The sequence below is a fragment of the Cricetulus griseus genome, chromosome 4, assembly GCF_003668045.3.
Source record: "Cricetulus griseus strain 17A/GY chromosome 4, alternate assembly CriGri-PICRH-1.0, whole genome shotgun sequence".
In the NCBI taxonomy this organism is placed as follows: Eukaryota; Metazoa; Chordata; class Mammalia; order Rodentia; family Cricetidae; genus Cricetulus; species Cricetulus griseus.
In genome coordinates, this window is record NC_048597.1 from 128,151,383 (window position 1) to 128,439,740 (window position 288,358).

The following is a 288,358-nucleotide window of genomic DNA, read 5'->3' on the forward strand; positions in this document are numbered from 1 at the left end:
CCCTCCTGCTGTTGCCCTCTCCTTCCTGGCATCCCAATTTGCCTATCCTTTTTTCTTCAGGCATCATCTATTTGCTAGAGGCCTCTGCAGTTAGTAGCAGCATACAATGGAGAAGCAACCACTGCCTTCCTGCTTTCTTTCCCCAGGGAAGGGGATGGTGTTCAGGTAGTGGCTTCAGTAGTCCAGCTTCTGATCTATAGCCTTGGGTCCCTATCCACACCTCTTAGGACAAGCTGACAGCTGCTACCAAGGACAAGCACAAGCCCACCCAGAGCCTTTTGCCAATGTTGTGTTATGCTGTTGCTGTTGCTTTTATTAAAAGGATGCTTGCAGCTAATTAGTGACAGGTTAGCTCCTGGGCTGAATCAGCCCAGGTGGCATTCCTCCTTCTTTAAGGGTTTAATGTTCCTTCCTTTTAGTACAATCTTGCTTCATAGTCCTTGATGAAAAGGAAGGCTGGGCATTGGTGGCACACGCCTTTAATCCCAGCACTCAACAGGCAGAGGCAGGCAGATCTCTGTAAGTTTGAGGCCAGCCTGGTCTATAGAGCAAGTGACAGGACAGGCTGTCGTGACCCCCCCCAAAAAAAAAGAAGAAAACAAAATTGGTTTTCCCTCCCCTTAAATAAAAGCCAAACCTCAGACAACTGCTTTAAGTTCTTTATAAATTTGAGAACAAATAAATGAGCTGCACAGGCTGAGAGGTAATTCTACATCTGAAGAAAACACCCTTCACCCTTGACAGAAATCGCAATTATTCATCCTGGTAAAACGATAAGTAACGTCTCTAAAATGCCATGTATTAGCACAAGAGATACTGCTAACAAAAGCAAGATTCCCTTTGAAACACACAAGCAAATTGGATGTGTCCAGTCCCTTCCCCCAGTCCTATGGCCAAATATGGTACAATGATAATGCTTTAAAAGCCTCTGCACTCAACGCCATATCAAAGAAAATAAGCTCAGGCTGAGCCAAGATGCTCCTCGAAGATGTGTGCAGGTACAAACCAGAACGAAAACAATTCCAAAAATACATACAGAAAGAGGGCCCTGCAGAGGAAAATCACACACTTCTACTAACACTCAGCAGGAGCCACCGAAATCAGACAAAATAGCCCGTGTTGGAACTAGAGGCAAATGCACTTTCTGTAACAGAAATCCGCAACCCAGCAATTAAGAAACACAATGCACAGGAAGAGTGGTATGAATGCCAATATGCAGCGACCTCTCTGCTCTCATATTCCCACCCTGACATCCTGGACTCAAGGAAGAAGTGCTCTTTTAGAGATCTCATGGACTCTTCTTGGGTTGCATGGGTGCCTCCCTCTGCCCACATTGACATGGCTTCCTCAAGAGATCACCTTGGGATGATCCTAGCAGTCAGCTTGGTATGCCTATGGCAGAGACAGGCAGAGGCCCACACCTGGCTTTGCCACTCTTCTTTGTAAGAGCCTATGCCCTTCTCTGTAAAATGGAATGGGAGGACATCATGGGTAACAGGACATCTCTGTTCCAGCCCATAGGACATGCAAGACTCAAAGGATCAGTAGTCACAGACAAGTGGATCGTCCGGAGACTGTGGCCTTTGAAACTGGCAGAGAAAAACAGGGCAGAGTTCTGGACTACAAAGACATAATCCTAGCGATGCTTGGCTCAAACACCACATTCAGAAAATGGCCACTTTCTTCCTTCTCCACCAAGATTGGGCTTCCCCCTGGCCCTGAGGCACTAAGGGAAATCTTCCTGTTTTGATGACCACAGTGGAGACCTTAATCACTGACCTTCAGTGATTTTGCCTGCCTCATGCTGACAGGCTTCCCAGGCTTCCTGCCTCTCCCCTAAGGAGGAATGCAAGTAGCGGGTGGGGAAGTCCCCTGCCTCCGCCCAAACAGCTGAGTGAGCACAGCCAGAAGAGGAAAGGCTATGTGGGTACCCTGAAAGGCCGGTTCACCCTGAACCAAATTCCAAATCACTAGGCAGTTGTGGTACATTGTAGCCCAGGCCAGACCAAGCTGTAATGTGACACCCAGAAGCAGAGCAGTGGCCAAACACTGTCCTCCTCCTTGTGTCTTGAGTGCCAGCGGCTACATACAATTTCTTCCAGAAGATGTGTTCCAAATCCTAAGTCCTTTGAAGGTTCAAGTCCTTTGAAGTATTTGAAAGTGTGTAGGAAGTAAGAACAGGAGAGGGACTTTCCTTTGGAAACTCCTTATCACTTCCACCAACACTGCATGCACACCACACACACACACACACACACACACACACACACACACACACACACACACACACACGCACACATACACAGAGCCTGGACCGAGGACCTTCCTTACCAACTTCCTGGAGGAAGTCCCTCCCTAACAACTGCCTGGAGAAGCTCTGAGGATAAGACAGGGGCAGCTGTGTGTGGACCTGCCTGAGGTCTGTGACTCAGGATGACTGAGCCTTACTAGCAGAGACAGCACTGATGAAGACTTGGTGAAGCCAAGAGCAGAGCCCTAAGGCCTTGACACTTAAACTTTCCTTGGAACTTCACTAGAAACTCAAATCCTGCCATGGGAATCAGTCCTCCAAGCTGCCATCAGTCTGGAGGTGGGGTTAGAGATGGGTGTCCTGAAGAGACAAGCAGGTAAGCCCAGGCCTTGCCACGTGTAAACAGACTGACGGAGGTGCAGATGAGCATCTTAGTGTTTCAACATCACTGCATTTTCTGCCCTTGCTTCTTTTGTCTATGAAGCAATCAAGTTGCTAAGCCATCCAAGTCTGTCACTGAGCCACCACAGGCAGAGTGAAGAGTATTGGGAGGTGTCTGGGGGGCTTGTGTGCCTGGGGCAGTGCGTATCCAGATTCCAGGCTCAGCTCTGACATTTATAGCTCAATGACCTTGGATAAATTCTCCACATTTCAGGCCTAGTGTCTTCATTCATCAACTGATTTTTTTTCTTTTTTAATGAAGAATTGTTTGAGATAGTCTATATCCATACACAAAGGGTTTAGCCAAGTGTGCGGAAATAGCAAATTAATAAATAATTTTTGTAATGTGTCTGGTTTAGAATTAGCTCTGCCATGGAGGGGCTAGTACAGTTGGTTTTCTCATCCTGTGTCCAGTCTTCACAAGGCTCTACTTGGTCTCTTTAGGACATGCTCCCTTCCTGAATCCCTGTCCAGGTCCTCTGAGGATCACCCCCAACCAGCTGCCACAAGGATTCTCAAGTTCCAGTCATGCTGACCCCTTGTTGCTGGGCTGTGTCCTTCAATGTCATTCTGCTTTATTCTGTTCCAATGTCTCCATCACTACAGACTGATTATCTGAACTGAGACTCCATTTCTCAACTCTGGTGTGCTAAGCTCCACCCTTAGATACGTACCTGAGAACTGGGCCTCCCCTGTAGGCAACCTTAGCACAGCTCTGCTTCCCTTATCACCAGCCTTGCCCCAAGGAGTATAGATCTGTGAGCTTTCAGAGAGCTGTGGTGGAGTGGTCACAATGAGCATGGCCATGCCCCTGTTACCATGGTCACCGAGTCTTCCATTCTAAAACTCTATAGTTGATTCTATTGCATGGTTCCAAAGGCACTAGTGAGCCCCACTGATTTCTGTTCTCCCTTCTACCTTCCAGGTCATTGGCTGAGATGCTGTTCAGATGATGAGAGCAAGGTGAAGGGGTAGGGGGATGGCAAAAGCAGAAGTGCTCTCACAAAGGCAGAGATACTCATAGGGCACAGACCCATCTATCACACATTCCAGTCACCCACTGAGTGGGCATTGGTTGTAAATGTTTGGTTTTATTTATATTTTTATAGTATACACCAATATTTTCTCCTTCAGACCATATGATGTTCCTTTTAGAACAATGGTTCTTAAGCTGTGGGTTGCAACCCTATTGGGGCCTCATATCTGATATCCTGCATCATATATTTACATTACTATTCATAGCAGTAGCAAAATTATAGTTATGAAGTAGCAACAAAATAATCTTATGGTTGGGGCCATCACAATGTAAAGAACTGAATTAAGGATCGCAGCATTAGGAAGGTTGAGAACCACTGCTCTAGAGGCTTTCCCTCTGATCATTTTGGTGGGAAGAGGTACAACTGTATAATACAGAAGCGCTGTCCATGTTCACCAGTGTAAATTACTGCATTTGAGATATGGGGCATATCAGAGTGATGTCTGATGATCCGGTGTCTATCCCTGTGTGTGTGTGTGTGTGTGTGTGTGTGTGTGTGTGTGTGTCCCGCCACCTCCTCTCTCTCATGTTTCCATTGCTTGGCATCTGCTCTACAATCAGTGATATTCTCATATGGTCAAGCACACTATCAGGAGGCATGTTCTTAAACAGCATGGACCTCAGGTATCTTGGAACTCATCACTGGCTCTAGCCATTGGCATAAAGTTCTAGCAAGTTGGGGGCATGGAAGGGTGACTTAAACTCAACAGAGGACCACAGCTCTGTGTCATTCTGCTCTTACATCTGAATGCTCCACTCCAGGGAAGTCTCACCCCTTCATTTAAGGCTGGATCCCACCAATTCAGTAACTAGACAAAGAGAGAGAAGAGGAGGGGAACTAGCCTACACTGCTAGCCCTGACTGCTCTGTCCTCTCTTTCAGTGCTTGTAGGCATTCAGAGAACTCCAGTAAAGCAAGAGCCCAGTGCCTGACACACAGAGGGAGCTCAGGAAATGACAGCCCACAGCATTGCTGCCCCCATCAGGACTCTGCAAAGCAAGAGTTCTTCATCCTGGTTCCCCCAGGGCAATCGTTTGTCTTAAGACGACATAGGAATTATTGAGTACTTTTGGGGTCTGAACTGAGGTCTGTTTGACTTCCAAGCCCAAGCTCAGTAGTCTCCACTCAGAAGCCCTTGAAAAGCTAACCATTCTGGACCAACAGGAAGCACAGACAGGCTGACATAGTGAGGGGTAGGAATGGGAGAGACCATGTAAATCAGGAACACGAAGAGTGGCCATACCTGCTCTGGTGTTGGGGAAGTGATGAGTCCCAGCGTGTGACAGCCAGCTTCCTTCTTCCAAAGCCCAGTTCTCACTGAGGTCCATGCTTCCACCAACTCCCTCCTGCATGCAGCTCTCAGATCAATTCCTGAAAGACAGAAAGAAAAGGGACATGGATTACTACTGATGCTGTCATGGGGATTGAAGCCTTCTTGGTTTAAAGTAACCAGTTTCCAGTCCATTCTATTATTTTGGCTTGCAAGGTTATTGTGAAAATATGGGCATGGGCAGAGTGTGGGGTTGCTAAAGTCCCTAAACCACGTTCCTCTGTCCATTTAGTTAAGAAATGCTCTTGAAGCAGCTGCTCTTGGTCCTTGGGCAAAGAACTTCCTTTGTACTTTCATGTATTTATTAGACTCCTAGAATTTCAGGGAAAGAGATGGGGAGAGGAGGGGAAGAAGGAGAGAGGAGGCAAGAGAAGAAGAAAGATGGAGGAAGGGAGGGAAGGAAGAGAGAATTTAGTCTCGTGTGTGTGTGTGTGTGTGTGTGTGTGTGTGTGTGTGTGTGTGTGTGTATGTGTGTGAAAACAGACAAAAATTCTTCAAATTAAAAGACTGTAACTACCTGTCATTATGTTGGATTCTTTCCTCCCTTTCTTTCTTTCTTTTTGTAAATTTCTGCAGTTCCTTAGAAGCTTCAATAATGAGGAAGAGTATTGCAATAAATATTATGTTAAAGGGAAACTCCAGAACCACAAATGACCCTGGAGACCAATTTTCCACTTCTATTTGCAAAGCCCAATAGGAAGGCCTGTGCCACAAGGCCTCTTGGCTTTTATGAGAAGATCCAACCACCACACACTAGTTACCCCTGAGAAGTCATCCTGGGAATTAAACTGCATCTTGGTTGATGACAACTCATGGTCAGATTTTTCCCCACATTTCAAAGCAATCTTCCTAACACTGTGCAGGGAGCAGGGCTTCAAATGAATGTGGTTTTTGAATAATTGATCATAACTGAATCACATCTGTGAATGTGGCAAGTGAGACCTCCACCGTGGCAGAAACCTTGAAGCCTAATTGGATGGGCACAGTTGATGGTTTGCTGTAATAAGAGCAGCTGGCTTGATTTGGTCTCTAAAGCCTCCAGAATGCTGTTCAGAGCTGCCCTGTGGATCTCTGAGGAGCCTGCAGGGCTGCAGACAGAGCAGATGGATGGATTGCTGCTTTTTTGATGTGGCACTCCTGGGGGTTGTACCAAGCAAATCATCTGACAAAGTACCATACCGAGTGTGATGCAAATTGTGATGCACTCACCAGACAGCTCAACAGAAACCTGTGTTCAGTCAGGTTTTAGTGCCTTGAGGTTTTTAGAAGAGAATTCCAAACAGAAGTGAATATGACAAGGTGAACTGGTGACAGCACTGGATTTCAAACTCCAGATCTGAGCCTGGCTCTAGCACTAACTTTCAACAAATCCCTTTATCCAGGCTAAATTTTTCCACTCCAACCGAAAGAACTAAGAATTGATGTTGTCAGAGGATAGTCCAGGCTTTCAAAGTTTGCAGGATAAAATATTCTACTTTTATATATGTGGTGATTTGAATGAGGATGGTTCCATATGCTCATATATTTAAATGCTTGGTCCCCAGTTGTGGAACTGTTTGGGAAGGATTTAGGAGGTGTCTCCTTGTTGGAAGACATGTATGACTGGTACTGGCTTTGAGATTTCCAAAGAGAGACTCCCAGTCTCTCTCTCTCTCTCTCTCTCTCTCTCTCTCTCTCTCTCTCTCTCTCTCTCTCTCTCTCTCTCTCTCACACACACACACACACACACACACACACACACACACACACACACCTGCTTGTGGACCAGACATAAGTTCTCAGCTACTGCTCTAGCACCATGCCTGCTGCCTGCTGCCTGCTGCCTGCTGCCTGCCTGCTGCCTGCTGCTGCTGCTGCCTGCTGCCTGCTGCCTGCTGCCTGCTGCCTACCCACCTGCTGCCACCATGCTACCCACCATGATTATCATGGACTCCTTAACTCTTTGGAAATAGGACCCCAATAAACTCTTTCTTTTATAAACTTTCTTGGTCATGTTATCTCTTCAAAACAATAGAAAAGCAAGACACAAAGGCAGCCTCTCTCCTATGTCAGTGGACTGAGGCAGCTGCACTATTTGTTCACTGGCTAACTAAGCATGTAATAGGTAGCCAACTGAGCTAGAGGTTCCTGACTATTGAGCAAGAGACATTCTCTGTGCCAAACTAAGAATATAAGCCAAGTTAGATAACATATGCCTTCTCAGCACTTCGAAGATGAAGATGGTGGGTTAAAGGTTCAAGGTCATTGTCAGCTACATAGAAAGTTTCAGGCCAGTCTGCACATGAAGTATCCCCTAACACAAAACAGAGCTAAAAACTAAAAATATGCTTCTGGAATAAATCTAATCCTGGGCCATGTTCACAATGGCATCATTTAATGGCATGAAATAAGGGCCATTAATATTTATGTATTTATTGATCATTAGATAATAATAATACTAATATGTCCTGAAAAACATTTTATCTACAACAGACTAGAAATTCCAAATCACTTTCTTATTAGTCCTTGCAGTATCCTTGAGGAGCTGAAAATTCCAAGAGCTTTGACTTTTAATTGCTGATCAGAGAGTATTGCTTAAAGTTGATTCCTCTGCCTCACTAATATAGACATTCCAGGCCTTAGATTTGCAAAGATACTGTCTTCTCAATGTGTGGGCTTAGACTTGAACCAATGAATTTAATTTTAGCCACATGAACTTTTTAGATTCCTTTCTGTAGACCCCACTGACGTCAACAGTACCTGAATTTCATACCTTAGTTTAGGAAAACCGAGAATTGAATATGAAATGAAACTGTGGGACTCAAATATCACGAAGAAGGCTTTAGATTGGTCACATCTATTACTGAAACCAGTGCTATTCCTTGAGTCTGAGAAAACCCTGGGGTTACCCATAAACTCCAGAGCTTAGAAAATCGTTTCCAGGCCTCTGTCCACATAAAGCAACTTATCCAGTGTTTTCCCTAAGTATTTAACTTCTTCCCAAGTAAAATCTCAAAAGACTGAACTAAAATTTAGAAAGCCATAGGAATTTGGTGGCAAAACAATTGCTGTAGCTATGAGAACAGGGAGTAGGGACTATTTGGCAGTGCCGTACATGCAGTAATACGTATACTCAGAGCAATCACTTTTGTAAAGATGAACTGTCGGCCAGGCGTTGGTGGTGCACGCCTTTAAGCCCAGCACTCAGGAGACAGAGGCAGGTGGATCTCTGTGAATTTGAGGCCAGCCTGGTCTCCAGAGCGAGTGCCAGGATAGGCTCCAAAGGTACACAGAGAAACCCTGTCTCGAAAAACAAAACAAAACAAAAAACCCAACAACAACAAAAAAGATGAACTGTCTACACACATGGACATTACTAGGGGCTGAGATAACAGGATGCTGTGAGTACGTACTTACGATTTAATAAATGTTGGGTGACTAAGTGATGGAATAAGTGATAAGGACAAGGGACTGAGGATCCCAGCCCGGAATTACATCCTCTTAAATTTCCAAAGGAGACATGTTCATTTTGATAAAGTGCAATCAGCCAGGTGAGCAGAAGGGTCTTCAGATGTATGGGAACTTAGCACCATCACTCAGATCACTTGAAACTGACAGTTTCTTCTCTTGTGTGTGTGCCTCCCAAGTGAGACATTTATCCAGCCACTCAGATCAAAAGCCTGGCCAGCCGTCCTTGGCTGATCATGTTCACATCTAGCCAACGCTGGCCTTTGGAGAGTCTCTGAAGTAGCATCCATCTGTGCTGGTTCTCACTGCCCCACTGTACTCACTGCAGTGTGTCCCTGGTCCTTCTTTCCTTTGTCCTGCTGTATGTCCATCCATGCTGGTTCTCAGTGCACTGTGTCCCTGGTCCTCCTCTCCTCTGTCCTGTTAGCCACACTTTTGTTGTAACAGCTGTTTCTGAAACCTATCTAATGATTTCACTCCCCAATTGAATTGATTCACTATTCCTAGGACAAAGTGAGGACTATCCAATGGTGCACACAGGATCCAGCTATGGATGGGGTATGCAACTCCTGAATAAGCTTCCCTCTTGGTCTTTTAACGGCCATCCATAAAGCTTGAGCAGGATTATTGGGGCTGCTCACCATCCTCACCTTGCTAACTACAATTTACCCTTACCACTTTACATTTGACCTGGTTATGTGCTCCTAGTATCTGTTTTTACTGTCCATGACACTGTATTACAACTCTACTGTGTCTAAAACATTCAGTAAACAGTTTACTAACTTAGAACAGAAGCTGTACCTTGTTTGTGTTGGTATATTAACACTTTTGCAGTGGCTGTCACAGAGTAAATGATGCAGGTAAGTTGAACAAATGAACACACATAGGAATGAATGAATGAGTGGTTGTATTTGGCATGAGCCTATCTCAGTTTAAGTCTCTTTAGAAAGCACTCTGTTGGCAATCTCACCCGCATCCTCTGCCTTGGTGATTTCTCCACCTCAGCACAGACCATATCTACCTTTGCTTCTGCCTGGTCCTGATCCCTGTCTAACTTAAGAGGCTGAGATCTCCTAACCCATGATCCCACTTCAGCACATATCTGCCTATCTGCTTGGCATGTCTGTGTAGACACACCAACCTCCCTGAAGCAGCTGAGTCCCACCTGGGGTCCTAGTCACCAGGGCCATTTCTGCTGCTATGAACTTGGCCTAGAAATACAGTTCAGAAGAGCTGACTGTGCGTTGGTTGTCTGCTCTGTTATCCTGAGATTCCGTCTGTCAAGGAACTGATAAACTACAAATACCATGCTTGGAGATTCAGGTGGAGAATCAGGTGGTATGTTCTGTGGCTAAGGGAATTAAACACCCATTAGTTCTAAAGACTGTAGACAGGACCATGGCAAGCAAGACTATGCTCTGATAACTTGAGCTATAAATTAAAATATACACAAATGTGTATAAGTAGGCATACATATAAATTCACCCATTCATTGGATAAATATTTACACAATGCTCCTATGTCCCAGCCACTGGACTAAACACTTGGAGTCAAGAAAGTTAGATTTTGTCCCTTTCTTCAAAGAGTTTTCAGAGTTGTTGGAAAGCATATCTGGATATATCAGTACAGAAAATGTTCCAAAAGGAAACATGGAGGCACACACAGGGAAACACAAGGATTTGCAAACAGTAAAAGCTAGAAGTGGGAAAATGATCTGGAGGTCTTAGTCCCAGCTTTGCCTTCTTTATGGTTCCCTGGCAAATGCTATTCAGCCTGAGCTGAAACCCTACCAGGAATGCAGTGTTCCCTTGCTCCCCTGCTAACCCAGGGATACAGTACTGCCTTGCTCTCCAGCTACTCTAGGGATACAGTGCTCCCTTGCTCCCCGGCTACCCCAGGGATATAGTGCTCCCTTGCTCCCCTGCTAATCCAGGGATATAGTGCACCCTTGCTCCCCTGCTACCCCAGGGATATATAGCTCCCCAGCTAACCCACTGCATCTGTGAATGCCTAATAAGCAATTCATATTTAGATTTTCAACAAAAGACTGATAATCCCTTGCAATCTGACTGTTCTGGCACCTCCTGGACCTTGTTCTGTCCTTAAAAGACTGTCTAAAGGTGAGATGGCATCTCTTCTAGTATTCTCCATGCTTGTAAACCTAGGCCTGATTCTTCAATGAGTCCTGAGTAAGAAGAGCAGCTGAGGCACAAGTGGTTCCACCCAGAAGCTAAAGGAAACAACTAATTGAAGCAGGAAGGGAAATAGGCCACACTATGGGAACTGGCCTCCTTGACTGCTGAGTTCTCAAATACCTAAGATCCAAGTTTAGATGTCAGGGGAGGAAAGTCGTAGCTGACCTGGGCCACAGCTGAATTGTGGGTACTCTCCTCTTTGGGCAGCCATAGGGGTTTATTCTTATGAGTCTCAACATCTCAACTTGGAAGATCCATTTCCATCTAGCTCAGAATAACCCAAGATGTAGAATAGACACTTGGAGTCTTAATATTCAAAAAATATAATTCTGTAGCACTTAAACTTTGGAAAAACCACATGAACATGTATTGTGAATAAAAGGGTGAGAAGTACTTAGAAGGACCGAATCCTCCTCCATCTGAAATGCTTGATGTCTGAGAGTTGAGCTAGTTATTCCCTGGGCTTCTTATTTGTTTCTGAGAATTCTCCCAACACCATAGAACTGGAAATTTTCAATAACTTGAAAAACATTATTTCAAACTAGCTTATCCAACTGGGTAGGATGTTCTCAGTGCTGCAGTGTAATTTATTGATGTTAATATTTTAAGTATGCCAATAAATAATTCATAACACTCTCTAAGGAGCTGTGGTAACAAGCATATTTTTAGGAAGCCTAGTGAAGTTAAAAAGTTATGAGGTCCTCTGCTGAATTCCGGCTTTTCATCTCCAAAGATGGTCCATGGAGGTCAAACCCTGAGCCCTCCCTGAAAGGTTCAGGCATTATGCTGGCCTGCCCCTGTTACCTGGTGGAACAGGCAGTACCCGGGTCATCCCAGGGTTCCATGGGAACTAAGTCTGCACACAGGTGCAAAGGAACCCTTTAAAAGACGGACCCCTGCCCATGAACGCTCTCTCTACACTTCTTTACTCTACACTCTCTACTCTTCTCTCTGCTTCTGCTCTTCTCTTCTCTCTGTCTTTCTCTGCCTCTCTATGGTGAGCAGCCATGGCGGTCAGCCATTACCCCTGTTTCTCTTCTTTCTTGGTCTCCCTACTCTGCTGGGCCTATAATAAACTGATTAATGTATCTAATATATCTCTTGGTCTTATGTCTCATCCGCCTCTTTTCTTCTTTATCTTTAATTTAAACAAAAATCTAACACTCCCCACCACAGGACCTTCCCATGGAGACTAAGTCCTGGTCCCCTTGCTTTCCAGAACTCCTTATGCTCTTCCAGCACAGTCCTTCTCCATTGGAGTATCACCCCCCCACACACCCATACACATACACAAGATGATGTTCTCACATTAAGGTCAACTCCTCAGGATTAAGCTTTATCTTCTCTGCCCTTCCATCCTCATAGGGAGCACAATGACCAGGCTGGCTCAGGTAATCCTTGTTGAGTGGAGACAGGTATATTGTACTGTCAGCTGAGAAACTCAACTGCTCATATGACACAGTTAGACCAGCAATCACAGCAAAAGCTCTGTCACCAAATTATACTTGACAGTTCAATGTCCAGATATAAATCGATGACAAAAAAGGGAAAAGTGAAGAGACTGGGCTTCTCATTATGTCTTCTTCCTGTATTGACCAAGCATGAGAAGCTCCCCTGAACTCAGTTTTTCCAGTGTGTGAAAGAAGGCTCATAAGATGGAACCAGGCCCACTGAATCACTGAACATGAGTGACAGTTGGGGGGCCTAGGCAGTCTGTGGGGCCTCTGGCAGTGGAAGCAGTATTTAACCCTAGTGCACGAATCAGTTTTGGGAGTCCATTCCCTATGGAGGGATACTCTCTCAGCCTAGATACACAGGGGAGGGCCTAGGTCCTGCCCCAAATGATGTGACAGACTTTGATGATCACCCATGGGAGGCCTCATCCTCCCTGAGGAGTGGATGGAACGGTGGGATAAGGGGTTGGTGGGGGGAAAGGGAGACCAGGAGGGAGAAGGAACTGGGATTGGTATATAAAATAAGATTGTTTCTAATTTAAATATAAATTAATTAAAAAAGAAATCAGGCATAAAGGATGTTTAATTACCTTCATATGTGGAAAAGTCAAGTTAAAAAAACAAACACTCTAAGGATAATGTACACATCTGGTAATGTAGATGAGTGAGAGATCTAGTTCTATGTGTACATTAGAGGTGAGAAAACAACTTGACCACTTCTTATTTGTGTGAACTGAGGCAAACTGCATCTGTTTTCTTGTTTGTTCAAGGGCCTAATCATACTATATCTCAAGGTTGCTCGCATAATGGAAGGCAACCGATACATGGAGAGCTTTGAAGCATTCGTTTGTGCTCCAAGCTTCTCCATTTGTTCTCTTCTGTCTTTGGAAGACAAAGAAACAGGTGACTCTTTATTGTACAGGCCTTGGATGATCCCCCCCGGGCCGACATTTTTCTCTTCATTCTTTATATCTACAGTGTCTACTTTATTATACTAATAAGACTTTTACAGGCTCAAAAAAAAAAAAAAGAAGAAGAAGAAGAAGAAGTCTCACAAAGCCTCTTCTATCTTGAGCCCAGTTTTGGGAAAACAAGAGGCCAGCTAGAGAATACATGCACAAAGCAATACACAAATGCACAGCAGCTCATCTTATCAAGTTTGCTTATAGACATCACTTGCTACTCAGCACTGAGTCTCAACTTGACTGTTCAAGCTGTGAGGTGACAAGTCTGTGGGAGGCAGGGTAAATGGTGGTTAACAGCAAGGACTTTGGGATGGCTCTGAAGCTAAACCCCAGAGTCATCACTTACTAGCAGTAGTCTTGGGCAAGATAACCTAACTGAGCCTGATTTTTTTTTCATTTGTAACATGGGGTTATAGCATATGCTCATCAGGTCATTGGAGGACTCAAATGAGAAATGTCTGCAATGTACCCACTAGAAATGCTGAACACATTTTTAAAATATCAACCACTGACGGTAGCCACTGCTCTTGGTTGTCAATGGTAACACTCTTAGGAAGGAGTATCTTGGTCCTTTGTGTTCCACAGGGAGTCAGCACGAACTGGAAAGAGGCTTTGAAGATTGCCCTTTATCTCCATGGAAGGGCTGATGGCTAGAATACATTTCTCTGGAAGAAACTCAGTGGAAAAAGTGGGTAAGAGTGCAGCTGTCCCTTGTGCCAGTTCTAGATGGGAGAAGGAAAGCAAGCCAGAAAAGAGCAACAGAGGTGAAGTGGCAACAGAGTGCTGCAAGGACTTGCTGGGGCAGAGCCACAAACAGCACCAGCCGGACACAGGATGCTGGGAAACCACTGCCAAGGATTAACTGTCTTAGAGAAAGCACAGGGCTCAGATCTGGGCGGCAGAGCCAGATGAGATAAAGTGCCTAGGCTCTGATTACAAATCAAGACTAGAGTGTTGGCACATCTTCCAGTGTGAGGCTGTGGTTCATACTCAGATATTGACAGGCATATTGAGTTAGAGGGGGGAAAAATAAGTTACCATCCAAAACAGCACTATGAGGTGCATACATAATTTTGAATTCTCTAATCACTGTGTGCTTTAGCAAGCTTGGCTGAATATAACAGAATGCAGCAAACTGAGTGGTTCAAACCACAACCATCTATGTCTAGTTCTTCTGGAGGGTGGGGAATTCTAGAACAAGGTGCCAACTGCCTGATGCCACAGACAGAATGAAGGCTCTTTCCCACTTACTCTTTGTGTCCTCACAAGGTGGAGTGAGAGAAGGGAGCTTCTGCCTGCCCCCTGACCTTTCCTTACAAGGACCCTTATGTCATGACACCCTCCCCATGGCCTCACACAAATCCACCTACCCCAAAGAAGGCCCCACCTCTAAATACTACCTTCTGGAGATCTTCACCATATAAATTTGAGTTTGGAGGGAAACAAAACCTCAACTCATGATTACTCATTTTAAAAAAGTATTAAGGGTGAAATATTTTTGCTTTTTTCTCCCATTTTCATGTATGTAGTGTGTGTGTATGTGTGTCTTTTGTGTGTCTGTGTGTGCGCGAGCGCATGCGCACATGCTTGCATTCATGTGGGTGCATGTGCCCACATGTCTACCTGCACACAGAAGTCGATGGTTGTCAGGAAAACAATCTCTCCACCAGACCCAAAGCTTGCAAGTATGACTGATGGGGAATGTACTTCTTTGTATGTTTATCTTGTTGATTATTGAATAAAATACTGGTTGGCCAATGAGACAGCAAGTTAGGACTAGGAGTCAAAGAGGATTCTGGGAAATGTAGTAGAGAAGTCGTGTTCCAGACAGGAAGTGACATAGCAAGGAGACTCATATCTAAGCGAGGAAACAGGAAGTGGCCCTTTTCCCCTCCGTTCTTGCTCCAGCCGCACAATGTGATCCACCACCAGCAAGGAGGGACACCAATAAGGTGTCCAATAAGATAAGTCTTATAAAATATATAGATTTATGATAATTAAGACTGAGCTAACAGATGAGAATCCTAGTCATTGGCCAAGCAGCATTTGAACCTAATACAAGTTTCTGTGCATTCATTTGGGCCTAACTCAGGCGGGCGGCTGGTGTAAAACTCACACATGGCAGTGGGGCTCAGGCGGCTTTTGGCAGAAAGATTTATCTTAACATATGGCTCTCCTCTTTAGCCAGCTTGCTCTCAGAGCCCCTTATCTCCACTATCAGAGGTGGAACGTCCAAGCAGGCTGCCTCACCCACTCATCATTTTGTGTGTGTTCTGGAGATGCAAACTCTGGTTCTCATATTTCTACAACCAACACTCTCACCACTAAGCAATCTCTCCAGCCCCATAACTTTAATAATGTATTTTATTTACTCTACAGAATCAAATAGTATTTTTATTTGTGATCAATGTAAGGCATTATTAATGTAAATGTCAGGTTGTCTGTCACACAAGATTTGAAATCCAATGCACATTTCATATCACATTGAACAAAATTATGTTTCAAGGTCTGATTAGCTACACAAAACCAATATTCAACACCAAGGGCAAAATGAACACGATCTCCCTGCTCTTTCCAGTTTCCAAGACCTTTGAGAAGTCTAGATTCTTGCAGTCAGAACAAGACTTTGGATATGTCTGGGATGCAGGGGCACCCCCATCTTCCAGCAGGCCCCCCCTCAGCATCTTGTTCCACCCTAGGAAGTGCCCTACTCCACTGAAACCCATCCTGCAGGTCACACACTGGAGGCTGATTTAATGCATGGCTTGCACAGGCTATTCCCACTGCATGCTCAATCTGTCTCCATGCCAAGGAACCACACCTGTCAGCTCGCTTTCTTCCTTCAAGCCCATGGTTGCTTTGTTGCTGACACCTGCTGCTGCTTCCACCTTCCCTCTGGTCCTGTCAAACACTGGGACACATACCTTCACAAGCAAATGGCCATGCCTATAGTCACCTGGTGAGGCAGACCACTGTGAGATAGGCCAAGCAGATATCTCAAGAATACTTGGGTCAGGATGGAAAGAAAGGGCATCAGGAGAGATGTACAGCATGGAGCAGATAAGGGAAGAACTGCCCTCACAGGCCTTCCAGCCCCACCTTGCGTTTCCTCAGGCAGGAGCACTAGGTGGGGAGTCAATCAGAGAGTTCTTTAACCTCCTCTCAGACCAGGCTCTCAGCTTTCCTTAGAACAAAGTGGCTCCCAAGATAAAAAGACTTTTAAAAACTTCCTTTCTGAGGAGCTGGGAACAATGAATTCCTGCCTCCTGATGCCAGTCACAGCTAGGGAACACCTGTCCAGCCATTGCTGATTTTTGGTGTGATTTCTCAGGGGCATGGCTAGACCAGGTTCTTTGTATCCTCTTATGTAGAGGAAGCTGCATATCTCTATTTGGTGAAAGAAAGGCCTGCCGGGAAGTAAGGCTTGCCCACACCTCCCCTTGTACTTATTTGAGTTGTTTCATATCAGCACAACAGAGAAATGGGAACTCACTCTGGGTTGTATTACCAAATCACTATATGCTGAAAGGCCTCAGCAGGTGGCTTCTGGGGACCCTTAGATGCCTCTCATCCCCTGCAAGAGAAGTTCTCATCTTCTGCTGTGGAGGAGAACTTTCTAGGGAACTTTTAAAGTATGCTGACGTATGAATCCAGAGCAGACTATGGAACTTCTGAGGGTGGTCCCCAGGCTTCCATATCTCCTAAAAGCACCCCAAGCTGTTCTAATATGGAGGAACCAAGGTACAGATTAAGCACCCCTACAGGCTTTGTCTTTGAGCAGGCATTATTTGCCGTTATAAAAGAAATGCACATAAAATGTTTGTTTGCTTGTTGGCTTTAAAGAAAACATAGGTAGTGAGTGTGATCCAAAGAAGAAATCTCACTCATCAGCGACATCCCAATAATTCCTCCTCAGATATAACTGTTACTGTTTCTTGTTTTCATTTCCAATGGTCACCTTTGCAAGTATGCAGATATATATGTGAATACATACATAACATCTATGATAGCTCTATAAAGCTGAAATAAAGCAGTGTGCTCTTGTAGCTGAAATAAACTATTTGTCAAAAATATTGATGTAAAGCTAGGCATAGTGTCATATACTTTTAATCCCATTGGGAGATGGAGGCAGGCAGATCTCTGTGAGTTCAAGGCCAGCCTGGTCTACATAGCCTGACTAAAAAACAAAAATGATGTAGCTGATTTGGTGTATGCAAAGATAGCATTCCAAATCAGTGGGGAATGCAAGCGGCTCTTAGATGTGGCTATGCAGCAGTCTTACTAAATAAAATAATGGGAATATTTGGATAGCCCTAAAAATATAGTTAACAAAATACAAGTTATACTGCAGAACCAAATAGCCATTAAAGCAAACTAGTGCTGTAAGACTCTGTAAGAATTGACTAAAAACCATGCTGATTTGTAAACTATAAAGCAGTTTATAAATAGAGTCCAATTATAAAAGAAAGGCACACCCATACTTAAAATCACATAAAGGAAGAGCTTGGAGGAACTGTGGACTCCGAGTAGAGACACTCGCAGGGAAGGATATGAAATTTCACTCTAGGTTGTTTGTTTTTAAGACTTTCATTAATCACCTGAGGCAAGCCTCACACTTTCAACAACCCTCCTATCTCAGCCTTCCAAGTGCTAGGATTACAGGCATGTGCCACCAAACCTTGCCCAACTTATTTTTGACAAAGTGCAAAACTAATTCAATGAAGGAGGTGTAACGTTTAAGAAAAATGGTGGCGCACGCCTTTAATCCTAGCACTCGGGAGGCAGAGGCAGGCAGATCTCTGTGAGTGTTCAAGGCCAGCCTGGTCTACAGAGTGAGTGTCAGGATAGGCTCCAAAGCTACACAGAGAAACCCTGTCTCAAAAAACCAAAAAAAAAAAAAACGAAAAAAGAAAAAGAAAAGAAGAAAAAAGAAAAGAAAGAAAAATGGTGCTAGGGAATTTTGACAAATTTATACCCTCCCTCCAAATTAACTTTGATTTAACCTGACACTTTCATAAAAACCAATGCAAAGTAAATAAAAAATGTAAATGCAATATGTAAAGCTACAACTCTTTTAGAAAAAACTAAAGGAAGGTCTTCAAGAATTGTGCTTAGGTAAGGTAAAGGATTAAAACTTGCAATAAGAGCATGATGCATTAACAAAAATCTGAGAGGCTAGGGTATAGCACATTTGAGGGGTACTTTCTAAAACTGAAAACACTGATAAATTGAAATGTATCAGAATAAAATACTTTTTCTACAAAAGACTATATAATTTGGGAGCATACCCGCAAATACACGATAAAGGGCTCTCACACAATTTTTGTCAGTTGTTAAATAGGCAAACTACACAAATACACATGTCACTGAAAGTTCATACTGACAGAAAACAACCACATTAAAATCCACCAAGCAAGCACAGAACAAAACCACAGTAAGAGATCATGGCCCATTTATCAAAATGAATAAAATAATAAATAGTGATAATGCCAAATTCTGGCAAAGATATAGACAGATGTCATTATCATACATGGCTAGTGGCAACATAATAACTCTCTTTTTTTTGAAAAATAATTTGCAGCTCAGTTTCCCATAGGAATCAGATACACCATCTTTGTCATTTATGACAGAGAAGTGAACATTTCCCTTCATGCAAAAACTTTTATGTGGTGCTAATGACAGCTTTTTTTGATGTTAGAGTTTATCCATGAAGTATCTCCCACAGGTTCAAGCATTTGAACACATGGTTCCCTGCTGATGGGTTGTGGGACCTTTAGGACATGTGAGTCTCACTGGAGGAAGTGGTTCACTATGGAAAGGCTTTGGGATTTTATAGCCCCACCCATTTCCTGTCTTCTCTCCCCTTCCTAATGGTGGTTGTGATGTGACCACTGTTTCAAGCCTGTACCACACATTCCCTTCAATGATGGACTGTATCACTCAAACAGTAACCCAAATTGCTTCATGTTGTATACTTAGTCAAACCAATGAGAAAAGTAACTAATGCATATATAATAAACAAAGGCTAGAACAGCTTTAATCTTCTCCAATGGGCAGGATGGTAAATAACCAGCCTACTATAGTATATCTATGCTGTGCAGTGCCATTCCCTAATGAGAAAGGATCAGCAGTGATCTGTGCAAAAATTTGGGGTTCCTCAAGGTTACATTCCAAGTGGGCAACACTAGCACTACATGAATTCTTTCATAGCACACTTACCAAACAGCATGATGTAGACAATTAGCTTCAAAGGGTTGGAAATAGGAAAAGTCGGTAGAAACAGATTTGCAGTTATGTCATAACTTTGTACCTTACTGGGGTGGTAGTTACATGAATCTCATGAAATAAACTTGCATGCAATTACACACACACACACACACACACACACACACACACACACAAGCACAATGGAGTGCAAACAATTGTTGAAATCTGAATGACTGTGGACTGTAGCAACATCAGTGACCTAGTTCTGATGCAGCACAGCAATGATGCAGGTTAAATCTGTGAGGCTTGGTGAAGTAGACCACAGACCTGGAGCCAGCCATTCTTTAATGGTCAGGATGTCTGCACCATGCATGGTCTAAACGCTTGTGTGACAGGACCGAATGAAACCTGCCTGCCAAGAATTAATCAATAGATTAAATTTTCATAGATTAAAATTTGTTATTCACAAGGTATAAATAAAGTAGGTGACCTCAACAGTCCCCTCTTGATCTCCTGAGTGATCTCCTTACTCTGAGTGTCACAGTAGAAGCTGTGAGTAAGCAGGTAAACTCAAAGTTTTTAAAGCACTCTGGACTCAGGATCCCTGTCAAAGTCACCCAACCTCAGTGTCTCCTTAAGTAGAATTGTGTGCATGCATGGATATTTGTGTGTGTACATGTGAAGGACATGGGTTGATACTGGGTGTCTTCCTCAATCTATCTCCCGCTATAGTTTTTGAGTCTCTCACTGAACCCAGAGCTCACTGGTTCATCTAGATGGGTGAACTGGTATGCATCAGGAATCCTTCAGCTTCCCATCTCACATCTGGCATTACAGGCACACACTACCACACCATGATGTTATGTGGGTGCTGGGGTTTGAACTTAGGTGGCTCTCTTCACCTGAGTGACAGGGTGGACAAGTGCAGACAGGAGTAGCAAACCTCAGTTCTAGTTGTCCCTGAATGTCATCACTTTCTTCTTTTTGGTTGGCCAAGCAGCTCCCCCAAGGCTAGCTCAGATTCAAATGAGAAAATTTTCCATCAAACTTCCATGGAAAAAGCAGCAAAGAACCCACTCAGAGAAGACAACCAGATGTTTTTGATCAATGAATGAATGAATGAATGAGCTTGCCTTAAAGCATTAACACAGTTACACGCAAGTCACTTGGAAAGCATAAGGCTTTCTGGAAGATTGATTCTTCAATATCAGAGATTCCTGTATGTTTTTTAAATTCCTAAGGATCCTGAAGATAAAAGTGTAGATATGAATGTTTCCCTCTGTCATCAAGTAGATAGGCACTGGCTTGCTCAAACCCCCTCCTACACGCTCAGTGACTACTGTGTCTGTTACAGTTTCTGGTTGCTTGCTGTCTCAACATTCTGTGCTATTTACCAGGCTCCGAAAAAGTGTTCCTCTGTGTTTGTTGCTGTGCCTCCTTCCTGTTGTACCACATACAGGTAAATAAACACACAAACGTACACACACACACACACACACACACACACACACACTTACAAGCTATGCTACAGTGAGAGATTACAAACCTTCAGAGAGCCAGCAGTGGTGGCACACGCCTTTAATCCCAGCACTTGGGAGGCAGAGGCAGGTGGATCTATGTGAGTTCGAGACCAGCCTGGTCTACAAGAGCTAGTTCCAGGACAGCCTCTAAAGCCACAAAGAAACCCTGTCTCAAAAAAACCAAAAAAAAAAAAAAAACAAAAAACAAAAAAAAAACAAACAAACAAAAAAAAACCTTCAGAGAAATGGAAAAGAGAAAAATCGCTAGCAGTTCTTAACTGCCCAGTGGGCCAAGAAGTGCATAAGCCCAGCCAGGTCTGGTGGCACAGGCTTATAGCCCAAGCTATTTTGGAAGGTGATGCAGGAGGATCCTGTCTGGGCTACAGTAAGTTCAAATCCAATTTGGGCAACTTAATGAGACCCTGCCTCAAAATATAGGACACTGAAGCAGAAGGTTCTCTGTGAGTTTGAGGCCAGTCTGGGGTACATAATAAAGGCCAGGGCAGGCAAGTTTACATAGCAAAATCTTGTTTCAAAAAATAAGGTAATAACTTTGAAACTCTCACTCCAGGTCACCCTGACCACACCCTCGCAGGCGTGGTCAGACACACCTGTAGCCAGCCCCTAAGTAAGCATGGCTACAGCTTCCCCTACAATGATGGTCTTGGTGCCCTTCAAGATTGTGCCAAGTACTTGTGTGTGAGAGAGAGAGTCCTAATGTCAAGAGGTACAAGGTCTGCACTGTGAGTATTCCTTTGATAGCTGATGGCTCAGCTTTCTTCCCCAGCTTCCATTCATTATCTGTATACGTCTCTGGAAGAACCTAGTTACCTTTATCAAACCTTCCAAAGGTCAGTCAGTGACAGTGTCACTCAGGGACAGTGCTGCAGGAAGAGTCTGTGGTCTTTGGAATCATAGGGTCTATGCACGTGTGTGCACGCATGCGCATGCATGCATGCATGAGCATGTGCGAAAACACACACACACACACCACACACACACACACACACACACACACACACACACTCCTCTTGAGCCCATTTCCTTAGAAGAACTTGCACAGACAGGGACTTAGATGTGTTTGCTCACTCTGCCATGCATGCAGCAGCACAGCCGTTGTTTACCGAGATACCTGCATGTCAGGGCAGGGATCCTGGGCCCCTTTGTCTCCTGCTACATGCCTGAGGAACAAGGAAAGCATTCAGGCCAGCTAAGAACAAACTGAGGCTTGCCACATAGCTGCTGTCCTTCTGTACCCCAGCTCTAGAAGGGCTGACTCAAACCAGTGGTCAAAAAAGCAAAGGAAGTATGGAGGCCACCAGTCCACCACGGGTCACTTCTAGCTATCTTGTCAATTAAAGCACAACTTGTAAGAGAGGCTCCCAAACCAAGACCCAGTTTCAGCGCCCAGTCCACTATGAGGCTCAGAGCTGAATCACCCAGCCAGTGTCTGCTACACTATAGGTGAGGACCAAGGACCCCCTGCCCCCCATCCAGGCCAGTGTCTCCTGACCTCACTCCAATATCCCCAGGGATACCCTCCAAAGTCCCTGAACCCAATGTCCCTGGTGGAAACTTACTAAATGAAAACGTGCTTACCTGAGAGAAGGTTCTGGTGTCCAGCCGTGGAAAAAAACACTTAAGTTCTAACAGCAGGGACAGGGACTCACAAATAAGTCAGCTCAGTTTTAAAAGGAGAAAGGTGACTTCATCTCTGGTGCCGTGGAGTTTAAAAAGAGCAACGAGTGCTCCCTGACCGAGCCAATTCTGCCTCATTCGTGATGACTCCATCCAGAGCCACAGTCATTGCCCAGACTTGCTCAGCCCGCACAAGGTGGAGCGCTGGAATCCAGGCTGTTGTTTGCAAGCCTCTCAAGGCCCTGAAGCACCAATCAGTAGCCTCGGCCTCCTAGGGGCACAGAAGGAAAGCCAGACACTTGCTTCCTTGAACCATGTCATTATCTCTCAAGAATCCAACTCTAAAAACCCAGCACTCTAGGGAAAGAAAACAGGTAGTTAGCCATCGGAGAGGCAAAAATCCCTGGGAAAGTGATGGGGAGGAGGGAGGAGGAAGGAACTCGGGTGTCCTGTCAGGAGAAGGGCGGCAAGAAGTTTGGAACAATCGCCTTGCTGAGGCATTCTCGGAGCTCCTGGTCCTGAGAGCACCCAAAGGTGGCAGACGGGTGACCCGACTTGGCAGGGGGAAAGTATCCATTTAAGTAAAGAGGCCTGTTTAACAGAGGTAGCTTGGTTTCATTTTCTTTTACTCAACTGTGTGGGGAGGTCATTTGTCATACTGACAAATCAGTCCTAAATGTGTCCACATTCTACCAGAAGGGAAAAGACATTTACATAAGGAAATTTCGGTTTTGTATGTTAAACAGAGGCTGCAGCAATTGAGTTTCTAACACAGGGGTCCATTCATGTTAGTTGTTAGTCAGTGGGCCAGCAACCACCTCTTGATGCCAAATCCATGGCCTAGCTGGGGTGCTGCTGCTGATGGCTGCTCTCCTCTCTTGGAAGTGGAACAGAGGATTGAGCTAAGCAGCTGACCACTTCTTTGCCCATACCTCTATGTCACAGGAATCTAGGGCACTGGAATCGTATTTGATTTCTTGCTGAGCTGTTCCAAGGCTTTGCCATCTCTCTGTGCCAAGTTTCACTGCAGAAAAAATGAAACAAGAAAAATACCCTGATCTGATCAAATATTGCATTAGAATTTAACAGGAGATCCTGGCAGGTGGTGGTGCACACCTTTAATCCCAGCACTTGGGAGGCAGAGGCAGGCGGATCTCTGTGAGTTTGAGGCCAGCCTGGTTTACATAGCCAGTGCCAGGAGAGGTTCCAAAGCTACACAGAGAAACCCTGTCTCCAAAAACAAAGCGAGAAGAAGAAAAAGAAGAAGAAGAAGAAGAAGGAGAAGGAGAAGGAGAAGGAGAAGGAGAAGGAGAAGGAGAAGGAGAAGGAAGAGAGAGAGAGAGAGAGAGAGAGAGAGAGAGAGAGAGAGAGAGAGAAGAGAATTTAACAGCAGAAGTGAGAGTTTGAACTCCAAGTAGGAAGGGGCTTGGAAGGCATCTCAGATAATTTGAGCAGATAATTAGAGGGGTAGAATTTTATCAATGACAAGATTGATGAGGCAGGAGCCATTTTATTCAGTTCATCGTAGTCTAAAAGTTTAGTTTAGAGAGAGGCACATAGTAAGTGTCCAATAGAGGATGTGTGGTGTCAGCCCAGCCCTTTCCATGTCTCTTGAATTGACCTGCTTGGAATGTTTAAAGTCACCATCTTGTCAGTGAGGCCATTCTAGAGGATGGATGCCAGTTTTATGGGATGTAGGAGGCCCTGGTCTCTCAGTGTTATCTCAGTTTTCAGGTTCCTACCAAAGTCACAGTGGATTAAAGGAGGTCAGTTTCTGGACCCAGGAACCTCCTTTCAGACCTCAGGATACCATCCACGAGGGTAGATAGCCTGCCAGTTGCCTTTGTGGTCAACATTCTATTAAAATTTTCAAATGTGGAGGAAGGGTGAGCTGGCTCTACAGTGAGCAAGCGTACAATTGAGCTGAGTTAGTTCAGTGATCACTCACTGTCTCTGCTTTGGTCCTTTGTGGTTCCTAAATGTCTCAAGCATTTCCCTTTGACACTTATGAATGAAATTATTTTTAAATTGTAATTTTCCAGTTCTTTCCTGATAAGGAATGAAAATACAAATGACAACTCTGCTAATCTTGAGTCCAACAACGCTGCTAAATTCATGTAAAGAGTGTCTGTGTATGCAATCACATCATCTGGTGTTTATTTATGCCTTCTGAACAGAAAGCCTCCTATCCCTTTATTTTTCTTATTTAATGGCTTAGGTCCTTCTGCTCAATATTGAAAAAAGCATGGTGATAGTTGGTGCCCTTTTCTTGCTCCAAATTTTAGGGAAAGAGTACTCAGTATTTCACAAGAGTGATGTGGACTGAAGGTCTTTTGTAAGTAATTTACCAAAACCGAGGGTGCTACCTTCTCCTTTAGGCTTGCTGAGAGTTTTTATTACAAATAGGCACTGAGCTTCACAGAATCTATAAAATGACTATTTGACTTTCTACCCTTACTCTATAAGGTTACTAAAATTAGTGTTTGAATATGAAACCTCAATTCTAATATTGATACTTTATAATTTCTTTCCTCTTCTTGACTGGTTGTCCAAGGTTATATCTATTTTATTAATATTTTAAAGTTCTAACTTTTAGGTTGGATGTAATCTAAGCACTAAGGACACTGAGACAAAATTACAAATTCACAGAGAGCTTGAACTACACTGTAAGACCTGATCCCAAATAAACAGACAAAAACCAGCTTTTACCTTTAGTGATTTAAAATATATGTATCTTTTTCTTCCTTCTGCTTACTGTGAATTCATGTCACCTGACTTTCTCCTTTTAGTAGGCTTTTTTGCTTTGTTTGGTTGTTTTTGTTTTTTGTCTTTGTCTTTGTTTTTGCTTTTGTTTTTGAGACAGAGTTTCTCTGTGAAACAGTGCTGACTGTCCTGGAACTCAATTTATAGACCAGGCCTGCTTCTGCCTCCTAAGTTCTGGGCTTAGAGGTATGTACCACCATCACCTGGCAATTTTAGTAGATTCTTAAGATAAAGTCTTAAATTTTTGGTTTCACATTCTTCCATTATAATTTTGAAGCTGAAGATTTCCTCTAACTAATCCTTGTTTTAACTGAACTCAAAAATTTCAAAATTTCTATTTCTATTTCTATTTTGCTCCTTTAGTTCAAAATGTTTCTGAGTCTCCTTGTGTCTTTTCATTACAGTGGGTTGTTTAAAGAGACTTTATTCAACTTGTGTTTTTCCTAATACCTTATTGATTTCTTTCTTTCTTCATCTTGTTTTGTTTTGTTTTGTTTTGTTTTGTTTTGTTTTGTTTAGAGATCTGCCTGCCTGTCCTCCTGAGTGCTAGGATTAAAGGCATGTGCCACCACCATCCAGCATTCCTATTGACTTCTAAACTAATGTAATCCCACAAGGTCAGAGGACATACTCTACAGGGTGTCAACCTTGTAGCTGTACGGCTAAAACTTTCTGTCATGACACACAGACCATGTGGACTTGTACAGAGTGTGTATTTTACTGAGGGTTGTCCTGTAACTATCATATAGGTCAAACTGATTGATAACTGTTATTTTTGGAAAACTGTCATAACCATGTGCCCCAAATTGATTTAAATTACACAAATTTATAGTCTCATGATTGTGGATGCTAAAACCCAGCTATCAGCAGCAACATGGCCCTGGAACTCTGAGTAAATCCTTCCTTGTCATCTCCTAGCCTCTTGCTGTGCAAAGGGGCATCCTTGTCTTGCCTTGGCTCATAGGTCTCTGCCTCTGGCTTTGCATGGATTTCTTTCTGTGTGTCTCTACATTAGCTCACCCACCCCCACCCCTACCCTATGTCTGTGCCCACAGTTATTTGTACAAGAATTCAGCTCAGGATCTGTCCCAAAGACATCATTGTGACTTCTGGTTTAAATCTCTGTAAAGGTTCTGTTTTTAATAAAGTTACATCCTGAGCACTGTATGTACCAGTTAATCTTCACTCTCAACTTGACAGCACTTAGCATCAACCTAGAAGACACACCTCTGGCTACATCTTCTGGGCATTTCCAAAAGATTGACTCTGGATGTGGACAGTACCATCCCTTGGGGTCCTGGCTGTGTGAGAATGAGAACTGGGCAGCAGCATTGTTGTTGTTTCTCTGCTTCCTGACTAGGGATGCAATGTGATCAGCTGCCATGCTCCTAATGACAGGCCTTCCCAGCCACAACAGGTTGCACCTTAAAACAGAGAGCCAAAGCAAAAACTCCTTTCCTTGAGTTGCTTTTGCCAGGTATTTTGACACAGCAACCAAAGAAGTAATGAGCAAGATTCCTTTTAGGGGTCCACAGTTTCAATAATAAGATGGTTGTTCAAGCTTTGCGCCAAGACTGGAACTCTGTTAAGTGCCAGCTCATTGCTCTGTGAGTTGACAGGGTGACAGAATTAAGATGTCATTTGTGCTTGTAGCACCATCAGTTTCTTTTCTTTCAATTTTATGACATTTTGCTTTGTTCTCTTTGAACCCGATATTGAGTACTTGGAAATTTCTGATTATTTCCTAATGTAGCAACCTAACTTTTCATCACTATAAATTTTCTTTTTATATACTTTTTATATACTCAATTTTCTTTTAATATACTTTATCCCAAATTCTATCTCATCTATTATTAAATTGTATCATAAGCTTACAGTTCACATAGTACTGATTCTCCATTTACTCTCAAATGATCACTGATTTTATATTTAAAGTAAATTTCTTCACTTGCAAGACTGAGAAGCAAATTCAACAGAATTTCTTATAGATAACAGACAATAGCTATGCCTCTGTGCCTTTTAAAATCCATGTTAACATGGTCCTTTTGTTGGGCCTGTTTAATCCATTAAAATTTAGTGTGATTATCTACATGGTTTTGCTTTACAGAACGCTAAGCCCAGATTTAAGACTTCTGTCCCTTCTTTGTGGGGATTTTTAATTCTTCATTTAACTTGAGAATTTGAGATCATCTTCAACCAGAGAAGTGTCTATGGACATGTGCTATCGTTGGGCATCAGCGTCTGTAGTCACCCTGGTGGTCTGTTTGTCCTCCTACCAAGGGAGGTGGCCAGGAAAGCATACAACATAGTTCTTTTGTCTTCAACAATCTCTTATATAGTCCAAGATAACCTAAACTCAATACATAACAAAGGATAGCCTTGAACTTCTGGTCCTCCTGGAGACCTCCTGAGTGCTAGAATTAAATGAAAGTACCACCAAGCTGGTTTTGTTGTTGTTTAATGTAGCATAGTTCTATTTTTTAACATGGGAAGGAAGTTTTATTGTGGTAAGGAAAGGGAGTGGGGGAAGGGGGAGAGAGAGAGAGGAAAGCGAAGAGAGAGAGGCAGACAGATCTGTCTGCCTCCTCAGAGAAATGGCAGAAAGAGAGCATAACATAGTTCATAGACTTGTCACAGTGTTTGTGAAATATGTGTTCTTAGGCACAACCCAGGTGTGAGTGTGTGTGTGTGTGTGTGTGTGTGTGTGTGTGTGTTATGCATACCACGATACATGATGGTGGTCAGAGGACAACTTGTAGGAGCTGATTCTCCTCTTCTACCATGTGGGAATCAAACTCAGGTTTCTAGGCTTGGACTGAATGAAGCACCTTTACCTCCTGAAACATCTTTATGGTCCCCAACAAATTTCTCAAGGTTCTTCAGAAAACTAGAATATGACCCAGGGTACTAAAGTCAATGGGGAGACACTAAAGGCCCATCTCATGGGTTTTAGTAAAACTGAAAACACCCCATCCTGCTACTCTTAGGGACAGAAATGCCTGTGTCACACAAGCTTAGGTTTGCATCTTTGCTTTACCATTCATGGCTGTGTAACCCTGACATACTGTCTGCACACTTCTAACTTCCACATGGTCCACAATAAAAGAGACAAACGGCAGAAGAGGTCAGTGGTCCTCCAGGAGATACTGTATGTAACTCAATGGACACCCAGCAGGTACCTAACTGCTCCCTCTCCACCCAGCACCCACCTCCTCCCCAGAGTGGCAGAAACTGCTGTGGGCAGGAGTTGCTTGATTCTAAGCTATCTCTCCTTGACCCTGGCCACATCAGTCAGCCTGGATTAGTGGTCCTGGTTCCTGGACCCAGCATTCTGGTTCCAGTTTCTGAACTTGATCTGGCTCTTCTTTCAGGGCCAATTTTCCATCACCTGTTTCTACCACTCAACGCCACTGAGCCCCAGGGCAGCCGGGGTTGCTACCGTGGCTGACTCTCAGCTGCAGCTGCTCTAGCAGAGTCTTAGGCTGGCAGGGAATGTGGCTAATTTTAGATCGTCCTGGACTCACATCTGATGTGAGGCAAGGCCAAGCAGCTCCACTTGCCTCCTCAGGATCCCCTCAGGGCTGCAGTTTGTGGGAAGTGGCAAGGCCTGTGAAGCTGCCTCATGTCAAGAAAGTGAGATGCATTCAGCCGGTGTCTCAAAAATCTGTTTGAATTGGACATGCTAAAGCTCTTACTGACCTGGGATGGGTTGTTTCCTGCCTACCCTGACAGGGACAATCAAGTGTGAGTAGGGCTGGAGATCATAGACAGAGCGAAGAGTCTGGTGTGAGAAAAGATAGAAAATGCCCTTGGTTGGTATGTGTTTAGTGGATGGAGGAGTGATGTGACAAGGACCGTCCCTGGGGAGTGGTAGCATTTGCTCCTGCTTTCAGACCAGGCTCTGAATACAACGGGTATCTGATGATGACTGCATGCTCAAGTGTGTAATGAGAAACTTCCTGGAGGAGCTGAGCACTGCTCCAAGAGTTTCTGATGCTATGGAGCATATCAGAGATCACAGTGCTGCCCCTGCCCAGGGATATGAAGCACAGGGAAGGAATTCCTGGGCCTGGAGCTATGGTTCAGTCAGTAAATTCTGCCACAAAAGCACCAGGCCCTGAGATCAGATCCCTAGCACTCATGTAAAATCAAGTAGTGGTGATACTTACCTGTAATCCTAGCAGAGGGGCTGGGAGACAGGCAGACTCCCCCTGGCCAGCCAGTCTACAAAGTAAGTGAATTCTGGGTTCAGTGACAGTGATAGAGGAAGATGACCAATGCCATCCCTGGGCTTCTACATAAACATGTATGCACAATGTAAGACCCCTGGAAATTTAAAATGTGTATACCAAGGGGTGAGAGGATGACTTGGTGGCCTGCTGCTGTAAGACTCCCGGAAAGCTCAGGCCTCCAGGATCTCAGCCCAGGACCACGGTCACCCCAATCACCATTTGGAATCGAAAGCTTGATGCAAACTGCATGAGGCTTTATTATAGTTGTTTAACGAGCTAACCCCATGTTATCTGGGGCCTTCCATTCATCCATCCACCATGGCCGATGGCTAGGAAAGACGCTGCGAAGCCACTGCATAGAGATCTTATAGGGCAGGGTAAGGGGAGAGTCTAGGGGTACGCACAGGCTCAGGATTGGTGTGCCTCCAGGCTTGGAGGGCTTGCCCTGTGTTAATTGGCCAACTGGTTGTTATGGCCCATAGGCCCTCCCAGGGTGGTTGCTAAGCTCTGCACGTCATTGCTGTGCACCTGTCCGTAAAGCACACCCAGAGCAGTAAAGTATAGCACCACAAGCTAACTTCTGATTGGTTCCTTGCCACGAGGCAGGCATCTGACCTCTTAGTGACCAAGGCAAGGTCATGGCAAGCACATGTTCGGCTGTTATGGCTGCTGAAATGAGGAGCTGGTCCATTCAATATCCCATATACACCACACATACACACATATATATACAAACACACATGCACAAAACACACACATTTATCACACGTGCACACATGCAAACACACATATATACCAAACATAAAGGATGCATACATACACACAAGCATACATATACGCAACACACACACATACCACATATATATGCAAACATACACACATACCATACATACATATACATACACACGTATAAAAACACATAATGCACAAAACAGACAATATATACCACATATATGCATAAACACATACATATACCATACATACACACATATACACACACATATGCCACATATATACTACACACATACACACATATACACATGCATACACAACCACACACACTTACACACAAACATGCATCTTTATCACCCACTCCAAGGCCCAGACAACACAGTAACAGACAGAGCAGAAAGGTTGTAAGAACTGGAGGCAGGGAAGGGCGCTATGAAAAGCTGTCTTCGGGGTCTGACATGGCAACTGTATAATGAACACACAGGAATAAGCTGTGGCCGCATGCACAAGGCCTGTATGCAAAGAAATACAAAAATGGGGGCATCAGCTGGGAGGAGAGGTCGGCAGGAGTGGGGGAGATAAGAGAGGGTAATGGGGAGAACATGATCACAGTATTTTGCATATATATGGGATTGCCCAAAATAGGAAGGAAAAGATAAATAAATAATAAATAAATAAATAAATGTTGGTTCCATGATGCAGAGAAAAACAAAGGAGGAATATATAAAGATCAGGCTCTGAAAGGGGTCCAAATGGATTCTCCAAGCAGCACTTGAAGTGACCTAGATCCACAATTTCCCCTATTTCCCCCTATTTGAATTAAATATTCCTCAACATCTTAAGTGTCTGTTACAGAGAACATGCTTGGATACTGTAGTAAGCAATACAGATAGGCCACTTTCCCATATGTCTCTAACAAGCTTAAGAAAGCCAGACCATGGTAAAAGCTGTAAGAGATGGGCGGTGCTGAGTGCTGTGAACAGAGACAGAGACAGGATGGAATGGCTGAACAGCTTCTAGGAACCAGGATCACCGAACATAGCGCCAGATGGGAGAAAGCACAGGCTCCCCAAATATGTCAGCAGAGGGACCAGCAAGTGAGTAATCCCTGTGCAGAAGAGGTAGGTCTACAAACCGGAAAGAGGCCCAGGTGGATGGCAGGCAGTGAGCCAAGGACAGGATCTGAGATAAGAGAAAAATGCTGGATTGGGCAAAGCCTGGAGAAGTTCTGCGTGTTAGGACTGAGTAGGCAGTGGTACCTCCTCCTTTAGCATTCTATACCACAGAAGCGGGTACCACTGGGACGGAAACCCATGAGATCCCTAGGATGTGGCCCAAGTGTTTGTGGCATCGTTCTGAAATCCTCGTAAAAGAATGCTTCCTGGGCTAGGCATGGAGTCCAGTGCAGAGGGCTTTTCCAAGAACATCTTGGGGTCAAACTCCAATACTGCTCCTTGCCCCCAAACAAAACAAAACCTCCTTCTAAGTCTGATGTAGGACGGTACCCGGAGTCTATATCCATGGAAGGCACTGCCTTTGTGATAGATCAGACTAGACTGTGATCTCTAGGTTGGGTTCCCGTTAAAGCACTTATCAGTCAGTCTTCTGTTAACCTTAAGATTAAGATATGTTCTGGGAATCTAGCCCCACACCCACCTTCAAGTCAAATGCCAGTGTCTACTCCATTGTTTAATGAAACAATCCTTTCTTTTTAGTCTCTCTATTGAGTTATCTCACATTATCTTTTTCTGTGAGGCATCCCTCTCCAAACATGAGCTTTGGAATTGGCTTGTGAGAGACCTAGTACTGTAAGATTATAATAAGATACTGAGAGTGTTTCCAACTGAGTCTCTATAACATTTTCCGTGACATTCCTGAGGTCAGTGGCCAGTGAGCATGTTCAGCCTTCCTTGAGTTCAACATCCTCACACTTAGATTCTGTAGTCTTCTGCCTCTAACCCAGCACATGATCCTAACTGGGGAACCTCCCCTGAAATCCAACTGCCACCAGGCTTCGGGGAGAAGTGAGAGAAACTCTGTGCTAGGTTGACTTGTGTGTCACAGGGAAACTGTACTCTAGCATCCAAACTCTGTACTTCCTAATGTGACCTCATCATTACAGTGAGGTCACTAGAGTGGGTCCTAATCTGATTTGACTAGGGAGTATCCCAGTAAAAGGGGGAAATTTGGAGCCAGACACATGCACAGGAAAACAGAATGTGACGATAAAGACAGAAGTCTGGGTGGCATTCTGCTGCCAAGGAATGACAAAGATTGTGGCAAATTGCTGGAAGATGGAGAGGCAAAGAAGAGCCTTCCTACAGGAGGACATATTGGTCTCCGACTTCCAGCCCCCAAAACATAAGGCTGTAGATTTCTATAGTTGTGACCATTCTGTAAGTATTACTGTATTTCAAAAGCCCTAGGAAGGTGGCTGTGCTGGTTAGTTTCATGTAAATTTAACACAAGCTAGAGTCATCAGAGAGGAGGAAGCCTCAATTGAGAAAATGTCTCCATGAGATCAGGTTGCAGGCAATTCTGTAGGGCATTTTTAAAAATTAGTGATTGATGGGTGAAGGCCCAACCCATTGTGGGCAGGGCCCCACCTGGGCTGGTGGTCCTGTGTTCCATAAGAAAATAGGCTGAGCAAGCATGGAGAGCAAGCCAGTAAGCAGCACCCTCCATGGCCTCTGCATCAGCCCCTGTTTCCAGGTTCCTGCTCTGTTGGAGTTCCTGTCCTAACTTCCTTTGATGATGAACAGTGATGTGGATGGGTGAGCTGACTAAACCTCTTCCTTCTCAACTTGTTTTTTGTCATTGTGTTTCATCACAGCAATAGAAACCCCAGTTAAGACAGTGCTTCAAGACCTCAACAGGGGAACTACAGCTGTGAATGAAACATGTCATGGTTCCCAAAGATCATGTTAGAAGCTCTGACCCCTCTGAACAGTGTTAAGAAGGGGACTTTCCAGTGTGAGCAGTCTTCCCTTGCAGGTGACTTAGTACTGTCATTTCAAGGATGGGTTCCTGTGATGGACAATCTTGGTTGTCAACTTGACACATCTGTAAAGAGGGATGCTTAGCTGAGAAACTGCTTCCATCAGATTATCATGTGGGCATGTCTGTGGGGATTTTTTTGATTGCTAATTGATGTAGGTGGGCTCAGCCTATGGGAGGTACCACACCTGAGCAAGTTACGGGAAGCAAGCCAGTAAGAAGTGTTTCTCAGGCAGGATGGTGGTGGCATATGCCTTTAATCCCAGCACTCGGGAAGCAGGTGAATTTCTGGGAGTTGGAATCCAGCCTGGTCTACAGATTGAGTTCCAGGATAGCCAGGACTATTTCACAGAGAAACCTGTCTTGAAAAACAAACAAACAAAAAAAAGAGGTACCTCCATGGCATCTGCTTCCTGCCTTCAGATTCCTGCCTCCTAACTAGGGCTGCTCCAGGCAAAAGAGTGAAATCAGTGTTCTCGCTCTCTGTTTCTCTTGCTCTCTCTCTCTGTATCTCTCTCTCCTTCCCTCCCTCCCTCTCTTCATTCTCCTCTTCCTCCTCTCCTCCCTTACTCCCTTCCCTTCCCCTAATAAAATTCCCCACATTAAAAACAAAAAAAGAGTGAAGTTCAGCTGGCCCTGAACTCTATGCAGTGCAACAAAGGCTAGTTTTGAATGCCTCAACTACCAAGTGCTGAGGTTACACATGTGAGCTGCCTAGATTCTTGTTTGTTTCTTGTTTTGAGGAAGGTTTTGATATGTAGCTCTGGCTTGCTGGACTTTGCTGTGCAGATCAGGTTGACCTCATGTTTATGATGATCATTCAGGCTCTGCCTCTTGAGTGTTGGGGTTACACATGTGAGCCACCATGCCCCCATGCCTAAGGTAAATTTTCATCACCTTAAAAACTATCTAGAAATCCTCTTTAAATGAAAACCTGGCTTTACTTTTACTGCGTCCCACAAATTTGCAACAGAGCCAACCTCCCTCTGAAGACCAAACAATGGGAAAGGTGGATTTGAAACCAGCTGAGTAATAGAGCCTTGCCTTGGCAGCCAGGACTTGAGGGAGCAAAGGAAGAGGGAAGAGGACACTCATGAAGCGAGCTGTGCACTAATACTTTGCCTTCAGGTGATTTGCCAGCTCATAATTAGCACAGGAGAAAGCCCAAGCCACCACAGAAAAGCAGGAGCTGAGTGAAGGTTTGGGCCTTAGAGAAAGCCAGACCTATGCTGGGAGGCAGCAGCAGAGGGGCGAAGAGAGAGTGTGGCATTGTGAGATGCTTTTCCTCTCAGAACCTTTGTCTAGACATGAGTGAACGAATTTCACTGGGAAGGAAAACAGAAAACATGAGGAAAGAGATGGGGACTTGGAACTTCTCCAAGGCTACCATGTCTGGCACCACGTAATCTGGCCATTAAGTTTCTACCACCACCTTAGAAACACAGGCCATAAGTAGGCCCTGAGTTACAGAGAAAGAACATGCTTGACTATCCCGCCTTCCACTCCTTGCCTTGGAGAGAGTTAGCCTATGAAGTCAGTTGGCCAGTGTTGCCATCAGACCTCTGGTTACAAAGAAAAAGTGTCTGAAGTATGTCGCGTGTGCAGAGCCCATACACAAATCTTATTGTTTGGAAAGGCAAGAGGTGCCAAAAGCTGAGACAGTAGCATACCTAGAATGCAGTGGCTTGAATTCAAACTGAACAGTCTGTAAAGTCCCCAGGGGGCCCCAAGGGACAAACTGTAGAGAAGCACCAGGTAAAGGACCTCTGTTGGCAAAAGATAAGGTGAATCCACACTGTGTTACTTTTCTCATGCCTGGGACCTGACAGGAGGCCTGAGCAAGAGGCTTTGTCCTGGTTTACACTGTCAGAGATGACTGAGGTGTCTGCAGTCTGATCTCAGGAAGCAGATAGCAAACAGGAAGTGCCCCCCATGAGAGCTCAAGCCACCCCTCACCCTTCCTCCAACTAGACTATTCCTTCTAAAGATTCCACAACTTTAACCTACCAAAACAACACCACAGCTGGGGACTTAGTATCCAAGCACATTTGCCTGTGGGAGTGGTTCCCATTAAAAGCACGACATAAGCTATGCTCCTATTGCATCAGGCTACTTGAAACCACACATGTAAGGGTCAGTGCTGCCTGGGGTCACATCCTCCCATCAGTTTTAGAAATAAATGTGGTTGTCTTATAAGACCATTGACCAGGTATGCATGTCTTCGATGAATAACTGACCAATAGAAAAGCTAATACTGCATATTAAAATGGTTTTAATTGGTGAAGATCCCCTTGCCAAAGAAAATACAGGACACTTGAGAATTATATGTGAATAGTGAGTTATCCTCAGCCAATGGCTAAGAAGAGAGAGCGAGAAGTCGCCACTGACTCATAGGTTCCTGGTTTGGGCAACTGAGTTAATTTACTTATGACCAATGATTGCAGCATTAGCGTTGTCTGTCTGCCTTCCAAAGTGTAGGCTTCTTAGCTGAGGCAATTCAGAACCACAGGAATTTACTGAATGCCGGCCACATGCCAGGCACGTTCAGCATCTTTGGGAGGTAAGTACTATTTGTTTTATGATTTAAAAAGCTCTTCAGATCTCACAACCAGAAAATGGTTGAGTTACAACTTGAGTCTAAGTGTGTTTCTTATTCTAGACTAGAAAATTTTTTTAATTAATTTTTTGGCCCATGCACAAAGAGAAGTAACCATTTCATACATATATGCCATTATACTTAATTCTCATTCACACTCTCCACTGTGCCCCCTCCCTGCAAGACCGCTGCTAATGTCCCTGGAGCCTTTCATGTCTCAGATAGCCCATTAATCCCTCTCAGTTCCCCTCCCCCTTCCTTTAGACCGCTTCCTCCTCGGGTCTGGGAAGATGGCTCAGTGGTTAGTCGCTTGCCATGCAAAGGAAAGAATAGGAGTTCAGATCCCCAGAACTCATAAATGCCATGTGTGTGGTAGGCCTGTAATTCCAGTCACAGAAGGTAGAAGTATGTGATCCCCAGAGTAAGCTGTCTAGTGAGATCCAGGCTTGCTGAAGAGCCTCCGCCCCAATAAATAGGTATAAAAAATGACACAAAATCATTTTTGACAGCAGCCTTGGACCTCCACACATGTGTACATAAAGAAATTTAAATCTAGATTTAGACCTGGAAATCTTGCGAGCATTTTTAGGAGGGCGTGCTTGGCTTTGAATTTAAAGCTGCTTTGAATTGGTTCTCAAACCCAGCCAGGCCAGATGGTTCAACAGAATGACACCGAGATGGAATTAACTAATACAAGCAGGTCCTGTTATCCTGTGTGCCTTCTGCACGAGATGGACACAGCTTGCTCCAGTGGCTGAACTGGGTCTGGTTCTGCGCTTAGAAGCCTGGACATAGAACGTGTCCACCTGGGTCCCTGTTCTGGTTCTATAGGGCTGAGGACGATGAGTTCTTGTTCTGAGTCAGTGCTCCTGCTGAGCACTAGGACTCCCAATAAGAATTAGTGCCAGCCTTTAATCCCAGCACTTGGGAGGCAGAGGAAGGTGGATCTCTGTGAGTTCAACGTCAGACTTGTTTACAAGAGTTCCAGGACAACCTCCAAAGCTACACAGAGAAACCCTGTCTTGAAAAAAAAAGAATAAGTAGTGCCAGAGGGAGGTATTTTTTTTAGGAAGGTGACCCATCCAGGGCCCAGGAGTTGCTGGGCTTCTACTTGTTGCCACCAGGAGCAGTGGGGAACTAACTCTAGTGCCATGCCTCTTACCTCCCTCTCAGTCCAAAGAGAGCCAGTCACACACCATATCACGGGCTCCTTTGCCTCTTCAGCCCTAAACTGAGAGTCAGGAATCTTTTAATCAGCTCATCCCCTTGACTCTTGAGGATTATGTCCTGAAAATTGTCTCCAGACACCATCTGGATTTGTTCCCTGGGTCTTCTGGCTCAATCCAGACAAAGAACACATTGTGATAACAACCACCAGCAGAATCTTAATTTTGAATTTGGGAAATACTGGGCTAGTGTCATTCAGCTCCCCTGCAGGCCTTGGGGATGGCCATTTTACATCAGAGAAGATGAACAGGGCTGCACGGTGAAACTGGTCAGGAGCCGCCCTGAGGCTTCTGCTGATGTCCATAGCAGAGTCTGTTAGCCTCCACCCCAGCCCTCCCCACATGCACAAAGGCAGGGTGAGCTGAGTCAAGCAAGGACCAGGATGGAGGATAATTCTTAAGGCATAGATGGGAGGGAGCTGGGGTCGAGAGCTGAGTGGGGAGAGGGGATTTCTCAGAAAGGCAGACTTTCAGAGCCTTTCCCTCCCTTTGGTGTTATGGCTCATGATAAGAACCACAGAGGGCCTTCCTGGATCTGTTGGCACATGCCTTCCCTAGTCTTCTGAGGACAGATGGTCTGGGTGCCATGCCCACAGCTGTTGGGACAGGTCCAGGCCCCACCTGGTTATCCTGAAGAGGGGCGTCAATCATCCTCTAATAACATGCCGGCAAACTCTTCAAAACCGCCTCCAGAGAGGGTCCTGGAATGGGTGCCTCCCTGTTCGTCTGGCTCTCAGGAACTCTGCCCATCAAATTTGAATAGAGTCCAAGGCAGGTGAGCAAAACAAAGCTCTTTCTTCTTACAAGAAGGCAATGGTTCCCCACCTGCTCATGTGTGCATGTAAGACATATATATTCTTTTGAGAGATGCCTGATCCTGTCTTCTAGTTCTTATGTTCTCCTAGTTCTTCTAGTTCTCCCAAAACTGGCTATCATTATGGGATTAGGCCTCATGGCTCTGAGCTTGTCTAAGTTCCCAGCATTCCAGAACATGAAAAGAAAGCAGGATGGAAGGAAAAAGTGAAGGAGTTGGAACACCCAACTGGTCACATTACCTCAGATCATAAGGGACAGAAATATCGTTATGGGGGAGTAATCTGGCACTGATCCGGAACCAGTATTTCCACATTTTTTAGCTTGGTTTGGGAAGCTACAGATGGTGATGTTAATACCTGTCTGCCTGACTATAGGGCTGTTGCAAAGATGGCAGGTGAAGCAAGGTGAAGCATCTCAGTGCACCTCACAGCCTTGCAGCTGGGACCTGAACATCCCCATCCTGCAGCCATGTGCACTGGGAAAGGGAGAGGCAAAGCCATGGGTTGGGGTCTTGAGCTCAGAAAGCAGGCTTGGAAATGAATCTCAACCATTTTGCTGTCCTTTGAGCTGGAGTCACATGGTGGATGTGCAGTCATGGTGGGCCTCATGGCAGTATTTCCTGGAGGAAAGACTATTGAGCTACAGTCTGTGTGTGTGTGTGTGTGTGTGTGTGTATGTGTGAGAGAGAGAGAGAGTGTAAGTATATGTGAGTGTATGTCTGTGAGTGTGTATATTGTGTTTGTGTGTATGTCAGTGTATGTGTGTGAGTGTATATTTGTGTGTGAGTGTATATTTGTGTGTGAGTGTATATTTGTGTGTGAGTATGTGTATGTCTCTCTTTGTGTGTAGTATATACATGAGCACTTGTGTGTGCACACATGTGAGGCCCAAAGGTCAACACTGGATGTCTTCTCCTGCTATTGTTCCCCACTTAACCAGAAGTTCTCACCAGTTGTCCAGCAAAGCTCTCATCCTCAGTGCTGGGATGACAGATGTGTGTTGCTGTGTTCATCCCCAGTGCTGGGATTAAAGATGTGTGCTGCTGTGCTCATCCCCAGGGCTGGGATTAAAGATGTGTGCTGCTGTGCTCATCCCCAGGGCTGGGATTACAGATGTGTGCTGCTGTGCTCAGCTTTTACATGAGTGCTAAAGACCCAGATTCCCACCCTCATTCTTGCTCAGCTACTTTATTCAAGGAGTCATTTTCCTATGGAGAGAAATTTTGACTGGCAGATATGGAAGAAAGTTGAGATTATTTTAGAGAATGGGCCATTTCAGAGAAGGTCAGTGTGGTAGTTTGAATGTCATTGGCCCCCATAAGCTCCTAGAAAATGGCACTACTGAGAGGTGTGGCTTTGTTGGAGTAGGTGTGGCCTTATTGGAGGAATTGCATTACTGTGGAGGCAGGCTTTGTGGGGGTCTCATATATGCTCAAACCACACTCAGTATCTTAGTTTACTTCCTGTGGCCTTCAAATCAAAATGTAGAACTCTCAGTTCCTTCTCCAGCACCATGTCTGCCTGGCCACAACCATGCCCCACCATAATGATAATGGACTGAATCTCTGAACTGTAAGCCCCTCAGTTAGATGTTTTCCTTTATATGAGTTATATGGTCATGGTGTCTATTCAGAGCAATAGAAACCCTAAAAGCAAAGACAGTGACAGGAACATCAGCACATGTCTAAGAAGTGTAGTATGTGTAGTAAAGCAGAAAGCAGGGAAGTACGGAAGTTTACTCACTCATTCATTCTGATAGCTTTTAGACAACTGAAAACTGGATAGGTCAGCTCCAGACTGGTAGGTAGGGGCTGGGGTTGCTCATAGAATGGGAATGAGGGTAGGAGTGGGGTTTCTGAAAAGCCAAACAATGTATTGCACCTGTCTGAGGCACCCACACAAAGCCAGGATTAGGTTTCAAAAGCCTGCACAGGCTTCTGTGTAGAAGACAAATAGGGCTTTCCACAGGGAGCAGGAGTGCTTAGAGAGCACAGAGGCAACTGGACTGAGAGGGAGCTGATGTCATGGATGGGTTGTCCACTGGTAAATTCATACCTGAACAAGCTCTTCAGAAGCAGAGCCAAGTAAGAGGAAGTGGATCACCAAGTGTGTGTCCCAGGGAAGCTTTCTTTTCCTTCTGTTTCTTGGGTGCTGCAGGGTAAGCAGCTTTGATGATCCATGTCCTCCTGTCACCATGATGCCCATCTCACCACAGGCCCACAGCAATGACACCAACTGACCATACACAGAAGGCTCCAAAAGCAAATGAGCCTCTTAGTCAAAATAAACCTTCTCGTTAAAGTGATTTTGGGGGTGTTTTGTTGCATCCATAGGAGATGACTGACATCACACACAAGACTCTATCTAGAGCTAGAACAAGGATGGCCAACTGGGTGGATGAGGGGGAGGCAGGCTCCTGAAGCAAAGGGTTACACTGAGCCTTCCTACCTCCCCTTTTTATTGTTCTTCCTAGCCCCACCGATTTCCCTTCTCCTCAATATCAGCCTTCTTCCTCATCTGCAAGTGAGGCTGTGGTGGGGACAGGGATCTTCAGAAAGCAAGACTTTTACTACCCATGCTTACTCACGTCCCAGTTTACAAAGACTGGAAAAAGCTCTCCTCCACTTTGTGTGAGCTCATACACAGGGAGACTATGAATTCATGTTCTAGTAGTGTCACAGCTGTGTCCTCGCCACCTCCCAGCAAGCTAACGTTTGGTGTGCATGCTGATAAGGTTGTGTTTAGTGACTAAATCTCTACAGAATCTTGAAACTTTAGAAGGTCATTGATTCATTCCTCTAGTCTCTGGGCAGGACTGTAGCTGGGGGTGAGGTAGACTCTGTAGCAGATTCTAGAACACTCCAGGGAGGAGACACCACTGCACAGATTCCCTGTCAGCCACAAGCAGGTGTGCATCAAGCATTTTCTCTTGACAGTCTCTGTCAAATAGAGGCTTGTGACTTCAAGAATGCCCCACCCTTGCTGAGGGATAGACACTGCACCCACAGTGGATGCCCAAGAGAATGACCGGAGGTCATTCTGAAGAAGAGATTGGCGGTGTGGGGAGGTCTGGCTTGAATTCCATCTGGAGAAATGAGGAGGTGGATAAGCCATAAGATTGGTACAGCACATGGGATGACTCTGAGGCAAGAGTCATCTATGTACATAGTGTTTACAGCAGCACTACCCTGCCACAAAGCCACATTAAGTTAAGTTTGTCCCTGCATGGCTTCCATGAGCAAGAAAGGCTCCTGTTTAAAAACAAAAACAAAAAACCCAAAAACCTACCCCTGAGCTATAATGTATCTAATGGCTGCCCATTTGCACTCTAGCACAGTCTGCTATGTACATTTGATAGCTGGGTTTTTCTCAGGCAGTCTATCTAATTAACACATCAAGAGAGATTGTTTGTTCTAGCTCACAATTTTACTACTTCCAATCCAAGATCCAGCAAACTCCATGCTCTAGGCATCCTACAGTCATGTCAGATGGCCATGGTGGGAATTGCCAGGGAGAACAAAGTGCTCATCTCACTGCCAGGAAGTCAATGAGCAGAAGAGGCCAGGATCTCAGTGTTTTCCTCAGTGTCACACCCCCAAGACCTCATAGGCCTCTCCTCCTAAAGAACCTACCACCTCCCACTGGTGCTGCCCTGACACCAAGTCCATTAGGAGGGGGCATCCTTGTCTTGGTTTGGTTTGGCTTTTTGAAACAGGAGTTTATGGAAGCCAGGCTGCCCTCTAACTCCTCATGTAGATGAAGATGGCTTGGACTTCAGTCATCTACCGCTGCCTGATGAGAGCTGAGATAGCAGGTAGGTGCTACCATGTTCAGTGTGAGTGGTTCTAGGGTGGGACTTAGCCTAGGGCTTCATGCATGACAGGTGTTTTAGTTACTGTTCTATTGCTGTTAATAGACACCATGACCAAGGCAACTTATAAAAGAAAGCTTTTAAATGGGGACTTAAAGTTTCAGAGGGTTAGATATTTGTCATCATGGTGGAAAGCATGGGGACAAGAGTTGAGAGCCCACATCTGATCTACCTGATGGAGGCAGAGAGAGAGAGAGAGAGAGAGAGAGAGAGAGAGAGAGAGAGAGAGAGAGAGAGAGAGAGAAAGAGAGAGAGAGAAAGAGAGAGAATGAGAGAGAGAGAGAGAGAGAGAGAGAGAGAGCTGGTATGGGCCTTTGAAACCTCAAAGCTCCCTCCCAGTGACACCCCACTTCAAGGCCACACCTCCTAATCCTTCCTAAACAGTTCACCAACTGGGAAGCAAACATTCAAATATGATTCTATGAGGGCCATTCTCATCCAAGCTACCACAAAAGGTAAGCACTCTACCAACTGAGTTCTATCCCCTGACCCCTGGAACAAGTCTTTAACACATGGACTTTTGGGGAAGTGTTCAACATTCAGACTATAGCAATTGTTTTTTCGTAGGCTAGGCTCAATATCTTTACCCCATCAAAATGCAAGTGAAGTGAACTAGTGAGAGCAGGTGTCAAAATTCTTGTTGTAGGATTGAAATGAAAAGACAGAGAGACTGTGGATCAGGCCACACAGCCAGGAGGCAGGGAGTCTGGGCGGCATAGTCCCCTCCCAGCCCGTATCCCCTTCACTCATTGAGAGGAAAAGCTAGGCTCTGTGGGCAAGCAGGAGAGACTTGAGTCATGACTTCTGGGCCAGGATATCCCCAGCAACAGATGTCAGGGATGAAGTGCAGTATAAATGGGTCCTGAGTGACCTTCAGTGGCATGTTTCATGCTCCTCCCTGTAAGTCATTGCTGTCATGTCATAGACAGGGCTAGACTGATTCTCCCTTCCATCCACCCACCCTTTTAGTCACTAAACCTGCCATCCCGGGTGCCAGCTCAGCCCTCTGACATTTTACTGCCTGGAAGGACTACACTGGCCCCATGCAAGGGGATTGCCTTATGCATCCATAGGGACAACAGACATCTGCTCCAAATGGCCTTTCCCAAATGCCATTCCGGGGTACAGTGCTCTTACCCTGACACAGAAGTCCTGCTGTTCGCTTAGCGTGCATGTCCCTGGCCACAGCCTTGTCTATTGTTTCTATTTTCTGAAAGGAGTATCTTACAGGCCAAAGGAGAGGAGAGCCTCCTGGACTCAGGGATCATCCATTGATCCCTCTTCACTTCATGGCCATTCCTCCAAGCAGCAAGCCAGTGAGTTAATCTTGAGGTGTCCATGCCTGGGATTCCCATGACATCTGACTGTGGGGACATTCTAAGAAGCTGGAACAAACTGTAAGGACCCCATTTCAAACAAAATTCTGTATTTCCCCTCAGATCCTGGATGTATTCCCTGTTAGTGAGAGCTCAAGTAGGGATCTTTGTACCAGCATACTTCCTTCAGGGAAATGGTCTGCAGTATTTTAGAAGTTGAGTCTTGGGAGAGGCAATGTGGAGTTGCAGGGCCTCCCATTCTAAGGTAGAACCTTACCAGGGAAAGATGGAGAGCACAGGGTGTGTCAAGGAGGCTTCTCCCACCAACACCTGCTCTCCAACACAGCCCAACAGTTAGGAGGCAGAAGAGACGTAGGATGGGAAATTCCTGTGAATTACACTATTAGGATTTCATATTGGGGAGAGAGAGGGGGGAATGATGGGGGATATCATTCTGTATATATGTTTCTCTTATTGGTTGATAAATAAAACACTGATTGGCCAGTAGCCAGGCAGGAAGTACAGGCAGGGCTACAAGACAAGGAGAATTCTGGGGAGAAGAGGCAGAGAGAAGCCACCAGGGAGACTCCATGCTGCTGAAGAAGTAACATGCCAGATTATAAGGAAACCAGAGCTTCATGGCAATATATAGTTTAATAGAAATGGGTTAATAATTAAGAGAAAAATAGTAAGAAGCCTAAGATATTGGCCAAACAGTTTATATTTAATATATGTCTCTGTGTGTTTATTTGGAGCTAAGGGCTGTGAGACCAGGCAGAACAGAAACTCCATCTACAAGGGAGGGGGGAAGAGAGAGACAGGGAGAGAGAGAGGGAGAGGGAGAGACAGAGAGAGAGAGAAAGGGAGAGAGAGGGAAGGAGGGAGGGAGGGAGAGAGAGAGAACAAGAACTGCTGAGGAAATATGAACACATCTTTTCTGTTTTAATTGGGTTCGTCCCTTCAGCACTGGCTGGTAACATGGGCTCCTTTTAATCAGCGAGGTTCACTTTTCCCCCACAGAGAAGAGCAGCAGTGCTGGCCTGAGGGAGGAAGGTGGGGTCATTCAGAATGACATCAGCAGGTTGCTCTGTGGGCTGTGACTTAGCGAGGGGACTTTTCCCAAGAGGAAAAAGCTGGGCTTCTGTTAGAGCTAGAGCATGGTGATCAGCCAGCCTGCTTTCTTCTTTCTACAGAACATGTGTGAAGATGGCGAGCCTTTTCCAAGAATCCATTGCTGCTCAGCCCAAAGGGCAGTATGGACAAGAGAGATTGGGTGCACATGGCTAGGATGGAGGAAGAGGGGAATCAGAGGCCAGTACTTCATGCCAGGAATGAGAGTAGAGACTCCTGGTCCGTGGGAGGCCAGGGCTGCAGGCTGGGGACCCAAAATGTCTTATTGTAAAAATACCTGACACTTTTTCACCATGAAACACAAAGAACTTGTCCCTCTTGAAGTTAGGAGCAAAGAGTGACAACCCCCCAAATAGGTATCTGGCTTGAGCAAGGATCAAAACTAGCTAAAAGTGGGTTCACTTAGCAATGGAGAGGAGACACTAGGGACACAGTCTTCCCAATGCTTTGTAGTCCAGAGAGCAAGAAAGGTTCACAGAACTTCCCCTGGTGGATGGGGAAGGGCTGCTGTTCAGAATTCCCAACTGTTTTTTATGTGAGTGTGTTTCTTTCACCCACATTCCCAAAGTTATGCAAATTTCTGCTGTCCTCCCTTCCAAGCTAGTTCAGCCATTTCCACCTCCTTGTTGACACAGTTCATTCTCACCCCTCCTCAACATGATCCCAGAGCTGAGAGCTTTCTCTACATGTTGGCTCATCATTGTTCACACCTCTGTTCCCTTCACCAGCCCCAAGATCTTCATAGCAGCTTCTGGCTGCGTAAGACCAGTGCAGAATGGATATTCAGAGAGCACCATTGACGTTGGATTAAAAACTGACGGAGCTCTTGGTCTCTTTAAGCATGTTCATCAGGCTGCACTTCTCTGGTAGCTATTTCAAAAGCGATTGATGGTTGTTGGGAACTCACTGAGTTACTCGTTTTAGAAAGAAAATGGACATTACAGGAGTACATCAGAGCAGTAGCCTTATACATCCCAAAGTAGCCATGTTGGGTTCTGACCCATTTCAAAACAACCTAATTTCTCTAAAGCAAACGCCCCAAAAGTTGATTTTTATGTTTCCTTTTGTGTGGGGGAGGCACCTTTGTGTGAGTCCACAAGTATTTGTGTGCACTGTGTATGTGGAAGCCTGAGCTTGATGCAGGCTGTTATCCTCAGTGCTCTTCTACCTTAGTCTAAAGAAGGTTGCTCAGTCAAACCCAGAGTTCATTGACACTGCTGGTCTTGCTAGCCAGCTTGCTCAGGATGCCCTGTGGTTACTAAGGCTGGAATTACAGGCTTATCTGGCATGTATGTGGGACTCTGGGAATCAGAACTCTGGTCCTCACATTTGCTGGTCAAGCACTTCCACCGCTGACTTATCTCCCTAACCCTCTTATCTATTTACCCTTTTTCTGAGCAAGACTTGAGGAATTGTGTTCAGATATGGGAAGAATGGCCTTACCATGTAGACCCTGCCAAATGTTGTCCTTTCCCTGTCCCCTCAGCTGGATAGTAATTCCTGTTTATGAGAATGCTTACTCCTTTCATTCTCTACTAAAACTGACAAGACAAGGATCTTAAAGGCATCTTTCCCAGCTCTCTGCCGTGTCTTCCCTGCTGGCCTGTGGTTTGTGTCAGAAAATCAGCAGATGGGACATACCACACAAACACACACACACACACACACACACACACACACACACACACACACACTCACACACACGGAGGAGGTATAGGGGGACTTTTAAAGGTAAGTGTCTTGTGTTATGAGTACCTGATTTCAAGCAGAAGTGCCACTCTCCTTATTGATAATGAGGAGAATTTTTCTTTCAGCACCAAGGAATCAAAAACTTGGCTAAACTCATTTTCCCCTTGTGTTTGAGTATGCTGGCAGTATCCAAAGTGCACCAGGAACCACTCTACTGTAGGATGTGGCCTTGTGAAAGGGGCTTTACACAGCCAGTTGTCTCTGTGACTGGGACACTGAGCCTCATGAAGGATGACAGTTGGACAAAGAAGCGCATGTTTGTACCACTCTTCAACAACACAAAATAAATGGCATCTCCCTCTTTTTTTCCAGCTGACATGCCACTTTCATGCCCCCTGTTTTCTATCTTATTTGTTTATGTTTTGGGGATGAGTGCTCTGCATGCATACCTGCATTCCAGATGGTTGTGAGCCACCAGGTGGTTTCTGGGAATTAAACTCAGGACTCCTAGAAAAGCCATTTCTCAAGCCCCCTCTCCATGCCTTGTTTTCTTATAAACTCCCCCTCTCCAGAATTTTGAAAAGAAAATAAAGACCTAAGTATTTCCTTTGTCCAAAGCAGTGCTCTTGTGTTTCAGAAACTGCCAGATCTTGGACTTAACATGAAAAAGCAATGTGATTGCTCATGTCACCAGACATCGCCCCTTTACTACAGGCTTCTTGGTTATTTAGGTTCCACTTAAGGACTTCAACGTCCTCCTCTAAGAGTCTAACCCTCAAGATGAAGCACTGTGCCTGCCCTGCTTCTGTGTGGCTCTGAAACAACAGATCTCTGCGAAGCTCTTCACAGAATGCTGCCTGAGCTCACTTGTGTTCCAGAGGCAGTGAACAAAGACCTGACATTGTCTATGTTGGAAGGAAAAAAATGCTTGAGTCATTTATTCTGGAGCATAAAGAATACCTGTGGAGGGGAATCCAACACAACTCTGTGATCCCTGCCTCTCTCTGTGCTGCCATGTTGATTAGCCCCAATGTGTTCCTGCGTCTTCTTTGCCATTGTGTTCTCACTTACCCTTCACCTGGATGATCGCAATGACCTGATTTCTCTCCCCATCCATACTCTTGCTCCTCTTTATTCCCACCCCATTTCCAACCCAGAAGTCATATTAGTGTTTTCTTACCGCAAATCTGAAAGAGAGAGCTCTTAGTTAATGACACCAAGGCTTCCATGGTTCTCTGAATCATGAGGAATTCTGACTGAAACGTTAAGGTCCCTGGCCCCTCCCTGCTTCCTTAGTTTACCATGTTTCCTTTTTCCTTTTCCACCAATAGATATGTTACCAGACTTTTTCTTTGTTCAAAGATGCCAAGCTATTCCCTGCATATGGAATATTCTCCCTTGCCAGTCTCTTGGATAACAAGCATCAGCTTTTAGATCTAGTTTGGTGGGTGTTACCATAGAAGACTTGCCCTGGGCACGTCTTCCAGCTAAGCTGCTGTAGAACCTTGTACAGTTCCTGCAAAATCTGTGTTCTCTATCTGATGAGTGGTTTAGGGCATGTCTGCCTTGTTCATTCACATGCCCATATGATACAGTATAGCACCTGGCACTAGGAAGACCCCTGACACATCTTGGGGAAATCCATGAGTGAGCCAAGGGAGGTTGTGAGGAAGGTCCCGGCTTCTTTCCCCAGTTCTCCACTTCTAAAGCTTTGTGATCTTGGTTAACTTGTTTTGATCTCAATTTTCTCACCTAAGAAGGTGAACAATGGGGCTTGGATGTAGCTCAGTTGGTAGAGGACTTGCCTGGCACACATGAGCCCCTGGGCTCCATCCCCACCACTGTATAAACTAGATGTGGTAGTGCATGACTGCAATCCCAGAATTCCAGAAGTGAAGGCAAGGGGATCAAAAGAAGTTCAAGGTCATCCTCTGATACCAAGCAAGTTCAAGGACAGCCTGAGCTATATGAGACTCCACCTTAATAAATGAAGTGAATGATAATCACCTTGTACCCAAGATTATTGGAACCAAATGACGAATGGGGCTTGCAATAGTCTGAAAGGTGTGGTACATTGTGTGACTATCATGTGTCATGTGTCTTTGTTTGGGTTGGTTATTCAGCCTGACTCTCAAATCGCATGCCTCTTAGCCTTCATGACTTCCATTTTGAGTAGGCTGGGAAACGCTGGTGCCCATGACTTGGTTGCCTCTGGCTAATAAATGAGGTGGCAGGACAGCAAGCTGGACCAAGTGAAAAGTGTTGGACATAAAGGGAACCAGGGTCTTTCCTATTAAAGTAGCACCTTTGCCTCACTTCTCAATGGGAGCCCCTTGCCCTTGCACTTAGGTCCTGCTCTGTCACCAGGGTGAGGTATCCTAACCATGCCCCCCTTCTCTTTCTCTTCTCCCCAGGGCCCATGAGTGATGCATTCTTTAGACACAGCATCAGTGTCATGACATCTGCTGAGGAATGGGTTCTTCTAAGACTTCAGTGAAGGAAGGGCCTGCAGCCAGGCTGCAGGGCACAGAGTAAGCCACAGTAAAGAAAATGCACTGAGCTGCCTCTTAGGGTCACTATCTGCAGACACACCAGAGCCATGGCAGGCCAGATGAACAACCACCCATTCATTTTCTGCATAGCAGATTCAATTGGGAATAAGGGCCCTAGTGTCATAGGCTAATAAAGTCTGATTGACAGTAGGGCAGCATCTCACCTGAGGCCTGAGGTCTTCTAAACACACAGCAGCATGGGCAGAAAACATGTTCTCATGGCTGTAAAAACTCAAGCACCTTGTCCCTTGTTGACTAGCAATTAAGAATGTACCCCCCTTTCTTAATAACTTACAGTCAATTAATTAGAAAGAACTGCAGAATCCACCACAGCTGAAGGGGAAGAAATTACTCAGCAATGAACACTGGGCATGGAAATCATGGCGTCTGGAAGCCGAGGACGCAGCTCGGGTGGTAAAGCACTTGTTGAACAAGCATGAGGATCTGGGTTTGGATGCCCAGCACCTCCTGAGAGCCAAGCACATCAGGACGTGTGCAAGAGGATCTGTGGTTCACTGCTCAGCCAAGTCGAGTAAACCACCAAGTTCCAGGTTCACTGAGAGGTCCTTCCTTGAACAATAGGGTGGGGGAAAAATAATGAGGCAGTGAGCAATTGAAGGAGAGATTTGATGGTAACTTCTGGCCTCTACACATGCATAAGTGTGCGCACACGCACAGAATCACAGAGGTCTGAGGGTGGAGAGATGATTCATGTGCTCTTGCAGGAGGACCCAAGCTCAGTTCACAGTACCCCACATCTGGGGACCACAACCACATGCAACTTCAGCTCAAGGGGACCCAACTTATCTGGCCTCAACAGGAATTCACACCCACATGGACCCCACACACAAAGATGCACAAGCATATACACATAATTTTGAAATAGTAAAACTAAAATTTAATCAAGAAACCACCGAGGTTGTTTAAAAATTCAGCCTGCTGCTCTTGGATAGGTAGGATTAACATCTGAAAAATGGCAATCTTACCAAAAACAATCTACATATTCAGTGCAATGCCCATCAAAATCCCAGCAAATTTTTTCACAAGCCTCAAAAGGACAATACTCAACTTCACATGGAAAAACAAAAAACCCAAGATAGCTAAAACAAAATTCTGTATAATAAGGGAATACCTGGAGACATCACCATGCCTGATTTCAAACTCTACTATAGAGCTGTAGCAATAAAAATAGCTTGGTATTGGCATAAAAACAGACAGATGGACCAATGGAATTGAATCAGAGACCCTGATATCAACTCCCACACCTATGAACACCTGATTTTTGACAGAGAAGTTAAAATTATACAATAGAAAAAAGAAAGCATATTCAACAAATGGTGCTGGCATAACTGGAATGTACAAGAATGCAAATATATTTATATTTATTGCCATGCATAAAACTCAAGACCAAATGAGTCAAAGACCTCAACATAAAACCAACCACACTGAACCTCATAGCAGATAATGTGGGAAGTAGCCTTGAACACATTGGCACAGGAGACCACTTCCTAAATATAATGCCAGTGGCACAGACACTGAAAGCAACAATGAATAAATGGGACCTCTTGAAACTGAAAAGTTTCTGTAAGGCAAAGGACACAGTCAATAAGAAAAAATTGAACATTTCCATAGTGTCTTTTGGTCATTTGAGATTCCTCTGTTGAAAGTTCAGTTTAGATCTGTACAACATTTTTTATTGATTATTTGGTCATTCGGTGTCTTGTTTCTTGCGCTCTTTATGTGTTTTGGAGGTCAGCCCTCTGCCAGATGTGGGGTTGGTAGAAATCTTTTCCCATTCTGTAGGCTGCAACAATCCCAGAGAACCTAGGTAACAAACAACCTAAGAGACACATACATGGATCTGCTTAGGAAAAGGAAAAATATAAGATCTTCTGAGTAAATTGGGAGTGTGGGGCAGATGGGAGGAAGGAAGGGGAGAGGGGAGGAGAGAAGGGGAGTGGAAATAAAACAGATCGATTAAAAAGAATTTCACAAAATTCTGACTACTTAACCCATGCTGTCTCTCTCTCTCACTAAACACACTCATGCTGTCTCTCTCCCTCACTTCACACCCACGCTGTCTCTCTTCCTCACTTCACACTCATGCTCTCTCTTTACCTAACTTCACCCTGATGCTATCTCTCTACCTCAATTCACACTCATGCTGTCTCTCTCCCTCAATTCACACTCATGCTGTCTCTCTCCCTCAATTCACACCATCATGCTCTCACTCCCTCACTTCACATTTATGATGACTCTTTCCCTCAATTCACACTCATGCTGTCTCTCACCCTCACGTCACACTCATGCTGTCTCTTTCTGTCACTTCACACTCATGTTGTCTCTCTCCCTCACTTCACACCTCAAGCTGTCTCTCTCCCTCACGTCACACTCATGCTGTCTCTCTCCCTCAGTTCACACCCATGCTGTCTTTCTCCCTCAATTCACCCTCATGCTGTCTCTCTGCCTCACTTCACACCCTCATGCTGTCTCTCTGCCTCACTTCACACCCTCATGCTGTCTCTCTGCCTCACTTCACACCCGCATGCAGTCTGTCTTCCTAACTTCACACTCATGCTGTCTCCCTCCCTCACTTCACACTCATGCTGTCTCCCTCCCTCACTTCACACTCATGCTGTCTCCCTCCCTCACTTCACACTCATGCTGTCTCCCTCCCTCACTTCACACTCATGCTGTCTCCCTCCCTCACTTCACACTCATGCTGTCTCCCTCCCTCACTTCACACTCATGCTGTCTCTCTCCCTCACTTCATACCCTCATGCTGTCTCTCTCACTTCACACTTTCATGCTGTCTCTCTCTCTCTCACTTCACACCCCCATGCTGTCTCTCTCCTTCACTTCACACCATCATGCTGTCTCTCTCCATTACATCACACCCTCATGCTGTCTCTCTCCCTCACTTCACACCCTCATGCTGTCTCTCTCCATTACATCACACCCTCATGCTATCTCTCTCCCTCACTTCACACCCTCATGTTGTCTCTCTCCCTCACTTCACAACCATGCTGCCTCTTTCCCTCAGTTTACACCCATGCTGTCTCTTGTAGGGGAAGCTGTAGCCATGCCTACTTAGGGGCTGGCTACTGGTGTGCCTGACCAAGCTTGAGAGGGCGTGGTCAGGGTGACGTAGAGCGAGACTTGAAGGGGACTGCGTTTTCTCTTTTGGTTTCTCTTTTTAGGCTTGCGTACAGACTGCTGCCACACCGGCTGGCTAGGTCACTCTGTAAGTAAGGCTTTTCCCTATTAAATACCCTTATATTTCTACCTGACTCTGTATTGGTATTTTTCCACTATATCTGGTGTCAGGAGTGGGATCACTCCATGCCCCAAGGTTCCCAGAGAAAGAGGTAAACCTGCTGCCACAGCCTGCCCTGTCGGTCCACTGAGCGGCATGGGAGTAGCTTCCATATGCTCGCGCCGTCCTGGCGCTTCTGGGGTTTAGACTCGGCACTTCTGAGATGATAAGACAGATCCAGATAAAGAAAAACCTATAAAGGTTTACACTACATTCAAAAATATATGTAGGCTTGTGAGAGAAAAAGTAACAGGAGGAAATCGAATAGCCGGTTATGGTGGCCGATGCAGGTAGGATTTGCTAAAGGAAGCCAAGGCAGGTGGATTTCCACAGAGAAACCCTGTCTCAGAAAATAAAAGAAACAAAAGGAAGTAAAAGTAGAATAGTAAAAAGCCACCTAGAGATGAAAAATACACAGAGAATCTGGATACTTTATGCTATATTGTTGTCTTTAAATTGTTTCATTGCTGAGGAAAGACTTACTGCTGCTAAAATACATTTGATTATAAATGCTGCTAAATTAATCCAACTTATACATTTTAAAAATACTCTAACTTCAGGATTTGAGTTTAATGGCAGGCTACTTAGAAATAAAGGTTTTACTTGTAAAAATCAAAAGCTGTGGATTCCTTCCAGACTAATATGGTTTGATCAAGCAAGACCCCCTAAAGGTGAGATGATACAGCCTTACAGACTACAAAAACAAGGACTTGGTCAGGTTTCTCTGTTTTATCATGATCCTTATGGTATATGAACATTGTCCCCAATCAGCAGGAAGCAGTTTAGAAGAACGATGCCCAAATTGCCAAATATTGTTTATAAATGTTTGTTTTCATTTAAATGGGGTTAGTTATAAATGATAATGAGCACAATCAATCTCTTTTAAAGAAAGAAAAGAAAAGAAAGAATAGATTTTCATTCATTGATACAACTTTAAGGTCAAATTTGTGATATGTATATGTCTCCTCTTGTTTAGGTATTGTGTTTATACAGATCTTTTATCTATAATAGTCAGAACTTATAACTAGGTTAGTTAGGTTTTCTAGATATATAGAGATATATTTGAGATGGTTAGGTATTCTTCAAACCTTTCAAAGACCTACAGAAATATGGCATTTAAATGATTTAGGGCTTTTCTTGGCAACAAGACAACTGCTCCTGGCACACCAATTATGTCAGAAAGGAGGATGGGCATCAAAGAAACTCGTTATGGAGTTTGCTTTCAACATGGCAAGATTAGCCATTTGGGCAAGAAACTGCTCTTGCCTGGACTGTTTTTTGCTGTATAAACTGGACATAAAGGACCCACAAGAAAGTGACTGCTAAACTTACAAAACAAGACAGTACTGAAGGGTTCCTGTTAAAATGGAGAAGTGTGCTAGACACACTATGGCCTATAGGCTGAAGATGGATGCCCCAACGTTACAGAGGAACTTTGGGTGACTCTCCAGGTAGCGAGATGTCTCTGTCAATTCTAGAGTTTATATATTATCCTTCTGTTTTCTTTGATAGAGTTGAAGACAGATAGTTATGGCTATAGTTTTCTTCAGTTATTATAAAAGATAATTTACCCTTCTTTTTATTTAGACAGAAAAGAGGAGATGATTGGGAATGTACTACTGTGTATGTTTATCTTATTGATTGTTAAATAAAATACTGTTTGGCCAATGAGACAGCAAGTTAGACGGAACTAGGACTCAAAGAGGATTCTGGGAAATGTAGTAGAGAAGTGCTGATCCAGGCAGGAAGTGACATAGCAAGGAGACTCATATTTAAGCGAAGATGAAACAGGAAGGGGCCCTTTTTTCCGTTCGCCTCCTCCAGCAGCAGGATGTGAGCCACCGGCAAGGAGGGACGCCAATAAGGCATCCTATAAGATAAATCTGATAAAATATATAGATGTATGATAATTGAGACTGAGCTAACAGATGAGAACCCTAGTTATTGTCCAAGGAGCATTGTACCAAATACAAGTTTCTGTGTATTCATTTGGGCCTAACTAGGGCAGGCAGCTGGCGTAAAGCTCAAACGTGGCGGTGGGGCTCAGGCAGCATTTGGCAGAAAGATTTATCGTAGTAGTCTCTCTCCCTCATTTCACACTCATGCTGTCTATCTCCCTCACTACACACCCTCTCTCTCCCCTGATTACACACCCTCATGCTGTCTCTCTCCCTGATTACACACCCTCATTCTGTCTCTCTCCCTCAGTCACACCCTCATGCTGTCTCTCTCCCTGATTACACACCCTCATTCTGTCTCTCTCCCTCAGTCACACCCTCATGCTGTCTCTCTCCCTCAATTCACCCTCATGCTGTCTCTCTCCTCACTTTACACTCATACTGTCTCTCTCCCTAACTTCACACCAATGCAGTCTCTCTCCCTCACTTCACACTCATGCTGTCTCTTTCCCTCACTTCACACTCATGCTGTCTCTCTCTGTCACTTCACACCCTCGTGCTCTCTCTCTCCCTGTCTTCACACTCATGCCATGTCTCTCCCTCATTTCACAACTTCATGCTGTCTCTCTCCCTCACTTCACCCTCATGCTGTCTCTCTCCCTCACTTCACACTCATGCTGTCTCCTTTCTTCACTTCACACTTATACTGTCTCTCTCCCTCACTTCACACTTATGCTGTCTCTTTTCTTCACTTCACACTCATGCTGTCTCTCTCTCACTACCCACTCAAGTTGTCTCTCTCCCTTAATTCACACCCTCATGCTGTCTCTCTCCCTCAGTTCACACCCATGCTGTCTCTCTGCCTCACTTCACCCTCATGCTGTCTCTCACCCTCACTTCCCCTTCATGCTGTCTCTCTCCCTCACTTCACACCCATGCTGTCTCTCTCCATCACTTCACCTTCATGCTGCTTCACACTCATGTTTTCTCCATGTAAAGAGAAAAGCTTGGCAAGCGGTGCCTCAGAAAAGAGGGAAATCCCAATAGATTCTGGACCATGTTGAATACTGTCATCTGTGGCCACTGGTCATGTCCCAGTTCTTCTGTGACAATGTTTAAGAGCAAAGCCATTAGGTTACTAATGAAGAAACAGAGCTGGACATGTTTCATGGGGTCCCTCAGGTCATGCTGTGTGCTGCAGGTAGCAGGGACTTGTGTTCAGCAAGAAGCAACTCTTGTCAAAAGGAGTTTAATACTCTATGCCCATTAGTCCAACACTAAGAAGAAAGCTGGCTTCCACAGATGGCTTCAGTAGCTACAAGAAGGCAGACCCAGGCACAGAAAGCCAAGGTCAGATAGCCCCAACAGGATCTTCGGTAACCTTTCCGGGAATTCTTGGGGGAGGGCTGCTTGGAGCAAGTGCAGAAAGGAGCAGCACTGAATGATCCTAACCCTGATGGAGGGAGGAATGTTCCAGCACAGAACATACAGCTCACAATCTGGTCAGAGCAGAGTAAGACACAAAAGATAAGGGGGCGGGGCCCAGAATTTAACCTAGGCCATCTTCTGAAGCACTCTTACTGATTCTTACTCAAGAGGAGCTGGTGGAGACTCTCTCATGTGTCTTACACAGTTGCTTTCTGTGCTTATGAACTGGGTGTGGCTCTCACCCGGGGTAAGGGTGCACTTCCAGCAAACTCCACTGTGAGCTTCACACACTTCAAAGATCATTCCTGCATTGACATCCTTGGTGCTTTTAACCCTGGATCAGGTTCTGAACTTCCCAGGGCTCTGGGTCACCTGTGCTCAAACATCCTGTGTTACTCTGGCTCCTGTGTATAGGACATTCTCAGAGCTTAAGAAGAGGCTAAAGACTGCCTTGTGATAGACTTTAATGGTCATGGGCAGCTGTGACCAATGACTGGTCATCTCTATCATGGTGCCAGAATGACTAAGTTCTCAGAAATACTCGCCAGAGGCTAAGAACACATTTTGCTTTTGCAGAACAGGAGTTTGATTCCCAGCACCCACACTGGGCATCCCATGACCACTTGTACCTTTAGCTCTGAGGGATCCAATGCCCTCTTCGGGTCTGCAAAGGCACTTACACATATGTGCACATATTTCCACACACACACATACACATAATTAAAATCAAAATAAAATAAATAATGGACTTTGGGCAATACCCCCTCTTGCATGAGTGTAGTGACAAATGTACTGAGCTAATCTGTCACTTGAGCAGGGCTTCAGTTCATTTGCCATTCAGAAGTTCATACTTTGACCAGGTCTGAAGTTCCAGCCTTTTCCCTTGGGATTTTTTAAGTATTTCCTGCTCCAGCTTCTCAAAGCCCTTCCCCATATTTTCTCCTAGTTGTCAAGTTTTGCCAAGTTTGAGTTCAACCTAATAAACCTTCTGTTTTCTCTTTTGCTTCAGGCAAGAATCCCACACCCCACCTCCCATCAGGAAGCTCAGCTCTCTTAACACAGCCTCCTGGTATGTGGTACAAGGATCCCTCAGTGACAAGGGTCTCTATGTGGTGACTTGTTTTGACAATGTCATAACTGCTCATGGATAACTCAGGTTAAAACAACTATTCCACTTAATCAAATCTATAATAAACTTTGGTATAATAAACTCTGGTAAAATACATAGTTCTTTCTTGATATTCTCAGCATTGTAGTGGCTATTTTGAACTTTTTTTTCTCCCACGTGAATTTTAAAGTAAATGTATAACATGTTACGTTAGGACTTGTATTGGGATTGCACAGGTCAATGTTTTGAGGACAAATCTTTACCATACTAATTCTTCTCTCAGGAGATAATTCATTAAGATCAACTCAGCAAAGCTCCAACAACACTGTTAATTTCTCAGTCAAAAAGCTTCCCAAACTCCTTTTGTTGTCTTATTGCTTCAGCTACAACTTCAAGCACAATATTGAAGAGATATGGAGAGAGTGGACAGCCTTGTCTTGTTGCTGATTTTAGAGGAATCGCTTTGAGTTTCTCTCCATTTATTTTGATGTTGACTGTTCGTTTACTGTATATTGCTTTATTATGCTTAGGTATGTTCCTTTTATCCCTGATCTCTCCAAGACATTTATCATGAAGGGATGTTAGATTTTGTAAAAGGCTTTTTCAGCATCTAGTGAGATGATCATATGGTTTTTGTTTTTCAGTTTGTTTATATGGTGGATTACATTGACAGATTTTCATATGTTGAACCATCCCTGCATCTCTAGGATGAAGCCTACTTGATCATTGTAGATGATTTTTCTGATGTGTTCTTGGATTTGATTTGCTAGTATTTTATTGAATATTTTTGGATCACTGTTCATGAGGAAGATTGGTCTGTAGTTCTGTTTCTTAGTTGTGTCTTTGTGTGGTTTGAGTACCAAGGTAATTGGCAATAACCACAAAAGGAGATCAAGGGGATACAAATTGCAAAGGAAGAAGTCAGACTTTCACTATTTGCAGATGATATGATAGTTTACATAGGTGACCCAAAAATTATATCAGGAAACTCCTATAGCTGATAAATACCTTTAATAAAAGTGGAAGGATACAAGATTAACTCAAAAAAATCAGTAGCCCTCCTATAATACAGATGATAAATGGGCTGAGAAAGAAATCAGAGAAACATCATCCTTCACAATAGCACAAACAACATAAAATATCTTGGAGTAACTCTAACCAAACAAGTGAAAGGCCTGTATGAGAAGAAATTTAAGTCTTTAAAGAAAGAAATTAAAGAAGATATCGAAAAATAGAAAGATCTCCCATGCTCTTGGATAGGTAGGATAAATGTAGTAAAAATGGCAATCTTACCAAAAGCAATCTACAGATTCAATGAAATTCCCATAAAAATCCCAGAACAATTCTTCACAGACCTCAAAAGGACACTCAACTTTATATAGAAAAACAAAAAAACCAGAATAGCCAATACAACCCTGTACAAAGGAACTTCTGGAGGCATCGCCATCCCTGACTTCAAGCTCTACTATAGAGCTATAGTAATGAAAACAGCTTGGTATTGGCACAAAAACAGACAAGTAGACCAATGGAATGGAATAGAAGACCCTGATGTTAATCCACACTCCTATAAACACCTGATTTTTGATAAAGAGGCTAAAATTATACAATAGAGGAAAAAGTCTCCAACAAATGATGCTGGCATAACTGGATGCTGACATGTAGAAGATTACAGATAGATCCATATCTATCACCATGTGCAAAATTTAAGTCAAATGGATCAAAGACCTCAACATAAATTCAGCCACATTGAATCTCTTAGAAGAAAAAGTAGGAAGTACCCTTGAACAAATTGGTTCAGGAGACCGATTCCTGAACATAACACAAGTAGCACAGACACTGAGATTGACAATTAATAAATGGGACCTCCTGAAACTGAGAAGCTTCTGTAAGACAAAGGACACAGTCAACAAGACAAAATGGCAGCCCACAGAGTGGGAAAAGATCTTCACCAACCCCACATCTGACAGAGGGCTGATCTCCAAAACATACAAAGAATTCAAGAAGCTAGTCACCAAAACACCAAATAATCCAATTAAAAAGTGGGGCACAGATCTAAATAGAGAATTCTCAATAGAAGAATCTCAAATGGCTGAAAGGCACTTAAGAAACTGCTCAACATCCTTAGCCATCAGGGAAATGCAAATCAAAACAACTCTGAGATACCATCTTACTACTGTCAGAATGGCTAAAATCAAAAACACCAATGACAGTTTATGCTGGAGAGGATGTGGAGGAAGGGGAACACTTCTCCATTGCTGGTGGGAGTTCGAACTTGTACACCACTTTAGAAATCAGTATGGCAGTTTCTCTGGAAAATGGGAATCAGTCTACCTCAAGATCCAGCAATTCCATTCTTAGGCATATGCCCAAAGGATGGATACACATACAACAAGGACATTTGTTCAATTATGTTCATAACAGCATTATTTGTAATAGCCAGAACCTGGAAGCAACTTAGATGCCCCTCAACTGAAGAATGGATAAGGAAAATGTGATACATTTACACATTGGAGTATTTCTCAGTGGGGGGAAAAAAAACAATGAAATCTTAAAATACGAAGGCAAATGGATGGAACTAGAAGAAGCCATCCTGAGTGAGGTAACCCAGACACAGAAAGAAAAACATGGTATGAACTCATTCATAAGTGGATATTAGACATAGAGCAAAGGATAACTAGCCTATAATCCACAACCCTAGAGAAGCTAGGAAACAAGGAGGACCCTAAGAGAGACATACATGGATCCCCCACGAAGGGGAAAGAGACAAGATAGCCTGAGTAAATTGTGAGGGGAGGCTGGGGGAGGGAGGGAGAAGAAAGAGGAGAGGAGGACAGCAGGGAGGAGAACATGAGGGATCAGGAAGGCCAAGTTGGGGGAAGAATAGAGAAGGAGAGCAAGAAAAGAGATACCTTAATAGAGGGAGCATTATGGGTTTAAGGAGAAATCTGGCACTAAGGAGATCTCCAGGGATCCACAGGGAAGACCACAACTAAGAATCTAAACAATAGTGGAGAGGCTACCTTAAATGCCCTTCCCTTATAATAAGATTGATGACTACCTTAAATGCCAGCATAGAGCCTTCATCCAACAGTTGATGGAAGCAGAAGCAGAAATTCACAGCTAAGTACTGAGCCAAATTCCTGGAATCCAGTTGTAGAGAGGGAGGAGTGATGAGCACAGGGGTCAAGACCGTGCTGGGGAAACCCATAGAAACAGCTGACCTGAGCAAGTGAGAGCTCATGGACCCCAGCTAGGCAGCTGGGGAACCAGCTTAAGACAGAACCAGGTCCCCTGAACTGGGTGTCAGCTGGGGGGCCTGGGCAGTCTATAGGGCCTCAGTCAGTGGAACCAGTATATAACCCTAGTGCACTAATGGGCTTTGGGACCCCATTCCCTGTGGAGCGTTACTCTCTCAGCCTAGATACATGGGGGAGGGCCTAGGTCGTGCCCAAAATGATCCCCCAGGAGGCTCCACCTTCCCTGAGGAGTGGATGGAGGGTGGAATTGGAGGTGGGGGGAATTGGAGGACAGGAGGGAGAGGGAACTGGGATTGGTATGTAAAATAATATTGTTTTTTATAAAAATTAATTTTAAAAAATGCTTACAAATCATTTGCTTTGTGTACTTAGGCATTTGATTATTTTCAGTGAGAAATTTTCCCACATTGTGCAAATATTGGCTTGTTAAGAATAGAATTGGATGAATTTATGATTCATCTATAGAAAATTTTTAGTTCTGCAGGAATGCCTAGGCTTTATAATAAAACACCATACCAAGAAGAAATTATCAGGTCTCCCTCCCCCTGTTCCCCTTTTCCCCCCTCTCTCTGTCTCCCTCCCTCCCTCTCATTTCTGTTTCTGTATTTTAGAGACAGATCTCATGTACCTTAAGCTGACCCCAAATTTCCCATGTATCTATGGCTGGCCTTGAACTCTTGATCTTTTTGCCTCTGTTTCCAAATGTTGGGCCTATAGACCAGCTTCTTGCTCCTACATTGAATGGAAAAGCCACTACTATACATGTTATAATGCATTAATGCTTTACATGATGTAGGAGTTTTTGATGCTTTTTGTGAGACCAAGTCTTTTCAGTTTTTCTTGCTTGGTGTTTATTGCCTTTTTAAAATCACAAGCAAGTGCTATGTATTCCTGAGTGCTGTTCAGTGCCCACAGTTGTAATTCATGGGCTGTCCCTTTTAATCTGCTATTTGATAAATGACATAGTTTTGAAGTTTTTTTTCTTTTTTTTAAGATAGCTAAGTCTTCTATGCACTCCTGGGGGGAATCAAACGTGGCCTTGTTTTTTAAAATGTTTCCTCTGTACTAATCTGGATTTGCAAAGATTTCAGATTGGTTCCGTAGATGTCTCTAGATGGGGTGGCATATCCTGTCCCTGACTACCTTAGGAATGACATTATATTGTCTCATAAAATGATTGGAATGGCTTTGTCCTTGGCTGTTATCTGGAACAATGTGTATAGATGGGACGATCTGTTCTCTGAGTGTAGCAATCTCTCCTGCTGCTCTCCTTTTGGGGGAAGATGCTTTTGGTCAGCAGCGCTCCTTGCTCTTTTTCTGCTTTTATCACACTGGCACAGTTAATACACCAAATGCCAGTTTTCCCTCTAAGCTGCATCGTTCCCCAACTGATATTTACTTAGTTGACACAACCATCTTTGGGGCAGTGCAATTATACCATTTTACATCTGAGGAGAGACGAGCAGGTTGCTTGTCCAGGTCACTGTAAGTAACAAAGAGCCAAAGTCGAACCCAGCCAGTCTGCATTCCAACCACAGAACTCACACTATAGTGACTTTTACTACTCTTTGTCCTGCCAAAATTTTGCTAATTCACATACTCTTAAAAATTATATAACAATGTTTCAAATTCAGAAAGATTAGTAAACGTTTTCTAATAGTCCCACATTTTGACTCTTGCTGAATCTTAAGTTTTTTATTTTATTGTGCCGCCTTTTGCTTATTTATTTTACTGTTGTTGTTGTTGTATATATGTGGGTGAGAGGCAGACGTGGCACACAAGTGGAAGTCAGGGGACAACTCTTTAGGGGTTAGACTTAGATCCTCAGGCTTTTGTGCGAGCACCTTTCCCTGCTGAGCAATCTTGCCTGCCCAGAACCTGCTTTTTAAATTCAAGAGTTTTGCTAAAACTTCATTCTCTTAGTCCACCCCTTCCCTAGTCTCAGTGGGTGAAGCATTTGAGATTGGGAGGGATGACTACGAGACAGATGAAGTAAATATAACACGCTGAGCTGAGTCAGCAGGGCTCTGCCCTATGCTTGCACCCGTATTTGGAAGTTTCTGAAGGGACCAGATCCCCATTTTGGCAGCCTTAACAGCTGAACAGGTGCTTGTCTGACCTTGTCTTAGTCACTAGGAGGTTAGGTGCCTGCCTCATGGAAAGGAACCAATCAGAAGTTAGCTGGTGCTATGCTTTACGGCTCTGGGTGTGCTTTGCAGACAAGTGCACAGCAATGATGCGCAGAGCACAGCAACCACCCTGGGAGTGGCTTATGGGCCATAACAACCAGTTGACCAATCAGCACAGGGCAAGCCCTCCAAGCATGGAGCCACACCAATCCTGAGCCTGTGCGTACCCCTAGACACCCCTTATGCTGCCGTATAAGATCTCTATGCATACAGTTCGAGCTGTCTTTCCTAGCCATCCACCATGGTGGGTGGATGAAAGACCCGAGTAAACATGGGGTTAGCTCATTAAACAACAATAAAGCCTTGTACAGTTTGCATCAATCTTTCCGACTCCATCTGGTGATTGGGGTGACGAGGTCGTGGGCTGAGATCCTGGAGGCCTGAGCTTCTGGGAGTCTTACATTTCCACAATGGAGAGTAAACAAAAGTGAAAGAATAGGACTTCTTTTCATGTTTCTGATGGATTTTAAAATTCGACAAACATGATATGCACTCACTCATATGTGGATTTTAGACATAGAGTAAAGGATTACCAGCCTACCATCCACACTGCCAGAGATGCTAGTAAACAAGGAGGACCCTAAGAGACACATACATGGTCCCCTGGAGAAGGGAAAGGGTCAAGATCCCCTGAGCAAATTGGGAGCACGGAAAGAGGTGGGAGGGAGTTAGGAGAATGAGAAGGGCAGAAAAGGAAGGATGTAGAGGTCATGAGGGAGCAGAAAGTTTGAGTCAGGTGAAGAATAGAAGAAAGGATATGTGATAAGTTGGGTTTTAGTTGGGGAGGTGGTAGGGGAGGATGGGAGGGAGAAGGGTACTGGGATTGTCATGTAAATCAATCTTGTTTCTAATTCAAATAAAAATGATAAAAAAAGAAGCTCATGTTAAAGTCTCCTTGCTTTTGCTGTGAAGTAAGGTACACGCAGGAAAACACCCATACATAATGAATTAAAAAATGATCACATACATCAAAACTTCATCTTCTAATCAAGCACAGCATTACCATCTCTAGACTCCTTCCCAACAAGATTAAAATTTCACTCCAAGCGGGCTGTTCCTGTTGCTGACAGATAGTTCACCGCTGGTTTACAGCCGATACAATTGAGCTTTACAAAGCAATACCAACTCCTTTGCTCAGCTTGTCTCTTTCAGTGAGCCTGTCTTCTACTTTGCACACTTTAGAAGACCTTTCAGCAGCTAAGCACTGGGCCTTTATTATGCTTGAAGTTTTAAATTGCTGGTTCTTGAAAGACGAGTTAGCTTCTCACAGAGCACTAGCTTCATCAATCATTTCTCTTTAGATTTTAAAGATGTCTTCTTACTTTCCCCTTTTCACTACACAGCATGTGCCTGCTTCTCTATAGGCATCATGTATCTGTGTCTTTCCTCAAATCTTGACAGTTTGCTCTAAACTTCGTACTATGCAGTCTGAGGACAAGTCTCTAGGTGCATGAGGAGCTTGTGCTGGGTTGAGAACCCCCCTCTCCCAGGTTGGTGTGTTTTCATGCTTTTCCAATTGGTGACAATAGGAAAGATTAGGAGGTGTAGCGCTGTTGGAGGTGCGTCACTGGGGCAGGCTTTGAGCCATTCCCACTTAGCTTTCTTTCTGCTTCCTATTGGTGGATCAAAATGTGAGCTCTTAGCTGTTCCTGCAGCCATGCCTTCACCCTGCTATCATGAACTCTAACCTCTGGAACACTGTTAAACAATTAAACCAATTAAATACTGTTCTTAATAAGTTGCCCTGGTTGTAGTGCCAAATCATGGTGATAGAAAAGAAACAAAGACAATGTTTTGTTTTATTTTTCTATGACTATACATCTCCATTAGAACACTACTGGGCACTGTCTCTCTGGACTTGCCCTGTTTTCCCTCATCTTCCGAGGTTTCTATGGTGTGTGTGGTGTCTAACCGACAGTCTGCCCTGCACTCCTAGTGGCACCTTAAAGTCTAAAGTCTGTCTTTCCCCTATTTATGCTTCGTTCAAGTTTTATTTCAGTTCTCATAAACTTAAAAGGATTTGTGCTCATTTGAATATAGAAACTTGAAATGTGTATAGTTAAAAAGCACCATAACACTTGAAGGTAGACAGCAAATTGAAAACAGAGAGTTATGGTCTGTAAACGGCTTCAGAGACATTGATTTCTAAGAATAAACAAAACCTTAATGACCTATAAGCATTTTCAACTTATTTTTACTTACTAATCCAAGAAATACAAATACAAACCTGAAAGTAATGCCACCACCAACAAAAGGAATCCTTTTTGATTTGGTGGACTATGCAAATTTTATTATAGTGCCACCCTGAGAACACAGTATCAGAGACATTTTGGAGAGAAATTGACAATGTATATAACAGCTTTTAATGTATTAGAAATTTTGGGGGAGCTGGAGAGATGGCTCAGTAGTTGAGAGCACTGGCTGCTCTTACAGAGGATCTGGGTTCAATTTCCAGCACCCAGGTGGAGGCTCACAACTGTCTGTAACTCCAGGAGACCCAGTGCCTTCTCCTGGCCTCTGTGGCACTGCACACAAATGGCACACAGATATGCATGTGGGTAAAACAACTCACACATAAAATAATATTAATAATTAAGATTAATTTTTTAAGTATTAGAACTCTTTTACCCCAAAACACACGGGGAGAAAATGATATGCCATGTTTTCATAGCAGGAAACAACTTAAAATACAATAAAAACAGGGAAAGCAATTTGTTACATATACACAGTGAACTAACAGTCACTAAAACATGCCTATAGAAAATTTGTAATCAAATAGAAAAATACACATCCTACAACCTTATGTGGAAAATAAAGTTTACAAAACTACATGTACAATGCAGCTAATGGACAAAAGTGAAACAGGTCCAAGTGTTGACTGTTATGTTTTTGTTTAAATTAGATATAAAGAAAAAGAGGAAGAAGGCGCAAGATGAGACATATTGACTAGTTTATTATATGGGCCGGGTAGAGTAGGGAGACTAAGAGAGAAGATGAACAGGGGTAATGGCTGACCGCCATGGCTGGTCATCATAGAGAGGCAGAGAGAGTGCAAAGGTGAGAGAGAGCAAAGAAGCAGCAGCAGAGAGAGAGCGAAGCAGGGAAGTTGGAGCTTTTAAAGGGAAGACTGTGCATGTGCACTGAGGTTCCACGCATGCCCAGAGTCCTCAGCAGGCCGTAATGCATGGCGGGTGACACGGTGATGACATAGCACATTTTCCTGTGTGTGCCCTGACTGTTGTCAGAGAGCAGGGTCTGTCTCTTAAAGAGATATTGTCGATCAGTATTAAAGCCTGAACCTTTCATTGACCATGTTTACCTCTGGCTTGTGCCAATATCAGTAACTTTTTTCTACTTTTTTGTGTTTTCCACATATTTTATAGTGTGCATCTATAATTTTCACAATTTAAAATGATTACACAAAACAAGAAAAATGTCATTACACAGTACATAGGAAGGATTCTGATTGTCTCTTTCATTTTATTTATCTCTTTATCCTTGCTTCATTGGAAAAGAGTCTTCCCTTCATCCTCCCAGCAGCAGCTGTGGGTTATTCTTGGCCAGTGGGCACTGGGTCAAACTCAAGTGCCAAGCTCTGGCTAACATAAGCAACCAAGCCCTAACTTTTGACAAAAAGTCTCAAGAGCAGTTGACATTACATGTTTGAGATTTTGGAATCTGTTACAAAGGCTTATGAGTAAAATTTCCCATGGAAATTGCTAAACAAAACCTGGAATATGGCAAAAAAAAAAGAGAGAAAAGATTATGGCATCCCACAGTCCACAGTTTCTTTTAGATGTCATGTTTTGATTGGTAGACACTTTGAGACTAAAAGTATTTTTTATTAAAAAACAAAAGATTGGCTTCACGAAGAGAACTGGGTCAGCTTGGATCTCCCAAGCAGCAGACACCAAGAGAAACAGATGTCAGAGACCCAGTGGGGCAAGACCATAGGAAGGAGACTTCAGCACTCTTGTGCCACCAAAAAAAGGAGGTGGTGAAGGAAGGCAGAATGGAAGAACAAGCCAGAAAGTCTGGCACATCTCTGAAATAGACTTGGCCATGTTCAAGAGGAGTCAAGGCTGTGGGATGGTGGAGTCTCCCGTTAACCAAAAATACGATTCAAATCTATTGCCTCTACTGTGCTCAGGTGAGGTCAAGGGAAGCATGGGAAGAGCCATGGTTACAAAGTCCCATTGTAGTGGATCCTGAAGCTGGAACATTTAAAAGCCATCAGTCATTTTTGTTCCTTGAGAAGGTTTTTATTAGAAAATAAGACCTGATTGTTGCACCTCCATGGCACCCACAGAAATGTATTTAAAGTACATTTTCTTCCATTTCCTCTCCATCCCCCATGAAAGTGTGATTCCCTGAAACCCTGTCCTTAAACACCAAATTTACTATGCCTTGTTAGGGTTTGAATGTGAACTGCCCTGCATCAAAGCATGTGGATCCTTCAGGAGGCAGAGCCTAGCTGGAGGAAGTGGGTTGCTGGAGAGACAGGCCTTCCTGTCCTGTCTCTGCTTCTGATCCATGGATGTGTAAGGGAGCCACCGGCCTCTCCAGACACTACAATTGAATGCCTCTCCTTCCACGATGCACTGTCCCTTCAAACTGTGAGCCAAAATAAACCTTTCCTTTGTTAACTTGCCTACTGTGAAGGATTTGGTCACAGCAATGAGAAAAGAAACTGATAAATACCTAGAAAAAAAATGTGATGCTTTAAGGAGACTCTAAGACTCAGAGTCCAGTACAGTGCCTGTCATACAAATCTCTTGACAAACCTTGTCATTCCCTCTCCTCTCATCTAATAATGTGGTCCTCTTTATTAAAGCCAACTACATTGGGTTTGGCATTTATCATCCTTACAAATACTACAAAAGGGATGAAGGGATTTTAAAAGATCCCAGGAGGCTCAGGGTGGTTATGTAATTTACCCAAGGTCACAGAGCTACCAAGTGGTAGTTCTAGGACTCAAACTCTGGGCCATACTGAAGCTGGATGGATGCTTCCATTCTCTTTATATATGGCAGCTTTAACGAGAAGCCAATTAATGTAGGCAATAGGAGGTGGTCGCATAACAGGAAAGCCTGAATGGAGCTTAGATTTTGTAAGCCAACTGTCATTAACCCTGGCAGCATACTGGGAACCTGGGATTTTTAAATATTAAACCTGGTATTAAAACCATTTAGACACCCAGGCTTCATCCATGTTATGTGAAATCACTGCGTGTGTGTTTGGGGTGGGAAAGAGTGTAGCTAAGTAGTATAATGCTTGTCTAACATATTTGAAATCCAACCCCAATATTAAAGGAACAACAACAAAAAGCTGTTTCTGTGGTAAGTTCTGTCTCCCATCCTGTAGTCCACTTCTCATGGTGTAGACAGGGTAGGAGAGTCCCAGGAGCAAAGAGAAACCTACACATTGGACCTCTCAGCACAGCAATGGAAGACTCTGCTTAAAGAGCAGTGTGCGTGCGCTCTCTGGTGGATCCAAGCAGTAAAGCATCCTTGGCAAGAGCTATAGACCCTAGCGTTGGTGAATCCAAGCGCTGCTGGCAGATTAATAGGGGACATCTGGTTAGGTGGGACCTCTAGATCACCTTTACTTGTTCCTTTTTGTCAGCTCAACACTAACTATGATCACCTGGGAATCAGAAACCTCAATTGAGGAATCAACCTTATCTGATTGGCCTGTGGAGCATTTTCTTGATTGGTTGACTTGAGGGTGACCCACTGCGGGCCACGTCACCCCTCAGCAGGTGGTCCAGGCTGCATGAAAAAGCAAGGTGAGGCAGCCATGAGAACAAGCAACAAGCAGTATTCCTCCATGGCCCCTGCCTCTGTTTTGTTTTTAGTTCCTGCCTTGATTTCCTTCAGTGATGACCTGTGATGGGGACCAAATAGAGCCCTTCCTTCCCCAAACTGCTTTTGCTTGTGGTGTTTAGCACAGCAACAAACAGCTAACTAGGACAACCCTTGAAGTCTGAAGGAAGGAAACAGTGATGCGGACCACCACACCCTGCCAGTGCCTTGTCTCTTCAGCCTCCTGTACACGACACCTCCTCATACAAGGTACTGGCTCCATGCAATGGTGGGGGGATGGGGTCTCCTCCCATTTTACAGTGCGTTTCATTAAGGTGGGAGAATTTGTGACTCCTCTCACAGGTTTCATCTAACAAGACGAGGACAACTCCATCTACGTAACAACCTGCATTCTCAACTCTGGTGAATCTTAACTTTATCAGTGGCTAATTGGTGTTATAGCCTCATCATACAGTTTCGAGTATTAAATGTGAATGTCAAGCTTGATACTGGTCTGAACAGAACTCCCCATCACAGGCAGAATGGTTTTGGCTGAGTGTGATAGGACACACCTCAGGAAGCTGAGGCAGGGGTGCCGCTGTTAAGTTTTACACCAGCCTGGATTACATGACAAGAGCCTTTCTCAAGACAGAGAAGTGGGGAGGTGGAAGAGGAAAGAGAACAAAAAAGAATATTCTCTGTGCAATGAGACAAGACCGTTGCCTGGTGTCCCTCTGGAGCCTGGCATCTCCTTGGGCCTCAAGAAGACCTGCCTCTCTCCCCTACTGCACCCCACTGCAGCCTGGCCCATGACCCTTGTTGTCTCTATCTGCACTCTCACTCCTGGGACATTCCACTACAGACCAGTTATCAGAGCTGGGGGTGGGGACCTCCAGCAGGAGGAGTGCTGATGAAAAGGGAGGACTCCAGCAGAGGAGGACTGCCGATGAAAAGGGAGGACTCCAGCAGAGGAGTGCTGATGAAAAGGGAGGACTCCAGAAGAGGAGGAGTGCCGATGAAAAGGGAGGACTCCAGCAGAGGAGGACTGCCGATGAAAAGGGAGGACTCCAGCAGAGGAGGACTGCCGATGAAAAGGGAGGACTCCAGCAGAGGAGGACTGCCGATGAAAAGGGAGGACTCCAGCAGAGGAGGACTGCTGATGAAAAGGGAGGACTCCAGCAGAGTGGGGGTGAGTGGTAGTGAAGGAGAGGCCAGCAGAACACCAAATAGCCAAATATTGTCACAGGACATCTGGTTTAACACTTAACAAAGTGGAAACCCAAGATATCCTTGAATAAAGCAGATCTGGAGCTGAACAGTGGTGGCACACATCTTTAATCCCAGTACTCAGGAGGCAGAGGCAGGTGGATCTCTGAGTTCGGGGCCAGCCTGGTCTACAGTGAGAGTTTCAGGACATCCAGAGCTGTTACAAGGAGAAACCGTATTTGGGGGAGGGGTGGCTTGGCAGACAGATTTGATGCAGTGATTGTGGTGAAATTCTAATTAGACCAAGGAATTGTGTGCATGGAAAACAGTCTATGAAGAGGAGCAAAGGAGTGGGTGGTGGCTGCAGAGGAAAATGGCTTCTTTTTAAGAACACAGGAGAGAAAGCCCTGTTTATAATGTCAGTGGGTCAGTGAGGGGGAAGGAGAATAGTGAAGGGCACCCTTCCATGGCTGGCAGGGGTGGCTCTGACGAAGACAGAGGCATAGAGCCTTCCATTGGGGGCTGTTAGTAACAGGCAGGGAGGCCAAGTCTGTAGACACGGGCACCCTTGTATGCACATGGATGCGCTGCACCTGCCCAGGGCCTCCTGTGGCTTCTGCCTTCCCTCTGAGACCCTGTCGCAGACCAAGTGCTGAATCCTGCTCCAGAGACAAACAACTGATTGACAGAGAGGTGGTCCAGTGGTCTAGGTCTGTGATACTGCTACTTAAACTCCAAGGTTCATGTCACTCAACTTCAAGTAACAATAAAAAACGTGATGCTTGCCGGGCGTTGGTGGCACACTTCTTTAATCCCAGCACTCAAGAGGCAAAAGCAGGTGTATCTCTGTGAGTTTGAGGCCAGCCTGCTCTACAGAGTGAGTGCCAGCATAAGCTGCAAAGACAAATCCTGTCTCAAAAAAACAAAACAAAAAAGTGATGCTCATATTTTCTTTATTTTCATATTTAGAAAAAGTCTGATAACCTCAGGAAAGAAGTTAAATCTCACTTATCCATCAAAAAACCAGCAAACATTGTTTTAGAACCTAGCAAACTGTGTTGATACATCCTAAATGCCACAGTGAGAATTTACTCAAGCATTTGCTTTTATTAAAAAAATACAACAATAAACAAGGACAAAGTTAAATGACATGTATGTATGAAAAAAGCCATAAGAAAACCCATTACTTTGGTGTTTTGCTATTTTTTTAAAAGACACAGGGGGGGTAGATTTGTTCTGAACTGTTTCATCTGTCTTTAAAAAACAAACAAACAAACAAACAAAAAACTCTGCTCCCCAATACTTAAAAGTAGGCTCTTTAGGCAACAAGTGCAGATTTGTACAAAATATAGCAACTGCTCTTTTGGGCGTCTCCATCGAGCCATGCTATTGGCTTAGCTGTCATAGGTAGAAGAGATTATCGGATAATTCCAAACTTGGTTCCTTATGAATGCTCTGTGCCACCAGGAAGGTCAGCTTGTGTGCGTACTGGCATGGTGCAGGGACACTGATTAAGCCCTGAGGAGGAAAAGGAGTGATAACATTGCAGAGATAAACTTTTTTTGAGAGTTTTTTCACCTATGGGTTACTTACCTGACAGAAAGTGTTCTAGAAGGATGATAATTAAACTCAACCAACAGAGGGCAGCCACAGCCACTGGAAATTTAAGCTGATTAGCAAGATGGGCTGTTGGGGGGGGGGGTCTGCCTCACAACATAGGAGCTAGGGGGATGGCATACAGGCGTGCCCTCAGCTTCCTGTTATCCCATGTTCTAGAAGGGCTCAGAGAAAACATGGGCTTTGAGCTCTTGCCTAATACACAGGCGTACAGGCCCAGGACTCTTAAACCTCACCAGGCTCAGTGGTGGTGGCTTCATGTCTCTCACATGTAGCATGGGATTGACAAAACTGCTATCCCCAGCCTTGCCTGAGGGAATGAGCATCATAAAGTCCTGTGGAGACAGATCCTGGGGCTGTAGAGACACTTGCTACTGTTTTGTTTCTCTGACAGAGTGGGCTCCTCCAACCATGGACTCGTGTGCCCACTCCTCCCTGTAAAGTCAGGAGTAAGGACTAGAAGGAGGAAAAGGACATGGCGAGTCCCAGGCAGTAATCTTTAGTGTCACCCTTACTTCAGTGAACATCTGTCACTCACCTGCCAGTTGTAGTAGAGATGGCACAGTTTGAACGTCAGTCTCTGCATGTGGTCAGGCTTCAAGCCATTGTCATCATAGATGATATTATAGTAGGTGGGACTAACGGTCCCCCGGTTAGCAGTTTGACTGACCAAGTAGAAGTCGTACCTGAAGACAAACAGAGAGGAGTGGAGAAAAGAGGTCACAAAGCAAGCCAAACTGAAGCAATACACCATGCGTGCTTGTAAAAAGCCAGCCTCTGGGGACTGGGAGAGTCCTTAGAGAGCAAAGCCCTTGCTGTGCAAACATGAAGCCCTGCGATGAGTCTTTCAGCATTCATGTAAATACAAACCAGCCCAGGCATAGCTGTCTGCCTGCCATCCATCTCAGCACTGAGGACGCAGGGACCACCCGCCCGGCTAATCCCTCATCTCCAAATTCACGAGAGACCCTGTCTCAACAAAGTAGGTGGAGTGCAATCAGGAAAGACATTTGCTATCAAACTCTGGCTCCACATGAGCATGCACACCTGTGCAGACACATACAGACCCACAAAGTTATCTACCCACTGTAGTTATCTCTTTCTGTTACACACACACACACACACACACACACACACACACAGTTTTCCAGTGACACTTGCCACTCAGCACGTGTTGCTTCAGAATCCACGACAGTGCCGAGTGGGGGGTTCTGCACAGTGTGGCCCGTCTCGGTGAAGAACCGTAGCAGACATCTCTTCCTGACCACAACCACTGACAGTCTGCTGCTGCTGCAACCGAAAAGGGGGGAAGTGAGGGCACTGAGGCCGAGCCAGACAGTCCAGTTTTGTTGGTTTGTTGCTGTTTGGTCAGTTTGTAAGAGAAATAAACAGAAATTCATTCTAAAAACACTGCAAAACAAAGGGAAAATCACCCATGAATCCTCAATCTCTAGACAGACATACAATTATTTTAGTTAGGATCTATTTGGATTTGTAACAAAAGTGAACTATGCCATTGCCTAGTTTATACCATTTAACAAACCAGGGGCGACTTCAATTGCCTTTTCTTTCAGTATGGGCGCTGGGGGAAACTGAAGATCTCACACATGCTAGCCTAGTGCTCTGCTGCTGATATTGTGAAGCAGGGTCTCACTAAATTGCCCAGGCTGGGCCTGCAGGCCTGTGGCACCCAGAATTCCAGCTGAATCTTAAGGACAGGTAATTCTCACAGAATTATCCCTACAGGAGGCATCCCCTGTATTAGGAAGAGTCATCCCATTTCTACCCCCACTCCTTCCCCAAAGTTCATCTCTGAGTAGCCAAGGGAGAACCGTGGTCCCTCCTGCTCCTCAGACAGTCATGCAAAACCCACGCTTAGGTTGGTGGGTGGAAGGATGGGTGAGTGGATGGGCAGAGAGATGGGTGGATGGAGGGAGGGAAGGATAAACGGACCGAATGCTGACTGGCCAGGTGCTAAATGTATTTCACAATACCAAGGCCAACTCCCAGTATTCTCTGTCATGGAAGGAACTTGGGGGAAGGTTCATTTTGAGCAGTTTTAGGATGTGAAGACCCATTTTGAGTGGTGGGCAGTATCCACAGTACTCTTGGCGCTGACAACAATGCTCTCTTGCAGCATACAAATGAGTCAGTAGTTGTGAACATCTCCTATACTGAAACTTAAAGGTTAGTTCCTTGGCACTGTCACTTCTGGATCCATCTGTCTCTACCAATGGCATCATGTTTATTTTTAATCTTGCAGCTGTGATACAGTCACCTGAGGTCTGGCAAGGGGCAGACAGCCGTCCCTCTACTAGTTTAGCTAGAGCTGCAAGGGGCATTGTCAGTACACTGTCTGGATTTCCCATCTCTGCACAAGTAACAGCCTGAGGCCAAGGCCATTCATTCCTTGGCTGGTGACTGTGGGCTTTCGTTGATGGTGATGGTAGTGTGTCCAGACATAGATCTGCATTGCCTGGTAATAAGATGATCCCTAAGAATTCTTAAGGCACCAATTTGAGAGCACTGTCCTTTCTCTTTCCATCCTAGGACCTCCCTTGCATCTGGCCCTCCACAAAAATCACTGAAGAAAACTGTCCATGGCTACGCTGGATCTAGAACATACCCAGGGCACTGCATGATCAAGACAGTCTGGGTTCTGCCTGCAGAGATGCTCCCTCACACCTATTCCTGACTTATCTGTGCACAGGTGACTGTATCCAGCACCTGTCTGTGTGTTGATTTCAGACTCAATTTTTAAATCAGAGCTCCCACCCCAGTGAGTATGTATTCAGCATCTTTGGTATCCTGGTCCCTGCAAGCTCTTGGAAACACTCTGCCAGCTGCTCAGAAAGATGCTTGCCTCCTTCAAGGTGCCCAATTCAAGCCCCCCAAACCTTAAAGTACCGGGTTATTAATATCAGACCATCTGAACTACAACCTAGTCTCAGGAAAACCCATCCAAGTTAGGTATGACACAGAAACACAAAAAAACTTCATTGTCTAAAAAATAAAGTCATGTTCACAAACCACATATTCAGGATTGCAGGTGCATATGTTATAGGCGTCAGAGAAAGAGAGGGAACAGAATACCTGGCACCTGAGCTGCACTCAGTCACACTGCTCAGCAGCTGTGGGACTTCATAATCCAAAACTGTCTTTAGCTGCCCATCTCCCACACCGTCTCGGTATATGATTATCCTCGAGGGCAAATCATGGTTGTGCTTATACCATTTGTTGAGAGCACCTGGAGAATGTGGTGTTAATGAGAAAATAGTCATCAGTCCAGGGCTACCAAAAATAACATCACATTTAAATAATTTTGCTTTTTATACCATGGTAAATGGCAAGACTTAGTCTGCAATACAAAAATTGGCTAACTAGCACTATTCCTCCATCTCTGCTGTTTGAGCAATCACAAGGGTTTCTGTGGCAGTAACACTCTTAAGTTTAACATATTTCTTTACCCAAATTTGAATATTTAAGTGACAAATCAAAATTTAATCCATTCAGTAGACAAACGCCTAAAACCAAATTAGCACTAATTCAACTTTAAGTCTTCGAATCTGCTCAGGACAGATTGGATGTGTTTGTATCATTTTCTTCCCTAATGAGAACAAAGATGAAAACACAAGGAAATGACTCGGGCCATCTCTCAAAACAGCTCCTCTCTCCAACTCCCAAGTGGAGTGTAATTGTCACAGATGGGATGGAGTCTGAAACATTTCCACCCACTCTAACTGTAAACTGCCTCAGAGCAGGCACCAGACGGCAGTCCCTCCATGAGGGAGACTTTCAGCAGGAATGGCTAAAACATTGGCCAGGTTTTTAAATGAGGAGAAGGTAACAAGGTGCAGTAATCCCTTTTTGTCTGTATGTTGCATAATTTATTTCAGGAGAATTTACTCCCTAGGAAATTGGTTTGGTTTGACAGAAGAGAATCATACTTCCAAGAGCAAGCCCAACAAGGATCATCAAATTCACTTAAAAGACATCCCAAGCCCTCAGCTTTACAACCTGGAAACTACAGGTAAGAACAGGGCAGACTTTCATATGGATCACATGGTAAAGCCAAGGTGGCTGGGGCTGTGAAGAGGACACAGCCCTTCATTTCCTGTCTCCCCATCTTCCTCTACTATATACCACCCTTTATCTTCCTGCATTGGCCACCCTCGGGGCAAAGGGCTGGTTCCCCCACCCACCCACTCTTGCAGATTTACTGCTGCCCTGTCACCCTGGATTCTTCAGTGCAGGCCCTATTTGCCTCAATGTGCTTGCCAGGGCCACCTGGGTAACCATGCACTCTTCCCTCTTGGCTTTGTGCTCAGCACACACAGCAACATAAACACTACATAGTCTGTTAGCACACAGAGGTGGGGATCTCCAATTGGGTGAGAGTTGGCAGGTTTGGGCATTTGCTTTCATCCATCTGTGGATCTGGGGTGTGAAGGAGCAGTCCCCAGAGCCCACCCCATTAGATACCAGTCAAGCAGACTTTTAGGCAGTCTGCAATATCAGCTGCTGTTCTCTGAAGAACACATCGGGAAAACCACCTGAAATAAAACGCAAAAGGGAAACATAATTTCTAGATCCTGCTATAAACACGTCCATTAAGTTAGAGACAGATGCCTGCTGCAAAAGCCAGGGCTCCTAATTTTGTATATGTTGCCTGCAACAATCATACTAAGTGGTCCTCTTCCTAGCTTGAAGTCATCCTTCAGTGTTGCCATCTAGATCCCAACCCTGACCAGGAAATTCAAAAGCTATGTGACCTTGACGCAAACCCAAACTTGAACTGCTCTATCTGTTTCAGGCGAGTTTAAAGGACAATGATTAGCATCTCCTAAAGTGAACAGGTTTAAATTCAACACCACATGGGAAGGATTTGCAGAAGGGTTCCTGTGCACAGTGAGTCCTGATACAGGCTCACACCTTGATTGCAAGAAAGTGTATTAGTTGAGCATATTTTCTGCTTGTAAAATGTTTGAAGATTTCTCAAGCTTTAACCCAGTCCTAGAGGTGACTCTTCCAGAGTTACCACCTCAACAAGATTAAGCTGTCAGAATTTCAAAGGTGATCTTCATAGTTGTTAATTAAAGGCACATGGAAAATGAAAGTTCAGACACTCAGTGTGTGTCAGGACATGGATATGAAGGGTCCCCTCAAAAGGCCTGTATGTTGGAGGCTTGCAATTTAGCTTGTGGGGCTATGGAGAAGTGATTCCATCACCAGAGTGCTAACTGCATCAGATTAATCCACAGAGCTGAGCTGAACTAACAGCCAGCTATGTGCTGAGGACAAAGGCTTAGCTAGATGCAGGTCACTGGGGCCTTTGAAAGGTATCTTTCCCTCTACACTCAATGCCTATTGCTGCTTTCTGTCTCCACCTCCCGGCTGCCCTGAGGTGAGCTGCTATGCTGAGCACAGTTCAGATGCTCAGCCTCATGCCAGGTCTAGAGCAACAGGGCTGGGTGACGATTGCCTGACACCTCTGCAACTGTGAGCCGAATCAGCCTCACCTCCTGAGAGCTGTTCTCAGACTTCTCCCACCAACAGGAAGTGACTAACACATTTTGCCAACACTGTCATAGTTCCCTGACTATCTATAATTAAGGTAATACAATTACAATGTTTCTGACAAACCATGAATTTTGAGTGACATCAAGAAGGCAGAGCAAGTGCTTGATAAATGACTGTTATTAATAACAGGAATCTCACACAATCTGGAATGAGTTGTGTCCATGCAAGCATGGTGTTTTTACTCTTCCTGTATCTTAAAAGTGCAGATCCATACCTACCACTGATTTAGTGGAGTAAATCTAACAGCTGAGACCAGGAAACAATGATTTTGCAAGCAGCTTCTATGGCTTCAAAATATATGATTTAACTGCAAATCCTGAAGTAATTCTAAAACTACTACAATTTAATAAGAGCCAGAACAGAAGTCTGTTTAAGGCTTTTCTGTCTTTGTCCCGATTTTAAGAGCCATTTATGCACCCCACACATAAAGCATCTGCAAGTTTTGGCAAGAAAAATAACTGTGTATACCAAGATATTCCCAGCAGGTTGAAATGTTTGGAGCATCTGTCTGATATAACCCCACAGAAACCTTATGAAATAGTCACTGTCATTCTCCCCTTCTAATGGGTAACTATGGGACTTGTAGCTAAACTTGACAATTGGGCCTCACTTGCAAGATAAAAAGTAGACCAGGTAGAACTGCAAACAATCTGTTTTCAACACTAAGAGCTTTATTATAATATATGAGGTGCCCAATTCACAGAGTGCTTCTCACCCACACCTACAACAACCTGCACAAGAATGTCCATGTGTTCATGATCCAGGAACGTGGCTGGTACAATAACTCACCCCAGTGAATGTGTGAAAATGGTTTCAAACTGAGGCTTCATTTTACTCTAACAGTGCCAATCCCATTGTAATATGTAATATATTAACTGTCCATATTTAAAATATGAGTAAATAATACAGACTGGTATGTATGTCATATGTTCTTCAAATGTAACTAAAAATCTGGTGGAGGAGCAGGTGAGATAGCTCAGAAGGTAAATGCACTTAACACCAAGCCTGATGACTTGAGTTCACTCTCCAGGCCCCACATGGTACAAGGAGAGAATCAACTACGGTCTTCTACTGCAAGTTGTCTACTGACCTACACACACACACATGCACTGTGGCACATGTGTTTCTATACATATACACAAATTAACAGAATATTTAAAAATTATAACAGAACAATAATGGCAATAATGGGGTGGGGTGATCAAAGTATACTTTGTATATGTTTCAAAATACAATGAGACACCTATGCCAGTGTTTCTCAGCCTTCCTAATTCTGTGACCCTTTAGTACAGTTCTTTATGTTGTGCTGACTCCCAACAATAAAACTATTTCATTGCTACTTCATAGCTGTAATTTTGCCACTGTTATGAACTGTCAGATAAATATCTGATACGCAATCCCTGTGAAAGGGTTGTTGTGACCCACAGGTTGAGAACCACTGGGCTATACTGTTAATACGTGCTGCTTTAAACTTGAAAGCATATTCTAACAACACGTTTTTAAACATTTGTTTATATTTTTTGAGAATTTCATGCCCTGTCCCTAGATGAAGGCAACAAATGACTGCAGAGAAAGAGAATGGCAATTTCTCCGGGATAAGCCCTGATAGGTTATCCAGCCCAAAGGAGTCGTTCCTAAACATACAGTCACATGAGCTCTAAAGTCACAGCTCTAAAGGGCTGCAGAGGGTTAGGAGGAGGTTAAAGTACCTGGTGATCCTGGAGTTAATGCTGGCTACAAATCCAACAACCACCACATCCTTGTTGAGGGCGTCTCTACAGATGTCAATACCCGCCACCATCAGCGACTTCAACTGTTAAATGAAGTCAGTCACGATTTAATGGCATGAGCATCTTTCTCGCACACAACGGCGTTTTAAAAACTCTCCAGTTACATCACTACCCAAGTTCCAGATGGGACAGATGATTAAACCAGAAACCAGAGAATGAAAGACAGGGGAAGATTATGATAGATACTTCACTGAAGAGCCTAACTGACTATCAGCCTCCCTGGGAGAGGACGAGGAGTGGAGGTAGGCAACGAAGGTGACGATCCTGTCATCCTCTACCTGGTCAGAAAGATCTGAATCTGAACCCCACTCCTGTGTTTCCGACTGCTTGCTGAGGATTCTGAATTAGCTATCGATAAGGTAGTGGACACATAACCACATTTTCTATGGTTGGGGATGTACAAGGGACAGGCAACACTGCCACTTCTCATTTTCCTCACTCACCAGGCATTTGATGAGTGTCCACTACAGGTGGGCAGTTCAGATAGCAGGCGGTGTTCCCTCAGGGTGCAAGGGCACTCTCAGAAAGCCCACTCTACTGAACACAGGTACAGACAGCGGGTTGTGTTCCCTCTGAGAAGGCACACTCCACTGGACAAAGGTAAAAGTAGAGGCCATGGGACAGCATTTCAAATGGCAGCAGGAGAGCCAGGAGAACATAAATCAGTCCTCCGCCAGGTTTGTAACACACAAGAGCCTCTTCCATGAAGTCTGTCAGCAGCTAAGCAGAATCTCCCAGAGAGGAAGGGCTGTTTTCTCACCCACTTTGCAGAATTTCTCTGCAAAGTTTGCGTAATGCCATAACCCAGGGGGAGCTCAACCACACACATGGGAAAGAGTGGGCCACAGAGGGTCATGGGTTTATATGTCTGTCGTATTAGCAGCTAGAAGCAACCTAGCTTGCAGGAGATACTGGCAGGCTGCTTGCACACACCATGCCAGTTAATTATATAAGGAAACTGGGCATCTTCAGGAGATCTGAGGACCAGCTCTCTGCCCCCAAGATATCAAAGGGCAACTGAGACACTGGGATCACATGATACTATCTCTAATAGGATCTGGAAACTACTGGTATGAAAAACTGCTCACTGGAATCTCCACGGCCCACAGCTCTCCGCCAAGTTTGCAGGTCATCTGCATGGCAATCTTGGTGGCCACACTCATCATCATTCCTTGCTTAGTCAGGGTCCGGGTTAGCACACACTGGCTTGGGACCGGGCAGTCAGAACTCAAATACTTTTTAATGGAGTCATAATAGTTCTTCGGATTAGAAGGCAGAATGCACATCACCTAAAAGCAAAATGACAACAGATCAAACCCAGCTAATTACACCTTTGAACAGCATATGGGAAACAGATAAGTGTAGGTTCTCCAAACAACCTGGTAGAAGAGTCAAGATGAAAGCATGGATTCTCTAGATATCATTTGCTCCATATTCCCAAGAAGCAAAAGTAAACATGGCTGCGGATCCCTTAATGGCCTTGGAGCCACTGTTAAGTGAATCTGTACCACTTGAAATGCCATGTTGCTCAGCCAGCTTCCCCTCATTTGTACCCATCACCCTGGCAAAGTCAGCTACACAGACATTCAAGCTGCAGGAATACATCCTCAATTCATTTTCATCCTCTCCTGTCCTGAATAGTCTCCTCGAATCCCCTTCTTGCATGCTCTTTCTCCAATGGTTAGCTGGCCACCCTGTGGTTCTACAGTAGTGGCCTTGTTTTTAGGACATTTGTACCAAGATTAGTCAAGAGTAAAGGGCACCCTTAACATACCATCAGAGCATTCTGAAAAATGACAGGAAATGTCAGGAACTCTGGGTTCTGGGAAAGAACATGAGAGTTTTTTGTCCATGCTTGCACTTTTCTTTACAGTTTTGCATTCAATGAATTTAATGCTCTTAGAGAGATAATTCTCTTCATTTAATGTAATATTGATAGAAGTAAGTGTGTGTGTGTGTGTGTGTGTGTGTGTGTGTGTGTGTGTGTGTGTGTGTGTAACAGAAAGAGATAACTACAGTGGTCTTCAGGGCAACTGAGCAACTGCTGTAGGGGCCCAGGCCTGGTAGATGAGCAAACTATAAATTTTTTATTGTAGGTAGAAAGCTTTCTACTAACAAGGATGCCAATCTTAACTTTCCTAGGGTGTGATACAAATCATGCTTAGGCCCCAGTCTGCAAAGTCAGCTATACATGCATGCAAAGCAGGAATGCGTACATCCAAACACATATACACAGGAAAACAAACACATATGCACACAGACAGGCACACATATGGGTGTGCATACAAGTGAGTAGGTACATACACCAGGGTATACACACACACACACACACACACACACACACACACACACACACACACACACACACGCAAACATGTAAGCATGCACACATACCACATACATATGGGTATACACACACATACACCCAAACACACACATGAAAATGCCACACTTGGGCAAGCAGCCACACACAAAGCGGCACACATATGTGCTCACATGACTGTTCTGGAAAATTGGGTAGCTGCAGATGCCCCACAGAGTCATACCATGCATGAAAAAATGGCCCTTTCCAAAGATGAAACCTACAGCAGGTGGCAAGGACTCCAGGGACCTTGGACCCAGAGGCAACTAAGAGATACCTAAGCCTTGAAATAGTCCCCTGGACTACTTAAACCACAAATACCCTAACACTACATGACGACATGGGAGTCAATTTCCCTAAAGCATATGTAAAAGATGACCCTAGCAAGTTATAAACTATGTAGACATAAATAAGGCTTGAGAGAGCAGTAGCAGGTTATTTAAAAGTTGTTAAAACTAGGAAAATCAAATATTGATTAAAAAATTGTTGGCATTTATACTGTGAGTGTTTGAGGGAAATGCACAGTAATTTGAAAACATCATGAGATTGGTCTCATGCCAGCTTAGCTAAAGTCATCCGACAGGAGAGAACCACAATTGAGGAAATGCCTCCACAAGATGGGGTTGTAGGCAAGTCTGTAGGGCATTTTCTTAATTAGTGACTGAGGGGGAAGGCCCAGCCTATTGTGGGTGGGGCCACACCTAGGCTGATGGTCCTGGGTTCTATAAGAAAACAGGCTAAACAAGCCAAGGGGAACAAACCAGTAAGCAGCACCCTGCCATGGCCTCTGCATCAGCTCTTGCCTCCAGGATCCAGCCCTGCTTGAGCTCCTGTTCTGACCTCCTTCAGTGATGAACAGTGCTGTGGAAGCATAAGCCAAACAAACCCTTTCCTCCTCAGGTTGATTTGGTCATGGTGTTTTATCGCAGCAATAGTAACCCTGACTAAGATAGCAGAATGTTCAGAACCTTTTTTTAGACTTCAGACATAAAGTATAAATATTATGCATGTAAAACCCAGAACACATGCCACACTTACCAACTGAACATCAGGGTTGACATGCAGCTGGATGGCTCGAAGGAATGCTGCTGGTTTTTCGTCTACTTTTATGCTACATGAGAAGTCATCATGAGGTTATTAGAAAAATACAGATGGGCTCTTCAACAGAACAGTCATTTTATGAAAAAAATTCTTAGAGAAAAATGAAAACTTCTCAAATCTAATGCTGTTTCTCCAGTACATGATGTGCCAAAATACTCAACGACCATTCTGTTAGATTATTAAAGTTGAGATAAGTAGAAATTTCCTCAATTGTACAGAATCCCCTTACTTAATGGTTTGCTATTCAAAATTGGGTTAAACATGACGTTCCCAAATTTCGAACCTGTAACTTCGAATGTCTGAAGCAGGACTGGGATTTCTAAAATACTTCAGGAATCATTAACCAGTGGCCTAGGTGTTTGACAAATGCACACAAATCACCAAGGGGTGGTGGCGGCAGTGTTTGCCCTTACCTGGGAACAGCCTGTTTGGAGCCTGTACTTTCTAGCCTTAGTCAGTCTCTCAGCCAGCAGGTATTGTCAATTACACAATTGTATAAGGGGCCAGAGGCTACAGAAAGGATTCTTACATACGGGTACTTGCCAATGTAGCCTCTACATATGAAATAAAACTATCTGCTCCCCCCTCCCCATGAGGTGGGGGAAGGTGAGAGAGGAATCTTCTCAACGATGGGTGGCCTTTTTTACAGACAGCCGCCCAGCAGGTGGCAGGCCTCTTGCCCTCTTCCAACAGCCACCTGAAGGACTGCAAGCACTGCTTCAGTAATTCAGTGGTTTGGACTTTCCTAATGTGGACCTTTGACCTCCAGCTCAGACACACTCATCATCATCAGACAGGTATTTTAGATGAAACAGGCCAGGCATGTGACTTTAGCAAGCAAACAGATACTTCATAGATGAGAAAAAGTGGGGTAAAATAAAGGCTTTCATACAAGAAAAGTCCAAAGACATATGGGCACAGGCTTCTTGGTGAACCTGTGTGGCTCAAGGCCTGCCCTAGCAGCCCAGGTCTGCTGACGGATTGTGACTTCTACCATCTCTCTCTGCTGCATTTAACTCACAGTTTAGAGAGAGCAGAGAAGGGGAAACCTGAACGTGAAGATTTGTCAGCAGACTCGGTGATAAGAGGAGAATTCTAATGTGGTGTAAAATGAGACTTTGGGAAGTGCTGTGGCTTTGCATGGCACATATGCTGCTGATGTAATTCGTTAGTTATTGTGTGTTTACGGAGTAACTTCAAATAAAACATAAGAGTGAGTCTGGCTCTCTACAAGTTCATCAAGGTCAATTTCATAGCAAACTGATACTTAGTTTTGAGCTTGACTGCATCTGTACACATGTAGGCTTCAGTCCTTTTCTTCATTCCCAGAAGCCACCTGAGTATCTACTGCAGGGGAGTCATTTTAAATGCTCAAGAGTGTGAAAGGGTGACCTGGGTTTTTGCTTGTTTGTTTTGTCAGAAAGCTATCCTAACACTAGTGCTACTGTAACTTTTTGAAGCCTAAGATCTATCAAATCAGCCAGGAAGTGAAATATTTACTTTGTAATATCACGTTTGCTAATAAGTTTTATAAATAACTGACCAGAAAGGTTAAAGTAGAGAAGGCGCCACAAGGACTAATGTATACCCAACTGAGGAAACAAGTCTTGCCTATAAAACAAACTTTTACAAAGCTAGTAAAATGTATTTTAGCAGTCTTAAAGATTTACGTATTTTTGTTTTCTGTATGAGTGTTTTGCCTGCATGTAAGTCTGTGTATCGCATGTGTGCCAGGTGCCTTAAGAGTCAAGAAAAGGCTATCAGATCCCCTGGAACTTGGAGTTGCATACAGTTGTGAGCTGCCATGTGAATGCAGGGAACTGAACCTGGCCCCAATGCTCTGAACTGCTGAGCCATTTGGAGCCCCTACATTTTAGTTTTATAAAACAAATAAATATAAAATCTAACTTCTTGTGACTAATTTGACATTTTAGGAAATATTGCTCATGTCCTGGGGAGATGACTCAGAAGTCAAGAGCTTATATTTTTCTTGCAGAAGACTGAAGTTCATTTCCTAGCACTCACACTGGGTAATTCAAAACCACTTCTAACTCCAGCTCTGGGGGATCTGATACCTCTGCCTTCCATGGCCACTCACATTCATGTGCCCATACCCACACACAGACATACAGACATACACATCATTTTATACAATAAATTAAAACAGAAACATTACTAAAATGACTGTTTTATAGATATGCCAGGCATTATTTTTAACTTTAAAACAAAATAATACATGAAAAAATTCACTGTATTCTCACATTTTTGGGTAACCCACGTTAAATCCCATGGGACCTCCAACTCTCCTCAAGCAGCTCATGAGGCCTTCGATCAAGTTCTCAGCCCTGTTGCAGCATACGATCAACCATCTACTCAGAGGCTGAGAGCTCAAAATTTTGCAAGTTCGCATATCCTTGGACCAATCAGCAGCAGTTGCAGGCTGACACTGAGAAAAACCAAGACCATGAAGTAAGTTATCCAGAGAGTAATTTAAGAACGTTTGTCACAACAGAACAACTGAAAGACATAGATGCAACGGGCACGTGGGTTTCCTGGAAGTACAGGCACTGGGAATCATGCAAGGTCTGATGGGTCCTGCGTAGGCAGCTCTGGATGAGACACCCTGCTAGTGTCAAACTGAAAAAGAGATCTCAGAGTTCCCTTCCACTTATGTTTGTCCTTTTTCATGGACATTCAGGCACGCAGGCTGTCCCCTTTTGACTTCTTGCTTAAACCATTCAAAAGAACGAATACTGACACTCTAAGTTCATTATGCTATGGCGGATTAGGCCTGCAGGAAGGTGAGAAACAGCTACACAGAAGAGCAAAGATGAGGCCAATAGCTACTTCATGTGCATATTTGTGTACATGCTTGTGTGTGTGTTCAAAGGCCAGAACTCAGAGATACAAAGCCCCAGGGATGCCCCTGCCTCTGCATCCCACAGGGAGCTTACAGGTGTAACTGCTGCACCTGGCTGTCCATGGGTGTTGGAGATGAACTCAGGTTCAACTGAACCATCACGCCTGGGCCAAGGCCACTAGTGTTACAGAAGCAATATGATGCTTCTCCCAGTTTTTACAAACTGAAAAATGGTAGCAGAGAGAAGTGCTGACAGCTAAGTGGCAGCAAGGACAAGTTTAGAATGCCAGTGGCTTTGTCACAGCCAAGGGACTTTCTACCAAGCTCTGAGTTCCAGCCACTGCCATCTGCATCAGGTATATGGCTGGGATGCAGCTAAAGGAGACTGTAACACACAAATAGATTGGGAACCAACTTCATTCGAGTGTTCAGAGAGCCCTGCTCACTTACCTCAATGCTGCTGTCATCCTATGGGAATCATGGTCAAGGACAAAGTGCCTACAGACCTTTAGTTCACTTGGTCCTAGGGTCCTTCTTGACCCAGAAAAGCATGGGCCAAGAAGCTAATAACACAGCCATCTGTAATCAAGTGGCCTCTACATTTTGATGCCCCTTTCATATCTTCAACCAAAGCCTGGATGAAGGGTGATTTCTCTCCACATGTCTCAGCTCACTTCTAACCAAGCACTGTGTCTCGAGGTGAGGTCTGTATGAATCACTGACCTTCTATGTGAAACTGGACAAAGCCAGCTTTTAAAGTCACCCTCTATCAGTTAGAATTGACAAGGGTTATCATGCTTGCTTGCTTGTTTTTAGTGGCCTAGTGTGATAGCTGGTCATAGGCAGCCATGTGTGACTTGCAATTGTTTGAAACAGCAATTACAAAATACCTGAACCATGCCTACTGGATGACGCTAAGTCCACACAACTAAATTGACACCATAGAGAAAATCAAAAGAAACTGGAAATCTTAGGACCAAGACAGGGCAGGGCCATGGCCTAACACATATGGCAAGCCCCACCACCCTGGTGAGTGAGCAAACACACATTCAAGCAAACACTTTCAAATGAAAAGAGAATGAGAGCTCACTGTGTGGTCCTGCAGCAGTATCTTTTCAGAAGGAACTACCCGGCCAGTCAGGGATATCTGGCTTCCAAAATGCAGTCCCCAGGTCTCAAGCTCCAATCGAGCCACTTGGTTTCTGTAAACAGAGTCATTTTTAATCACTGCAGTGTACGTCTGCTGAAGGTTTTCAAAAATCACAGTAACTTGCAGAATTATCCAGGGGTGGCTTTCTATCTTTAGGGATTCTGGCTCCTAATTCTCATGTTATACATCAATACATTTATTTCTGGCAGCTCAAAATAATGATGTCAACCACTGTGCCCACCAAGAACAGGAAGGGAGAGGAGAATTGCTGTGGGGTGCAGGGGTTCCAAGGCACACCCAGTTTCGCTGTATCTGCCCTTCAGTAACAGATGACCTTGAGCAGACTGTTACACTGTTTTCAAATGCCTTGCTTCCTGAAAGGCAAGATGCAGATACTGTATCACACACTTGTAAAGATTAAAAATGGCAAGACTTGAAAATGCTCACCACAGTGCTGCCTGCTGCTGCCAATGAAGGTAAGATACCATCCTAGAACAAACTATTTACCAAAGGGATTATTTGGAATTGGTATATGCAGATTTCTCCTGGGAACTTTTGAATGTATTATTGGCTTTGGAGAAGATGGAGAATGATAAAGGATGAGGAGATAGAAATTCAGCTTTATCTTCTAAAGGAGACATGGCTGCAGTACCAGTGTGGGGTGGCTACCTGCACTAGACTGGGCCATCAGTGTGGATAGGGGAGGGGCTCCTCTTCCTGTTGCTTAGGGCAGTCAATGGCTGCTGGAGAAGGGGGATCATATTCCTCAATGGCAAAGACACTGGAACAATGTCCTTAATCAAGTCAGTAACACCCCCATCTTTTGTAGGTAACCCAAATTAAATGCAATGGGGCACTAAAAAGGCATCGAAGTATAAGGGCTTCTTGGGAAGAGGTACTGTGGGAGACACAAGGACAGTAATAGGGGACTAGGATCAAAGTACACTACATATGCATATATTTCACACTCATGAAGTTAAGGAATACATATTTTTAACACGAAAAAATAATTTAGCTTCAGAAAATTCCTAGGCTACACTTGTTGGGAGGAAGGACTGAGAAGGCAAGTCTTATCAGTAGAACAGGTGGCCTGTACCTCTGGATGTCATCCACAAGCCGGGCCAGTTGCTGCTGCCGTCCCACAGGGCTGAGCCGGGTTTCTTCAGCCACCGCCTTCATCAGGTGGAAATCAGAGGTTGCCTGGCTAGACAGGCCTGTGAGAAGCAAGCAAAGGCAATGGAGAGAATAACACGGACAGAAGGGCTGGCCCTGCTTAGGCACGATTCCCACTCAAATTAGTAAGATGCACCACCTGCGGAGTGCTGCACAGTAGACTGGCAAGCCCGAGAGTCATTAACAGCCTCTAACAGCTGAGTGTGGCGACACACACCTATAATCCCAGCATTCAGGAGTTCTGAGCCAGTCTGGGCTACAAAGTCAGTTCAAGGCCAGGCTAGGTTACATGGTGAACTCGTCTCTCTCTGTCTCTGTGTCTCAGGAAATTTTGGGCTGGACAGATGGATGCCTCGGTTGTTATGAGCACTTGTTGCTCTTCCAGAAGACCCAGGATGGATTCTCAGCACTCACACAGCAGTTTATAACCATATGTAACTTCAATCCCAGGGGACCCAATACTCTTTCTGACCTCTTGGGCACCAAAAACACGTGATACCGGCAAAACACTTATACATATAAAATAATAAAATAAAATAAATAATGTTTGGGGCATGGAGAGATGGCCTAACAGTTAAGAGCACTGGCTCAGGCAGACACTCAGCAGGCTCCCCTCCATACTGAGAATTGACACTCAGGCAGGCTCTACTACATACTGAGAATTGCTTTTTTGAAGCTGGCGCACGAAGAAACTAAGGGTCATTCTGGTCTCACTATAGCCAAATGGCCTGGCTTTAAAAACAAAACAAAACAAAACAAAACAAAACAAAGGTTGTATGATTTCCTTAACTAGTAAACTTCGAAACAGCAGCTTGGCCTCTGGAAATGACCCAGAGTCTGGTCTGACATCAAGTTTACACATCGAATGCATGACAGGAAAGAGGTCCCAGAGGGCACTTAATCCTCCCACTTGGCCCAGCTATTGTCTAAGCTACTTAAAGGGCCCCTTGTCCCTAGTTATGTGAACACTTTGGCATTCAGCTAACGTAAGCGGAGGCCAGTGAAGCTCTACACATAAACCTTACCTGTGAGAAAGCAGAGCTCCGGGACCAGGTGGACCATCTGAGGCTCTGAACTATCCTTTCTCTTTCTTTTCAACAGACTAACAAGCACGGGCTGATTTAGGTCAGATAAAGTGATGTTGTATTGCTATAAAATAACAAGGTTAATGAGGGGACAGCAAATGTGGACACAGAGAAGAGGGACATCCTCGGTTACAAGCAAATGAGTCACCCAGTAAATCTGTTACTACTCCTTACAGCTTTCTTCCCAGAGCTCATCTTTCCTACCTTTAATTATCTTTTATTTTTAATCGCGTTTTAATTTAATGTAGCGAATTATATGTATGTGTGTGTTTATATGTGTGTAAATGCATTACGTCATGACACAACTGTGTAGTCCATTGTCTCCTTCCATTATGTGAATCCCAAAAATTCAAATTTAAATCATTCAGGCTTGGTAGATAGTCTTTACCTGCTGAGCTATCTCACTGGTCCTTTATTATACTTTAGATTGCAACACTATTTTTAAGACGTAATTCTCCTGCTTCCTCTGGGTTTCCTCCAGATTCAGGACAGTCTTCAGTTGTCTGTATACACATTATGACTGAAGCATATGCCCCATGGTACTAGCCATCTAAATTCACTTTAACAATGTCTACACACAAGTTGCAGGCAAAGGTTATACTGTACTCAGTTTCTTGAAAGAACAAAATGGTTTTGATAACCAGATGGCAGGGAAGTAGAAGAAGCTTAGAACTGACAAGGGGGAATTTGATACCCAGCTCTTCTGTTCACTTGTCTTATATGAAATTGGGATGCCAGCAGTTAGCAGATGAACCACTCACACAGTGTGTGGTTTATGATGAGTCCTCAGCAGCTGTCTGGTCACACTCTGCTCCATCCCCCTCCTAAATTCAAATTTCACCTTGCCAAAGTTCATTTCCAAAGGCAAATCATAACTAATATTAACTTCCAGTATAGCTAAATGACAGGACTAGAATTATAAAATTATAATCTACAAAATACCTAGGAATGATGTTTTCCTGCCCATCACAATTATAATTACGGGCACAATATGCAAACATTCTCTAGTCCTAGTCCCATAAGGACTTTTATTCTTTAAAATAAAAACCAGTTCAGAAATACGGGGTTAGAGCTTGGAGCACAGCAAATGCTGAGGGAAAATACTCCAAGAGGCCTTTATCAAGAGTCTCTACTGAACATCACTGATTCAGTACAGGTGGCTGGAACATATTCTTCCTCCCAGGAACTAGGGTCGACACAGAAACAGAAGAGAAACAGTCCTTGACTTTTCTGGTAACTACATCTGCATAGCAAAGCTACACAGGACAGACCACATCCATGGGGACAGACCCTGCATGGCCCCTCATAATGAAGCCGCAAGGAATCAGATGAGTTCCTGAGGGCTCCACAGTTGCAGAGCTGGGACTTAACCCTTCACTCTGTGCCACACCATAGGGTGCTGGGCTTGAGCTGGTTAAGTCAAGGCAGCTTCATGAAGGAGGCAGAGTCCAAGAATAGAAGACAGTCAAGAGTAATGGAATCCTACAGAATGGCTCTGCCTAGCCCTGGCTACTTCAGGAAGAAGTTCTTCTACTTATGGCTCAAGGCCACACATTCCTGAAGTGGCTGTCCAAAGGTAGATTTTTACCTCCTCCCAGGACCCAATTTTCTGAAAAATTTCAAATATTTTCCACAAGATAATGTTTTCCACTTTGAAAACTAAATAGAAGTTTAGTGTGCATTTCCTACTTCAGAAAGTAGGACGTTTTGAAATCTGACAAGATTTTGTTTCCTTTCCTCCCTAACTACACAGAGCATACCAATTAAAGGACTGGCTCTTTCCATGGTGACCTTTTTAGAAAATGACAGGTCCTAAAATACATTTGTTCAAATAAGAACCAATTCACAATTCACTGATGTGCAGAAACCCAAACTTTTGGAGAGCATCAGTGCAGGTTGGGGGAGAAGGGAGAGGCGAGAAAGAGAGAGAGAGAGAGAGAGAGAGAGAGAGAGAGAGAGAGAGAGAGAGAGAGAACGCATCAGCAGCTGAGTGGGAAGCCAGGAGAAAGAGAGAAAGAGCACGTCAGTGTCCCAGTGTCCAAGGGAGAGGCCCAGAAGTATCAACAGCAGCAGTTTCCAGAAGCTATTTTAAGAAGTGCCTCTGGGCATGCCAGGAGACAGTGTCAGCACCTTGGCAGGCCCACGCTGTACCAGGAGACAGCATCAACACCACGCTAGAAATTATCTGACCATGGGAGACTCAGCCTCATCCCCACCTGCACCTAAAGGATCAATCACTGGAGCTGCATCACTGCCTGTACCTGCAGGAGTGACCACCAGAGTCATGGCCCCACCTATATCGAGAAGAGAGAGCATCTGAGCCTTGGGTGGGCCCGTCTACACCTGGAGTCACAATCACCAGAGTCACAACCCCCAACTATACAAGTTGGAGGAAGAGGGACCCCCTGAAGCACAGGCTCCACCTATATTGACTAGAGGAAGAGATGTATAGACAACAAGGTAAGAAAACAACAACACAAAGAGCAATACAGCATCACCAGAAACTAGTGGTTCTACTGCAACAAGACCTGAACATCCCAACACACATGAAGCAGAAGAAAACAACGTTAAAAATAACTTTATGAAGATGATGATTGAGGCCCTTAAAGAGGAAATGAAAAATTCCCTTAAAGAAATGGAGAGAAAGAAAAACAAAAGATTGGAAGAGATCAACAAATCATTTAGAGGAAACCAAAAAAAAAAAAAAAAAAAAAAAAAGCAATCAAACAGGTGAAGGAAATGATTCAATACTTGAAAACTGAAATAGAGGCAATTAAGAAAACACAAACTGCCGGGCATTGGTGGCATATACCTTTAATCCCAGCACTCGGAAGGCAGAGGCAGAGGCAGGTGGATCTCTGTGAATTCAAGGCCAGCCTGGTCTCCAGAGCGAGTGCCAGGATAGGCTCCAAAGCTACACAGAGAAACCCTGTCTCGAAAAACCAAAAAAAAAAAAAAAAAACCAAAAAAAAAAAAAAAACACAACCCACAAACTGAGGGAACTCCTGAAATGAAAAATCTGGATAAATGATCTACAGATGCAAGCATAAACAACAGAATACAATACAAGAGATAGAATAGGGAATCTCAGGCAATGAAGATATGATAGAGGAAATAAATTTATTGGTCAAAGAAAATGTTAAATCCAACAAATTCTTACACAAAATATCCAGGAAATCTGGGGCACCATGAAAAGACCGAACCTAAGAATAAAAGGGATAGAAGAAGGAGAAGTCCAGCTCAAAGGCACAGAAAATACAATCAACAAAGTCACAGAAGAAAACTTTCCCAACCTAAAAAAAGTCATACCTATGAAAGTACAAGAAGCTTACAGAACAACAAATAGGCTGCCCCGCCAAAAAAAAGTCCCCCTCACTACATAATAATCAAAACAATAAAAACATACAGAATAAAGAATGAATATTAAAAGCTGCAAAGGAAAAAGGTTGTAACATTTAGGGCAGACCTATGAGAATTACACTCAACTTCTCAATGAAAACAATGAAATCCAGAAGGTCCTGGTCAGGTGTTATGTACACACTAAGAGACCATGGATGCTAGCTCAGACTACTATATCCAGCAAAGCTTTCAATCACCATAGGTGGAGAAAACAAGATATTCCATGACAAAACAAGACTTAAACAATACTCACCTACAAATCTAGCCCTACAGAAAGCACTAGAAGGAAAACTCCAACCCAAGGAAGTCAGCTACAACCCCCAAAACACAGGCAATGAATAATCCCACACTAGAAGATCCCTAAGAGAAACACACACACAATACCATCACCACCAACAACAAATAAAATAAAATAAAATAAAATAAAATAAAATAAACTAGCAATCACTGGTAGTTATTATCCCTTAATATCAATGGACTCAATTGCCTAAAAAAGGCACAGGCTAACAAATTGGATATGAAAACAGAACCCATCCTTCTGCTGCATACAAGAAACATACCTCAACTACAAAGACAGACATTACCTCAGAATAAAGGGTTGGGAAAAGATTTTCGGATCAACTGGACCTAAGAAGCAAGCTAGTGTAGCTATCCTAATATCTAACAAAATAGACTTCAAACTAAAATCAGTCAAAAGAGATGAAGAAGTTCATTTCATATTTGTCACAGGAAAAAAAAATCCATCAAGATGAAGTCTCAATTCTGAACATCTATGCCCAAGGGCACTCTCATTTGTAAAAGAAACATTACTAAAGATTAAATCACACATCAAGACCCACATGCTAATAGCGGGAAACTTCAACACTCCACTCTTACCACTGGACAGGTCTCCCAGACAGAAACTTAACAAACAAATAAAGGAACTGACAGATGTTATGACTCAAATGGGCCTAAGAGACATCTGTAGAAGATTCTACCCAAACACAAAAGAATATGTCTTCTTCTCAGCACCCCAAAGAACCTTCTCTAAAATGGACCACATACTCAGTAACAAAGCAAGCCTCAACAGATACAAAAAAAATTGAAATAACCCCTTGAATCTTATCGGATAACCATGGCTTAAAGTTAGAAGTCAACAACAACACTAATTTCAGAAAGCCTACAAACTCATGAAATGAGACTACAAACAATGTTCAACTGAATCACCACTGGGTCAAGGAAGAAATAAAGAAATTAAAGACTTCCTAGAATTGAATGAAAATAACATCACAACATACCCAGACTTATGGGACACAATGAAAGTAGTGATGAGAAGAAAGTTCATAGCACTAAATGTCTACATAAAGAAGCTAGAGAAATCCTGCTACTATTGAATTAGCAGAACAACTGAAAGCACCAGAACAAAAAGAAGCATACCCAGTAGGAGGAGATAGCTGGGAATAGTCAAACTGAGGAATAAAATCAGTAAAATAGAAACAAAGAAAACAATACAAAGAATCAATAAAGGGTTGATTCTTTGAGAAAAATCAAGAAGATAGACAAAACCTTATCCAAACTAATCAAAGGCCAGACAGGGAATATTCAAATTAACAAAATCAGAAATGAAAAGGGGGACAAAACAAAAGACACTGAGGAAATCCAGAGAATCATCAGGTCATACTTCAAAAACCTGTACTCCACTAAGTTGAAAAATTTAAAGGAAATGAACAATTTTCTGGATAAGTACTATATACCAAAATTAAATCAAGACCAGATGAACAAATTAAATAGACTTGTAACTCCTATGGAACTAGAAACAGTCATCAAAAGTCTCCCAGCCAAAAAAAGCCCATGGCCAGAGGATTTCAAGACAAATTCTACCAGAGCTTCAAAGAAGAGTTAATACCAATAGTCTTTAAATTGTTCCACATAATAGAAACAGAAGAGTCATTGCCAAACTCTTTTTATGAAGACTACAGCTACTCTAATACCCAAACCACATAAAGACACAACTAAGAAAGATAATTACAGGCCAATCTCTCTCATGAATATTGATGCAAAAATACTCAATAAAATATTGGCAAACAGAGCCAGGCGTTGATGGCACATGTCTTTAATCCCAGCACTCAGGAGGCAGAAGCAGGCAGATCTCTGTGAGTTCGAGGCCAACCTGATCTACAGAGTGAGTGCCAGGATAGGCTCCAAAGCTACACAGAGAAACCCTGTCTCGAGAAACCAAAAAAAAAAAAAAAATCATCCACCATGACCAAGTGAGCTTCATCCCAGAGACTCAGGGATGGTTCAACATATAAAAAATCCATCAATGTAATCCACAATATAAACAAACTGAAAGAAAAACCCACATGATCATCTCACTAGATGCTGAAAAAGCTTTCAGCAAAATTCAAAACCCCTTCATTATAAATGTCTTGGAGAGAGCCAGGGATATAAGGAACATATCTAAACATAAAAAAGACAATATACAGCCAGCCAACATCAAACCAAATGGAGAAAAACTCAAAGTGATTCCATTGAAATCAGGAACAAGACAAAGCTGTCCACTCCATATCTCTTCAATATTGTACTCTGAAGTTCTAGCTAGAGCAATAAGACAACAAAAGGAATCAAAGGGATACAAATTGGAAAAGAAGTCAAACTTTTGCTACTTGCTGATGATATGGTAGTATACATAAGTGACCCCAAAAATTCTACCAGGAAACTACTACAACTGATAAACACCTTCAGTAATGTAGCAGGATACAAGATTGACTAAAAAAAAAATTCAATAGTCCTCCTATAGACAGATGATAAATTGGCTGAGAAAGAAATCAGAGAAACACCACCCTTTACAATAGCCACAAACAACATAAAATATCTTGGGGTAACCCTAATTAAACAAATGAAAGACCTATATAACAAGAACTTTAAGTCTTTGAAGAAATAAATTAAAAAAGACATCAGAAGATTGAAAGATCTCCCATGTTCTTGGATAGGTAGGATTAACATAGTAAAAATGGCAATCTTACCAAAAGCAATCTACAGATTCAATGCAATCTCCATCAAAATCCCAGCACAATTTTTCATAGACCTTGAAAGGATAATACCCAATTTCATATGGGAAAACAAGAAACTCAGGATAGCTAAAACAATCCTGTACAATAAAATAACTTCTGGAGGCATCACGATACCTAACTTCAAACTCTACTATAGAACTACAATAATGAAAAAAGCTTGGGGACAGGTTGACCAACAGAATTGATTTGAAGGCCCTGATATCAATCCAAACACCAATGAACTCTTGAATTTTTGACAAAGATACTAAAAAAATAAAATGGAAAAAAGAAAACATCTTCAACAAATGGTGCTGGTATAACTGGAGGTCAACAGGTAGAGGAATGCAAATAGATCCATATCTATTGCCATGCACACAACTCAAGACCAAGTGGATCAAAGACCTCAACATTAAAACAACCTGATAGAAGACAAAGTGGGAAGTAACTTTGAATGCATTGCACAGGAGACCTCTTCCTAAATATAATACCAGTAGCACAGACACTGAGAGCAACAATTAATAAATGGTACCTCCTAAAACTGAGAAGCTTCTGTAGAGCAAAGAACATGGTCAACAAGACAAAAGGGCAGCCTGCAGAATGAGAAAAGATCTTCACCAACCCCACATCTGACAGAGGGTCGATCTCCAAAATATACAAAGAACTCAAGTAACTAGACATCAAAAGACCAAGTAATCCAATACAAAAAATGGGGTATATATCTAAAAAGAGAACTCTCAACAGAGTTATCTCAAATGGCCAAAAGACACTTAAGGAAATGCTCAACATCTCTGGTTAACAGAGAAATGCAAATCAAACAATTCAGAATCTGATTTACACCTGTCAGAATGACTAAGATCAAAAACTCTGATGACAGCTTATGTTGGAGAGGATGTGGAGCAAAGGGAACACTTCTCTACTGCTGATGGGAGTACAAACTTGTACAGCCACACTGGGAATCAGTATGGTGGTTTCTCAGAAAACTGTGAATCAGTTTACCTCAAGACGCAACAATACCCTCTTGGGCATATACCTAAAGGATGCACAATCATACCATAAGGACACTTGCTCAACTGTGTTCATAGCAGTATTATTCATAATAGCCAGAACCTGGAATCAACCTAGATGTCCCTCAATCAAAGAATACATAAGGAAAATGTGGTACATTTGCACAATGAAGTACTACTCAGTAGTGAAAAACAATGACATCTTGAAATTTGCAGGTAAATGAAAGGAACTAGATAAAGCCATCCTGAGTAAGATAACCAGACCCAGAAAGACAAATAATTTGTACTCACTCATAAGTGGCTATTAGGATATTAGACATAAAGCAAAGGTTGAACAGCCTACAGGTCTCAACCCCAGAGAACCTAGTTAACAAAGAGAGACCTAAGAGAGACATACATGGATCTGCCTAGGAAGGGGAAAAAGACAAGATCTCCTGAGTAAATTTGGAGCATGGGGCCAGGGGAGAGGGTGGAAGAGAGAGAAGGAGGGAAGGGGAGTTGGGGAAAATGTATAGCTCAATAAAAAATAGCAGAAAAAAACAAAAGTACAGTTTTGGGGGGTTTTTGATATTCATTATTTTTTATATAATTGAATTACAAACAAGATTGAATTACATGTCAATCCCAGTTCCCAAAAGTACAGTTTTAATGCACATACTCAGAGCACATATTATGCACAAGATACATTAAAAGCCACTGTGCAACCAGGATTCCAAAAGCCACCTCTGCTCTAAAGAAAATGTGCCCCAGAAACAATGTGATATCCTGGTGCTTGCTCACCTTTTGCCTAAGTAACAGAAAGTAAAGTCAGAAAGCTCGTCACAGACTAGGTAACCCTTGATACAGAAGCTACAATGTGACCTAGTGGCAGAAGAGCAGTGCAGTGTGGCTGCTTCATGAAGGTTATCTCATGAACATGCACAGAGACTGGGCCATTAGTGTCTGGCAGGTAGATAGGGATACGGCAGGATGGATGAGTCGGGATGCTGAGGGAGATGAAGCTAAAAGGTGGGATGGGCCAAGCTGCAATACTAGAGATGAGGAAGAGGAGTGTGGCAAGGGTCTCCACCACCCGCCTGTGTGCAGTGTGCAGACATTAGGCTAAAGGCACTGGACATCCTACTGCCGTGCTCACTACTTACACCACACCATGAAGGAAGGAAGATACAACTCCATAACAGCAAGCTTCGTTAGGTCCCTCACTGAGCTCTGAGTTGAGTGCTTTGCCTAAGTTACACAGCTAGAGCCGTGCCCTTCTTATTTCTAGGCTTCTGTCCTTAACCACATCCCTGGGCAATATATACAGAAAGCTCTCTCCAGTGGCAGAGATAGTGAGATGCAAGGAGACCACAGGTCTGACTACATTACCTGCCCCAATGGGGCCCTACACTAATGCACTGGACTAGCCTGAGGAAGTGTTCCAGAGAGAATGTGATGGTAAAGACGGAGAGCTCATCATGAGGAGGTGGGGGCAAAGAGGAGGAGGGAGAAAGCAAAACAATTTTCCAGCTGAGATGTACAATTCTAAGAAGAAATGGGACAGTGAAAGATGTCCACCTGAGGGGCTGGAGAGATGGCTCAGAGGTTAAGAGCACTGGCTGCTCTTCCAGAGGTCCTGAGTTCAATTCCCAGTAGCCACATGGTAGCTCACAACCATCTGTAATGAGATATGGTGCCCTCTTCTGGCCTGCAGGCATATACGGAAGCATAATGTTGTATATGTAATAAATAAATAAATAAATAAATATTTGAAAAAAAATGTCATCTACCTGAGACTGCCACAGGACACTCAGGCTAAAAAAATGTAAGTGAGCATGCAGTCCTGAAATAGAGGCAAGGCAAAATCTGAACAGACTCAAACTACAATGGAGAAAGCAGCCTTGTAGGAGTGAATGATGGTTCTTCAGGAGAAGGAAGAAACCAACATCAAAAGAGACTGACACAGATCAACCTGAAACTCAGAGGAGAGCCACAAAGGATGTGACCAAGGGGTCAAGGAAGAAGCGATCAGGTCAGATGGGTGGCATGGCCACAGAGGCCTAATGTCATTGTAATATACAATTCAGTACTGTTAATTGTAGTCATCCTTCCCCTTCAGCGTGGAATGCCAGGATGCATTCCTCCTGTCTGACTGTGACTTTCTCCACAGCTAGTCTCTCTCACCTCCCTCTACTCTGCCCTCCCTGACTTCTGGCCACCTCTGTTGTACTGGCTAAGTCAATGGGCCCAATGAGATTCCAGAGAAAAACTGTGTAGTGTGTGCCTTTGTGTGCCTCGCTTCTTTCATTTAACACAATGATCTCAGGAACACAATGTATAAATGTCCCAAATGTACATCATGGAGATGTGTAACTGTCTACCCATGAAAAAAAAAGTAATTACTGATAAGTAAGGAGGGAAGAGCCACTGAAAGCCACTTGGGATAAGAAAGGTTGAGTGATTTAGCCCTCATGATGATATTTGTGTAGTAACAAAGCCAGATGCACGACCAGTGACACTTCTGGGAGGAAGAACTAAACAGGGCTTGATGCCACCATAGGCATTTTCCAAAAGTGGCTAAGGAGGACAAGAACTTTTCCAGGAGATATGTGAGGGTCAAGTTTGCTTTCTATTTCCTAATTCATCAGTGAGATTTGAGAAGTCTCAATGATTACAGAGAAAACAGCTCTGCTGAAAGCCTGGAAATCGAGGGCGGCAGAACTGTAAATGAACCGAGCTTCCAGAGGCAGCAAGAGATTGACCAATACATTGCTCGAGTGTCCGCTGTGGGATAGGAACTCCACTAGTGACCCAAGGTGCCCAAAATAGTTCAAATTGCTCCTTGAGGAGAGATTCCAGGGGAAAGAGCAGACCCTGCCCTGAACAGTGAAGCTGAGTTCAGGGAGAGGAAGCCTCCTGGATCAGTACCACAGGCTCCCAGGGAACATGCTGCCTGGCTGAGAAATAAAGGTTGATCAGTGCTTGTTTGCCTTAAAGATATCCAGGAAAAGGAAGCAATGTGTGTACATGTAGAGGGAGAGAGACAGAGTCAAGAGCCACAAAAGGCCAGTACTCCCATACCCAGAATGGTTTAGGAGATGGGGGTGGTAGTGAGAGAGTCAGGGGGAGAGAAAAAAGGAGTGTAGCCAGATCAAAACTCCACTTGAAGCTTACAACTGACTCCTAAGAGTACTGGAAATATTAAAGGTTGGGTGTGACATGACCAGATATGATCTTAAGGCCGATTACCACAGGAAGAATATAGGGGACAAGGTGGGGGTCCTAGCCAGGCCAGAGACAATGAAGGTAGAGAAGGAACAAGTAAGAGAATGAGTTATGAGGGAGGTAGACTCACCCTGACAGTTCAGGGGATTTTCTGGAAGGAATAATGTTGTGGTTTGCATTTATGAAATGTCCCCTACAGACTCCTGTATTTGAACATTTGATATCCAGCTGGAAGCATTGTTTTTATAAGCTTTGGGAGGCGGAGCAAAATGAATTGGGTTACGGGGCTGGGCGTTGAGGGGCAGTCTTGAGATTGTTATAGTCCAGCCCCAAGTCTGATTCACTCTGCAGTATGACCAGCCAGCTTCCTACCCCTGCCCAGTTCCTTTCCCCCGCTCCCTCCCACTTCTTCCTCATCATGGTGAAATGATCCTCTGAAACTGTAAACCAAAAGAAACCAGTCTCCGTTAAATTGTTCCTTGTTAGAAAGGTTACAACTACAAGAAAAGTAACTAAAACAGAGAACTCCTTCTCCAGGCTAAGGAGACAGGAATCACGCCTACCTGCTTGTAGTAATCCATGTACGTTATCTCAGAGCCATCCCGTTTCTGAAAGGCATGAGTAGGCTTCACAGACCAGTCAATGTCATCGATACGGTATGTTTTGTTGTTGTATCTGGTAAATTTAAGATACTTTGAAAACACTTTGCCAAATCTTAGCCTTAGGTGCATGGCTACCACACCACAATCTTGAGTTAACTCAAAATACAAGATCTACTCCTGAGATTGTGGAAGACACTGCTATAAGCAAAGTCACACTCTTGTGCCACATGATCAGCTCTTATCAGAGAAGAGTGTGACTTCTTCAGATCTCTGCATACCAACTGATGTACTCAGCGAGTCACAACCCACAGTGTTTGTCTCACCGACAGACTCTAGTCATCCTTAAACGTTCCAGTGATAACATTCCATTTGGCTTCCCTACCCTACTTTAGTGTCATACATCAACTCCCAGGCAATCTTCATGATAAAAAAAAAAATACCAATGCATGTGGCCCATCACACAATTCTGGAATCCTGTTACTCTCTCACCTTGGAATGGCCAAAAGTCAGCAAAACAAGAACCATTCCAAGTTCCTTTTCCCTTTTAGCACTATGGTCTCCTGTGGCCTGACCTGCAGCAGAGACCTCCCAGAGTTCCATGTACCTTAAAAGGTGTTTCCAGAAGAGTGTGGCAAGCTAATGCATCAAAATATACATGGGGCAGGGTGGGGGAGCACAGAGGAAGCATTCCTGTGCCTGGCAAGCTAGGCCGCCCCTCTGTTGTTCAGCCCAAGAAACCAGCTCTAAGATGAAAGTCCAGACCAGGCTAGCCACCAGGATGGCCCAGAAAGGAAATCAGTCTTTGACAAGCATTTGGGAACCCAGGAAGATTCCTAACTTGCTGGTGTTTTATTTGGCTCAATGTTCATTGAGGGCAAACTACACTGATAAACCTAGGAACCTGCAAAGGAGTAAGCAGCCCTTTGTCTAAAAGGCCTCAGAATCTCAAGGGGGCAGCAGTGGAGCACACATTCGGTCTTGTAATACAACAAATGACCATGAAGAGGTAGTCCTAAGTGGAGCATTACAGGAAGTGCTCAGAGAAGAGTGAATAAGTGGGGCCATCAGGAGCTCCAGAGCTGGGTTTGGGAAGGTAGAGATCTGAAAGGGGGATCTAGACACTGGGAACAAGGCAGAAGTACTGAAGCAACACAATGCAGGCTCCTGAGGGCCAGATGGAAGAGGAGGATGGCTCGAGAAAGCAAACAGCCATGTTGACTTGGGACAGTCCAGAAATCAGAAGTGACTACAGGGACAGACCTTCCACAGGGGAAAGCCAACTGACAACGCCCCTGCCCCCCAGTACTCTGGCCAATGTGACAGGAACATTCTGGATCCAAACACCCCTAAACATCCACTCTAGATAGCAGTGAGGGGCCAACCCTTACCGGGTAAGGACAATGAGCCCCACTAGCTGTTTCTGGCACGTCTCAGTGAAGTGGGACATGCCAGTTCGGAGGCAGAGATCAGTCATGAATTCCAGAACAGTCTCGTTTCGGAGGACTTTGTAGCTCACATCAGCATTTAACAGAAGTCTGCTTTCAAATCGGGACACAGAAACAGCAAACCCAGGCCACAGGGACAATCTTCAAAAACAAATAAAAAAAAAAAACAACAAACACAGTACTGAATATTAAAATCTACCACTGGGAAAACCTATAAACACTCTAATAGTGAGTTTTCATTCTAGTTCTCTGGAGGTCATGGCTTTGTTGTTATTTTGTCTGTTTCTTTTGTGTCATTTATTCCAGTTACTGACTAAAAACACTACCATTTTTCAGCTGGGGTTTCTTTAAACAGCTTTAGGATAAAATTCTTGTGAATAAATAAATTCAAACTGAGCTTCAGACCCTGCATTTCTGGTGGGAGCTGTCCCTGGCACTTCAGACCCTGCATTTCTGGTGGGAGCTGTGCTGGGTGTGCAGAGTGTTCACCAGATGTGTTTCTGAATGCAACACTCTGCTTTGTTGCCGGCTAATTGCAGAAAACTGAGTTCCAAGTTCCTTTTGGAATTTATGGCCTAGCACACTACCAAAGAACATAAACTTCTAGCTTTACATCTGGGTTCCCTATTCCCCAAAACAAACAAAACAAGAAAGAACACTTGAAAATTTCAAAAGCCCATTACATTCCATGTCCTAGACATGTGACACCTCATGGGAGGCAAAGCGGCAAGGTACTGTTTCATAAATTATACTGCTTAAGTCTTACCATTTCACAGGAACAGAAAATACAAAGAATCCTACTTGTACTGGGGGATCTCCACTGGTTCTGAAGGCTTATAGAAGTTCCGTCCAATTTGGTACATTTTCAACTTTTTAAAGATCCTGGAAGCATAGTTTTGGAATCTTTAGTAAATATTCATAACAGTGAGATTCAGCCTTTGGGGGCTGGGGAGACAGTGCAGTGAATGAAGTGCCTGTGACAGGAACCTAGAAGACTGAGTCTGGAACCCCAGTAACACAGAGTTATAATCCCAGTCGAGGCAGACACAGGAGAACCCTCCCAAGTTCAGGGGCCAACTGGCCTGATGCAGACAGCAATGAACAAGAACAAGAACTTGTCTCATACAAGGGAGATGAGGACCAGCAGAGGAGGCTATCCTCTGACCTCCACACACTAAGGCAAATGTGCACCCTCACACACACACACCCGATGGAACAAACACGAAGTATACATGAGTATATATTTTAAATAACTTTAATTCCATATCTTAAAATGATGTGGTTGACGTTTTATGCATTTAACTACAGCAATATGTGTAACTATAATTCTAGATAACTGTAACATTAAGACGTGCCATGTTGGGGTGGGGAGACATCCATGTATGTGGCTCTCTGGCCCCTCCCTATTTTGAAGGAAGAGGATGTTATTGATAAGCCATTGAAGTTCCCTGGGCGCCCCGTACCACTGTGACATTTTCTTCAGCAAGTGTCTATCCTGGTCACCTCTGGAAAGGGGTGGTGGTATCCAGTGCATGTGGAAATGGAAGCAGCTGAGTCAGAATACTGGAGTGTCAACTCTGGTGACTTGGCTACTGATGTCACAGAGGCCAGTCTCCCATATGTAAAGTAAGGGTTTGTGTAACAGTGCCTGCTCTAGTGAGCAAGGAACAGTATGATGAGCACCTTCCACATGTAGGCTGGTATAGCATAGTCCTCTCACCAGGGCACAGAGGGCCAGAGACTGGACAAGACATTTGACTAACTAGGAAATAGCATGTTACATAAGGAGGAAGTTACTTTATGTACCCAGACATTCTGGAAAGCCCCAAACTTTCTGACCCCCTCCCCTTCAGTCTGTTGTTGAGCAGAAGGTGGCATCTCTACAACAGGGCTCGAAACACAGTATCCTAACACATGCAGTGCTGAGTGGAACCACACACACACACACACACACACACACACACACACACTGTGTGGAACCTAAAACAGTGTTGAGTGGAACCTGACACACGAAGTGCTGAGTGGAATCTGATACACACACACACATAACACACACACACACACACACACACCACACACACACACATACACACACACACACACACACACACACACACACACACACACACTGTGTGGAACCCAACATACACAGTGCTGAGTGGAACCTGACACACACACACACACACACACACACACACACACACACACACTGTGTGGAACCTAACACAGTGTTGAGTGGAACCTGACACACGAAGTGCTGAGTGGAATCTGATACACACACACACATAACACATACACACACACACTGCTGTGTGGAACCTGTTCACTTGCTTGAGAGTGTTCACTTGTCATTAGGCTTGCTCAGTTTTCTTTTTTCATCTCCAGGCCCAATGGAAAATCTGCTTTTACTAAGTGTAGAGAGGGCCCAGGGATTCTGCATTGGTCAAATCCCTTCATCCTCAAGGTAACCCTCAGTCCATTCTAAAGATGTCAAAAGCTTGCATACAACCAGTCCCCTTCCGGGGGACAGATGTGGGGGTTGGGATGGACCCAGGGCAGAACACAGCTAGTGACAGCCTTGTATACCCTAAACCAGCCAGCTAGTGGGGAAACAAATCCATCATCTGGCCAATTCCTACTCTGTTCACTTGAGTCTGGGGTTGGAATGGGGTAGTGTAAGGAAATGAAGGAAAAGCTTTTTAAAGCAACATGGCCTAACTTTTGGATAGGGCTGAATAATGAGGATTTGGGACACAGATGGATCATGTCCCATCTTACCGCCACAGCACATCAACATCAGTGAAAGTCATCCTAGAGTTGCTGCTGGCACGTCACCCACCCAGTACCCTGCGGATCACCTCGACACCCAGGCTGTACGCCGAAAGGTCAAGCAGCTTACTTTCTGAAGATGACACTGAAGAACTGAATGCACACTGGGGAGCTTGAGGACAGCTGGGTCGTTAGAGTGAGAGTGATCGTGACGGTCTCACCTCTTTGAGTTTCACTTGTCAGTTCTGTGACCTGGGAAAAAGAGGTAGGTACACGGCACAGCTTACCTTCAAGTGTTCGGAACACAGAAGCTATAACGCAGTCGCACATATGTGAACAACAACAGAGCTTCAGGTGTTGGTATGTGGAATAATCCCATCCACATCTGGGGATCAAATTACTTTAAAACTCTGATAAAGACATTCCCTCAAGAAAGTCCCATGTATGTACATATAAAGAATAAATGTACATATTTTTAGGAGGCAGCAGACTGCCTGGCCCATTTCAAGTTCATGAATTCCTGAGATACTCCTCAAAAGGTTTATTCACAAAACAGGAGAGGAAACCCTTAAAGGAAAACAGCCAGACAGGAGGAAGAGAAAGAGAGGGAGCAGAGAAAATGTGGGTGCTAGGATGGGAAATTTTATTCCATTAATAAAAGCTTGCAAAGGGCTGCTGAAAGCCTTGGTGCTAGCCTAAAATGAAACTGTTTTAGCTACATAAGGACCACAAGGATAGGCTCTGCATCAACTCCCCAACTAATAAAACCCTAAGCCACCAAGGGCTGGAGAGATGGCAGCATCTTGTTCTTGTAGAGGACCAGAGTTTGGTTCTTAGCATCCACACTGGACTGCCCACAGCTACCTAGAACTCCAGTTCCACAGGCTCTGATGTCCTCTTCTGCACTGAGGAAAACACACACACACACACACACACACACACACACACACACACAACAAAAACAAACAAAAACAAAACCCAAACTTCTAAACTTTGCAAGGCTCAATACAGTATTTTAAAATAGAAACATTCTCAAATCAGTCAATAAATGTCAATGATCCGGGGTTTTTCAAAGGTTAATGAATTAGAAGTCAGCTCATTAGCAGGCGTCTGCATATTCTCACCCACCTTCTAGTTAGTGACAGTTTTTGTAACAGGAACTGGACTACTTAGTTGCAAAGAGAAACCTGTCCCTCCACACCAGGTTGAGGGGAGTCGGGAGGTAGAGAGGGGAGTGGGGAGGGTGGGGTGTAACCTGGGGAGACTCCTAGTCTCAGACAACTCCTACAGAATTGGCAACAGTTACAGAGACCTCAGGAGGTCAAGGTAAATCCAATCCACAGGAGCAGGAGAGACATCCTGCTCCCAGCCCCCTGGGGACTGCAGACGAAGGATGTGGACAACAATGGCTGTGGGTGAAGAGCTGCAGGGAGGTGGCAACAGGCAGTCTTGGAAACTGTATTTCTCAACAGCTTCCCAAGATCAAACACTTCCTCCGGGTCCTTGACCCTCCCTTACCAAGCACCAACTGCTTCTGTACTTCCTCCATCAGTCCCAGGACCTGCCCTTCCAGGCTGCAGGCCTCCCAGTACACATTTCTTCTCCCCTTCCACTCGCCACCTCAGCAATCACAAGTCTCAGTGCATCCACACAGCAGTGTCTGTCTCTAAGTGATTTCCGCTGTTCTGATACTACCACGGCACATGCTTAGACAGACTAGGGAGGCTGCCTCTTACAGTGTACCGCGTGGCCTGGAGGAAGCCGCTTCATCCTTGAAGCTTCCCCACTATCTCTAATGTGGGAGTGGGTCCAGCTGGACTTCCAGGACTGTGAAGATAAACAGGGCACTCTGGGATCTTATCTTCATGCAGAACACAGGCGCTCACAAAGGTCAAACACGGAGCAACACTTTGGGTTTTTATTCCAGTCCTCTTGACACACTGCCCAGGCTATGCCTTCCCACCCTTTCAGGAAACTTCAATAGGATGTGACGGGGGGGGGGGGGGGGGGAGAGACTCTCTTGTGGCGCTTCACTGGTCCAGAAAAGACAAAGTCAAGTTCTCCCTACCTTCAGGGCCACTTCCACACCTGGCTAGTTAAACCTCAAAGACCCAAGTGTCTCAAATAGGCCCCTCTCCCTTCTATCACTCAGCCTTGGCCCTTCCTCACTGTCCACTTCTCTCATCCTGAGACCCTTCCTTAGACACTAATCATAACTCTCCCAGGTGTCCTGCTTTTCACCATGCTCTAGGTTCTAACTTTGGGGTGAGACCCTCAAGCTCTTTGAGCTCCAGAGGTGATGAGAGGGTTAAATGCATGGTGAGAGTAAGAAAGAGCCTGGCAGGGCACCTGGTCAACAAGTGTAGTCTGACAGATACACCAGCAGCATAAAGGATAGTCCTGCCCTGCAGTGCTGATCTGAAGAGCTACCAAGCACAGAACTCTACCTACACTTACCAAGTGCTCAACAAATGTTAGCATAATAAAAATACTGATTATTGCCATTCTGCCTCACTGTGTTCATTTGTAACTCTGATGTTAAGCCGGAAACCTTTTATTTAAGACCCCTGTAGTATTTATCTTTATTTCCTTCATGGTGCTAACACTTTACTAAGTACACCGTCAACTCTGTAAGTCTTACACAAAGGTGGCAAATAGATGTGAGTGAATGAAGTTCTCAGCAGACAGATGGAGTAGAGAATCATGCTGGAAGGCCATAAGGCAGCTGGAAGGCAGCTTCCAGAAGTATGGAGAGGAATGGAAAGTAGTACAACAGGACTTTTCAAACCCTATTCAACACCCTAGAAAGATGGAGACTGGGGGTGGTGGTGGGTGGAGGATTATGCCTGAGTACAATAAAGAGTGAGCAGAGCAGTGTCACTGTAAGGATGCTCACTATAACAGAGTGACAGGACATACACCAAATAAGGGACATGACAACTTCTGCCTGCACCCAGTATCACCTAATCTGGAAATGAGGACAACAGCCCTGATGAGCCACATGCTGCCTTACAGCCTACCTTGTCACCTGCCTCCTTACTGACTGTCCCCAGCACAAAAAAATGTGTTTGACACACATGACATGCCAGTTCTGAATTGAGATGAGCAGTGCTCACCTATTCCTGGCATGTGCAGAACAGAATTTCTCCTGCTTCGCTAGAAACAACTGGGGTAAACAGGACCATTCATTGACACACAAGTGACCTCTAACGCCACTGAAGGTATAAAGATGACTCTAAGGACAAGCTGATCTTAATCCTACCAAGGCACTGAAAACACATGACACAAGGATAAGAGACAGGATGCATGCTATCCATGTGTCACTGGACAAAGGATTTGAAGGGGGAGAAAAAAGTTTCTAAATGCGGATTCTGATGTTCTGAGCCACCAGATCTCACCACTTGGTATTATCCATCCCAAGGTCTTGAAAAGGATACAGGAATGCTCAGAAATTCATTTCTTGTGTAAAATCACAAAGACTTACTTATGACCTATCAATGTTAACCTGTGCTGTTGGCACCATAGTGCTTAAAAACGTTGAGCTCACTGACTGAACTTTCTCCTGGAAGCATCAAAGATCTACTGTAATGTTTTAAAGCCTGGTTCTTTTTTCTCATAGTAATTCTAATCTTGCTTTAAAAACAGACTATTGAGAGACCCACGCCTACTGCTATCTCTTTGAGGACTGGTAATGTTGAAAATCTGAAAAAAAAATGGGTAAAGGAAGATCAAACACTTAACAACTTCAATGGTCTCATTTTGCAAACACTCTTAGATTGACAACAGTAGCTCATGTTTCCTATGACTTAGTGAATTATGAAGAAAGGATGGTTCTACATTCAGAAGTGGACATGAAATTATCTGGCCACTCAGGCACCCTGCACAAGGGCAAGAGAGTGTGGAGATGCGGATAGCCTTAGAGCCATGGAAATGGTGATTCTGGAGGTCCCCAGCTCAGGGAAGTTTCCAAGTTCATCTATCTTAACAGTTTGCGGCTCTTGAATGCTTAGCATGATGGAGCATCAGGTTCATGTATGACAACAATGGCTGATGACATCTTAGGAAACCTGTGAGCTCTCAAGCAAGGAACCAGGGATAGATGAGGAAGAAGCATAGGAACACTCCTTCCAACTATCAAGAAAATCAATGATCTTCTCTACACATACATAATAAGCAGATATGTCCACATGTGTACACACACACACACACACACACACACACACACACACACACACACACACAGAGTGAAACAATGACCACACTGTACCTTTAGATCCAGCTTTTCTGAGAGGAAAAGAATGGTGCCATCAAATGCTTTTGCCTTGTCCAAGAGTTTGCTGTGACTATAAAGCAATGCAATCCTCAGCCTTCTAGAGGCTAAATCCGGGCTATATGTGACATGGTACTGGTACAGCTGCCAATCCTGGGGCAAATCTAAACTAAAGAGATTCGTAACCAGCTGCAGAGGTATTCCACTAGAACCTGGAGAAGAGAAAAGATGCCTTTCACCAGAATAGCACACCATGTTACTATTAATCATATTTTGAAAATTGAACATGGACCATGGTTGCTATAAAGCAGGGGCTTTTCATCAGTGGTGTGGGATAAACTCCTGCACGTTTAATCTGGCAACTCCCCTGGGAGTTACTGTGAGCTCAAGTGCACAGTGAGCCTCCAAAAACAGAGGAACAGATGTGACTTTCCAAGCATCTGAAGGCAGTTGCCTGGATCCCTCCCTAGACATCTTCCAGATGAGTCTCTGTGACCCAGAACAGTTATCGGACAGTCTCAAGATTCTATTCTGAGATCACAAACACAACAAAAACAAAAATGATCCCATTCTCACTATGAATGATACAATTCCCAACCTCTAAGAAATTGAGGTAATCAGAACCAGGATTTAGGAGATTCTGACGAAGTTCCATCAGTAGTTAGAACACTGTGTAAGTCCCCCAAAGAGGTAGTGGGAGGCTGTGAAACAGAAACAGGAACTCCTGTACAGAGCAGCATGACTTGGGCTTCCACTGTACAGGCACATGGAGTCCATGTGTGCTTACTGGAATTCCTTCACCTAATACATCTTTGCTTGAAGCTTAAATGTCTGCAGGACAGAATCAGAGGGGGCCAGAGCAGAGCTGGCTGGACAGAGGCTGTCACAAGCGCCTTCCCACAACGAATTCTAGAGGGTACCAGTGACTTCTCACTTGTCTTCACAGAAAATGACTACATTTGTATCTTTGGTACATTTGTACCACACATACACTATTTTGCTTTTTTCACGGAGAAAGCAGAAATGCAAATGAGGAATAAATGGTACTTATATACTTATATACTTTAGTGCTCCCTTGGCCTGGGCCTATCATACGAGTGTCTGTCAGAGGCAAGGGATAATTATGCCATGTTTGCTTAAGAAAAAATTTTGTTCTTCCAGATTCCTAGTGAATAGCAACACATCAGCCTGTCATCACAAGGACAGAGAAAAGTAAATCTAGACTGCCAGAACCTTAGGAGATCATCTACGTCAGCGTTTTCAGACTGTAGCAAGCACCATCAGTGCTGAGGTTGGGAAGATACAGAAGTCAGTGTGCTTCACTGTGGGAGGCGCTGAAAAGACTTGCCATTTGTGTGCTCACCTACATGCACGTGTGTGCTGGTGTCCATGGGGGCTAGAAGGCTGGGCAACTCCTTCCAGCTGGCGCCCCAGGGGTTTGTGAGCTGTCTGGCATGAGCAGTGAGATCTGAATGTCAATCCTCTGCTAGTGTGTGTGTGCTCTCACACCAGCCCTTTCCCCTCGGCTGGCCTGTGTGTGTGTGTGTGTGTGTGTGTGTGTGTGTGTGTGTGTGTGTGTGTGCACTCTTATCACCAGCCCTCTCTCCAGCCCAAGCACAACAGAGTGGCCCCAGAACACCTGTATGCAGGGAGGTGAGTACTTTCTATGAAATGCTACTTCAGCTGTACAGCTACGTGCTAGATAATAACATCCGTTTCTTATTATGCTGCTTTTAAAAAATAACCAAACAAACCAGAAATTCCCATTAGTGAGAAGGGAGCCACAAAGCTTCCTGCAAATCCAAAGAAAACCACAGACTACACTCCTCAGAAGACTCACACCTGTGTAAGCAATTTCAGGAGCCTGGAGTCTAAATGAAGAAGTATTCCCCATTGGCTGAGGTCTCCTTTCTACAATGAAATTCCCACAGGCTGGTTCTCCACATAAGATAAGGGTTGGAAAGAGAAGACACATCTTTCCAATGTCTTCCCCAAGTGAGAGGCAGATATCTTTCAAAAGTGGAACACAGTTTAAGGAACAGTTCTGTGTTTCCAACGCTTAGCTTAAACAGCAGACGCTCAGTCAGTAGTAGGTCTTGGGTGATTAACCAACTCATCCATTTTACAACTAGAAATTTAAATTCCATGGCAAGACTTGGTAATCTCTAAAAAGTAACAAGAAGGACTGTCTACCTGCTTTACAATCTTTCACATGTGCCAACTTCTCCCTGGTACAGACACTCAAATCTATGACGTCCCGTCTGACTTTGCCTCTTTCCGTGAAGGTGCGTCCACCGTCATCATCTGGAACAAGAAGTAACATAGTATGGAGGACTGTGTGCATGCTGTACCTCAAAACCACACTGTCAGTCAAAACAGGTTTTCACAGGATGTGCCTGTACTGCTTACACATCCCTGACTATACAGAAGACTTTAGCCTCAACACTGAAAATTAGAGAAAGTATGAAATGTTCAACTAGAAATACCAGTGTTAGCTTTTACAATACCATAGACTTCCTCTTCTTGGCTCAGGAGACAGCTGCTCCCTCCCTGTCCCAGTCCCACCTGCTAACAAGTGACAAGCCCCTCTCTTCTCTAAAGAGATTTAGGAGGATCTCTCACTTTTCCCAGTTTGGGGGCGGGGACACATCTAGGCATAGCCAGCAACAATCATGCTAGATTATCACTTGAGAAGACAGGTCCACCTCAGCTTCTACCGTTTACACTAGATCACAGAACACTGAAGTAAATGTCTCCACCTGAGTGACTCGTTAAAGTGAGTACAGAGGATAGTAGCCTTTTAAATGTCTTCAGCACTTGGAAGGTAACTTTAATTCATCAAAATCCAAGATTTTATAGCAAAATAGCAAGTATAGCGGTGTGCTGAACCTCTGGGCTCTGAGTTTATCTGTCCTGTGATATAGTCACTGTATGCAATGTTGCCAAATGTTCTTTCCACCTGCTCCAAACTTCCATCCAGACCCTTCTCCATGGACATGGAGTCTCTCAGGAAGATTTAAAACAGAATTTTTGAAAGTTCATTTAATGCCGGGCGGTAGTGGCACATGCCTTTAGTCCCAGCAGAGAGGTAGGCAGATCTCTGTGAGTTCAAGACCAGCCTGGTCTACATTATTCCTGGACAGCCTCCAAAGCCAAAACAAAACAAAACAAAAAACAAAACAAACAAAAAACAAAGTTCATTCAATTTTCAGATATTGCACTAATTTTAATTGATCATCTCACTGATGTAGATTTCAAGCGATGTTTAGACTTAAACTTAGTCTTATAATTTCAAACTACCAGTGGCTAAGAGCACTTCCTTTTTATGAAGGACTGGGGTTTGATTCCTAGAACCCATATCAGGTGGCTCACAATTACTTCAGGGGAATCAAATGCCTCCAGCCTCACACACAGATAATACACACAAAACTATTTGTTGAGCAGAAAGAATCAGAAAAGTGGCTTCTCCATCTGGATCCCTGTGTCCCAAGCGCAACCAGAAAGCTCAGAGTCCACAATGAAAATGTGAGGAGGACCCTTGGGGAGAAGGGAATAGAGTGGTCAGCGGGGTCTGGTGTCTTAAGGCTTGGTGGGTCTCTCTGCTCTGCTCTGGCTGATGCAGGTCAGGGAGACAGACCCAGCTGCACTTACGTGGCTGTGAAATGGAGCTCGTTCCACTGCTCAATGCCTGACTGTCCCCAGGACTGGCAATGCTCGATGCCTGATTGTCCCCAGGACTGGCAATGCTCGATGCCTGATTGTCCCCAGGACTGGCAATGCTCGATGACTGACTGTCCCCAGGACTGGCAGATGTGGCCTACAAAGCAGGCAGAAAGTTTGCTCAGATTCAAATCAACTCACAACCCACAAGGTTTCCAAAAGACAAGAATGGAGTTGTCTGATAGCATAGATTACTATGAGCCAGGAGCAGAAACCCCTGAGGAATAAGAGAGAGGGTGGTCACTCTCCACAAAAGGCTAGGGAGGAGGGGGAGTGCTCCCTTGCCATGCTTTTAGCCTGAGCCTAGATAACAATGTCAGACCCCAGAGCAGTAAGATGTGGAAGTAGGATCCTCAGCATAGGGATGACCCCTGTAAATGAACTGAACTGAAACTAGTTCACAAAACAGATTAGGACAGAAGCCATTAATATTTTCTCTGCAGAAACTTCCCCTTTCCAAAGCTACACAGAGAAACCCTGTCTCAAAAAAAAAAAAAAAAAAAAAAAGAAAGAAAGAAAAAGAAAAAAGAAAAAAGAAGAAAGAAAAAAAAGAAGAAAGAAAAGAAAGAAACTTCTCCTTTCCCAAGAAATTATTGTATCTTGGCCTTTTTTTTTTTTTTTTTTTTGAGCAAAGTCAAGAGAACACTAAATGATAACAGCCACACTGAGTGCTTGCTCAACCAACAGCAGTTGAATCTAGCATCTGAATTTGATATGAGTTCTGCTACAGTTACTAAGACTGTAAGAGGTAACACGGCAAGACACAAGTGAGGATACTTCACAGTTTTGACTGCCTTTCGCTGGCTCGTTCTTTCCTTTTTGTCGTTCTTACAATTTACAACCAGCTGAACTAAGGCTAAGAAAGTAGAAGGCAGTTCCACACCTCCTATCCACAGTGTTTTTTTCACTTCCGGTTCTCAACAATAGTATCTACTTCAAAGAAAAAGGTGGGAAATCCTGGAAAACCTGGAGAAGTCAAAGAGGAAAGCCGTACCGGGATGGTCGCAAGGAGGACAGGGAGAAACACTCACCGTGAGGTCTCCTGGGGCACACCCAACTTCCCTGGCACCATGGCCAGGGATGATGCCTCGCGCCCTCACTCGGGCCCGTCCACTCATGTTCCTGGGTACGCAGAGGCTTTCCTGAGCTCCCGAGCCTCGAGAGAGGTGTTTTCTCTTTATGAGTAGATGGGAAAGCCGTGACTAGGAAGTGGTAAGTATTCAGCTCCTGAGATGGTTGTGGTAAACAGCACCCGAGCGTGGGCGTGTGGTCCACGTGGACCCTAAGGATGCAGGAGCACGTGGGATGGGGGCGGGCCTCGAGTAGCATTTCAGGAATCTGTCTCTCTGTCTCTCCCATCCCTCCCTCCGTCCTTCCCCCTCCCTCCCCCCTCTCTTTCTCATTCTTTTTTCTTTTCCTCCATGCCACCTCATTTGCTGTGAATGCCCACCTTACAGTCTTTATCATTTTGAGGATGTATCGCTCTGCTACTGGCTTTTAGAAATTACTATAATCATGAATGTATGTGGAGTTGTATCACATGCCACTCTGGACCTGATGGGAAGCTTACGTGAAGGTTATAAAATGTGTTCATCCGAGTGTGGTTAGTATGTACCCTGAGAAGAGGTGAGATCAAAGTGTGGGAAGTTTGTAGATGGGCCATTAGACTAATGGTGTCCTGGAAATGGGTGAATCTATGTGACTCAGTCTTAAAGAAATTAGGTTGGGGGCTGGAGGGGGCTTAGTAGTTAAGAGACTTGTTGCTCTTTCAGAGGACCAGGGTATGGCTCCCAGCACCCACACAGTGACTCACGACTGTCTGGAACTCCAGTTTCAGGAGACCTGTCACCCTCTTCTGTCCTCCTTGGGCTCCTACATGCTTCCAGTGCACATAAAGACACACAAGTAAAAATGTTTTTTAAAGGTATAATTCAGGCCAGGTGTGTACAGAGTCATGAAAACTCTTAAGAAATGCTTAGCTGGTGGGATGAGGGAACACTTCCAGGGTGACTTCACTGGGGACAAAGCTGCTTGTGTGACTGTGGATGAATCACCTTAGTTATGCATGATCTGTCTCAGCCAGTGAAGAGTGGTATTGTACCAGAGACCTGCATGGATTGTACTCGGAGGTCTTTGTGGGCTTCCTAAGTGTGCTGAGTGCTGTGTAGCAGTTTTCTCTGAGACAAAAACCTTGTGTTTTGGAGGGAGTCTCCAAGTGATCAATCAATAACATCTGGATAATCGACACAGGATACGAGAAGGGACGTGAAACTGGGGGTGTTCTAAGGGGAGGTGAACATTCCATTGTGCAGACAAGCTCTTGGGCTCAGGAAATAAACTCAAAGCTTCACATGGTTCTTAACCCTGACCAGACACATTAGGCCACTCCATTCTGAACTGTATAGATGCTGTAAGGAGAGCTGAAAGACATTCTCAAACAAGGTGAGAGACCTAGAAGAGGCCAACTGAATGGCCCCAACCAACTAAGCTGCCTTCAAGTTGTGCCATGAGCTCTGGGCTTCCAATTTCCGTGAATGGTCACCCCAGCTGGGGTGGAGTTTTTGTTTGTATGTTTTTTGTTTTGTTTTGTTTTCGTTTCTTGTTTTTTTTTGTGATATGACTGTCTTTGTGTCATTTCTACTCCTGTAATTAACTTGACACCCATATTCCTATTAGTAACCCCAATAAAACTCAGTTCACCAAGTTAGATTTTGGTGACATCCTTGCATTGGTCTGTTGTTAGTCCCTTGTCTGGGGAGAGTAGGTGTTTGTTCATGTCCCCCCCAAAAGTGTCAGGTAACACTGACCCAAAGGACATGAAATCTGGAATGGCACCCAGCAAAGCTGCTGGGGTGCCAACCATTTCAGCCTTTTGGATAGGAACAGCCTGAATCATTCATTTCCTTCCAGTAATAGGAAAGCACTGCCAGGTGTGTAAACAACAAAGAAAAAGGATGTGAGAAGCAGGGATTAAAAACAACAGCAGCAAAAATGCTATTCCTCCCGTGTCTTAGACTATTCAAAAGTGGAAAGTAAAGTCAAGTAGGGTGAGTTCAAGGCATAAATGGAATAAACAAGAGCTCTCTTAGTAAGCCTAGAACTATCCCATAGAACTATCTAGATTAAAACCCAGAGTTTGAAGACAATTATGATTATTATTTAAAGAAAACCACTCACATTTGTGGAAACAACCTAGATGCCCCTCTATCTAGATAAAGAATGGAGAAAGAATATGTGGTATTTTTGCACAATGGAGTAATAATGCTAAGAAACAATGACATCCTAAAATTTGCAGGCAAGTGGACAGAACTAGAAAAAAACCATCCTGAGTGAGGTAATCTAGAGCCAGAAAGACAGAAATAGTATGTACTCACTCATAAGTAAATTATCAGACATAAAGCACAAGATACCCAGCCTACAATCCACAACCCCAGAGAAGCTAGAACCCTCTTCCAGAAACAGATGGAAGCAGATGTAGAAATCCACAACTAACCATTGGGCCAAGCTCCTGGAGTACAATTGAAGTGAGGGAGGAGTGATAATATGAACAAAGGAGTCAAGATCATGATGGGGAAACCCATAGAATCAGATGACCAGAGCTAGTGAGAGATCACTGACTCAAGTCTAACAAATGAGGAACCTGCATAAGACCAAACTAGACTCCCTTAATATATATAGGTGGCAGTGGTAGAGCTGGGACAATAAATGAGGCCATTGGTAGTGGGTCCAAGATCTAACACTTATGCACAAACTAACTTAGTGGAGCCCATCCTAAATTGGGGAGATACCTTGCTTAGCCTTGAAACAAGGGTGTATATGTGTGTGTGGGGGGGTGCCTTGGTCCTGCCTCAATGAGATGATGGGACAGACTTAGTAGGTGGAGCAGATGGGGGTGGGGGAGAAGTGGGGGAGAGCAGGGCAGGAAGAGAGGAGGGAGGGAGAACTGGGATTGGAATGTAAAAAATAAATTAGCTAAAAAAAAGGAAAGAAAAAAAAAGCCACTCACATATAGTCTTCTTACATCCCAGTGAAAAGAAAAAAGAGGAGGGAAAGGAAAGAGAGAGGAAGGGGAACGGTGAGGAGGAGGGAGAGAAAGGAGAAAGAAGGGGGAGAAAGAGGAGAAGAGGAAGGAAGGGAGGAGCCAAATGATAGGAAACTATGGATGCAAAAACACCTCTCAGCAAGCAGTGGTAGTGCACACCTTTAATCCTAGCACTCAGGAGGCAAAGGTAGGCCTGTATCTGTGAGTTCAAGGCCAGCCTGGTCTACAGAGCTAGTTCCAGAACAGGCTCCAAAGCTACATAGAGAAACCCTGTCTCAAAAAACAAACAAAATAAAAAACACACCTCTCCATTCCAAGGGAATAAGAACTAGTTTATCCTGGAACCAAACTATGGGTGACCATGGCCTGAGAGTATGGGGCTAGGTTACCCCAGATTCCAGGTTCCAGTGTGGAAACAGGTTCATGACATTTTATTTATGGTAACAGAACAAAGAAAGTTATAAATCACAGCATTTCTAACATACCTTGGTAGAAACATCTGGGAGGCGGGTTCCTGAAGGATGGCGGGATCTTCACTACAGGCCTCAGATGCTATAGTTTAATCAGTATTTGTAGACACAGATTCTTCTTAGGAGTTCTCATTCATAAAAGAAACAACAACAAATAGGCAGGCAGTAAAAAAAAAAAAAAAAGGAGGAAGAAAGAGGGAAAGGGGTTTATAGTATAATCTTAGAAAGTCAACCATCTCTTCTGTACACTCATCATCAGTAATGGGTCACCCAATCCCAATCAAACTCCAGGAGGGTGATCACATGACTGTGGAGACCAGGAGACCAGGACCAGTGGTTGTCACCATCCCACTATCTTTCACTGAAGGGCAATGACTATAGGGATACTGTATACTGTATGGACCAGGAGCTTTGCAAATCACAAGTCTTAGTCAGCTAGACCTCTGGCAAAGAGCATTTGTTCAAAAGCTGTGTATTTGTTCCTCCCCAAGAAGGTCTGACAAACCATAGGGCTTCAGCATTATCTTGAGGCATTATTATTTGCTCACCAAGATAGTAGATAGATATGAGAGCCTTTTAAAATGTTGATTTAACCTCAGGGGAACCAGAAAATCAGAGGGTATGGACAGGTGTGTCTAGTTGCTAGGAGAGCAAAATCTCCTATGGGGCTTAGTCATTTTGAAGTTGCTACTTGAACATAGCTCTCAATTTAACTATAGTAATAGTGACAACAATCAGGTAGACAACATACTGAGGCCAGAGGCTACAATGCTGGCTTTTTCTGTATAATATTAGATAGAGGAACTTAGTTTGTAGTGAGGGGATATCCCCCTAAATTGCAGGGTTATTATGGGTTTCCAGGATTTCTAGAGGACTCTAGACTTCGGTTCCACACTTGCTCTGATATTTCTTCCTGTAATAGACATATATTGTGGCAACAGCATATGTTGGAGTTATTTGTTGTTGACACAAAAGCCACAGATTTCATCTTAAGAGAAAGAAGAGATGGGTTAATCTGGAGCCAGTAGGGTGACAGTTGCTCAGGAACACAGACTTAGGTTACCTGAAATTCCAGGTTCCAACGTGGAAGCAACTTTACAGTTTTTATGGTTTTAAAGAACAGAGAAAGACACAAATTAAGGCAAATTTAAAACCCATTAGTGAGATGGGCTTAGTGGTGTATGCCTTTAATCCCAGCACTCTGGGAGGCTGAGACCAGCTTGGTCTACAGAGTGAGTTCTAGGACAGCCAGGACTGTCATATAGGGAAGCCCTGTCTTGAAACAAACAAAAGACCAGATACATTGGTGAGTACTTCAGAGAGGCAATTCCACTGAGACAGGGGAGGCTTTCCTATAGGCTCAGAATGCTTTTGGATTGGTAAAAGCTAGTTGCCTGCTAAGTCAAAAGGTTTTTATCTATTATCACAAGATGTTAGTTTTTACACAGAGGAGGGCAAGATATAGCTGTTCTGCAGGGCCAGAACTTAGCCCAAGGGAAGGTCATTAGCCTCTGGACCTGCAGCTTTCCAGTCTCTCCATAGCACTGAAGTTCTGATCGGCCAATAGTCTCTGCAGACAGGTTCCTTTCAGGAGTTTCCACTCACAGCCAAATGCAGCTTCACTTTGGAGTATTCATTCACATTGTCTAGTGTCCATTTCCCTGCTGAGAACATCTGAGTGTGGCATCCTTGTCTTCAATGTACTTACACCTCCCAGCCCTAGTGCAGATTAACCATTAGCAGCCCACTTCTCCTACTTAGAAAAGGTCTTTTACATCTGTTTAGCCTGTGGTCTAATGGGACATTCTCATTACCATAGTAGTAAATGAGACTCAGCAATTTAAAATTGCATCCATTTATTCACTTATTGTATATGTGGTATGGGGGGGGCATGCACGTGCCATACACAAATGTAGCAATCAGAGGACAACTTTCGGGAGTCAGTTTGCTACTTCCACCATGTGGGACAAACTCTGATCATCAGGCTGGTGGCCAGTGCCTTCATCCACTGAGCCATCTCATTGGTCCAAGACACAGTAATTTTGAAAATACCAAAGATTAAAAATCCAATTCACTAAATATTACATTAAGTAGCTTTACAAGGCTTTACAGGCAATGAAAATGTGCTTTATACCCCCGTATACACACACACTTTTCTTTAGAAGAATGTTGATGGTTGTTTCCAAAAGTCCATATCTTTAAAAGTGGACATTGAGAACCAATGACATATGCTAACTGGAATTGAATGAAGGACAATAAATCAGATTTTCCCCTCAAATATAAAAGTAGCATTTTAAACATTCAAGAATCTGCTATAATGAATCTAGGTTTTATGTTTATTCCTTGTTCAGGGAATTCCCACTTTGATTTCACTTCCATCTGCCCACCGAGGCTGTTTCAAGCTGCACAAAGGTTTCTTCTCAGCAAAAGCACAGTGGATGGTGCTCTTTAGGCAGGTATGGTGGACGGTGATCTTTACACTAGCCCTCACTCTGGTGAACATGTCCCACTTTTTTTCTACCTCTTGGCCTTCAACCCTTTGGTTCCCTCTTCTCCCCTTCTCTCCCCACTCTCCCTTTCCTCAGGCTCTCTTCTCAGGCTCTCTCCTCAGGCTCTCTTCTCAGGCTCTCTCCTCAGGCTCTGCTCCCAGTCTTTTTAGTCTACCCAAACTTGACATTACTTAATGTGGTGGACAGAAACTAGTAACTATACTGTTGAGAAAATAGGAGCATGTGGGAAAACAAGCCCAATTAGAAGCCAGGAGTGTACCCTTACAAACTGGTCACCATAAAATGAGAAAGCTGAGGTAGGCCTGGTACAGCTCCACACAGGCAAACCAGTACAGAACCAGTAAACACACAGACTCCACTCTACGAAAGACTGGTTTTTCTGAGCCAGGCAGTGGTGTTGCACACCTTTCATCCCAGGATTTGGAAGACAGAGGCAGGCAGATCTCTGTGAGTTCGAGGCCAGCCTGGTCTATAGCGCTAGTTCCAGGACAGGCAGGGCTATACAGAGAAACCCTGTCTCTAAAACCCAAAAAAAGAAAAGAAGTAAGAAAAAAAAGGAAAAAAGAAAAGGCCGGATTTGTCAAGAGGCCATATAGCTTAAAGGTCCCTGAGAGCAGGCATGAGTGCCCTGAAATGTATATTGCGCTCTTATTCACCAAACAACACCAAGAACTTGTCTTCTCTTCTGGGTGTCTGGAAGTACACACACACACTAACCTGGAAGTAACACACACACACACACACACACACACACACACACACACACACACACACTAATTGAAGCTAACATCCACATTCTCCCCTCCTCCCCCACCCCATCCCCTGGTTTGCTGCCAGTTTCCTGCTCCTGGGTGTGAACCCACCAGAGGTTAATTAACTCTCTAAGCTCCAGGGAGCCAATTAGCAGAATGAAAGCTAGTGGAACCAGAAGGTCCCAAGAGCTTTTTTTTCAGCCCCCTTATTTTGCAGTTCAAGTGACAGTGGCTCAAGGGGTGTGACACACACAAGGCATGTACTGTCACCTTAGGCAAGTCCTTTAGAGGTGCCTCCGTCTGTGGGAGGGACTGGAGGTAATTTCAGCTATCAGTTTCTAGGCGTATACTCAGGGCCAGGGCTATGTAGAGGGTCTTATTTCACCCCCTTCTGTACCTCCACACATGATTACCTTCAATTAGAGATGAGATTACCAAAACACAGAAAAGCTCAATAATTTGCCCAAGATCAGACAACTAGGGAATGTTGCAAAGCTGGTCTAGGACCAGTTATATCCACCTCCAGAGTTCTTAAATCCTAATTATTAAATCCCTTTCAAGGGATGCCCATCAAGTTATACTTTTAAAAAACAATTAAGTTTCCAAAATATCTTGCATCATCTATAAACAACCTAGGGCTGAGTTGGGGAACTCTGACCCCAGCGTCCCTGCTGGATTCTGTATCCTCCAGGATGCTCCTGTACTCCCACAGCAGAGGTGAATACAGGCCATCCACTCTCCAGTCTGCAAAGCATAAAATAGTCACTCTGGCCTACACAGAAAATGTCTGCTGAGCTCTGGTTGAGAGCCTTCAGAGATTTGGTTCTGCAATGGCATAGCACCTAACAACTTTGCCTGGATGGTTTCCTAGGGGCATTCACCTTACAAAGGAAGCCACAACTCAGAACTTAAATAAGCCAAGCCACAGTCTCAGGTTCTGGCTGGCAATGGCAAGCTCTTTCCTGAAGTCACTCTGGCACCCTAACTGTCTTCCTCTTACTGTCAGGGAAGGGCTTGAGAATACAAAAGAATCTAAGCACTGCCAGCAAGTTCTTCTGGCTATGGAGAATATATCCTTCCAGATTCCCTCATGGAATGAGGGTCATCCAGGGGTAAAAATGTTTCATTCGGGATCATTTTGAAAGGAAAGCTTGTGCCAAAAAAAAAAAAAAAAAAAAAGAGCCATGACAATTACAGAAAATACAATTGAAATATATGACACATTCAGAAGTACTCCTCCTCATAATAAACATTCCATAAACATAGGCTAATTTTATATGATTTAATGCAAAAGGTATAGGTGAAACAATCCATAACAATTTAATTACAGAGCTTTACCAAAACAATTTTTTCAGGAAAATACCATGGGCACTTCTAGTCTGAAAATACAAGCTTATTAGGAATTGTATGATCCTGAAATAGGGCTCAGCTTCAAGAACTTACTTGAAATACACAATATGGTATAACTAACCTTCCTTTTTGAAGATTAGTTCTGTAATAGATCTTGACATTTATTTTCAAGAAATGTAAAATGCATATGAGGGCATCTTACAATCACTGCAAAGAAAGAAGGAAACATGATTATAAATACATGTGTATTTAACCAGCTGCCTGATACATGTGAAGCATCACTACTTCCTTATCACAGTAAATCACTAGGTGTTCTCTTCCCCCACTTCAAGAGGACTCTGTGCTCAGGGTCATTCCTCAGCCCAGTGTTGCCCCAGCTGGAAGGCAAAGCTTATCAGGTTACCAAGTCCTAAACTCTCTCCCTCTGCCCAGTGTAGATCTCCAACACTGAAACCTTTGACCAATATTTCATCAATACTCATTTAAAAACAAAACTTTTAAGCTGGGTATGGTGATGCATATCTTTAATCCTTGCCCTTGGGAGGCAGAGGCTGGTAGATCTCTGAGTTCAAGGGCAGCCTGGTCTACAAAGAGAGTTCCACAACTATACAGAAAAACCCTATATTGAAAAACCAAAACAAACAAAATCCAGCTTTTGTTTTGCCTTGGCTAGGTGGCTGGTATTCTGTAATTGCAGTTCTGCCCCCACTATAACACTTGAAGGAGGAAATGTTATTCACACTTTTAATTACCCCCTTTATGGAAAGGACAGAATAGAAGCACCTGGGCCTAAGTGAGTTTTACAAGCTTTCATGTAAAAGCTCTTGAACTCAGACAACTGTCCTAACAGAGCAGCAGCAGAACTCTATATAAAGATAATTATCTTGGACCCTGCCCATAACAGTGATCGAAGGTCCTAGCATGAGGCCTTTTGATTTATGAATGATGCTTTATTTTTGTGACTAAAATCCCTATTCACTGTGGCAGTGGTAGATTATAGAAGCCCCAAGAGAAGGCACTTCTTACACCTTTCTGTACCTTCCTGGGGAGCTCAAACCCAGTGTTTGGCACAAGTAGGCACACCGACTGACATCTGTTGAACTTGGAAAGTCAGTGACTGTATTTTCAAGATTGGTCCCACAGCATAGGCTCAAAGGCACCAGAACCAGTGTACTGAGATGCAGATTCATAAGAGAACCTGCAGATTTTAAAGAACAGACAACTAATTTGAAGGCACTAGTTCAGTTCCATTTAACAAAAAACTGGACAGAAAAAGAACAGTCATATACAGATACCACAAAAGGTTTTTTTTTTTTCTTTTGCACAGACCCATAGTTCAACAAAGTCTCTTTTACTGTTCTCTCTGCACAGCACCGCCAACACTGCTGAAGAACTAACATCCCAGCTTAAATTCCAGGCCCAGCAAAGGCAGGAAATATGGTGAACATGATGTTGTTTTTTACGTCTCTTGCGTTGTAAACACTGGTTAGGAAAAGGGCAAGAAAATTATGTGTACTTTTTCACATGTGTATTTTTAATGTTTTTCTCACTCCAGGTTATAGGAAATATAAAGACAGAAGAAACAATTAGATGATCATTCACATTGTAAAGGGACTTTCCATTTATTTCTATTAAATACTGCACTCCCTTGGGGTCATGAATTTGGGGTGTCGCTTAAATGCAGCTTTTCAGGAATAGGTTTCTAGTGTGAAGTGAGGTGCACCCATATCTTCATCTTGATTTTCTGCTGAGGCTAATCTTGCCTCTTGTTTCTGTTCACAGGCTGGGAACACACACACAGCTGGTGAAGGAAATCTATGGCTTATCTTTTCCAGGATTGGAGGGCTTGAGGAATCCAACCTTCAAAGAAAGATCCACTTGTGGGCACAGTTCTTTCACTATCTCATACCCTCTGGCTTTCAAAAACACTGGTTCAACCAACCATGGGTCAGAGAACAAATAAATATGTCTAAGATTTAAAGGCCACGTGGATCCCCATTAAGGCCCGTGGCCAGACAGAAAAGCCACTTCTTCACATGGATGGCAGGTAAGGAAAGGGCTCCTTCCACATCCAGGACACCACTGGTCCTTAACAGAGAGCCAGCCCAGCTCAAAGTCACAAGGGCCTGGGAATTCCCCCATCCCATCCTTGTGCTAAACAATATTAATTGGTAACTCATCTTTTTCCCATCAAGCAAAATTGGGTATTAGGAAAACTCAGTCAAGGAGATGTAGTCAATTCACAACAGAGTGGCCTCACCGCTCAAACCAGCTTGCCAAGTTTTGGATGCTCTTGGGCTGGTCCCCAGAGGTCTGCACAGCTTGGCATGTCCGGCACCATGGCTCATCCCAGAAAGAGGTAATGTGTACCGCATAGCTCCGGCGCCAGTGGAAGTAGCGGCGATAGACAGCCAGGTTTCTGTCGAGAAAGAGCAGGTAGGCAGCCAGGGAGGCAGCACTAGGGAAGTCATCCACGTGGATGAAGGATCCACGAGGCACGAAGCGCTCATAGTTGGCACGGTCAGGACCTAGCACCACTGGCACAGCCCCAGCCAGGAAGGCATTCCGCCACAGCTTCTCAGTGATGTAATCCACGTGTTGTGAGTTCTCGAAGGCCAGGTAAAACTTGTAGCGGGCCACAGTGTGTAGCAACCCGCTGGCTGGCACTGGTTTCCCGACTGCCGCCCGACCAAACACGTCCACAGGCACATGCTGGATCAACTGGCGGTAGTAACGGACCCGCGCCTGGCGCTCATCCCAGTGGCTCACAACCCAGGCAACCAGGCCCCGCTTGCGGGCCAGCGGGGGGCTCAGGCCTGGCGGCTGGTCAGTGGGATGGCTTCTGGGGTAGAGGAAGCCATAGGGCACGAAGACATCTGAGTCGGCCCGGTAGGACAGCGTCCAGTTGAAAAGATTCTTAGCCAAGCCCCGCAGCCCAGGGGAGTGGGAGGGCGATTCGAAGTTCATCCACACCCAGCGTTGACCCGGGGGTCTAGAGCCTGCGGTCTCCAGGGCTTCGCCTGCTAGCATCGCCGCTCCCTCCTGGTCGTCGAACACACGTTGCTCCAGAGCCTCGTCCCTGCGCACTTGGGCTCCCCAGGGCGGGGGCCAGTCGGAGAGTCCCGTCACCAGGTCGCGGTGGTGGAACAGCACTGCCTGAGCCTCCCCGTAGGCCGCGCGATCTGTGAGCAAGCGACAGCCGCTGATGTTGAAGCGCAGGCTGCAATCAGGGGGAGACCTAGGGTGGCCGCCGCGCCCCCCAAAAGGTTCCCACCAGAGCAGCACTCCCACCGGGCGCGGCGGGGCTGGAGATGCCCAGGGGAGTGGCGGCAGCTGTCCCCAGCAGATGCAGGCGGTCAAAGCGGTGCAGAGCAGCCCGGCTGCAGCCAGCGCAGAGGAGCTCCGGCGTAATCTCCAGCCTGGGCGCACTCGTGCGCGTTGCCGGGTCCCCGGCGTCCCCATGCAGGGCCCAGGAGCGGCCGCCTCAGCTCGCCACGCGTCCACCGACCGCGAGGGGCGGCACCGGCTCTCATACTGCCGCTCGTGGCCGGCCAGGGCCATGGAAGGGGCGGGCCAGGCATCAACAGGCCCGCGGGCGGTGCCGCGCCCCTCCCAGGTCCAGGGCGAGGTGAGCTGGGCGGACAGCCTGGCCCGGCGCCACCTTGTCCCTCCCAGACACTTCGCCCCCAGACCTGCAGGGCCCGGCCCCAGGCGTTTCCTGCTGCGCCTGCGCTGGTTCCCCAGCGAGGGCTCCTGGGCTGCTCTCGGTTGGACCCTCACCAGGGGTCCCGGCCTCACGGTGCGTGTCCGCTGTCCCAGCGCCTAGGTCGCTTAAGCCCTCGCCTTTCAGAGTAGTGGACTCGAGAGCTCCCCAGAAGTTTAGAGCGGGTGGTATGGTGGTAGTGGGAATGCAGAACTCAGAGCAGAATCAGCTTCCTTCCGTATTGCCCTGTGCCGGGCTAGTGACGGCCGGGGCGGGAGGGGGGTGGGACTCAAACCCTAGAACAGCTGGAATGTAGTCCAGACCTCGTGGGCCTGCAAAACAGACCGGTTGTGGAGTCAGGCACCTGCCCGGAGCAGTGTGACAGGTCCCAAGAACATTCCAAAAGATGCTAGCGGGTCCATCACAGTACAGAAGGCGAAAGTGTTATCTGAGTTATGGAAATACATTCTTTTCTTGACTCCCATCAAAAAAGAAAAGAAAAAAGTTTTTAAGGGTTTTATTTCACTGAAACGGATCATACACGTGACTTTACCCAATAAGGCAATCTAAATTTGTTTCCGTTTCTCCACCCCATGTATTTACAGTTTGATTTTTTTAGATTTTATTTTACTTTTTGTGTATGGATGGTTTGCCTGTATGTGTACTGTGAGCATGCCTGGTGCCATGGAGGTCCGAAGAGCACATTGGGTCCCCACGATTGTGACTCACCGTGTGTACACTCTGTGAGAGCAACAAGTACTCTTAAGCATTGAGCCATCCATCTCTCCAGCGCAGCAAACAGATTTCTGAACGTGAATATTCAATGGAAGGATGACACATAAGAACTTTTAAATATAAACAGACAAGTCACAAGCAGGCATGTGGAGCATACTGCCATGGGGATTATAGCCCCAGTTAACTAATTCTAACTTAAAGTGTACTCTGATTTTCATAAGCAATTTGATGCCTACAATGTGAATGTGGCTGAATGCCTTTTATATAATCCTTGAGTTATATATCTTATATCATGGTCTCTGATGCAAAACCTGGTGAACTATAGGAACTCCATTCCCCTATACCCACACAATTGCTGGCCAACAGCATTCCTGGTACTGAGGGCCTGCGGGCCTGAGGGCCTGAGGGGAAATAAAACTTGAATGGCCACTGTGTTTTGAGAACATTCTACTCTTAGCTGAGTGAATGAGGATCACTATTTTTAATCATTTGGGAAACAATTTCCCAAGAAGGTAATGCAAAATACTTGGGACTATAAAATGGTGAATCAGATAAATGTTCTTGTGCCCAAGCAAAGGCTATATCAGTTCTTCACATGTATCCAGATGGTCACAACCAGTCATCCTTATCTGCAATCACTTGGAAAGCTTAGCCCCAGGGCTAGACTGTGACTTCCTGGACTAGACCCTTTCTTATTATTGAGTCAGCTGTTATTAGGTGGAATTCTGGGTGGGGGGAGCTGATTTAAGTCGAGGAAGCAATTTTAAGAAGAGTTTTAGAAGCTCCCTGATGTGCAGCCAACAGTTCCAGCAGCCTACAGTGTGGTATCCGTATAAGCTCTGGAGAACCTGTTGGAAACAAAGCCCTTCTTATCATCAGTACAGGAAACATACCTGGATTTTCCATTTGGATGCATTTTCGTTGATTTGTTTTATTTTTTCAAATGTTTATTACATTTTCATTCATTTATTGTGTGTGTGTGTGTGGAGAGGAAGGGATGCTTGAATACCATGGCACACACGGGGAGATCAGAGGACAATTGGCAGAAACGGAGCCTCTCCTTCCACCATATGGGTCTTGAGGAACCAAGACTCAAATGTAGAAGCTTCTCGAAGTGTCTTCTGGTAGCTCTTCCTACCAGCACTCAGCAACAGAGTGGAAATTACAGATTAGACTCATGTGTCTAGTAGTTTTCTCTTCCCATACCTTACAACATTTTATGGTGTTTCTAGCATAATGTTTTAAATTAAAAAATGAAATAAAAATGAAATTCAACAATTTTTATTTGGAAATAGAAGTTTCCGCAATTTCCCACTGTCTGTGTTTGAGTTAGGGCCTCTTGTAGCCCAGGCTGTCCTTGAGCTGACTACATAGCTAATCTTCCTGTCTTTACTTCCTGAATCCAGGGATTACAGGCATGAACCACTAGTCCTGGCTCGCTGTTGGTTTTTATTAATATAAGAGCTATAAAGGAACAAACAGCATGGGGTGTTTTTTGTTTGTTTGTTTGGTTGGTTGGTTTTTCGAGATGGGGTTTCTCTGTTTTAAGCAAAGCGGGTGGGTTGCTTTCCTTTTAGGCAACAGACAGTTGCCTTTTAGGCAACAGACAGTTAGGCTCTGGTGAACAGGTGTGTTGGTTAAAGAAATACAAGTTTTTCACTACAGATGTTCTTTTATATATTCCTAGAAAATCATTAAGCCATCAGTAAAGGACGAGCTGAGTGAAGCCAGAGCAGAAGGGAAAACAGCAGGAAAACTGTGAGAACATGGGTCTGCCCCTTTAGACCAGATTCGATGGCCTGGAGAGTCAGGCCAACGCCTCCCTGCAGCTCTGTCTGGAAGAGTTAAGAACCAGTTTGTGCAATATGACTTGGCAGGTTTCAATTTATGGTATCTGACTCTTCTGTGCTCTTATTCACATGTGCTATATTGAATTAAATCATACCATGATGTAAAGCTTCCTGGAAGCACCCTCTCACCCCAACTCATAAAAGTGATATTTATCTTGTTGCTCCCTGTAGAGGCGCCTCTGGCTACCTCTATCATCCTCTCCTCTCTCTGAATGTCCCCTCCCCTCCTCTCTCTGAATGAAGCTCCTCTCTAGATTTTTTGTTTGTTTGGTTGGTTTTTCAGATGGGGGTTTCACTGTGTAGCCCTGGCTATCCTGGAACTTGCTCTGTAGACCAGGCTGGCCTCTGAGAACCACCTGCCTCTGCCACTGTCAGCTACTCTCCAGGTTTTAAATGGAAGCTTTTCCCTCCTTTGTATGATGCTATCACACATATCCCCATATATTGTATTGTTTCCGTCTAGTGCTCTTCCTGCCTTCTTGATGCCTGATCTCATGGCCTGGAGGTCATTTCTCTAAACAAAACACATCTCCTATGTGTCAGCTGCTTTTCCAGCTCAACCGCTGCTTCTCTTCCTCTTTATTCAACAAAAACTACTGATGGAATTCAAATGTGAACCAAAGAAGGCCTAAACTGTGGCAATAGCTATGAGGATGGGGAGAACATTAGAGAAGGCACCTAAGGGGTACTCTGGGAAGGTATTCTAGGTACTAATTGGGAAGGCTTTCTCGATACCCACATGTATCTGTTCCGTGTAAATTACCCCCTGGGCGTGTTTGTGAGTGCTGTTTCATGGGGAGGGGATGGTGACTGCTTCAATCCTAACTCCATCCACAGCACCAAACCAATCACCTAGCAGTTGTCATCATCTCAGTGACCACCCCACTGAATGGACGAATGATGAATGGGGACTCGTAGTGTATTGCTGAAATTACCTAGCAGTATCTATTCCCTATGAGAAAGTGACTGGGTTTAAGAGAATGAGACTGTGGGAATGGCTTACTGTGACCTTGAGACACCCCATAGGCTTTCAGTGGAAAATTACAGACATGTGTTAATTAGGCTTCAAACTCATTCAATTAGGTCACTAAGATTGATGCAGCCCAAATATACATTCAGACAACAATGGCCAGGGGGATGTGGGCTCTTTTTAAAACCTTCTCAAGACAGAAGAGAAGGGCTTGAAATGACCCCATCTAAATTTCATGGAATAAAAATGGGTAGAAAGTGATGTGAGTCAGGCAAAAGTGTGCCTCTTCCCATGTGTGAGAGATTTACTAGGAGATGACGAGGATGGACTAAATGAGCTCTCAGGCCTCCCAGTTTTCACAGAACATTGCCCAGGGGGAATCAGCTTTCAATTGTCTGCATGAACAGCCAAGTCAGTTATAGAGGAAGGGCTTTCGGATGCTGAGGTTTGTGTAGAGAAACACTTCATAATGCGTAGGCCAATCAATCAATGGTCAAGTGTGCAAAGGCTGCCTGTTTGCCTCCAGTTTCATTAAAGGACCAGACTCTTTGGGAAAGGACACAACTGTAATTCCTAAAGTCAAACACATTGTTTTGTTCTTCCTCCATGGAAATAGGTCATTTGACTTTTCTGTTTGTTTTTGTTTTATATTTTGAGTCAGGGTCCCATGAGCCCCAGCTGGCCTCAATTCACTGGGCAGCCAAGGTTGATTCTCCTGCCTCCACCTCCAAGTGCTGGGGTTACAGGTGTATGCCACCATGCCCATCAGGAAACCACACCAGTTCTTCCTAAGACTACCTTAGTGTTCCTACCAGATTGAGAGAGAGAGAGAGATGGTGTCCTGCGGAAGACCCAGAACATGTTCTGATGGCCTCAGTCTGTCCCTAAACTCTGGGAGAGCCCGGCTGCTCTCAAAGGCGCTGACATTTTTGGGGTGGATGTAAGGTTTCTGAAGCTGAATGCAGACCTCTCAAATGTGCTTTCCTGAAGAGAGATAGAGGCAGTTCAAAGTCCAGTTTGATATTAGTAAGTTTGTTCTTATCCTCAAGGGGAAGGGCGGGTGAGCAGGTGTGGCAGGGAAGGCAAACAGGCAGGTTGTTTCCTTTGTCAGGAACACTTTTTTTTATCTGCCTGACTGGGAAATGGGCAGGGAAAGAACAATTAGTTTAAAGTTGTTAGGAATTGCTTAGGATGAACATCAACTACCCTGTTATATTCTCTATTGCTGTTGGCGGTGGTGGTGTGTGTGCTTGTGTGTGTGTGTGTGTGTGTGTGTGTGTGTGTGTGTGTGTGTGTGTATGCAGGTCAGAAGACAACCCTGGGTACAGGCCTTTGCTTTTCACCTTATTTGAAATGGATCTTTTGTTCTTCACTTCATATGTACATCAGGCCAGCTGACCTGTAAGACTCCCCGGATTCCTCTGTCTGCCATCTTGAATCATGCTACTCTATTTGACTCTACATAAATCCTGTAATCCTACATAGCAATCTGAACTTTGCATACTTGAGTAGCAGACCCTTATCCACCAAGCCATCTAGTCCCTGCCCCACTAACTTCTTGAAAAAAGTTAGGAAAAAATGAACACATGTGCTTTTCTTTTTTGTTCAAATGAACCATTTCACTAGCCTTGAATTGTTATAGTCCATATAAGAATTTGTTGCACTCAACTTTATAGTTTTAAGCTTTATGCACACCTTCTACCTGTACTCTTCCTTGACTGAACTAGTATTGCAAGAATTTTGAGTGTTCAGAAAAATGAGCATAAGTAAATTTGAGGCAAAATCAGAAATATTTGCACAGTTTTAAACAATTCAACCATTTGTCTCTTTATTCTTCAACACAACTCTTTCCTGAAGTAGTGGTCATTTATAGTCACATATAAAAGTTATGGGATGTGGAATACAAGACTTACTCAAAACGAAGTTGTTCTGACTGGGAAGGGAGCTGAAGCTCAGCCACCTTTGAGAACCATAAGTGCTGGTAAGGTACCACACAGAGATGTAGTTGAAATTCTCTCTGGACTCTGCAAGGTGGGCCTGTGCTTGTTCATGTCCGGTATATACATCCACAAGTTCAGTGATGGCAGGGCAAGGGAGAAAGGTTTGTTTATCTTCCATGTCAGTGAAGTTTGGTAGAAACAGATGGGTGTCTCTCTGAAGTTCAGCATTCTGTTGCCCTGGGAAAAAAACCACTATGACCAAGGCAACTTTTTGAAGGAAGAGTTTATATGGGCTTAGAGTTCCAGAGGAAGAAGAGCTCATCATGACACCAAGTAATAGATGTGGCAGCAAGAGTGAAAGCTGAGAGCTCACATCTTCCAGCACAAGTGTGAATCAGAGAGAAAGCTGGAAATGGCAAGACCCTTTACATTCTCAAAGCCACCTTCAGTGACAAATTTCTCCAACAAACCACACCTCCTAAACCTCCTCGAGAGTGTCACCAACTGGAAAGCAAATGCTCAAACACATGAGTCTATGGGGGACATTCTCATCCAAACCAAAACACCATGTATACAAGGACTTGGAGAATATGAATTAAGAAGCATTTTCATGACTGATGGAAATGTAATTCTATTATGAGCATCTACCTCTGCTAGCCAGCTGTAACATACACTATGTATTATGTAATGTCATGAAATTCTTAAATATTACAAACACCCATGGATACTCTATTTTTATTTATTTATTTATTTTTGGTTTTTTGAGACAGGGTTTCTCTGTGGCTTTGGAGGCTGTCTTGGAACTAGCTCTTGTAGACCAGGCTGGTCTCGAACTCACAGAGATCCTCTGCCTCTGCCTCCTAAGTGCTGAGATTAAAGGTGTGCACCACCAACGCCCAGCATTTTGGCCCATGGATACTCTAAACACATTAACTGTCACACAGTGCAGCACATGGCTTGTGCCTAATGAATATTTACCAAATAAATGAATGAGCATTGCTATTAATTTTGTACTTCATGAGGTACTAGTTAAGTGATTCAATTTCTTCAGGGATTCAGATAATGCAAAAGGTTTTGAATTATAAGGTGATGACTAAGATTACATGAGTGTGTCTATAACTGTTGGGTAAAAATGATAATGACTGACCAAGTCTAGCAAGCAGTGTTCCCTTCAACCCACATCTACTTGAGTTGGCACAAATTCTGTTCCAGGAATCTAGACCAATTTGGCTTGGTCTCAGCTGTGGTATCTGCCACTCATCACAACATTTCATTGTCCACAAGGTGGCTATCCCCTAACTTGGGCTTTGCAGATGGGGGCTTGGGTCTCAGCTAACCTCCTTCTCTGGCTGTCAGACCTCCAGTTCCCCCACAGACTCAGAGCATATGTCAGGGAAGAGGACAGAAGGATATGCCCTCTAGTAAGTCTGCTAATTCTCCTTGGTGGAGACACTCTTCTCAAGCAGCTGGCCAGCACAGGAGGAGGTCTGGCTGGCCTCCATCACACCCGTTCCCATGGTCCTTCCTCCGAAAGAGGCCTGGGACCCTTCAATATCAACAAGTACTTGTTGGATTAAAGTGAACAAGATGACAGACCTATAAACTATTGGATGGCACAGAAAATGGCAGAATAAATGCAGACGGCTCCTTGGCAAGGGTGAAAAATGTTTTAATGTGTATAAGCCAGTTAGGTGCCAGGCACATGGTGTGTAACTAAACAAATACAGCAATTTCTGCCCTCAGAGGACACGGTGTCACATTCATCTCATTCACCAGAGTCACAGCGTCAGAAAAAAAATCCCATATAGGAGTCTAAAGGTTGACATTAGAAACCATGCATGGCTTATCCTCCAGTAACTCTCTCACCCAGGACTGAATTTCCTTGCCTGACTCTTTCATTATTTTCATGTTGAAATATTATTTTGTGTAAATTGTTATTTGAACTTCTTGTTTCGAAATGGGGTGTCTTTCTATTGTTGCCCAAGCCATCCTCTCACCCCAGCCTTCTGAGTAGCTGGGGTACGGGCATGCCATTGTGCCTGGTTAGATATTACATTAGGTACCCGTCTCATGCTCATCTTCCTTTACGTCTTTCTCACCAAGGGTTGTCAGATGGTCAAACAAAACTTCCGGGTTAAAAGCAAGCAAGTTTCATATGCATGAGGCAGTAGGCCAGAGCCATCCTTTCTCTGCTTTAGTTACAGAGATGAAATGAGGAACTATAAATTAGAAGGGAGCTTTTTGGCCACACATGTGCTCTAGGCAAGAACTGTAATTAAAGTAGACAAAGCTAAAGGCAGCTGAGGAGTCCTTTAGTTTCAAAACACAGGGAAGTCCGCCAGCCATCGAGCCCTGTCCATACACAATGAGGTTGAATCAGAATTTTGGTCCCTTGTGATTTTTTTCAAGTTTATTTTATTGTGGTAAGAACATTTAACAAGAGGTATGTCCCTGTAATAGGTTTTTAAGTATATGAGACAGTAATACTGTCTGTAGCTATACATGGCTCCACAAAACTAACTCACTCTGCATCTGCAAGTTTTTAACTTTGTTGGTGGTGGTGATGGTGTGTGTCTGTGGTCTGTGCATGTGTGTGTGTGCAGGTACACTTATGTGAGTGTGCAGAGGCCAGAGGTACATATCAAGTGTCTTCCTGGGTCACTCTCCACCTTGTTTTTTGAGACAGTCTCTCACTGAACCTAGAACTCATAGGTTAGCTAGACCAGCTAGCTAGCACTTTCCCAGAATCCTCCTGTCTCCATTAGTGTTGTAGACATATACTGGAGCACCCAGTTCTTATGTGGGCACCTATAATTTGAACTCAGAGCCTTGTGCTTACAAAGTAAACAGTTTACTGTCTGAGTCATATCCCTAGTTCCTGAACCATTGATTAGCTATGCTCCCTCCCCACCCCCACCTTTAGCACCCAGTAGCACCTCTATTCTCTTCTTCTGTGTTTGACCATTTAAATTCTTAGTAGAACTAGAATCCTGACAAACAGGTCACTGTGAATGGGCTTGTTTCATGTTCCATTATACCCACTAGGTTTATTCATTTGACCTCCAATTCCCTGTGTGTGTGTGTGTGTGTGTGTGTGTGTGTGTGTGTGTGTGTGTGTGTTAGACACCAGCCTGCAGCATTCTGAGAACTAAGAAGTTGGGGGTTGTGATGACCAGTGTTTCCTTGGAACCTAATTACTTTGTCTTCACTCAAAGTCCTTCTGGCTTACTCCTTTCAAAGTATGAACTCCTGAAGAAAACTGAAGTAATTCCCCTAAATGGATAGGAAATTAAAATGTCAGATTAGAAACATTGGTAGGAGGCCCTACAGGACATGGTTACACAAGGCAAAGCCATATCATGACATACTATATAATATGGAAAATTTGCAACATGTAAAATCACAATTAAGGTAAGTATATTTCACCTAGGAAAATGGTCATAATGTATGGCTGTGTGGGGAAAAATGTGTGAGCTACAAAGTGTAAAGTATATTTTTAGGAACACAAAGTCCTAAACCTCTTCATAACTTCCATCTCTAAAATCATTCCAGCTGTGAAATGCAGGCGGTGACATCCTGAACCAGAATGCAGAGAATGCAGAGTTTGGGTTTTATGACTTTACTCCTAATCTTTATTCTGTGTGACTTTTGGGTGCTCTGGCTAAATTGGGATATGGGTGTTAAGCCCTTAGGGGGGGAGATGTATCCTGGCACTGAGGTAATATTCTGATAGGAACTGAGAAGGCTCAGTGGAACCAGGAAGGATAGAACACCACCAGTCAGAGGACAATTTTCAGAGTACATTCTTACCTTCTGCCTTGCTTTGAGGCAGGGTCTCTCTCTCTCTCTCTCTCTCTCTCTCTCTCTCTCTCTCTCTCTCTCTCTCTTTTAAGATTCTATTTATTTATTATGTATACAGTCTTCTGCCTGCATGCCAGCAGAGGGCACCAGATCTCATTCAAGGTGGTTGTGAGCCACCATGTGGTTGCTGGTAATTGAACTCAGGACCTCTGGAAGAACAGTCAGTACTCTTAACCACTGAGCTATCTCTCCAGCCCCAAGGCAGGGTCTCTTATTTCGGCTTCTCTGCTGTGTACTCCAGGCCATCTGGCTCATAGGATTCATAGACAGTCTCCACCTCCCACCTACCATAAGAGTGTGGGCAATACAGAGCCGTATTAGCACATCTGCTTTATACAGCTCTAGGGATCAAGTTCAGATCATCGGCTTACACAGCAAGTGCTTTTCCCACCAAGCCATCTCTCTGACCCGTGTTTTATTTTGAGATGTTTATTTAAAATGCAACACCAAAGTATTACATCAAATCATAATTCTTAAAGTCTCCATTGTTGGGTATTGAGCTGGTTTTGTTACTTCATATTATAAATGATGCTGGTGTGAGAAGCCTATACATACACCTGCTTGGGAAATGAGGCAGTGACCATAAATACAGTATTTAACTGCAAAAGCAGTCTGGTCCTGGAGTAATAAGGACAGAAAGCCTGGAGCTTGGTGTTTGCCAGCACTAGAGGCTGGCAGCAAACCTGGAAATTCATGGTGTGGGGAGGGGTGGCTTGTTTATTAGTAAAAGTGTGACGAGAATGGAAATCTCTGAGCATGTTTATAAAGTCACACTGGGAACCTAAGCAGGAGCAGGGTGTCATTCCTACTGAGTGATTCTCAGTCAATGTGTCTTCTCTCTGTGTGCACACACTCACAGAAAGGGAGATGGCTGGAAAGAAAGTTGAGAGCATGAGATTTTGGACCTGTAGGATTATTCATGCTTTACCCTAACTAACCAGTTTCTGGTGCCTCTTGACCACTCTAAGATGTAGTCTCTGGGCTTCAGCTTCTGGTTCACAGTGCTGGTTTTGATGAAGCATTCTGGAACATGGTGGTGGCTGCAAACACATCCACACCCACCCCTTGTCACACACACACACACACACACACACACACACACACACACACACACACACACACACACCTCATTCAGGGTGCTTTAACTAAATGGAAAATTTTGTATTAAGTCTGGAAAAGTTTGGATCTTGACTCAAGACACTGTTTCACAGTGTGGATATTTAAGCAGAAGCAGGGCATGCCAGCGAGCAAATCGCCATTCATTTCACTCTATTAGAAACAGGGCTGAACTTGAGAATGGGAACTGAGCGGGCTTAAGTGGGCTTATGCTGGGGCAGGGGAAGGTAAACACAACAGCTAAAACTGGAAAACAGGGAAACAGAATCTTTACTGTCAGATAAATCACAAAGGATATGAGGATCAACAAACTAGAAAAGTCCAAATACCAACTGAACAGACTAACACATGAATAAATTAAGTATGATGTGCTGTTGTTTTGACAGGTCTCCCTCTGTAGCTGGGCTGGCCTAGAACTTACCTCCAGCTCTTGGCAGTCCTCCTGCCTTAGCCTCCAAGTGCTGAGATTACTGGCTGGAGTAACCACACCCAGCTTTATACACACTTTTGCAGAATTATTCATGATGCACAAATGAATTGAAGTTAAGCATTGTTACATTAAGTAGGATAATAAATGTATATACTCTAGTGCAGTTCTTCTCAACCTTCCTAATGCAGCAACCCTTTAATACAGCTCCTCCTGTTGTAGTAACTCCCAACCATACAATTACTTTCTCTGCTAGTCCATAACTGTAAATTTGTTACTGTTATGAATCTTAATGTAGGTATCTGGTATGCAGAATATCTGATGTGTGACCCCTGTGAAAGCATCTTTGGCCCCCAAAGGAATCGTAACCCACAGGTTGAGAATCACAGCATGGTGTCAAGCAAGTAAGAAAAATAAGCATAGGAAAAAAGGAAAAAAAATATCATGACTCTGAAAGCTCGATTACATTGTTTTCCTTTGTATTTCTGTTGTTGCTGTTGTTTGGGTTAATCTCATGTAGATCACACTGTCCTCAAACTCACTATGTAGTCGAGGATGACTTTTAACTTCTGATCCTCCTGCCTCTGCCTCTCAAGTGCTGGGCACCCAATGTTTATCACAGAGCCATGGCTTCAGGCATGCAAGACAAGGACTCCAAGCCACACCCCAGGCCTCCTTTACATTGGGGGGGGGAATTAAAGGCATTCATCACCACTATCCAGCTTACATTTTTTTAAAAATTCTTTTGATTTATTTTTACTTTATGTGTGTAATGTTATTCCTGCATGTATGTTTATGTGTCACATGCTTGTAGTAGCCACAGAGGCTAGAAGAGGGTGTCAGATTCTCTAGAACTGGAACTACGGTTATGATCCACTGTGGGAGTGTTGGGTTCACTGTAAAAGCAGCAAGAGCTCTCAATGACTGAGCCATCTCTCCTGCCCTCCTTCACATTCTGTATATTTCTATGAAGTGGGTGAAAGGGTTTTCTCTTCTTGTTTTTTTGTTTTGTTTTTTGTTTTTTGTTTTTCGAGGCAGGGTTTCTCTGTGGCTTTGGAGGCTGTCCTGGAACTCGCTCTGTAGACCAGGCTGGTCTCAAACTCACAGAGATCCGCCTGCCTCTACCTCCCCAGTGCTGTATTAAAGGCGTGTGCCACCAACGCCCAGCTGGGTTTTTCTCTTCTTGTTAACCTCTTTTTATTTTATTTTATTTTATTAGTTCAAATTAGGAACAAGCTTGCTTCAGATGTCAATGGTTAACCTCTTTTTAAACCCATAAGAATATATATATCATATATAATATGTCATATGTACTTAATTTATTCATGTAAAAAGATAGCCTGGCTCCTTACCATTTAGTAAGCAAATTCTATAGAAACAATGAGATCTACAGAGCTGTAAGAAAAGGATTGTCTTTAAACCAAAGCTCTTTTATTGATCATTCATTAACTAATCAGTGGGTACTGTGCTTTCTGCTCTGTGTCTGGATCACCCTCTATACCAAACAAGAAATGGGTTATCCCTTTACACTATAGTAAAGTTTCAGTTTCATAATGTTTAACTTGAAATGAATAAGAGTTGTGCCTTTGTTTGATAAATTTAATACAATAAGCTGAACAGAAGCCTAATACATCCCAACTGTGAAAAGTAAAAACAAGTGTATTTTTTCTTAGCACATTTTCCCAATAGTATTTTGTGGCTTTGGACTGATTTACACATTGGTATTACAGACTAAAAGACTTTTTTCCATGCATCTTAAATTGAGAAACAAGCTTGAGTTTCTTCTGTCTTTGAACATTAGGAGAATGAAAGTTCCATCTCTGTGGAAGGGTGTGTCCATCTTATCCTAGAGTCAGAAAAAGAATATGTGAGCAAAGTGTTTTATTTGGGGAGATGATCTTTAATCCTAAACCCATTTCAGTCTAGGTTTGGTTAGATTGAACCACGATCCTCATAGTGGCTCACATGAAGAACAGTGTGTGAAAGCCACAGGCTTCCTTTTAACCGGGAAGCCACAGTCCAGCCTCTAAGCCCCCACCGAAGCAGCATGGTTTTGGGCAGTGTTGGCATTACTCAGATGCTGGCTTAAAATTGCCTTGGGCCCTGCCTGACCTGAAGCAGAATCGAGTTGTCATAAGGAACACATGTAATGCATGGGCAATTCAAGCTTAGCAGTGGTTAAATGACTTTCTCTTTCTTTTTTGGTTTGTTAACATAGTGCAGAATAAAGAAGTGATGAGGAAAGCCAATGAACAAAACCCTGGGATGTGATGAGGACGGCAGGTGCTGTGCAGTCTCTAAACTAGGCTTTAGAACTTGCTGAATAGCCATGACTCTAAACTTGGGAGAGCCACACTATTTTGATCACACACACACACACACACACACACACACACACACACACACACACACAGAGAGAGAGAGAGAGAGAGAGAGAGAGAGAGAGAGAGAGAGAGAGAGGGAGAGGGAGAGAGAGAGAGAGAGATTGTGTGTATACAATGGAAGCCAGGGTTTGGTGTCAGTATTTCTTGATTGTCCCTACTTTATTCTTTGAGACAGGGTCTCTCCCTGAACCTGAAGCTCGTTGATTTGGCTGGGTTGGCTGGCCAGTGAGCACCAGGGATTACAGGTTAAGTCAAGTTTACTAAAAGCACTGATTTCTCTGTGGGTTACAAATGGACTCACCTCTCAGATTCTAATGCTGCCTTGCCACAGTCCTGGCATTTTGGCCTGGTTAACCACAACTATGTGATTTGATGGCTTCACCCTATTGTCCAGTGACCAGAATCTCCATAATGATGGCCAGTGGCTATGGCACAGTCTGGGAGGCTAGAGGGGCATCGGCTGGTAATTTCCACTACACTAGCTCTCAGACCAAGGATCATCATGTCCTTCCTATCACCAAATTTTCTTACCTGAGAGATGGAGCTTACCATCCTCAACTTTTGATCATGTGGGCTATATAACTATGCAAATTGCTTGTTGTCCTGCCTTGCATGTGGTAAATAATGGCAACTGCTTTATTATTGCCAACCCATGCTGCATGGCTGAGTCTTGTGTGATTTTTTACTTTAATCTTATATCTCAGTTTTCAGTAACTGCAACACCCATATCCCTCAAGCCCATACTGGCCTCCTCTTTTGTGGTACTTGTGTTGTGCCCACATGTCACTTAGCGTCAGTAGATATCCCAGTTTCTGAGCTCTGGGAACAGGAGAACCTTGTGGTTGAGGACATGGGCTCTGGAGATGGGCTTCCTGGGTTCAAAGCCAGCACTTATACTCAATAGCTAGGTGGCACTGGGTAATTCTTCAGTCTTTTTGTGCCTCAGTGTCCTCATCTGAAAAATGGATTATGTCTATTCCTTATGGCTGGTGTAATGCTTAAATAATATATTAACAATCTGAAACAGTAGTGTTTATAGCATTTGTTGAGATGATCCATATCCTGGTTAAGAACACACAGTGGGCTGACTTAGTGATTAAGAGCATGCACTGTCCTAGCCAAGGACCAACGTCTGGATCCCGATATCTACATCATAGTATGCCTTTAACTCAAGCTCCAAAAGATCTAATCCTGTGTCTGACCTCTGACCTCTGATCTCTGTGGGCACTTAGCAAACACACACACACACACACACAGATACACGCGCACACGCACACGCACATACATACAACCAACAAAAACCTAAATTATTTTTTAAAAGAAGAGAAAAGAGAAGAGAAGAGAAGAGAAGACAAGAGAAGAGAAGAGAAGACAAGAGAAGAGAAGACAAGAGAAGAGAAGAGACCCATGCTTGGCTTCTGTGTGCAGCTGTTTTTTCACCCAGGGCTATCTCACAGCTATAGATTGATGCTCAGCTGCGTGTCTCTACACCATCTGCACATTGCTCCTATGTCAAGACCCCTGTCTCCTTCCCATATTCTGCTACAGATGTTGTGACAAACAGACATTGTAACAGAAATGAGGAATGCTTCTCTTTAAGCTTATGTCTTCTGAAGAGTACATTATACAGGTGACCCATTTACCTAGAATAAGGTGAAACTACGTGCCTAGTCCCTCCTTAATTCCCTCACTTAATTTTCATCATGTTCAGAAGAAAGGAATGTACACAAGAAACTTTTGCACATAAGAAGTAAAGAAAACAGTCAGACGTTTAAGTCTAGTTATGCACTTCTCCGCTGTCTGTAGAGGCGTGTTTCTTAGCTGAACTGCTTGAGTCCCAGAATGACAAAGTGGATAAGTATGTGACCTGACAGAGCAAGCTGGCTTTTGGCTGAGGTTCTTAGTAGTGGTGCCACTTGTTTGCAAGCTGAGCAGTCCCCTCAGGGTACCTGTAGAAGTCAAGGGTACAGGGGTCTTACTTCTCAGCCCTCCATGCCTTGAATAGTACTTGGCTTGTGGAAGTGAACTGTTTCTGCTCTGCTGTCCTGGCATCATGCCTCCCATAGGGAGATTCCTTTTGATGCTCCAAATTCCATCCAGGGCCACTGTGAACATTTTAAAACAAGACAATGATAGTGAGTAGTGTATTCTCTTTGAAGCACAAAGTGTTTCAAAAGTATTTTCCCTGCTTATTATGCTTCTAATTAACTGGGTAGAAGTGTATTTGACTTAGTCAAGCTGCCCTAGGTTTTTCTCATCTATTTAATCTTTAATACGTATACGTTTCATGTATCCAATTATTACTGCATGGAATTAAATCACTATATGCTGTTACATTTGAGTCTCTGCAAAGATATGAAAGGTCAATACAATAACATATATTGCAAAACAAAAGAATCAAGAATAAATAAAACGTTATATATTATTGTTTTCCATATCTGATTCTAATTTAATTCTTTCAATAAGTGGAAATATTTCCACAAATTAGAAAAACATTCACAAGACTGAACAATCTCCTAAATGCTGGGTGGGGTAGGGTCAGGGGAGGAGCTTTGTTCTAGACTTGCTGATCCTGAGTGCTTAAAGGACAACCAGGAGAGGATCTGCCAAGACACACAAATGTCAGGAGTGTCCTAGTGAGGTTACAGTGGAGCATTGTGGGGAGAGCTAGTGGGACAAGATTAGAAGATGTTAGGTATCTCCCTGGGAAACCCAAATGTTGGGCAAAGAGGGGGAACAAGAGTTCTTAAGGAACAACAACAAAAACAGGTATTCTGGGGATAAAGCCAGGACAGCTTAGTGTCATGCAGTCTGGGGGAAGAACCATCAGGCACATTCAACATTGAACTCTGAGCCAGTGAGGAGTGGCCCAAACCCCACTGGGCTTGGCTGTGTGTCACCAGCGATACCATCATGAGTAGAAAGTTGATGGGTTTGGGATGAGACTTGAATTTGGAGTCCGAGTCTGCCACTCTGCATAACTCTAGACCACCTAAAAATCTCCCAGGACTCCAGCCAGCAGGAGAATGAGGCTTACTCCAGTGTTTGCTTGTTTCAGTTTTTTAAAGATGGATATTCTGTAGTCCAGATTGGCCTTGAACTTGTGATATAGCCAAAGAAGACCTTCAACTCCTGATCCTCCTGCCTCTGCCTCCCACGTGACAGTTTAATTTTAAACGGTGGAAAGACACTGTAGCAGTTTGAGTGTGGAGGTGACATGATTAGTCTTGTAGACCATCTGTGTAGAGAGCAGACTGAGGAGACCACAGTGGAAGCAGCTATAAACGCTCTGGCGGAGCTTGAGAGGTGGGAGGGGGGAGATAGAGGTGGTGAAGGGCACAGCTGGGGATCTTCTGCACAAGGAGTCTGCAGGCTCAGCCAGCCATCTGGAATGGAACTTGAGGAACTGACTTGTAAATGTTGCCCTAATCAGGTCAGTGGACTGTGTGCCACTTCTTGATGTGGGGAAGACCCCAAAGAGTGAGTTAGAAAAATGTCTGGGTGCATAATGAGAGCTCTCTTCAGGACATGTTAACTCAGGACAGTTCATCAAACATCCATCTGGAAGGTAACTATGCTTACCACTATCCCACCAACACAACCAGACATCCATTTGGAAAGTCAAGCAGGCTCTGAGGTGTGAGGAGGGAAAGATAGAAGCTAGAAGTAATACATTTTGGAGTGGTTATAATTATAGGGCTATATGTAATAGTTGGAGAAAAGGACTGGAATGCTGGGTGAAATGGCGCACACACCTGTAATCCCAGCACTTAGGAGGACAGCCTGTGCTACACAGAGAGTCCAGGATAGCCAGCACTACACAGAGAGTTCCAGGACAGCCAGAGCTACATATAAAGACCCTGTCTCAAAAAGGGGGATGGGGGCTGTTATCCATATTTAGGAGGCCAAGCAGAGGCGGAGAAGTTAGGGAGAAAAATGTGGCCAAAGAGATAGGAGGAGAGCCAGGGGAATGGGACTTGGTGGCCTGGAGGCCACGTTAAAGCTTTAGAGGAAAAAAGGAGTAGGCACCTGTGCCAGATGCCACTGAGAGGCTGAACATTCTGGCGGAGTCACGGGCTTTGGCCTTCAAAGGTTATTTGCCATCTGGAAATGTTTTTAAACTCATGGGACCAAAGTGTACTTACACTTACAAAGAGGAGGAACAAGGATGAATAAAGACACAGAGGCAACCTGCCATGTGCACTCACCCTTAGCATTGATAGATAGCTGCTACTTCATTCTTGAAAGCTGGATGCAGAATCTGGGCTGTGTGTGATGATGTGTGTCTTTGGGAAGGAGAAGCTACAGCTGGCATCAGGTATTCAAAGAACAATGTGTTACAACACCCTGCTAGAAGATCCAGTGGCTAGTTAGGGACTGCCCACACTGCTGCTAGGCAGGAGTTTTTTACCCTCTCTGGGTTCTAGATCCCTATTCTGAAGGAGCCCTTTAAGACACTTTGAGAGTTTTCTAGGCAAAATAGTACCTTTGTGCTCTCTCTGGTGGATGCTATAAAAATGCAACCTGGACATATGTTCAACAATGTTCATAGCAGCATTATTTGTAATATCCAGAAACTGGAAGCAGCCTAGATGCCCCTCAACCAAAGAATGGATAGAGAAAATATGGTACATTTACACAATGGAGTACTACTCAGCAGAAAAAAACGATGGAATCTTGAAATTTGCAGGAAAATGTATGGAACTTGAAGAAACCATTCTGAGCGAGGTAACCCAATCACAAAAAGACAAAGATGATATGTACTCACTCATATGTGGACCTGCTTTATGATACATAGTAGTGACCATGCTTTATCAGAGCTGTTTTTAATGATGTTGCTCAGAATGGTTTCCTTCCAGATGATGATTGAGAAGCTAATTAAAAAAAAATGGTGCCAGGTACCACAAGAGTAACAGAACTGTGCTGTTTTTCTGGGATTTTGTTTTTTACTTTTTGTTGTTGTTGTTGTTTGTTTTTTTGTTTGTTTTTGTTTTTTGTTTTTTTTAAATGGAGTGTGCTGGATGTCTCTACAATTTTGTTCAAATGACTGCAGAAGCTGGAAAAGCTGTTGCTGCTATTGATGCATAACATATTGCCATTATTGGTCTTTAAATATAAATATAAATATAAATATAAATATAAATATATATATGCTAATTGAAACTCAAATATGTGATGAATCCAAGGTGTTTCAGTGAGTGCTCACCTGTGCATGCAAATTTGATTTCATCTTTAGTAAGTAGTAAAGTTATATGCTTGCCAAAAAAAGAAAAATAAGTGACACACTGGAAGACAAATGTCACACAATTTCAATTTTATGTGTAACTTAGAAATGATGAACTTATGGGAACAGAGAGCAGAATTGTGGCTATTAGGCTTCAATGTGGGTCTTTTAACAATGGGGAAACGATTGGTTTAAGGATATAAAACTGCAGTTGGACAAGAGGCATGGACTCTATGAAGTCTTGAGGTCTACTGAGAGCATGATAAATATGGTTGATAACAATATGCTATATTTTAAAAGTTGTGAGATAGTATACTTTAAGTGTTCTCAAAACAAAAATGATGAATATGTGTGATATAACATGTTAATTGGTTTAATTTAGCCATGCCATTGTGAACATACTGTATTAGGTATCATAATTGTGCATGACTTTATTTATGAGCTAAATAAATGAATGGAAAAAACCGCAACCTGGATAGCTGCATGCTAAGTGACTATTTGGAAATACTTAGAAAAATGAATATTTATTTTCTATTCTCTTAGGCTGTCTTACAGTCAAACACACTCAATAGGAATGATACAACACTTGTGCCCTCCCCAGAGAAAGGCAAATATGCTATTTAGCTTCTATATGGCCCTTTATAACAATGAAGCTGAATCCAAACTATTGTAATAACTTGGGGGAAAGTTGCTTAGTCACCAAGAACATAGTGCACATAGGCAGGGTGGATCATTCTACATCTACTCACAGCATGTAGAGTAGACTTAAAGCTTTTCTTGAAGATGCTCTGTGTCATTGGCAATACAGTGAGCCTCAAAAGTAAACACCATGGCTGCTTAGAAACATAAGAGGGCTGTTGTCTGGATAATATGCCTTGAGGTTGTCAGTGTCTCTTATTAGAAACTTCTAAGGGCTATGGGCCATAACAAATAGTTGACCAATCAACACAGGGCAAGCCCTCCAAGCCTGGAAGCACACCAATCCTGAGCCTGTGCATACCCCTAGACACTCCCCTTACGCTGCCCTATAAGATCTCTATGCAGCCCCTTCGAACTGTCTTTTGTAGCCGCCTTGGTGGATGGATGAAAGACCCGAGCTAACATGGGGTTAGCTCGTTAAACAACTATAATAAAGCCTCATGTAGTTTGCATCAAAAAAAAAGAAAAAGAAAAAAGAAAGAAAGAAACTTCTTCTAAGGGGTCTTCTGCTCCCAGGTGCTTCAGGAGCTGCCAGTTAGCATTCAGACATTCACACCACACACAACCAATCCCGGAAATGACATCAAGAAATCCCGGTCATAAAGATATGAAACCCTTAAGGAGGTTGACCCCAAAGGAACATGTGCTTTGCCAAGAAACACAACAAGAAAGGCCTGAAGAAGATGCAGGCAAACAATGTGAAGGCAATGAGTTCCCATGCAGAGGCCATCAAGGCCCATGTGAAGCCCAAGGTGGTGAAGCCCAAGATGCCAAATGGCCCCAGCTGCAAACTCAGCTGCCTTGCTTTCATTGCTCACCCCAAGCTTGGGGAGAAGCTACATGGCCAGGGGTTGTAGGCTCTGCCAACCAAAGCCCAAGGTTCAAACCAAGGCAGAGGCCTCAGCTCCAGCTCAGGCTCCCAAGGTTGCCCAGGCCACTGTGAAGGCCCCGTAGAAAAGGTTTCTGTTTGCCAATGTGAAGACAGATAGACTAGTGTGACACACATACACACTATTTGCAAATGATCAGGACTCTATGATGTTTTTACAATAAACTTGAGGCAAGACCTGTTTTTAAAAAATTAAAAGAAAAGCCGGGCAGTGGTGGCGCACACCTTTAATCCCCACACTCAGGAGGCAGAGGCAGGCAGATCTCTGTGAGTTTGAGACCAGCCTGGTCTACAAGAGCTAGTTCCAGGACAGTCTCCAAAGCCATAGAGAAACCCTGTCTCAACCCCCCCCAAAAAAAATGAAAAGAAAAGAAAAAAGAAACTTTTAAGGGGACTGGGCCCCCTGTGGTGATATATTATTTATGATTTTTAAAGCTTGCCTGAGGATTCAGAAAGCAAAGTCAGCCACAAGCCATAGAAGCCAGGCACACACCTTTAATCCCAGCAGCCAGAAGCTAGGAGGTGGTGGTATACACCTTTAATCCTACTACTCAGGATTAAGAAATAGATGGATCTCTGTGAGTCTAAGGTCACCCAGATCTACACAAGATTCAATCAGTCTAAAAGAGAATTTTAGCTCACACCTTTAATCCCAACACTAGAGAGGTATAAAAGACCGGAGCAAGTAGTCAGGAGGTGGCATTCATTCTCTAACAAGGCTGAGGAGAGGTTACAGTCTGAGGCTTGGTGAGAACTGGGAGAGACAGGATCAGCCCATTCAGCCTGAGGTAGGGGTAAGAAGCTGGTGGCCAGATGCTTTGCTTTCCTGATATTTTTTAGCTTGAAGTTTGAACGCCAATATCAGTCTCTTTGTCCTTTATTTATTCGTGTTACACCCCCATTCCCAGAGCAGTCCACCCTAGAAGATGACCAGTTCTTTGAACACTGGTGTCTGAGGTTCATGGTTCTTTCTTTTGCTTTACTTTTTCTTAGTATCGTATGTGTGCATGATATGTGGGGGATGCATGTCTGTGGGGCATGCATGTCTGTGGGGGATGCATGTCTATGGGGGATGCATGTCTGTAGCATGCATGTGGAGGGTACAGCTTTGCAGAGTCGCTTCTTTCTCTCCACCTTTTTATGGTGTGGTGATTAGTTCTAATTGTCAACTCTTAGAATCACCCAGAAGAGTCTCAATGAGGGCTTGTCAAATCAGGTTGACCCATGGTTGTATTGGTGGGGGATTGTCTTGATTATGCTAATTGGCATGCGGAAACCCAGCCACTTATTGGACAGCATTATCATCCCCTGGGCTTTCGGTCCTAGACTAAATTATAGAGGGCAAGCAGAGCAGTGGGCATACATGCATGCATTTTCTCTCTCTGCTCTTGACTGAGGATGTGTCTAGCTGCTTCAAGTTCCTGCTTTGCCATCCTTGCCATGAACTGTGACCCAGAACTGTGAGTTAAATAAGCTTTCTCTGCTGAAGTTGCTTTTGTCTGGGTATTGTATACCAGGGCCATGAAGGAAATTTCGGGATTGTGGGTTCTAAGGACTGAACTTCCAAGGTCAACAGGTTTTCTTTCACAGCAGGTACTCTACCCAGTGAGCCATCTTGCTGACCTAGGTATGTCCTCTAGCAAATTCAGGACCCCATGAATATTATAATGAAAACCTGATTACTAGAAAGGCAGGAAATACTCTCCTAGTGATTAGTTGCTGAAAAGGAACCATAGACATAAGGAGACAGATTGATGTCTGTGAGGGAGTGTGGGCATCACATGAACTATCATGAGAGCTATCAGTGACCAACTGCATTACTCATGAACTGTGGATTTCTAAAATGAGATCCATGGGTGATTTGACCGAGTTCAGTGGCTCACATTCTGCTGGAACAGTGTTGGAAGGGAGGCTCTCTGCATGAGGAACACCAGTCACAAGGGAATTTGGTAGACTAGGCATCCAGGAAGCAGCCAGGAAGCTGCTTTTAACAAGCTAGGGGGTAGCCAATACAATGTAACATTTGGGAACCCCTGCCACTGAGCAAATCTAAAATGATAATCTGAAGATGTTACTGTGTGTCCCAAACCTGTGAAACGTTCTGCTTACTATTAAATAGAAAGAATATCATCCACAAGTATGGACAGAAAAGTATATATATTGAAGATCTAGCTCATTTTCTTCTACATGTAGAGAAATAGGCAAAAAAAATAGTTGTAAGATTTCCCTTTATCACAAATAAAGTAAACATGTTGCCATCAAATAGACAAATTCATACTCATTTAGCAAACATACTTCCTTGTGGCTAAGGTTACCTGCAGGTGTGCTTTTCACGTGGCACTCATCCCTCTTGATAGAAAGTTCTTCTTCCAAAACCTCCTTGATTCTCTTATGGGGCTCACAGTATAAAAACGTCTTCCCTGCAAAGATATTCACAACTGATTTGTCACCAACTATGCCCAGCCTTCCAGCCATTATTCCTATGTGAATCGAGTTTCAAAAATGGCATGTCATCTCTTAGGAATTGCAGACAACTTTGCCCTGCAGGCTGTATCTTGGGATATCTTTCATCACAACTTCTGGTTTGGAGGACTTCATACTTTTTTTTTTAAGATTTATTTATTATGTATACAGTGTTCTGTCTACATTCATCCCTGCAGTTCAGAAGAGGGCACCAGATCTCATTACAGATGATTGTGAGCTATCATGTGGTTGTTGGGAGTTGAACACATGTTAATATTCTACAACAACTTTTCTTTCCTCATTGTTTCATTTACTGTTGATTAATTTGCATATTTGCATACAATTATTATGGAAACTGATGGTTTAATATCTATCTTTTGAAACCAGCCATCAATACATAAAGGCAGAAGTCTTTCTGTTCTACTCATTGGAATATCAGAACTGAGTTTGGCATAAAAGACAGAAGCTGGGTGGTGATTGTGTACACCTTTAATTCGAGCATTCAGGAGTCAGAGACAGGTGGATCTTTGTAGATGCACAGATTAAGATACATGGGACTAGGATAATATAGGTTAATTTTATTCGGGAGAAGTCACTTACATGAGAAACCGATACCCACAAGTTCCAGCTCCAAGGATCAACACCCAGCTGCTTTCTGTGACCCAACTGGAACCAAGAGAGAGCAAGCCTGTCCTGGACCCCAGACCAAATCCCACATGCTCACTTAAGCACCTGTGACCATGCCCAAATGGGCGTGGTCAGCGCCACAGGTGCATCTGGTAGATCTCTCACTACAGATCTTTGTGAGTTCAAGGCTAGCCTTGTCTACAGAGTGAGTCCAGGACATCCAAAGCTACACAGAGAAACCCTGTCTGGAAAAATAAAAACAAACAAATAAAAGAGATGGACAACAGCAGATGTTCAGGTAGGATGCACTGCTGTGTACCGGTCTATCAATACAGCCTTACAACCACCAGAGAACAAGAGCTTCCTGCTACAAGTCAAGGAGCTGTAGAGAACTCAAGCAAATTCTTCAGATGTTTAAGATTTGATGTTAATCTTTCGAAACTATGGCAGGCATCCCCTCTTGTTCCTGGTTAACCAACAGAGAGTATGATTGTGGCATGAGTGTGCTTGTCCTGAGTGCAGACTGGCCCAAAGAGGACAAACTGTTTGGATAGTGACCCTGGGCTACTTCTAATGGTGAGGATCTGGACATACCCCAGACTCAGAAAAGGTACAACCAGACAGGTTTGGGTTCTCATTCTTGTTTCCTAAAGGTTGGGGTCCTGTGAGTAAAAGCAGTGTTAACTGAGCCTAAGTGTTTTAGGTGTTCTCTGAAGAATCATGACCTTCACCAGGAGGGAAGCAGTCTATGACAGACCACAGAGAAGAGCTGCCTGCTCAAAGTGCAGGTCTCTTGGCAGACTGCTGTGTGGCAGCCAAGAGGAGAATGATAAAAAGCTAGCGAGGGAAAGGCCTCAGTTAAGAAAAAGAAAGTACAGGAGCGGGGGAATAGGACTGGAGACAAAGAAAAGAAAAGACAGACATTACACACTATGCTGCTCACTGCTGCTCATCTGCTCTGTTGGTGTGGTCAACAAACTGTCATGTGCAGGGCAATGGGGGAGGGAAGGACTGCGGAGAGCTTTGTAGCTCTGTGTAGACAGGCTGGTTGACTTCCAACAACACTTGATACTGATTTTTTTTGATGCACCTAAGCATCTTACTTGTGTGTGTGTGTGTGTGTGTGTGTGTGTGTGTGTGTGTGTGTGTGTTTTTCTCACAGTTACCTGTGGACTAGTATAACTGTTCACATTTTATAGTAAGAAAACCCTGGCATGGTGGCATATTGATCCCTGGAGCTTACTGGCCAGCCAGTCAGTCGTTCAAGTCAGTCAGCCAGTCTAGCCTATCCTGCATGAAAACTTCCAGATCAGTGGTACACCCTGTCTCAACCAAACTTGGTGGAACCTAGTGTTGTAGGGTTGTCTTCTGGCCTACACACACACACACACACACAAAAAAAAAAAAAAAAAAAAAAAAAAAACCCCTCCCACCCCTCCATGATTGCCTCTCTGGGGATTAGCCAGAGGCTCCTACAGCCCTGGAAGCTGCTTGCATTCATCCTTGGCCCTTGGTTTTCACTCCTGTGTGAGTGCCTTTATGAACCAACTCAGCTGAAGGGGATACCCAGCGCTTGGGTTCAGGAGTCCTTGGTGAACAGGAATACCCCCTTCTACACCCTCGGCCTGAAGAGATCCCGGGTACTTTCTGCCAGTGTCTTTATCTGTCTTTGCCAAACAGTGGCTCTACAGCCCTTCCCTAGAAATCTTCAGGGCTTCGTCCAATTCCACCCTGGAGTTCCCAGCCTTGCTGTCACTTGTCTCCCACAGTCCCAGGCCCCACGTCCCCACGGCCACGCTTTAAGACTGGAACTGAACTTACATTGTTGGCGGGGCTCTTGGGGGCCGCCCGGCTCAGCGCGAGCCCTGCACCCCAGCCCTGGGGGCCTAGGCTGCTCTCCGTCGCGGCTGGCCTCCGCTGCTGTCCCTGCCGTCACCACCAGCGCCTCCTGCCGCCTCATGTCACTGGGGTCTCTGCGGCCCAGGGCCACCAGGCCTCTCAACTCCGCCACCGGCTGCTCTGGAACGCGAGGCGTCTGAGGTTGCCATAGTGACCGCGGATGCTCAGGGCCTCTAGGGCTCTGCTAACTTCTCCCAGGCCCCGAGTGCTGGCGACAAAAGGGGCTGATTCCTTAGATACAGACACACGCAAAAGACCCAGCTTCTCAAGAGAGGTGTTTCAGTTGCATAACTGGGAAACCCAGAGTCACAAAACTGGGGTGTGACTCAGCAAAGTCCTCCCCAAAGCCCTAAGGATTATTCACCGCCTCGGACAGGGAAGGTGTGAGTACTGGGGTGCAGCCCCAGGACCAATGATTACCTACTACGAATTCACAATATTGGTGCTGTAAGTTACTAAATAACTGTAGTTTAAGAGTTTTGTATTCAATGTCTATGTTAGCTCACAAAACCACCCATTTTACAGGTGAAAAATCCACAGAACTGTAAAAGTAAGCCAGAAAAGTTGAGAGTTTGAAGCAGCGGCTACCTCCGTTTTTCTTTTTGAAGTCATTAAAATGTTGCATTACTTTTTTAGAAAGTGAAATAATTCGACAAGGCTTTTAACAAATCCAGGAGACATCCCCTCCCCCAATATGTCTGTCTTTACTGCATCCCAGTTACAGCCACTTTTATTCTTCTTTTTGCGGGGTGAGACAGGGTTTTTCTGTGTAGAGCTGACTGACTGTCCTGGAACTCTCTCTGTAAACTAAGCTGGCCCTGAACTCAGAGAGATCCGCCTGCCTCTGCCTCCCAAGTGCTGAGATTAAGGACATGCAGCCACCTGCCTGTCTCCCATCTTTAAATTCCAGAACAAACCTTGGTACATGTTTGCTGCACATCTGCCACTGACTAGCCTCCCTACACCTAGACATCCTCCTGAGTGCTGGGATCAAAGGGGTGCGTCACCATCTCCCAGCCCATTTTTATTCTTGATTGATAATTTCATGTTACAAGCATTAAACCACACTGGTGGCATAGAATAGTCTAGAAACTGACCTAACCATGTATGAGCACCAGATATAAGCAAAGGTGTGTGGGGTGTGACTGAGAGAGAACCTTTTGAGCAGTGGTCATAGATAAATTGGATGTTCATCTGGAAAAAAGCTGAGCCTTCACTCCTGGCATATAGTAAACACAAATAGCAGAATAGATGGGTCGTAGTCATAAAGGTGGAACACCAAGGCTTCTAGGTACTGTCTATTGAACATGTTCACGACCTTGGAGTTGGGAACAATTTCCTACGCAAGCAACAAAAGACATTAGTCCAAAGAAAACAATAAATTAGAGAACATAAAATTAAGATGATCTCGGGCTGGAGAGATGGCTCAGAGGTTAAGAGCACAGTCTGCTCTTCCAGAGGACCTGAGTTCAATTCCCAGCAACTACATGGTGGCTCACAACCATCCATAATGAGATCTGGTGCCCTCTTCTGACATACAAGCATTTATGCAGGCAGAACACAATATACATAATAAATAAATCAGTTAAAAAAGTCACTGTTAAGAATGTGGGGAGTCAAGTCCCAGACTGGGAGAACATTCTCAAAACACATTAGTTAACAAATAACCAGGACCCAGATTATATAAAGAAGTCTCACAGATCAGTATGAATAGGGCATAGAACTCAGTAAGAGCATGGGGAAAGATAAATGGACACGTGACAAAAGAGAGCCCAATAGCTGCTCATCACGAGACACTGTCCCACACTGTTTATCATCAGGCCAAGCAATGGAAGCTGCCAGGAGCCGTTACTTGCCCCTCGTTAGAGTGGTTGCTAAACTAACAAAAAGGAAACAGTCCCTCCTGGCGGCAGTAGCAAAGGTTGGAGGGCACCTAGCAACTGGGCTCCCGTTCTCTACTGTTGAGTGCTACCTGAGCTGGCCATGGAGGTTTAGGCAGGATTGTTTGTGACCAGTGGGACAACACAGTGAGAGATTGTCAAAAACAAAAGTGTAAATTTATGTGATCAGTTTGAAGAGCTCCCCCCCCCCCCGGCTTTTACTAAAGAGGAATGTAAGTACTTCTCAGTCCTAATATCAGACACATACTAAACTGTGGAACAGGTGCACCAAAAACACACACTGGCATGCTCTTACCAACACCACTCACCAGAGCCCCAAAGGCTTGTAAAAGAATCAGAAATAAGATGTGCCTACTAATTATTGTGTTTTTAGAATAGCACAAGGAGAAAGAGCACACTCCTTTGTGTAGAAATGTGGGAGAATTCCACAGATGTGATAGTGGGCATTGTAAATTATTTCATGGTGCAGTAGATGCTGAGTACAGATGATGAAGTAAAACTAGGGGCTGGTTTTAAGAAAACACTGAGGGTATGCGGGCAGGCTTTGGGGACCCCAACTATGTTCTGCACCTTGATCTGAGGGCAGCTACAAGGTTTGTTCATTTTGTATAGTTCATCAAGGGTTCTAAATTATGTCTACAAGTTAACAGTTAAGCATATTTTAGTTAGAAAACAAAGTTTGTCTGAAATTTTACTGATTAAAAACAATATAGTTCGGCCAGGTGGTGGTGGGCCAGGTGGTGGTGGCACATGCCTTTAAGCCCAGCGCCTGGGAGGCAGAGCAGGCGGTTGGCTGTGAGTTCGAGGCCAGCCTGGTCTATAGAACGAGTTCCAGGACAGGCTCCAAAGCTACACAGAGAAACCCTGTCTCAAAAAAACCCAATATAGTTTATTTGATTAAATAATAATCACTCTTGTTTCCTTTTTCTCCAACATGGAAGGAAGCCCTGGAGGTTATCTCATTTTTGGTTGTAGTAACTGCATTCACTTAGGTAGCTTCTTTCTTCTCTCCTCTATGACTTTGATTTTTAATTTTCCAATCTCCATATGTGTGTGCCACTTAAAATGCCTTTGTGTATAAATTATTGGTTAAAAGTATACAATACAGAAACAAGGTAGTTGGTTTATCCTTAGTAATTAAATGAGAAAAGACCAAAATGTCCACTAGGTGGAGACAAAACCAAAGACTAATTTACACACACACACACACACACACACACACACACACACACACACACACACACACACAGATGCACTACTCAGTCTTTAGGAAAAGAAAGTATTATCAAATGTATTATCAAAGTTAATACATTAAATCACATGACTTAATAGCACTTTAGTAAAAATCTAGGTGAATGCATTGTGTGTTTAATTCTTTAGATTAGAACAGGTCTCAAGAACTATTGCCTGTTTGTTTAGGTTTTAAGTAATGATTAAGTAACGGGGTGCTTCCTGCTGTTGTGTTTCTTTAGAGAAGTAGATCCAGAGTCTCATTTCATTTCCCACAGTCCTAAGTAATGTTCAAAAACAACCAATCCTCCTTCTCTAGTAAGTAGCCACCATTTCAAATTCGTTGAATGTTTTCAAGTGGATTAAATTTCAGGGCAATTGGATTTCCTTCATCTGTCAGTTAATGGGGAAGCTGCTCCTTACAAGGGCTTGTTTGCTTGGGATTTTAAAACTCCAGTGAATTGATATAATACAATTTTTTGGTAACTTACAAGATCCCAAAAGCTTCCAAGAAAATATACTTCCTAGAATTTGGGCAAGAGGTCATCATGTGTCCCTACTTGCTATAGAAGTATAAAAGGATAAAATTAGTCATCCTTGGATATCCACCTTCAAAAATCATCCTCACTGAAACTAGGTGTGGTGTCCCATACCTGTAATTCTAGCCCTTTCTGTGGGCCGAAGCAGACTGCTGTGAGGTCAAGCCAACCCAGGCTAGAGGAGATCTATCTCACAAAACCATTCAAAGAAACCAATGTAATTGCAATATGCTTCCTGAGCAAGACCCATATTTTGTTTAAAGGACTGTAAAATAAAATGATTTTTGAAAGCCATGCCTACCCAAATACCACTATAATCAATAGGTAAAAGTTCTAATCAGTCTTGAGATCCCATGTCCAGCAATTCTGCAATCTGACTGTTGTCTATGTCACTAGATAAATCTAGTATTTGCCTTTCTGTCTATAAATGAGTTCTTCCCTGCTCCCAACCCCCCAGAGGAACATTCATTTGAAGGAAAAAGAAAGTCAACTTGTTATCTATATCTGGATGTATTTCAGCTTTATTCTGTTGACTGGTATCTCCCACTAATACCCTACTGCGCTAAAATGCTGTTCCATTTCTAATCTTCAAACCAGATAGTGTAAATTGCCAGCTATTTTTCCATTGCAATGACTTTTGCTTATTTATGCTTTTACACCACAAAGTGAAGTTTGCTTCTTATAGGTGTAATTGCACCTATGTGAGGTGGTGAAAACAAGTAAGCTCATTGGTGTGGGGTAGGAGTGTAGTTTCTAGGGTGGGACATGGAGGGAAATGGGGAAAGTTCACTGGGCATAGGGTCTCAGTTATGAAAATGTCTTCGTTCTAGATGTCTACTGGGCTGCACTGTGCCTGTGGGTAGTGACACTAGTCTCTGCACTTAAAATTTTAAGAGGGCAAGCCTTATGATAAATGTTCTTCCCATAACAACACCACCAACAAAATGGGCAATTTTTTACATAGAAGAAAAATAACATGGGATTTTACATGGAAATAGAGATCAAATTAACACATTTGTGGCCTACATAAAATGCATATTTCACATGTGGCTTTGTGGCATACATATTTAAAATATAGATGTAAATGACCACATTTAAAAGAATAGGCTGGGGACTGGAGAGATGGCTCTTCGGTTAAGAACACTGGCTGCTCTTCCAAAGGTTCTGAGTTCAATTTCCAGCAACCACATGGTGGCTCACAATCATGACCTCTTCTGGCAAGTAAGCACACATTCAGGCAGAACACTATATACACAATAAATAAATAAATCTTAAAAAAATAAAAATGAAATAGTGGGCTGGAGGGCTTGGGCATTAAGAATTCATACTGCTCTGTCCCAGCACCCACATCAGTGACCAGGGCACAACTGTCAAATCTCCAGGGGATCTGACACATTCTTCTGGCTTCTTCTGGCTCTTTGGGTACTTACCCTCACACACATACATACAACTGAAAAAATAAAAATCAATCTTAAGAATACCTACTGAACTTTTACAAACAAATGCAATTTCTCCCTTTTTTTCTTTTTTCTTTTTCTTTCTTTCTTTCTTTCTTTCTTTTTTTTTCTTTTTTTCTTTTTTTTTTTTTTGTGTGTGTTTGGAGACAGGAGTTCTCTGTGGCTTTGGAGGCTGTCCTGGAACTAGCTCTTGTAGACCAGGCTGGTCTCGAACTCACAGAGATCCGCCCACCTCTGCCTCCTGAGTGTGCCACCACTGCCCGGCCTCTCCTGATATTTTCTATGTCCTCAACCTACCATAAGATGGTGTTAAAGGGAGTGGATTCCATTCTGTGTACTGGCAGGCTAACTAGCAATATACACTTATTGTTGGCTAATGTTCTCCCTTTCTTTTTTGAAAAGACAAGTCTGTAAAATTCATTGCAACTTTATTCAGTAACACAATAAAAGCTACATTTCCAATCATGCAAACTATTGAAAATCAGGAGGTGGCTCTGATCTCCCTGAGTCACATAAATTGGAATTTTCTAAAAATAAAGTCATTTGACCTAAGGGATAAATTTCCTAGAGGCCAAAATTATGAGTAGGTTATGTTTCTTTCCAAACAACACCCATTATCAGGCAGGTCTCTTTTCCTAACAGTTTATGTTAGCTTGGTGTTTGAATGTATTTAAATGAGTTCATCAATGAAATATAAGAAATCTAAAGTAGAAATGATGACTTCCAAATTTTTAAGTATATAATGGTTGTCCTAATTTCATTTCTGTTACCATGACAAAATGTCCTGACAAAAAGCAACTTAGAAAAGAAAGGTCTCTTTTTTTATTTTAACTGGTGTGTGTGACCACGCTAACTTGTCCAAGAAGTGGAGTTTGGCTGTCTTCCTCTGTCATGCTCTACCTTATTTTTTGAGGTAGAACCTCTCACTTAATCTGAAAATAGCCTTTTCCGATAGACTGGCTTCAGTGAGCTCTGGGGACCCTGCTGTTTCTACCTTACTAGTGTTGGGATTACAGGTGTGTGCCATCATGTGGGTTCTGGGGGTCCAAGCTCAGCTCTTTCTGCTTGCACAGGATGCACATTACCCTCTGAATCATCTGCCAAGACCCTAATCTTTTTATTATTAAAATGCTGCTATGTTAGGGTGGCTGTGAGTGAAAATGGAGCTCATAGCTTTTCAAAAGGTTCCTGTCCTTCCTGAGCTCAGTATAATTCTCCAGTGTTCCCAGTTTCAACTACAATACCTCTCAGATATGAAATGCTGAGGGCATTGTGTTTACAAATGGAGAAAAGCAAAACAAATGAGCTTGCTTTTAGGCTGTGAGAGCTACCCCTTTCTTTAAGCCAATTTTGAAGTCTATAGATCTTGCTGTGGTGATGAGATGGTCCAAAGGATGTGGCCTTGTCATTAACTCCACAATGAGGAGGACTAAATGAACCTGAGTTCTGAATGGATAAAATGATGAGCCAGAAATGAATGCTTTTATGGATTTTTTCATTTTCTCAGTATTAACAATAATCCATCTTGAAAAGGGGGGAGGAAACTAATCTGGTAGACTCCAGGAAGCTGCAAACAGAATGAGCCATAACCCATTCAAGACCCTGCATTTCCCCATAGGTACATTTTGTCTCAGAATTTCATTTTTCTCCAGTCCTTGTAATGGTTTTCTTTAATTTTTTTTGCTTATTCCTTGTTTTTAGTTTACTTATTCTTTAACTTTTTCTTATTTTGCTTATTCCTTAATTTTCCTGTTGAAGAAATCTTTGATACAGGCTGGAGCCTTTGGACTGGGGTAGGAATTTTTTTCTTTAAGTCTAGTTGCTTGAATTATTGAGAGAAACCCTATGCTGCTAATTTTACTGGAAATGTGTGAGAGGAAACTATAGCCCAAGAAAGGAGAACTGTCATCAGTCTTCAAGGATGCAAATGCCTAGGGCAGGAAGGGCATGTCTTCTTGACATACTGGTGACAGCAACTATAATACAATGAATAAGTACTTTATATTGCATGTATTCCCTGCAACTTTTCAACAGGGTAAGACCTATACTTATTTGTCTGAAGTCACACATAAGTAGCAATCTGGGCTTAATCTCAGGTTGGTCCATTTACAGTCTGCAAAGCCTCCAGGGCAGTGGTTCTCCACCTTCCTGATGCTGTGACCCTTTAATACAGTTCCTCATGTTGTGCTGACCCACAACCATAACATTATTTTATTGCTACTTCATTAACTGTAGTTTTGCTACTTGTATGAATCATAATGTAAATATCTGATATGTGACCCCTGTGGGGGTCTCGACTCACCATTGCTCTAGGGGTTATGTTGGGCATCTAGACCTGTCTGTTCCATGTAGTAGCCAGCACTCAAGTGTGGCTGATGGCAACTTGAAATGTGCCTGGTGTGAATCAAGATGTGCTATAAAACACACTATACTTTGAAAAATACTATGAAAGGCAAAATATCTCAATTTTAAAATATGTATATTTCTTCATTCATTCATTCATTTATTTGTGTGTTGCTATGTGCATGTCTGGAGGAGACAGGACAGCTTGTGGGAGTCAGTTTCCTCCTGCCACCATATTTGTCCCAGGAGTCAAACTTAGGTTCCCAGGCTTGGTGGCAAACCCCTTACCAACGGAGCCATCTCTCCAGCCCTGTTTTTAAATGTTGAAATGAGCATTTTAGATGCATTGGTTTACATATATATCTTCTTAAAAATTAATGTCACTCACTTTATTATGGCTTAGGAAAAAAAAACTCTTAAAACTATGTGTGAGGCTTATATTATGTTTCCATGCAAACAGCATTGCCTTAGATTCTCAGAAGTAAAATTTCAGGTTTTACAAAAGTTTCCAGGAATTAAAATCATCAGTTGTCTTCACTAGATCCTTTTTCTTCTGAACTTAACAGATCGCAAGTTGATTTAGAGAAAGTATTGTCTTAGATGTGCATCTAAGAATCCTACAGGATTATGTCATCCCCTAAAGGCACTGTGACTGAGTTAGAATAGCCAGCTCCACAGTTCCTAGAGCCAAGGGTAATGATAACCTGTAATCTACTTGTCAGTCTGTCTTTCAATCATCCATCCTGTGTGCATGCACAATAGTCAGTCTGGAGATTTGATAATATCAGAGAGCTATGTCTCAGACAGCCTCGGGCTTCTTTTGGTCCTATCTTTATCATGGTAGTGGAACACCATCAACTAGAAATAGTGCCCTCAGATCTCTAGTACAAGGACTCCACAAATCACATCACTGTGATAACTATGTTGTGCGCTGGAAGGCCCTTTGGAACACCAACTAGTTTTACTGTGGGCCTATGAATTCTTTCCACTGAACATTAACAAAAGGTACTTCTTTCTCAAGCATATAAATTAATCAAAATTAAGCCTTTAACTATGAAGGACTTTAAACTTCCTTGGAATAATTTGCCAGATAAAAGAAAACTTTGCTTATAAACTGAGCTATTTAGCCTGCACAAACTGGAAAGTATCGGTATTTAACAGAACCCAAAGTGAGGGCCGTTTGTGGACAGGAGTCTCCTAATGAGAAAAAAAAAAGGGGGGGGGGTAAGGAAGCAGGCAGAATAGCCTTCTGGGAAAATGGACTTCTATATGCCCATTGCTTTCTGTAAAGAAGAGTAGTCAGGTCAGCTCCCTGTGAGGAAGAAGAAAAGTGTAGAGGTAGGACCAGTTAGTTCATCATCTTTGGCTAGACAGCCAGTCTAGCCAAATTTTTTAGCCAAAATTTTTTAATTTCTTAAAAAGCCCAAATTAAATGTTTTAAATACAAAAGTTTCTTTGGTCCCATATTTACACAGTAAGGTAAAATGAAGGCAGGTACATGGCCCATGTCCAAATAGTGCTAGAATTAAAGGCTCCTTGACTGTCAGGTAACTATGCAGCCTTGCTCAAGAAGTCTGAAATGGGCAGACTTTTTTCTGTCACTTTTGTATCACTTTCTCTGACAGACTTAAAGAAAGTTGCCTTCCACTTCCTTGTGAAGCCCTTGTATCAGATACTTAAGGGCACATTCAAGCCCTAGATCTTTTGAAGTTATCCTAATATCTGAGACTGTCACGTAATCCAATTCATTTATTAGCTTTCAAGAGATAATCCAATATTGTTCTAAAAATTGTTGTACATATTTTATATATCTAGGTGCTTTGTCTGCATATCTGTGCATCACATAGTACATGCAATACCCACAGAAACCAGAATAGGGCTTTGAATCCCCTGGAATTGGAGTTACAGATGGTTAAGTCTCCATGTGGGTGCTTAAAATTAAATCTGGGTTCTCTGAAAGAGCAGCCAATGCTCTTAACACTGACTCATCTCTTCAGCTCCACATATGTTTGATAAAACAACCATTGTTTAATCTAAGTTGACTGAGTTATGTGGGTTTGCCCAAAATAAAATTGGGTCATTTAAAAATGACATTCGAGGCCCAGAGAGATGGCTCAGTGGTTAAGGGCTCTGACTGCTTTTCCAGACGACCCTGGTCCCATTCTCAGCATCCATGTGGTGACTTACAACTGTCCGAAATGGCAGTTCCAGGGGACCCCCCCACACCCTTACACAGGCAAAAATGACAGTGTGTTACTTTTCTTCTTGCTATTGACCAAACACTTAAAAACAAACAAACAAAAAACACCTTAGGGAAAATTATATCCTATGGTTTAAGAGGTAGTCATTGTGGTGGAGAAGGCATAGCAGTATGAGGTAGCTGGTCACACTGTACCCAGTCAGGAAGCAGACACAAACACTGGTTAGCTTGCTTTCTCCTTTTTATTTAATCTGGGACTTTAGCCCATGTGATGGTGCCACCTACATCTGGGTACGTATCCTCTCTTCAGTTAAACCTTTCTAGAAACTCCCTTCCAGACATGCTAGAGGCATCTCCCAGGTGAGTATAAGTTGACAATGAGGATGAGCCCCAGTGGTCTTTCCCTAGGACTCAAGCTCTCATGTTGAGAAGACCTTTGGGAATACAGAGGGGGTCAGTCCATCTCAACTATGTTGCAGGCACCAGGAGGAGAAGTTAATGTGGTTTGAACAAATGTTTCACAGATACAGTGAAGTTATATACAAGTTAAAAAACAGTTCATGACCTTTGCATTGTCAAAGGTTATACTCTATTTACAGTGTCACTATCCATACTATGGTTTTTGTTGTTGTTTTGTAAGAAAGCCTGAGCCACTTGTTGTTCTGGTCCCATATGATAATCATTCCTCACTGTTACAATTCCTTGTCCCTTTGCCTTTGTCATGGCTTGTAGAAAATGAGGGCTGTGGGGGTGGTGGTGGACATTTCCTGGAACTCATGGGTCTAAGTAAGTAGTGCCCAATCCAGCAGGGAGAGAGACAGGTGAACCCTGTGGAGGGCAGTTTTAATCTCTTGGACCAAGGTACAGTTTTGTGCATGTCTAAGAGGAGACACTGACTGGCCATAGCAAGAAGGTTCACATGGGTTGACCTGGGTGAGGTAGGACTGTCCACAGGATTATGAGGAATGTGGTGGGGGAGGCAGTGTAAAACATTCAAGGCTTAAACATCTCCCTAACTGCTTTCTTCAGAATGGCCTACATCTTACCAAACATCCAAACATTCCACATTTTTTAAACTTACAAAGATGTACGTCACTGATTTGTTAGTGTTTCTTGTTTAGAACAAAAGCAACTGGAGATGCAGAGAAGACAGCCAAACTGCACCAGTATGTTGACGATGAAAATTTGGAGTTAGCTCATAAAAATACACATCACTACACTAAACACTGAACAAAGACCCAGAGTGTGGGATATTTAAAAATACTTTTCTCTTGGATCAGCACCAAAAAAATACCCTTAGCTTCTGTATTACCCGTGTCCAGTTAAAATTACTTCTGAGAAAAATCACAAGCTCTGCAGCATTCACCACAGATGCATTCAAACACCTCTCAAATACATTTGACATCAAGATTAAGCAGGTCACTTGGGAGAACACTGTGATTCATACTACAGTCCTGTAATGAGACGTCTGCTCTGTATATGGGGCTATTTTACATCTCATACATAGGAGGCACTGGTACTCTGAAGCTTGAGAAAATTACTAGAGCCATTAAGACGGAGGTGAAGAGTTAGTACAGCCTTCCACGATTTCAAAGAGGTAGTGATAGATGCTTGTCCTCCTGGCAATATCGAAAGCAGTTTCCTGTGAGTTGTTCTTCAGCCCTGGTTTGATGTAGCGATTCATGAGGAGGAGTTCCAGGGTGTCCTTACTGTCTCTGTTCCCAGCAGCAAGGTGCAAAGGGGTCAAGAGGCCTTTTGTTTGGGCGTTGATGTCTGCATCGTGCTGAAGTAAGAAAGAGGCCACCCTGGTGTTGTTCCACTTACAAGCACTGTGCAGTGGTGTCCAGCCATCCACAGTCACTGCATGAACATCTGCCCCGTGAGCCACCAGCTCACGAACAATGTCTAAGTGTCCACTGTAGGCTGCTCGGTGAAGAGGTGTATACTCATCCTCATCCCTAGTGTTCACTTCAGTGGCCTTCTCAGAGAGCAGCCTCTGCACGGTAGCAAGCTAAGGAAGAAAAGGAGAACCTTAAAAGTCCAACCCAAAGCAAAACAATCAACAAAGGTAATTACATCACCCAGTGGCTTTAGACTTTAAGACTTTCCCTAAAGGGGAGAAGGTAACTGATGGATGATGAAACAAGTTACAGCTCATTACATTTAGCTGCATCTCAACTACCTGATTCTTTGAATATCACCCCATACATTTGTCCTGCTCTAATAAATACTTATTGCCCAATGCCTTGGCCATAAATGAACAAAGGGTTTAACTGTATATCCTACCTGTAAAGCAAACCTAACTTTCATGTAACATTATGTCAATATACACAGTATATGAACCAAAAAAATAAAAATGAAACTTTTTTTAACAGTAGAAAAAAGTGATGCTGAAGCAACATAAAGACTAAAGTGAGCCAGGCATTGGTGGCACATGCCTTTAATCCCAGCACTCGGGAGGATCTCTGTGAGTTCAAGGCCAGCTTGGTCTCCAGAGGGAGTGCCAGGATAGGCTCCAAAGCTATACAGAGAAACCCTGTCTCGAAAAACCAAAAAAAAAAAAAAAAAAAAAAAGACTAAAGTGTTCAACTCCTACAGATAAGCTCAGATATGTCTGTTGCTGGGCATCAAGTTTGGTTTTAGACATGGACCTCTGACAGAATACATTGTGCTCTGGGATTATAAAGTATCAAACCCTTTCAGTTTTTACTTTATCAACACAGACATGAGAGAACTTAGTAAAATTAAGTACAAATAGTCAAGTAGGAAGAACTTGGGTACTGTTTTTGGATAACTCTGGGCAAATTTGCCTTGCTTTTCTCGAAGGACTTTTTGAGGAGTTGTCATTTAAGTTAATTTCCATGTTACCTATCCTTAGCAATACTTACCTGTAGAATGATCCTAATGCTCTAATTAGAGGGTTAATAATTACCCCCAAACCTCCCAACATCTAATCAGTTTATACTGTAGTATGCTTTTCTTCTTTTTTTGGTTTTTCGAGACAGGGTTTCTCTGTGTAACTTTGGAGCCTATCCTGGCACTCGCTCTGGAGACCAGGCTGGCTTTGAACTCACAAGAGATCCGCCTGCCTCCCGAGTGCTGGGAGATTAAAGGTGTGTGCCACCAACGCCCGGCCTGTAGTGTGCATTTTTATATACACTATTTCATTTTATACTCCTACATAAATGAGACATATATTAAGCTGTCATTTTTAAAGACAAGAAATTAAAAGGGTCAGAAATGGTAGAAAATGCCCAAAGATAAAGATAGAGGTTCAGGGGCAGGTCTTTGGGCTCCAAACCAAATTCTTCTTCTTCTTTTTTTTTTGTTTGTTTTTTGAGACAAGGTTTCTCTGTGCCTTTGGAGGCTGTCCTGGAACTAGCTCTTGTGGACCAAGCTGGTTTCGAACTCACAGAGATCCGCTTGCCTCTGCCTTCCGAGTGCTGGGATTAAAGGCGTGCACCACCAACGCCCGGCTATCCAAACCAAATTCTTTTCCAATTATGTAATTGTTTCTTTTTTTTACCCGATTTTTTTCAGCAGCCCAAAGAAGCAATTTGCTTGGATCTTTTTCCATTTTTTTCTCTTGCAATTGATACCACTCTTCTTGTTTTTCCTCTTGCTCCTCATCTTCATCAGAATCGCCTACCCAGAGACTCTGAGTACCAGTGGGAATCAGGTGTCCATGGGTCTCCAACAATTCAAGTTGATTAAACTCTTCAGAAAAATCCAAAGAGTTTTCTGGGTCTGGTTTTTCATCATCCCTTACTTTTTCTTTTTCCATTTTTGTTCCTATTCTAAATAGAAAGCATTTCAAGCAGCAGGACAGTCTTTCTAGAGACAAATTAAGTCTGCACTGTTTGATTCACTCCAATCTGAAAACATAAACACAACAATCATTAGACATTGATTACTGAGCATTTCAGCAATATGGATACTAACCTTGCAGACAAGACGGATAAACTTTGTCATAGTCTTTAGTGGTTTTTCATAATACCTGTTACATTACTAAATATTGAACCTCAGAGGTTTCTGTTATCTATGTTTATAGTCTTTATAATTAAAAAAATGTTTTCTTCTACTAATAGCCATAACTACCTTAATTTGAATCTATTAATTTATAATTTGAATATTAATTATAATACGTTAAGACAGATGGAGTTCAGGTACAGTGAGTACACAGGAGGGCCATAATTCACCCAGTCCTAAAAGATTAAAGTTTTCTGTGGGCAGAGATGATTACTCTACTAGCCTGCTATAAATTAATTCATAAATTGACACCAGCTTAAAGAGTTACCCAGAATATAAGCATCAATTAAAGAAAACAAGAAGTTACCCTGTAAACCATTTATCGGTCTCTTAACTACATTTGTTGAACTTTGCCATTTTTCATTGCTATTTTCAAATGCTACTACCTTCATTCTCTGTTGAACCGATTAGATTTCTTTAATGTTTATTCTTTTAGGTGTTATGTCTTATATTGTTCTGCCATTAACATTTTAAGGAAAGGCCATCTTCAACTTAGATTTTTTTTTTTTGTGCCATTTGTATGTAACCTGTGTTAAGAACTATTTGTAGCCAGGTGTTGGTGGCACATGCCTTTAATCCCAGCACTTGGAAGGTAAAGGCAGGCAGATCTGTGTGAGTTCGAGGTCAGCCTGGTCTACAGAGCTAGTTCCAGAACAGGCTGCAAAAAATACAGAGAAACCCTGTCTTGAAAAACCAAAAGCAAATAAACAAAACAACAAAAAACAAACCAACAACCCACCCCCGAAAACCTATTTGTATCATTAAATTTAAGATCTATCATTTAATTTTGCTTTGAATGGCCTCTAAGAATAACTAGTCAGTTCCACAAACCCCTCATGGTTTTGTTCTACTTAATTTCATGTATTTAACGTTTTTTGTTGTCCTAGTAAGTTTTATTACTAGTAGCACCAAAATTATGACCAGTAACTTCTTAGGGCCTATAACTGCATTGTAAAATGTAAAACATTCCACTAAGGTTTGTAAGATCTTGACTAGGCTCATTTTTAAAAAGAGAGCTATCAGAACAGTTTTCTTGCCGTCTTCAAGTTTTCCTTTCATCTTAAACTATTTTCTAAAAAGTTACTACGTCAGGTCAGTTCATTAAATGCTTAACACGTTAATACCAAAATATCACAGCACAGATCTCAGGCCCCCATCCCACACCGTTCGTCATGAAAACGCCCATTAATTCTGACTTTACCGTTCCAGATGTAAACTACATATAACTGTCTTGGCACATTTAATTTGAATCAGATGTATCCCCTGATCCAGGGTATAAAACTTGATGCATACCACTGTGGATGAATAGGGTGTTCCCTAACTTAAAAGGAAACACTCCATTTTGAGACAGACAGGAGCTGTTCCAATTCTCACCTCAGTGAGATGGAGCCCCATGTCCCACGTCAGAGGGCTGCGCTGAGACCCTGACAGTTGAAGGCAAGTTGTGGCGCATCACGGCCTTCTGGGGTCCGATCTCGTTCAAAGTTCCACATTATTTTTACTGCACTCTCTTCAAGGTTCCGCACATAACGTAAGGCAAATGTGGTGAGCCGGGGGCTCTGGGGTGATCGTCAGGGGAAACAGGGAAGAGAGGCCCGTGGTCTAGCGGGTGAGGGTCCCCAATCGAAGAGGCTGTCCCGGTACTACCTAAGAACGTGGGCCGCCCGCTCGCCCTCCAGCCACCCACGGGCGGCCGCCCCGCCGCCCCGCCTCCCCGCCTCCCCGCCGCCTCGCCGCCCCGCCTCCCCGCCTCCCCGCCGCCCCGCCGAACCGCCGAACCGCCGAACCGCCGAACCGCCGCGACACTCGCCTCACCTTTCCACAGAGAACCGTGCCCAGAACATCGCTTCCGGGTTCTCCCCCTCCGCTGCCTATGATTGGCGTCTTGCCGGTCGAAGACACTCTGGATCCAATGAGAGAGCAGGGAAGACCTATGACGCCGACGCCATCCGTGGATCTCGCGAGAAGCACAGCCGCGGCTCTCCCGCGCCTAATTCAGGTTTCTGATTGCCGTGTTCTTGTCCGGGCGACTCCCGCCCTGTCCTCCCGCGCTGGAGATGACCTGTGGCCTCGCTGGTGGGCTCTGACCGAGGCCGGGTTGGGGTAACAGGCTTCGCTCCGGTCTTTTTGCGTGGGGGTTCACGGCGGAAGCCCCGAGTGCGTGGAGCGGTTGTGGAAGAAGGGCCGGGTGGACCGGGAGGGATTCGGGCTCTGCGTTCCGGCCTGGTGTCCCGCGGGCGGAGGGTCGTCTGCGCTGGCAGCGCCACCACCGCGTGTTTGCTTATGTATAAGTTCTAGCTTTAAACGTGGGCTGCCCCGTAAAAGCCCTGTTAGTGTTAAGTGTGTGTGGTGGTCTCTCTAAAGCCCCGCGCCGTGCTGCGTTAAGTTTGTGCACGTAAAGAGTTGGATCCTTTCCTTCCAGTAATTGTCCACACACCGATTTCATGTAGAAAACAGGAGAGAAGTAGTCATGATAGTGCAGTTAGGGCCTCACTTGAATTCAGATAAGACCTTCTCCTTAGGTCACGAAACAGTTGCAGTAAGTGCTGAAGATGAAAACTAGTCTTCAAAATTGCCAATGTTTATTTAAGAAGTCTACCCTGCAACTTGAACTCACGTTGGTGAAATATGTGCAACCTTTATAAAATGTATATTTTGTTATTCTAGAATTTGGAATCGCTTGGCTTTTCTGACATACCTGAACACAGAACCCCAGGGTACTTGAAGAGGAACTCTAACCCAGAGGAGCTCTACCATAAAAATGAGCCCTGCAGATCCACTGTAAGCCTGGCTTATTAACTGATGATCTTAACAGAAAACTTGACACTTTAACAAAAACAGCAGCAGAATAGTGAACAGAGTATCACCAAAAAATGTGCCTGGCGTGCTTAAAAGCACACGCCGTAAGCTCTTTAGCAAAAAGATCATATGGAGCTGTAGAGGAGTGTGCTGCAGTAACTTACTACATGGCAATGCAGGAAAGCTCATGCACTTTAGAGTAAGTTGCTCTAGTATTAAGTAAATTGGAATGAATTTGAACAAAATGGAAACAAACAAAAGGACTATAGAAGTTAGGGGGGCGTGGATGGGTGGGCAGTTTGAACATGGATGAAGTCTTCCACTCTGGTTTCAAGTTCTTGGAAAGTCATCAATTCTCTGGGCATGCCTTGTTTTGTTTTTCATTTGTATAACTAGAATAATGCTGTTCCTTCCAGGCTAATTTTTCCATGTAAATGAGCAAATTTTTGTGAGAACACATGCTCTGGAAGGGCTGAGAAGCTTGTGGAACAGTGGTGACTCCATGCATACAACTGTTAAGTTTCTGAGTTGTGGAGTTGTATACAAAATAAATTTTTAATTCATAGTGGTTCAGTGAAGACTTTTTTATGCCCTTTAGTCTTGCTTCTGTTACTACTGTGTCTGGCCTATTTTTCAGAGATAGTGACCTTACCTGCTTCTTTCCCTGTGGGGACTGAGATGAGATCTTAGATATGAAGGTATCTTAAAGAACTAAACTCAGTGTTAAGTTTAGTGAGTGTTAATAGTGGTGAAGCTGCTGGTTCACATGAAAATACCTTTATCAAATTTACCGTTTGGATTTAAACTACTCTGTTTTGTTACTTGGCCATTATTTACTATTGAAAAACTGTGTAAAGAACAGAGTCAAGCACTTTTCAGGGTTTGGGATGTAAGCAGCTAGAATATTAGTATAAAATTTATTCTTAAACTTAGAGGAAGACTTTTAAATGGCTTGCCTGGAAAAGTGTATCATCAGATAATAACAAGGGAGCAAAGCCATTCGGGTTTTTGTGTAACAAAGTAGGGAACAGATCTGACAGTATATAAAACTGATTATAACAAGGCTATGAATTTTCAGAGGAGACAGGGAACACTTACAAATGTCATATTTGTTCTGTATTAAATTCAAAATGGAAAGCCGTGATGTTAAAGATCTGTTGAGTCTTGCATGCCAAGTCTGAGGCTAGAAAAATGATTTTGCTTTATGGTTACTATTATTTATTTTATGTTTAGGTCTCCATTTGCTTGAATATCCTTTTAATGAATTGCATTGAATTTTGTTTTTTATACACAGTGATGATGAAGACACTTTTAAAATCCTGGTTGCCACTGATATTCACCTTGGATTTATGGAGAAAGATGCAGTTCGAGGAAATGATACATTTGTGACACTTAATGAAATTTTAAAACTTGCCCTGGAAAATGAAGTACGCTTGGGTTATATTTGTGTGGGCTCTACTATACTTCCTTGGGTAACAGGCTCTTCTATTAAGTTAGAGTTAATTTTATAACCTCATACACTCACATTTCCTGGCTAAATATCAATCATACTAAAAGCCCAGTTAAAATTTTGAGCACTTTGTACTCACAATTGAAGCAGAAACTGCCTTGACAAGTAACTTTCAAATTTAGAAAAATGGGGTGTTTAATGATGCACTAACCTGTTTTGATTTCTATTTGAAATAAAAAGATATCTGTTAGTTTTCAAAGAACATATAGCCAACTGGAATGTGAGACAAAAATCGAAACATTCAGATACAGGGTTATTTGTAGAAAGGACCATAGAAGCACCATTTCCGGGGACTTCAGAGGTAGAGATTGATGTTTAAATGAAACTACATGAGCTTAGTTAAGGAGTTAACATTCATCGTGTGTTGAAGGAGAAGCAGCCTTTAATGTTGGATGACACAGAATGGACATTCAGTGTGAAGCAGAAATGAAGGCACAGGTGTAAGACAACATGGACTGTGTTAGGTGACTGGTTTGGTTCGCCTGTGGGCCATGTGTGCTGAAGAGGACTGAGAATGTAGCTCAGTTGGTAGAGTGCTTGTGTTCCATGTGAAAGGCCCTGGGTTTTATCCCCAACACTACCTAAAAATTGAGTGTAGTGGCACATCTTAATCCTAACCCCAAGGGCTGGAAGGCAGCAAGTTCAAGGTCATCCTCCATTACTATAGTGACTTTGAGGTCAGCTTAAAATACATGAAGGAGACCCTGTATTCAAAAAAATGCTGCAAGACTAGAACGGAGAGTATTTGAGCTGTATTACTGAGGAGAGCTGCAAACATCAGATTTGGTTTGTGTTCTGTGCAGTGATGTCTTCTGGCAGCCTAGTATTGTAGCACATATTGAAGAACATTTTAATGAGAAGTTACAAAGAGAAGGTGTACACACATTCATTTCAGGGTTTGAAAATGTGTTGAACCTGGGTGGATAATGGTGGCATTGCTAAAAAAAACTCCTAACTGAAGGGGAATCTGTCATGTGGGAAGTTGTTGAACTCTGTTGGAGTGGGGAAGCGTTTCTGCGGGTGGATGACTGTCCACAAAGCCCAAGAGGGAGCAGGAGAATAAACATACTGGTGGCCTCTGCCTAACCAGCAGTTTCCCTTCAGTGTATGTGTGGGACCTCTGGTCCCCCTGAATTTCTCCTCTCCTCACTGTCCTGTTAGGCCCATAACAGTACCAGCATAGCTTCTGTCTCACTTGTCCTGTCTTGCAGTAACTCCCAGTTGATCTCTCTACTTCACACTTTGCCTCCTCTGTGTGTTCAGCATCACAGCAAAAGCAAACTTGACACCGGAAGTCAGATACTGTCACTGTGCTCCAAATTTCTCAACAGCCTTCATTTGGGTCTAGATTCAGACTTGCATAGGAGGTTGTACCTTGACCTTAGTCTTCCCAGGGCTCTGGATCCTTACAAGGGATGCTACCTGGTACCTCCTAGGAGTCTGGACCTTTATAATTGACCTTGGCCCTCCCCTCTGCTTCTTTGGTTGCCCTGCCTCGTTCACACCAGTGGGTTCTTTTCTGGTCCCTTGTAGGTCAACTTTTCTGATTTATCACCTGGCTTTGGGTGGGGTAGACTTCTCACTTCACATTTTACTTTTGGGGGGCAGTGGAATGGTGGTTTATTGAGGTGGTCTCAGCCTATGTTGCCTTTGAACTCAGAATGTAGTTAGGGGCAACTTTGAAATTCTGGTTGTCGCCGGGCATTGGTGGCGCACGCCTTTGATCCCAGCACTCGGGAGGCAGAGGCAGGCGGATCTCTCTGAGTTCGAGGCCAGCCTGGTCTCCAGAGCGAGTGCCAGGATAGGCTCCGAAGCTACACAGAGAAACCCTGTCTCGAAAAACCAAAAAAGAAAAAGAAAAAAAGAAAAAAAAAAAAGAAATTCTGGTTCTCCACCTCCTAAATGCTAGATTATAGGCACTTGTCATCACAATTTACCTCTTTGAAGAGATTTTCCTTTATACCTCCAAGCACTCTGTGACATTGTGCTGCTTTTTTTGAATGACCTCATATAAAATTACTTTATTCACCTATCACTTATTTGTGTTCCTTATGGAGAAATTCTATGTCAGTAAAGTCTGTTGCTTAGTAATGTGTTCTTATGTGATGCCTAAGAAAACTTAGCTCTGTACCAGTCATCCCCTTAATAGCTGTTGACCTTTGCCCTAAAATTCCCAGGGGCTCCTAGGGCCTGCATCCTCCCCAGAATGATGGTTGGTTGTGAGATAAGAATGGAAGAATGGTATGCCTGCCATGATATAATTAAGTGCCTGCTCTGTTTTTTTTTTTTTTTTTTTTTTTTTTAAAGGTTCATCTTTTTATTGGACATGTTAACAAGAGCTTAGTCAAAAAGACCAAAGCCCATGTCATCATCAGACTCCTCAGATTCTTCTTTCTTTGCTTCTACTTTCTTCTCCTCTGCTGGTGCAGCTCCAGCTGCTGGAGCAGGTCCACCAGCCCCTACATTGCAGATGAGGCTCCCAATGTTGACATTGGCCAAGGCCTTTGCGAACAGGCCAGGCCAGAAAGGTTCAACATTGACACCAGCTGCTTTAATGAGGGCATTGATCTTATCCTCCGTGACCATCACTTCGTCGTCGTGAAGGATGAGGGCGGAGTAGATGCAGGCGAGCTCAGAGACGGAGGCCATGTTGCGGACTGCCGGCACGGTGCTAGTCGACAAATGAAGTGAGGGCCTCACCCCAACGCGACCTTAGCTCCCTCGGAAGAACCGAGCACCTTGGCGGCAGCTGAGGAAAACCTGCTCTGGTTTTTGTAAACCACTTAACCACTGTGGAAAAGGGGATGAAGCAGTGTCCTTTATCCTGTGTAACGGGAGTGAGAGACCGTTAAGGGAGTAAAGCAGTTTTCCCAAGCAGCTTTGGATTCCACTGAATCGAGATGATTTTAATGCCTGCCTTTAAATACCCTTCCTTTAGCCTTTTATGGTGTGACATGTTCTTGATTTGGTTCCAAGGCTGTTGTCCTTCAACTAGCAGTGAGAAATTCATTTAATTTTATTCTAAGTTTACATTGTCTTAGATCTTTCCCAGTGGATTTGAACTTAACTTACACCTTGACAGGATATAGGAGCTGTCAGGACCCTTAGAAATTGGCTGTGTTTGCTGGTTTTGTATTCTGTTAAGCTGGACTCTTTCCCTCAGGAGAGAGAAACTTAAGGAGGCCTGTTTTCCTTCCACAGAACCCTGAGCATGCTTTTTTGTAACTCTGGGTCTGAAAGCACAACCTCCCCTCTGTTCATTTCTACCCTGTTTCCTGATTCCCTTCTTCCTCACTCTGGATCTTCCAAGTGAATATTTGTCTTTAAGGATTTTTTTTTTCACTGTTTTTACTATTTATTTTTGAAATCTAAATTCTTGACTTTTAAGTTCTCTTGTATATGGACCCTTGTCATCTAGCTATTCTTATTTTATTCCTTTGTCCCTTGATCCTCCCCCCTCCCACAAGACAGGGTTTCTTTATGTAGCTCTGGATGCCTTGGAATTCATTATGTAGACCAGGCTGGCCTTGAACTCAGAGATCTGCTTGCCTCTACCTCCTGAGTGCTGGGATTAAATCGTGCACCAGCACTGTGTGTGTGTATGTGTGTGTGTGTGTGTTTGTGTGTGTTTTTTGTGTGTGTTTGAGGGCACGTTATGATTTGGTATATGAATTCATGTGTTCATGTGTGCATGTAAAGGTCAGTGGTTGATGTTGGATATCTTCCTATTTTTTGAGATTCTCTCATTGAGGCTGAAGCCGATTTACTAAAGTTCCCTTGACTAGTGCAGCCATAGAGCTCTGTGTGTCTTTTGAATAATTAAAAACTAGCTATCTTTCTTTGCCCCTTTCTGTCTATCTCCATTCCTTGGTGCTGTGACTTAACCTCAGGTGTACCATGGGTGTCATCCATGGCAGGCCAAACTACACCATTGGGATGCCCCCTACCTCTTTAAAATTGAGCCAGTAGCCTCACTATGTTTTGTTGCTAAGGTTGGTCTCTTAAAGTAGAGGGTTAAGTGATCACATCAGGCTTGAAATCTTTTTTCTATTTCTTCTGTACTTTAAACACTTTTTTTTATCTTAAACTTACTAATTTTTAACATTGTTTTCTGTTGATTAGGTGGATTTTATTTTGTTAGGTGGTGATCTTTTCCATGAAAACAAGCCCTCAAGGAAAACTCTTCATAGTTGCTTGGAGTTGCTTAGGAAGTACTGTATGGGTGATCGCCCTGTGCAGTTTGAGATCATCAGTGACCAGTCAGTCAACTTTGGTTTTAGTAGGTAAGTACACTTATGTTTGAGGAAAGGTTTCCTTGGGTATGATTTCTGTATAATATATTTATGTCTGTTTTGTGTCTCATTGCTGTTACAAAATACCCTGACAAAACAACTTTAAGAGAAAAAGATTTATTCGACTTACAATTCCAGGTTCCAGTCCATCATTTTGGAAAAACCAGGGTAGGAACTTGAAGCAGCTAGTTGCATCCACAGTCAAGAGCAGAGAGGCTGAGTACATGTATGCTTACTGCTCTGCTAGCTTTCTCTTGTCTCATACAGTCCCAAAACTTAGGGAATGGTGCTGCCTACAGTGGGCTGTCGCTTCCTTTATCAGTTATTGGAGACGAGACCATTTCCCACAGACATTGCATACAGGCCAGTGGACAATCCTTCACTGAGATGCTTCCCAGGTGATTCTAGATTGTGTTATGGTGATGAAACCAATGCATTATCTGTTAGCCCCTTTGCCTTCATTCCCCAATAGTAAATGCAGTTCTTTGAGTTTTCTGTATATCATTGCATTAATTTGTATTTCTCAACTAATGTTGGGCCTACATTTATTCTTAGATCTTTCATCCTCTTTGGTATCTTCTGGGGTTTGTTTGTTTTTGTTTTTCTATTTTAAAACTTGGTATTTTAAAAATCTTTTTTCTTTTTCTTTTTTTTTTATTTCCCCCAGGCAGGGTTTTTCTGTGTATGCCTGGCTGTCCTGGAACTCTCCTTGTAAACCAGGCTGGCCTTGAAGTCAGAGATCCACCTGCCTCTGCCTCCCAAGTACTGGGATCAAAGGCGTGCGCCACCACTTCCCTTTGTTATTTTTACAAACCTTTTTTAAACATGATTTGTGCAAGTTACTTTTATATGCTAGCTAGCTACTAAGCCATTTTTTAGGCATAGTAAAAGGGTTCTCCAATCATTTTCTTTTGGCTGTGCTTATGGTTTGTTGTTATTGCTGCCAGATACAGTTTTGATGTAGACCTTACATAGTAAAAGTATCTTTTTTTTTTTTTTTTTTTTAACCTGCCATGTTGGGGATGGAACCCAGGGCCTTGTGTATATTAAGCAAATACTCTACCACTGAACTATATCCCCAGCCCAAGCCATTGTTTTCTTTTTCAATATTTTAAGGACACCATATTATATTTTAGTGAAATGTGTTCTTAGTCATACATGGTATCAGGTTCTCTTTCTTTCCTCATCTTTGATGGCCCTGGAACTGACTGGTGAGTGCTTGTAGATTGCCTCTCATTTGCTTTTTTTCTTATTTTTCCTAGACAGGGATTGTGGGCTTGCAGGGGAGACTATCACTGAAGCAAAGGGCTCTTCTGATAGCCTCGTGTTAGGACCTTGTGTCGTGACCTCTGCAAGACTTCACTGGTGTCATTGACCTCGGTCATTAGGCTAAGATGTCTTCAGGTTTCAACAGTGCAAAGCTGTTTTTCTTTGCATTGCTCTTGGTTAGAAGTGAGCCCCTAAGTTCAGCCCACACTCATGGGAGAGGACTACAGTCCACCTCTGGAGAGAGGAATGTTAGGGTGTTCACAGGTATCTGTTAAACTTCCTCTGCCACTGAGCTCCTTCCCTAGCCCCTTGTTTTCCCATAGCATCTTACTACATATCCCCGCTGGCCTCAAACTCATGATCTTCTTGCTTCAATGTCTCTGTTAGCTGTGATTACAGGTGTGCACTGCCATGCGTGCCTCCCTTCTCTCTGAAGTAAGCTTTTCTTTAGGCTTATGAGAGTGATGAGCTCTCATTTACTTTATTGCTGTTGAGTCTGTGTTGGGGGAAATACCTATTATTCAATGAAAGTTCTATAAGAAATTATTAAGTATTAAAGGAAAGTCTTCCACAAAGGCTTTAAATCTTAGAGTCCTGTTAACTTCCCACTAATCAGCTATCCACTCTTTTATACAATTCATACAAATTGTTGGTGGTTTGAATTAATTTTAGAGGTCATGTATGAAACCCAGGAGCTAGAAAAAAAGATCGGTACATTTGTCTTCTTGAAAAGAAATATATTTATGCCAGAAGAATCCCAGAGCAAATTAAAAATCATAGTACACTAAGGAAGAGTGCTTGCAGCTCAGCATAAATTAAGGCTGAATTTCCAATGACTATTTCCTCCTGTTGATTAAAGAAGTCCATTAGTTTATAAAGTGTAGGCAGAGTGCACATAGTGCACAGAAATGGGATAGTGCTAATACCTATCAACAGGAGCTGTCTCATTATAAGGCTCCAGATGAATAGACTCAAATGTTTTCTCCTGGACACTGGTGTAGGCAGACAGTTCTCAGTTACCTAGGTGCCCGTGTCCCGTCTCCATGCCAACTGGTGAGTCTCGGAGTGTGGCATGGGCAATGGTGTTTCTTAAAAAATCCTTAGGTAATTAGAGCTTGTGGCAGAGTTCAGAACCACTGGTGTAGATTGAAAGGGTTGATAATAACCATGCGGCTGAGGTTGGGTGGAACGATTTCTAGTACACATTCACTATGGCATCACTTGGAAAACAAGGCCAGGGAGAATCTAAATGGTGGGGGCCTGCTTAAGCTCTGGAGTATGTGCCACTGGCAAAAAGCTGAGGGGGAGCTCTTTGTGTACAGGATCTCTGGAAAGAGTTCATGGTCAAGCAGGGGAAGAAAGCCATATTGTGCTAACATATGTAAGAAGGAAGAAATGTACTTTTTTATACATATGTAGGTACATTTTTGGAAAAAAAGAATAGAAATTGTTCACCCTATTGTCACAGAGAATAGGAGCCTGATGGCTGAGGAAGGAATGGGCAGGGACTAAATTGCAAATAGGGATGCAATGGAGCTGGTGATGGGCTGTGAATCCTGGGGTTTTGGATTCACCAGCACTGTTACATGAGAACAGATTGTTTTCTCCCTTCCTCTGAGCTATAAGGATAAGCTTTACACAAACAGTTAAACATTTTAGAGGCCTACCAACTTCCCAGTTATCAGCCGTCTGTTCTTAGACACTCGTATACTTTATAAACATTTAATTTAATAGTTTATTTCCAGCACTGAGCTGGGATTGTCTGCAAATAAGCATTTGTAGTTGCCTAGTGTGTTACTGCTTGGAAGGAAAGTTTTGGGGAAATAGTTTTTATCCCTTACAGAAACTTTCGCTCTTTCTTTTCTTTTAAGGTTTCCATGGGTGAACTATCAGGATGGCAATCTCAACATTTCCATTCCAGTGTTTAGTATCCATGGCAACCATGACGATCCCACAGGGGTAATTACCAATCTGTTGGAATCTTAAGAATGACATTGAATGAGTGCAAAGTTTTGCCCCTTTTTTTCTAATAATTTGCAGTCAAATTGAGCCATGAAGTCAGTTTATTATTGTTTATGATGTTTTTCTATTTCTTTATTAGTTTGTTTTTAATATGGAGTAAGAATTGTTGTATAGAGAGTCATGCTCTTTTTCTCCTTGCAATGCTGAGGGTGGAACCCAGTATCTAACACATACCAGGCGACAACTCTACCATCCTCAGCCCTCTTGTTACTCTTTGAGAGTTGCCCAGTCTGGCTTGGAGCTTGTGATTCTGCGCAGCCTGTAACTAGCTGGGACTACAGCCCCTGATACAAGGCCTGCTGGAGCCTTGCTTTTGTTTCTGTGGGGTTTGGCTCACAGTGAGTAGTCGGGAGTAGGAGTGACTGTCTACTTAGGGCTCCTCAGCATACTTGAGCTCCTGGATTCTTACCATAAAAATGACTTTTCTTTAGTGTTTTAATCTAGATTCAATTATTTTATTTCCTGTTTGATATGGAAATAAGCCTGGCAGTCCAAATACAAAGTACCTTTGTGTCTTCTGTCACTATGTCATTAGTGAGGTCTATGGTCATATATGCCCTACTCCTCCCCCGTGCCCCCAAATCCATTTTATAAAAGTTCTGCTTCGTATCCCAAGGCACTTATTTCACAGCTAAACTTGTGTTTGGGGGCCTGGGCATCATGAGAGTGATGAGATTCTAGCTTTGCATCAGCAGATACTTTCAGCTGCTATGGATGATAGGTAGTTGGGAGAAGGTAACAACTGCTTAACATTGGAGTTTTGTTTTGAAAAGACACTGCCACAGTCTGTTTTTGTAATTACTGGTTGAATGTCCTTAATTCAAAAATCATTAAGCTAAAAGTGCTACAAAAATGTCCATGTTGAGACTCAGAAGTTTTGGGGTATAGATCATTTTAGGTTTTGGGTTTTCACCTTGGGATTCTCACCTGGTAAGATCTGCACAGACATTCTAAAGTCAAGAAAACCCCAAATCTGAAAACATTTTGATCCCACTTAACCTGTGTCCTGCAGAGTATGCTTTTGCTGTAGGAGTATGATGCTAACTCAAACTGTAGGGTGGTATGAGTCTCCCCTAGGCCATTCGTTTCTATGGACATACTCATGCTCTTTGAAACTTTTCGCACAGGCAGATGCCCTCTGTGCCCTGGATATTTTAAGCTGTGCTGGGTTTGTGAATCACTTTGGACGGTCAATGTCTGTGGAGAAGATTGACATTAGTCCAGTTCTGCTGCAGAAAGGAAGCACAAAACTTGCTCTGTACGGCCTAGGTAGGTGGTTGGCTTAGGTCAGATGTCATCTATTGTCCACTTCAGTCGATAATTGTGTGAATGGTTAGCAAATACAGTTATAGAGAAAGTTTGGACCAAGTGGCTTCTGAAAGAGGAAAAGTCAGACATATTTGATTATTCCTTATTGATAACTAAAAGATGGTGGATATTGATAACTAAAAGCTAAAAGTGTTTTAGTATTTCTCAGGACCGATAACTATTCATACTCAATGGCAGTTTTGGTAGAAAAACCAACAAACACTTTGCCTAGTTTCTATTTATTGTTTTGGACCTTTTCTTTAGTCACATTTAGAAAGCTAAGGGATAGAAATGCACACTACTTAGCAGAACTGCGTTTCGTTGTTGTAGAAGTCTATGGAAGGTCAGAACATCCTGTCTAGCACCTTTTTTGTTTGTGAGACTGAAATCTGGCTACTGTGAGTTGTGATGCACTAATCATAGAGATGGAGGGAGACCCATTATTAACAGATTATATATATTAAAATTCATTTTGCTATTTTACTTGTTCGATGTGACTGGTAGAAAATTATTTATATATTTGGTACATTAGTACCTCACATTACCATTTATTCTGCAACTGACATTTTATTATTAAAGCAGATTCAGAAATCTGCTTTACCTTGGGTGTGCTATTTTGTGCATGTAATCCCAGCACTGGGAGAAGTGAAAAGGGGAAAATCCCCCCTCCCTCCCTCCCTTTTTAAATTTGTTTGGTTTTTGGTTTCTTCAGAGCAGGGTCTCTAGCTGTCTGCAACTCACTCTGTAGACCAAGCTGGCCTTGAACTCAAAGATTCATCTGCTTGTCTCCTTAATGCTGGGATCAAAGGTGTGTGCCATTACTCTTGGCTTCTGTTTTCCATTTCTTCAGTGTTCTGTAGGAAAGCTTTTTTTTGCTAGGCTTTATTATAAGTGTTTTGAGGCTAGAAATAATGTGTAAAGTCCATTTATTGTGCTTTATGTCTGAATCTGAGATAGAACACAAAGCCAGTTTTAGTGTCTGTGATATTGGGCATTGTGTCTCCAGAAAAATGGCTTGCTTTTATGTTTGAACTGTGTCTTGGCTATTATCTGGGGCATACCTCTTCCGTGATCCATTTTCTTCCCGAGTTGTCTATCCTGTTTTGCTCTCCTTAACTGGTCTACTCCACACTAAACCTAAAGCATATGCTTTGTGATCAGCAAGTTCTTGGCACCCCTCCCCCAAATCTGGAGCCTACTGTTCCTGTGCTGCTGACAGTACTTACACCTGTGGGTGCTGGAGCAGAAGTGGCGGCTCCTATTCCCCTCGCACTGGCAATCTGGTGTCTCCACATACTCAGTTCCTAGGAAGCTGCTGGGATTGCCCTTTCCCTCAGACTGTGTCTTCAGGGTTTAGCAACACTTGTAGTGCTTTAGCATGCAGGTTTCCTGACAGCCCTCCAGGCCTGTGTGTGGGTTTGACTGTCCTGTGTCCGCCTCACAGTTCTTTCCATACAACCACATCTCTCTATGTGTCCAGTCACTGGCTTTTCTTCTGTAGTCAAAATGTGAAGTAGTAGCCTTGTTTAAACTGTCTCCAGCTCCACAGTTGCTTTCTGTGTTTGTGTCTTGACCTTTCCTCCTAACAGAATGATGAGAATTTATTACCATTTTGTTACTGTTTTCTTGATGTCTTCTACTAAACCAAGGCAAGCCTCTGAGTATAGGAAGAATTACTTAAAATCATTAAGTTATTAAAAAGCACAAACTCAGGTGCTGGAGAGATGGCTCAGTGGTTAAGAGCACCGACTGCTCTTCCAAAGGACCTGGGTTCAATTCCAGCACCCACATGGCAGCTCACAACTGTCTGTAATTCCAAGATCTGACACCCTCACACAGACATACATGCAGGCGATGCACATGAGGTAAAAAATAAAATAAAAGAATTTTAAAAAAAAGTAAAAAAAAAAGCACAAACTCAGTATATACAATAGTATCAGACCTTAAAATACATTTTAGAAACATTTCATCATTTTCATGTTAATTTCTGTGCATGTTATATGGTATATCATAGCTGAAAAGTGCATTTACTTAACATTCATAGCGAAAGGGTGAGAAATGTTACTAGTCATTCTGGTGGGGATGTAAGCATAGAATTTGTTTCTCTTTACATATTGCCCTGGCTCCCAAAGTGGAACCTGCTCTTTGAATGCACCTCAGTGCTGCTGTACATGAACCTGGGGCATTTGTTAGTAGATACTATTTATACATGTGATTCCAGAACTCAGATATCTGAACAGGAAAATGTAATCCTTTGAGAAATGCATAATTTAGAAGTGAAAACTATTCACCTTATAAATCTACAGTGGGAAAATAGTTTTAAAATAGTGTGTGTCTCTACACAGGGTCCATTCCTGATGAAAGGCTCTATCGGATGTTTGTCAATAAAAAAGTAACAATGCTGAGACCAAAGGAAGATGAGAACTCATGGTTTAACTTATTTGTGATTCATCAGAACAGGTAAAAGTACTCTAAGTGAAGCCCTGAGGTTCCTGTGACCTTTGGTAAAGGCCTGACTCCTTCACCATCACCTGGATGGGGTCAGCAGGGGTCACACTGCTTTATGCGACTTCAGGCTGAAGCCAGTTCATGAGAATCAATGAAGACTACCTGGAATGGGTGAGACAGAAGAGTAACCGTAACAGACACTCTGATTCAGCGAAGGGTGGAACATTGCCATCCCTGCCCCATCACAAGAGACTAGTCAGCAAGCTGCCAGAATCATTTCCTTCCAGAAAAGACTGTACTCTATGAAGGCAACATGGCATTGTGCTATGTTTGACTGTGTCCAGCTTTTCCTACACCCCACATACTTGATTCACACAAAGACATAAAAAACACTCAGGCCCTTGCTTTCTTAACGTGGTTTTCCATCATCCCCGAGCTAAGCTGCACTTCTCCTTGCTGTTGTCACTGTGGCACCTTCAGTGCTTGTCCTTCCTCCCTGCAGAGCACTCTGTCCTCTCAGATGGATCCCTCCTCACAGAGGCCTGCTAATTCTAAAAAGCAGCTGTAGTAAGTTTTGTCTCTTTTGGGGGGGCCTGCTACCCAGCTCCCAAATAAATCACACATGGTGACTTGTTCTTAGTTATGAATGTCCTGCCTTAGCTCGGCTTGTTGATAGCCAGCTTTTCTTAACATAAATTAAGCCATCTATCTACCTTTTCCCTCTGGGCTTTTATCTTTCTTCTGTATGTTTTTCTTTCCTTCTTTCCCTGTAGCTGGCTGGCTAGCTGGCTAGCTGGCTGGCTGGCTGGCTGGCTGGCTGGCTGGCTGGCTATCCCCTGAAGTCCTCCCCTTGTTCTCTTGTTGCTTGTTCTCTCCGCTCCTTGTTTCTCCTTCTGTTTATACTTCTGCCTGCCAGCCCTGCCCATCCTTGTTCCTGCCTCACTATTGGCCATTTAGCTCTTTATTAGGACCACCAGGCACAGTAACACAGCTTCATAGAGTTAAACAAATGCAGCATAAAGAAAAGCCACACCTGAAAATAATATTCTACCACACGAGGTCATTGCATTTTAGTGTCCTGAAATGAGGTCATTGCATTTCAGTGTCCTGAAAACTTGGAAGTTAAAATGACCATTTTATTCCTTCTTTCTATAGTCAATAAAAAAACAGATGATGTTAAAGTCACCGGACACATTTATAGTTTGTTATTTTATCACGAAGTTTAGATTTAACTCCCCCTCCCCTTTTTTCTGTCTTTTTGAGGTGTGTAATCAGGTCCACTTGTGGATTTGCGGTGGACAGAGCTTTTGTTTTCCTGACTTGACCAAAGTAGAGTACTCTCTCTGTAAACTTTGCCATCTCCTTTCAGTGCAGGCCTGGCCTCTTCCTGCTTCCTGTCAGGCCTCTGGTTTGATTATATCCTGTAAGTTTGTAAACTGGAATCTGATACAGTACCCTTCCCTCAGGCAGTTTCTGACAAAGATAGAGAAAAAAGATCTGTGTAGGCTTAAGATGGAATTTGCCCTTACATCTGTAGACTTATGTTCTGCTCTTAAATCTTGGTGTAGGAGTAAACATGGAAGTACCAACTTCATCCCAGAACAGTTTTTGGATGACTTCATTGACCTCGTTATCTGGGGCCATGAACACGAGTGTAAAATTGGCCCAACCAAAAATGAGCAGCAGCTCTTCTATGTGTCTCAGCCTGGAAGCTCAGTGGTGACTTCTCTTTCCCCTGGAGAAGCTGTTAAGAAGTGAGTACTTATATATTCTAAGTTCTTAAGAAATCCTTGCTGTAGTCTGGTTATCTCACATCCATGGGATATCCAGAGAACAGCTTATTTAGTTTTTAGATTTCATTTATTACTCGTGTGTATGGGGGGGGGGAGTGAGGGGGAGGTCAGAATACAACTTTGTGGAATCAGTTCTCTCTTCCACTTTGTTTTGGTTCTGGAATCAAACTCAGGTCTTTAGGCTTTCAGGCAAGTACTTAATGGGCTGAGCCATCTCTCCTCCCCTGAAGGTCACTTTGTATATGAAGGTTTGTTATTGTAGTTGCACTGTTTTCTTGGTTTTGAGGGATTATTTGTTTGTTTGTTTTTACTTTAATTGTCTCATTTATCTCTAGGTAAGTTTTTTTAAAAAAAGAAAAATCAAACAAATGCTTGCTGCTTTAAGAGGAGTACAGATATCCATAGTTCACTTTGAAAGACATCCAAAAACTAAAGTGGAAGATAATAGGGAAGGGTAGGTAGGTAGCTGGGTAGATAATTTAATAAAATGCTTCACAGTAGAATCTAAGAATTGTATAAAATGGGCTCCTACTAAAGCTCTAACTTTGCTGTGCATGCATTTTCCCCCCACAATAAAATAGGAGTTTTTCCAGCAAGTTCTGTGGTCTTAGCTTGTCTGGACATGGTCAGTTATTAAGGGATGGCAGGAGCTGAACTATTTAATTGCCAACATCTCTTCTAGCTCCCAGATTCTCTCTTTCCCTTTTCCTCTGTGACAGGGAATATAAGGGTGATCACCATAGAGACCAATCATGTAAACACCATGATCTCCTCTACTAATGGAGATGTGGGTATAGCCATTTGGGGTAAAACATCCAAGTTCAGCCTTAGCTCAGGAAGGGCCCTCCTCTCATCAGTGCTTCTGGATTTCTGCTTCTGTCTAGCCTACAGTTCTGCAGCCTCATAGGGTCACCCTAGAATTTCCACTCAGATGAGATTAGATTCAGATTTGATCTGCTTAAATGGCAGTTGGCAGGATCCTTTAGAGGTGTCATGGCACTAAAGATCTGGCCTGACTTGTTTCCTGTCTTGGCAGGGCAGTAAGACATGGCTATGCTGACATGGTTAAGCCTTTTTACTGAGAGCGTTTGGTGGTTGGTGGTGGTGATTTTGCTGCCTTTAAGAAAATTCAAGACTAACATTTAAAAAATAAGTTTCAAATTATCTACTATATAGACATTGACAAATTTTACAGTCTATACAGAACATCTCTGAAAAGTCACTTTGTGCTGTTGTAGTATATCTAATATTTTGTGTCCACATTGGGAGGTGGCTTTTAAGCTGTTGTCTCAAGGGAGTAGTACAGGTTGGCCTTCAATTCATGATCCCCCTACCTTTGTCCCAAGTGCTTGGGTTAAAAAATGTTAGCGTTCTAATTCAAGTTGTTACCATTTTGTGAACTGGGCTTCTATAGAAGGCCTTGCCAGTGGATCTGCTCAGGTTTGGGTGGTTATAGTAACGTTGGTATAAAGAGCACGTATAAAGTGTGTACTTGTAGCTTTTTCTGTGTCTCTGTCATGATCAGGATAGCATTTTATTATACTGTTGTCAGGTTTGTTCCTTTATGAAACTGTATTTGCTGAGACAGATGATGGAGGAGTATATTTTATTCTTAGGAAAAAGAATGTTTGCCATTTTCTACTCTAAAAAATTAAAATTAACTTGACAGAAACATCTATTTTTAAGAGTATTGTTTTATAAGAAAATATTTTATGAGAACTAAGAGAAAAATGGAGCCTTTTATTTGTTTAAGAAGGGGTCACAGATGGCCTGTAACTTGTTATCCTGCTGCTTCAGTCTCCGGGGTACCGGGATCACAGGCATGTGCCCCCAAGCCTGGTTGGTAGTTTTGTCCATCTTCCTGCGGATGTCTACTTTATGACTGAGCTCTTGGTTCCTCCGTGTAGACACGTGGGCTTGCTGCGCGTTAAAGGGAGGAAGATGAACCTGCAGAAGCTGCCTCTCCGCACAGTGCGGCAGTTCTTCATGGAGGATGTGGTTCTCGCTAACCACCCAAACCTGTTCAACCCTGACAATCCTAAGGTGACCCAGGCCATCCAGAGCTTCTGCTTGGAGAAGGTAACTTTCTGAGAATAGCAGTGAGGTCCATGTTTGATAAATCACTGAGCTCCAGTTATAGGGCTGAGCAGAGCAGAGTAGAGCAGAGGGAAGCCACCTGTGCTTATTCACCTCAGGAACTGAAGTCAAAGTATTTTTGTTTTTTAAGTAGAATTACTTGCTGATTAAATTTGTTCTTTGACAATTTCATACATGTATATAATGTCCCCCTTCTCTCCCTTCCACCCTTAACCGCTGTCCCTCAAGAAGGCTTTTCCACATCTGTGTCTTTTTGTTTTGTGACTCATTGAGTTTAAACAGGGCCATCTGTTTTGCCCTGGTGCATGGTGGGCTCGTCATTAGTGAATACATAATTGAAGATGACTGCCCCTTCTCCAGAATCTGTCAGTATCCAGTAGTTGATCTATGACTAACTATTGGTTTTGTGCAAGCCCGATGCAGCTGCAGTGAGTTTATGATGGCAGTGGTTATGTCATGCCCACAAAGTGATGTGCACTCTTATCTTGTGGTTCTGACATTCTGCACCGTCTTTTTCAATGTCCCCTAAGCCCTAGAGGAGGAAGTATAAATGGAGTTTTAGGGCTGAAAGTTCAGTTGCAAAGACTTTTTTTTTCATAGAGAATGCTAGATATAGAGATGTTAACTCTCCCAGAACTTCTTTTAAAGAGCATACACATCAATTTCATCTGTGTTTCATAATTGGCTCATCTTCCTTGTTAAGGCAAACATTGACTTAGGAGATGGGACGACACTAGGGTTCTACAACTCTCTTATCTCCATGACACATTCCTTCCACCCTGAAAACTACTCCACATAAAATTCAGCCTCCCTTTCTGGTTTAGATGGCTGCCATCCCTCAGCCTCTGTAGAGGTTCTGGGTGCCCTGCTGTTGTTGGGCTGTGCATTTTACCATATATGGACTGGTGTCTTGATAGCCTTAACTGCTGACAGTCTCAGTCCATACTCTCTGCCAGCTTGGCTTTACACTTTATTCTCGTGTAAGTAGGAAATGGGGATAATAGTGATGGTCAGTGATGCATACTGACTGCTTTTATGTGCTGTGTTCAGGGTATCATTTAATCCATCCACAATGCTGTATGTGGGTAGATTCTGCCTCCCATTTTCTTTTTCTTTTCCCTTTCTGTTCCCTCCTCCTTCCTCCTCTTCCTTGCTATTTCTAGGAGTTGAATCCAGATGCTAGACAATTTCTCTACATTGAGTGTGTTAGCCTCCTAATCCATGTTCTCTACCACAAACTGGATCTCAGATCGGTCAGCTGGCCAGTGTCACAGCTAAAGGAGCAATGTGTGGTTTGTGTAACTGAAAAGTGTTAGTGTGTGCAGGTTCCACACTGACTGGCTTCCCAGACTGGCTGACTAGGGTAGTGGGCTTCTAGTTGAGGTTCCCTCCTCTCAGATTACTCTAGCTGTATCAAGTTGATGTAAAACTAACCATCACAATCCCTTTGCCTACAGTAAAACACTGTGAAATGTTCTCTTAGGGTTGAAACCACCTCTGGTTGAGCTTCACTGCAACCCCTGCTCCTAAATTCCTACTTCTTGCTCCTCTTCTTCTTCTCCTCCTCCTCCCTCTCCTCCTCTTCCCTCTCCTCCTCCTCCCTGTCCTCCTCCTCCTTTTCTTTCTCCTCCTCCTCCTTCTTTTCCTCCTTCTTTCTCTCTCTCCCTCTCCTCTTCCTCTCTCTCTCTCCTTCCCCCCTCTCCTTCCCCCGCTCCTCTTTTTTGAGACAGGTTCTTGATATGAGGCGTGAGCTTGTTGTGAACTTTCTTCCTGTCCCTCTCAAGTGCCAGGATCCCCAGCATGCCTTACCTTTAAGAGAATCGTAAGAACCCTGATAGTGGTTGCTAGCAACAGGATATCAAGCCGTGTGCACTTTCGTCATTCTAATATAGTGTGTAGTTGTCACACATCTGTGAGGACAGTTTCTTTCCTTTTTTTTTAATTTCATGTATGTTTGTGTTTTGCCCGTATGTATGTCTGTGAGAAGGTGTCAGATCTCCTGAAACTGGAGTCACAGATAGGTGTGAGCTGCCCTGTGGGTACGGGGAATTGAACCCAATACCTCTGGAAGACCAGCCACTGCTCTTAAAACCACTGAGCCAACTTTCCAGCCCAAATTTTTGGTATTTTAAACTTTTTTTGATTTTTGAAACAGCCTTGTTCTTTTGTTAGGCTGGCCTGGAGCTTACTCTGACATCTCAGACTCAGTCTTTGAGCCTCTGTAGTGTTTGGACCCAGGAGTGCCACCATACTTGGCTCCCTAGCTTTTCTGTTGAGCACTTGTGCTGCTGCCTGGCTCGTGGGTGCTCCTTGCATGCTTGTTGAACTGAGAACTGGCTGAGCAGATCTCATACTTGAAGCTCTCACTGTCCACTGGTGCAATCGCTAGCACAGGTGGCTGTAGACTGTAAGACATTCAATGCCACTTTCCCGACTGTACTACCTACTTTTTAAGTCCCTCTGTCCACATGTGCTTATGGGAGCAGCACCAGATACTGCTGAGGTAAAATCATTGCTGAGGAGCCAGGCATGTCGCTGCATGCCTGTAATCCCAGAATGTGGCAGGTGGGGGCAGGGAGAGCAGGACAGCATTATAAAATCTCAGACTTGGAGAAGAGCTCAGGCTGACAAACAATTGCAGCCATTAGGAAGATGTGCTGGAATTAAAATCTGCCCTCTTGGACATTTGCTTTCTGTGGAACAATATAGGACAAGTACTTTGTTTTTTGATCTCTGAGCTTTTATAAGCTTGACCTGATACAGTGTGAGACAACTTCAGACATGGGAAACACTCATCTTATTTACTTGAACTTTTCCAAGGTAAACAATCCAAGATCCTATAAATTTCTGCAGTATCTACAGGATGCCACTGAAAATCTTGATTTATTTGGTTTAAAGTTAAGGCAAGGGAACCCATGTTGAAACACGAGTAGTGAAGGGACCAGCTCCCCATTTCGGCAGCCATAACAGCCGGAAACGTGCTTTTCTGACCTTGCCTTGGTCACTAGAGGTTAGGTGCCTGCCTCGTGGCAAGGAGCCAACCAGAAGTTAGCTGGTGGCGCTATGCTTTATGGCTCTGGATGTGCTTTACAGACAAGGGCACAGCAATGAAGCGCAGAGCATAGCAACCACCCTGGGAGGGCCTATGGGCCATAACACCAATTGGCCAGTCAACACAGGGAAAGCCCTCCAAGCCTGGAGGCACACCAATTCTGAGCCTGTTCGTACCCCTAGACACTCCCCTTATGCTGCCCTACAAGATCTCTCGGCAGCCGGTTTGAGGTGTCTTTGCTAGCCATCCGCCATGGCCGGTGGGTGAAAGACCTGAGCTAACATGGGGTTAGCTTGTTAAAAAACAAAAGCCTCATGCAGTTTGCAGCAAGCTCTCGAATCTGCCTGGTGATTGGGGTGTCCACGGTCCTGGGCTGGGACCCCGGAGGCCTGAGCTTTTCCGGGAGTCTAACAGTAGAAAATTGGAACAGAATCAGTGTTGTAGATTTTCTTGTGAAGGAATTACATTAGAGATGGAAAAATTGTTGAGAATGTTTGCAAAAAAAAAAAAAAAAAAAAAGAATGTTGAGGGATGGTGTTGGTGGTGGCACCACAGGTATGTTTAAAAGATGCTGTCAGTGGGGTGGGAAGTCAAGGTGGCTGGAGCAGTGCAGAATTATGTGGTTCTAACCCCAGAACGAGAGTAAAGACCATTACCCAAATTCCTTGATCAAATTAAACAAGATTTATTTCCTGCCAGACAGGGCTATCTCCCTAAAGGGAGATTTGAAAATATAGAATTGAACACAGGAGAGGGTCCTGTTTATATAGTCCCAAAACTGTATGACTAGTTTTCAAGGATTGGAGGATTTCCAGGGAATTTTGGTTATGTAGGAACTTGGCTGAACATTTTTAAATTATTTGACAGAATATCTGATCTCATCAGGGTACCTCCAAGGTGTGAGTCAACTCCATAGGGTGGGGAGCATGGCAAATTCCAGAAACAGGTTAAATCACTTAGGCCAGCTTGGATTTTGCAGGAAACAGAAATGAACTTATAACAAAATGGCTTCCATCCTTAAGATGAAGTCAGGATCGTCCATCACCTACAGTAGTATAAACTGTGTCAACCAATTTACTAAAAATTTAATACTTTGCCATTTTTATTTTGAGATTGAAGAAATGCTTGAAAATGCCGAGCGCGAACGGCTAGGGAATTCTCTTCAACCAGAGAAGCCTCTTATCCGACTACGGGTAAGTCCTTTATGTGAATTAAACCTTCCTGGTTTTCATAATAATACAGACTTCATATACTATTCTGAAAGGTAGTAAGTGAAATGCTTAGAGAGAGAGTGGAGGACCCAGGACCACCAGCCCAAGGATGGCCCCACCCACAGTGGGTGGGGCCTTCTCCCATTGCTCACAAATTGAGAAAATGCCTTACAGCTGGATGTCATGGAGGTATTTCCTCAACTGAGGCTCCTTCCTATCTGATGACACTATTCTAGTTTGTGTCAAGTTGACACACAAAACTAGCCAGTACAGGGTTTATCCCTTTATTTTGAAAGTTGAAAAATGGATCTGAAAGGCCCACCTTGTTTTCAGCTAGTACCCATGTTGTGTACCTCGGCTGTCATGGGAGACAGTGCATTTCAGCATGCTGGAATGACATGTCCTTGTTTTCTAGAACAAGAAGTGTGTTTGTGTAAACTTCACCTTCTGAGTATTTTTCTGTCACTAGGACAAATGGTTTAACATCATCATGATCATTAAACATAGGACATGAGTTTGGAAATGTAAAAGTATTGAGCTTTTAGATTGATATAAATACTATATGTATCAGACTACAGATTCCAAACTATAGGTGCCAAAAAAGTGTATTTCTCAAAAACTGGCACACTGTTTCCTGTGTTTCCAGGTGGACTACAGTGGAGGCTTTGAACCTTTTAGTGTTCTTCGCTTTAGCCAGAAATTTGTGGATCGGGTCGCTAACCCCAAAGATATCATCCACTTTTTCAGGCATAGGGAGCAAAAGGGAAAAACAGGTAAACTGGTTATTTTAAAAAGTTGGAATTTGCTCTGTTGGAATTTGTATAAATCAGTCTTTGGTAAAATAAATGCAAAATAGTAGTAGACATTTTCATATTTGTAATGTTAGACAAAAAATGGTAAGGGGAATATTTTATCTTCTGAAAAATGAGCATTTGGGGTATTTTCTAGTTGTTTGCTTACTTGCTTTTGGAGACAAGGTCTTGCTCTGTAGCCCAGTCTGGTCTCACACTCTGGATCCTTAGTGTCCTGGGACTGCAGGCTTGCACTGACCCACCCAGCAGTATTCAGTTTTTAAAGTTGTGGCCATTAATGAGGGCTTAGAGGAAGGCTTTTGTCTGCAAACACAGCTTTCTAAAGTGTGGTGTTAAGTAATAGCACTCACAGACTTGAGGCATTTATTGTTCATAATACATATTTCCTACCATGGATTAATAATCAGAGTATGAGCTTTCAACTTTTGCATTATTAATATTTTGACTTAGTGTATATAGTGCTTTAGGAAGACCAAACTTTTGAAGCCAGAAGTGTCCTGTAGTTTGGTATTTTTGATGATTGAGTAGTTCATTTCCAGTTAAATTTTATAAACAGTGTCCTGTTAACTAGAAAACAAAGTCATCAACTAAAATAATGCCTTTTCCTAAGAAATACCAATCATGTTCATTATTGAGAGCCCTTTCTTTTATAACTAGCAAGAGAATTTTCAGCAGTGGTAGAAATTAAGAATGAGGGGTTGGGAGAGATGGTTCAGAGGTTAAGAGCAATGGCTGCTCTTCAAACGACCCAGGTTCAATTCCCAGCGCCCACATGGTGGCTTACAACTGTCTGTAACTGCAGTTTCAGGAGATCCAATGCACTCCTCTGGCCTCTGAGCCTTATACGTTCATACATTAGGAAATAATGAAAAAAATTACAAAATAATTTATGAATGCTGTGAATTCAGCTGGAAGCCATCTTTCAGGTATTGAAGCATAGGTCATATATGCTGCTATGGGGAACAGAAAGCCACATGCAAGAATTGTGTTTTAGATGTGAGTTTTAATCAGTTGTTTCTTACTGATTCCTTGACATGAACCTTACTCTGTTTGAGTTTTATCCCCAGTAGATTTTGACCTGGGAATACTTTTTTAATTTAAATTTGAGTTGTTTGATGGAAATGATGTCACCTGGATGTATCTTAACTGAAAGTCTCTTCTTACTTTGGCTACTTTATTACATGTGTGAAATTATATAAATTAATAACTTCTCTACTGTTAAGACTCCTCATTTATAAAGCTGGAATTGTTTTGTAAATGGCCTTAACACACTATCTGGCAAATGCAGAATAGTCATTGTATTTAAAAGTATTAACACTACTGCCTTGGAACTCAAAAAGGTGTTTGTTCACCTGGCAAGAGATGCACTGAACTAGATGGTGTCTCTGCCAAGAGTGGGCACTGTTGTACATCTGCTGCATTTTTGTTGAACTGCCCTGCGCAGGAAGTCAGCAGAAGTGCATTAAGCATACTTCCTGTTAGTGTTCTCAAGAATGCTGACAGGTACACAGGGCTAAGAGTCAATACAGTTACTTTACCAGTCTGTAAGAGGCATTGTCATTGAAGCTGGGTTACTTTATTTGAACTGGGGTGGGTGGGTAGGTGGGTGTGGTGTGGCATCAGCAGCACTTTTGGGTACTGCTGGGATTTATTATGTGCTCCTGAAGTTTTGCTCACCATCTTTCTGTCATCAAGTGATATGTCTGTTCTTAGAGTGTTTTGACTCTGAAAGAGTTATCTAGTGATGAAGGGTCTGGGGACAAACTTAGTAGAACAGCGGCAATAGCCATAGTCTTTAAAGTGTGTATGGACTATGTGGAAAAAGAAACAAACACAAAATAACACCAAAGCCATTAGCAAATTTGAGGCCTTTTATGCCTTAAAATTTATGAGGAGTTGGTGAGTTTGACTATTTTAATGCGTCATAGAAGCTGCTGGTTTTTTTTTTTTTTTTTTTTTCCTGCCCTCCTTTCTGTAGGTGAAGAGATCAACTTTGGGAAGCTTGTTTCAAAATCTCCTTCGGAAGGAACGACACTCAGAGTAGAAGACCTGGTGAAGCAGTATTTCCAGACTGCGGAGAAGGTAGCTCCTTTCAGCTCATGTTTTTAAGAATGGCTGACAGCAGATTTTAGTATCGTGTATGTATAGTGCATAAGTGACTTGTGACTCCACAGTGGTTGTGTGAAGTAGCCAGTGTGAGGTAGTCTGTTTCAAAGTGTTCGGTGGACATTGCTAATGTAATTAACAGGACTCATTGATGGCACTGTGTTGTACTTCTATTTCTGTTGTAAGTCTTGATCTAAGATTTTATCTTAGGTTTGAATGTAGTTTTTTCATTTAGTTACTTTTTTTTTTTTAAACAAAACAACCATATGATAGCAAAGCTACTTGGACTTCTTTAGTTGTATTTATTTAAATACACACACACACACACACACACACACACACACACACAAATCAGTTAACTGGCAGTTGTGTAGGTCAGAAATGGCATTGGTCTCTGGGCTGAAAGCAAGGTGTCAGCAGGGCCGTGTTCCCCTCTGGCACTTCTGGTACTTGTGAGGGAGAGTCTCTTCCTTCCTTCCTTTCTTCCTTTCTTCCTTTCTTCCTTCCCTCCCTCCTTCCTTCCTTCCTTCCTTCCTTCCTTTTCTTTTTCTTTCTTTCTTTCGAGACAATGTTTCTCTGTATTGCTTTGGAGGCTTTCCTGGAACTAGCTCTTGAAGATCAGGCTGGCCACTAACTCACAGAGATCCGCCTGCCTCTGCGTTCCGAGCGCTGGGATTAAAGGTGTGCACCACCAACGCCTGGCTTGAGGGTCTATTTCTTGACCTTATCAGGCCTCTAGCTGTCCTCGATTATCCTGGCTGAGTTTCTTTTGTCCATGTGCACAGCCAGCAGTGTTGCTTCTCTGTCCCTTTCCCCAGTTAGGCCTCCCTCTTCTCCTTTCTGAAACCCTGTGATGATGTGGGGCTGCCTAAAGAGCCCCTGACAATCTCCATAGCTTAAAGCCAGATGACAAAAGCCTCAAATGCCATATGCAGCGTTAGACTTCTTCACCATAAAACATAGCCAGAGGTCCTAGAATGAGGTGGGGAAATTTTTATAACCACCATTTTCCTCCCACAATGGTCTCACCTCATTTCTAGTCATCATCCATGGCTTCTTTCTCGGGTCTGGCACAGCCATTCAGGCCTCTGAAGTTGCAACTGTATTTGACTCCCATTTTTTTGGCCCTTTAATTTTTAGCCATTGGCAAAGTACTGTCTGCTGAGCCCCACCCCCCGCAGCTTATCTTTTCCCATAACAGATTGTGTTTTCACTCTTGGGTAGTTACTAGATGAGGAACAGATAGTACTTGTGCATCAAACAGCTTGTGTTTTCTTGTGCAGAATGTTCAGCTCTCACTGCTGACAGAAAGAGGGATGGGTGAAGCCGTTCAAGAATTTGTGGACAAGGAAGAAAAAGATGCCATCGAGGAATTAGTGAAGTACCAGCTGGAGAAAACACAGCGGTTTCTTAAGGAGCGCCATATCGATGCTCTGGAAGACAAGATTGACGAAGAGGTGAGCTGCTGATAGATAGGCTCTCAAGAGTCCCGTTTTGTTTTGGTTTTGATTGACCACTGTTTAAGTCTAATTAGTTTGGTTTCCTCATCTATAAAATGGAGGGGATAAAATGAGGAACAAATTAAACAATGTCTAAGCAGCACCCAGCAGAGTTTGACATGTGGCTGGTGCTGAGTAAAGGTTGGTTCTGTCTAGAGAAGGCGTCATTCAGAGCTCCTAAGAATGCTTTGGAATAAAGCTTGCAGTGTATGAATTGCTGCTGTTTTACTGTTTTCATTAGTTTTGATTGGACTTTTGAGTCTCACCTGGAGCATGTTTTCCCTCTGCATATCAAGGAGCAACAGAGAAAAAACTTCCATTGAGATTGAAATTTAAAATGTTGGTATGTCAAAAGCAAAATTAAAGGGTATGAACGTGGAGAAATTATTTGTGAATGTGCAAGAGAAAAGGCTAATATTTTCAATATCATATTAAAAGGCTCATATAAAGCTTTGGAAGATATTAAACATTTCAGTAGAGCCATGAACAAAAGTCAGGAAAAGGGAGTTCATAAGGGAGTATGAATGTCTAACAAGCTTGAGAATGTTGTATTTAACCACAGTTAACTAATGCCATTAATAGTAAATGGATTTCTTTGTCAAGTCTGACTTAGAAAACTGGCAGTAAGTGCATTGCTGGAGGAGGTTTGCTGGAACAGCTTCACGAAAGCAGCATGGCTGTGGGCACTGGGGAACTAAGGAAGTCCTTCCTTAGTGTGGCCTCAGGAAATTCTCTTAAGACAACAGGAAGACAGGAAAAGACACAGAAAAATTGCTGCTAGTGCTGACCTCAGTGGGGAATAGTCAGGAAACTTCTCTTTATTGAGCACTTTTACACAGACAATCTAGAAGTTTTTATAGCTATTAACTATGAGGATTTTGGCCAGGTGCAGTGTCTAGAAGGTGGATATAGGAGGATCAGCAGTTCAAGGTCATCCTCAGTACATAATTAGTTTTAGGCCAGCCTGGGCTACATGAGACCCTGTCTCAGATAAACAAAAATATGTGTTTGGAAGACATGAGAAAGTGTTTTCGGTATAATGTTACAGGTAAGCAGTACTATAAGAATGCAGAGCTGTACACACTGGCACACTCACTTTCATCATGCGCATGAGTGTGAGTAGATACTTAGAGGTTCCAAACACACTGGCAGGTCTCATAGTTACAGATTTGGATTACCTTCTCCATAGGACAAAACACTATTTCACAAGTGCAGTCACTTGTCTTTCAGCTTAATGCATTTAGCATGGCCCTCTTAAAGCCTTATTGTGTTATGTGTAAATAGTATGTTCAGTGCCAGGTGCTGGTCAAGTCAGAGCAGGTGTGTACTCAGCACCACTCACTCTGTGACTCTAGATGTGTTGAGTTAGTTGGTTTGTCTTTAGTGACACTGACTCCTGAGCTGCACAGTGTGTGTGTCTGTATGTCAATGGTAGCCAAAAGCATGGCCTCTGAACTGCACTGTCTGTGCTCAGAGTCAAAAGCCTTATCTGTGTCCTGCTCCTTGAATTCTCTAAGATGTCTGTGTCTTATCTATAAAATGGATGAATAATGGAATCTCCTCCATGGTTGTGAGAATTAAAACAGTGTCTAACAGTTTGCCTCCTACCTGACTCAATGCCCTCTAGTTGTGCCTACTCCACCTGCATTCTTTGTGAACGACAGCACTTTTGGTACCCAGAGCACCATGCCTTACTCTACCAACCTTTTTTTTTTTTTCTTTTTGAGTCAGGGTCTCTCTTTGTGGCTTTGGCTGTCCTAGAACTCACTGTGTAGACCAGACTGGCCTAGAACTCACAGGGATCCACTTGTTTCTGCCTCCCGAGGGCTGAGATTAAAAATGTGTAGTAACACCATGCCTGGCTCCTATGCTGGCTTTTGAGCCCTGGTTCCAGTGAGGCTGCACTCTTGTCAAGGTTTCCTGTGACTCATTTTGCCAGCTCCCCTGTTGAGGTCCTACTTTGATTGCTGCCAAACTTCTTGAGACATTTTTAACTTACAGGTCTTACAGGACTCTTCTCTCCTTGATGGAGTGTCCTCTTTCTTGGTAACTTTAATCTCTCCATCCGCTTAAGCTAGACTTCTCCAGGGCTCGGTCTTTGGACCCCTGCACCTACATACCCACTTTCTAATTTCATCCAGCTTCTTGGCTTCGGTGATGACTTTTCACAAGTCTCTCCTAAGCCTTTCCTCTCACTCCAGACTTTCACAGCTCACGGTCTTTTCCTTGTGTATGGTATACAGATCTCCCAAGCAAAACACCCATTCTGTGCCCTGCTTTCCCAGTAGAGTTTGAGTGGATTCTTCAGTCTTTCAGCTGCACAGACCAAAAAACCACCAAGTTGCCCATGACTCTGTTCTCTGGTCACCTGTATTCTGATTGGCTGTGCTGTGAAAACATACACAGTGTTTGACTTTCTTTATTGTGATCTAGGTCCGGCGTTTCAGAGAAAGCAGACAGAGAAATACCAACGAAGAAGACGATGAAGTGCGAGAGGTAATTTTCCAGCTGCAGTGTACTGGGTCCATAGGTTGGTTTGTGAACCAGAAGAGTTAGTGGGTATATTTGGACGGATCGCCCAAGGGTCTGTGCCCAGGAGTAAAGTCTCTTGCCAGAGCTTAGCTCACATCAGTGACTAGTGTGTGGCTGTTGCTATTCTCCCTTCTGCTCTTATTGAAATATATTTGTACATGTGGTGGGCAGATACGAAGAGTCTTCATTAATGAAAATAACATGTAGAGTTATTTCAAGTTAGAATGTTGAAATCCTCAGTCTCCTTGAGTGTCAGGAAAGGAAGATTTGAAACTGCTTACTGAAGTTCTGGGCCTCTGTCTAGCGGTTGCTGCAGTCATGATTGAAATGTACACTCCTGTTTTCTGGTTGTGTGTTCTTGTGTTTTGATTACTGTCACCGTGTCATGATTATTTCACACATTGTTGGCTCCTGAGGTTTTGTCTAGATTACTGCCAATTGGCAGTTTTCGTGGCTCTTGTGCCGAGCATCCTGCTTTTTACTAGCACATGTGGAAGAAGTCTGGTCTCTAACCCCGAATTTGCTGTGCAGTACTGAGGTGTGTGTGAATAAGATATTTATTAAGTTATTTTTGATAGCTACTGTGCTTGCACTGTCATCTCCTATTTTACAAAGAAGGAGGCTGAGACTAGACGCGGTCACATGGTGGTACTGGACTTTGAGCACGTTTGTACCTCGAAGTCTTGACTTGGTGCCAGCCAATGTCTATTCAGGGGTCCAGGTTATCATAATATTATGCGTGGCCAATCAATGGCTAAAATCGGGAAGCTTCTGAGTCCATCAAAGCCAGCTCTAGGTGCAACTGTTGTGCTTTTTAATTTAAGGAAAAAAACAACTAATAAGGTTTTGCTTACATTTATTCCATTTGTATTCATCCTGCAAGGTGCTCTTAAAATAGGAAAGAATGTGCTAGAAAGAAAAATATTCTCTGGTTCTTAGATCATCTGGTTAATCTTGATTATCACTTTTAACTGAACGTATAATAAAAACAGTTTTTACATTGAGTCCTTTTGGATTGAAGCCACTAGCCTTGTTTTTCATTAGTCTTTTTAAAAAGGATAAGAGCTGGGACTGAGGGCATAGGTCAGTGATTGACTGCCTACCTAGCATGTGCAAGAGTGTGGGATTTATCCCTATCACCACCAAAAATAAATAGATAAATGGGACTATGACTACTTTATATGGAAATGTAACATTTCAAATGGGAGTCCTTCAGAGGAATAAAGAAAGCTTGGAACTTAGCTATTTATTTATTTATTTATTTGGTTTTTTTGAGACAGGGTTTCTCTGTGGCTTTCGAGGCTGTCCTGGAACTAGCTTTTGTAGACCAGGCTCGTTTTGAACTCACAGAGATCCGCCTGCCTCTGCCTCTGCCTCCCGAGTGCTGGGATTAAAGACATGAGCCACCACTGCCCAGCAAAACTTAGCTGTATTTTTAAAACATTTACAGACAGCAGGATTTCCTGGGCTTTTTAGTCTGTTTTCTGTTGCTGTATCAAAATGCCTGAGACTGGATAATTTATAAACTATAGGAATGTTTTGAACTCATAGTACTGGAAGCTGGGAAGGCCAGAGAACATGGTGCCAGCATTAATGAGAGTCTTCCTGCAGGGTTCTGATGTGTCAGATGGCATGACATAGTGAGGCAGTGAGTGTGCTACTTTCTTTCATAACAGAACCAGTTACTGTATAACTCATGAATCCATCAGTCCCATGAATAGATTAACCCATTCATGAGGCTAGGCCTCGTGATGCAATGACCATACTGTTGAAATGTGTGACTTTGTGGATGAAATTTATAGCATGTGAAAGTCTAGAAAGCATATTAAACCATAGCAGTAAGCACTTCCAGAATGCTATAGGGTGCTGGCAGGGTTTTCAGCCTCAGCATCCTATTAGGCCTTGAGTAATAGAGTTGACACTTTCCCAAGATGTAATTCACAACTTTGTCAGAGTCTTTGAGCTCAGAATATGAATCCTAGTACCATGTTTCAGTTATTTTAACAGACAAATGGAAGTATTAGTCCTTTCATTTAAAGGGAAAAAATATATCCCATATAGCTTCTTGTTTACAAGGGAAAAACTCTTATTTCTTTAGACAAAAGTTGACTTGGAAACACAGGACCAGGACCAGTAAAGATTGGATTTTATAGGCCTGTGATCTTCATCCATGATCTCAATCCTACACCTGCAATCCTTTAAACATATAAGGTTGTTCGTAGTCTGGCACACAGTCCTTGATTTTTCTGGCTTATAAAATCTTAGGTCCTTTCTAAATTTAGATGGGATTGGTACACCCTTTCAAAATGTGATTCTGAACCCCATGCAGAGTGAAAGGAGGATTCACAGAATGGGAGGAAATGCTTATGAATTATACATACAAGGAGTTGGTATCTACATTGCATTTAAAAAGGCTTCTAAAATTCAACAATAACAGCAACTTGGACAAAAGCCTTGGATACATCTTTTCAAAGGTTTTCAAGTGCTCTATCAGCACTTAGGATTCTAAGTATGCAGAGACATGGAACCACCCACATTAGAGAAACAAAAATGAAACCCAGTGTGAGTATTGACACCTATGTGGAAAGTTTGGAGCCCTGTATCTCCTGGTAGGAGGACCTGGTGCCACTGGGGCAGAAAGCAATATGGCTTCTCCTGAGAAAGATGAGATGCAGGGTTACCATGTGGTCCTCATACACTCCAGCTTAAGTGTACAGCCAAGGGATTGGAAGTAGAATCTCAAGTGGATACTCATATACCAGTGCTCTTAGAGTATGATTGACAGTAGCCAAATTAGACACAGCCAAGTGTCTATCAATAGGCCATTGGATAAGCAAAATGTGCGCTCCTGCAAGGGAGTGTTAGCACATTATTACAGCCTAACACATGCTCCAGTGTGCCTGAAATCTGAATGCACACTGAGTGGGAAAGTCAGATTCAAATGGACAATCTAGTATTTCATCTGTATGCCATACTGTGTTCCTCAGTCATAGGAATGGAGCAGAACTGGGGTCCCCAGGGACTTGGGGGTGCAAAATGGGTAGAGATGAAGAATAAATCCTAGAGTCAGTAAATTCCAAGCCGTTGCATAGAAATGAATTAGAACACTGGCTATAATATTTAAGATAAAAAGATGGTATTTAGAAAAAGAAAAAAAGGTGATTTGGAAATAGTGGTAGGTCACTCAAAAATAAACATTACAGTGGAACATCAGGGTTTTAAATGCTGTTGGGCATCGCTGATGCTTTAGAGGTATGATACTGGCTTGCCTTCTAATCACTGATGTTCTTGAGCGCGTATTCCCCACAGCCCTCTCATTGTGTTATGTTACTACAGATTTGATATTTGTGCATTTCAGTGGCAAGGTCTTCTTTCTTGATTCATGCTTCCTTTCTTATGCTAGGCAAATGCTGTACCACTGAGCTAAACCCTCAATCTCCATGAACAGTTCATTTTAATGTTTATAAAGTGTTCCTGTGGGGCACCTGCTTATAGTAGTGTGGAGGCTAACTCCCCCCTCCCCTGTTCCTCTTTCTCTCTCTTTTCTTACTCTCTCCTTCTCCCTTCATACTTAGTATTTTTTGCCATGTAGAATAAATGTTCACCTGTTCTTGAAGCCTGTTGGCTTAAATCAGGACTAGTGGAAAGCTAAAGCCTTTTGGAGGGAGAATGTGGGGCTTCCTCTTTGTATTCTGTCCATACGAGTTGGTTTTTTTTTTTTTTAAGATTTTATTCATTTATTATGTATACAACATTCTGCTTCCATATATATCTGCATACCAGAAGAGGGAACCAGATCTCATAACGGATGGTTGTGAGACACCATGTGGTTGCTGGGAATTGAACTCAGGACCTCTGGAAGATCAGTCGGTGCTCTTAACCTCTGAGCCATCTCTCCAGCCCCATACGAGTTGTTTCAATACATTCCCTGTGTTGCCTGTCCTGCTGTCACTCTGTAAACCCTGTTAGTTGCATGTCAGTCTTGCAGATACTCCTGTACTCCCTACTGTATTCATAAGCACAGTTCTGTTTATTTCTCTTTATATGTTCAGCTCTGTCTGTGTCCTGTTGAACTGGCTTTGGGAAAACTGAGCACTTGTTCTGTGCTTCAGCAATTGCTGAAATAGCAGTGAGCTCTGTTCTTGGAAATTTGGCTAGCTTTTCTGAAAACTTTCTTTGTGTCTGGATGGTGGTTTTTGTTTTGTTTGTTTGTTTAACTTTATGTGTATGGCTGTTTTGCCTGTCTGTATGTCCGTGAATCACAAGCTTGTCTGGTATCCTGGTAGGCCTGAAGAGGGAGTTGGACTACCTGAAAAGGGAGCTACTGACGGTTGTGAGCTGCCTTGTGGCTACTGAGAATCTAACCAGGCCCTCTGCAATGACGACAGCTAGCACTCTTAGTCTCTGAGCCATCTTTCCAGCGCTGGGATGGTGTTTTCAGATAATTTTCTCAAAAATTTCTTGGATAATTAGACTGTTGATGCCATCTTCCCCCCCCCCCACTTGGGTCCCTTTAGGTTGTTTTAAAGACTTGCATTACAAGTCATTTATTTATCCTAACATTGCATGTGCATGTATATGTGTGTGTGGACACGTGTGCAGAAGACAGTCTTGGATGTCTTTTCTATCTGGTGCTGCATATGGAGGCCAGGGGTTGACACAGGGTGTCCTCCTCTATGAGTCTCTGCCTGATTTTTTGAGACAGGGTCTCTTACTGAACCTGGAGCTCACTGATTGCATTGAGCTGGCTGGGCCAGCAAGCTCCTAAGGTTGTCTGTCTTTTCCCTAGCTGCCATGCTAGACACATGCAATGGCACCCAGTTTTTTATGAATGTTCTGGAATCCCAAACCAAGGTCCTCATGTTTGTACACTTTAACAAGCAAGCCATCTCCCTAGCCTCCCCCACCCCCCTTTTACCATAGCATGTCTTGCTGGCCTGGCACTCACCGAGTAGTCTGGACTGGTTGTGAGCCCCCAGTGATCCTCCATTCTTGGCCTCCCCAGTGATGGAATCACAAGTGCCAATCACTGTGCATGACTTTCATGTGATTGCTGGGGCTTCACCTCAGATCCTAATGCTTGCAAGACAGACACTTTGTCTACTAAGCCCATCTCCTGAGCCCTTTCCTAACTTTTTCGAAACTGAATTAATCTACCTCCTTCCTACCCCATATCCTGCAACTCTATCCACCACCCAACTCCTATCCTGCCGTATCATTTAGCCTCCCTCTCATTGCCAGCTATGTCCTATTGGAGCATAGGAATTCCTGGTCTCCTACTATTAGATCATAACTTGCTTTTTAGGTAAGAAGGCAGTTGTTACAGGTGTGGGAGCTGTTTCAGCACTGTGACTTCTCACTTCCCTGCTTCCCCCAGATGCCTGTATTTATTAACTGTTCTTCAGGGTCACTGTTTGTGATTTTCAAGTTATATTAAAAACCTGTTTTGGGTTTGTTCCCTTTGTGTATTTTTGACTGATTGAGTGAAGAGGTCAGGGCACAACTTGCTTTCATTCTCTTTTTAATGAAAAATCTGTTGATTTTAGAGTTAGAATGTTTGGCTAAATTTCAAATTTGTCTGTTCTAAATGATTTCTTACAAAATGAAGAAAGTAGATATTCTTGATTCTAAGATGTTAATTTTTTTCTCAGAAGCTTTTTTGTAGCAATTTATAAGATTACATATTATTCATGTTTTCTGAGTATAAAAGTATTATTTTAGGGGAATGTCATATTCAAAAATAAGAAAATAAATGAACCCTAAAATTTAACCACTCAGAGGTAAGAACTATTTTTGCAAGTTTTTTTTTTCTCTTCTCCTCTTCCTCGCCCTCCCCCTCTTCCTCCTCCTCCTCCTCTTCTGAGCTCATTCTGAAAAAGATGCTCAGGATCATCTTTTGCAAATATTGTGTAGGGTGAGGCTGGATCTTCAGCATTGCTTCTGGTTCTGAAAGTGCTGATTACAAAACTGAGTTTCTTTGTAAGAGGTCTCCTGCAGGCTCTAGTACAGGTACTGGTAATTGAATGGGATTGGTAGAAGAGTCCTTTTGCATTTGCATAGCACACTTAGTGTGCATGACAATGTTAGTGGGACGATGAATGTCCATGTGACTGGACCAGTGGTGGGTAAGATGCTGCTTCTACTGATGTGCTGTCCCTGCTGTTCAGGCCATGAGCAGGGCCCGGGCGCTCAGATCGCAGTCAGAGAACTCTGCCTCAGCCTTCAGTGCTGACGACCTGAGTTTCGATATAGCAGAACAGACAGCAAATGACTCTGATGACAGCCTGTCAGCAGTGCCCAGCAGAGGCCGGGGCCGAGGCCGAGGTCGAAGAGGAGGCAGAGGGCAGAGCACCGCATCAAGAGGAGGATCTCAGAGAGGCCGAGGTTAGCACTCATCTTTGCCTTTCAACACTTCAGACTTGCAAAGCTAGAAGAGAAATTCCAAATCATGTCCTTGGGTCAGAATTGAATTACAAGGTTTTATTTCTAAAACAATTATTTACTTATTTTTTGTGAGCAGCTGTAGATAGGCACCTGTAGAGCAGCTGTGATAGGCACCCTTGGCTCAGATGGATTGTATCTGGCCACATCCGACATTGGGTTTAGTTGTTTTAAAGCTATAATTAAGAACTTCACTGTGCACTTCTCTTGTATGTATTCTCTCATGGATGGAGGAGTAAAGAATGACACAATGGGAATGAAGGAAAATGGCTAGCAAATTGCAAATCCAGATTATAAAAATATTAGTACTATCAAAAGTCAAAAAACTTACATGCTTATAGTCCCCGTGAGCTTGTAGTCCCCATGAGTTTATAGTCCCCATGAGCTTATAGTCCCCATGAGCTTATAGTCCCCATGAGCTTGTAGTCTCCATGAGCTTATAGTCTCCATGAGCTTGTAGTCCCCATGAGCTTATAGTCTCCATGAGCTTGTAGTCTCCATGAGCTTATAGTCCCCATGAGCTTGTTTAAAGATGAAAACCACTCTAAATAACTTGATTTCTAAAGGCAGTCACAGCATAGCTGTTATTGCTAGCCTTGTTGTCCTGCAATGGTCCATAAATCTATCACTAGAAACAGTTCTTAGGACTGGAGAGATGACTCAGGGGTTAAGAGCACTGGCTGCTCTTCTAGATAACCTGGGTTCAGTTGCCAACACCTACACAGCAGCTCACAACTGTCTGTAACTTCCTATGCCCTTTTCTGCTTTGCAGGATCCTGCATACATGTGGGGCACATAAACTTACTAAGCACACTCACACATAAAAATAAAAGAAAAATTTTTAAAAACTATATGAGCTGGTAACATACATTGTGACTTAATATAAGAGCTCTGAAGAGTTGAGCAGCACTTGGGAGGCAGGTGGATCTCTGAGTTTGAGGCCAGCTTGGTCTACATAGTAAGTTCTAGGACAGCTAGGGCTGCACAGAGAAATCCTGTCTCAGAAACAAACAACAAAAAGAGCTCTGAAGAATCTGTCCATGATTGTGTTTACCATCTTCATATTTACAGTGTGTGTCCTTCAGCTATAATGGGGGACCAATGTGACTAGGTGCAGTCTGAAATCTGACCCTCAGTCTTTTTCATCTACACTGCTAGCTTTCTGTGCATAGTCTGTTACTGAGTTTTCACTCCTGCATTGTGGTCACTTAGCTGCCAAAGGACTGTTACTGACCACTTGTGATTCTACTTGCAGACACTGGGCAGGAGACGGCTACTCGAGGCAGATGCTCAAAGGCCACTACATCGACCTCTAGAAATATGTCCATTCTAGACGGTGAGTATAGGCAGTAGTGACTACACTGGTAAGTTCCCGCACAGAGAGACCAAACATGCTGCCTCACTAGTAAGTCTCACTGTAGTCAGCAGCTGTGGAGATGACAGTAGGTTACTCTTTAGAGGTTATCTTAGGGCTGGAGGTGCAGCTTTGCAGTAGAGCAGTGGCCCTGCATGTGCCAAGCCCTAGGAGATCTCCACGCTACTGAGAAAACAAAATGGAAAGCTGAGACATCTTTGCCATACATCCAAGTTACTGGTGCTTTTTAACTTTTTAATGGATTGGTAACTTCTGCAGTATAACTTCACTTCCTCTGACAGAGATTCCCAAATACATAGAGAAGTGGGGTCAGTGAGGGTGGGTAAGGATGAGAGAAGCATATGGCCAAGTCAGCTGCCTGATAGAGGGTCCTGGGAATGTCCTCAGTGTACATGAGGCACTAAGCTGACGTAATGAATCTGGCTGATAAAACAATTGGATCCCAAGTGCATCAGTAGACACTTATAACCTCTTCTTCTTCCTTCAGCTTGTTAACTCTGGTCCTGTGCAGTTTTGCCAGGTTAAATCTAAATCTGGTGTTTTTCTCTGTCCTGTTTAGGATTCGTTGAGCTCATAGAGGTGTGTTTCATTGTGTCTGGAAAAGCCTTAACTGTCAGATACTCTCCTCTGCTCTTAAACTCCTGTATATCTCCCACCCTCTATCCCCTTGTCACCCTCCTCACTTCCATTAGTCTCCTTTGTTCCTCTAGACATGACTGATTTTTTTTTTTTTTTTAGCATGGATACACAAAACGTCTTTTTTTTATCACATTTAGCTTGGTGAGGGTTTTTTTTTTTTCATATTTCTATCTTTAATGGTGTTTTAAAATTATTTCTTTAATTTTTTATTATAATTGCACCATTTCACCCTTCCCTTTCCTCCCTCCAAACCTTCCCCTATACCCCCTCATGTTCTTTCAAAATCTTTTTTCATTACTTGTTACATGCATATATGCATATGATGTTTTTAACCTGGAGTGCTGGCTGTCAGCACCCCCGGAAGATGAATCATTGAAATTGTACTTCTAGATATCCACTGTAGGCAGAGGAATGGACAGGTGGAATGAGGCAAGCTCCACAGAGCACAAGATTGTTTACTGTTGGGAAAAGAAGAATTATATATGCTGTAAATGAGAGTTGACAGCCAGGTGTTTTTTCACTGAAGTTAGTCAGCAGAAGATGGTGACTGAGCAGATAAAAAACACCGTGGCCACTGCCTTTCTGTGTGATTTTCTACCCAGAGCCACTCTGTTCATTTTCATGCTAATAGCTCTGTGTATGGATGACTACTTCCTGCCAGGCACTTGCCAAAGCAATTTGCATTAAGCACCTCTTTGTCCTTTCAGCGATTTTCTGTGTGAAATATTGGCACTATTTTGCAGGTGAGGAAATTGAGACTTGAATAAGCCAAGTAACTTGGCAGTGGGTGCTAGCTAGAAAGTCAGAATGGGTCCAGCTCCAGAGCCAGACCTCTGAACTGCTGACGCACATGATCTTCATTATAAAGCACAGTGTGTCTTCTAGTGAATGTTACGTGTTTCATAAGTATTCCTTCATCGTTTGCTGTCCACTAGGGATCAAAAGAAAGTTTTCCTGGTTTCCAGGACCTCAGGGTTTGGGGACTGCTAGTAAGTCCTGACAGCGCGTCTCTGAAAGCTTTGGGCTCCCTGGCTTTCTGTTTGTTTGCCCTTATTCTCCAGTTTAGAAAGTAGGGTGAGGCTAGTGAGTGAGAGAGCTGATGAGACCTGGACATTTGCCTTTCACCTTCCTCTCACAGCACAAGATCCGACAGGGATTCAAGGTGGGAAGCTTGAGCAGTAATCACATTGGGCTGGGTAGAAAGACCTCACTCTGAAGGATACCTTGACTTTTTAATGTCTGTCTTTGCCCTCTTTATAGTGGAGTTTGTCTTGGAGAAGCTATGTTTGATGCTAGCAAATGACATGTTAGCAAATGAGAAAACAAAACTCAGCCAGGTGTTTGGATCTATTGGAAGTTAGCCAGACTTCAAGTTTCTATAAAGCAAAATGTGAGGATTTAAGAAAATTTTATCAGGGGGTCAAGGATATATGATTTGTAGGATTCCCCTCTGGGTGTCCTCATTTGCCCAAGGGAGAGGAGTGAAAGCTGCTGAGGCCTCAGGAGCTTGTGTCAGCTGCAAGGCTGGGAGGACTAGTGTAGTTCTCTCGGCTGAGTGGAAGACCTCATCTTCCAGGTGTGTCTATAAAGTATTTCTAATGTATGAATTCTGCTTGTTACTATATTTGAACAAGCTGGGAAAACGTGAGGCAGATAGGTGGATTCTGTGTACTTCCAGTGTATATAGTTTCACAGTTTTTCAGATTCCAGAATATGTAATTGGTTTTCTAATTGATCTCCAAGTTTTTGTAGGTAGAACTTTAAAATCCTTCAGCTGAGGAAGTGAGTAGATTTTTTGAATTGTTTTAAGAACTATGTAACAGGCATTTCACCTTTTATGTTAGCTTTCAGATCTACTCGACAGCAGCCTTCCAGAAACACTGCCACTAAAAATTACTCAGAGGTAAGAAAACTGCTAGAGATTTGATTTTAATAATCTGTTTGCTGAGTTATGAGTTTCCTAATGGGGATGAAGTGTGAACGTCAACACTGGTGAGAACTTGATTATTTAGTCTCCTTTAAAACCAACAACAAAACCCAATGGTTCACATTATTAGAAGTCCATTAGTTTTGTGTGTATGGTAGCATTTTAAAGGGCAGCAGTGCTGAACTGAATGGCCCTACTTTTAAGCCCTGACACAGAAAGTGTGTTCCTCAATGGGGGCGCTCATTTCATACTGGTGTGGCCTAAAGACTGAGTAGACCAGAGTCTTGGGATCCTTGTATCCTGTTGCAGATACAACATGGGCCTTGCTGCCCCTTGGGAGATAGAGAATTCAGGATAGGTCTGGCCTCCTGTCTCACTGTCACAATCCAGGCATCTTAAGCCCCAGGCTGAGACTCATCTTGTGCCAGATGATTCTGCTTGGTGAAGGCCCATCCTGTGCACTGCAGGCTGTGTAGCAGGGCCCTTGGCATTGCCAGCTGCCCTTTCATTGTTGTGTCGTTGGCTCCTTCTTCATCTGCACTTTAGTTAAGTGAAAACATAGCACATACCTGTCAAGTGTCAAGATAACACAAAACGCAGAGCATGATAGGTTGATGTAGATCTTTGTTGGCTCTTAACATGTAATATCTACCTATCTGCTACTTCCTGATGTTATACCTTATTTAAAATTGGAGCTGATAGGTGGGCTTGGTAGCATACATCAGTAATCTTGGCACTCAGTGGGCAGAGCCAGAAGATTGCAAGTTTGAAACTAGCCTGGGCTACTTAAGAAAATCTTGGAGCTGACACACTGAAGGTCCATTACTTTATCAGAACCTAGGAAGAAAACTGCAGGGCAGGGGTGCATTAGCAGTGTAAGTCACATTCTGTGTCCTTAGGGACCCTGGTTCAGTAATTGCCAGGAGAGAAGTGGACCTTGGAGCAGTGAATAACATTTATGAAGGAAGAGATACCTTATGGAGGTCAGGTTGGGTTTGCCCTGCCCCCCTATTTGAAGATCAGACCTCACTGTAGACAATTGCTCTACCACTGAGCCACACACGCGGCTGAGTTTTGTGTTTATGTAGTTTGCCTGTACACATATCTACATGTGCATCTTGATACTCTGTTATTTAATTCAGATGAACCTGTTGTTTTGTTTCCTCCCTTCTGTAGACTATTGAAGTGGATGAATCTGATGAAGATGACATTTTTCCTACCAGTTCCAAGGCTGATCAAAGGTAGGCCAGGGACCTCCTTCAAAAACAAAAGTATAATGATCCAGAATTCTATGGTAATACGTCTTTCTATGCCAGAGAGGATAAATAGAATTCTTTTCATCTAGCACAATATATAGAAATGAAAATAGTATGATTCAGCATTGCTCTGTTTCTTTTGAAAAATAGCCTGTGATTCATGTCCCCTTGTCTTTATTGCCCAGCTCCCTTCTTCATGAAAGTTTGTCTCTTCAGTAATAGAGAATGCTTTTGTGAATTCTGGATTTTGGTTTTCTTTTTTTCTATATAAATTTTTTTGTGCTTCATGTACACAGAGCTGTGCAAAACACATGAAGAGATTGATAAGAACTTTGGAGTTCTTGTATGTCTGACTGGATTTCCTCTAGAGCATTTATATGTCTGACTGGACTTCCTCTAGGGTACTTATGTGACTGACTGGACTTCCTCTAGAGTACTTATATGTCTGACTGGACTTCCTCTAGAGTACTTATATGGCTGACTAGACTTCCTCTAGAGTATATATGTGACTGACTGAACTTCCTCTAGGGTACTTATGTGACTGACTGGATTTGCTCTAGAGTACTTATGTCTGACTGGACTTCCTCTAGAGCACTTATATGTCTGACTGGGTTTCTACTAGAGTACTTACATGTCTGACAGGACTTCCTCTAGAGTACATATGTGGCTGACTGGGCTTCCTCTAGAGTACTTATATGTCTGACTGGGCTTCCTCTAGAGTACTTATATGTCTGACTGGACTTCTAGAGTACTTAAGTGGCTGATGTGGACTTCCTCTAGAGTACTTATGTCTGACTGGACTTCCTCTGGAGTACTTATGGGGTTGGATGGACCTATTTTGGAGTACTGAGTGGACTTACTCAGGAGTACTTACCAGGCTAACATGGACTTACTCTAGAGTGGGTGAAGTAGACTTAATTTTGGAGTACTTAATTGACTCACTTTGGAATATTTATTAAACTACTTAAAAATCACTGTTTTCTTTCATGTATTAACATTTTGGGTAAGTACTATTTACTTAAAACCTAATTAATGAAAATTTCTACTTAAAATAATCGAGGGGGCTGGAAAGATAGTTCAACAGTTGAGTGTACTTGGTGCTCTTACGGACAACCTGGGTTTGGTTCCTAGTACCCACATGATGGCCCGCAACCATTTGTAACTTCACTTCCAGGAGGGTCCATCTGTCCTCTAGGCACTGTATGTACCTAGTGTATGTATTTTCTTTAAAAAGAAAAAAAAAATCTGTAGCCCCCTTTTCTTTTGTTTAACACTTTCTGTTTTCACATTCTATTAGGTCTGATGGTATGTAACAAATTTTGATAAGGCTGAAGACTTAGCTGACTTAAATTGTCCTGGAAGGGGATGAACACATACAACTGCATTAAGGATTATTGAATTAGTTCATAATTGTGGGTGAAATGTTATGATTCAGGCCCTTGATTGTGAGTGCTTATGGAAAAGAACGAGTGTTGTGGGATGTGGCAGAGATGTTCCGGAGAGCTGTGAGCTTGTCCCAAGATCCTCTCTGTACCTGTGAAGGGGGAGTACTGTCATAGTACAGCTGTGGAGGGGAGCTGACCCTATAGTGGTGACATGAGTTAGTGCTTGGGTGGTGCTAGCATGTCAGACCATGGTCTACTGCTTAAGTTAGTGCTTGGGTGGTGCTAGCATGTCAGACTATGGTCTACTGCTTAAGCTTATTATTAGCACATAGCTCTTTAAAAAACAAACATTTCCCCATTTGACAGGTGATGAAATTTAGGTGTAGAGGGGATAACATAGCCAGGAAATGGTTTTTTTACAATTAGGGTTTTGTTTTTATTAGAAAATGTTTACTATAAAAACATTCAATAATTGAGAAACAATTATTGCTGTTCTTAGGACTCCTCAGAGAAATAGAGCTTGTAGGATGCACATATACACATAGTATGTATATGTAGTATATTATCTCTTAGTATACATAGATATATATATTAAAGAGAGCTGTGTGTTGTTTGTACTCAGTGGTTGCTCTGGGATTGAACACATGACTAGTAGTGCATTTTTACAGTATTCTCATTTACTCCTTGGTTTTTCTCTCTTCCTCAGGTGGCCAGGCACAACATCTAGCAAACGGATGTCCCAGAGCCAGATAGCCAAGGGGGTTGACTTTGAATCAGATGAGGTAATAGTCATGTCATTGACTTTTTCTTACTTTAACTGTCTATGAAATGTAAGTGGAGGCCACTGGCTAAACACTGGTTATATTTTTAGGCTCCCTGATAGCCTTGCTGTGATCCGTAAGGCTAAAAGTCAGTAAGTGCCCATCAGTGTAATTACCTGTAAAGGCCTGTGAGTTTTTAAAACACAATGTTCACTCTGCTCTTATTTGTCCCATTAACAGGATCAGAGATGGGCTGGCTTTTTTCTTTTAGCTTCTGCTGTTCATATTTGGAGAGTTGGGTGATGCTGGTGCAGGGGCTTCTAAGGTTACTTTGGTGAAATGTTCCCTATACCCACCATGTTCCTTACCCTGGACAGAATGCCACCTTAGCACAGGTACTCGGCACAAACAAAATGGTGGTCTGCACCAGCTCTCACAGGCTTTAACTCACAAGGAATGGGAAGAGGTGCACATACCTCCCCTGTGTTCATCTGTTGTTTAATGAAAAGGGGCATAACTGTGAGATATGGAACTCTGGCCTGTCCTGTTCCCACACGGCTGCCACTTAAACCTCTGTAGGCTTTGTAGAAGATGTTTTGTTCTTAACATAAAAAGCTCATGTCACCATTCATGGTGGCATATTGCTGCCAGTAGGGAAAAAGACACACATCTGATGCCCATGAATGGTAGAATTTAAAATGTGTATACCAAGGGGTGGCCTGCTGCTGTAAGACCCCCAGAAAGCTCAGGCCTCCAGGATCTCAGCCCAGGACCACGGTCACCCCAATCACCAGGCAGAGTTGAAAGCTTGATGCAAACTGCATGAGGCTTTATTATAGTTGTTTAATAAGCTAACCCCATGTTAGCTTGGGTCTTTAACCCACCCGCCATGGCGGATGGCTAGGAAAGACAGCTTGAACTGTATGCATAGAGATCTTATAGGGCAGCGTAAGAGGAGTGTTTAGGGGTACGCACAGGCTCAGGATTGGTGTGCCTCCAGGCTTGGAGGGTTTGCCCTGTGTTGATTGGTCAACTGGTTGTTATGGCCCATAGGCCCTCTCAGGGTGGTTGCTATGCTCTGCGCATCATTGCTATGCACTTGTCCTTAAAGCATACCCAGAGCCGTAAAGCATAGTACCACCAGCTAACTTCTGATTGGTCCCTTGCCACGAGGCAGACATCTGACTTCCTAGTGACTAAGGCAAGGTCAGGACAAGCACGTGTTTGGCTGTTATGGCTGCCGAAATGGGGAGCTGGTCCCTTCACTGCATAAGCAGGAGAACCTGAGACCTGATGTCCAACACTCACATAGATGTTGAGGTACGGGATGCATGGATTCCAGGGGCTTATAAGCAAATGTACATCACAAAAATGCATACACTCAGAAGAAAAGAAAGTGTATATACTTTTCTCATTTAACTACAGAGAACTGAAGGCACATTTCAGTTTTCATTCATATGACTTTAGCAAGGCCTAACTTTGATAGTACGGAAAATGAATCAGCAAAACAGTTGAATTTGTGATCCTCAAGGCATCCATTTCTCACTAGAGAACTTCGTAAAATGTGGATTTGTTAATGTCATAAATAAAGTCTAATACTAAGTAATCATTTGCCTTTATTAACATCTTAATGGAAACAAATTTATAAACATTAATTTATCTTTCAAATATATAGCTATAAAGTACAATTTATTTAATACTATCTTTTATCAGATTATATAGTCAGTCTTTATATAAGGCTTACTAGTTGTTTTTTGCTTTATGACTGGGTTTGAACCCTGGGCCTGGCATATGCTAGGCAAGCTCTTAACCACTGAGCTATAACTCTATCCTTTTCTCTCTTTCCCTTGAGACAGGGCCTCACACAGTTACCAAGGCTTTGAACTTTTTCTGTAGCTCAAACAGGCCTTGAACATGTGATCCTCCCACCTCAGCCTCCATAGCAGCTGGGATGACACCCCTGTGCCACTGGCCCTCGATTGTTTTCATTCTCATTAAATTCTTAGTGTCATATTTATTCTTACCATGCTTGTAGCCTACAGTCCATTGGTTTGAGAACACTGGAAATATACCATCTACTTTTTTCTGCAAAAGCCGAAAGACAGCTTTGCTCGGCTTTTTCCTCCACTGGGCTGAAAGCAATCTACTCTATCATGAAATGGGTGACAGGAAGCGTTTCCCTGTGGCTTCTCTGTCTGTTGCCTGAATTTCCAAGAAGGCAAACACAGTGATAAGTGTAATGGAGGCCAGCAAGGCATTCAGTGGGTAGAGCGGTTGCTGTATAAGCCTGGCAGCCAAGTATGAGCCCTGAAGCTAACAAAGAGTGGGTGGAGAATCCAGCTCCATGAAGTTGTCCTGACAGGGCACACAAGCATGCATGTGTGTGCATGCACATACACATAATAGTAAAAAATAATAATGTGAATGAGATAACTTCACGAATAGAATAGAAGTGACTTGAATATTTTCTGTCCTGGGTTTTCTATACCTTCTTTCCTTTTATTAAGGTTTGTGACTGGGAGAAATATGCATTGTGTTTTATAGGTGTATGCAATCTCACCCAGGACCTGGTAGATTTTTATTCTAATGTCAAAGAATTGACTTGGGCATTTACATTTTATAGTATCAGCGGAAATAGGTGAAATAAATGTCATTTCCCTTGATGCTATTTTGCATAATAAGAATTTCTGTCTTGGGTCAACAGAGGATGAGTGGTTGCTGACATAATGCAACATTTGTGTCATTTCAGGACGATGACGATGACCCTTTCATGAGCAGTAGTTCTCTAAGAAGCCGAAGATAATAATGTTTTTAATGGAACATGATTGTCATGATACAGGAAGAAATCAAAGCACTGCATGCTGACTCTAAAGCTGACGATGTTTTAACTGCCCCGTTAACCAAGGACTCTGAAAAGTCTACCAACCAGGAAGCTAGTATATAAGGTTTATACTTGATTGTTTCCTGAACGTGACTCCATTAAGCCATTTCCTAGCCATTTCCTAGTAGGAGAGTTCTGCTTCTCCTTAGTCTGTAGTCTGGCTGTTGGCACTATCTGAGGATGCTCTGCCATGTTGAGAATGTTAACTTCCTGACATAACTGTTTCCTGTGTGTAAGAGCTTTGCTAAAATGCCGTTCTTGAGTGAGGATTGGAGAAAAAGCTCAGTGTCAATGCTTCATGGTCAAAGACTGTCGGCCTCCTGTGTCACAGATCGCAGAGTTGATGGGAAAGCTCACAGATCTGGTCCCTTCATGTTGTAATTATTTCCTGCATCCCCAGAAAGCAAGGCCCTCTTGTGGAGCAGCCTGTTGCCCGTGTCAGTCACTGTGTGTGAATTTCAGCACTGGAGGATCAGCCTCTAAGAATCGGGCTCAATGGACCTTGTATTTTAATAGTTAGTATAAAGCTTTTGTTAAATACATTTCTTTTTCAATCACTTTGCAGCAGAGATTCGGGTTATGTTCCTATTGTCATTTTCTTGATCTGTGTCATTAATGTCACACTTTCTTCTTCTCCCTCATATACTTGTCAGGTGGAAAAGGGTTAGAGAATTTTTCTGTCTTAAAAATACTGAAAAGCAGGCATTGGTGGCACACACCTTTAATCCCAGCACTCGGAAGGCAGAGGCAGGCGGATCTCTGTGAGTTGAGGCCAGCCTGGTATCCAGAGTGATGGCCAGGATAGGCTCCAAAGCTACACAGAGAAACCCTGTCTCGAAAAACCAAAAAAAAAAAAAAAAAAAAATATTGAAAAGCTTTTTTTTTTCAGCAAAGCAGCCAGCTGACCTTTGTGGTTGGATCAGGCTGACATACTGAAATAGAGCTGCTCAATGTCAATGCCTGGCTTTCTCATCAGCAATACTTTATCCTCGTGTTGGCTGTTACACAGCACCTCTGAATAGACGAGTTGAAAACTGACTGAAACAGCTATGTCAAGTTTATATTTTCGTATTTGTTTTAGGAAGGAAATAAAAGTGTTACCCCTTCAGAGTTGAGTTAAATAATCTCATTCCCTCTTCCATACAACAAAGAACTCTGCCAATCCTTTTCATTTTATAAGTGTGTTCAAACACTCCTTGAGAAAATGTGGCACCTACTGGCACAACAGCCTGATGTTCTTCATAGACATTGGTACTTGGGCTTACATTGTTCATGGCCATCAAATTAATCCTGTCTGGAACTCACCAAGTATTGGGGCCCAGCACCTGACAGCAGTGCTACTGTACCACAGAGTGGGAATTACACTCCCATACTAACGAGCTGCTTAGAACATGCTTTGTAAATGATGTGAGCACAGATTGTCAGCAAGGAACGTTGACAGCAGAAGGCCTGGCCCTGTGAAATCCCTCCGGGCAGTTCGCCCGCATCTCTATCACTCTAAATACACAGTATTCCCAGGTTTTGAATGAAATGGAGATAAGTGTGGGGCTGGCTCTGTGGGGTGGAGGCTAGTGGGGAGGTGGTACTCCCCTGATATGGGCAGCATCAGCTGGTGGCTTGACTTTGTGCCAGTGAGATGTTCCTAGGTGAGTGACAATGACGACTTGGTCACTAAACTCCTTGACAGGCTCCTGGAAAGGTTAGTGAGGCTTTTCCTCTATTAGAAACCTTGGCTAGGGTATGGAATGATGCCGATAACTGCTAGGGAAAGTAAGTGTCTGGCAGGTGGGAGCATGGCAGTCTTCCATGTAGCAGTATGGTAAGTACAAAGGGGAAACAGTCTTGACTGAAGGTCACGGGGTAATTGGCTATATCACAAAGCAATCCTTGAGCTTGTTTAGAGGCAGTAAAATCTGGCATTGGTTCTTTGGTGACAATTTTCAGGCCTGTGGGTGTCAGGCAGATGGAGGCTTCTGACCTGGACCAACAAGTTGTTTTTCAGTGACAGGTTTCTGAGAGGGAGCACCAGGAGTTCAGAAACTAAAGAAGATGGGAAAATTGGGCTCAGGAAGTCTTGCAAAGCTATGTCTTTATGCCAAGCAAGTTTATTAAGAAGAACAACACCTTCTTCTATACAATTTGTTGAAAGAAAAATGGGACATAGTGAAAAGCTATCATACAATGAGATGAAGTCAGCAGGAAGCTAATGAAGCCACAAGGGGAACACAGAGTAGCTCAAGTGCTTCATAGACTGAGCATGCAGTGGCCTTGGAATGGATATCCAGTCTCTTTAGAGGGAAAACAAATTCCCAGGAACTGAAACCTTAACTCCTTCAGGGCCCCACCTGACCCCAGCCTCAGCCTCAGCCTCAGCCTCAGCCTCAGCCCCAGCCCCAGCCCACATCTTGTCAAGTCTGCCCCCTGGGCAGGAACACAGACCTAGGTTTGCCCTTTCATCAGGGCCTCTTGAGAAAGCCTTGTATCAGCCTGGCTCCCAACAGACTTCCAGATGGTTTTTGAGCACCTCCATTTATTCTTGTAGGATGTGATAGATCCATGATGAAGACCTTTGTCTTTTATGCTAACCAAAGAGTGCATTTCTCCCTGGCAGTGTTTCCTGTGAGTACATGTGGAGAGTGCACGGTGCCTCTAGCTGCTTACAAATCAAACCTCTAGACAGACAAAGTTTATTTCAGGAACATAGAAAACTGAATTTCATAGACTTAAAATTGCTGATGACAAAATTATAGAAAAGCTATGCCTTAAGCTATGAAGTAAGACCTTGGAGATGCTGCTACCAGGAGCCAGTGGGATGTGATCTCCACTGGGAAGCAGCGTGACTACAATTGAGATCACGCGCTCTGGCCACAAGGTAATGCTTGTGCTGTTGGAGGCACTCAGGGTATTTCAACAGCAAATCTCCGAGTTTGGCAGTGATTGAGAATGTATGCAGCAAAGCTGTAATTACCTTTGATTGTGTGTGCAGGTTGTAGTTCACCTGTTTCCACCCATTACATGGAATGGCTCATTTGATGAGTTTTACATGAAAAAGTTTAAGAATTGACAGTTGATGCCTTCATAAAGGAAAATAAAAAAGCCTTCACTGGAAAAATTGAGTAAAAATGGTCTCCTGACATGAAAAAAAATTTAGAATATTTAGGAGTGTTTTGAGGCCTTTAAGAGCTGGCATTAAAATATTACAAAAAAAGCTGGGTGGTGGTGGTGAAGCACTTAGTGGGGGAGGGGGGGTAAGGCGGATCAGTGAGTTCGAGGCCAGCCTGGTCTACAGAGTTCCAGGACAGCCAGGGTTGTAACACCCGAAATACTGTCTGGAAAAACAATAAATAAATAAATAAATATATGTTTTTGTTGAATGAAAAGTATCCACATCTCACTGTTGCTTGCCTTCCTTTCAGTCGATAACACAATTTTAGTTTGCTTTTTGTAAAGCAGGGCACATAACTGGCTGTTGCCATTAGAGTGTCCTTGGAGCTCACTAGATCTCCAAAGTCCAGACATTGAAATCATACCAAATGTATGTTTCACCATATCCCTCTCTTCAGCTACCACCTGTGAGCAGTTAGGCACTTGGCTCTCTGATTCCTTTCACATGAACCCACCCCTCCAATCAGATGTTCTAGAAGCTTCCTGCCACCCTACGTGCTCACCTTTGAGTCCTGGTTTTTCCACATCTGGCTTGTTAACCTCTATTTTCAACCATTGTTGCTTATATTAAGGAGTAGCCACACTATTTCTCAACAGGTGATTTAAAGTGCGTTCTTCAATCTGTGTCAAACGAAAGGATGTGATGTACGGTACCTGGATGTCAGGAATGAAGGCAGGTTTTTGGTTTTTTGTTGTTGTTGTTGTTGTTTTTGGTTTTTTTTTGTTTTGTTTTTTTTTGTTTTTTTTTTTTGTTTGTTTTTTTGTTTTTTTTTTTTTTTTGTTTTTCGAGACAGGGTTTCTCTGTGTAGCTTTGGAGCCTATCCTGGCATTTGCTCTGGAGACCAGGCTGGCCTCGAACTCACAGAGATCCACCTGCCTCTGCCTCCCGAGTGCTGGGATTAAAGGTGTAAGCCACCAACGCCTGGCTTGAAGGCAGTTTTTAAAGGGTCCTGGACATTGTACAGTTGAGTAGCAGGCAGTGGGGCATGGGGTGGCTCTGTTTTGTTAGCTGTGTGCAGCCCAGGTAGCTGCTTAAGTCCTTTTTAACAAGGCCTGTTTAGTTTCAAGTTTGTTAAACCTGTTTAAAAGGCAGTATATTCCATGCCACACTTTTTAAAATGCCCTCTTCTTGTTAATGTGTTTGAAGTGGTGGTAGATCGCTAACTCAGCACGTTTTTCTAGAGCCAGGGAATATATAAATAAATAAGGGCATAGTTAGTAGGGTGAGACTCACACTGCTTTTTTCTTGAATCTGATCCAGGAAATGAAGGTATGTGTTTTACCTAAGTGCTTATCTAAAATGAACAAAGTAGCCTGTCCCTCACCCTAGTGTCTTGGCATCTCGGTTGATCCCTAAGCTTTGCACTGGTGCTTTAATTGCACACAATAGTTTTAAGAAACTCTGGTTTCGTTAGGGATGGAGCTCGGGGTCCACTACAGACTCTACCCCTAAGTTATACTTTACCCCTAAAATTTCTGAAATGTTTATTTTATAGAAAATTGGTGGAAATAAGTAACTTACTCCCTCATTTAAATTTAACTTATTTTTTTCCATTTTACTATATATGAGTATTACAGATATACCCATGCATAGGTGCGTGTATGATTTCTCCACAGATATATCGGTGCATACATAGATGTATCTGACTTATCTGCAGCTCTATCCATGCATAGGTGCATATATGACTTCTCCATAGATATATGGGTGCATGTATGACTTATCTTTGATCTTTGCAGAGCAGGTTGTAACTCTGAACTTACTTTCCCTCACGTCCATATGGATGTTCTCAGGAAGCAAGGATTTTCCTTCTTATAACCATGGCATATTGGGTCTGCAGTTTACAGACTGCTCAGAAGCAGTTGTTCCCAGTAATTCCCTCAGCATATTTTTTTTCTCTAGGGTTTGGTTTTATTTTTGGATATGTAAAATTTTAACATGTTTCTTAAATTCTGAGCCATTGAACATACACTCAGATCTTCCTTACCCATTTCTGACCACCTATTGTCATTAACTAGTTCCATTATAATTTGCCTTTTCAATTTTTTTTGCTAAAATAGAATTATTTGTCATTTTCCCTTTTGTACACAAAAAATTTTTGCTATAACTGGGTCCTTTTTAAAAATCTGTGTATTATGCCCTGGAAATTGCTTCCTATCTTATACAGACCTCCCTTACTTTTGTAGCTTTGGATATACGCTTGAATGTAAACACAAGTAGTTTATTTTATTGTCCTGGCTTTGTGCATTTTGTTAGTTCTGACTAATTTAAAATGCTAGTGTTGTGTTAGTGTATTCACAGGTTTGAAGTTATGTCATTAGAGAAAGTTCTTAGAAGTTCCATTCCTTAATAAGAGTAAATACAGATGTTTTGCTTGGTATTGCTGAATTCCTGTTACAGAGGCTGTGGCAGCAGTGTGAGGCTGTGTGCCCCTCACCTCCTAGTCTTTGATGATGCTTAGTTCTTAACCCAACCATCAGAGCTAAACAGCCTCACAGTGCAGCTAGGCCTTGCATTTGTCATGAGTGAACATGCCAAATGTGTCTGGGGCTATTTCGGTTTCTCTTGAGATTGCTCAGTCAAATATTTTGTCCATTTGGGGGAGATCTTAGTTTGCTTTAATAGAAAAAATATGTTGATGTTGTTGATAATCTTATGACTTTCCTGATTTTTTTCATTTTTATTTATTAGATGCTTTAATAGAAAAATATGTTGATGTTGTTGATAATCTTATGATTTTCCTGATTTTTTTCATTTTTATTTATTTGTTGAAATGGCAGTAGTGTTTTTGTTTTTGTTTTTGTTTTTCTCCCCCTCACAGAGTTTACCAATTGCGTGGGTAGATCTTTGACTTGCTTTTAATGATTTGATTCTTTATGTGAGACCGTCACCTCATTTGACTCTAAAAGGAGTGAAAGTGTCATCAGTGTCACTTTTGATTCTGTTCAGTCAGAACCCTGGTGTAGGTGGTTTTCCTGTCCTGGTAGCCACTTCCAAATGACCACATAGAGGCTTACATTAATTGTAAATGATTGTCCAATAGCTCAGGCTTATTACTAACTAGCTCTTAGATTTTAAATTAACAACCCATATTCTTTATTTAAACTCTGCCATGTGGCAGTACCTTTATTATTTATTAGCAGGGCATGTTCATCTGTTCCCTCTGCATCTGGCTAGCAGCCCCTCTGACTCCGCCCTTCTTCCTTCTAGCATTCTCTTAGTCTGGCTCTCCTGCCTAACTTTATCCTGTTCAACTATTGACCATTAAGCTTCTTTATTAAACCAATCACAGTGACAAATCTTTACACTGTACATCAACAACACCGTGGGTATCGTATGCTAGGCAGCTGCTCTGTCTTTGAGCTTTGTGTTCTGCTCACTTTTATAATGAATTGACTTTTTTTCTTAGATTTCAGTGTTAGAAGTTTCATCATGGCATTTTCATGCATGTAGTTACACTTTGTTCTCATTTGTTCTTCCCCACCACCCATAGGCACATTTCCCCCAGTGACTCCCTTCCTTCCCTTCTTACACATGTACTCCATTGCCCTATTTTTCTTCCCTGGAGATTGCTTCCTCCCTTCTCTGATATCCTTTCTAGTTTCATGATCTACACACTTGCATACACACATATATATGCAAACACACAAATATGCACGTGTACACACCTTTGAATTCAGCTTCCATATACAAAAGAAAATACAACTGACTTTCTGGACTGTTTCATTCAACAGTGGTTTCCAGTTACATCAGTTTTTCTATAAATATCACAATTTCATTTTTCTTGTCAGCTGGAAAAATTGCAGCTGATAAAAAATTTTGTTATCCATCTGCTGATGGACCCCTAGGCTGATTTCATTTCCTGGCTACTGTGAATAGTGGACCAATGAACATGAATGTTCAGGAGTCTCTGGAATACAGCTTGGCCATGTAATAACTCGATTTCGGTTTTTGAGAAGCCTCCATTGATTGCTACTGTACTGCCCAGTGTACATTCCCACTAGCTCCTCTTTCCCCACACTCATCTGCATTTTTGTCATTTGTTGTCTTGATGGTGGCCATTGTGACTGGTTGAGATGGAATCAGAAAGCAGTTTTAGTTTGCATTTCCCTGATGGCTACAGGTGTCAAACACTTTTTAAAGTATTTATTGGCCATTTCTGTTTCTTTTAGTTGAAAACTGACTGTCCATTCATTAGTCCATTTATTGATTGGATGATTTGGAATTTTTTGTGTTTAGTTTTCACACTATGTTATAGATATCAATCCCTGTCTGATACATTTGGCAAGATTTTGTTCTCCATTCCATTAGCTATCTCTTCATTCTGGTGGTTGGTTTCTTTTATGTATAGCTTTTACATTTTCATATAATGATATAGGAATATTTCCTATGCTATTAGAGCCCCTTCAGAGTCCTTGACTATGCCTATATGCACAGAGGTCAGAGGACAACTTTCAGGAGCTGGTTCTCTCCTACCATGAGAATCCTGACAACTCTGGTTGTCAGGCTTGTTTGCCTGGTGACCAATCTCAGCAGTCCCTAATAATTTGTGTTTAATGTAGTCAGATTTGTCTTTTGTTCCTACATCTTTACAATTTAATTTCATAGTTGGATTTTTATCTTGTTTATTAATGATTAATGTTCTTACATCCTGTTTTAGGAGACCATCCCTACCATAAAGTCATGATTCTTTATGTGCCTTCTGGAAGTCTATCTAAGTTTACCTTTTATACTTTATTGTTTAACTGAGAATTGATTTTTATGTGTAGTGTGAGGTAGGGATTATGCTTTCATTCATTCTATTCCACACCATTTGCTGAGGTGGACACTCTTTCCCTTGCATTGCTGGGCTATCTCAGCTATTGAGTTCCTACAAACACAAATGCTCTTACATTCTATACCTTCCTCAAGGCCTATTTGACATTAGTTACAATTAATTAATTAGTTTTATGATGAGTGCTTAACTGAGAGACTACTCTGCTACTTTTGTTTTTATTCTTAAAAGCTGCTCTGGGGCTTCTAGGCTCTTTAAATTTTTCAAATACATTTAATAATTACATGTGCTACTGTGACCTAATACAAGGTTTTAACAAAATCTCTTGCATTTCATTTTTATGGTTAAAAGCTATTGACTATTGCAGTTGGCTTAATTGAAACCTTGGTCTTGTTCCCAGGGTTTACTAAACACTTCATTTGACAAAGAAGATAATGTGTTCCCTAGGGCTAAAGCTTGTAGTGTGGATTTAGCAGCATTCCTTCCTGACTGGACTCTTTTACTTCCCCTCTGATATGCTACCAGCCCCACTGACCAGCTAATGTTCATTGTCCATTTGCAGCACAGCCCAGTGGAGAGAATTATGTAGTTTCTCATGCCCACACCTTGTCTGCCTTCCCTCCTTCCAGCCCTGTGAAGCATTGCATCCCTCCCTCCTTCCAGCCCCTGTGAATCTTTGCACCCTTCCCTCCCTCCAGCCCCCTATGAATCATTGCTACCTCCCCCCCCCTGTTCTTTTGAGACTGATGTATCAATTACTTTTCTCACCTCTGATCAAATGTCTGGCACAAGGCACCTTGAAGATGGAAGGGTTTGCTGTGGCTTATTTTTAAGAGTATATACAGTCCATCATGGCAGAAGAAACATGGGGTCAAGAACTTGTTTCTGTAGTCAGGACTCAGATGCATGCTGCTCTTCAGCTAGTTTTTTCCATATCCCACTCCACTTTTGGAACAAAATCTCACAGTGCAGCCCAGGCCAGCCTTAAACTAAAAACTTTGATTCAGGAGTACAGGAGATTACAGACATACACCACCACACCAGTCCCATTCTTCCCATATGGCCACACCTCTCCTCCAACCCACTTGTAACATAACTTACCATGTCTTATAAACACTGAGCGGCAACCATTGGTGGCCCCTTCACCAAGTTCTCATAAATGTTGAAGATCTAAGCAGCATCCAGCTGGTTTAGATAGAGTCTGTAGTTGGAGTCTGAGGGATTCTTGAGATAACATCATGTGCCAGCCACTAAAAACTTGGGTTTCTGTGATTTTCTCCCCAAATCACTTTTATTGATTTCCCCCTAAATATTAAAAATGTATGATATTCTACAAGACCTGAAAAGAGCTAGAAGCATGCAAGATACTGAAGAACCAGCCTGCCTCCATCTTAGACTTAAAAGTCATCTTATAATAAAGACAAGCTAGGTTAATTCCTGTTTATTATTATCTCTGTTTCTTGAGGATTGAGTTATGCCCCACCTGTAACCTTAACTACAAATGGTTCTGTACTGCCTGTTTCAGGAACAGCAAGCATGTCTTTGTTTCAAAAAAATTGTTTATAACCGTCTGGCAATCCTACCGTTGTTTCACAAGGTTGTTTTGACTACCTTGTTTTGCCCATCTTGCAACCATGTCTTTGTTTCAGGAGGTCATTAGGACTAACCAGCTATGTTTATGATTCTGCCCTTGTAACTCTGCTTATTTTGCCCACCAAATTCTCCATTTGGAAACAACCTACCCCTGAGCTATAAAAGCCTTGTCTTCTTACATCCAATGCTGGCCTTTCAAACACCACCTTAGGGGGAGGCAGCCTGTGCACATGAATAAAAAAGCTTTAATTAATTACTTGCTTAAACTAGTTTGGCCATGATGATTTGCATGATCCTCGGGATTAGCAGTAGATGTGTGTGTTTGTGGATGGATGCCTGTTCCTGTAGGACACACTCTTGGTATGAAGTGTTGGTCTTGGTTTGAGGTTGTATTCAAAGACTTAGTAACAACTCATCATAACAAAAAGGTATAAAGGTAAATAGCTAACCGGCCTAGGACTTTTCAGCAGTGAAATTCAACTCTAAGTAGCAATTCAGCTTTGCTTGTCTGTGAGCATGCCACCGCTGGCAAAAATAGGAAGGAAGAAAAGTTTGTTTTAACTCAGTTTCAGAGGCTGAAACCCATGGCCTGCTGGCTCCATGTTTTAGACCTCTGTAGAGGCAGAACATCACAGAGCTTTGTGTGATGGGGAAAAACTCATTTCATGGAGGTTGGAAAGATTAGGGACAAAATATATTCTCCAAGGGCAAGTCCCTCAGGGACCTGCCTCCTCATTGGAGAACATGGATCCCTCCCAATCTTAGTGACTCAAAGACATCACCTTGGGTCACTTGTTGCATTGGGACCAAGTCTTCAACACAGGAGCTTCTGGGATCCAAGCTATGGCATGAATGTGGTGGTTTGAAATAGTGCCCAAAGGCAGTGAAGCTATTACAAGGTGTGGCTTTGCTGGAGTAGGTGTGGCCTTGGAGGAAGTGTGCCACTGTAGGCATGGGCTTTGAGGTCTCCTATGCTCAAGGTACGCCCAGTATAACAGTCACTTCCTGTTGCCTGCAGATCAAGATGTAGAACTCTGAGCTACTTCTCCAGACCATGTCTGCCTACACACCGCTATATGCTGCTATGATGATAATGGACTAAACCTCCAAAATTGAAAGCGAGCCACCCCAATTAAATGTTTTCCTTTATAAGAGTTGCCATGGTCATGGTATCTCTTCACACCAATAGAAACCCTAAGTTAGACAGCTAATACATAGTTTTGTCCTTCAGTAATGAATACCAAAGCCAAGCCTGCCCTGGATTACCATAAAGCCCACTAAGGTGGGTATTTTTATTGACTAAGGGAAAGCAATGCTCCAAAACAGACTTGGATGAATCACACTACTCTTATTACCGGAAGGTGAATGCCGGGGTCTCAGTGACCAGCCATCTCACCATTAGCTTATGGGTGAGGAAGGAATTTAGAGCCCTGAATCAATGGAAGCATCCTTTTACAATGCATTTCACTGAATCAGGTAATGATGAAGTATTGGGTGGGGTACAGTGAACGAGGTGTTCTCTCCTGGTGCTGGTGGGAGTAAAAGGCTATATCCTTCCTACCAAGCAATCTAACAAATTACCATAAGCCTTAGAACATCTCATCTCTGTTACCTAGAATTCTGAGGTTTGGACTCTATCCCAGCCTCTAATCTGGACCAGTGGGAAGGAAATGAATGAAACTGGGAGATAAATGTAAGTTTCCATGTAACGAGTCTAGAAAGATTACCAGCCATTATTCATTACAGTGGAAACTGTATTATGTTATGGTATTCCACAAGATAAAATACTATCCAGCCTTTTTTTGGGGGGGGGATAGAATTTCTCTGTGTAGCCCTGGCTGTCCTGAAACTTGCTCTGTAGATCAGGCTGGACTCACAGAGATCTGCCTTCTTCTGCTTCCCAGGTGCTGGGATTAAAGGTGTGTGCCTCCACCACTCAAACTATCTTAGTCATTTAAAAGAAAATTTTAATTTCTTTCAAGTTTTAATCTTGAATTAAAGTTTTTGAGAAAAACTTGATAATGGAGGAAAATGCTTAAGAGTAATATAACCCCGACATGAAGTTGGTAAAATTAGATTTCCAGTGTGTGTGTGTGTGTGTGTGTGTGTGTGTGTGTGTGTGTGTGTGTGTATGCATTAAAAGAACACCATGTTAGTAGTAAGATTGTGGTTACTTAAAAAAAAAAATTAAGTGTGCACCCGAGTGTAGGTGTCTGAGAGGGCACAAGAGGGCATCACTGTCCCCTGGGGTGAAGTTTCATGGGTGTGGATGCTGGGAAGTGGACTCGTCATTTGCAAGTGCAGCCATGCTCTCAGCCACTGAGCCATCTCTCCAGCCCTGTGGTTGTATTCTTTATGTTCTTTGGTATTTCTCAGGGTTTTCTTTTTTCATAAATACCATTTATATCCAGGAAAAAGAGGCTTTTAATGCTCAAACAACAGAGGCTTGCAGAGAGGATTCTAGTCCATTCCAGTACTCCCTGCAGATAGCCGTCTGTTCTCAGGGGGAGGGTGAAGCTAGCAGCTCTGCTGCCCTTCTCTGAACACTTTGCATGCTTTTCTTTTAATAGCATCTATGTTTTCTTATATTCTTACACTGTTTAGTAAGAGCTGGCTCTGTGCCAGGCATCCTGCCAAGTCATGGTATAAAAGGAAGGAGCGGGCACCTGCCTTTAAGAAAGCTGTGAGAGAAGCTGTCTAGAGCCAGCTATTACACCATGCAAAAAAGGCTGGTGTGGAGGAGAGGGCAGGTTGAGTCCAGGCTGGTCCAGGAGGAGAGGGCAGGGTGAGTCCAGCTTGGGGTCCAGGAGCTTTGCAGAACTCACTTGGTGTTCAGAATTTTTATTTAGCAATTAAGTCACTAGGTGTCATATAAATGGTATGGTTGTTTTTCTCACATAATTTAAATTATATTGTATTACTCTACCCTTAATCACAGTCTTTCAAAATGTCAAGTGAATTTTTGGAATAGTCTGTCTGACTGATGGGCCAAACTCTGACTCACATTCTGATCTGTGTGTTTACTGCATGGTGAGCCTTTTTTAACTGTCTGAAACTTGGTCATCAGGCTTTAAACCCCATAGTGGCCATTCTTAGTCCACTGCCTGCAAGCAGGATTCTCAAGTATAATTGCTAGAATTTGTCTTTATCACGGCATGAATCTTATAAAATAGAAGTCTATAAAATAAATATGAAGGAAGACAAGTTTTCCTTCCTGAGCTCAGAATTGATGCCCCCAAATGGTATATTTTACAAGTTTTATTAAAGCATTTTTTCAAAAGCATGTGTCAAATGACAGCTGTAGCTTCATCTGCAGAGGGTGACTGCACATCTGTACATTAGTGCTTTCCAGAAACATCTTTTAAAAATACTTTATTTCATTTTTAAATTGCATTTGTTCAGTGTGTGCACGTGTGTTTCTATGGGTTTCTCTCTCTCTCTCTCTCTCTCTCTCTCTCTCTCTCTCTCTCTCTCTCTGTGTGTGTGTGTGTGGTGTGTGTGTGTGTGTGAGAGAGAGAGAGAGAGAGAGAGAGAGAGAGAGAGAGAGAGAGAGAGAGTTGTACGAATCAGAACTCATGTCTTGGGATTGACAGCAAGCAAGCAGCTTTACCCACTGAGCCACCTCTCCAGCCCCACCTAGAAACAGCTTTAACAAAATTTTGATTTGGTATTTTTAAAAACACTCTAATCACCATTCTTCCTCTGTAAAACTCAATATTACTCAAGTGACTTAAAAATCCTGGTTAATTCTCCTCTTTCACATTCTGAGGGTCTTATTTGAAATAAAGCACACAGCAGGAATAACTGAAGTAGAAAAATAATAGCTCAATGACGATTAGCATAAAATTAGAGCTGATGCTGAAAAAAATGAATCAACATGGAACTGTAATTCCCTGCAACACCAGTTCCATGGCTCTGCCTTATAGGGACTGTGTCTTTGCTCCATCCAAGATCTAGTGAAGAAATGTCCAAGTGGTTTGCTAGCAGCAGAATCAGAAAATAGTCATTATAGAAGATGGAGGTTTATGTGCTTTTTAACTTTTTCATGTACAAGTGTATGATATGTGTGTGATGTATATGTATGTGGTGTATGTGTGCATGTGTATGTTATAATGCACACATATTTGTGTAAGTGTACACACACATGGAGACCCAAATAGGAAGCCAGATGCTCTCTGCCACTGCCTACCTTACTCCTTTGAAGCAGTGTCTTTCACTGAACCTGGAACTCATGGTTAATTTCTTTGTTTTGACTAAGCCTGCAGCCACTAATCCCAGCTCCCCAGTGATCCTCCTGCTTCCACCCACCCACCCCCTTTTTGGGTGACAGTCATTCATATGACTGCACCTGGCTTTCATGGGTGCTTAGATTTGAATTCTGATCCTCTTGCCTATGCAACATATACTCTTACTGCAGGGCCCTAATATCCAGGAAATGTATCCGAAATGGCAGTTTGCATCCTGGTACCCTGCCTGCCTCGGGATATACTCCTGCCTGGGTTCTGCACTGCATGTAGAAGACAGTGTTAGGAACAAGAAAATTCTAGTGGGAAAGACAGTTGTGTAGCTACAGCAAGATGACAACAAGGAAAGAGGAGCATGAGAGATGGGGTTTTGTGCTAGAGAGCACTATACAGGGTGATTTGGGAGCCCTCACTTTACTATCCTTTGGGTCTGGTGGGAAAGGGCTTTAGAGAGTCTTCAGAAGTGAGGAGACCACATTAGAACTGGGTTGCAGAGATGCTTCAATTGACAAAGTGCTCATGCATGCATGAGGACTTGTTAGAGCCCCAGAACTCGTATAGAAAGGTTGGTTTGATATCCCACCACAGGAGACCTGGAGATGTCCTGTCCAAGTAGCCTAGCCTACTTGGTGAGTCCCAGGTCCCAGAGAAAGATGATCTTGTCTCAAAAACCAAGGTGAATAGTGCCAGAAGAATGACACCCAAGGTTGTCTTCTGGCCTCCACATATATGCTCACATATATACAAACATGCACACACACACACAAGGTTGTTTCTGGTCCTCAAGTGGCAGAGATAATTGTCATAGGGTAGAAACAGCATTTTCAAGTGCATCAAAAAACAGATGAGATGTGGGCAGCCCAAAATTCTCACTAGGTTAGACAGGAGAAGGGGGAGTTATTAGAAAGTAAGGGAAGGATGGAAGACGATGAGTCTAGCTTGCTAAGAGTGTGAGTATTTCAGGTGAAAATGTCCAGTCATCTAGCAATGTGAAATACAGGTCTGGGCTTTGCAGAGAGATGGCCAGGGAGATACAGATCTTAAGTCTCTGGTGAGTGATGAAATGCTAAACCAATAGGGGTGCCTGGGGTTACCCAAAGGTGCATTTGAATCAAGAGAAGCCAATCATGGAGGATGGTACCCTGGAAACTACATGTCCATGCTGTGGTTATATACAGCTTATGCCACTTTACTGATTAGATAGTTTGATGTGAGTTGGCTCAAGACTCATGCCACAATTTATAAAACTTACACATAAAAATGGAGAAGTGGGCTTGTGAGTTGGCTGAATGTGTAAAGATACCTGTCATGCAACCTTGGTGACGAGTTCTATCCCTAGGACCCAAGTAAAGGTAGAAGGATGGAACCAACTCTTCAGGGTTGTCCTTTGGTCTATAAACATATGCCATGGCATCCTGAATACTGCCCCCCCAATGCATCATTCATACACCCTCAAAATTATATATATGTACTATACACACACACACACACACACACACACACACACACACACAACACACACACATATATATATATATATATATATATATATATATATATTACAGATTAATGCTGAGTGTGATGGCACTCAGGAGGTGTAAGGCCCCAGCCCCCAGCCATGACAAGCTCAATAGAGACCAGCCATTTAAAGAGTACACCTGAGTTTCAGTTTACCCTAAGGCAATATCTGACTCTAGGAAAGACCACAAACTGAGACTATCCAGGCACCACCCAGGAATAGACCATCCAAGGGGAAAATACCTAATATTCCAACCATTGTAGATAGGATTACCAGATGTCCCTTAGCCCAGCAACACTCATCCCCTTTCACCAAGACACCCCTAGACAAATGAGCCAATCAGGAGTCCTGAACTTTAGAAATCCCTCACCACAACCTCTGCTATGATTAAAAAAAAAAAAACTCACCCCAACTGAGCTTGAGACTCTGATCATGCCAATGCGTTGGGTACATAGAGGGTCCAAGTTGTAGCTTGAATAGAGGCTCTTTGCTTTTTCATTTGGAATTCGGTCTCCTTGTTGGTTTTTTGGAGGACTCTGAGATCTGGGTATAACCGAGAAAGAAGCTTCACCACACATACGAGACCAGTCTGGTCTGTGGAGCAAGCTCCATGCCAAGTGGGACTGCAGAGTGATACTCACCTAAAGTGGAATGTTCTAACCACATCCAGTTCATTTTGGATTCACAAACTGTAGGCAGGCCTTGGGTATGCCTCCTTCCTTTTCCATATGCTAAGCATACTTTTCCATATGCTAAGCATACTTCAGTGTCTTGCTTGGCCCAAGTTTATTTAACTTTTTTGCATATATTTGAGCATTTCTTCAGCAGTAGTTGGTATTTCAAGCTTATCTGGCTCCTTTTCAACAATGTTGTCACCCGTGATGGGTAATTGTGATTGTCAGCTTGACTTGATTGAAAGATGCCTGAGAAATTAATAAAATATACTTGTGTATCTGTGGGAGGCATTTCCAGAGAGGACTGAAATGTCTGTGAAGCTGATGGGGAAAGGCCTACCCTGCATCTGGGCAACCCAGATGGCTAAAACTAGAAGAGGATATCAGCCAACAGGTGCAAGCTCTACTGTTTCTGAGTGAGTGTGTCTGGTCTACTGCCATCACTAGGGACATCAGACTCCAGTTTCTTCAGCCTTTCATTGCAGACTCAAAGCAGCACATCTCCTGACAGTCCTAGGCCTTTAGCTTCATGCTGAGCTGCATCACTGGATCCTGTATTTGGATGCTTCCAGCTTCTTGGACTAAGTAGCTATCCAGGTTCTTTGCTTCACCTTGCATACTGTCCAGTTGTGTGAGCCAATACAGTAAATCCCCTGTGGTGGTTTGAATGTGAATGGCTCCTATAGACTATTTGAATTAGTCTCCAATTGGTAGAACTGTTTAGGAAGAACAGGTGTGGCTTTGGAATGGGTGTCTCACTGGGGACAGGCTTTGAAGTACCTACAGACCCATGCCATTCCTAGTTTGTTTCTTTGCCTTATGGTTGGACATCAAGATGTGAGCTCCAAGTTATTCCTTTGCTCCACTAGCCCCTGTCTTGTATCCTTGATTCTAAAGCCAGAACCACATGGCTGAAGCAGCCAAGTCCTGCTTGCTGGGGCTGGACCATGGCCCTCTCTAAGAATTATATCTTCATAAGCTTTCTGTTGTTGATCATTTCCTTCAGGGCTTAATCTTTTCTTTAATTTCTTTTCAGAAGTTGGAAGCTTAGCTGGGTGGGGTCTTGCCCTGAGGTCACTGTTCTCTTTATTCCATTTAGCATCAGGCTTTTCTTTAAACATTTTACCTCTTTGAGCACTGGACTGATTACACTTCCTGGTCATCCTTTTCTCCTCAAACTGTATATTTTATATTTTTCCTTGCTCAGCTTGCTCCTTGTCATTATGAATCTGTGTAAGAGACCATTAGTAACCACATGACAGAGTCAATACTAAGCTATCTTGAAATCTCCTCTGCCAACACCATTAACCCAAAAGTTTTCAATTTTTAGGACAAAGGAGAAAAGCAGCCACTTCTTGGCCAAAATATCAGAAGAACAGTCGGTAAGACACTTACTAATATTCTCATCTGAAACCCCTTGAGCTAGGTCATCATAATCTATATTGCTCTCAGCGCCACTGTCTTCCACTGTCTCCTACTAGTATGGCCCATTAAGCCCTGCTTAAAGTTTTAAACTGATTTCCTAATCCAGAGTCCCAAAGTCCACATTCTACCAACAAGCAGCATGGTCAAACCTGTCACAGCAATACCCCACTCCTGTTACCAACTTTAGTTTTAGCCAATGTATTTCTGTGAAGAGACACTATGACCACTGTAACTCATATAAAAGAAAGAATTTACTTGGGGCATGCTTACAGTTTCAGAGGTTTAGTCCATTGTCACCTTGGTAGGGAGCATGGTTCTAGAGAAGTAGCTGAGAGTTCTACATCTGGTGTCTTCAGGCAACAGGAAGATACAGACACTGGGACTGGCTTGGGCTTTTGAAACCTCAAAGTCCACCCTCAGCAACATACTTCCTCCAACAAGGCCACACCTATTCCACTAAGACCACACTTCCTAATCCCTTTCAAGTAGTGCCACTTCCTGCTGACCAGGCATTCAAATATATGAGTGTATTGGGGGGTCATCCTTATTCAAATCACTACAATATGATTCTCAGAAAACTCTTTTTTTAATTTTTTACTATTTTCACTTTCTAAATGTTTTTTAATTTATTGTTATAATTTAGAAACACCTCATTGAACCTTTGTGTAGTGTCCTCTAAGTTTTTGTCTCATTTTTGTTGAAACATACTTAGGAAGTATTGGACTATGATTCTACAAGATCACTTGAAATAAACCCACTTGGGCATTTTTGGTTGTGTAATTATGACTAGAGATGTACAAGTCTAAGAACCATTTTCACATTCTGACTGCACACACACATATCCTCAACTTTCTTTATTCAGAATGCACAAAAGGAGTTGGTTCCTTCAGTAAGAACAGCTCCTGTCTCCCCCCCCCCCATCATCTAGTGTGATGGTAACTTACAGACTAACAAAGAAGCCCTGAAGAAAGATGGAGTAACTCAGTCTTGGTGTGGGGTTAGGTGAAGGAATGCTCTTGCTTTGCTAAAGGCCAGGTAGATGCACAAGTTCAGGCTAAACTGTGTTGCTATGCTAGGGATCCTGGAGTGCTCAGAGGCCCAGTCTAGCTGTGTGCAGACTGTCTGCTTAAGGCAGAGGAGATGGCTTGGACTCCATGCCCACTCTTGTGCATGCTCAGTATATCCTTTCTCTCTAGAGCAGAGTGCAGCTTCTACCTAACAGCACCAAAACTGACTTACCCAGGAGCCTTCTGCCTCTCAAACCTACTTTGGCTAAGTGTTTGTTACTTATTCTGTTTGATGCTTTCCCTTAGGATCAATCACACAATCTTCCTATTCTAACCCGATAACCCTGTAGGACCTATCAGGTCCATCTGTAGAGCTGGGCAACATCATCCTCTCGCCATTCTACTCCCAAGTGCAGTGGCTTAAAAGGTGAGTGCAATGGGAAAGTGAATAAATGCTCTGGAACTCTCTGATAAAATAATGAAGAAATGTGGGCTACAACTCCAGGAAGGCTTGAGACCAAAGGAGGATCATTTATGGTTTTTAAATACATTTACTATTTTTTCTTTATGAGTGTTCTATCTTCATGTATGACTTTATGACAGAGGTGGTATGGAATTCCACTATGGATGGTTGTGAGCCACCATGTGGTTACGGGGAATTGAACTCAGGACCTCTGGGAGAGCAGCTGGTGCTCTTAACCTCTGAGCTGTCTCTCCAGCCTACCCTTATGATTTTTGTGCTGGACTTCCTGAATTGAAAATCAACAACCAGACTGAAAATCTGACAGCCATCCTGAATCCTCCCTCCAATCTGTCATTCTTTTTCATCTCCCAACCAGCACCTTGAGTCCCAGATGACAGCTTCACTCCTAGGTCATTTGCTTCAAGCCACAGCCACACACTCACACACACACACACACACACACACACACACACACACACACACACACACACACACGCCACTTGCTGAAGTGCCTTTTCCAAAATGCAGACCAGATCTTGCCAAGCTCTACAGTCATTCCTGTCACTCTCAGGAAATTGTTCATATCCTTAGCACACCCTTAAGTTTGGGTCCCTGCTCTCTCTTCATCACTGTCTGCAGTCACCACATTTGCTCGCTTCCATGTCTCACTTTCATGTCTGTGAGTGCACCATTCCCTATGGAGAACTCCATCTTATCCACTCTGCCTCTGCCATGACTCCTCTCCTAAAGGACTGGGCTAAGTGTCACTTACCACAGAAAGACTTCCTTGACTCTCTCCAAACCAGGTAAGTGTGTCTTGTATTATATGATGATGACGTTTAATAGACACACTTCAAATGGTTTATCAGTTAGAGAGCTTGGTCTGTGTCCCTGTAGCTACTACACAGTCAATGCCCACTGTTCCTAGAAAAGGTCCATAGTGAGAGATGACTGAAGCCTTGGTGGGAGGTGCCTGCTTTTCAGGATTTGGGTGAGACAAAAAAATGCATGCTTTCTTGGGTTCAAGTGAAAGCTCAGAGGGTACCTGTGTTGGGGACATTCATATTCCAGTCTCAACCTGAGGATTGCTCAGCAGAGACAGACGACAAGTTAGAAAATCTCCAGGGGCTTAATTGACAGAATGAGTGGATGAGGCTGGTCTATAAAGATTAGGTAGATACACAGGTAAGAAGGGGCTTCTGAGAGGGACTGAAGGGCCAGTGAGGAACAAGTGAACAGACCAAAGTATGTCTGACATGAAAGTGGGAAGAACTATTTTGCCAGAGGAACCCCTTCCTCAGAAAGAGGGGTGATGGGAAGCCAGGAGGAGGGTAAATAAGAATGAAATATAATGATATATATGCATGGGAATCTCATAATGAAACCCACTACTTTGTGTGCGGACTATAATTTTTTAACAAAAGTTAAAAGGTCTTATGGTAGAGGTGGGTAGGTGGTGCAGAACCAGCCTCCCGAACTCTATGCTAGCAAAGCAACTGTTTCCAGAGGACTGGACATAGAGTCAAGTTCCTTCTTTGGCTTCCTGGCTGTGTCATAAAGTGTTTGGAGTTTTTTTTTTTTTTTTTTTTTTTAAAGACATTAGCATCCATATCACATCCTCAAGGGCTGTCAATGAGACAATAGGTTTTGACTAAGCCCCACAATGAGTCCAAGGTCTGGCTAGGGAAGAAACATTCCAAGTCTATTTCAGGATTTGCTGCATGCTAGGATCCACCTGGATTAGGACCCACCTCAGTATTGGGATGTGCCAAGGTGCCAAAGCTACAGTTCAGATGGAAACTAACGTGGTGGATTCTTGGACTGCACAAACCCGGCTTTGCAGTGTGACCTCACATAGTCCCCCAAGGCTGCTTACACCTGTTCTCTGGCTTGCTGTACAGAAAGCTGGTGAGTCCTGCAGTGCTGGGGGCCGGTGCAGGCTGCGTTGGGGACTGCGGTGCTGGTGCCGCAAGCAGGGAGAGAGAGGGGCAGCTGGAGTCGAGCGCGTCACAGGAGGGAAGAGACGCTGCACAGCCCTATAGGCGGAGGCGCGCTGGCCGCTGCGGGAGCAGAGGTATAAAAGTGCTGCGAGAATCGGGCGAGCGCCACCGAGGGCTGGGGTGACAGAGGCGGGTGGCAGTCCGCACGATCCCGAGTCTCTCTGCGTTCCGGAGTTCCCTCTGCAGTCCCGACTCCCCGCGGATCTCGGTTGCCTCTCCAGTAGGGACCCGGCGTGGTCCAGGTTCCTCAAAGGTTGGGGCTTCCTCTGTGCCCTGCGCTCCTCGCCCCTCCTTCCTTCTTCCTTGCGGACCCCTGTAGCCGGTGCGCTGAGCTCCCGGCGCCCAGCCTTCACGCACTGAGCCCAGAGGGGAGTCTGGCCCTTGTGCCCAGAGCCACAGTGGCTGGGCATGATGGTCCCTCCTGTCCTGCTGCTCTTTCTCCTGTCCTCGGTGCGAGGCACTGAGCAGCCGCAGGTCGGCACTGAGCATCCCAGCATGGAGGCATCCCTGACCGGGCCCAATGCCTCACACTTCTGGACCAACTACACTTTCTCCGACTGGCAGAACTTCGTGGGCAGGAGACGCTACGGGGCCGAGTCTCAGAACCCCACGGTGAAAGCCCTGCTCATCGTGGCCTACTCTTTCATCATCGTCTTCTCGCTCTTTGGCAATGTTCTAGTCTGTCATGTCATCTTCAAGAACAGGCGCATGCATTCTGCCACCAGCCTCTTCATCGTCAACCTGGCAGTTGCAGACATCATGATCACGTTGCTCAACACACCATTCACTTTGGTAAGGATAGACCCTCATGCGCTCCCTCGCTTTTCCTGAGGCATGGGTCTCTTCTCTCTCCCCTCTCTCCTCCCGTCGTTCTGTCTCTTTCGGGTCCTCACCACTTCCAGGCTCTTCACTCTCCTCCTTCTACCTCCTATCCTCTGTCACCTCAGCCTTAGTTTTGTCCTCATATCTTAATTTTGAGTCTCTTTTCTCTCCTGTCACTCACCAATATTCCCTCCACCTCTGTCTCCCCTTCTCTCTCCGCCCCCCTTCCTTTCCATGGAGTTTCTGCAGCTGGTAGCACTGATTCAATGAGTCAAGTGTTTGCAGTTGGCTTTAAAGGATTGACCATTTGCCGCTAACCTCCTTGGTCACAGGCATTCGGAATGAGCACAGTAAACCAGGTCCCTGCGATGATAGCAGAGGTTATTCAGTCACTTCTTGTCCTTCAAGTCAGCCTGTGAAAAGCCTGTCTCCCACCTGTCAGGTGTCACTTGGAGGGTCACCTGAAGCTGCAACTGTTTGTTGTTGATGAAGCCTGAAGCATCTTTCTTGATGCTGGTGGGTTAAGCCGTGTTCCCTCAGTGGCTCGACAGGGAGGCCCCATGGGAGGCTTATCCTGGGAGGGAATAGCATGGAAGGTGGCCTGGAGCCTGGGGCCTGGGACATTTGCACAGGGTAAGCGATCGGCTTCCTCTCTGAGCCTCCACTCTTTGGCATTACTGGTGCTGCTTCTGTCCCTTAGTGACCAGGGAGCTCATAGACTGTTTGAAACAGTGAGGGTGTGGCTAAGCAATCCCAGTGACAGACAGCTCATCTCTAAAGCAGAGTTCCATCCTTTTCAACATTTGGAATACCTTGTTATTAGAGTTATTAGAGTTATTAGCCAAGCAGAATATCTGTCTGTCTATCTAATATCTCATACGCAAATGACAGACAACAAAAAGATAGATGGATCCTTGCAAGCCCACAGCCCATGTGATGTCCTTCCAAATTTTCCATCTTCAAAGCATTCTCGTTCTCTTCTACTCTTCCTTATGAGAGCATATTCACATAATATAAGGAAACCAAGGCACAAAAGCCCACAAAACCCAAGGCTACCTGCAGAGCCAGGAGAACTGTGTGCCCTTTCACTAAAGTCCACTAGTGGGAGTGGGACTCTTGACTCATGTTCTGTTTCCACTGTCCCAATTTCCTTCTGCCTATACTAACCAATCAGTGGCCACTCAGGGTCCTCTAGCCACTGTCTAAGGACATAAGGGCTTCCAATAATGGTGTTGTGCCCTGGGCCATAGAAAAGCTGCTTCTTGGCTCTCTGTGGCTTCTCCCTTGGCTTCTCATAAGAGAAAGCATGAGCTGGGGGGTTGGGGGGGTCTTGGATGAGAGCTGCAAGGGTCCAAGGCTTTGTTGTTGTTGTTCAGAGGCAGGCTGCAGGGTCAGATATACATAGACATGAAGGGACAAAGAAGCAGTGACAACTGAAAGCTGGATGCCCCAGGGACCTCCTGTGAGAAGGGACTCTCTGCCTTTCCTTCAAGACAAACTAGAGCAGCCTGGCTTTGAACCTGACCCATGGAACCTCCCCAGTCCAAGCTCCTTTGGAGCCCCCAGGGTGTTGCCATGTGCACACAGGTGGTGAGAACTGGGAGAGGGGATCTTCAAATCCCTCTGCCTTCTCAGCGCAGCCTTCCTACTGGGGTAAGGCATCACCTTTGGCTACTTGGTGACAGTCACCTCCTCCTGGGCCCCTCTTCCCAGCCACTGTTCCCACTGCAGTCAGCATGAAGACTGGCTCTGATCATTGAGACAATAATAAACATTGATGGCTCCCATGACAGAGACATGCAGACAGTGTAGTGGGGCCCGGAGGAGGCAGGTCTTCATTCTGACTCACCAGAGGGTCAAAGGAGACTTTGCAGAGGATGTGACATTTCAACAGCTTTGCAAGAGCCAGGTCTCCTGGGTTGAGATGAATGACCAGTACACACAGTACAGAGGGAGCAAGCTGAGCACAAGAAAGGGGCCATTGGAGCTCACCTTGTGTTGAGAGAACACTGAGTGGCTGGGTGAAGGGGAGGAGCAGAAACAAAAGACAAACAAGAGCTGAGCTGGGTCAGAAAGAGTGACTGGGCCAGGTGTGTCCATCCTGGGACCTCTTGAAGCATCGGTGTCTGCCTGGGTGAGCCTCACATGTGTGGGAGCAAGATCAAAAGGGTGGTGGCCTGTCAGAAGTTTAGGTTTGCTCACTTGCTGATCATGGGTGGGAGGCAGAGGGGCTGAAGATGTCCTGCTTGTAGCCTCAATGGCTCTCCCCAGTCCTGGATCTTCTGTTTCCCTGAGGAGATGTAGCCAAACTTGACCCAACTTTCCTGTACACATGCTATGCAAACACCCCACTCCTCATTTCCCAACAGACCCTGATCCAAAGTCAATGGCCTTTGTCCTGGTCTCCATGTTTGTGAGTACTTGCTCACCTTAAAGGCCCCCTATGTAGTCACAATGGCAGTTTAGTGGCTAAGGTATTTGCTAAGTAGGGCATGTTGTACACATTCTTCTTTTTTTCTTTCAGATTTTTTAATTTGAATTAGAAACAAGGTTGTTTTACATGACAATCCCAGTTCCCTTCTCCCTCCCCTCCTCCCCTACCACCCCTGCCTATCACATATCCTTTCTGCGCCCCCTGGATGGTGAGGCCTTCTATAGGGTGTCATCAGAGTCTATCGTATCCTTTGGGATAGGACCTAGGCCCACCCCTGTGTGTCTTGGCCCAGGAGTATTCCTCTATGTGGAATGGGCTCCCAAAGTCCACACCTATGCTAGGGATAAGTACTGAACTACTACAGGAGGTCCTGTAGATTTCCAAGGTTTCCTCAATGAAATCCATGTTCCCGAGGTCTGGATCAGTCCCGTGCTGTTTTCCCAGCTATCAGTCTGGGGAGCAAGAGTTCCCTGATGTTCAGGTCAGTTGTTTCTGTGGGTTTCACCAACCTGGTCTGGACCCCTTTGCTCTTCACTTGTCCTTCTCTGCATCTGGATTCCAGTTCAGTTCAGTGATAAGTTGTGGGTGCTGGTTCTACTTCCACCAACTGCTGGATGAGGGCTATCGGGTGGCATATAAGTCAGTCACCAATCTCATTATCAGGGGAGGGCATTTAAGGTAGCCTCTCCTCTGTTGCTTAGATTGTTAGCTGGTGTCATCTTTGTAGCTCTCCAGACATTTCCCTAGTGCCTGATTTCTCTGTAAACCTAAAATGTCTCCCTCTATTATGGTATCTCCATTCTTGTTATCTTCTATTCTTCCCCTGACTCAACCTTTCTGCTCCCTCATGTCCTCCGCATCCCTCCTCTTCTCCCCTTCTCATTCTCCTAGCTCCCTCCCCCACTTCCTGTGCTCCCAATTTGCTCAGGGGATCTTGACCCTTTCCCCTTCTCCAGGGAACCATGTATGTCTCTCTTAGGGTCCTCCTTGTTTACTAGCTTCTCTGGCAGTGTGGATTGTAGGCTGGTAATCCTTTACTCTATGTCTAAAATCCACATATGAGTGAGTACTTACCATGTTTGTCTTCTAGTGATTGGGTTACCTCGCTCAGAATGGTTTCTTCTAGTTCCATCCATTTTCCTGCAAATTTCAAGATTCTATTGTTTTTTTTTTCCCGCTGAGTAGTACTCCATTGTGTAAATGTACCACATTTTTTTCTATCCCTTCTTCAGTTGAGGGGCATCTAGGCTGCTTCCAGTTTCTGACTATTACAAATAGTGCTGCTATGAACATCGTTGAACAGATGTCCTTGTTGTATGAATGTGCTTCTTTTGGGTATATGCCTAAGAGTGGAATTGCTGGATCTTGTGGTAGACTCATTCCCATTTTCTTGAGAAGTCGCCATACTGATTTCCAAAGTGGCTGTACAAGTTGGCACTCTCACCAGCAGTGGAGGAGTGTTCCTCTTTCTCTGCATCCTCTCCAACATAAACTGTCATTGGTATTTTTTATTTTAGCCATTCTGACAGGAGTAAGACGGTATCTCAGAGTTGTTTTGATTTGCATTTCCCTGATGGCTAAGGAATGTTGTACACATTCTACACCTGTTTTCTATCAGGTATGGGTTTCATAACCACATGTGACTGTGTGAGCCTGCTTCATGGATGCAGGGCATGAAGACTCAGAGACTCTACAGTGGGAATGCATAAGCTATGCTGGGGGAAGCCCGGTGGTCCATATTTTAGCACCTGCAATATTTCTTGGCTGGGAGGACATAGAGGCATAACTGTGTATCAGTCAAGGCTGGTCAGTCTTATCTGACTGTCACCTACCTGTCCACTAAGGTGACAGCAGGAAGTGGCAAACTCTCCACTGTAAATACAAGTCAAGAGAGAACTGTCCCTGATTTCAATCTCTTCCTTTGATGGCTCTACCCCCACCTAGAGACACATTTGCCCTGTGTCTGATCTTCTGTTGGGCACTCTCTACACTCAGTCCCCTCTCAGATCAGACGTGCCTTGGTCAGAATTGATGCTCCATCTCTCCTGGACACATTCCTCACAGGAGCTGTCCAGGCCTGAGTGAGTACACTGCCCTGCATGCTGCTGAAGGAGAACCTTGTCCCCCCTCGGGGCCGCATTTCTCCCCATCCTAACCTTCACCTTTCCTGGAATCTCCATCCCAGGCGGGTCAGCTGCAAGATTGGTATAGACATGGGCTGGGGTGTAGCTCAGTGGTGGATCGCTCCCATACTGTGTGTGGCTCTGAGTTGGAACACACATACACACACACACACACACACACACACACACACACACACACACACACACACACACCTTCTAAGCACAATCAACATGCTGCATTGTGACTTTTTGAAGATGTTTCCCCATTAGGCTGGGTTCCATTCAGCCAAGAATTTTATTACACTTAAAAATGCCAGCTTCCAATTTCTAATAATCACCTTCCAACAATTTGCTGCGCAATTTCTCCCATCTTTACAGATTTTATAATAAACCTTTCAGGTACGGATTTTGAAACCATTTTCTGCAAATGGGAAAACTGTGGTTAGCAGAGCAACAAATAGTGGTGGAGAGACCAACCCCCAGAGGCCACATTTTCCCCAAGCTTTTCTGATACTTGATGGTTTAGGGCCAATCATGTCCCCTGATGCCTGTATTCTATCCATCCTGTCTGTTCCCTGATGCCAGTATTCTACCCATCCTGTCCATCCCTGATGTCTGTATTCTACCCATCCTGTCCATCCCCTGATGGATATCTGTATTCTACTCACAGGTCCATGCTCTCCATGCCTGACATCTGTATTCTACCAACAGGTTCGCTTTGTGAACAGCACATGGGTGTTTGGGAAGGGAATGTGCCATGTCAGCCGCTTTGCCCAGTACTGTTCTCTACATGTCTCAGCTCTGACGCTGACAGCCATTGCTGTGGACCGTCACCAGGTGAGGGTACCTACCCCTGCCACCATCCTCCTCTATCTGGCTATGTCTGCTAGTGTCTGTAAGGAACACTCTCGCAACAGTGACTCATTCAGCCCAGCTGTCAGTGTGTGCACTTGTCTCCTTGTTGATCAATTTTGGCAAGGGCATGAGGGATATTGAACCCTTTGATTGTTACAAAAGGTTATTTCTACTTTGTTGTTGAAGTTAAGATTTACTGATGGCATTTCCCATCTCTAAGTTTAATGAATTTATTTTGGTGGTAGAAAATCAAACCCAGAAAATTATAGATGAAAAGGAAGAAGCAAATAACTGCAGGTCAGAGAAGGCTTTCAACTGGGAGATGGAGAGTCTCTGACCAGACTGTGTAGGAGGAACACAACAAGTGTCTTGAAAGCAAGAGCAAGGAAGGTGTGATAGCATAGGAGTGAGTATATAGGATGATGCCCGTGGGAGGTAGGCATTCAAAGAGGACCCAAAGACAGCCATTGTGAAAGAGGCCAGCTCTGGGCCAGGTACAATGCACCTACTAACTCCATGATCCATTAGCACAAATTTCTGATTATTCAGTGGTTCTCAAATTTCCTAATGCTGTGACCCTTTAATACAGTTCCTCATGTTGTGGTGACCTCCAACCATAAAATCTTCTTCTTCTTCTTCTTCTTCTTCTTCTTCTTCTTCTTCTTCTTCTTCTTCTTCTTCTTCTTCTTCTTCTTCTTCTTCTTCTTCTTCTTCTTCTCCTTCTCCTCCTCCTTCTCCTCTTCCTCCTCCTCCTCCTCCTCCTCCTCCTCCTTCTTCTCCTCCTCCTCCCCCCTCCTCCTTCTTCCTTCCCCCTCCTTCCTTCCTTCCTTTCTTTTTTTCTGAAACAGGGTTTCTCTGTGTAGCTTTGGCTGTCCTGGAACTCACTCTGTAGATCAGGCTGGCCTTCAACTCAGAGATCTGCCTGCTTCTGCCTCCCATGTGCTGGAATTAAACTGTGACACAACTGCCCCACTAGTTGCTACTTCTTAACTGTAATTTTGTTACTGAGTGGTGTCTCAGTTCCTAAGGCCATCAGAAATATATGTTTCTGATGGTCATGACCCACAGGTTGAGAACCACTGAGTTAGACCATGTTAAATTAGGAAACAGGTTCAGAAATGCACATATAGCTTTCTATAATCACATGACCAGGCTAAAATGAGGACCAACATCTGTCTGGATCCAAGACATGCTGTGGCCACTAGACTCTGTGATGATTTAAACAGACCCACAAGGCAAGTATCCTGAGGACAAAGGGAACCAAGCTTTGCTCTGAGATGACCCAAGAAGCATAAAGGCCAACAGAGAAATGGCTTCAAAGACCCACACTAAAAGCATTATGCAGTGTGGGGAATGATTTTCTAGTAGAAATAAGTGGTCCAAGTGGACAGAGCTGCCTAGGACACACTGTCTCATGTCACCAGTCACATCTAAGTGCATCTGGGTGACAACTTGATAAGGATGTTTTTGAAGAGGTTTGCACAAGGAACAGACTGCTCATATTTTCGATCTCTCTATTTCCAAAATGCCATGATCATATTAGAGTCAGGTCTTCACATGCTCAGGTGCATCAAAACCAGCTGAGAAAAGTGCACACAGCTATTACTCCCCCCCCCATCAATTCAGTCAGAGCTCTGGGTACCTCTGCTACAGGACCCCATCTTACAAATGGAAACATTTTTAACTTCCATTTTTGTTTAAGCTTCTTAAAGGAGTTGATTGGCTGGCACACAATATTAATTCCAAGACGCATTTTGGCCCCACACCTGTGATACTGGCTTCCTTTGAAATGCATGGAAGCCAGTCTGTGTATGGATTTAGTAATGGTCTTAATAGGTGGCATCAAATCAGCTTTCTGCAGTGAGTAACAAGAGATTGCTCCCTGTGGTCAAAGTCCTTCATATCACCCAGGGTGTGGAACCATTGAATGGTGGGTCAGATCTCCAGGAGGTGGGGCTGAGCCTGGGGCCCCTCCTACAAGCTCTGTTCCTTCCTCCCACCCCTACCCTGCTCTTCTCACATGAAAGAGGCCCTGGAATTACCAGGAGCCACAGAGTTTACATGACCCCCTCTTCCCATCCCTGGAGTTGAGCTGTGGTCAGAGTGACCTCCCTTCAATGCCTCAGCTGCCTGGTGCAGCTCAGGGGCCACCAAAGATTGTAAATGGTGCTCAACTTTTGATAAATAAGACCTGTCTTACATAACCCATGAGTCTTGTGGCCTGGAGTCTTATCTACTTCCAGATTCAGTGGAGACCCCCTTCACTCGCTTTCTAGGTCATCATGCATCCCTTGAAGCCTCGGATATCCATCACCAAGGGCGTCATCTATATTGCTGTCATCTGGGTCATGGCTACCTTTTTCTCACTGCCACATGCTATCTGCCAGAAACTGTTTACCTTCAAGTACAGGTAAGACATATTAGTGGGAGCAGCCTGGGGGCTCAGGGAAGATTGCACCATGCTGGCCTTCTCCAGAATGGACCTGGACCACAATCATAGGAACCCAACTGGAGCCCCTTGGATATGACTCTTACTGTTTGGTGTACCTGCCTCAGTGAATTGTTTTTACCAGCTCCCAGCCCATGCTTAGTCTGTATTATTTTTCCCTGGGCAGTTCTCAACTTTAGCTCTTCCTTAGGCTGTTTGCAAGGATAAGGCAGTTATTACCAGCTTCGGCCACCAGGAGGCATATGCTCACACAGCACATGGGTCTCCACTCTGCCTTATTTTAAATGAGCAAGATTTCAAGTCTCACAGAACTTAGAAACAAAATAAGCCTGAGTATATACTTCTGAGGCAGGATTCTGAGACAGGTGTCTCCTCCAGTACCCAGTTTGGTCCTTAGCATATGCTCTCCCCAAATGAGAAACTGGTTCTTTGAAACACTCATTTAAAAAAAACTACCATCTACTTCTTTATAACCTGAGCCCACGCAGACTGAATGCAAGGAGGCTAGCTAATGTTGAACTTTTGAGATCTGTCTAAGTTGAGCACCTAACTCACTGCCTCCACATCGCAAACCTGCAGTTCATAAGCACAGACGGTAAGCAAAGGAGAGGCTTTGAGTGGTTTCAGCTACTCCCTGGGAATCAGCTGCCTCCCTTCTTCTGTTTCTTTCTAGAATGTGTAAAAAGTTAGTAAGCCACAGACATGGCTAGAGGCATGCTTACTTTGCTATATACTCTCCCAACCTTCCATCTTTTAGTGATTTATAGGTTTCTCTTTGGTTAAGAACTGAGAACAAAGGGAACTCTAAGATTTCCTCAAGAAAGTACTGGTTTCCTGAGCAGCTACACTGCTGTTTCATTCCTTCCTTCCTTAGTTCATTCATTCATTCACTCATTATCTGTTGATTCATTCATTTACTATCCTTGGGGTCCACTGTGTGCAAGGGATGATGCCAAGTTGAGGGAACACAGAGTCTGGAGTCTTCCTATCCTCTATAAAATGCTCTACCTTGTGGGGAGACTGAAGCATGCTGAGACAGTTTGGCCACAGTTTCAAAAGGACTGTAACAGATGTGCCCAAGCCTGGGGTAGGGAGGCCAGCATTCCTCAGCAGGAAGAGGTAATTCTGACTTCCCCACTCATAGTCTGCTGTCTCCATCTTTCTTTTTCTCTCCCTCTTGGTCCAGTGAAGACATTGTACGGTCCCTCTGCCTGCCAGACTTCCCAGAGCCAGCTGACCTCTTCTGGAAGTACTTGGACCTGGCTACTTTCATTCTGCTCTACCTCCTTCCACTCTTTATTATCTCGGTGGCCTATGCCCGTGTGGCCAAGAAGCTGTGGCTGTGTAACACCATTGGCGATGTGACCACGGAGCAGTACCTTGCCCTGCGCCGCAAGAAGAAGACCACTGTGAAGATGCTGGTGCTTGTGGTAGTCCTCTTTGCCCTTTGCTGGTTCCCCCTCAACTGCTATGTCCTCCTCCTGTCCAGCAAGGCCATCCACACCAACAATGCCCTCTACTTTGCCTTCCACTGGTTTGCCATGAGCAGCACTTGCTACAACCCCTTCATCTACTGCTGGCTCAACGAGAACTTTAGAGTTGAGCTAAAGGCATTACTAAGCATGTGCCAAAGGGCACCCAAGCCTCAGGAAGACAGGCTGCCCTCCCCTGTTCCTTCCTTCAGGGTGGCTTGGACAGAGAAGAGCCATGGTCGGAGGGCTCCAATAGCCAGTCACCACATGCCCTCTTCCCAGATCCAGTCTGGGAAGACAGATCTGTCCTCTGTGGAACCCATTGTGGCGATGAGTTAGGGGAAGCAGGAAGAGGTGGGCAGGGCTCTGTCCTCTCACAACTGACTTGATGCTCACGGTGTCAGTAAGTCCCACAGAAGCAGAGAGATGCTTGGGTTCCTAGGAACCTGCCCAGCTTCCTCCCCCATGTGATGTGCATACCACCTAAAGGATGCCACAAGGTGTTGTAAAAAGATCTTTGATCAAGTGCTGTGACAGCCACCTCGGTTCCAACAGAGGCTGGCTCAGTCAACCAGCTCCAGCTATCCAGCACCTGCTACCTTGCCCTTCCAACTGCTGAGCAAACACAGGGGGACCTGAATCATATTACTGGTGGGCCTGATCTATGTGTCCAGAAAACAGCTTTGCTAGCCAGGAAGAACAGACACAAAGGTTTTTCAGAAGTCATTGGACCAAGCGTAATCACACATCTTCAATGGCTGTGGCTCTCTCCATCCATGACCAGAAAGGACCCATTTTGGCTTCTTAAAATAAAGAGAAATTAATTGGTGTTACCATTTTTAAAAGTTCAGAAAAGTGTACAAATGAATTAAGATCAGCCTGTTAGCCCATCAATTTGTAAAAATGCCTGTTAATGTGCTGTGAATTTGTCTGTAACTTTGCCCTCCGTCTCTGTGTGTTTTCACTTTTTAAAATCCTGAACTACATGTGTCCATTTAGATCATAATAATCAGCAAGACACGGGCACATCAGAGTACTACTGAACTCCTCCACGATGAATGGTGTCCCTCAGTACAACCCAAGAGAAGAGAGGAGGGCAAGTTAAAGGCTGCAACCAATGGTGTGTGGGGCCTGGCCCTCTCCTGGATGATAGCTGTCAAGAAGAGCAGTACAAGAGAGCTGGGGGTAGGATTCCCCCACACCCGCCACCCCCAGAAATGAGAGGAGTGAAGCACTGTTCTGTTTTCACAGAAAGCAATGAGGGAACTTGCTTTCCAATAAGCTGGAAATAATTGTGCTTAGACACCTCATCTGCCCGAGCTGTCTAGACAGGACATTTCTCTTTGTTGTCTGAAAGATGAAATTTTTTTCACACTAATTCCTGAAAGAAGATTCCCCTGTCAACATCACCTGAGAAATTCATGTCTCATTTTCCAGAACCTACTGCTTCTTAAAGCAAGTTTATTCCTTAAGGGCCCATTTGTCAGAGAAATCTCATTCCAGATAGCCAGTGTTCTCATCATCTTGCATGTGGTCTTGGTGGCTTTCAGTGTCACCCAGAGAGCAATGTGTCAGGCGGGACTGAATCTACCCTCAAGGCCCAGAACAGCCTCTGCAGCTGCTGTGTTTGCTTCAGATTTCCGTCTCGTCACAGAGAGGTCTCAGAGACAAAGTGTCTTTGTGGAGTGGGAAACTAAGATTTTGTTAAGCAGGAGGAGAGGCTCATCTAAGACTCATTTAGAACTCTCAGTTGCTAACTGAAGCACAACTTGACTATGTCTGCTTCCCTGCAATGGGGAGGGGGAGTTTTTAAAAACTAGCTTATCCATGCGAAGGCTAGAAAATTTCCAAGATAAAAAAATAAATATACATGGAACAGCAGATTTTTTTTTAATGATTTGGAGAGGGCAGCAGGAGATTTCTAACTATAAAGTGGCTTTGGGGGCCACAGCTTCTGCATCTGTCCTGGTCCCTGTAATGTCAGCCGGGTGTGAGTTGCATTTTCCATGTGGTGGTAGAGAGTTGGGATACTTACTAGCCTGAGGACAGGCTGCAGAGACTTACTGTGTATCTTCCCCTGGGAATTGTGGGAAAAGCTTCAGTCATACCTCCCTGAGGGCAGCTAGAGATAGCGCCACATTCAGAGTCAGCCCTCCTGCTGGCGCCTGTCTGCTCCCTTACCCCATCCCCTGTATGCTTCCAAGCAAATGTGACTAGTAATCGTGAATGTGGTCTTTGTGAAGCCTGAGTTTGTCCAATCTTCTGTGAAGTGTGCTTTATTGTAAATCACTCTAGGCTCAGTAAAACCTCTACTATGTGTGCAGGCTGTGCTTCTTGGACTGGTGACCATGTCACAGTTGGTGACTTTAAAAACGGGGATTGACATGGATTACATGAAGAATACAAGAGATTCTCAGTATGAAGCCCAGAGTTTTAGCTTAGGGAGTATGGGCACAGAGGAGGTGAGGAGGGAGTAGAGAGACCTGACTCTGCCAGCAGCTGCCATGCGCTCTTGGTGGCGATACATCTGCAATGTACGCTTGAACCCTGAGCTACATCTGTCTTTGGTGATGGGAGGACACGGAGCTGCTACTGGGGTCTGTTCTTGATGGCAGTACACTGTAGACAGCCTCCCCTGGGTGTCCCATGACCGATGCCATGCTAGGCCTGGAGCCCCTCTATAGAGAAACACCCCAATGCCATCTCATATAACTGTTAACGTCATTTCTCAAGACAGATGTAAATGAAGGTGAGATGATGACCTAGAGGAAAATGGAAAAGAAAAGCAAAAGATGAAAGAGATGGGGACTCAGATTTGCGTTCAAGCTCGTGATCTCACCCTCCCTGCATTCCCTGGGGTGGGCATTGGTATTCCTGTGTTTCACAGGAGGAAAATGAGATTCAGAAAACTTAGATAATGTTTGAAGATCACAATTGAAACGGAAAAGCATTACCATCTAGGAGGTCAAGTTCTGTGAAAGTGTAGAAAAGAATTCTATGTTTTTATTTTGATCCCATATTCTCCAGAATGTCTTGATGGCAAGGTTTTATTTGGGGGAGGGGGCAAAGTATGCTAGCAAACCTAAAAACTAAGCCTTGACTGACATATTGTGGAGACACTTGAGTGAGTCTTAAAGTGTCCACAGATCAGGGGCAGTGGGGTCAGGGGTCAGGCAGCATGGCATGGCTGCCCCCAGAGCACAGGCCTGGCAAGAATCTTCCCCAGGCTACTGGTACCTGTGAGACCTGGCAAGTTGCCAAGCTCAGTAACCATCCTGGGCCTCTGGGTATATCTATGAGGGTCTTCTAGAGAGGATTTCCTGTGAAAGGAAGATCTACTCTAAGGTGGGCAGCCTGATGCATTGGACTTGGGTGGGGCGGGGCGGGACTAGACTGGTTAAAGAGAGGAAAGGAGAAAGCTGGTAGAGTGCGGGCATCCCCTTGGCATCCCCTTTCTCTGCTTCCTGGTGCTAAGATGTTAGCAGACAGCTCTCACCACCATGGAGCAGTGTGCTGCCAGGCCTTTTCTACTATGATGGGCTATATATATCCTAAAACCATGAACCAAAGCAAACCCTTCCTCAAGTTTCTTGTGTCAAGTGTCTGGCAACATCAACAAGCAAAGTAAGTAATACAGAGCCCACTGTGGCTGCCCAACCCAGAGGGATCTTCGTAGATGCCTCACTGGGGACACAGGCCTGTCTCAGAGTAAAGCCTGAAGGTAACAGACTCATGCTGCCAGGCTCCAGTGCCGGAGAGACCAATGGTTAGCCATCTTTAGCATCTTCATGCAACCTCCAGGGCCAATTCTCTCTCACTTCAAGTAGTAGTTAGGGAAGAGAGAAAAAAATGGTGCAAAGCAGTGGTACTTAATGTGAGCAAAGCCTGGGCTAAGCCTCCTGTGTTGTGGGAAATGGTCTCCCAGATTGGGCTATTTGCAACTTTGAAGGGACAAAGTGGTTGGCTTCAACAACCTTTCCTTTAGGCCAGTTTTCAGCCCAGCAGGAACCATTGTCAGATTGGTCAGGAATTTAAGGCGCTCAGTTTGCATATGAGGAGACAGCAAAGGCACCACAGACTCATACACTAAGTATCACAGTTGGGGTGGAGCTGGTCTCAGGACAGGATGTGGACATAGTGCTAGAATGGATGGGTTCTTCTCTAGGTTTTCACTCTGGTTGAGGGCATTAAGGTATCTACTATGTATTAAAGTAATTAATCAAATCACTTACCAGATAGCAAAGATTAGGTCAAACCTGGGCTTCTGCTTAGAGTGTGCCATAGACCAAAGACTGCAATTGCAGTCATGACCTTGTGGCCTGAAACCATGAAACCTACCACCAACATAAAAATCCCAAACAGTAAAGTAATGAAAACAGGGAGCCAGAGGCCCAGCCCTTAGCTTTTCTACCCTGTTCTTTCCAATCAGGGTTACACCCACATCTGGATCATTACAATACACAAACCATCATGCCCTTTCTCCTACGGCCCAGGGATCATATGAGAAGAGGAGCCCAAAAGACTGTGAGAGCCAGAGATGGCAGAGGACCACATTGAAGCAGTGTTTCCCAGGCTCAGTGGGGCAGCTGTATGTCACAGTGGTTCTAAGAGCCCTGCATAGGATCTGGCCTGACAGAATACCAGAATGGAGTGGGGAGGGGGTCAGAAACTCCCACCCCTAGCTAAGGAGTTACTGCCAATGGATCGAGGGTAAGGGAGAGTGAGAGTTGCTTTTCTTTAAGTGTGTGACCCCTGGTTGGTCGACCATGCTGTAGTGATGATCCACCCAGGAGTATATGGGAAACACAAATTGGATTTGATGGCTTAAAGTAAAATAAATAAATAAAAAGGTTAGAGGGAGGTATGAAATTCTCAAAGAATTAGTAAAACTATTTTTAATATGCAAGTAGTGCTCATGGTCATGACAACAAGGACAAGGCAATTATTTTTTCTTCTCAAACAACCTTCTTACCTGGAGTTGAAGTTTGCCTCTGCTCTTTGCTTAGCTTCTATGTCACTGTCACGAATTGTCCCCCAATGTTTCACAATGGTTAAAATCCTGTTGTGTGATGTGAGCCCTCATGAGAGTTAGACTATGCATCCTCCTGGCCTATGCTGTGACATCAGACCTTCCATGGCATCTTCGAGTCCCCACTGTGACAGGCTTGCTCTCCATACCCGAGGCATCTGTTCTTGATGGCTCCTTGTTGCCTGCTCCAGAGTAAGCCCAGCTACTTCTAGTGTCCTCTGCCTTGGTTTATTCCCTTAGTTCGGAAGACTACATCTTCCCCAAGAAAAGGTGCTTAGGAGCTCATATTTTTTGAGACCTTATTTGTCTGAAAATGGGCTTGAATTCATATTTAATCAGTAGTGCAACTGAATTTAGGTAATGGATTAAAGTCATTTTCTCTTGCAATTTTGTAGGCATTTGAATTAGTTTTAAATTACTGCTATAACAGATTACTGAAGTCCTAGTGACTTACATAGCAAAACGCTCATCAGGGCTGTGAAGTCTGACACTCGGGCACTTCTTTCGGTGGGTCCTGGGGAGGTCTCTGGTCTTGAGAGCTTCCAGAGGCTGCATGCATGCCTCGGCTCTTGGCTTCCTTCCTCCAACTCTGAAGCCAGCAGCCTTGTTCTGAGCTGTTCCATGGCTACATTTCCCTTGGACTCTTTTTGAGATTCTACTTCAACATTTTTCAGGAATGTGTGATTGTATTCCATCCACCCAGCTAATCCAGGTTACTTGAAAACTTAAATCCACTTACAAACACAACTCACCCCATCCTTGGACATTGCAAGGTGGGCATTTTGGGGAAGGCCCATTGTTCTGACTACCAGAATAGGGTTCCATTATATTCTGCTGCAAAACCTGATGCTTTCCTTTCTGTCTGTGCTACTCAAAAATGGATGTTGGCACCAGCTAGTTTCTGTGGTTCTTTAAGGATGTTGTACCGTTGGCGCATTGTTTTCAAGAGAGGACACACTTCAGGGACTTCTACCTGGCACAAACAGTTCTCAAGCTTGAAATCTGTCAGTTTGTTAGTATTTCAATTATGCTGGGCAGCCCAGAAGCCGATCGCAGAACAGACGGGAGCACAGTGAGTGCACAGAAGGCCACCTCTCCTGATCCCATGACCTCAGGAGTCCAATCAGTTGGAGGGAATACTGCTTACTCTTTGTGCCATGGGCACTAGTCCCTCCTCATCCAGCAACTCCATCCTAATCCTCAGTGCCCTAAAATCCATGAAAGAAGGCAACTCCAGAAGCACTTTCTTGAAAGTCTATAGGCTTCTTTTCAAATCTGTTGCTATGGTGGGTTTTTTTGTGTGTTTGTTTGTTTGTTTTGTTTTTAATAGCTTGGGCACCCTGGCCATGAAGACTGACTTGTGGTGGAGGTTTGGGACTCTGAGCCACAATGTCTCCAGGTGACTAGATCATGAAGGCTCAGATATTATGATAGACTAGGCCTTCAGTATGTTCACTGCTGAGTGGACTACAGGGAGGCAGCAGATACTGCAGAGATGGGGCCATTTGGACAAAGAATGTCACTTAGGGCACAGTCTTGAAGAGTGAGCTGTGCATGTGATGTTAGCTCTAGATGATATGAGGAGAACAGCTCTCTTTACAATGGGCTCCTGGTTCTGCCACACTACAGTCTTCAAAGCAACCAGATCAAGTGGCCATAGCAGGGGCGAGGTGGGGGTGGCTGGGGGACACGGCAAAAACGTAAGTCAAAAAATTTTCTCCTTAAATTATTTTTTGTGGGTATTTTATCATAGCAATGGGAAGCTGTAACACAGTGCTCTTGAAAGTTGAAATCTGAAAGCAATTTGTTGCAGGGTCTCGGAGAAGTCACAGGACTTCTGGGATTACTGTGGAATGAGGTTTGGAGGCTACACAGGCAGCAGCATTTTGAAATGTGCTGGTGACTGGGTTGGTGTATGAGGGTCACACCCTGCTGGTGACTGAGTTGGTGTGTGAGGATCATACTCTGCTGGTGACTGGGCTGGTGTGTGAGGGTCACACCCTGCTGGTGACTGAGTTGGTGTGTGAGGATCATACTCTGCTGGTGACTGGGTTGGTGTGTGAGGGTCACACCCTGCTGGTGACTGAGTTGGTGTGTGAGGATCATACTCTGCTGGTGACTGGGCTGGTGTGTGAGGGTCACACCCTGCAGGTGACTGGGTTGGTGTGTGAGGGTCACACCCTGCTGGTGACTGGGCTGGTGTGTGAGGATCATACTCTGCTGGTGATTGGGCTGGTGTGTGAGGGTCACACCCTGCTGGCCAACACTCAGCTCTTGGAGAGCGAGTCTCTGTTGTCACAGCTGTCATGGGTGAGGCAGGTTCCTCCAACCCAGGGTTCGTGGGAAGAACTCACTGACCCAAACACCCCTTTGCCTTCATAAAGCTCACTTTGTCCTCTAAACTTCATGACTGATTGGTTCCCATTCCAAATATGACATGTTTACCACTGACTGCAAAGGAGTCTAGATAGAACACAGGGGGTGGCTTTTATTTTTATTTATTTATTTTTGTTCTGGCCTCTATAGCACAGGAAAGAAGTGGGACTGGGTATCAGATAAACTGCCTGACATGTCAGATAAACATTTGGCATGTCAGAGATTAACAGAAAGTAATGCCTTTGGAAGCTTAAGACTTACCAGGCACCGTGACACATTCCTGGAATCCCAGCATTTGGAAAGTGAGGTGCAAAGGTTATTAATTCAAGGCAAACCTAGGCTACAAGGAGAGTTCAAGGCTAGCACAGGGAATTTAGCAAGATCCTTCCTCCAGGAGGAAGAGGACCTCTAGTTCTGGAACGACAGTTTAACATGCTATGGTTTGGATCAGTGCCCCTAGAGGCTCATGTGTCAAAGGGTTGGTCTTAGTAGCTCTAGTGCTCTCTGGAAGTGGGGACCTGTAGGAGGTGGGGCCTAATGAAGGAAGTTAGGTCATTGAGAGCATGGGGCCCCCAGTTCCTTCTCTTGTTCTCCCTTTGCTCTGCTCCACATCACGCCCCCCCCCACCATGATGTACATGGGCCTCATCAGAGGCCTGACGACCACAGGCCAGTCAGCAATGGACTGAAATCAGACTCAGAATAAACCTTTGCTCCTTGTTAGCTGCTTGCCGCGGGTACTTCGTTACAATAGCAGAAATCTGATACGCAGGCTGCATGGTGAATACAAAACTGACTGTCACTTTTCCTAACTGCTAGGAAGACATGATTGTGTTGCTTCTAACAGCTAGTGTTTGTGACAAGGGCCTGCTGCTCGAGTGGCATTCATTTGTAGGAAGACTTTTATGTTACTTTATTTTTAAATTTTCTAATCTTACTGAAATATAATCGACAATATAGATATTGCCTCATATAACCATCAGTTGTTTGTGGTGAGTCTTTATCTACTAGCTACTGTTTTAGTGATTCTCAAGTCTATAGTATGCTGGGATTAACTACATCACCAGGTTGTGTGACAGGTCTCCAGATGTTCTCACCCTGACACAGACTTCTGTACCCTTTAACTGACATCACATTTCTCTCACATCCCCATGTCCCTCACCCATGGCCATCACCATTCTATGCTCTGCTGCTGTAACCCAAGGCTTGGATTCCACATACTAGGGCTATTGAGCTGTGGCTTTACTTCTGTGCCAGGCTTATTTCACTTAACATGCCTGTCATCTTCCTCATAGGTAGCTTTTTTTAAATTAATTAATTAATTAATTAATTTTTCTCTTTGTCTTTGACATTTGGAATTCTGCTACTAAGTATGCGGGTGTGTATTTGTTTCAGTTTGTTTTGTTTATAACTCTGTTTAATCCCTCACTCTGAGGATTTGTCTTTTTTTTTTCAATTCTGCAAACTCACCTGATAACATCACCTCAAATATTAGTTTTTCCAGTTTTTTCTTTTTCTTATTCTGCAGCTTTTGTTAGTTTTTTGTATTGTATTAGATCCTCACTGCCCCCTTTCTTGTTTGTTTTGTTGTTGTTTAGTTTTTCAAAGGCAGAGACTCATGTATCCCAAGCTAGCCTCAAACTCAATTTGTGGCCTGGGATAACCTTGAACTCATGATCCTCCTGCCTCCCTCCAGGTGCTAGCTCATTAGCACAGCCAGCTCCTCTTTGACTCCTCACTTCTTTGTCAATCTTTTCCATCTCTGTGTGTCTCTGGGTTGTATCCTCTGTAATTATTAATATTTTAATTCATTTTCTTTACACGAATCCAGTCCCCTTATTTATTTTTAAAATTTTAAATATTTTTCATATTTCTAGTATAGTTACATATCTATTTAGGATTGTGTGTGTGTGTGTGTGTGTGTGTGTGTGTGTGTGTGTGTGTGTGTGTGTATGAGAGGGAGGTACTGAGGCCAGAGGCATCATATCTCTCTGGAATTGGAATTGCAGGCTGTAATAAGCTGCCCAGTGTGGGTGCTGGGAACTGAACTCAGGTCCTCTGCAAGAGCTCTCTATTGCTGCAGCACCTCCCCAGCCCCTAGCTACACAGTTCATTTTAGAACTATGTCTATTCTTTCTCTTTCCTTTCCTTGTTTATAGACCATACCCCCACCCCCTTATCCCTTGCAACTGCTCAGTCATTTTGTGTTAAAATCCCTGAGTGATCAAGCTGGTAGCTGTCACCCCTTGGCCTGCTTTCCTGCTCTTTTTGGAGAAGGTGGATTTCCATGTGTTTTGTGACCTTTGCCTGATTCATCTTTGGCAAGAGTTGCTTTTTGTAGGCTGGAGGCACCATGTTCTCACAGATGTCCCGATGAATGAATTAACAGTGTTGATGAATAGTCCTGGGATTTACTCAAACTTTAGTGCCTTGCTCCATCATAATTTTAAGTTTTACTTACGATGTCATCCTCCCCATACCTACATGGAGAGGCTTTATGCCTTTATGAGATAAATGTTTGCATTAAAAAAAAACTTTAGGTTCACAGAAAATAATAAAGCTAGTACAGTTTATTCTCATTTATATACCATAGCTAGTTTTCCTGATCACCAACATCACATTGTATCTCAGTTGATAATCAAATATTGATATGTTATTCTGAACAAGTCTATGCTCCACGTTCCCTGAGGTTTTGTTTAGAGATGGTTTTGATCTGTGATCCAGGCTGATCTAAACCAGTTTTTTTCTCTTGCTTGGGCTCTTGAGTGCTAGGATTACAGGCCTGTGATCCCATGCCAGCCACGTTTCTGATTTAACAGCCATTTTCTGTCTACATCCATGCCTGTATTGAGGGGCACACGAGCTCATCCTGAGGTTCTCAGTTCTGACCCATTACCAGAAGATCATGCCACTAATGGCTTTTGCAAAACAGAAATGCTAACTTTTAGCAAAGTCTGGCTTATCAATATTTTCTTTAATGCATAGTGTTTTTCATGTTGTAAGTACTGTTACTATTTTTATTCTTAAGTAAATAGATTCATAAGGCAAATGCACAGTTTCAAATGTTTAAGTTCAGAAATTGAAATGCTGAGGGTAGGAATCGGCTCTCTGATCTTCATCCCTGGCTGATGCCTGCAGCAGCGGCCTCCCGCCCTGTGGATCACGGATGTAATTGCTTTCTACTCTGACATCTTTCAACACACTCTCGACTGTTCCCACTTGGATCCCTAATCAGGGATGAGTCAAAGAGAGGGAAGGGAGAGAGTGCTCTTATGTGATGGGTGACTTCATCCTCTCTGCTGTGGGCAGGGAATTATTTTGTATATACTTTGGGTTGCTCTGTGGAGACTCCTAAGGAGGCCTCTTTAACCACAGGCACAAAAGATACATTTGAGTCCCTGGAACACTCTGTCCTCAGCCTCTTGTTCACTAGGGATCCTTTCCACAACTTTCCATGTAAGATCCCCTAGACTTTCCTCAACCCACCTCTGGCTCTACCCTCTGTCCATGTAACCTATGTTTATTGATAGACATCACTTGAACATCCTTCACTCAGATGATTCCAACATAGCCGCTTTCTCTTTGTTCCATCACCAAAGCAGTGGGTCAGAATTTCCTCAACCTCCTATGACCTGTGGACCAGAATCAGGCACGTGCTCACAGTGGTCCTAGTGTGGGTTTTCCTGTCTTGTTTCTGATGTGTGGTAAAAAGGATTGTCTTTCACCACTGAGTCTGATCTTGTCCTAGACACCCCCCCTCACACTAACAGTCTCCCCTTCATCTATTGTGTGTCCTGAATTGTGTTAAATGACATTTGTCCATGGCCACACCTGTTTGGTTTTCTCCTTTGTTCTACGGCCATGGTACATCACATTCACCGTGGTTTAAGTCTGATGAGGACCTAGCATGCTTGAGATGAACCCCGTTTATGTCTGTGAGAGAACATGGCAACCGGAACTGAAGCATGATTTGTAGTAGTGGAACATACTGAATTCTTCATTGGCATTTCTTCTTCTTCTTTGAAAAGTATAATTAATTGATTAATATAATACCACTAATAACAACTGTTCTCTGTGGTCAGCAGGAGAGACTGGCTGCAGTGCAGTTATGCTGCCTTAGGACATTGAGATTTGTCTGCTTAAAATTTTCAGCTCCCAGCTTCTCCTCTGTTGAGCCTGGTGGTCCCTGGAGGTTTCTACGGTTGGCACATTTTAATGGTAAACCAAGGATTCAGGCCCTTCTGCAGCCTTCTGTCTTCTGGAATTTCCCTTTCAAATATCTGGCCCTGCTGAATAAATCTTTTTTTTTTTTTTTTTGGTATTACTTGTGGTTTTAATTGGCCTATTGGGGATGGGTTTCCAGCACTGCCTGGGCCAGGTTTTCCTCTAACAGCTCCAACAGCACTCCAGCCTCAGCGTGCTGAGTGTTGGGAATACAGTCTTGCCCCACCACACCCAGCCCAATCTCTGTTTGGTCACTCAGCTGTGCTCTGTAAATCATCGTTTCTCTAGAGGAACAGCCTGACCACTCAAAGCCACCTTTAAGTAGTCCCACTCTTTTCCATTTGAGATTTTAAAATAATTTCTGTTTTGCTGCAGAGTCACCCATATGTTAATACATTTTCCCTTAAATTATTTGAATATGTCTAATAGTGCTTTTTTCTTCTGCTGCTACTTGTAATGGCTAGGTCATGTCAGGGTGGCTTCTGCTGCCTGGCATTCCTCTAGAACAGGGTTCTCAACCTTCCTAATGCTGTGACCCTTGAACATAGCTCCTCATGATGTGGTGACCCCAACTACAAAATTATTTTTATTCGCTACTTCATAACTGTAATTTTCCTACTGATATGGATCATAATATAAATATCTGATATGCAGGATATCCTTGTGAAAGGGTTGTTAGATCTCCCCACAGGTTGAGAACTGCTGCTCTAGTGGGCTCCACTGAAATCAGATTAGTTCCCCCTGCTGCCTGTTTCCCTGGCTTTTTACTTATTACTTTAGAAGGGTTCATCTGACCCAGCTCTTTCATTATTTGTCCATCTGAATGAAGTTTTAAGATTGCTTTCAGCTTGGGCTGTGCATACAGACAAACTGTGCATTTGGCCTCCTATCTAATCATAAGGTTGGCTTAGATTTTTACATTTCTTGGAGGCTGTCTTATTTCCCTGCTTGAATCAAGATGCACCAGGATATTACAACAGTAAGTATATATTGCATACATTTGTCCAAACCTATAGACTGTACACCACCAAGGATAAAGCCTAATGAAAGCTATGGGCTTAGTAAAGTAATGACACAACTATGCAGGTTCATCAACTGGAGCAAAAGAACTATGCAGACTGGGATGCTGATGGTGGTTGAGTCTATGTGTGGGGGGTACAGTTGGTGCAAGAGGGATCTTCACATTTCCCATCCAATTTTGCCATAATCTAAAATGGCTTTGGAAAAGAAAATCTATCAAAAACCTATCAACAACCTGAGCTAGTTTGCTAATAGCCCCTCCACCACCTCCTCATGTTTTCAAACCTGTTTCCCGAACTTCCTCCACTTCCTAGTTTTGTTGGTTGAATGATCTTGGTAAGAAGTGTATTGGTGTTAGAGTAGTCTGCTCCGGCTGACAAAACACCAAAGGGCTCAAGCGATGGAAGCCTGTTTTCTTTTGGTTCTGGAGGCCAGATGTCCAAGAGGAAGGCATCAGAGCCAGTGTCTGATGAGGCCTCTCTTCGTGGCTTGTAGGTATTTGTCTGTGTCCCGCATGACCTTTCTTGATGGAGTCCATGCCTCTGCCTCTTCCTGTGAGGGCGCTTAGTCCTTTCATTTGCCTCATGATTTCACGTCAATATAACTACATCCCTAAAGGACCCATCACTAAGCAGTCACCTTGGAAGTAACAGCTCCAAAAATGAATTTGTGAGCATCACAATTCAGCTGGCAATGGGTATTCTTATAAACAATTTGTTGAATGTTTCCCTTTCATTCACATTTTCCTCATTTGTTTGGATGGACATTTTTGAAAATGTGTGCAAATGGCATCTATGCTGACTTCCAAGAGGAAGTCAGTGTGGTTGGCTAGAGATGAGAAGCCAGAGTTAACAGCCTTGATACAGGCGGGAGGGACTTGATCTTGCCTCAGCTTAGTATGACAGGCTTTGGACTCCCTAAGGAAGGCCTTACCCACTCTGAGGAGTGGATGGGAGTGGGAAGGGGGGAATCAGGAGAGGGGCCGGAGAAGGGAGAAGGAACTGAGGATGGTAAGTAAAATGAAAAAAAAAAAAAGCCTGAGTTAAGTGGGGAATGTCAAAAAGGCCTCTAATTTGTGATGTTGACAAGGCATTCAATCTAGGAGAATGAGAACCCATGAGGGACCAGAGACAGGAAGCATGCCCTTTGCAGAGGACCATTTGGAGGGAGACCAGGAGGCAATGTGGATGTTTTTATGTGTTAGCAGTAGGGCTTCATCAAAGGCTTGGGAGCAGCCTTCGAAAATGTCAAGGATCTACCATCTCATGTCAGTGAGACAGGGCAATTTGTTTTTCCTTCCTTTGAAGGCAACATAATGAAAAATTCATGATGAAAATTCATTTGTGAATAGTTGGCTCTAGATCCACCACAGAACTAGAAATAAACATGTCTGAGGGGACACAGAAAGTGATGACACCCTCAAACTTTAGTATGTGGGAAAATGCATGCAGAAATACAAAAATCATACTCACGGGGAGCCAGGAAAGCGTGATAGACCATTTTTCATGAATTATCCCTGAGGAAAAATGATTTTTGAGCAATGAATAATTTTCATTTTGTTACTCAAAACTACATTTTATTTATATAAATTGGAAATTTATCTCGGAGGTAAGAAATGAATTTCTGCTGCTAAGTGTCAAGAGAACAGGGGAGTTGTTTTGGATGAAGGATGGAGATGTAAGCATTTTAAATAACACTTTAATTTCATTTATTTTAATTTTTTCCAACTAAACTCAACAGGAAGCAATAAGTAGAAGTTATGACAAGGAGAGATTATATTCTGCAGAAGGAAGCCCTTCTCAGAGCAGTTCCAGGATCAGGCTTGAAGACCTGGAGCTGCTTCCTCAGGAGGCCAAGCCTCTTTGTCCTCGGGTGTGCTCCTCTGGGAGGAGGTCTCAGTGGAGAGGCAAAGGCTGGCCACTAGTCTCTTCTGTGTCTCAGAAGCCAGGACAGGCAGTAGGATGTAGGTTGGGTACCCTGCTCTTCTAGCACTAGACCGTTGGAGGCTCAACTCCATCTTAGCCTGTTTCAGCCTGTATGTAGCCAAATGGATTTCTCTGAGCCTCAATGTCTTATCTGCACCCTGAAGTTGCTGAAGGGCTAAAGCAAACAGAGGAAGTGCTTGCACTATGGTGGTAGTTGTTCCATAAGATGTAGCCTTTGTTGACTGAAGGTCTTTGACTTTGTTCAGACAAGGAGAGAGTGACTAAACCCTTAGGAAACCAGTTGTGTCCAGTGTTGTGACAAGGTTCCCCACTCTATACTGGTTATTAGGCTTCATTACTGTGATCGAACACCAGACAAGAAGCAGCTCAAGGAAGAAAGGGTTTATTTTGGCTCATGCTTTGATGGGACCGAGTCCATCATGGTGACGAAACCATGGTGCAGGAGCAGATTGAGGGTACAGTGGTGGCAGGAGGTTGAGATGGCTGGTTGCACTGCATCAGCAGCCATGAAGAAGAGAGCTCCAGCAGGTCCTAGATGGGGTATATGTTAGGGTGGGTCAACCCAAGGCCTGCTGTGGGCCTGGGTAGTAGCTGAGTTGGTCAGCCTAGGCCATTGGGGCCACCCCCCTCAGGTGGGGGTGGGTGGGCAAAGCCCACTCCCCTATGCCCATACCATCAGGGTCAGTTCTCCCTCACACATGGTGAGGGGTGGGACCATCTCCCCCGAATGCAGGGGCCAGTTTTCCATGAGGGTTGGGAGCAGCTCTCTTGTTGCAGTGTCCAGAAAGATGCAGGGACACCTTTCCCAGGGCCCTCTGATCCCATCATGAATGGTTCCTATGATCCCCTGAAGTGACACAGGCCACAGACATCAACACAGACCCCAACTGCAGCTGGACCACAGACCTAGAACTGGCCCTTGGCAGCAGTGTGGACCTGGATGACACTATAGTCCAGGTGGCAGCATAGGCCACCCAGACCAGCGAGGCTCCAAGGCAACAGCGTGGCCCTTTAACCTATGAGTGTGGACTACTGTCAGGAATCGGTCCTCTCCTATAGTGAGCTCTAAGGCTGGATCTCAGCTTATCAGCCTATGTGACCAGGGCTGTCACCCACTGAGCTTTCTCATGCCACCTTCTGATCATTTTTATTCATTCCAAGATCCCATGGCATGACATGGTGCTGGCTAAGTTTGGGATAGGTCTTCTTCCATCTGGAAACACCCTGGTGACACCCCCCTACCACTGACACACCCACAGATGTGAATCACTGATGCTCTAGATACCTTGTATTACAAGTTGACATGAAGAATGGTTGTCACAGCATCCCTTCTTCTGAGGACACAGGGATGCCTAGTTCTCTGAGGCACTTTGTAGATCCCTTCTTGCTTGCCTGGCTCTCCTACTCAGTCTGCTACTGCCTGAAGGAGGAAATTATGTTTTACCTTTAAGGAAGACCTGCTGAGTGTGTAGCACAGAATCACTGGGAAGTCAGGGGAATCACTGAAGTCCTTGGGGAGTCAGGGTGTCACCTTCCAGGCATGAGAAGCTTCACTTAACTGCAGAGTGAAAACCTGCCATTAGGATTTCAGAATGCTTTTTTAGTAGGCATCATGCACTTGACTAGTGTGAGGAAATATTAGCTAAATGTCTGTGTAACAAGAGTATTCACAAACACTTCTGCAGTTTCTTGCCTTCAAGATCTTTCTTCCACTATTCTAATAGCTCTTATGACATTTAAATTACATCAGGGGTCTTGCCACCTAAGAAAGGAGGCTGCCAACACCACCTCAAAGGAAGTGACCACAGAGCAGAGATGAAGGATGGCAGCACACAAAATGGAGCTCTTTCCAGTAGAAGAAAGGAGAAAGCTGCTGCAGTACAGGGAGGGAGGGAGGAAGACAGGGAGGAAGGGAGGGAGGGAGGAAGGGAGGGAGGGAAGGAGGGAGGGAGGGAGGGAGGGAGGAAAGATGGAAGAATGGGATCAAAGAAGGGAGGGAGACAGAAAATATCCCTCCTTAAACTGTGCCCCTAAAGCCTAAAGGGGCAGGGGGTAGACACCTGGAAGCAAATTGAAATATTCCAGGAGAGCTGGGCTCTCCATTTTCAGACATGTGTCCAGTTGACTGCAGGCTCCAGAGAGAGCACACATCTGTCCAAGGGTGGCAGGAGAGTGGAAAGCAGAAAGATTGATCGAGGGACTGCTTAACAGTCACTCAGTCATCCCCACCTGTGCCAGGCATTCTGTCTGCACTGATTTCTTGTGGCCCCCGACTTTATTATTATTAAACAGCATTGATCCATTTTCTGGAAAGTAAACCAAAAGCACAGGAAGAATTCTCCAGGGCACAGTTCCTTCCTGAGACATGCTCTGAGCCTGTGAAGTTCAGCCATTCAGCTGGCTGCATCAAGTCAAATAGATCATTTCTCCTTAGGCACGGGCTGATGGGCATAATCTTCTGGGCAGCAGGCAGCCTCTGTTCTTCAGCAGAACATGGAGTGCACCTGGGAGAGAGTGGCACTTGTGTGGAGCAATTACCCAGTTTTGCACAGGAAATAGGGATGAAGATGGAAGGCATGGGGCAGAAATCACTGTCTGAGTGATGAGCACCTGGCAGTCAGCCATTTAACTATTAATTCATTAAGCATGGGTACTTACATCCGCCAAGGATGGTGGCAGTAAAACTGAAAAAAGCGCAATTGCTTTCCTCAAAGAGCTGATGATTAAGTTTCGGGGAGTTAAGAGATATGAGCACCTGCTATGTGGTGACACAAGCCAAGCATGGAGAGGAGGAGGGTTATCCTGACCCAGCAGTGAAAGGCTCCTGGGCCAGTGGACCTGGCTTGGCCCTCATCTCTGCAAGGCACCTAGCATCGGCTCAGCTTACAGCAACTGAGCTTCTCAGAGGGAGGGCCACCCCACTTCAGGCTTGAGATGTCAGTTCCAGTATCCTCAGGCCATCTGCCACCTACCCCTATGACTGACTGAGTGGCCACAGTTTCAGGCTTGGACAACTTGATAAAAACATCATGCAGAACTCAAGAAGGGCCTCTACTCACTAGATATGCTTCTGTATGTGTCCACATGTATGTATCTATATGTCTGTGCGTACATGTGATTTGTGTGGAGGTATATGTGAGTACATGTGCACAGGGACACCCAGGGACCATCTGTCTGCCTCCGAAGTGCTGGTTTTACACATGTGTACCACCATGCTCAGCCTTTAAAATGTGGGTTCTGGGGACTGAACTTGGGTTCTCATGCTTGCAAGGTGAACATTTTGGTTTTACTGACTGAGCTATCTCCCCATCCCATTATTACAAGGTTGAAGAAAGACACAGAGCTTCTGTGTCCTGTCCTTGGGGAGTCAGGGTGTCACCTTCCAGGCATGAGAAGCTCCACTTAACTGCAGAGTGAAAACCTGCCATTAGGATTTCAGAATGCTTTTTTAGTAGGCATCATGCACTTGACTAGTGTGAGGAAAACACTCATGGGAGATTCCAAAGGTCTTAAGGTCTCTAAGGTTCCAGGATGAGCAGGAGACAGATATTTCACTCAGCACATCTTGATTTAAAGCAGAAGTTAGACATCTGTCTTAATCACCAACTTCCCATGTGACTTTGGGATGCGGCCAACTCTGACTTGAGCCATCTCTTCTTTCTCTGTGCAACTGTCACTTCTGCCATCAAAGCCATTAAAAACTGAGGCTAAGATGACATGAACCTATTGCATTGGAGAGGAGGTGGGTGAGTGAAGACTCATTGTAGACCCAGGTCAGCACTGGCACAGAGCCGATTGCTGGGAGGATGGTCGGTCATTCAGGAGCAGGAAAGGCCATGGGATGCTTCGTTTAAAACTCAGTGGCCACCTACCTGGGACACTTTTGTCAGGTCACTCAACCATCCTGGACTGTGATTTCTTATTCATAGACTGAAGAACTGTGACCTGGAAGCCAGTGGCCAATGCTGCTTGCTGGCCAGTATAATGTTCTGAGGGACAGAGGAAACCCAAAGATGCAGGATGGAGCTGGGAATCGAAGCCCTCCTTTTATGTAAGAGACTGATTTGCTGCTATTTATCTGAACCTATCCTGTTAGGTGCCATCTTTAAATCTGCCATTCTAACCATTAAACAGATTCCTACCTTTGGGGGAAAGAAGCAGACATGTATGGGCATCTTGTATGCTCTCTTGAAGCGAGGCTCTACCACTTTGGGACCTTGGAACTATGAGCCTCCAAACCATTTTAGCTTGGTAACTCTCCATTCCCCAATGGGGAACCACAGCACCAACCTTTGAGGGCTGTGGTTGCAATGCATGCTAATGTGTGTTGATGTTTTGCAGACAGAGGTTAATTTACAGACTCTGCTTCTAAACACAACTGGCTTTGCAGAATAGGTGAGTTATAGCCTTACTGTCCTCAGCTCTCATTCCACTGAGTGATTTTTGCAGAGCAAATGAGTCACATTCTATCCAAGGCCAAACAGCTCTTAATGCTGTTTATGTAATTACCTCCCTTTGTCGCTTTCCCTATTTTCTCTTATTGTGATATTGTATGGTCCTCCAGATAGGAAATCATTTGTCCTGTCTGACAAGTTGAATTTAAAACATGATAAGTCAGGAATGACCAGAAAAGCAAAGAGGTTATTTTATGGTTAAGGAATCCCAGGAAACTGGGGAAAGAAGAATGGCCTTATCTCCACCTCCAGGAGTCCACCATAGCTTTCCCTTGAGTCTCTGCTGTTGTGATAACCAAGCAGACACCATAGCTTTTCCTTGATGAGTCTCCTCTGCTGTTGTAACATTCCACCCTCCAAAGAGGTAATTCTAAAATCATTTAAGAGATGGGCCATCAGCTTTGGTTACATGAATCCCTGTCTCTAAAAAAAAGGGGTGGGGGGTTATGTGTGTAGCTCAGTGGTAGAACACCTGTCTGGAGTGTATAAGACCCTGGATTTGACCCCCAGCACTGCAAAGAAAAAGAATTTAAAATAAAAATTAGTAGAAATAACTGAAAAGATGCTGAGGAATCAATGTGTGGTGCTGTCGACCAGAAAGGAACAGGCAGGCTAGAAGTCCAGGGAAATGGAAGAGAGGAGTGACAGTTCCCTTTCCTTCCTTTAGGGCGTCCTCTGCCACACTGATGAGGGTAGGTATGCAACATCCTCCACCCTCTGGTGAGTGTGGCTGCACTGGGATGCCAACCATCTGGGAGAGCAGAGCTCAGAGGAGGCCTCTGTGGGATGTGCTATTTTAAGGCAGCTGAGTGTGCGGTGTGGAAATGGAAATCCAGAGTAGAAAGAGTAGTGGATGATGGGTGGGGTGGGCAGGCAGAGCTGCTTTGCAGAACTCTGCATATTCTGCAAGACATTCTCCATCCCTCTGTTTCAGATAGCCAAATGTATGTATTCCGGCAGCATAGAAGGGAAGTAGGTTGTTAGTGATTCCTGAGCTTTATAGTTAGGAAATATGCTCAAAAGTTAAAGTAATTAATACTGGGGGGAAGTGAGGAGAGGGCTTGTGAAGTGTGATGGGGGGACTGCTCAGTTTCAGGACACTAGAGAAACCTATCAAGAAAATGGCTCAAGAACATAGGCATTTCTTTACCTGCCAAGTTTGCACCACAGATCAGGGGATGGCTTGGAGTACAAGATCAGACTGCTTCTTACAGAGCTATGTCTAAGTAAGCAAACTAAGATTTTGAGTGACTAATTTGGGTAAGGGGTATTTTCCCTGAGCTTGCTCAGGTGATGGGCTGTGAGCGTACTTGGAATTCTGAGTTTGGTAGCCCACACCCAGCAACCTTAAGTGAATGTGTCAGTGACATGCAGAATAGGCCTATGTTCCCTACATGAGCCATCCATATCTGTGTTTACAGGCTTCTTGACCAGACTGTAAAGCCTGGGAAGTAGGTGGGCTCACACCATTTCACCCCAGTGCTTAGGCTTGTGTTCTTCTCTGCCCTGGGCATCTTTAGTTTTGGTGCGGCAGCAGAGGGATCCTTTGTGTTGCTCTATATCACACACCTTTCATGAGAGACTAATTGTACATTTATATCTGGATCTCTTCATGGTGAGTTGGGCTTTGGGCTTCAACCCCCCAGCAAGGGCTTGCTCAGCAATTTCCTAGCCCCATCTGGCGGACTGTAGCTAGGAAACCTACTTTGCTGCTTGCAATTGCCTGTGTGTCACAAAGTTTCCTGGCTTTTCTTGAAGTGAGGCTGGTTGGCACAGTCTGCTTACCCACTGATGCTTGAGAGTTGGGAAAACAGAACTAAGGGGAACCGCACTCAGGAATTCCAAAATTGGTCACATTGTGCCTCTGGTTAGGATCTTTCTGCTGCTGAATGCACTAGATGCCTTTGAGTTTGATTTTTGATTCTTTTCTTGGTCATACTTTGAACTGCAAGTTATACCTGAATAATCCAAACACTTTATTTTTTTTCTAATAGGAACTTTCTGAAGAAAATGTGAAGTGTAATACCTTTGATAATTAAGATAATAAAGTTTTTATCATAAGAAAAAAAGAAATGAACCATAACTGGGGATATCTAGGGATCCAGGAGGGATTGGTGTCTTGACTGGAGTGTCAGTCAACCCCTACCTATAGCCTGAGGAAGATGCTCATCCAGGAAGAGAGGAGTCAGAACTCCCTTTCGACATCTCTAGCTGGAGGACCAAGGGCATTCATGGTCTTTGGTGTTCTTGCTCATAAACTACCTTGCTAATTTCTATCTTTGTTTTCATCATTATGATGACTACAGAACCTGGTGACTGCATCCTTGTCAGAGACCCTGATCCTGAAGTCAACTAAACTACATTCTGATTTCTGACCCAGAGAAAATTATGATAACAAATGACTGAAGTCACTAGCAGTAGGGGTACTTTGTTATCCAATGCTATGGCTGACTGTGAGCACAGCTCTGCACCTCCAGTCCAGGGTTGGTGATGACTTGGTCAGTGATGTCAGCTTCCTTACTCTTTGTTCCTCCTGGAGAGCCAGATCAATCACATAAGACCCATCACTTTTTCATCACCCTGCCTCCATCTTCCCCAGCAAACTCCAATGTGAGCATGCAGAAGTGGTTCCATTACCTTTTCTTTAAACGGTGAGACTTTCCACCTCCACCTGATCTTGCACCTCTGCCGAATGGCAAGAATGGGCACTGGTGCCCTTGCCATGGCAACCTCTGAGCAGACAGCCTGTTTGCTCTCATTTGCCCCTGGGCTTGGGGGCATCTTTGTTTCCATCCAGAGTAGGATAGCTTCTTGCTGGTCACTTTAGAAGGACAAAGCCTGCTTCTTAATTGAGCCTTCAACTGACCCGATAGGGAGAGGGGAGAGGGGCCTGTGGATGAGGTAACCTGTTCTTTTTTGCTGAAACCTGAGTGCTCAGAAGAGAAACGAGGGTTCAGAATGAAACAATGAGACAGTGAGAGAAAATACCAGGTTGTAGCCTGAGTGGTGTCTGTCACCACCTTCCCAAGAAGTAGTGCCAGAGAAGCAATTAATTTCTCCAATTGTTCACAGTGGGGATATGGAGGACGTGCGTCCTCTAGGTGGGAAAATGTGTTCTATCTCAGATGCTGTTGGCATCATGAGCAGCTCAGAGTGGAATCTTACTTTTGCTGTCACTTCTCCCAGCATTCTGTTTCAAGGCTTCTGCTCCCATAGTGTTTACTAGCAAAGCCACAGATGGCAAAACCAGTTCTGCCAAACCAGAGAAAGTAGCTGACAGTCATGTCATTAAGCTATGACACCACAATTCCCAACCAGGGCATGAGGGAGGGATCACCCTAAAGTGAGGCTCAGGCAGGGGCATTTAGTGCTCAGGAAGAAAGGACAATAAGAACAGAAAAGCACCTGAAGGCCTAGATAACAAGCTTCATTCTGTTGCAAAGACAAACCAGAGCAGGGGTTGATTAATTATATCACTCATCTCCAACCTTGTGTGGCTTTGGGGTGTGTGTCAGTTACTTTCCCATTGCTGTAACAAATACTTAACAAAGTCAACCTAAGGAAAAAAGGGTTTGCTTTGGCTCACAGTGTGAGGATACAGTCCATGATGGCAGGGAAGCTGTGGTGTCAGGAGTGAGGTACCTAGTCATATGAGGGTTCCTTTCTGGCCAGCAGGGAAACAGACCATGAAGAGACAGGAATGAAACTGGGTTCAGCCCTACTTAGGTACCAAAACTAGCCAAGACTTTGAGAATCTGCTACTAGTTTGTTTATTTTTACCATATTTAAGCACAACACAATTTTGTAAAAAATAAGTTTTCTGATAACAATTCTTTCTTCTGAGTACAACAAAGCTTAAGACATGTTCGCTTTGAAACTCTGAAGTAATCTGACTTCTTTCTTAAGGATGGGTTCTGTTGACTCAGAAACAGTGCTCAAGGTAAAGGTTTAGGGAGAATGGCTGAGGTGAACATAATGCCATGGGAGTCAAAATTGGCCTGGCCTGAGGATAACATAGAAGTCACTTAGGCTGTTGTGAAGTACAAGTGACGTCCCCATAAGGATGGGTTTTGTGGACCTAGAAGCAGTGCTCAAGATATACAGGGAAAGGGTCTGAGAGAAACAAACATAATATTCTGGGGGATATGGGTGGAACCTGGCTCAACAGGTAGCAAAGGATCACCAGGTTGTAACTATATCCCCACTACCATTCTGGGAGGACTGACAAGTATCTTCTCCCTTTGGGGAGATAAGCAGTGTGTTTAACCTATCCTGGCTTCTCCAGGGCTTATCTGCAGACCCCTTTGCCCTCTACATGGTCACATTGTACCACAGTCAGAGAGTTGACTGCAGTTCCATGTATCCCCTTCATTATTTAGTTTGAGACCTCAGCACATTGGATGGGGACATCAATCATGGTGACTCATAGACATACCCAGAGGTGTGTCTCTTGGGTGAGTCTAGATACTGTCAAGTGGCTCAGTATCAAACACCACAGGGAGTGAAGATGCATTTAGTTCTTCATCCCCACCCAGGGGAGGCAAAAGACAGGAATAAGGTGTTCAGCAGATCTCATTTGCCTGGTTGATAAAGTGACTTCACTACAGGCAAAATGTCACCTTTTCAGATGTGTTTTTAGAACAGTGGTCCTGTTGGAAAGGAAGTGGCATGGAGGCCCTCCCCTGGCATTCAATTAGCATGATTTGTAGGATAGAAAAAGGAGCATCTGCCCTTCATTACATGAGCTGGTGATTCTGACCTGTACATTGTCCTGTTGGCTTGTCCCCTTATCATCTCCTGCAGCTTTGACAGAGGTACTCTGGGTGGTGTGCTGTTTTCTAACGCAGAAGGTGCACAGATGGGTAGAAATGCTATGCATGAAAATTTCCAGTGTGAAGTAGACGTAGCATGAAATGTGGTGGGCTTGGGATGCAGGATCCAAACCATGATGTGGAAAGAAACACCACCGTGGCTACAACCTTTCCTTAGCAATGCTCTGGGATTATCAGTGAAGCTTAATGATGTGTAGAAAATGCTTCTTGCTGATAGGCTTTTGAGAGCATAGGAGAGAGGCACTGTAGACATCTTTTCCCCTTCTGTGTAGAAGAGACCCATGACCTCCCACCAGGATCTCTGAGTATACTCCACTTGCTTCCCTGTTCCTTATGTCTCTTGGTTAAAAGAACTCAGAGGGGATGTAGAAGATAAGACAATTTTGTTGCTGAGTTCAGCAGACTTTCAAGGTGGAGAGAGTGGACAATGGCCAGAGTTCCCTGACCCTTCTGCATTCTAAACAGGTCTTATACTTTTGTCTAAAATTCTTAGACATACAGTTTTCCTGAAGGACTTTGTCTTTTCCCAGTGCTTGGCAGTCTGGATTAAGTCTTGTAGGAAGGCAGTAATATATCTTGTTCTATACAAGAAAGCCTCCTGCTAGCAGGCACATTCAACCTGCAGCCCATGGACTTCATATACCTAGAGACAGCTATGAATGTGGCCCAACACAGACTCTTAAACTTGCTTAAAATGTTATGATGCTTATTGGCCTTTTATTTTGTAAACCGATTGAGTATTTTGAAAATATTTTATTTTTAATTGTGCACGTGTGTATGGTTTTGTACATGTGAGTGAAGTACGTGAGGAAGCCAGAAGAGGGCATTGTTGGAAGTGGCCTGAGGTGGTGCTGGGAACCAAACTCCAGTTCTCTGCTTGAGTGTGAACATTGTAGATGACAGTGTTGTCTTTTGTTTGCTTGTTTTCTGAGACAGAGATTCTCTGGGTAACAGTCCTGGAGCTCTCTGTAGACCAGGCTGGCCTCGAACTCACAGAGATCCACCTGCCTCTACCTCCTGAGTGCTGGGATCAAAGGTGTGCAGATCAAAGCCAGTGTTGTGTAATGTCGAGGTCAGAGTTTGCTCATAGCTATGTATAGCGTTTCTGAAGCAGCCTTAGAGAGTTATCCATTTGTGACTTTTAGGGCCATCCAGGGTGTCACACCTCTTTTTGGGGCCAGAGATCCTTTCTTCTGACTAGCAATTATGACCTTTCTGCTCCAGTCCTTTGAATATAAGGGAGCGGCCCACCCCCAGTGCCCTCCAACCCTGCTGACATTTAAGCAACCATGGAACAATCCTATTTTTTTTCCTCCTTGATAAGATTCAGCTTTTCAGAGATCAGAACTCTGTTCCCCTGGATAACAATCTATGTTGCATGCTCTATGTTATTGAAAGAGTGCTGATTAAAATTATTACACTAAAAACAAATATATTGACAAGCAATCTCAGCTTCCTGGAGCTGGGAAATGGGCTTTGAGCACAGTGATTGCTTACTAATGAACCCCTTGCACCCTTTTGTACCCCACAATTCTTGAAGCCATTGTGATACTCTGAGGGGCTGGAGGAAGGGGGCTACATGTGACTTATGTCCACAAAGGATTAGCTGAACCAAGCTATTTGGGAAATGAGCCTCTTATGCCTGTGTGTTCAGGTCTCTGATCTGACCCAGCTTCCTGAGGCTTTTTGTTCTGACAGCAGATTCTAGCCTAGGAGAAATTGCTCTCCCCCACCCCCAAGCTTGCCACTGAATGGAAGTAATCACAGCCTGCTAAGTACTAGGCCCTTCCTGCCTCAAGCAGGCAGAGGGCCTGAGCCCATCAGCTCCACACCCAGCAGCTGCTCTAGCATCCTCCGCCAGCCACAGCCTTCCTCTCTGTGGACAGATGTGGTGCTCAGAGAGGTGGCAACAATGTAAGCTTCTTTGCTTTTTCTGTTGCTAGTGCCAACTTCTAAGTTCCGTGCAAAGTATCCTCAGCCTGAAAATAATCCTCTCAGGGTTCTGAATCTCACCCTTGGCTGGAGTTTGGTCCTCTGGAAATTTTATCCTCCCCATATGGCTGAGGAAAGATAAGCTGTCTGGGCTGTGAACTCGGAAAGCTGGCCATGAGGACCAGCTGCCCACATCTACACTGTGGCCAGAAAGCTCCCAAGGGCCCAGAGTTTTGAATGTCTAAACTCAGCAGATGGCCAAAGCCTGGTGCTAATTGAGTCAGAGATCTGTATCTGAAGCATTTAATTCTGAGACTTCTTTTAAATATTTTCTGTCTTTGTCCCCATAGAAAAAGCACGATGCCCCTATGAACCTTGACCATCCCTGGACTCATCCTCTGCCTGTCTTCTGGTCCCTTGCTTCATCCCATTTGCTCCAACAGCATACCCCAGAATTGGCTCCTCTTCACTCTTCCAGGGTCCCCCGTGCTCCTTTTTCTAACACATGCCTTGTCAATAGCTCTTGATTTTTGAAAATTTTTCTCTTACTTTTTTTTACACTTCCCTTCATTAAAATATCAGTTTCCAAGGACAGGAATCAGTCTGCTTCCTTACCCAGCCACTTAAGGAGAAAAGATGTAGTGAAAGACACTGGGAGAAGATGCTCTCAGTGTGCCTATATTAGAAGAGCGGAGGGGTCCAGTAATGCCTCTCGGCCACGCCCACCTTTGGAGTCCTGACATGAGGTTTAGGTTTAGACAGAGAGCAAAAAGTATGCATGACCACGAAGTCATGGTCAAGGAGTAGTCTCACACATACTTGTTTCCACTCCAGTCTTCCTGGTAAGGTGGTCTGCTAAGTTGTCAGAACTGTGTGACATCTCTTTTTAGGAGACAAGTTCCTGTGACTGGCACCAGGTTCCTGACTGTTTCTTCTTCCAGCGTGCTATTTCTAGGGAATTTCCACCTTGTTGGGGACCAGTTTCAGTAGTAAAGAGATGGACACCATTGTTTCTTCAGAATATCTTCATTCCTGTCACACAGGTGGCAAGAACTTGCTAATTTTTAATTATTTGAATGAGTGGGGATGGGTATATGTGCACATGTATGTGGGCATGTTTACATCTAAGAATATACGGAGGCCAGAAAAGCGGTTTGGGTCCCTCTGAGCAAGGATTAACGGTGCTTGTGGGGTGACTGGCTTGTTATGTGGGTGATGGTGATGGGATATGTATTCTGGTCCCATGATTCTGAGGTGAGTATTCTTGGCCATTGGGTCATCTCTCTAGCCCCTACCCTATTTTTTAAAATCCATGATTCCAATTGGAACCAACTGGTTAAAAACCAAATATTATTTACCCAGTCATATGGGACTCAAACCACCTCATGTTCAGCAACCCCTGCCAATGGCATGCATTTTAATGCGGACCCAAAGCCTTCTTCCCTGCCTTTATTCTCTGCCAAAATGCCATTATTAGCAACTCTCTTAATAACGTGCTCTGAATAAACAGCCTTTTCTGGGACTCCTCCCAGTGGGCTTTGTCCTCTCCGTGCTCTGAAGCAGAGTCTTCCACTGGACAGTCTTGCCCTACATCCCGAACTTTCCAGCAGCATACAGATAATCATGCAGGAAACCAAGCCAGCTCTACAGAATGAACCCAGCCCTCATTCTTACATGTAGACAGACAGCCAACGTCACCAGACTTGGAAAACCAGCTGTGCATGAAAAAACATCAGAGAACAGAACAGAGCGACCTTGGGGGATGTGCATCTCTTAGAGACTAGAAACAAGCTTTTGAAAAAAATTTTAATTAGGTCTTCAGTGAGACTTGGGAAGATATTACACCCACAAAACCCAAAACAGCGGGCTATGAAAAACAAGGGAATGGAAAACATCTCTTGGAAATAATTAAAAATGGATTGCTGAAATGAAAAAGATTAGAAGATGAATTCAAGAAACTATCAGAATGAGTGTAAAAAAGGTAGTCTGAATGTATAGAAGAGAAAAAGCAGTTTACAAATTAACTTGGTGTAGCTAAATGGTTATGAGTGGGTACTTCTCAGCCACAATCATGGCAGAGAAGGCTGGGGCTCTAAACTGTGTGTCCAAAGTCCTTGGGCCCATATGTGTTAGCCCTGGTCAAAACAATCAGAAACTCAACAGATCACTTCTCTTTTTATGAAACCTACTACTTATCCAAAAAGCAAAAGGAAGGGAGCAGGAATCTGTCTCTCTAACCACCATGAGCTCTCCCAGGTTTACCAGCCTCACCTCTGCCTCTGTTCCCTTATTGACTTCAGCTCCACTTCATGACACTGTGGGCTAGGCTGTTCAGTGCAAACTTTGGAGCTGGGGATCGGCTGGAGATAGGGATCAGGGGGAGATGGGGGGTCAGCTGGAAATGGGGGTTGGCTAGGATTGGGAGTATAGGCGAAAGTTGTGGAATCAGCTGAGTCTAGGGTCTGCTAGAGCTGGGAGTTAGACTTGGCTGGTTTCAAACATATCTTGGCCATGTTCTAATCTGAAAAGCAGAGATAAGAGCCTTGCATCAAGGCTTCCATAAGACTCAAATGAAAGACCTGTGTGTTGCACACTTAGAGCCCTTCCTGTGTAGCAAGTGGCTGATGGATTCTGACTATTTAACAGAACTAGTCCTGTTTTCTTTACCTCAATTTTAACTCTACTTTGGTGAGTTTTACACTTATAACTAAAACCACTTTAAAAATCATTAAGTTCTTGACTGTATGAGCAAGACACCCTTAGATTCCCCATGGCCCTCCATTGTGAAGATAAAGATGAGGGTTGGGGTGTTATTGTTGGCCAGCTTTAAACTTGCAGCACATTCTGTCTCAGACTCCTTGGAGCATGCCACCATACCTGGCTCCCTGTATGGACTTGAAGGTGTATGGACTTATTCATTTATAAGCTGTTGGCAGCTCTGCTCCTTGCAGCCTCAGGGGGGCTTTGAGAACATTCTTTTTCTGTTCTCTACTAGAATTCAAGCCTTGCTTCAGGGAGGCTCTCTCAGTACCCATCTAGCTGGCTCCTTTCTTCTAGACATCCTATATACAAGTTTGTCTCCATTATTGCTCCCAGCCACCTCTACTCCCAGCTCCACACTTGGTTTTGTGATTCCAGTGTTCTCCTGGGGACACATTTGTTTCACGAATAAGCAAGCACAGGAAGAATGCAGCCTGAGTTTATTAATGAACAGAGTTTGCTTCAGACAAGAACTAGCAGTCTTGAGAAAATCACCTGCTCTGTCTCTTTGACACACACACACACACACACACACACACACACACACACACACACACACACACACACAGTGATAGGGAAGCCACCATCTAGTTCTGGGAGGGGTCAGCTCCAGGATCTCGAAGATTCATCTCAGATGGGTGCTGTGAGCCCTACTCACAGGAAAGACTAGAAGCCAGTAGCCCTTCTACAGTATTTCTGTCTCATACTGTTGGATACTACTCTTAATGGGACTCCTGACTTTCCCTCCTTTCTTTTCTTTTCTGCAAACTAAATCATCTGGTCCAATGCCTCTCTCCTTTCCATGGGCGGGGGTGGGGTGGGGTGGGAGGGTGGGGGGTGGGGTGGGTGGGGATCAAAGCAGTCTTACACCAGGACCAAAAGAATTATCAAGCGTCACAAGCATGTGCAAAGGCTTTGGGGTTCGGGATTTATCTCAGAGGTGGAGCATGTGCCTAGCAAGCCTAAGGCCCTAGGTTCAATCCTCAACACTGGGGGAAAAGACAATTATCAGAGAGCAGAAAATTAGCTTGGAGCTCAAGGGTCCAAAATTCAATACCAGAATGTTATGACTATAGAATAAGAGGAAGAGGGGGCTAGGACATGGCTCAGTTGGGAGAGTGCTTGCATAGCATATATAGGACCCTGGGTTAGCTCCAGAGTACCACATGAAACCAGGGGTAATGGCTGTTGTAATTTTTTAAAAATCCAGCTTGAGAGAGAAGGACACCATTTGACAGAGTTTGAGCAGATGGGTTTTTTATTAAGAGGAAAGGATTGTAAAAAGGGGAAAGAGGAGTGGAGAGACTGGCCTATGGGGACAGGTGCAGCAGAGAGAGAGAGAGAGAGAGAGAGAGAGAGAGAGAGAGAGAGAGAGAGAGAACAGAGAGAGAGAAAAAAGAGAGAGAGGGATGGGAGGTGGCAGGGCCCTTTTAAAAGAGAACATAATGAATGGGTGGTGCTCTTAGTGGCAGCAGCTGAGGTATATCTTGTCAGAACTCCAAAGGCAGACCAGTACAAATACCTAAATACTGACGGTGGCATATGTGTATAATCCCAGCAACTACAAGGTGGAGGCAAGGAGACCGGAAGTTTAAGGTCACCCTTGAGTTCTAGGATAACCTGGGATGTGAGTCTTTTTGAAGAAACGGGGCAGGGGGAGGGAGGAAAGGTATGAGCACACACATGTGCACGTGCACACGTGCACACACATACACACACAGTGTGAGACAGCCACATTCCAAATGGCCAATTAATATTGAAAATTCTCATCCTCATTAGTAGTCAATGAAATTAAAATCTTAATGAGGACAAATCAGCTCCCTCTTTATATGTCTTAGGTTGGTACCCATAGGACTAGAACAGAGCGGCACATGGAGAGGAGAGTTTCCCTATCATTTTATTGAAGGTACCATGATAGGGCAGGTATCTTGGCTCTCAACATTGTCTCTGTTACACAAAAAAGATGGGTATCACATGATAACAAGTGCCTGGAGTCCTATAGTAATGCCCATTCCTAATGGCAGGAATAACAAGTCACCTTAGACTGCTAGGTACCAGTTGGGTACCAGGCTAGTGGAGGCAGGGTCAAGCAGTAGAGGGGACCCTGGGTGGCATGGGAAGTTCTGGCACCAGCCTGCTCCCACCCTGAATAGCCTGAGGATGGAAATGGCCATGGCTCAGAAGAATCAGGGAATGTGGGTGGGAGAGGGACCCTCAGGAATGGAGCAGCAGATACAGAGAGAAGGATGTAAGGGTGTAAGAAAGCTTCCAGGCTGAGGCAGAGTTGGCAAAGTGGAGGGCCACTTCCACATTGGGGTTGCCCTGAGTGGGCTCAAACCACTTCTGTAGACACCGTCCACTATTCCTGTGTTCAGGGCTGGCCTTGAATGTGTTGCTCCAAATCTTCTCACACAGATCACTGGGGGTGGGGAAGTAATCTGGGAAAGGGCGGCAGGGCGCCTGTGCTGGGCAGTGGTTCTTCTCTGTGGGGGTCGACGATGGTGTCCTCATTTCCCATTGTCCCATCCCTTCCATGCCCCCATCATTGTGGGGGGACATAAGAAGGTTTGTGTCCTCACCCAGGTAAACAGCCCCCGAGAACCCAGTCAGTGCACTCACCTTGACTGGAGTGGAAGCTGCTATGCCAGTTGGATTTGCAAGTGTAGGATGAGCGGCAATCTTCCCACCATTCCTCACAATCCTCCAGGCACAGGGGCACGCCCTGAACCTGCTCTTCCTGCCTGTTTGGGACCACCTGGGTGCAGATGAGAGAGAGGAAGATACCCAATCCTTTATAAAGGTCCCTGAGTACTATTCTTTCTGTGTGTGTGCACGTGTGTACATTCTGTAAGTGAATGTGCGTGTGTAGGCTGGAGGACAACCTCAAGTGTTGTTATTCAGGCACCATCCATGTTGGTTTAGAGAGAGTTTCTCACTGGCCCAGAGCTCACTGAGCAGGGTAGGCTGGCTGGCTAGCAAGCCCCAGGAATCCATCTGTCTCTGCTCCCTAGGGCTGAGATTATAACAGTTCACCTCCATACCTCGGGTGCTCATGCTTGTGTGGCAAGTGCTTAATGACTGAGCCATTTCCCAGCCGTAGGTTGTTGTTGTTGTTATTATTATTATTATTATTACTATTAGATAAATGAGAACTATGAAGTGAGTGGCTATTTGTCCCGGGCTACACAGTTTGTAAGTAGGAGATGGAATTCACTCAGATGCACCTCATTCCACCCTTCATCCTGCCGCCCGCATCAGACAGTGTCCCCATGCTGTCCTTCAGGGACAGAGGCAGCTAGCTCCCTCTTCATCCTTTCCCAGGGCTCTGGCTCTGCTCTTATCCCTAGAGGGACAGCCATCTCCCTATTCCTGCTGGCCTCCTGGAGATGCCAGCCTTTGATTAATGGAAGGCTGTTGCAGGGATTTGCCTCCTGTCTCCTCACCAGCTGGATCCAAGGCCCCAGGTTAGGGGAACACTCGTGAAGGCAGACGGCCTGGATGAAGTGCTTATGACAGACCGGGGTCAGCAGTCCACAGTGCAACATGCTGAAGTTAAAGAACAGGAGCTCATCCAGGTGGGCTTCCCAGCTCGTGGTGAATGTGCAGCAGGCATTGTCCTTCCAGGGGACGCACTGAAGGTGGAGGGAGAAAGAGGCTAGGGTTGAGGATCTTGGGCAGAAGGGTGTCAGAAGAGAGGACACATTGAGCACCTCTGTAGAGGAGGGACCTTGGTGTCTGTCAACATGTATCTGAAGAATGGGAAACACCTGACCCCTGGTCCCCTCCCCTTTGTCTTTCTGCCACAGAACATAGTTTCCTGATGTCAGCTCCAGGGAGGCAATAAATCCAGGAAAGCAAATAGAAAGAAGTCCCAGGGAGCTTCAGGAGTCCGAGGTTATGATGATGGGTAGGAGCAACTTAGAGTTGAAATGTTCCTCCTCCCATAGCTCTGTAATTGCCTTTAGCAGACTGAGAAGGAATCAAATTGAGTCCTATGTCTAGCCAGTGCATGTTGTCAGGAAGGCTTGCACTGACCCATGATTAGCCAACAGGGCCTCCGAGATCACCACATAGCCTGTTTCCCAGGTGGCCAGATCAGCTAAGGGGCCAAATCCTGGATGAAGAAACCCAAACTAAGGAACTAAATGATCAGGGCTGATGGGGTCCAGGGGCCTCCTTGCCTGTATCCTTCTCTAATAATTCTAAGAAGCTACCTTAGCCCCTGGGCCAGCTCTGGTCCCTGTACCTCCAAGAAGAGCTTGTCTTCTGGGCCAGGCTCTCGCTTGTGGTGCTTGGCATTCATGCAGATGTTGACTGGCTTGTCTCCTGTCACAGTGGACATGACTGTCCACAATCCCAAGAGTATCTGCCACCACTGTGCCATGACCTGCTTCAGAGAAGATCCTGTGATAGAAGACACCCACCTTAATCCCTGCACACATCAGGCACTAAAGATGGAGTCGGGGCTCCAAGGCTCCCTCAGGTTGCTGGAACACTTTGGCTGCTCTAGAACCTTCTGTGTAGAGCAGCATCAGAGAGTGTCAAGGCAGGTAGACACCCCACTACCAGCCGTTGCAGAGATGCAGAAACCAAACCAAGCAACAAGAGGAGAGAAAAGAAAACAACAGCTCTGAAGAGGAGGGCAGGTAGGGAATGGTACCAAGTCCTTCTACACTTAGACACAGCTTTGCTAACTCAGTAATGCATAGTCTAGGAGTTTAGAGCTTTGGTCCCAGCCCACAGCCAGCCTCTTGACCAAGTAACCAATTCTCAGAAAGCAGATTCTCCTTGTGGCCAAAGGACATGGTGGGGTGGGGTGGCCAATCAAGCCTTAGCCATCGAGTACCAACCTTCTTTCTAGTCCCCAGGAGGGTCCACACCAGGCCCACAGCTCCTCAGAGTAGCTTGTCCCCACCCTGTCTGTCCAACTAAAGTCATTTCCTTAGAGTAGTATCCCACTTCAACCAGCCCCAGTTTATCTCAAAGCCACCCTAAGCATCAGGATGGGCCCCCTGATGGCCTCTCAGAGCTGGGGACCCTTCAGGAATGAGGTTTTGAGGTGCCTTATCCTCTAAGCCCTCACCCTAGCACAGGTACATGAAAGCTGGCCTGTACCTTGGTGTCTGTTACATTGCAATTCCAGTTCTCTTCTGGGTTGTACTGGCAATGTATGAGGTGGGGGTAGGGAGTGGACAGAGAGATCCCCCTCTGCCAAAGCAAAGGGGCACCCTGCTTTAGGAATTCACCATTCAGTCTTTACCACCCAGGGCCTCACAGATCCTCTGTCCCCTAGGCCTAGTGGAAACCTGCCTTAGAGATAGGCAGTCTAGCCTGAGTTGAGCACCTCAGACATCCTAGGGATCGGAGACCCAGACTCCACTGAGGAACCCATCCTCAAGTTTAAACCCAAGGATGTTCTCCCCCACAGCTCCAGCTCCATGTTTGTACAGAGAACAACTATTCTCAAAACCTAGGAAGTTAAGATGGAGAAAGGAAGATGCCAACCCTTTCAGCCTTCTCTTCAGACTCACATTCAAGGCAGGGCCCTCCTGGTGCTCCTTCCAGCCCAACAGAGGCGAACAGGCTGACAGCACCTCACCTGATGCCCCTTTAACACCTTTCAGTCTCGACGAGATACAGGTGAAGAGAGCAGCAAGTGGCCGGAGCTGAGCAGCCTTTGTGCATCCAAGAGTTTGTCTCGGAAAGAAGCAATCTTGCTGCACCAGATATCCCTGCAGTTGGCGGCAAGTTCAACTCTCAGCATTACCTCTAACCCGTGAGAACTTGGGAATAACAGATTCCCGGCCGGCAGCTCTGTGTAACAGCTGTTGACTGGGACTATTGGGAAAGAGAGGTCACGCAAAGGTCTTGGCACAGGGAAGTCCTAACCGCTTTCATTCTCGTCTTTTGTTCTCTGAAGCTCTTTCTCTCCTATATTCTGTTCCACCTGTCTCTTCCTCCACTCAGCCACCTGATGCCCTGAGTAACAGTGTCCTCTAGCACCATTAGGTGCCAGGTCCACAGCACACAGGATGCAGACACAGGCAGAGTCTTGGAGACTCAAGGATTTAAGCAACAAAACTGAAACAAAAGCCACCCCTCAGCAGGCGCAGGGGCAGCCTGCATTTGCACACAGTGTGTGGTCTGTGACCTCGGCTTCAAAGGCCCCACTAGGGGTGATGCCCATATCTTTGCTTGTGTCTTATGTTCTGTCTCCAAAGGAGAAGTAGCCAATGTCACTGGCTTTATACTAAATAAATAATATTAAAAACAGTCATGTTTTCCAGCGAGGAAGACAAAATACAGTGCTTGATGTTCAGCTGCCAGTCAGTATACATGTGTGGAGGGGGTGGGGGATGGGAGGTGGCATTTTCCACACCTGAGTACTGAGTACTGGGCATCCACCAGGACTAGTCATGGGGCTGGAGGCTAAGGCATTGGCACGAAGCCTAACTTACTGCCTGCAATAATCCCCCAAATGAGCACTCTCTTTCAGAGGTAGGTAGGGGAAACTGAGGCACAGAGAATGAACTGGGATCTGAACTAGGCTTGTTTAACTTCATAGATAATGCTTATGAACCAGGTAAGGGGGATACCTACAGGACTGATGGGTAGGAACTGTCCAGGCTTTGAGTCTTCTTAAAAAAAAAAAAAAAAAAAAAGTCGAGTAACAGTCATATTGTGTATGTGTGGGAGGTGTATGCCGGGTCTTTTGGGGAGGGGAGGGGGCAGTGTGGTCACTAACCCGACTTCCACATACTGTCTTCAGCAGAGCTGAGAGTCCCTTCTTGAAGTCAGATACCACATGGAAAGGCATTTCTGCCATGTGGATCTCTGTATCGGTGTCCACAGGGACAGGAGAGGCAGGCACTCATGTCCTTTTCTTCGTAGACAGCCAGAGAGCAGCAGCTTTGACAAGCAAAAGATTGGTGTTGAACATTGTTTTAAATGGCTGTGGATGTGGCAAGAGCAAGAATCCAGAAATGAGTCACACAAGTCATTACTGAAATGGAAAACTGCCCTCCACAGGGAGGGGGAGGGACAAGGAGGAACTGGTTAGCCACCTCCAGGACAAAGATGTAGGAAATGAGTCCAAATTATAGCCAGTGAGGATGCAGGTGGAGGGAGGGAGGAGTGATTGCAGAGGCTGCCTTTCGAGAGAGCCATCAGCCCTGGCATCTGTCCTTAGAGAAGCAGTTTGAGGTCCTTGAGCAGAACTCATTTTGCCTTATTGTGGCTGAGTCTTCCAGAGAAATCTGTTTTCTGACTGAAGGCTGCTAAATCCGCTGGCTGAGGATGGAGCAGCCACTAGAAAGCACCTGAAAACAAAAACAGAACAATTATCTGGCTAGGGGAGAGGTGTGGGACACACACACACACACACACACACACACACACACACACACACACACACACACACACACACACACACACACACACACACACACACACACACACACACACACACACACACACACACACACACACACACACACACACACACACACACACACACACACACTACATGGACATGGTGGATGGAGTGACCTGAAGTCTCTTGGGAACTCAGGGTTCTTGTTCCTGAGCATCCCCCTCATCCCCTAAATAATCAAAGATCTTTTACAAGTCTGTAACCTGGGCAGAGGGCAGCATGCCACTCACTCTCCTCTGTCCATCCAAATGCTGTGGTGTTGATTTACCCTCCTGAGTACCTCTGCTTCTCCATCAGCTGGGGTCATGCTTGGGTACCGCAACCCTGCTCCCTGGCTCCCTCCAAGGTAATATCCATGCAGCATCTGGGATGATAAAACTCCCCAGGGCTTTATTACAAACCTTCCAAACATAAGGAAAGTTGAGAGGATTTTACAGTGAGTCCTCACCTCCCACTTGGCTTTTGCCAAGTGGAGGGGTATTTTTTTGAACCAACCTTGCATCAGGTTCTTGAGGAATCAGTCCCATGAGCATCTCAAAGAAAGAAATTTGTGTTCTCCTGAATAATTCAGCCACATCCCTCCACTGACATTCCACTCTTCCCAACTCCTCACACCCTGCTGCACTCAGCTTCTCTCCCACGCAATCTGATTTCATGTGCTAGTTAATGGATCCCTTCCTCTAGTCCCCTGGGCCAGCAGCCTATAGATACTATGGGCTCTTCTTCTCCCACTGCATGTGTTTTAACATAGCAATGCAAGGTCACAGTTGTCCTTTTTCTTTTATCTAGAATGAGCCTTCAAAAATGTAAAGATGGTTGCCATACTCTCATATTTAAAATTTTTGCATACATTAAGATCAGTCTCCATGGTACATGGGCCCTTTTAAATCTTGTCCCAATTTACTTTTCGGTGCTAATCCATGGTCCTTTTTTTTTAAAAAAAAAAATTCAATTTACTATTGTGTTTGTGTGTGTGATATGGATGAGTGTGCTCGGATGTGTGTCTAGGTCAGAGGACAACTTGTAAAGTCGGTTCTCTCCTTCCACCTCTTCTTGGGTTTCATGGATTGAACTCAGGTCGCCAGGCTTCATGGCAGACACTTGTATCCTCTGAGCTATCCTGCCAGCCGCTGGTCCTTTCTTTGCCCACATCTCATGGTATTTGATTATTGAAATCTGCAACTGCCCAATTCCTAAAAGGTGGCTTCTCAGCAAGGCTCACTCTCAACCTCAGTGTCTGGGGACCCCCCTCTTATTTCTGGCTTCCAGAAGGGACAGCTTGCCCCTGCCAGCCAGGAAGCTCCATGGTCCCCGTGGGTTGGGGAGATGTTCTTTTGAGTCTACCATCTCCTTCTATAGCTCTGTCCTCACAGCTGCCTTCTGCCACCATGAACACCAACCACAGCCTCGCTTACCTCTTGTCTGGATTCAGTCAGACAGACACAAGCCTGGCATTGATTCAGACAGCTCCCTACTTTAATATGACCTACCCTGCTTCCCTTCGACTCTCTCTCCTTCGCTCCCTCCCGCTTTCCTTGTAGTCTGAGCCATCCTTTCCCCCTCAGTTTAAAGTGACCTCTCCTGTCTTTTCTTATCTTCTTTCCCCCCTTTCTCATTTAATTCAGACTATGAGACAACTTATTTACTGAAAAAAATTTTTTTGAAGTACTAAGGATTGAATTGAGAGTCTTTCTGTGTTCCACCATTGAGCTGTGCCCCAGCCTCCTTTGTCTACCCTCTTCCTTTTCATGCCCTCTTCCTTCCGGTCTTTCTCTGTTCCCATTCTCCTCTCTCCTTTTCCCCTGATTCATCATGACTACTCTCATCTCACCTCCCCTTACTCTCCCCCTTCTCCTCCTTCCCTCCCACACTCTCATTCTCTGATGATGGCTGAGATTTCTGGCTGTTTAATGCTGGGCCTCTCATCACCACTTGAAAAAGGCTACACTTTAGGTCTAATCACAAAACGGAAATGAGTGTGAAGCCTACCAGGTACTGAAAAGCATTCGAGTAGAGGGACGGCAGATAGAAAATACCCAAGGTTCTAATGGAAAGAACACTCAAAATTAGACACATGAGCTGTCTTTTTGTTACATTCGCACCCCCGGCTATGCTGGTTCTCCACACCTGTCATGACAATGAGGTTTATATGGTGTTTGAAGTGTGTTCTCTATCCCAGAATCCTACCCTGCAGCTACCTTTGACCCCACATCCCTCATCTGTCCCTGGAATATCTTCCTCTCCTAGTCATGCTTCTAAAACTCTGTGTTTGTTCACCACAGCTCCTCTAGACATGACCTCCTGCATTCTTCCTATCATTCCATGTGAGCTACTCATGTCAAATTTGCTCACCACCTCCATTTGTTAGATTTAATGGTCAGGGCCTGACAGAGCTCATTTGACATCTCTTAGTAGCTTTGGACAAAGGTAATCCCCCTGCCTCATCTTTGATTCACAGGGTTCTCTATTCTCCTTGTGTTCCACCTACATCTCAGCATTTTCATTCCTTGAGAAACTGCATTTTCTCCCATGAGCCTATTCTTGAGCCTCTTCCTTTCTCTCTGGGTTGTCTGCCCTGCAGCATGGCTTCTTGGTTTTCTGTGTATGGGTACCTAAGCCACACTCTCCATTACTGGCCCACAGTATCTCATGCTCCCAGGCCTCCACTGATATTCCACTCTTCCCAACTCCTCACACCATGCTGCATTGAGCACCCAGCTCAATCTGTTTTCTTGTGCTAGAAAGGATCCCTTCCTCTAGTCCCCTGGGCCAGGAGCCTATAGATACTATGGGCTCTTCTTCTCCCACTGCATGGGTTTTAACACAGCATGCAAGGCTCTTCATGGTCCAGCCACTGGTTACTATGGATACCACCCCTTCCATCCCCATCCTATGTATTCAACATGCTGCTCTCTGAATGGGCCACCATTCTGTGCTTTTGCACCTTCAAAGCCATCTGACAGGAAGACCTGACCCTGCTTCTTCACCATCTGTTTGCCTTGCAGGGCTCCATTCTGGTGTTATACTCTTCAGACGGCCTGCCCTTGTCCCTCCATAGTGCAGACCTCCTCTGTGGCCACCATAACATTCTGTACTTTGTTTTAGCATTGCATTTGTTATAAGACAGTGTATCTCCAGGATATTTATAATGTCCTTTTTCAGACTCTGAGTCCCTTGAGGGAGAGGACTTGTCCTGTCCTTCTGTTCCTAACCTCTAGTATATTTCATGGTACATAGAAGGCTTTCATATGTTTGAACAAATGAGTAAATGCAAAGTGACTGGTACAACCATCCACAGGGCTCCAGCCTGATTTTGTGGCCAATGTTCCTTCCACATAGGTTCATTTGCAGCCAAAGTTCTGTTCTGCCAGCCTAGTATACACAAAACTAAAATGTGTTTGGACAGGGCACTAATCCATCAGTGGCACCACTGATATATTATTTCCAAGTTCCATCCTCAAGCCTTTCCCCAGGGACCTTGAAGCAAACATCCTAAACTTGTAATGTAGGCTGGGATGATTTCAAATGGATGTAACATATACAGCCCAGAGGCCCCATTTAGGAATGCCCACCCAGAACCTGACCCTTATCACCCCCATACCCTCCCTCTACTCACCCTCGCTAGCATCCCAGAGACCTGAGCTAATGTTGGTATTAGCTTTAGGATCAAAGCCATAGCCTTGTCCTTCTAGTGTAAGGAGACAGGATCCCACACTGCAGCTAAATGGGATTGTCTTTGATGCCTGTAGCCCTCTGTGGTTACTTTGCATTGGGTCCTCACTCAGGAAATTACTTCCTTGTCCTGGATGTACCCACAACATTTTTCAGTTCTTCAGTTGACTCCTTATTACCAGGACTGCAATGGAGAGACCCACTTCTGAGGAAGGAGTTCTTCCTGGCACTCCTGTGGCCCTCAATGTCACCATTATCATGAACTAGCCTCTGTTCTTAAATAGGCACAGACAGACATGCTTTGATCTTCCTGGGCAGTAGACAGCTTGCCTAGCAACTTCACAGGTAGAAACGCAGTGGGTATTTGTTAACTGAACAGGAGATTATTTTTGTACAAAAGATCCCACGATTCTTTTTTTTTTTTTTTTTTTTTTAACCAAGAAGCTACCAGCAGAAACTCTCAGAAATCCAAACTTTTGTCTTTGGCCACAGTAAGTAAGTGGTGTGTGTTTGTGTGTGTGTGTGAGAGAGAAAGGGGGTGGGGAGAAAGAGAGCACCTATAGACTTCCCGCTATTTTGTTTTAAGTGCTTTTGTGTCTATCCCTGACTTCTCAGTGCACAGGTCCCTGGAAGAAGCCATTATGTTCATCTTCCCCACAGCTCAGCAAATGCAACCTGTGACTCATTTTCTCTCTTAGGCACATTTATGATTTTAAGTTTGAAGAATGGAATTAGTTTTTATTTCATGGGTAAGAAGGTAAAGGTATACCTTTTCAGATTTGTTTTTATTCTTTATGTCTCTGTTATACATTGAAAATGACAGGGAAATCTCACAATGTATTTTGTAGTTTATAGGAATAAACTGGCAAAGAATAATTTTAAATTTACATTTATTTATTTTTTGTGTTGTGCACATGAACACATGCTCCAGCATGAGGGTGGACATCAGAGGACAACCTGAAAGGAGCTGGTTCTTGCTTTCCATTGTGTTGTGCCCAAACTCTGAACCCCAAAATCACCAAGAGACCTGATCTGATGCAAAAGCAGAGTCTTTAATTTATTAATGAGTTAACTGTATTAATTTGGTTCCTCCATCTGTGTCTGACACAGCAGGTGGAGCCAGAAGGACCCAGAGTGACTGTGGGGCAGGGAATATATTGGGGCAGAGCAAGGGGATTGTCTGGGGGTCCACAACAGTCTCAGGGTTGGTGCACTTCTGGACTTGGGCAACCTGTCCTGAGTTGATTGGTCAGCTGCAGGAATGGTTGTTATGGCTTATAGGCCCTTCCAGGGCGGTTGCTATGCTCTGCATTCCACTGTTACAGTAAAGCAGGCCAGCTAACTTCTGATTGGTTCCTTGCCACATGGAGGATATCTGGCTTCCTAGTGACTAGGACAAGGTAGGGCAAAGTTGGGGGCACAGCACATGTTGCTGAATCAGAGACCTACCGCTTGCTGGGTCTTTTCTGCAGCCTGTTATGGCTTTCAAAGCAGGGGGCCAAAGGAGGGTCTGGTCCCTGCAGTGTGAGTTTCAGGCTTTGAACTCAGCTCCTCAGGTTTGGTGGCAAGCACAGATGATAGGATAGCCGGAGATGCACTCGCTAAGCGACTGTGGGTAAATCACCCTGTAGAGCAACCATTAAGTAGTTTCCATTCCTAGAATAGTGAGTCTTATGATCCTAGACCCTGAAGTGGCATCTTTTGAGACCTGAAACTCTTGAATAGCTTTTTGTTTTTATGAGACTTAAAATGCCAGAAAATACAAATGGTTATAAATATTCAATGACTCCAGTCTACAAAGCTAGACTTTTCACTTGCTGAGTGTCCCTTGTGTTTGAGTTGAGGATTCTGTGTTTCCGCTCAAAGCCAGTGGGATGTCTGGTTACCACGGATACTAGGCATAAGAGGACCATTGATTGAGTCGTCTTGCTGAACTGTTCTTGAAGACAAAGCATGGCACATGTCTGCAACTATGTGGGAAATTTTCACCTTAAATTCCCTGGCATGGTGGTCTGTTTGAATCTGGAATTTGTCTGATGAAACCATCTCTACAAATGGGTAAATGTGTCCTTGGGAAGGAGCAGGGCTGTGGTCCAAACACCTTTGCCTTACCCCTGTCAGGCACAAAGGGAAAGTGACTGAGATCTCAAGTGTCTATCTGGTTCTAGGTCCTATACCAAACCTTGGACAAGTCTCATGTCCTTGCCTTTGCCTATCTGTAATTTGAAATGTTTCTTACTCTTTCATCTTTTTGAGGGGTCCACCACCCAGCTCCCAAATAAATCACACATGGAGGCTTATTCTTAGTTATGAGTACCCAGCCTTAGCTTGGCTTGTTCCTAGCCAGCTTTTCTTATTTTTGATATGAAAATTACTCTATGGCTGGCTAGGTGTTTCTGTTTTCTTGCTCTTCCTCCTTCCTCTTTTCTCCTTCTATTTATACACTGTGTCTGCCAGCCTTACCTATCTTTCTCCTGCCTCACTATTTGCTGTTCAGCTCTTTATTAGGACCACCATAGTAACATAGGACCAGGCATAGTAACATAACTTCTCAGAGTTAAACAAATGCAGCATAAACAAAAGTCACACACTTTCAAATATTCCCCAACACCTGTCTGCTTACTGGGGGTAACGATTAGTTCATATATGAATGATGTGTGGTGTGTACAACACAGTACTGATTAGCAATGTGATTGCTGGAGGAATGGATGTGTTAACAACCCTGCACAGGAATTATAATCCATTTTATAGGTGGCCTTGGAGAGATGAAGTAAGTTGCTTAGTTTTGTGTCTTTACCACCAAACTTTAGTAGTGGCTAGCTTGTTATCATAGTGTTTATGCTATCAGGCATCAGAGGAAGGGTGACTTCTACTCATGGGTCTGTATTTCTTTCCTAGGAAGGGGCAAGTGCATTCCCAGATGTACACTGGGTCATTGTGTCATCTAATTAGAAATATCCCTTGGTTGTCTTTATTTGGATATTAAATGTGGCTTAAAGAGAAGTGTGTGCTCTGATGATTTTTGAATCCATTTGTCTAGGCATTTTAAAAATCAAACTGTGTTGTAGATACTACCGTGAGATATTTTGTGTGTTGTTAATTTAGTCATGAATAATGGAATGAAGATTTGATCCAAATCTCTCTGTAAAATTCACATTCTCCATATTCTATATTAAAAGAGGGGAAAGGTGCACTGCATTTTCCTTTAGCATTTAAAACTTATGATTATTTCTTTTGTTTTTTGAGATAATAATAATTGCATCATTCTCCCCTTCCTTTTCCATATATACCTCCCTGCTCTTCCAAGACTCATGGTCTCTTTTTTCATTAATTATTGTTGTATACATATATATTTATACATATATGTCTATATCTATGTAAGTAGATATTGATGGGCAATGTCCTTCTGTGTATGTTTATCTTATTGATTGTTGAATAAAGCACTGTTTGGCCATTGAGGCAGCAAGTTAGGCGGGAATAGGAGTTAAGGAGGATTCTGGAAAATGTGCTAAAAAGAAGTCTTGTGATACAGGCAGGAAGTAACATAGCAGGCAGACTCATATATAAGCAGGGACAAATAGGAAGTCACTCTCTTGCTCTTGCTCTTGCTCTTCCTCCTTCTCTCTGCTCTGGAGTTGCCATGTGACTGCCAGGAAGATAGGACACAAGGCTGGCGTCCTCTATAAGATAAGTCTTATAATTATGCTTGAGAATTAAGACTGAGCTAGCAGATAAGAAATCCTAGTCATTGGCCAAGCAGCATTTGAAACTAATATAAATCTCTGTGTGTTATTTGGGGCCCTAATGTGGCAGTCGGAACTCGGGCAGCTGGTGGAAAGCGCCCACATGGCAACAGGGCCCAGGTGGCTTTGTCGAAAGATTTATCATTACAAGATATATAGATATTCTAATATGGAAGTATAACATGCTCAGTCTGCATAATGTTATTTGTGTGTATGCTTTCAAGGTTAACCATTTGGTATTGGATAACCAGTCAGTGTGCATTTTCCTGAGATGCAGTCTCTCAGCAAACTCCTGGCTTTCCCAATCTTTCTGCTCTGTCTTAAGTGCAGGAGCTATGTTGTAGATATAGACATTGGGACTGGGTTCCACAACTCTACATTTTGACTGCTTGTGGTTTTCTGTAATGGCCTCTATCTCTTGTGAGGAGAAGTTTCCTTAATGCAGGATGAGGTCTACACTTATCTGTGGCTATAAGAAAAAAATAATCCTAGTGTAGTTAAAAACTATACTGGTTTAGTAAAATAGTGATTGTAGGTTCTCATCCAAGATCCATGATGTCACTAGCCCTGAATATTTGCTAGCTTTCCAGTACTAGGCATAACTTCCCTCTTGTTGCGTGGCTCTTAAGTCCAATTAGAGTGCTGTTGGTTACCAGCAAGGTATCTGTGCCACTACTGCATCCTTAGGGTTATTGTGCTATGTGGTCATTGTTATGGTTCATATGTGTTAAAGTTGCATGGGACTGTTGGTTGCTTCTCTTTTCTTTGGAAGCTTGCATGGCACCTTCTGGCACCATGAAATCTATTCCTCAGGGAGGAGGCTCCCAGGTCATTTCCAGCTGAGGGCCTCTGGGCCCGGCGTCTGAAGTGCGTGGTGTTTTCATTAAGAGGGACTTCCATTGTACCTCTGAGAAGCAACCAAGGGCAGCAGCAATAGCTTGTAATGTTTGAAGAGTCTCTTGGACAACCCTGACTTGAAATAGTCTCTAAATGATGAAAAGGTTCCTGTCAGTACTAGATGCCTTTACCAAATTTGATTTTACATATATATATATATATATATATATATATATATATATATATATTCCAAACAGGAGGAATCACAATTTCTGATTACGTTTATAATATCTGGATCTCCTTGACACTATATCTGATTTTTTGCACCAAGGAATGGAATGCTCCACCCCTGCTACTACATCATATATTTCTTCATTAATGACACAGTGAGTTTGAAGAAAGTTCTTCAACATATCTGTCTAGGTAAAATTGAGGTATATAGTGTAAGTTCTGCTCCTCAGTATACCATGGGAAACCAAATACCTGATGTACATTGAACACAGGCCCCATGCCATCTCTATGCCTCTCTTATTGGTGTCCTTTGTCAGGTACAACCTGCCATGTTTATATTTTAGAATCTGGCTGCCAATGCAGGCACCGGGCCCAAGCTCATAAAGCTTCTGAAACCTCTAAGTTGAGAGTCTACTTCAATGGTGCCCCCCAAAATCTGATTAACCTACTAAGAACTATGATTGCTATGTGGTGGGCTCTGGGCCAAGAGTGCCATTTAGACTGTTATACCCTGACTACAAATATGGTTAAAAGGAAACTGGGTTCTGAAATGCCTGTGTTTTTCACTCTGCTCTTTATGTATATACTCACTGAAAAATATTTTCTGAAGATTCAGTTCCCCCAAATTTTAGTTTCTGGCCATGACCCAAAAGCTTGGGAAATGCCTGCACTCACTATCTCCAGAGGACAGTGTGACACTTGATGTTCACAAACTCTCAAAGTCCCTGCAGGAAAGAAGGCTGATGTCTGATGTTGGAAATCATCTTTGATTGTTCTTCCACTTTATTCATTGAGGCCAGGTTTCTCAAGCAAACCCAGAGCTCACGGATATGGCGAATCTTGCTAGCCAGCATTCTCTGATGATCCCCTGGCTTCCTTCTCCTTCTGAGACTGGAATTGCAGACAGACATACATGGCATTTATGTGGGACTTTAGGGATCTGAATTCTGGTTCTCATGATTACATGGCCAACTCTTTACCACTGAGCAAGCACCCCATTCCCAAATTATATTTTTGATTTAACAAAGTTGTGTTCAGGATAAGGTTCTGCTCAGAGGGCCCTTGTTTTGTCTGTAAGCTCCATGTCAGTTTCCAGTGAAATCCATTTCTTGATTTGTTTTCAGAGCAGCAAGAGAACCTCTCAACTTTGAATATTTTTTCAATTAAAAAATTTTAAATTAAACATTAAAAATTTTACTCTCTGACTCCTGTTCTGTATGTTTTTTTCTTTTTTAATCATTTTTTATTTGAATTATAAACAAGATTGAATTACATGACAATCCCAGCTCTGTATGTTTTTAAGAATTTTTTTTCCTGAAGGTTAAGGTTAGCAGTTAATCTGGTGATTCAAGTTAACATCTTATATTTCTAACAATTTAGTTGAAGTGATAACAATTAATTTTAACAGCATATGAAGCTCTGCTTGTGGGGCCTGGGCACGGAACTCTGTTGGTAGAGCGCTTGTCTCATACACAGAAAGCCTGGCTTTCATCCCCTGCAACATGTGAGCCGTGTGTAGAGGTGGTGTAGAGGTAGCACAGGCCACCATAACCCAGGAGGTGGGGAAGGGATGTTCAAGAGCATTCTTTGTTACATAGAAAGTTCAAGGTCATCTTAGGACAAAACAAAAATAAAACAAAACCCACAAATTCTCTGCTTAGGTCCGGCCCTGCTTCTACCTTCCTGTTGTAATGAATTACATCTCCATATGGCATATGCCCATTGGCATGAATTTATTATTTTTCATCATTTGTATGAAAGGAAAGGGAAGCTACAAATACAAAACACAGTAATCTCAGTTCTCATGTTTACCTGCCGAACTGCCATTTCCTTGCATGGTTTTGAGTTATTCTCTAATTTTCTTTCTGTTCATCCTTGGAGATACTCTTTAACATCTTTTGTAAGGCAACTCTACTAGCAATGAACTCTGTGTTTTTCCAGAAATGCCTGAATTTTTCTTTATGTTTTGACAAATGTTTTTTGAAAAAAAGGATGAATTGTTCATTGTCTATTATATGCATGTGGTTGCATTTCTGGTGTGCATGTTCACATTGGGGTACACTGTCCTGTGAAAGCATGAGTTGAAGGCCAGTGGTTGATTTCAGGTATCTCTTTCTATTGCTCTCCACTTAGTTTTTGAGGCATGGTCTCTCACTGAATCTGGAGGTCACCGAGCCCCAGGATCCTCTTGTCTCCACCCATCAATGCCGGGGTTAAATCTTGTGCTGCCTTGCCTAGCTTTTATACCAGCATTGATGATCCAAGTGCAATCTCCATTGCAACTTAAGCCTCATCTTCAGCAGCATCACACGATGGCTTCAATGACTGTTTTTTAACCTAAAACTTTCCACATTCCTCTAGTTCTAAAGGCTGAGGAACATCGTCAGTTTAACCATAGTAACAGCTACACTTCCTGCTACCAATGTTCTGTCTTAGTCATTTGTCTTGTTGCTGTGATAAAATATCCTAACCAAAGAAACCTGACAGAAGGGGCTATTTGACTTAAAGTTCCATAGGAACACAATCCATCATGGCAAGCCAGTATGGTGGGGGGAGCAGAGGCTTGCACCAAGAAGGACAGGGTGAGCAGGAAGCCAGGTTGGGCTATCAAGTCCCAATGCCCACCCCCAATGACCCACTTCCTCCAGTGAGGCCACACCTCTAGCAGTGGTTCTCAATCTGTGGGTCTCGTCCCCTTTAAGGGTCCACTGATCCTTACACAGGGGTCACCATCAGGAAACACAGATATTTTACATTATGATTCATAACAGTAACAAAATTACAGTTGTGAGTAGCAAAGAAAATAATTTTATAGTGGGGGGGTCACCACAACATGAGGAACTGAATTAAAAAGTCACAGCATTATAAAGGTTGAGAACCACTGGAAAGTTCTATAACTGTCCTAAACAGTGCCACTAATTAAGGACTAAGTATTCAGATACATGAGCCTGGAGGGAGGGAGGCACTAAGTTTAAAGAAAAAAATCCCACTGTACAATATTTTTGATGAACTGTTGAAGTCAATTGATAAAATCCTATTTAGCATTTCTTTTCTCT

The 288,358-nt window shown here is 43.8% G+C and overlaps 8 protein-coding genes across 15 annotated transcripts; 2 read left to right on the top strand and 6 right to left on the bottom strand.

Moving 5' to 3' along the window:
* Positions 1-69,555: 69,555 nt before the first annotated feature.
* Piwil4 (piwi like RNA-mediated gene silencing 4) lies at positions 69,556-111,891 on the bottom strand. 3 transcript variants are annotated; one of them, XM_035444357.1, is made up of 21 exons: positions 111,805-111,891; positions 110,705-110,774; positions 109,531-109,548; positions 109,247-109,357; positions 107,051-107,265; positions 102,914-103,035; positions 100,816-100,896; positions 99,958-100,155; positions 98,531-98,642; positions 87,269-87,392; positions 86,167-86,284; positions 85,011-85,122; positions 83,322-83,506; positions 80,998-81,070; positions 78,686-78,886; positions 77,517-77,620; positions 74,710-74,780; positions 73,321-73,474; positions 71,392-71,517; positions 70,766-70,913; positions 69,556-70,128 (listed from the first exon to the last, which is right to left on the bottom strand). In XM_035444357.1, the coding sequence occupies exons 1-21, from the start codon at positions 111,889-111,891 to the stop codon at positions 70,012-70,014; spliced, it is 2,547 nt and encodes an 848-aa protein (XP_035300248.1). In that variant the 3' UTR covers positions 69,556-70,011. The 3 variants fall into 3 exon arrangements, with proteins under 3 accessions (XP_035300248.1, XP_027266624.1, XP_035300249.1); XM_027410823.2 differs by having other exon boundaries at positions 71,389-71,517; XM_035444358.1 differs by lacking the exon at positions 110,705-110,774 and having other exon boundaries at positions 71,389-71,517; positions 111,789-111,891.
* A 10,262-nt stretch (positions 111,892-122,153) lies between these two features.
* Fut4 (fucosyltransferase 4) lies at positions 122,154-123,458 on the bottom strand. The gene has a single exon (XM_027410824.2). The coding sequence runs from the start codon at positions 123,456-123,458 to the stop codon at positions 122,154-122,156; it is 1,305 nt and encodes a 434-aa protein (XP_027266625.1).
* Positions 123,459-133,167: 9,709 nt separating this feature from the next.
* On the bottom strand, positions 133,168-148,745 carry CUNH11orf97 (chromosome unknown C11orf97 homolog). Its single transcript, XM_035444196.1, has 5 exons — positions 148,607-148,745; positions 146,011-146,115; positions 138,863-138,988; positions 133,895-133,979; positions 133,168-133,240 (listed from the first exon to the last, which is right to left on the bottom strand). Exons 1-5 carry the CDS (start codon positions 148,743-148,745, stop codon positions 133,168-133,170), a joined length of 528 nt encoding a protein of 175 aa, XP_035300087.1.
* Positions 148,746-158,577: 9,832 nt separating this feature from the next.
* Ankrd49 (ankyrin repeat domain 49) lies at positions 158,578-164,277 on the bottom strand. Of its 2 annotated transcripts, none has more exons than XM_027410831.2 (3): positions 164,199-164,277; positions 161,881-162,229; positions 158,578-160,365 (listed from the first exon to the last, which is right to left on the bottom strand). In XM_027410831.2, the coding sequence occupies exons 2-3, from the start codon at positions 162,136-162,138 to the stop codon at positions 159,904-159,906; spliced, it is 720 nt and encodes a 239-aa protein (XP_027266632.1). In that variant the 5' UTR covers positions 162,139-162,229; positions 164,199-164,277; the 3' UTR covers positions 158,578-159,903. The 2 variants fall into 2 exon arrangements, with proteins under 2 accessions (XP_027266632.1, XP_027266631.1); XM_027410830.2 differs by lacking the exon at positions 164,199-164,277 and adding an exon at positions 163,758-164,088.
* On the top strand, positions 164,246-210,367 carry Mre11 (MRE11 homolog, double strand break repair nuclease). Of its 4 annotated transcripts, none has more exons than XM_027410828.2 (20): positions 164,246-164,382; positions 165,051-165,164; positions 166,477-166,609; positions 170,815-170,975; positions 174,125-174,212; positions 175,403-175,544; positions 177,929-178,043; positions 179,600-179,785; positions 181,732-181,903; positions 186,086-186,166; positions 186,831-186,957; positions 188,975-189,078; positions 190,386-190,559; positions 193,035-193,097; positions 199,301-199,517; positions 200,830-200,910; positions 203,433-203,491; positions 204,692-204,756; positions 206,863-206,938; positions 209,667-210,367. In XM_027410828.2, the coding sequence occupies exons 2-20, from the start codon at positions 165,145-165,147 to the stop codon at positions 209,718-209,720; spliced, it is 2,118 nt and encodes a 705-aa protein (XP_027266629.1). In that variant the 5' UTR covers positions 164,246-164,382; positions 165,051-165,144; the 3' UTR covers positions 209,721-210,367. The 4 variants fall into 4 exon arrangements, with proteins under 4 accessions (XP_027266629.1, XP_027266628.1, XP_027266630.1 ...); XM_027410827.2 differs by having other exon boundaries at positions 164,348-164,486; XM_027410829.2 differs by having other exon boundaries at positions 164,364-164,459.
* Positions 169,033-169,435, bottom strand: LOC100751171 (60S acidic ribosomal protein P1). Its single transcript, XM_027410832.2, has one exon. The coding sequence runs from the start codon at positions 169,339-169,341 to the stop codon at positions 169,033-169,035; it is 309 nt and encodes a 102-aa protein (XP_027266633.1). The 5' UTR covers positions 169,342-169,435.
* Positions 210,368-231,066: 20,699 nt separating the features above from the next.
* Gpr83 (G protein-coupled receptor 83) lies at positions 231,067-242,041 on the top strand. The gene is made up of 4 exons (XM_027410833.2): positions 231,067-231,452; positions 236,751-236,876; positions 239,171-239,304; positions 240,530-242,041. The coding sequence occupies exons 1-4, from the start codon at positions 231,069-231,071 to the stop codon at positions 241,152-241,154; spliced, it is 1,269 nt and encodes a 422-aa protein (XP_027266634.1). The 5' UTR covers positions 231,067-231,068; the 3' UTR covers positions 241,155-242,041.
* A 29,345-nt stretch (positions 242,042-271,386) lies between these two features.
* On the bottom strand, positions 271,387-273,771 carry Izumo1r (IZUMO1 receptor, JUNO). 2 transcript variants are annotated; one of them, XM_035444760.1, is made up of 4 exons: positions 273,634-273,771; positions 272,831-273,019; positions 272,007-272,142; positions 271,387-271,870 (listed from the first exon to the last, which is right to left on the bottom strand). In XM_035444760.1, exons 1-4 carry the CDS (start codon positions 273,769-273,771, stop codon positions 271,602-271,604), a joined length of 732 nt encoding a protein of 243 aa, XP_035300651.1. In that variant the 3' UTR covers positions 271,387-271,601. The 2 variants fall into 2 exon arrangements, with proteins under 2 accessions (XP_035300651.1, XP_035300650.1); XM_035444759.1 differs by having other exon boundaries at positions 272,765-273,019.
* Between the last annotated feature and the right edge of the window lie 14,587 nt (positions 273,772-288,358).

Excerpts from the sequence above, each read along its gene's own strand:
- Ankrd49 (XM_027410831.2), bottom strand. The coding sequence starts at position 162,138 with ATGGAAAAAGAAAAAGTAAGGGATGATGAAAAACCAGACCCAGAAAAC. Across the intron at positions 160,366-161,880 it reads GGGCTGCTGAAAAAAATCGG|CTTGCTACCGTGCAGAGGCT; the intron begins GTAAAAAAAAGA and ends TTTCTTCCTTAG.
- Gpr83 (XM_027410833.2), top strand. The coding sequence starts at position 231,069 with ATGATGGTCCCTCCTGTCCTGCTGCTCTTTCTCCTGTCCTCGGTGCGA. Across the intron at positions 231,453-236,750 it reads TCAACACACCATTCACTTTG|GTTCGCTTTGTGAACAGCAC; the intron begins GTAAGGATAGAC and ends TTCTACCAACAG. Across the intron at positions 239,305-240,529 it reads CTGTTTACCTTCAAGTACAG|TGAAGACATTGTACGGTCCC; the intron begins GTAAGACATATT and ends CTCTTGGTCCAG.
- Izumo1r (XM_035444759.1), bottom strand. The coding sequence starts at position 273,771 with ATGGCACAGTGGTGGCAGATACTCTTGGGATTGTGGACAGTCATGTCC. Across the intron at positions 273,020-273,633 it reads AAGACAAGCTCTTCTTGGAG|TGCGTCCCCTGGAAGGACAA; the intron begins GTACAGGGACCA and ends CTCCACCTTCAG. Across the intron at positions 271,871-272,006 it reads CAGCTTCCACTCCAGTCAAG|AGAAGAACCACTGCCCAGCA; the intron begins GTGAGTGCACTG and ends CGACCCCCACAG.
- Piwil4 (XM_027410823.2), bottom strand. The coding sequence starts at position 111,891 with ATGAGTGGACGGGCCCGAGTGAGGGCGCGAGGCATCATCCCTGGCCAT. Across the intron at positions 83,507-85,010 it reads TACTGCTGCAGGACCACACA|TGTCAGCCTGCAACTGCTGC; the intron begins GTGAGCTCTCAT and ends GGTTTTTCTCAG. Across the intron at positions 73,475-74,709 it reads CCTAAAAGTCTGCTTGACTG|GTGCTCTCAACAAATGGTAT; the intron begins GTATCTAATGGG and ends CACATTCTCCAG.
- Mre11 (XM_027410828.2), top strand. The coding sequence starts at position 165,145 with ATGAGCCCTGCAGATCCACT. Across the intron at positions 189,079-190,385 it reads ATTTCCAGACTGCGGAGAAG|AATGTTCAGCTCTCACTGCT; the intron begins GTAGCTCCTTTC and ends TTTCTTGTGCAG. Across the intron at positions 204,757-206,862 it reads AGTTCCAAGGCTGATCAAAG|GTGGCCAGGCACAACATCTA; the intron begins GTAGGCCAGGGA and ends TCTCTTCCTCAG.
- CUNH11orf97 (XM_035444196.1), bottom strand. The coding sequence starts at position 148,745 with ATGAGGCGGCAGGAGGCGCTGGTGGTGACGGCAGGGACAGCAGCGGAG. Across the intron at positions 138,989-146,010 it reads CGTGAAAAGCACACCTGCAG|TGGCCCTGGATGGAATTTGG; the intron begins GTAACCTTAGCC and ends AAATGTTCACAG. Across the intron at positions 133,980-138,862 it reads AAGGCATGGAGGGCTGAGAA|AATGCTTCATCAAAACCAGC; the intron begins GTAAGACCCCTG and ends ACCATGTTCCAG.
- Fut4 (XM_027410824.2), bottom strand. The coding sequence starts at position 123,458 with ATGGCCCTGGCCGGCCACGAGCGGCAGTATGAGAGCCGGTGCCGCCCC.
- LOC100751171 (XM_027410832.2), bottom strand. The coding sequence starts at position 169,341 with ATGGCCTCCGTCTCTGAGCTCGCCTGCATCTACTCCGCCCTCATCCTT.